We start from the raw sequence: 252,879 nt of genomic DNA, 5'->3' as shown, positions 1-252,879 counted from the left end.
TGATGGCAGTTATAGTATTTGTATTTATTTTCAAGTCTCCTCACCTCCTCCCAGTCAGGATCTAAGCAGAACTGGGGTCAGAGACACCCGGATCGGCCTCAGAGTCCAAAACCAGAGCAGCCCGTTCTCTCTTTGATATGTCTGAAATGAACCATCTCTCTGCTCACCAAGATAATTTCCACAGGCTTGCCCAATAGCAGCTGGACATGCCATAAGGGGTGGTTCTTGTTTCTTCCTTTGGCTGCATTGAAACAATTGGATCCATGCTTATGAATGACGCACTGCAACATAAAGGGCTTTCCATCGCACCTGTATGCATGGTGTTAGCCATCTCAGATGTTATTTAATCTATCAATTCTGCTGTACAAAGAGTTTAAAAATAAAAGTTATTTTATGTGACGTTGTTATAAATGTTTCATTTCCTAGGATGGGGCAAAAACTCTTATACAACCTGGAGCAATTTCCCAGGGATCTTTCCACTCTTACCTAATTTAGCTTGTCTGCCCATTGACAGTATCACAAGACAATAAAAGGCTTTCAGTGTTGGCCTCATTGCTTTGACCTGTTCTTGTATCCCAGCGTGGTCACCTTGTGTTGTATGGGATGTCAACTCAGGCACGGGGACTGGGATGAATCTGAAGCTCTTGGCTCAATACAAAGTAAAATCTTTTTTAAAAACCCTACCAAATTTTGTATGAATTTGGTGATTGAAAAAGACCTGCTCTTTCCCCCACTGAAGGGCATGCGGGCTCTGCCATTGATTTCAGAGGGAGCAGGCCCAAAGACGGAAAAGGACAGCTGTAAAGCCTGGCATATCGTGGGCAGGGGTTATGCTAGTTTCCTCCCAACAGCTACACCTCATCCAGGCATGCAGCACTCTCCTTTCTATTCTAGGCCTGAGCTTGTGCTAAGCTGAGACTTCCTCTTGGGACAAACTGCAAGGTGGTGTTGTGAGAGGAACCAGTATCCACACAGCTCTAAAATGCTAACACAACTATACACAAAATCATCCTCCACCTTCAGCTAGATTTCAGCCCTGATCCAACAGAGTCCAGATTTCCTGAGCTCCAGGGCACATTGCCAGGCCTAGCTGTTTTCCCAGACTGTCCTTGATGACTTAGGTTGTCGAGATATGAGTGGGTGGAAGGAGGGGTCTTTGTGGGAGGTAGGAAGTTCATCCTGGATAGTGGTGCATCTGAATGTTGTGCTTTTCAGAAGGTGCTTAGCTATTTAGACAGGCACTTCCAAAGCATTGGAATAGATAAGTACCTTGGAATTCTGCTCTGTAAGGATGAAGGGATAATGCACCAGTCACTGGCATCACCCAGTCCCTGCGAATCTGGTTATTATACATGTGTGCTAGGCACTCTACAGTCAAAGGAAAAGGCAAGGTCTAGGCAGTTCACCATTTTCCCTCCGGTTTAAAAGTTCTCTCTCCTAGTCATAACAGTATCGTCTAAGAGGTAAAAAGAAAAGGAGGACTTGTGGCACCTTAGAGACTAACCAATTTATTTGAGCATAAGCTTTCGTGAGCTACAGTTCACTTCATCAGATGCATCATTAATGAGCAAGCCCTAAATCTTCTGCAGGGATGTAGCAGCTCATAATGTTGTTCTCTGTTGGTTTTACAAAACATCTTTCACATGTAGCAGGTGCTGAAGAACCAAACTATCAAAGAAGATGACAAGTGCAGGACGTGAGACCAGAATTAACTGGGTGGAAGTGCAGGGTTTTAAGTCTGACCTTTAAAAGGCTAACAGAGTCAGTGGCATGAAGGTCAAATGGGAGCGCATTCTGCCAGCTTCGGGTGAGCGAAGAGAAGCCCAGAGAACTGATGAGCTGAGAAGTTGAGAATAGCACCTCAGGCATGGCACACAAGTTTGTCGCTCCAGTTTTAGGCAGGAGTAGTTCCACTGACATCATTGGCATGGAGCTGGAGTTACGCCATGATGAACCATGAGCTCAGAGGGCAGGGAGAGCAGCATGGATCAAATCACACAGATAAGGCAGAGCCAGAGAGTGGAGAATCTTGAACAAAGTGGAGAAAAGTCTAGAGGTTCTACTCAGGTTAATCAGTAGCCAGTGTGGCTGCTTGGAGAGGGATCCTGCAGTCCAGGGGACATGGATGCCACACCCAGAAACTCTAAACTCAGTAGTACTCACTCAGGCTTTGTTGAAGCCCTTTTAGCACTGCCACTGGGAACGTGTGGAACTCTACAGTGGACAGGACATCAGCAAGTACCACCATGAACCTGTTTGACTGTGCATAATTGCAGGGATTGGGCAATTCCTTCCCACCTCATTGATGCTCTAGTGTCCCTGGGGGGCACTGTGTGTGCACACAGCCTGATGGGGCAATATGGCCTTTGCCTGTCTCAGAGGCACAGAGCGCCCCCTGGAGGCAGGGAAGGAGTAGGATGCACCTGGTGATTCCCAGGCAGGCATATCCTGCCCAGCTGGGGTAAGCCCAAGAACTATAGCTGTGTGCCCCAGTTTCTGTTTTCCGGGAGCGCCCTGTAGCCTGTGTTATTTCACAGGGAGCCTGCATTCTTTATTTTAGAAGCAAGTGTGTGTTACTCATAAAGCTGGGGAAATGGCTGAGATCTTTGACCCCAACCTGGTCAGCTGCTTTATGCGAACAGAAACCAAGGTCTTCACGGAGGGGAGGGAGCAGCTTTCAGGAGTCGGGCTTTTATTTCTACTCGCTCTGTCTCTTTTCCTTGGGAACTCTGCTCCCAGCACAGCTCAGCTCTGGGGACCAAGAAGTGGTTAGCTGGAGGGGACAGTGTTCTTTCAGGCTGTTTTGCTGAGCTTGCCTGTCTTCACTGCGTACAGGTACTCTGCCTTTTTTTCCCTACCAACATTTCACTCATGTTCATTTGCTGAGAGCAGACACTTAAATATTAACTCTAGAGGCGCAGACAGTGACTCTGCAAATGGTTCTGAGGCTAGGGCTGGGGGGAAGATTGCAGAGACAAGCTGTGTCTTCAGACAGCAAACATCCTGAGTGCTTGCTCTACTGAAAATCAGCTCTTGCAAACACCAGAAAGCAAAGCCAATGTATCAGGATTCTGAGTGCTACATACGCAGGTCCACAGGCATTCATGGGACTTTGCAGAGACTGCATTCAATCTAAAGGGTGTTTGATTCAGCATTTTCAAATGCCAGCTCAAGGAAGTGCCGGTGAATTTTTAACGGCAGTGTCACACAGCTTTTCACTGTAATTAGTGCAAACAGCAGGAGAGCCACAGATCTGGATAATTCTGAAGCCTTGCGTATATTATTTGGGAAATTCTTTCTGCCTTTGTAACTCTGGTGACCTCGGGATATCGCCTCCAAATCCCAGACTGTGACTTTGACATGAACAAAGAGGAGACTTGCCCAGGTTTGCCTTCTGGGAATCTGGGCCAGGTTTTACAGTCAGCTCACGCCAGGCTGGGCAGGACTTGGAAACCTTATCTATGCTATACAGGGCTGCTACTCTGAAACCTGTCTATACTATCATTTTTCTTAAACTCAACTCACTGCTGGAGCTGCACCAGTGGGAGGGCTAGCATAGGTGGGCTACCGGGACTTTTACTATGGTGCAGGATAACCTTGAGACATGCCAGTGTACTTATAAAACGGGAGTTCAGTGAGTGTGTATAAAGAGTCACATACTGCATAAACGATCAATATAGTTCATATGGCAATTACATCATCCCCTATTGTGTCTCAATGCCTTGATTTATTTATTTCATGGCTGGCCCCAGATAAAAAGTTATGGGATTATTGGTGGTGTTTTTGTCACTGTGTAATGGAAAGGGCTGGGAGGGTTTACTTTCCCCCATTGTTGTTTTTTTTAACCTTAGAAAAATCAGAAGTGTTGTGTCTACTGCATGTTGGTTTTGCTGGGGGACTAGTTGAGGGCCTCAGAGAAGAGGATTATGACTTGTGTCAGAACTTAATTCAAGTGTCGGACCTTTAACAAAGAGCACTTTTTCCTGACTGTTAATTGAGTGTTTGAGTTAAACAGATATAAACACAAAGAGTTTAGCATTTTGAATTAAATCTATTTCCCCTTTTGATTAAAGAGGTTTTGCTTATATTTTATGGATGCTGGCATACTCTTCCTGGTTCTTCAGTGTTACATAGAGTCTTCCACACTAGACAAGACCTGAATATCTCCTGTAAAATCAATCTGAAAATGAAATGAAAACCTCTCAAATCCCCAAAAGTGCTATTTTCCTTCTGCAGGTTGACTCAGAAGCATTCCCAGTCACTGGAGAAACAAACATTTTGCTTTACTGAGTCAAGTAACTTAAATCTGCTGTTAATCTGTTTTTCTCTAAGCGTAATAGGGAGCCCTGTGCTGTAGGGCAGTGGTTCACAACCTTTTTGAGCTCAGAAGCCATTTGTAAATGGCCTGTCTCTGGTGTGCTAATGCGCCTTTGTCTCTGAGAAAATAGTTAGTGGGTGTTACCAAGAACTACAACATATTTCAGTAACAATCATATAGCGAAATCTCATAATTTTACATGCAGTGAGTTTACACACATTTCAATGGGATGGTAATATTCAGCAGATTATGAGTTTGCAAATGATACCTCAGAAGGCATACTTTGTACAAAATATATCATAACCTTACAAAAGTGGTGAACATGGTGTACAGGGGGTCATATGCGGGACAGGGTATCACCGGGGGTTCCCAGTAGGAAGAGCAGAGTTTCAGTCCACTTGGAAAGGCTGAGGTGGCAGAAGGACAGAAGAAGACTAATAGAGAGTCCAGGCATGGCTGAAGGCAATGAGAGGTGTTACCAGATTTGCCCGTGACTTTAGGGTACACTTATTTATTAGGGTTACTCTTTGGGAGGGGAGGTGCCGTAATTCTATCAATGTACTGCTTGTGTCACTTGTGTGTTCATATAGAGCTCTACTTCTCCCTTCTGCAAGTCCCCTCCCAATGGAGCTATCCTGCAGGACCTAGGTTCCCCAGGGCCGGGTTCCTCCAGCCCCAGAATCAGATGAACACACACACACATGAACAGAGCCCGTCTGAGCAGACTGGGTGAATCAGCACTTCCAAGCTGACCCCTTATATGCCCCTGGACTCAGCAGCCTGGGTCAAGTGGCACTTCCAAGATGCCACCCTCATATGTCCCAGGTTCCGCACGTCCCTATCCCCACTTTCACGTTACAATTGTTCCGGAAGTAACTCACTGGATGAGCAAACCCCACAGGAGTTTTGGGCACTACAGGGATCTTTAGCTTAGGTAAGAGGAGTGTTGCTGCAGAGTAAATGGGGAAGCCAAAAACACAAGAGAGAGAGGGAGAGAGAGAGGGAAAGCAACCAGCTGAACCATAAAAGTTATCTATTGCCAGGTAATAACCATCCAAAGAGAGCCAAACAAACAAAACAGTTACAATATTAAATCCAGCTTAAATTTTATTACAAAAGTCAGGTTTAGAACACTATAACTGATCACACAAGCCTGGGTTAGAAAGCTATACCTAGAGTAGAAAAAAAGCAGAGAGAGAGAGAGTTGGGTTCTCACCACTCCGTGAAGCTTGAACTGGTCGGGGTCCCCAGGTGGTGGTGGTATCTGAGAGTCCAGAGTGCTGGAGACAGGCAGAGCCCCCAGCACAATCAATCAGGAGAAGATGAAGTCCCAACGGAACGGATGCAGAGTTTGGATCTAGGCATCAGAACCCTTACTTGTGTGTGAGTAGGGGTTTTTGTAGGGAAACAATAATGGTTCAAGGGAGAACACTATGTTTGTTTATGGGTAAACTGATGGCTCAAGGGAGTATACCAAAGTTGTTTTGCTCAGGCTAGACCAGTGGTTTTCAAAGTTCGGGCTGCGACCCAGTACTGGGTCATGGAATGCAAGGCACTGGGTCACCTTGCTCTGCACCCAGGGACCCTGGCAGCTGGCCAGTAAAAACCAGTAGTAAAACTAGTAGTCCCTACCCAGAAGCAGCCAGCAGCAGGTCCAGCTCATAGGCAGGGGGACCACGGGGCTCTGTGCACTGCCCCCGCCCAGAGCACCAGCTTCACACTCTTCCTGCACCCCAACCCCCTCATCCCAGGTCCCACCCCAGAGCCCACACCCCCAGCCCAGAGCCCTGACCCCCTCCCACACCCCAGCCCCCTGCTCCAGCCCTGAACCCCCTTCCACACCTAACCCCTCATCCTCAGCTCCGTTGGGTCACAGGCATCAACAATTTTCTTCAACTGGGTCACCAGAAAAAAAGTTTGAAAACCACTGAGCTAGACAATAGGAACTGATCATTCCTGGCTATGGGCGGTGTTCTTTCAAGGGAGCTCACAATGCAATTAGGCAGCTTCAGTATTTTGGACACCAATAAAGGATTTATTACTAGAATGGGTCTGGTAACTACTGAGCTGGGTGTGTGCAGACGTGGGTTCATTAACATCTGGAGCAGAGATCCCCCATCATGCAGTGCTTCCCTGCTTTTCTGGTCCCAGAGGTCCGTGTGGTTCTTGCCTTGGAATCTCTGTTCTCCATTCTGTATGCTAATGGAGATGCCTCCCTGACCCATCTTCAATGCAAATGAGGCTAAGGGAGCTTTCTTCATCCTGTCACCCTTGTCCCAGGGGTTTAGGTGTGTCTCCCACTGCCTTTTCATTGCTTTTTGTAAGTCTTTCTTCTGATCGGTTTCGGTTCAAGCAGAGGCTGGGGGTGGGGGGCGGGTCCTTTGTGAGTCAGACAGGCTGGGTACTGTGCCCTGGTTCCCCAAGAACACAGAGCTGACAGGTAACAGGGGTGGTATGTGGGGCAAGGGAAGAGACGTCTTGAACTTTCATGACTGCTTGCACTGGGTTGAGAAATGGACTATATGGTTTGGATTTGTGTTATGTACTGCATTGCACAAAGCTTTTATAACAAACTAACCCAAAGGAGGGTATTACAATGTCAAGAGAGCCTGAAGTGAAGTTATTGGGTTAGCTGAGAGGGGAAACTGAGGCAGACACAGTTGTAGTGCCACGGCCTGCCTCAGGCACGTGCTCCAGGCAGGATTGCCTCATTACTGTATCATATGTTGATAGGGTAAGTGTCAGCCATCCCATCTGCCCATGTTCCTAGCCCTCACTCACTGGCTGATTCTTCTAGGGACTGACTCTAAGTCCATTGACATCAATGGAAAGTCTCTCATTAATTTCAGTAGGCTTTGGATCGGGCATCACAAGACAGGTGGGTCTTGAGGAAGCATCTGAAGGAGGAGAACATATTTTTCATGTGCCAGACACAGGCCGAAAGAAAACCAACTTTGGCTTCTGCTTCCATTTAATTAGCCCCATGTCCCCAGCCAGCCCAACTAGGAAATGATCTGGTAGCTTGTCCCTGCATCTCACTAAACTTATTTCTACTCCGTTTTAGTCTCTGGTTCCTGGCTCTCAGATGATGTCCTGGCAGGAGAAGCGTGAGGGCCCCTTTCCATGTCTTATCCAGCGACTGGATCATCTGGTGCTGACTGTGAAGAACATTGAGGACACCGTAGGCTTTTATTCCAAAGTCCTGGGTATGGAAGTGGTCACTTTCAAGGTAATCTGAGGAGCAGGACGGAGCTGGGATATGAAAAGTCCTGTGTTCTAGTCCTGCTTCTGCCACTAACTTATTGCGTCACAGTGAGCAAGGCATCTCTATTTTCCCCATCTGTAGAGTGAGGATTGTAGGAACTGTCAGCCCATGGCCCATCTGACTGAGTGTCCTGTCTCTGACATAAGTCAGCAGCAGCTTAGTCAGAGGCAGGTACAGAAGACCCTACAGCAGGAAATAATGGAAGAACCTGCCCCTAGAGCAGAGGTTCCCAAACTTTTCTTATTGCATCTACCAGCTGCCCGCATACCCCTGCCCTTCTGCTCACTGACACTTGAAGTGTTCTTCTTTAACACTACCTGTCTTTAGCCATCTCTCTATATTTCACTGTTACATACAGATATAGTTATAGTGTGATGTACACAGCTGAAAAAAAAAAAAAAAACCCTGACTAACTTCTGAGCTCAGTTAGACCGGACAGTTGCTGGGCAACTGAACCCACGCGGTACGTGATTGGAGGTGAGGGCTCTGTACACCAGTGACGCTGTGTATCTGTTCTCATTGGTACATCTTGAAGTAAATTAACTACCGTATTGTACATAACAAATTCCCACAGAGTTTTAAAACTTTGTCTGAGTAGCCTATTAGGACAATGCAATAAATAAAATAATGAATAAATAAAATCCACCATTACACAATTTCTCCTGTGTATTCCCCCCAGTTCTAGAGCAGCTTGCAGAGCTTTGAAGTTAGACATTTCAGCAAAGTTTCAAATTTGGACCAAAAAACTGAAATCCATTTTTGTTTGTTTGTTTAAATTCACTTTTTTTAAAAACCAGCTTGACCTCACAGAGCCACTGGGAGGGCTGGTTAGTTCCTGGGTGACATTTCCAAAGACATGTGTAGCAGCAGTTAGGCACCAAACTGTCATTTGGGCCTTTGAAAGTCTCCCTCTCCTCCCATGTCTGTAAAGCTATAGCAGTGCTAAGATCTCACTCCTGTGTCCCTTGTTGTGCTATGGAACAGAAGTTCCACTTGCTTTCCACAAGGGGGTGATACTGAGTACAGAAATGGAACACTCCTCCTACCTGTCAAAGGAGACTTTTCCTGTTCTCTCAGAGCAGTATCCCTGGTGGCTCACTCCCCAGCCCAGGGTTTTTCTTGCAATCCTGGCATTCAGAGAGGGAGGTCTCTGTGTGGCAGTACATTAATCCTCTCCTTCCCTTGGTGACAGGGCAACCGGAAAGCACTACGTTTTGGGAACCAAAAGTTTAACCTCCACGAGGCTGGGAAGGAGTTTGAACCCAAGGCTCACAGACCAGTTCCTGGTTCCATAGACGTCTGCCTGATCACAGACGCCTCGCTAGACCAGCTAGTGGGACACCTGAAGGTTGGGCAAACTGTGTTTCACCCAAGTGGCCACATGTCTCATGGGATACTGCCATGGGCCTGATGTGAATGAATAAACCCAGAGGTGTGGTAGGGTAAGGGCTAGCGAACTTCCCTGTCATCTTGGAGACCTGGTGCCCAATTCAGCTTGTGCTTACAGCAGTGTAAATCAGGAGTAATTCCACTCAGATCAAAGGGGTTGTAAGGAAGAGGAGAACCAGACACCTGGAGTTCAGTGTGTGAGCATGAATCTCCTGGCTTTGTACTGCTCTATATCACAAAACCTCAAATTTGCAATCTCTGTATAACATTTGAAACATGTTACATTTGAAAATCTCTGTATAACAGGTTCAGCGCTGGGGTAGCAGGACGTTTGGGGGCAGGGCAGGGTCTATGGGGCAGGATTGAGGGGCATCATCAGAACTGTGCGTGGGAACCCCAGGCCTGGAATAGCAGATGGAGCTGCAGGTCAGCAGCAGAGACGTGCCTGGGGAACCCCGGACTGGAATAGCTGGGGGAGCTGTGAGACAGAATTGAAGGGCATCCGCAGAGCTGTGGTGAAGGGAGACTAAGGGCAGGACTAGAACAGTGGTGCGTATTTCAGGTCAGGGATGAGGTAAGGTGACAGAGCCATAGAGAACCCCCAGGCCTGGGAAAGAAGAACCCAGTACCTGCCAAAATATCACTGGCCAGTGTTGTTTATTGCTTGCCTTCAGAACATCAAACCCATCACCTACTAGTCTATGTAATTGGCCCCTTCTTTCTGTCCATACACCATATGTCCAGCCCCATCCACCCACAATGCTTTGCAGTCCAACCTAGCTCAGTTGTGTGTCTCTTTATCTTCTCTGCTCGACAGCACAAGGAAGTCATAAGGAACAAGGAGTCACATCAGCAGTGCTGTGCTGTATGGATCACTGTCAGGGGCAACTGACGGCCTAGCCGGTTGCGCAGGTCTGCAGAGCATTTGCCACTGAACTCAAGGGGATTCTCTTCATTAGGGGTCCAAAGTCCATGGAAGTCACTCAGAGCAGAGAGCACATGAGCTTAAGCACATGAGTAAGATGAATTTAGATGTTCTCAAGGAAGTCACCATATGGAACTGGAGATTGGGAGATTTCAGATTTTCTTACTATCCAGCATGAGATCTGTCACCCAGCCACCCACCTGGGAAATCCAAGACCCTACTCTAATCCAGTATGGGATCTAATCTAAGCAGTATGGGAGGGGCAGTTATACCTGTGTCTTCTTGAAGGTCTATTTCATTACCTGTGTGGTGACAGGTTTCAGAGTGGTAGCTGTGTTAGTCTGTATCAGCAAAAACAATGAGGAGTGGGTTTTAGCCCACGAAAGTTTATGCCCAAATAAATGTGTTAGTCTCTAAGGTGCCACAAGTCCTCCTCGTTGTTTTTTCATTACCTGTGTGACTCTCTGCTTCCTACACCCACACCCCCTGCCCATGGACAGATAAACCCAGGGACTTGGCAGAATAAGGGGTTAATGCAATAATAGCCTTTAATAGGCAAAGCCTGGCTTAGCTCACCAGTGAACCTGAATCTATGGGTTGTGTCCTGTTCCCCTTTCTAGTGCTGAATGCTGAACAGTTTGTCTGCCAGGAGGTGCAGCCATCAAGTGCCACAGGCTGGGATCACAGGGCTGAAGAGCAGCTAGCGCCCTGCTTGGCAACACCTAGTGCTTTTCTAGGTCCTCTTCACCATCTGCCCCTCTCCTTGGGAAATGCACGGCAGCACTGTTAAATCAGAACAACCATGGCCAGAGAGGTGCTTGGACAATGGCTCCACCATCTGCCTGGGGGCAGGGGTGGGGGGGAAGGAGGGAGGACTGGGAGCAAGCCCCTTAGAAAACCATTGTTAATGCTGAAAACCAAACATACCTTCCCTCTCCTTCCAGGCCTGTGGTGTGACTATTGAAGAAGGCCCAGTGCCCAGAACCGGTGCCATTGGGCCAATCACATCCATCTACTTCCGAGACCCTGATGAAAACCTGATTGAGGTTTCCAACTACCGCACTGACTTGGCTGTCGACAGAGTGAAGCATTAGTCACGCTCCTTTTTCCATCACCCCCCAACCCCCTCAACACTAGAGGCAAGCAGAGGAGGCCATGATTTTGCTTTGTTCATTTGCAATGTATTGTAGGATGGGGTTTGGGGTTTGCAAACTGAGAACACATCAGCTTGTGTCTATGTCCATTCTGCCAGGCTCCTGATATAGTGGGACATACCAGGCTTCATCCTCAAAGGAAACCTGCACAACACATGGGAGCTTAAATTCATAACTCTGCTAGACACTGAAAAATCAGGGACTGAACAGAGACACTGTATTTATGGCTTATTACAACAATCTGCTACCCATTAACCCCCCCCACACACACACACACACTCTTTGTCCTATGACTGCAGAGGTGTTAACGGGCCACTCTATCTTGAAAGGTCCCTTGCAATATGTGCTAACTACTTATGCTAAACAATCTGTTCCACTGTTCATTTTGCTGTGAAGCTGGGAGCACCTTTCTCAGCCCTGAAGAAGAGCTCTGGGTGGCTTGGCAGCCTGTCTCTCCCACCAACAGAAGTTTTCCTAGATGGTAAATTCTCTGGGACAGGGACCATCTTTTTGTTCTGTGTTTGTACAGCACCTAGTGCAGTGGGTCCTGATCCACGAATGGTGCTTTGAGGCACTAATGGAGTGCAACTAATAAAGCAATAATCATTAATAATAAGTAGGGCCCCACCAAATTCACGATCCATTTTGGTCAGTTTCACAGCCATAGGATTTTAAAAATCGCAAATTTCATGATTTCAGCTATTTCAATCTGAAATTTCACGGTGTTGTAATTGTAGGGGTCCTGACCCGAAAAGGAGTTGTGGGCAGGGGGGGTCACAAGGTTATTGTAGGGGGTGTTGCTGTACTTTTACCCTTTCTTCTGCGCTGCTGCTGGCGGCGGTGCTGCCTTGAGAGCTGGGTAGCTGGAGAGCGGCGGCTGCTGGCCGGGAGCCCAGCTCTGAAGGCAGTGTAGAAGTAAGGGTGGCAATACCATGACTCCCCCTCCCCCCCAAAAAATAACCTTGTGACTCCCCTGCAATTCCCTTTTGGGTCAGGACCCCAATCTGAGAAATGCTGGTCTCCCCTGTGAAATCTGTATAGTATAGGGTAAAAGCACAGAAAAGACCAGATTTCACGGTGGGAGATCAGATTTCACGGTCCATGACTTGGTTTTCATGGCCATGAATTTAGTAGGTCCCTAATAATAAGGGCAAGAGTATAGGAAAATCAAGTATGAATCAACCACTAGATGGCAGCATTGCTTAATGTGGACTCTGAAAGTGACAATAGCTGCTGAGCTAGCTGGAGACCAGAATCAGCCCATCAGAGGAAATTATATACGGCCAGATCCTCTGTTGCTGTAATTTGATGTAGCTCCAAAGCAGGATCTGGCCCATTAACTGGTCTGCATGGCTCAGGATACGGGCTGGATGGACCTGAGATATGGAGCTTTTCCTCTTGGTTACTCTTTCAACTCCATCCCATTACTGAATGCTGTTTGGTGTGTATATCAGATGCTTTGGTGGATCTCCGATCTGTTCCCTTCAGATGGGAGAGACTGCACGGAAAGTGTCCCTGAGACAGGAAACTATTGCTTCCTGCTGCTCAAATCCCCACAAGGTAAGAGAATCCCTCCCTGGAGGAGATTTACAGTGGCACATGGCAGTACAGAGATTGCATGCCAGATAGCCCTGGTTGGGAGACCAGGTTTCAAAGGGTAAGTAAGTGGCTGACTTGGTTGATATGTAGAGGCATGAAGGAGAAGGAGATAGGTGAAGCATGGAAAGGAGGGTGTTTGCTTCAAGCAGAGCAGTCTCTATTTAAAATAAAAAGGCCTGGCAGTGGTAGCAGGGAAAGGAAGACCTGAGGATTGGGAAGAGCACAGAGAACGAGAGCGGGTGTTGGGGGAGGAGAACATAAACAAGGCCTCAGGATTGGCTGGGCCTGGACTCTCTTGCTGCCTGGGAGTGAGACACTGATAGAAAGTGCTCAGATCTCCCTGGTAGGACAAGAGCAGGGGCCTCAAACAAGTGTATGCTTAGTGACAGCCACTGCCACATGCAAAATCTGAGCCCCCAAGGCAAGATTTCAGGTTCAGAGGGAATCATCAGCCTTGTCAGGCTGAAAGGAAATTGCTAAAATTCTCATTTTGGCCGACCAAAAACAATTATGCCCAACTTGGCCTGTTCATTAGTCTCTGCTCGCGACAGGCTTGGTGCTGGAATAGCAGCAGGTGCCTGAGGCCAGGACCGAGGTGCATGGCAGCTTTTGGGGGGGCAGCACTTCAATGGTCAGGGTGGAGGTGCACTGGCAGAGCTGTGTGGGTGGAGCCCAGGGCTGGAAGAGCAGAGGGCGCTGCAGAGTACAGCTGTGTGGGAAGCTTGCATGTCCCCTCGCCAACCTCTGCCTGACTCTAGCCAGCACTAAGGGTCCTTTTGTATGAGCATTAGCTTCAGAGATAAGGTGAGCGAAGAAATACCGTTTATTGGACACTACTTCTGTTGGTGAAAGACACAAGCTTTCGAGCTCCACAGTACTCTTCTGCCTGTCTGGGAAAGGTAATCAGAGGGCATGCCTACATTACAAAGTTAAGTCGATGTAAGGCAGCTTACGTCGACCTAACTATGTAAGCAATGTGTACACATTACCATGTTCCTCCTGCCACTGTAACCAGGGGCAGTGAGTTGTATGGGCCCGTGGTGTCCGGGCTCCAACAAATTCAGGGCCCGGGGGGCCTGGCACCACCAATGTTCGGGGCCGGCCTGCCCCTGTGCGCCTCCCCGGAGCGTCCCTGCCTGCCATAGGCCGCGGGCAGCTGCCCCCTTCAGCTCTGCGCTGTGCTCCCTTGCCAGCTGCTGGGGGAGAGGCGCTGGGGGGCAGAGTGAGGCGGCTGCTGCGCCTGCAGAGGGAGGAGGGGAGGAGGTGCGTGGAAGCCACCTCCTCTCCCCCCCGGCAGGGGACTCAGAGGGGTTGAGGCTTATCCTGGCTGGACCTCCTGAGATGCAGCGGGGGGGGGGCCCTTGGGTGAGTGTTGTGCCTGGGGTGGGGGTGGGGAGGGGCCTCCTCCTCCTCCCCCTCCCCCAGAGCTCACTCCTGCCAGTGGGGAGAGGGCTGGGAGGAGTCCTCCTCTCTGGTCCCAGCCCTGGGGCAGCCTGCCTGCTGCACCCCAAACTCCTCATCTCTGGCTCAGATCCATGCCTCGCACCCCCTCCCACCCCCCAACCCTCTGTCTCAGCCCAGAGCCCGCACCCCTCCTGCACCCAAACTCCCTCCCAGAGCCTTAGGTGGGGTGGGGGTGGGGGGATGGGACTTGGACCCGTTCTGGGCACCACCAAAAATTATACAAACCTGCCACCCCTGAGTGTAACTTGCCCGCTACACCGGCCTAGTAAAGCCACCTCAGTGAGAGGCATAAGGCTTAGATGGACTTAGTTCAGGCGATGCAGTGTCTGTAAAGACACTGCGTTCCTTGAATTGCCCGTTGGCTGTCAGGGTGACTGACAGCAGGAGCTGTGAAACTGAGTGAGGGGCGGGCATTCCAGCTGTGAGCCCCAGCAGTGCCGACAGCTGGAACCTCACTGCCTAGCACTGATGACCCAGGCTGTGGGCTTCCCACAGAGCTCCCAGCGGGAGCCCAGCTGCTCAATACACAGAAGTGTCACAGCTAAATACAATGTTAAGCATAAGGAGTTGCAAGAGGCCATTCAAGATGGAGCAAGCAGTTAGCACCTCTGCAGTCATAGGACAAGGAGAGTTAGTGGATCACCAATTGTTGTAATGTGAGATATGTGTCTGTATTGAGTCCCTGCTTTTTGGTGTCCAGCAGAGTTAAGAATTTGACAGGTTTCAGAGTAGCAGCCGTGTTAGTCTGTATTCGCAAAAAGAAGAGGAGTACTTGTGGCATCTTAGAGACTAACCAATTTATTTGAGCATAAGCTTTTGTGAGCTCCAGCCCACTTCATCGGATAGCTTTCGTGAGCTACTGCTCACTTCGTCGGATGCTGTAGCTCACGAAAGCTTATGCTCAAATAAATTGGTTAGTCTCTAAGGTGCCACAAGTCCTCCTTTTCTTTTTAAGAATTTGACGGGTATTATTCCACACTGCAAACATTAACGTCACACATATTCAAGAAATCGATCTAACATTATACACGTGCTGGTGTCGCACTGTAAGCCACTACTCACCTTTCATGTGGGTGGCTAAACGAATGCACGTGGCTGCGTATTCCTTCTAAATCCAGCTTTTTACACAAGCTGGCCACGCCAGGCGTTGATGATGTAGCTTCTTATTTTATGGAGTTTTGCACATGGGAGCAGTTCTTGAGTTTGCCAGAAGAAGGCAATGTTGTCACCCACAAGGGCGCAAGTAAAAGCTACTTGGAGGTTGGAAAGACTTGTGAGATAGATGCAGTTAAAAATCATCTCTACATCCCAAACAAAAAACGTAAAATGCTCAGATTGTTTGGTTTTCTTTCCTGCTGCTATCTGTAAGAAAACCCTGAATGTATGAAGGTTGTGGAGAGACAACGTTTTAGTGAAATCGGAGTTTCAGCTAAACCAATGGCTGCTATTGATACAGATTCATAGATTTTAAGTTCAGAAGGAACCATTATGATAATCTGCTCCAACCTCCTGAATAGCACATGCCATAGAACCTCACCCAGTGATTTCTGCATCCAGCCCATAACTCCAGTTTGAGTTAGAGAAGACGTCCAATCTTGATTTAAAGACAGAAGTGATGGAAAACTCACTATATCTCTAGGTCAGATGGTCCAATAAATCACCAAAAAGAAAAGGAGTACTTGTGGCACCTTAGAGACTAACCAATTTATTTGAGCATGAGCTTTCGCTCACGAAAGCTCATGCTCAAATAAATTGGTTAGTCGCTAAGGTGCCACAAGTACTCCTTTTCTTTTTGCGAATACAGACTAACACGGCTGTTACTCTGAAACCAATAAATTACCCTCACTGTTGAAAATTTGCACCTTTTTTCTAGTCTGAATTTGTCTAGCTTCAGCTTCCAGCCATTGGATATTGTTATGCCTTTGTCTGCGAACTTAAAGAGCCAGCCAACAAATCTCTTCCCTGTGTAGGTATAATTTTATTATACACGCACTTCTCTATCTAACCCAGCACCCATCATTATATGTGAGATTCCTTTGCCGCTAGAGCCCCGGAGGGCAGCTGCCATCTGTGTGCGTAGGATAGACATCAAGATGAAGTTTTATATGTAAAACACTTTGAGATCGACTGATAAAAGCACTCTATAAGAGCTGGTTATTATTATTCCACAGTGCAGATTTGCTGGTGTTTATCAACTTTTGTTCAAGCATCTCACTGGCAGACTGAAACACAGTCTATGGACTGCAAACATTCATGAAAACCAATTCAAGAGCTACGTTGCAAGACAAGGAACTGGGTTTCATTTTCAATCATACTTGTGTATTTCTGGAATTTGCACCATTGATTTTTCTCTTGATTTGCACCAGTGTAACTAAGAGCACAATTTGTCCTAAGGCACCTAGGTTGCACTCACACAGTGATAGGCTACATGCAAAATTGGGGCTTGTGGACAAACATAGCCCTGGTGCATGATGTTCCCATTTTGCACATGTCTAGTGTGTGCTTTGGCAGTGAAGGGTAGGCACTTAGACTGGAATTTTCAGAAGGGCTCAGCCCCCATAATTGGGGCCATATTTTCAGAAGACCTGAGTATCCAACTTGCACCCCTGGACACTTTGGAGACTCTGGGTCTAAGTGTCACAATGGAATCTGAACGTGTCTGAAAATCTGATCCTTAATCAGGTGCCCAAGTGGGAGCCAAGCTGAAAATCTGGCCCCACATTTTGAAAATGTGGTACAAAGGTGCTGGAGTTGGGTGATAGAATGAGGAAATGCCTGGTACAGGCATCTCTACCTTGTAGCTAGACACGTGGATCCCCCCATCTATGTTCTTGTGGCTCATTCTTAGACCTAGCAGGAAATCAGCTCTGAATACCTTCGCAGGTTGCTCTTTATTTACAAGGGCAATGGACTGGTGTTCTGACATCTTGCTTCGTTAGAGAGCTTGTCACTGCCATCAGCTGGTCAATAAATGTTGCTCACCTGTAAAACTTCACAGGGCAACTTAACCTTTCTGTGTATTCTGCACTGGATGGGAGTGACTCACATCAGTGGCAATTTGTTATGACTTCAGGGTATTAGGAAATTGCCTTATTTATTGCTCAGAATCTAAACTCCACATTTCATTGTGGGTCGCATGAACCTTTCACTCAACCCAAACTGAAACTATTTTCAGTTCACTAAAAAAATTATTTTCAGGTTGACGCAAAATGAGGGGTTCCCTTTTTGTCATGGTTTTCAGAACTGCCAGCAAGCCGAAGTGTTCATTATTCGCCCTGCTCCAGTCATGTGCTCTAGGCTCCCAGCTCGACTGAGATCTAACTGTGGAATTGGCGAGTGCCCCACCCCTGGGATCACGTAAAGCTGGTCTGGGTGTATCCTCACAGGGAGCAATCCCGCTCTGCTTCCCATCAGATGGACACAGAGCAACCTAATAGATTTTTCCCCATCTTTAGTTCTAAGAGATTAATATTTTCCTGGTGTGGCCCTGGGGTTTGCTCAGCCAGAAGAATGGGCAGCCCCAGAGCCCTGATTCCAGGTGTGCTGTTAGTCTAGCTGGTACCCGACCTCAGGAAACATGGGTGGCACTTTTCCAAGGAGCTAGGTGCAGTGTATTCACACACCTGATCTGCTCCAGCCCCAAGGTAGACAGTGTCCTCATGGCCTCAGGTCACTCATCCTCATCAAAGATGCCTGCACTTGCAGTCTCGCCTCAGGCATCCTGACTTCAAAGTTAAAACAAACTCCCCATGCCCAAGCCTCTGGAGGACTTGAGTGGAGTCGGATTTCACCCTTTGTCTCCCCTCCCCGTAATAAGTGAGGCCTGCCATTTTGTTGCTCAGCACTCAGGAGGCTTGCTAATTCACAATGTACTCTGGGAAGCTTCTGTTTCCACACAGCTTTTCTCCCAGAAGGATCCCAGCATGCACTGCAAGCTTTTACCAACAACATGGTCTGTAGCAATCACTTTGGCCACCCCTGAAATGCACCCATCTCTGGTATGGGACACAACCACATTTAACAGCCAGCAGCAACAATACAGACCAGGGGGTGAGAGGAAAAGTGGTTTGCATCTGTCATAAATATAAAGGGAAGGGTAAACCCCTTTAAAATCCCTCCTGGCCAGAGGAAAAATCCTCTCACCTGTAAAGGGTTAAGAAGCTAAAGGTAACCTTGCTGGCACCTGACCAAAATGACCAATGAGGAGACAAGATACTTTCAAAAGCTGGGAGGAGGGAGAGAAACAAAGGGTCTGTGTCTCTCTGTATGCTGCTTTTGCTGGGGATAGACCAGGAATGGAGTCTTAGAACTTTAGTAAGTAATCTAGCTAGGTATGTGTTAGATTATGATTTCTTTAAATGGCTGAGAAAAGAACTGTGCTGAATAGAATGACTATTCCTGTCTGTGTGTCCTTTTTGTAACTTAAGGTTTTGCCTAGAGGGATTCTCTATGTTTTGAATCTAATTACCCTGTAAGGTATCTACCATCCTGATTTTACAGAGGTGATTTCTTTACTTCTATTAAAAGTCTTCTTCTAAGAAAACTGAATGCTTTTTCATTGTTCTCAGATCCAAGGGTTTGGGTCTGTGGTCACCTGTGCAAATTGGTAAGGATTTTTACCAAACCTTCCCCAGGAAGTGGGGTGCAAGGGTTGGGAGGATTTTGGAGGGAAAGACGTGTCCAAACTATGTTTCCCAGTAAACCCAGTTAGAGTTTGGTGGTGGCAGTGGAGATCCAGGGACAAAGGATAAAATTAATTTGTACCTTGGGGAAGTTTTAACCTAAGCTGGTGAAAGTAAGTTTAGGAGGTTTTCATGCAGGTCCCCACATCTGTACCCTAGAGTTCAGAGTGGGGGAGGAACCTTGACAGCATCCAATCGAAATCTCCAGAGGGAATGTTTACGGGGCACAGCATAATTACCCACCTGCCTGCAAGCCATTGGGACGAATGCTCCTGTGGCTACCATAGATTCCCCTCTCACTGCCAGAGCAGGGGTCTCCCACCTCTCACGTATGCTCTCTAACCACAGGGCTAAAAGTTATAAAGATGGGCACCTCGCCACCAATTCCTTGCTAAAATGGCATCAGGCACTCACTCTAAAGAGGGTCCCTGACTTCACAGCTAGGTTCCTCCCTGCAGCCTGGCATCAGGTGCCAAGCTCTGAGAGCGGGGTAAGATTTAGCATCTCCCACTGGCTATCTCCACACCTAGTGGGCTGGCTTTTGTGAACTGCACTCTGATGTGCCTGTCTGTCCCCATCCATTGGATAGGAGTTTAGGTGACTAATTCAGGTCTTGAGAATCAGCTCTTTTTCCAGGTGCCTAAAAGTTAGGCATTGTGATCCTGAGTGTCATGACCCCTAACTCCTTCTGAGCGTTCAGCGCTTAATTATTTGCTTTAAAACCAAGCCAACCAGATCAGCTATCACTTTGTCTATTTCCTCCCTGGGGCAATTTTGTTGTGGTTCTGGAATCACTCTCTTTTTTATCAACTCCTTTTCCCGTTTCCGTGAGGTCAGAGAGGCTCAGGATTCTTCACTGCTCCTTCCAGCCTTTTCTCTCCAACTTTCTCTTGATGGAGTCTTTGCAGCATATCCTCAGTCTTCCACATCCTGTCTTGCTGTCCTTTTCCTCCTCTGCTTTCTGGGCTGGTTGTTCTTCTCCCATTCTTCTCACTTGTCCAGCCCACATCAAACATGCGCTTTCCAGCCTATCTAGCACTGAGCACCCCAACTTCATCTTGCCCCTAATTCTTTCCATGCACACTGACTACCCTCCGCTCACCTGCCATTCTCCTCAGTATAATATTTTCTACTACTTGCATCTTCTTTTTGCCATCTCCGCAAGATGCACTCTTTCCAAACCATAGAACAGGCAGGGACAAACACTTAATTGCCAGTCCCACAGTACTCCTGCGGCCTTTGATGTGGTTCTGGAATAATAATAATAATTAGTAATACGATAGCATCTAGGGGCACCAGTCCTGGACTAGGACCCCATTGTACTGGGTGATGTCCAGACCCAGGAAAAGAAAGACAGATTGTAAACTCTTTGGGGTAGGGACTAAGACAGGAGAACAGATAGCTACAGACTGACAGGGGAGTACAAGGGAAGTGTAAGACAACATTGGTCAGCATGATGGGCCCTGGCCTCTGCACACCGATAGTCTAACAGTTGTCACATTTTTTATAGGCATCATGGCAAAGGAGAGCTTGAAGGAGAACAGTGATGAGGTTTTGCAGCTGTTTCCAGGGAGCACCTCCTAAACATGAGGGCAGCATGGGGGAAAGCACAAAAGGCGTTTGTTGGAAATGACACTCTGGCCCAATTTGCCATTGTTCCCTACCCATATTGCAGCCCTGATCTCCAGTGCAGAAAGGGAGTAAAGTGCTGGTATTATCTGAGTCTCTTAATATGCTGAGAATTGAATGGATGTGATTGTCATGATATGTTGACAATCTATTCAGCCACTAGACATCTCTGTGCTCAAAGGGGCCAGTGATTGGTCCACAAGGGTGACAAAGGTGGAAGTCAATTTGCGTAAATGTCTATTTGTAGCAATTTTCTGTAATAAACATCTCCTATTTAAGGACTCTGATTCCATACAGCATGACACAGACAGAACTCCTGCAGCTTTCAAGCTCTTTTCACCTATCCATCTCAATGCACATCTTAGTACAACAGAGAAGAAAATAGCTGGAATTATGCAACATCTCAGTTTTGTCTCAGGCCGTAATTCTTCTGCAATGTGTCATCCTTTCACACTGTGCTCCCCTGGAGGCCGAAGGAGCATTCCAAAAATAGCCAAGAAGAATACACCCCTGGGGCTTTGGAGCCAGAGCCACACACAACAAGCCTCACCTTTGAATGAACCCCACTGTGTTATGGAAGGAAAAGGAAACATTATACAGCAGGCAAAAATCTGCTCCGGAAATTGCTCGGGATTGGTTCTGCTTTGAGCAGGGGGTTGGGGTTGGACTAGATGACCTCCTGAGGTCCCTTCCAGCCCTGATATTCTATGATTCTAAAACTTAACACAAATCCACTGTTGGCACCTAGGGGTGTGTCTACGCTGCAGCATAACACCCGTGGCTGGCTCGTGTCAGCTGACTCAGGCTTACAGGGCTGGTGCTAAGGGGCTGTTTAATTGGTGTGGACACGTTCTGGCTCAGGCTGGAGCCCAGGCTCTGAGCTCCCATGATGGAGGTAGGTTGCTGCACTGCGCCAGGAGGCCTGAGATTCAGAACTCCTTCCCTGTTCACTCTGCAAGGGAAAACATTTACTGCAGCCCTCCACAAGATGCTATTTAACCCACTGTCTGGTGTGCAGGGAAGGATGGAGTCAAGACAGCCCACTCCTGGCTCTGCCAGGAAGGGGTGCGTGGGAAGGGCTTACTCCAGTGGCTAGTCCTACAGATCAAGCCATTGGTGCCTACAGTATATTTTTTACTGCTTTCTATTCCTGTCAGCCCAGCAGAGCCAGTACAGTGGGGGAGCTGGGCTCTGTGCTGTCTTCTGCACCACCCTCTGAACTGTTTGCAGGAGGCAGCAGGTTTGCACAGGTGTCCCTGAGGGGATCATCTGAAGCCAGTGGGTTTGCTCAAACCGGAGTGCCTCATGCTCTCCCATTCTCAGCCATTGCATGGTCAAGAACACCCGATGGAATAGAGCATGAGCAATTCACCACCAGGCCTCAAAGCATAAAACCCCTTCGCATGCAGCTTGCAATGCCACGTTGGGTTCAGCTGCTGGAATATGAACCATTGGATCTCGGTGCAATGGGGCGTCACTCACCTCACTGCCTTCGCTCACTTACACCAGGGAGGGATCAGGCCAGGTGTTCTCTTTTTAATGTTGTGGAAATCATTACCCCCCTCTTGGCTTTACCAAAAGAAGATGAATTCACAGGAAAACTAGGAAGCCATCCCAGAAACGTTCACATCCTGAGGGGGTAATGCTGGATTCCCTTACCTCGTCCCCATGGCCCATGCAAAGACCTAGCCAGAGAAGACGAGTGGTCTTTTGGCTTGTTTTTTCCCCCACTGGTACTAGGCAGTCATCTCTCTCTTAGTAACACAGGTGCAGAGTATGCTATTGGGGATACACTTCTTTGCTCTCCAGTGAAGAGGGGCAGTGAATAAATCCATCCTGGTGTGGCTTTTCTGTACTTTTTACCCATTATAACTAGATACACGTGGGTGGTGGATTCTGCTGTAGCTGTAATCGTGGGACAAAGGGAGTTGGATAGTGGGTCCTCCCTCCCCCAATCCGCCTGTGGAGATGGCAGGAGTGGGGAAGAATTTATTTGTGGAGTCTTCTCTTGGTAGAGTTGGCCTCTCTTTGCACTGCCACCATGAGACACCTACCCAAGCAGGGCCGGCCCACAACATTTTGGCACCTGAGGCGGGGAGCTCAAATGACACCCCCATGGCCCCTCGCTTGGGCCAAAACTTTGAAAGGTCTCAATTCTGCCTTCTTCCTGTTCTACTCCTCTCATGGTACTGCTCTGCTACCTACCCCAATAAAGGAGAACTAACAATTTAAAATGCCTTGATCACTTAACTTTCAAATGCCTGAACAGCAAATGTAACTTTTCTTGTCTGCATTGTAAACACTGGCATTTTTATCAGTTTGAATAATCAAAGCGGTGCTTTCCGTGCCTTCTTGGTTGTAAAGGTTTGAACTGCTTCCTGCTGAAGGTCCACAGTCCGGGCCAGTTCATGCTCTACTGAGATGATTGCAAGGCTGACCTGCCTCTCCTGTGTCATCGTGGAGCGTAGGTGTGTTTTTATTAACTTCAGCTTGGAGAAGCTGCGTTCTCCACTGGCAACTGTTACAGGAAGTGTTATGTATGCGCAGAGCAACAAAAGCATTTGGAAAGAGGGTGGTCATCTTATTTGTGCACATATATTCCAGAACAGCCTTTGGAGTTGATCCTGCTGCAATGTATCTTGAAAGGGCTTTCAGTTTATCACCTAAATCACTCGCATGAATATCACGCATGTCATCATGTGTCAATGCTGTCTGTAGTGCTCTGCATTGCTGGTGTAGATCTTCTTCAGCTACAGTGAGGAGTTTTGGAATATCATACAACTTCCCAAATATACTGCTGTGTTCCTTGAGCTGCATGAAACGTTCTTCAACTGTATTGCACAATCTAGCACCTGGTTAAAGAATTCAACTTTGAATTGTTGTTTGGGGTCTCTTATGGGATTATCCTGTGCCTTGTAATCAAAATGTCTTCTTCTTCAGTGACTCTTGTATTCTTGAATGGGTGGGGAAATAGCTTTAGTGTGAAGTTCCTCTGCCAACTTCTGTGCACTCTTCAGAACGTTTTGAAATCCCTCATCTGACTGGTAAGACTGTAGGTATGACTTTGCTTTGTCCAGTTGTTCCATTGCTCCAGATATATCAAGGTCAATACCTTGGAGTCTCTTGCTTACAACATTTATTTCAAAGGGTATGTCATGCCACCACACTAAGCCACACAGAAATTTGAAGTTATGTATGTTTCTGGTGATTCCATTTCCCTCTGCCACTGTTCTCCCATGAACAGTTCCTGTCATAGCATTATCCTCCATAATGGCAACTATGGCATCATCTATCTTCCCAATTTGGTGTTTGATAGGCTTTATTGCCTCCTCTCGACTTTCCCATCATGTGGCACTCAGTGGTTTCAGTGTCAGAGAGGATGTTCCCAGATGTTGCTTCAAAATTTGCCATCGATGAGCTGATGCAGAATAAAATACACAGATGCTTTGAATTACATTAAAAAATTCAGCAGCCTCACTAGAAGCTGATGCTGCATCACTGACCACCAAGTTCAATAAATGAGAACTGCATGGGAGAAAAAAAGATTGAGGGTTTAACTCTCGGATCTGTGGTCTGCACTCCTCTGTTCTTTCCTCTCATGTTGGCACCAGTATTATAGCCCTGACCTCTCATGTCAGCTATCGCAATTCCCATCTCTTCCAGCTTTTTAAGAAGCATATTTGTCATACCAGCTCCTGTGGTATCATCAATGTCAATAAATTCTAGAAAATGCTCCATGACAGTCACCGTTGCAGGGACATTTTCACTAGGTTCTGCTGTTGTTATAAAACGCACCATTAAACTCATTTGTTCAGTATGGCTGATGTCAGGTATGCAGTCCAGGATAACTGAGTAATATCTTGCTGACTTCAGATCTGCCACAATCTTCTGTTTGACTTTTGTTGCCAGTAACTGTATGATCTCATTTTGAATTGTTTTTCCAAGGTAGTGGTGTGTGTACATTTCTTGGGTGGTGACTCTTCTTTGATGCTCCTGGAGTACAGCATCAAACTCAGCCATCAGTTCCACAATTGTAAGGAAGTTTCCATTGTTTGGCACGTACAGCTGATCTGAAGTGCCATGCAGTGCAAGGTTTTGGGTAGCAAACATTCTCACAGTGTCAATGAGCCTTTTCAGAACATTTTGCCAGTAAAGAGACTCTGATGCAAACTTCTCTTGATACTGATCATCTATGGTGGCCTTTAACCTTAGTCTCATCTCAAGCGCTTTCCACCTATGGAATGCTCTCTGGTGATTTGCTGCCTTCTTATGGCATGCCAGATTTCTAGCCAGATTTTTCCAGTCCTTTGTTCCTGTAGAACCCCATGTGGCTGGAACATTAGACTGGAAGAGTTTGCAACAAAAACAGGATGCAGCACTCTGTTTTTTTGAGTACGTAAGCCATGGGCTCTCCACTTTGTCACCACTGGGGATTTCACGCCAGTAATGTGTTGGATGGAAACTTCTATTTTCATTGTCTTTGGGGAACATGAAGTTTTTCACTTGCTGTGGCCCATGCAGTACAAGGAAGTCCCTCAGGCTACTGCTCAAGTGGGTCCACAGTCCTGGATCCTCTAGACTTAAGAAACTAAACTCAGCAGCAGCTGTTTCTTGTGCCTCCACCACACTCTTCTCTGATCTACACTTTTCTTCAGGAATGTGCATGGTTACATCCATTTGAGATGGAGATATGGATGCTGCAGTAGCTGCCAGGTCACCTGCACTCTGACTAACTGGAAGATCAGGCATCTCCTCACCACTCACATCCTCACTGGGGCCGGAAGGCTCACTGTGAACATTTGTGTCTATGTATCTCAGGAAAGCTCCTTTCTGCTTAGATAGAAAAGCTTCCTTTCTTCTTCTGAATGCTGCCCCAGAGGGGCGTTTTCTGCTTTCACTCATGACTGCTGTTCTGTGCCAGCTATAGTGGCTCTCAACACTCAATTGAAGGGGACAAATAAGCAGGCTGGTAGCAGGGCCTGAGTGAGAGAAGGTATCAGCATCTTAAGGGCCTAACTGGCTCCTACTACTTCAGTTGACTGCCTGTTCTCCTCAAGTGGGTTCAGGAAAGCAGCAGGAAACAGGAAGCTTCCTGAGAAGCTGGTGTTAATCAATCCAGGCTCCTGGGGGTGCTAGAGAGGTACATAAGAGGCTCCTCCTCCTCTCTCTCCCTGCAGCTCCTGCTGCTTTCTATTATTCCCTCTCACCTTTTCTCCTGCCCGCCTGTTATGTCTCTTGTGCCCTCCTTCCTCCAGCACAGCACTCCATCATCTCTGTGCATCTAGAGCAGAGAGAATACATATGCCCCAGCAGCAGACACAATTTTCTACATTCTGGGTCCTAGTGGCACCCCCCACAGTCTGGCACCTGAGGCCTCCACCTCAGTTCACCTCATGGTAAAGCCAGCCCTGTATCCAAGCCCTATCTGGAACCCCTTTGTAAGACGTCCCCTCCATCCCTGGGCTTCTGCCTGAGTGCTGGCTGGGTCAGGAATGGCCTGGGGGCTGGAAGTTCTGGTAGCTCCGTAACTATCCTGATCTCAGTTCATAGTTTTAGGAAACAATGCACCATGGGCATTTGCTTGGCCCAGCACTGTTTCAGATGAGGTGTTCCTGACAGTCTGTTTCCTTAGCCTTGAGGCCTGCTCTGGAATGGCAAATGGGCATCAATGGGGCTATGTATGGGTGAAGTGGTCTGCTTGCACTGCAGTCAACTACTGGATCAGGGCCATGGCTTGAAATCTCTACCCTATTGAAATCCCTAACACACCTGTAGGCTCTTGACATTTCCAGACCAGATATCCAATGCCACTATCCAGCATTTGAAACTCACTCTGCTAAAGCCAGGAGATGTGTTTTATAATGCACATGGTAACTAATAAGGATCTAAGGGGGCTGTGCTCAAGTCTTAACCTGGCTTGGGGTTACTCTAGGGTTTGGATTTGGTACAGGAGCTGTGGGGGTCACAAACAGAGCTGAACAGGAGATCAATCAATGTACCACAACCAGGAAGAAAGAGCAGAACTCAGACCAGAAATATCGGACTGCCTGATCCCCCAGTATTGAACTGTTGGGTGGAACAGCCTTCCATGGATGCCTGGGAGAAGGAGATAGTGGCAGCAGAAGAAATCAGAGCTAAGAAAGGTCATCCAAATATTGAGGTAATACCCTCCCTCCTCCCTTTCCTGGCATGTCCCATTGCCAGACACAATAATCATAATGCATAACGAAAGAGAAAATCCCACATGACATTACCCGTTAGGCATGGAGTTATCAAAAGATGGTTGGGTGTTGAATGGAGGAAGCAGTGATTTCGATACCCTGGCATGACACGGAATTTTTTTTTAAAGGCTGGCTGTTGAAGGAAACTAGTTAGGATTAACCAAGGAGGGTTTACTGGAATCTGTGTTGTACCTCTTTCGGCCTTATGTAGATGTTATTTTATGTTATTTTTACTCCGAAACCTGTTGTTTTATGGCATTACGTGACGAAGCACAGTGTGTTTGAGCAGTGGATGGCTTTTCTCTTTATAGTTTATCAGTAATCAAGTTGCAATAATAGAAACTCAATTTCTTAAAGATCACTTCCTTGTTTGGAAAAGATGCAATCGATTTCTAGACACTTTTAGGATGGGCTGAGGGGAGTGAAACAAGTGCAACCGACAGCCAGCTATTTCAGTCACAGTTTAAAATTGGCCAGGATGTTGGAGAAGGACGCCCTCCCCAGCCTCCTAATACACTTTAATATCAGAGCCGTGTGAGTCTGTCTGTCTGTGATTCTGATACTTTGCTGCGTCACCCCTTGAGGTTTGTTATAAACTTTCCAGCCCAGATCTTGAGAGTTGGCCAAGGAGCTCTCTGCACAACTCAGGACAGGGGAGAGCACAAAACACTTATTTTTACAATTCTCCAATTCTGTGGCCACCCTGACTCTGGCGTGGTCCCATGGCACTATAATGTCAGTTGAGCATCAGCCAGACATCAGGTAGCCCTGGAGTTGCCTCTTTACCCCCCAGCCATGCGCCCTGTGCTAGCCAAAAGGAAGGGATAGTATGGAGGCCACAACAGGTGGTTGGCTGCCTGCTTTAGGGCAGCAGTTTTGAGCCAGTGGAGTAGCACAGGGCTGCCCTAGTGCACCTGGGAATCGGGCCTCATCTTGGCTGTTCAGTCCTGTGGGTATGCAGAGTATATTTGCAGGGAGTTAGGTGTCCAACTGCAGGTAGGAATCCATCTGCATGTCAGCGACAAAATAGATGCCCATAGAAAGTAGGCAGAAACCTTAAGATACTCAAGCAGAGGCCTTAAAGAAGGGCAAAGTATCAGTGCAGTGGACGGCTGGTGGGAGGCATCCCAAGATGTGACCATCTCTATGATGCTGCAACAGTGACTCAAAATGTGGAAGACTCAGGAAGGCGTGGTGCAGGGCATGGGGCCTCAGGGGGAGGGGTGGGACTGGTGGCCTCCCCCACTTCTGCTGCTCCTGCCTCGGGCTGCTGTGTTAAGAACTCTTTATATTCCCATTTTAGGGCATGGTACCTGGAGGCTCACTACTCAGAGGAGAACTGGACATGTCTATTGACAACAGGAATATCCAGACCTGTAATATTAAAGAAGATTTAAAGCCCAAGAACTTGGGAAGAGCTATAAACCTCCTGCTCCAGGGCATAAACCAACCTCCAACCTAAGGGATTAAGGAAGGAACTTTCCCAGGGAGCAGGTTATCCCATAGCTGCCTTCTGCAGGCTTTCGTGCACCTTCCTACGAAGCAGCTCATGCTGGCCACCGTCAGAGCCAGGATCCTGGATTTGATGGAGCCTGGTTCTGATTTGGTCTCACAATCCCTGTGTTACACACTTCCTTCCTTCTCCTGCAACCTTTCCCTGACATTAAAACCATCTTTGGTTAGTTCTTTACAGCCTCCATTCTGCCTATATAAAATTACACATGCACCCATTCCCATACACTGTGCCAGGATGTAATTCCTGCAATGTCCGCTTGCCTGTGCTTCACTCAGGGTGACGTTAACCCCTGTGCAGAGGGATATCGGACTTCAGTGGTGACTGGATCTCATACAGGCTGTCTGCACAGGGTTAAACTTCACCCTAATTGCCTTCATGGCTTTACACAGACAAAAATGGAGGCCCTGTTGAGCCTGTATTGAAAAATCCACCCCTGAAAATTGCTCTGCCTCATTCTAAACATGGGGTTAGTGCCTCAAAATGGTGTGATTTGGTGTATATTTGGCAATTTACACCCGATAAGCATCTGTTTCAGTTGTATCCAGTTTTCTTTCTTAGAGGGGGGGAGAGATAGCTCAGTGGTTTGAGCATTGGCCTGCTAAACCCAGGGTTGTGAGTTCATTCCTTGAGGGGGCCATTTAGGGATCTGGGGCAAAAATTGGGAATTGGTCCTGCTTTGAGCAGGGGATTGGACTAGATGATCTCCTGAGGTCCCTTCCAACCCTGATATTCTATGAAGGAAAGAGCGGCTGTGACCTGTTAGAGATTCCCCGGACACAGTCTACAACAAGAGATTCTGATCTCAGTTTCACCCCCTATACATGACATCAGAATCTCACCCAACATGCTTTCCTGTTTGCACACTGCAAGCAGAAGTGTCCTGGTGAAACTGGATGGGAGTGGAGTTGAAAGTGAAAAGCAGCACAGTCATTCTCACCGTTATGGCGATTCCTTATAGAAACAATGCACCTCTTGAAACCTTCAGAGAGAAGGCTGAAGGGCTGTTTCAGCTCCCTCTGGCTCCAGTTTCCAGATACAGAGAGTGACTGGCAACACCTGAGGTCCCTATAGCAGCTGATCATTAGCTCAATGAAAAGGAACACTTAAGCAAAAGTAATTACAAATTCTCTCCTATTCAGTTCCTTAGGCTGCCCTCAAACTTATAGAAACATTAAGCGTGACTAGCTTTTGTCTTGTATGGTTCTTTCTTTCTCTCCCACAGGGGAGAGCTGCAGGGTAGGGGCTAAATGAAATCTATGACAAGTACGCTGTGCTCTGCATTTTTCTTAGCAAAGGTGAGGTTTCAGAAGTGAGCCTCGAAGGAGAAGCTGGTGAGGTTCATGGTGGTTTTTAGGGCCTGCAGGAGTGTGGGCCACAGTCTCAGACCAGCTCACGAGCAACCTATGTCTGCTGAACAGATGAGAACATAAGCTTTGGCCTTATGGTGAACAGCTCCATTGTACCTGAGGAGGCAAGTTGTCAACCCTGGTTCTCATCAGAGAGCTGCAAATATGCCGGGCCCAGGCCACTGAGCACCTGGGTGATAAGAATCACCACCCAAAACCAACATAGTTCACTACTTCTCATGACACAAGGAGATCTTTGTTTAATTCTCTTTAAGAACATGTCATAATTCTAAATTTTTAAAATATTTCCTATTGCAGGAAGCATATACATGAAAACACTGAATTACTAAGAAGAATCCAATTGCATTAAGGTACACAATGGAAACACTGAATTACTAAGGAGAACAGACTTTTAGACAGTCAGATGAGTAGATTTCTACCTCAGATATAAAGGTCAGGAAAATACTATTGACAGGAAAACGTATGAACAATGGGAACAGCTAGCGAGATTTGCTGGCTTATGACAGCCTATGCACAAGCCTAAATTCAATAGGACCCCTCTATTGAGTATAGTTTTCTCAGCTGAAGGATGCAAGTTCTGGTTGGAAGAATGACCTGGGGGATAAGGCATTGATGTGGGTCTCAGAAGACCTGGGGTAAGGTTCTGTGGAATGTCTCCACGAGGTGCAACACAGCACTCACAACCTGCAGGTAGGGAGGCTAACACAGCTTGAAGCTAACTTTGTACCCTCCCAATCCAGGGCTGTTTTGCAGCCCCAGTGTAATTTAGACAGCCCAGGCTGTCTCTGGGTGCCCAGAATTGCCACTACTCTGCATGATGCAGCCCTGCCCCCGTCATGCCCCATCCCACTTATCCCCAACAGGCCCCCTACACCATGTGTCTTGTGATGTCTTCCTCAGTTTCTGCACAGAAGGGATACCCCTGGCCAGATCTGGAGCTTTTATAGCCCCTTTACATCATCCCAACCCTATGAAGGGGCCACAACTGGGGAGCTCACCCTGGCTTGAAAGCTCAGCCCCAGGGTTTCTGCATGACCTTGGGCAAGTACCGGGATCAAACCTGTGCTTTATCCCCATTTTACAGGAGCTAACACTTCCGGGAGCATTACAAGGATAAAATCCCTTCATGAGTGTAAGGCACACAGATATTGCAGTAACGAGGGCGGTAAGTATCCAGTGGAACCCAAGATCTTCATATATATATTAACTGGAGGAGGGGGGCGAATAAGCAGAGCCAGCAGGCCGATTCCTGTGTGGAGTTATAGAGCTGACCCTTGCATCACTGAGGTCAATGGAAGCTTACTATTGGCTTCAACGGGAGCAGGAGCATAATGCAGGAGGCCATATGCCAAGTGGCGGCACTTAACGCGAGAGACGTGTAATAACAACAGCCCCAGAACACATCCCCTGGAGAGTCTTACAGCAGCTATAAAATGAAATGCAGACATGCAATAAAGGGAACCAGACACTTCTCCATCGCATCAAACAAGCTGCTTGTCTGCACCTCCAAGGCCCTTCGAGGCCTACCGCCATCTTACCTATCATCTCTCATTCACTGATGATAACAAGATGATAACAATGTACTTTTCTGCTGCCTTCCTCATAATTCCTGTCAAGCAAAGGACCCGGCCTCAGGCAGACGTGCCCTCACTGCACTCTTCCAGGATTCTCAAGCCCTTGAGCAGGCTGAGTTTTCATGCTTTGTTTTTAAGTGAGAGAACAAGCAAACAAAGTGTGACGCTTTTATTCCTCTCGGTTTTCTTGGGATCCTTGGCCAGAAACCCTCTCAACCTGAGCCTGTATTTACTACCTTTACTCACAGCATAAACATGCTGTGTGCCCAACATGGAGCCACATTGTAAAAAGCCTTTCATTCACCGCGCTCGGTGCTGTAAACATGTTTGTGAGGAAACATTAGGTGCCAGCTATCCTGGACCAGAGCATCCGAGAGAGGAACAGGGGCCCTGTTCTTGTTCCATGTGTGATGGGCAAATAGGGGACTTTGGTGGCACAGTGTTCATGACTTTATTTTCAGTGCCACGCAGGCCGGCTTGCTAGTTTTCTCTGGGTGTTATTGCTTCTCTTCCACAAGCTTCACTTCACTCGGTAAGAGGTTTTGGTGGGGGCCAGGGCAGTGGCTATGGGTGGTGAAATGTTACACACTCTGAACAGGAAATAACAGCCTGGAGCAGAGCTAAATAGTTGGATGACATCTCAGGGTCCCAAGCTTGAATGGAAACACCAGGAATGAAAGGGAAGCTTATGTCACCTTTCGGCCTTCTCTACGTTAGTGAAAGTCTTACTAACTCCCAGCACTGGTTCAGCAGATAGAAATCCAAATACAGAGGAGGCTCCCACGCTGGACTATGCAGCCCCTCTTCCTGATTAGATTTACTTTGCAGCCTGAAATAGCTCTGCCCAGCTGTTCTATGTCCTTGAGAAGCCCGAGAAACCCCCTGGGTTTTCACGCCTGTGCATGAGGGGCTCCTGCATGGGAGACCAGAGTACCCAGTCAGAGTCTGAGGGGGTCACCATCCTACAATGGTCCAGCCCAGCCTCCTCCTTCATGCCCAAACATGCCGTCTTCTGCAGCTCATCAGTAAAGCAGAGTTCTGAGAGGGTGACAGTGTGGAGGGAAGAAGTGCCTAGCAGCCATCCCATCAATCAACTGTGGATCCACCTATTGCTCCTCCAACCCAGGACAAGAATGGTCCAATGGGGGACAGGGGATGGATCACCTGAGGATCACCTCTTCTGTTCATTCCCTCTGGGGCACCTAGCATTGGCCACTGTCAGAAGACAGGATACTGAGCTAAATGGACCTCTGGTCTGACCCGGTGTGGCCACTCTTATATTAATGGGGAGTGTGGAAACCTTCCCTAATCCTCTGCTGATGCTTATCTGGCCCCCATAGCCTCATAGGTCCCCACCTCTTGGATGGTAATACAAGACGATGATCAAACTCTGGCAAATGTGACATAGCGACCATCCCTAAATCAGGCCTAGTCCAGCACCTATAAGCAGCCTGTGAATGAGCACCAGCATGCATGCTGCCTGTGATAGCCTGAGACAGGTGCATGGAGTCTCTGAGAGCTATAAACTCAGTGTTGCAGGACTGATACACTCCACCATCCTGTGGGAGCCAGGGAGAGGTGCATCACAGCCCCGCAATTGAGTTTGAAGGGGTGCCCCAGGTCTCAGGGCTGTGCAGCACAGGGGCCTCAGCCCTTAATGTGGCCCTTGATAGCAGGGCAGTGCGGCCAAAATCAACACCATGGCCCTTGCTGTCAGGGCAGTGCGTCCCAATGGCCAGAGTCAATACTACAGCTCCTGCTGTCACTCCAGTCTCTCCACTCTCCGCGCTGTCCAAAGCCGATGTGTTGGGGTCCATCTCCGACTGGCTGGCCTCCGTGTCTTGGCGTGCAGGTGGTTCTCCCTCAGGAGCTAGCGATGCATCTCTTTCTCTGCCAGTGGTCAGCCCAGACTGCTCTGCTGGCTTTTATACCCTGCTTCCAGCTGGAGCATGCCCAGCAGAGCTGAGGGGTTGTGGCTTCCTCCACTAAGAGAGAAGGTTAAACCTCTGCTGTACCAATGCGGGGCTGATACACCCTGTCACACCAGACAAATGCGCTATTGGCTGAGTGGGAGTTTACGTCTCGCAGTACTAAAATTCACGGAAGGGGACAGCAGCTCCATGGGGAAGCTGTGGCCATGCTGAGGAACTGAGTATAATATCCTGACCCTAAGGCTCCAGGGATTGCCATATGCTCAAGCGTCTGCTTCCCAGGGAAGGACGTATTCAGTGCAGCGGCGTTTGGACGAAAAAGCCACTGCTGCACAATTCACGCTGTTACCGACACAGAGTGCCCGAGGCAAGCAACAGCTGGGTTCGTTGCCCGGTGTGCGTCGCGCCAATGACCACAACGGGGTGGAGAAGCAGAGAGATTTATTTGGAGCTTCAAACAGGGCGCAGGGAGACTGAGCTGTCTCAAATCCTGCAGCAGTGCAGCAGATTCCAGTATACATTTTATACCTTTTCCTATTTCACTACACAAGCTTATGCAACCAATTACCTGTTGCCCCATACAATACCGTAGCCAATCAGCTAAAGCAGCCAGTTGTGTTTTTCCTCAGTAGCTTTGCCTGAGCCTTGCCTTATTTGGTCCTATTTGTTACTGGTTTTTGCTAAACATTTCTGCCTTATCTATCTGTTTCCCAGGCCGAAGCTGGCCTTGGCTGGCGAGCCGTGTGCAAACCTGTCTGTGCGCTAGCTTCCTCAGTGTTATGCAGGATCACAGACAGTTCAAGGAGCAAAGGGGCCTTGGTTTATCCGGGCCTAGAGCAGGAGGGCTTCCTCAACACTCGTGGTCTTCCACCCTCCCGAGTTACCTAGTGTAGTGCCCAGTGTCCCCAACAACGCTGAGGCTGCTGGAGACACAAGAAACCAGCCAGAAAGACATGTGCCCATTCTGGCCCGTTAGCAGTGCCCTGCCAGATCTGCCATAAACACAAGTTCAGAAGCCTGACCCAGTCACCTTGCATCAAACAGCCTTGGCCCATGGGAATCCATGCTCGCTTTTGCCTGAGGTTGTCAAGCATCTCCCTGGAGCAAGAGGAACCTGGACAAAGTGTCTTCATAATCACCAATGCTTGCCATGGGTATAGCTGGCTGGAGAATGATAATTCTGTTTCATGACAACGTCTGAGGTTTCAACATTTGTTTCCATTCCACACTGCAACAAAACTAGGCCCAGTTGAACATTTGATGGAATTGTGTTGAAATGACCATTTTTGGATTGAAAAGGTAAGGTTTTGGATTCAGGTTTCTGGGTCTCTCTCTCTCTCTGGAAGTGACCGAAATCCACCCTGAACCTCAGAAACCTTCCCATCAAAAACGTCATTAAAAACAGTACAGCTCTACAAAAAGACGCAGCTTTGACAAAGGTAAAATGTTGCAACCAGCACCAGTCACAGGCCTTCTTACAGCCATATCAGCCCAGACTGATCACAATAGGGATCTTAAAGGCACAAGGCAGCACCTAGGGGTGTGTATGTACTATATATACCCACTCCTGATGCCCCTTTAACCACGTGTCTCACTTACACATCTCTCACTACAATGCCTTTTTATTTTCCTCTCTGCTTCATATTCCTCCTGTTCATACATAATTGGAGATACTTTCACTCTCATCCCTTACTTTCTGCTTGCTTGATCCTGTGGAAACCTAGCCACTTGTTTCTGGTAGTGCAAAACAGCCTATCTGAGACACAGTGATATTTTAGTCACCAATGTAGGATCATCAACTCTAATGTGTGGCATTAGTGTTGTGAATGTTCATGGAAGTGGTCACATGGTGAATTGTAAAGTTCTCTATGGGTTCAGGAGTCATCCATCCAGGAGACAGAAACAAGACCATGTGACTTAGTTGACCAGTCACATAGTGTGAATTATTATAGAATTATGAATAGCAAAGACTCAAAGTAACAGTCACAGGGTGAAAATTACCCCTAATGCATATGGCTAGCACAAAGCCTATGGGCTACTTGAGGGGAGGGGGGGAATCAAACATGTTAGCAAATAGAACCAGGTGCTAATTTTCATGAATGCATTGTTCTCTGCATACAGTTCCCCCAGCTAAAAAACTCAGAGGCTCAAAAGGTTGTGTGTTTGTTTTTAAAGGAAGCATTAAAAAAAACAATTAATATTTACGGGAAATCTCTACAGAGCTCCGCAGAATTGGATGGGAGTTGCTGGCTTTCACAATCTTGCCGGGTTCACCCTCTTACATGACACTAAAATTGTAAATATTAACAATTCAGAGCCTTATCTTCAGCCAGTGTGAGCCAGCATCTCTCCTTTGTAGTCAGTGGAGATATGCCAATATACATCACCCTGCACCTGGCCAGAGCTCAATTCTGTGCCTTCCCCAGGTTTTGTTGGCTTCTTGGTAACTACTGAGCAAGAGATTAATTTGTTACCAGCTGTGATCCCCCTAACAAGAGCATGAGGACAGTCTATTGCCATCTTCAGAATAGCTTCAGGGTTTTAAACCACTGTGTGCCCATCAGCAGAAGGAAGCAGAAAATGAATTACAACTTACAGCAAATAAATGTCCAACTTAACTGAGTTTTATTATGGGTGAGGATTGTTATTTTGTTTGGGTTAATGTTTGCTTAGCAGTGGCTTTGAACGTGTAATCAATGTGAATATCTGGGTGATTTTGCTGTAATATCTGAAACTTTTCTGGTAAGCTAAGATAGGCATTTAACCAAATAAATTCCTTCATCTGGCATGGAAGGGCACTAATTTTAAACCAACTGTATTATAGACAAACTCTTGGCAATTTATTGGAGATCATATTTGGCCACTGTCAGATCTCAGTGACTCAGTGACAAGTGTCAGTCTTGTCATCTGGACACTTCAGCCTGTACTTGACAACAGAGATATATAGTTTCTCAACAGATAAACATAGGCCAAATCCTCAGCTGTTTTAAATCAATGTAACATCATTGGGGTAGCTATGCTGAGAGGATCTGGCCCATGAGATTCTAACATATGGACCAATGATTGATCTCAGTGTCAGATTCCTAGCTTGCCCTCTTGCAGAATTATGTGCGTTGTACTGCCCCAGCCGTGGGTGTGGCCAACCATTTATTATAAAAGCCGTTATATGCTTGTATAACTAAGACCCTACTTAACCTGCGAAATTGCAGAAATTGTGGATTCTGCAATATTAGACAGCAGGGGAACCCGCTCTCAGCCCCAGGTGGCCAACCGCGGGAAAATCACTGGAAAGGAATCATGTAAATAAGGTCTATTATTACTTTTCTGCCATTTTCCATGGCTTGTCTGCAACTGAGCTGCAGGGTTTGTGACAAGCACCCCACGATTCAAGCAGGCCATTATTTAGAAGTATTCAGAATAAAGCAAGGGTTCTTTGTGATGAATCCCTTGTAGCAATAAATCTTTCTGCAAATAAGCTTGTACTTCGAGTCTTTATTTTGAATAAACAAAATTGTATAAACAAAATGACATATAACAGTCTAGATTAGCAGCAATGTAGACAGTTGAAAAACAAATTAGTGGCGGTGAAATTCTTTGTTTCCATGAAATCCCCCCCGTGCTGGCAAAAGCACCAGTTTGGAACCAGCCCATGTCCTGAACTACAGCAGAGAATCTAGCTCTGTCAAAATCTTAGGTCTGCTAAACAACATCATCACCAAGTAATAATATGCTGAACAGGTAATTTCATCCAAGTGATATCAAATGTGCCTGCATGAAGAGCATATTGGAAACATGTAACATTAATCAATAATCCCATGTCTGTTCAATAAGCATGTTGTATACATTGTATATTCCTATATCTCCGTATATAAAGAGTGGTGTATGTCTTACCATACAGCATATAACAGTAACCAGAAACAATGCAAGATTGTTCAATCAAAGTTTAAATCATCATACATGACATTGATCGATAGATTTACAGATCATTTGTTGGGTCTAGAATACCTGGCTGTTGACCCTAATGCTGCCATATTTTCTGTTTGATCAGCGGAACTAACTAATAATGATCTAAAAGATGACTGGAAGAGCAGAGGTGAACATTAAGAGAAGTGTAAGAACATAAGAAAGGCCATACTGGGTCAGACCTATGGTCTATCTAGTCCAGTATCCTGTCTTCTGACAGTGGCCAATGCCAGGTGCCCCAGAAGGAATGAACAGAACAGGTAAGTGATCCGTCCCCTGTTGCTCATTCCCAGCTTCTGGCAACAGAGACTAGGGACACCATCCCTGCCCATCCTGGCTAATAGCCATTGATGGACTTATCCTCCATGAACTTATCTAGTTCTTTTTTGAACCCTGTTATAGTCTTGGCCTTCAGAACATCCTGTGGCAGAGTTCCACAGGTTGACTGTGCAGGTGTACATTAAGATAAGCACAAATTTTGGTGTTGAGAATCCTCACTGACTAGGATAGCATTCTGAACTGAAAGAAGTTTTAATTACTCTTTTGGGGGAAAAATACTCTGCCCCTATTGGGAACACTGGTTCACAGATATCCCAGAATGCATCATTCTTGGAGATCAGTGAGACTTCTGGGTATTTGTAATGGAATGTTCTGGGATACCTTCAGCAAATCAAGCAGCACCAAGTATTCATTAAAACTTATTTCTCTTACACACACACACACTCTTTCACAGCCTGGCTAACGGGGTTATTAGGCACTGAAATCTGTGTTTGGACTTCATTTTTGCTCTGCAGTTCACTTTGAATGATAGAAAGATTCTGTCCTTGAAAGAAGGGAATTAGTGTTCCAATGTGATGATGCTTCACTCAAACATCTTGCTCTTACAGGCTGGAGGCCAGCTGGGAGCTGTCTGGCAGGTTCTCCAGGTTGTCCACTGTCGTGATGATGCTGTTCACCTTGTCCTCTGGGAGCACGTGAGACGCATTGGATTGGAATTTCTTCAGGAGCGATTCTCTGCTTAGGGGCTTCCTCCAGTGCCCATAGAAAGTGTCACATCTGCCAGTCAGCACATCTCCATTCTCCAGGACCAGTGCTACCTCCCCATACATCTTGTCGAAGTTGGCTACGTTGTCTTCAGGGTGCTCCACCAGCACCTTGTCCAGCAGCTCTGTCAGCTCCTGCCGATGGAGGCAGCCATCAGTGAAGGAGTTGAGGCCCACCTCGCCATCCAGCAGGGCAGTGCAGGCATTGAACTGGAAGGAGTGTCGAGCCTGGTGCTCAGACTCTGGGAAGGGCCTGTTGATGTACTTGGACACCGGGATCCTCAGAAGAATGGCACGGATCAGAGAGGGAGAGAAGGAGCCGGAATAGTTGATGAGCAAGTTTCTGACTGATGCGGCAGCATCCACAATCCAGTGCATCCCTAGGTGGGCTGGGAAACGTTTGAAAGCAACGTCTTGCTTCTCCAAGAGGAACTCGTGGCTGTTTGCTGGCAGGGGCAGCAGTTTAGGCTGATAGTCACCATAGAACGCACTGAATCCAGAACACCCGGGGATGTCATCCAGGATGAGGGGGCTGGCCTCCATCCCCCGAGCAGCCAGAAGTGCCGCTTCCAACCCCAGGCGGGTGGCATTGCCGATATGCAGGGGCTTGGCTTGGGTGGCTGCATTTGCCATGGGTGCTCCTGCTAGGGAGGCAGCAATTGCTAAGGCATGAGCACACTGGGTCACATTCAGAGAGAGGAGCTTTGCTGTGGCGGCTGCGCTGCCCATGGTGCCCACCACAGAGGGAGGATGGAACCTGAAAGGGAAACCCCAGCAATGATCTGGAAAGCCCTGCCTGCATCTTGCATAGGAAGCCCCCAAGTGCCACTGAAGGGCATGCCCATGGCACCAAGGCCATTGCAAAACAGCGGGCCAGACCCTCCGCTGGTGTAAGCCGTTACTCCACTGACACTGATGCTGATTTACTATGGGAGGGGGAAAACACCAGAGTGAGCCTAGGCATCCCGTTTTTGCTTTGAGTCATAAGAATCTAAATACGTAGGGCCTGATTCCCCGCTGTCTGGCACCGGCTATCATCGCTCACACCAGTGCACAGTGGATGTCAGATGCTTCTGTTCTGATCTGGTGACGTTTCACACCCACGCTGGGCAGGTGCCAATGACGACACATGGGAGGAGACCAAGCCCCTGCTATCTCATGGTGGATGTGAGTGAGTTGGCAGGACAGATCTACTCTGACAGAATCTCTGAAAACATTAAACAACAACAACAAAAACGAGGAGTCCTTGTGGCACCTTAGAGACTTACAAATTTATTTGGGCATAAGCTTTCGTGGGTTAGAACAACGGACAGGCAAACTATAGTGAATGGAGTGTGATTTCACCGTGACCTCGTGTTTGTTCCTCAAAACTAGTTAGCTAGCACTTGCCCCATCACAGAGGACTATAGTGAGGTCATCAGAGGTCATTAAGGTGCAACACTGGATTAATGATGCCTAACCACCAGCAAGTGTGTGGGCCAGACCATGAGTCCTTACTCAGTGTCAGCAGTTTGACTGCACTGGGAGTTGTTATTGATCAAGGATTTGGACCTAAATTTGTAGAATTCTCACTGACTCCTTTTATAAGCCCGCTAGCCCTTGTTCCACACACTGTAGATATTGATTAAAGTAGATCTGGGGTGAAATTTTCACCCCAAACTTCTTTTCAGAAAAAAAAATGCAGATTCAATGACACCAAAACGTTTTGCAAATTTGTGTTTTTTGCCAATTTTTTTTAACAAAATGAACAAAGTCAAAAAATTCAAAATATTTGTATTGTTTGAATTGAAATGACTTTTAGTTTCCTTTAATTTTATTTTTTAAAATATTCAACAAATGTTTAAAAAATGGTCAACACAGAAATGAATCTTTCCAGTTTTGTCAAAGCAAAATGTTTCATTCAACCTAAAACCAAAACACAACTGACTTTTTGATCAGCAGAAAATTTCAAAAATGTTTGGTTTTGGGCTGACCTGAAAAGAATTTTTTCCAATTTTTCAAAATCACCAACTAACTGAAAACTCTGTTAGTCGTGCAGACCTATAGACAAGAGGACTCTTTATCAGACTGTCATTTACTCTGAGAGAGACTGGCTGTTTGGGGCTAGTGTCTCGCTTTAGCAGATTCCTGAAGAGTTTAATAAGGTAGCCCCTAGACTGCAGTGCTAAGTGAATCACACATAGGATGGGTCTGGCTCTACTCCAGAATTTCTGATTTAATTTTCTCTGCCGCATGCTAAGTCTTGCTAAGCTGCACTGCCCTGTGCCCTGTTTACTGAAGCACGATAGATTTACCTCTTAGGAATATTGTGAGCCTCCGTGGAGAAACGCATAAGCCTTCCTTGCACCTCAATGCCCACATTGAACGCTAGCAAGAAGTCCAGGCCATTAGGTTTGGAGCTTGGAGGTAGCATCTGTGAAGCTGCTAGAAGAGCGGGCAGTACAGCCCCTGAGGGGTGAGTGGCAGGGTGCCAGGTGTCATCAAAGTCCATAGAGTGAGCCTGGCACAGGGGAGAGGCAACAGCCAGGTGAAAATCATGTTTGTACAGCACCTAGCATAATGGAGTCCAGGTCTATGACTGGGGCTCCCAGGTGTAACCACAATACACATGCAGCTTCTAATATTAATAATGAATCTCATAACAACATCCCTGGGTTATTGGTGCTCACTGGCACTGTGATAAAAGCGCCACTGACAGGAATGCAGAGCAGAGACACATGAACTTTCACCTCTCCTGGTCCCAGTCACAAAAGGCCCACACCTCAGTCACATGACGGGCCAGTACCAGTGTTTGCTGTTTCAGGTACATCAGGGGGTGTGGCTATCCCAAAGCATTCTGTACCATTAAACAGCCTCTTCTGGAAGAGAAAGCCTTACCGCAACTCCATTAGTGAAGGCAGCCAGGGCAGGGGACAGCTTTAACCCTTTCCTGCCATAGACAGAGCTAACGGCATTTGAAGCATACAGCTGCTGTGGAAGGGAGAGAGTCCAGTAAGAGAGAGCAGGGCACGGTTGCGTTCTGAGAGTAGTAACCTAAAGCAGTTGTGCTGCCTTGGTGCTATTTTCACCCCATGGGATTCCAGGCAACGGGTACCTCTCAGATACACAGAGTGTCATCGTAATACAAACACAATAAAATTTCAGTTAAAGGGCTTAGCTACTTCTCCCTTTACACTAACCTGAACATCTGAAAGTACGTGGCTAGCGAAGGAATTTGCTACCAGTTTATGCAGGGAAGCCTGTAGCCGGGGTGGGACTCACCCCTGCGGCGCCTCCTCCTGGTCGTCCAGGGAAATAGTGTTTCCAGCCTCCGGAGCGCTCTCTGCAGACTGGTGTCCCACTTGCCGCTGGGCTCCGAGTCCCTCCCGGACCCTGGTGCCCCTTTTATGCTGGGGTGCTGCCCCCTGGCAGTACCCCCACAGATCTGGGTCTCCCCATCCCCGGGGAACCCCCACCCTCTATCCCCGCCTCGCCTCAGTCTTTGGCTACTGTCAGTCACCATCTAGCCCCTGCTCCCTGGGGCGGACTGCAGTATAATTGCCACTCATCATCGGCAAGGAGGGTCTGGACAAGCTGCTTCTGCCTACCCTTGGGCTGTCCTCTGCAATCCCAGAACCCTTTTCCGAGGCCTTCATCAAGGCCTGCAGCCTGGGGGTTTCTCAGGCCAGAGCTCCCCAGCTCCTCTGGCCTTGCCCCAGCCCTGCTCCACTTTAGGTACGCTGCTCAGCTCTGAGCAGTCAGGCCCCTCCCTCTCAACATCTAGAGAGAGACTGTGTCCTCCTGGCCCACTAGCCTCTTATAAAGACCAGCTGGGCCCTGACTGGGGCAAGGCCAGTGGTGAGCTGGAGCCAGTTCGCACGAACCGGTTGTTAAATTTTGAAGCCGGTTTAGAACCGGTTGTTAAAAGAGTGGGCAAACTCCAGCCTGCGGGACCGTCCTGTCCGGCCCGCCTGAGGTCTCGGCTGGGGAGCTCCCCTGAGAATCCCTTTTTAAATTTTACTCACCTGGCAGCGCTCCGGGTCTTCGGTGGCACTTTGGCGGCGGGTCCGTCACTCGCTCTGGGTCTTCGGCGGCACTTCAGCGGCGGGTCCTTCAGTGCCGCCGAAGACCCGGAGCGACTGAAGGAACTGGTTCCTCAGCTTTTGGCAGCTCATCACTGGGCGTGGCTGCAGCTGTGGCTATCTCCCCAATCAGCCAAGGCTTGCTGCTTTCCCTAACAGCAGCCCTCTCGCAGCCTCGGGCCTCTGCCAGGGCTGATTTCAAGCCTTTCAGGGCAGGAGCAGGTAACCATCCCGCTACAAAGTCAAAAACAACAATGGCTCTTTCCAGTCACTGATCTCTAGGAATATAATTTCAGCCAGCGCTTCCTGTTTTCTCCCTCCCAGTGTTACTTGGTGCTGTTCTGTACAGAAGAGCTGTGATACATTTGTTGGCAGCAAGAGCTTTGGTGTCAGCTCTCAGCATTTGCCAGGGGAATGCACTCATGATTGTGACTTTGTGCATTGAAAGCAAAATTCACCCTGCTGCAAGGGCTATGCATGATTACATCCTACTTACGCCATAAAATAAGAGACTGAAGCACTGCATTGACTTTGTGCTGGTTCTCTGCCCATGGAGCACAGCAGTACCATATTAATGGCAACAAGGGCATGGTTGGGTATTGCCCCTACCTGACAATACCGCAGGGCAATATTGAACACACGAGTTGTGCTGCCCACGAGGCCAACCCCAATGCTGTCAAGGATCATCCTCTTGCTCCGGTGACGAACAACTTCAGACAGATGCTCTGGCCGGACTCCATGGATGAAGGATGCAAAGCTGCTGGTCACAGTCTCCTCTGCAGCACTACTCTCCAGCACTGTGGGGATAGGTAGAAAGAGGCAAGGATCAGCCAAGTTGCGGGACAGGATCCAAAGGGTTAATACGTAGGGCCCCATTGTGCCACCCCTGCTCCCATGAACTAGTAACCTGCTTGTCAAAGAGTCCTATTGTTTTGAATGGACCTGCTCAGGGAGTGAGTCGCTACTTAATGTGAGCGAATGTGGCTGAACCTACGTAGCCCTTGTTTTGAGAGGAAGGATTGTCTAGTGGTAAGGAGGTAAGCCTAGGAGTTAGGAGACCTAGCTTGTGTTTCTGCCCTGTGTGACCTTCAGCAAGTCACTTAGAAGCTCTGTGCTTCAGTTTCCCGTGTGTAAAATAAGGATAACAGCATTGCCCTCCCTCCCCAGGGTTAGGAGGATAAAAATTTTAGAGATTGAGATTAATACAATATTCAATGTATTATATATGCAAACTTACTATTATATTGAAAGTAATATTTTATTTTAAAATTGTAGGGATTTTATTTTGAAATACTGAAATTTAATATTTTAATATAAGATGAAAGTCAAAATGAAATGGATCTAAACAAGAAAGTCAAAATGAAACATTTCAACATTATTTAAATGAATTGAAAATTTCATCAAGATTGATACGTTCCCATAAAACATTTGGATTTTGACAAAATTGCATTTTTCGACTGAATCCTGTTCTGTCAAAATGTTTTTGAGCAGCTCTAATGAGGAGTAAAGTCACATTTGAAACTTTCACTTTCAAATATCATGGCAACTGACCCACAATTTGTCTAAAAATGTGTATGAGTCTCACTCAGGTCCGGAGGCTCATATTCCACTTGTGAAGACAGCTGTGAGTCTCATCAGTGATTCATACATTTACAGAGATTGTATAAAACATTGCAATATGACCCTACCACATGCAGCAGTTTGCAAACCTCTGCCTTACAAATTTGTATCTCCTCCATATATCTAGAGTACATCCCATGCATGGTACAAATAAAGCATCAGTTCATTAAAGGGCAGGGAAGCAATGATGCACAGCAACGCTGTAGATATAACAGAAAAGGTATGACTGCAGCTGCATTTCAGCAGAAATTTCTGACAGCTTCCTTCACCACAGGGTAATTCAGTGTAAAGTAATATCTATATACCCGCACATCAATATATAAATATTGACAGCAGCTTTCCCCCCCCCCATCTGTGATATGCGCTCTTTAAAAACAAGAGGTTAATAAAAAGGCCTTATAGCTTAGACTTGGCTAGAGTCAATGGTTGTGCATGGATTATTTTTAATTACTGTATTTTTTTATTTAGTCACTTTCTTTGATCAACATTTGTTACATCTAGTGTAAACATGAAAAAGGTAAAATGACCAACTATGAGAATCTCTAGGACTTAAAAAAAATAAAATCTATACAGCAAAATTCTGCTCTCTGACATTAGTGCAGGAACTCTGGATTTATACCACTGTAGCTGGGACTAGAACAACAGCAGCATACAGTGCATAGGCCCACACAGTGAATTATTCTAAACAATTTTAATAACTAGCCCTAGATTAAATATTTAATAAATGACAATGCAGGTGCATAGGAGAGGATAGTTACCATTTAAACATTTAAGTACATGGTTATAGTACAAGTGAAATATTCATAAGCCTTTCTCAGACAAGATTCCCTATGACGTCAGTGCGAGCTCTGCCTAATTAAAAGTTGCATAAAATAGGTAAATGTGTGTTTTGATACAGGGCCAATAATCACCTTTATTTACCTATATGTTACTTTGTTCCTGTTCATTCAGCTTGAAATGTAATAATAATTTACTTAAGCTGGTCTTTAAGTGAAATCATAACAATAATAATCATCATAATAATACATTTTGTCTTCCAAGAATTTAAGAGACTTTCTAAGTTTAACCCAGTTCCTATCAATTATTTTTACATATTGACATATTGGAAGACTTTAAAAAAGAGAGAGAAAGAGAAATGTTTCTTTAACTGAGAGATACAAACCTTGAGCAGAAATTTTGTGTACCTGTCGGGAAGCTGCTAAAACCTTTTGGGATCTCTAGAGACAAGAGAAAGATACTGTTTGTCATATAAAGCAACCAGGCATTTTAAGAACACTTTCATTGCTTGCACTGAAAATCCTTAGTTGTAAAAAACTGACAGTTAAAACAAGAAATAGGTAAACTGAACCCTGTTCCAAAGCTGTTCGCTAACTAGAAACCAATCCGGTAAGGGTGCCAAGAACAATCCAGGGAAAGGAAGCACTCTGTTGGAATTTGCAGGATAAAGTTTTAAGATTCAGAACTGCCAGGCAAGCCCATTACAACTGTGAACAGGACAAATTCTGAATAGATATTAAGAATATGAAGTACAGATCATTCATTAAAACATTATAGCTCTATACAAAAATACATGGAATACATTGAAGAAATAGATAAAACATGGACCATTTTAGTAGGTCAAAAAGGAGTCAATGAAAACCGGCTAATTTTTTAAACATTGGGTCAGATCCCCAGTTAGTGTAAAATTAAATGATCATAGATCCAGTGAAGTCAGTGGAATTATGACAAATTTAAACCAGCTGAGGAGCTCCCCAAAACCTAATTAAAATCAAACAACCTAAACCACTGAATGAGCTAGGGATAGATTTTCAGCATGAAATAGCATTACCTGTAAAGTTGAGTAGACCATTCTGATGGTTCTAAATGTGTCTGTTGATTTCTCTTGAGCACTGGGAAGGTCTCCTCAAGCAATGGTAGAGGTGTCTGTTTGGTGTCAGTGTTTATATACCCTTCCAAAGCCATTTGAATTTTGCTTTGCATTTGTCTACAAATGAATTTCAAGACTGGTGACATCAGCAGCTGGGCTGGTAGGGCACATATGGTGATTTTTTCCAGTTGTGGGGCAGTAGATTGAAGGAAAACCCCTTTCTTTTCAGGAAATACTAAGGAAAAAAAACAAAGGAGTGACCGAAGACAAGGAAAACTCAGCTTCTAAAATACCAAAGGTGCCAATGTGTGAAGTAATCTGTCATGAGCTCCTCCTACTCTCTGATGAGGACTATAAAACTGTTACTTACCAGGAAATGATAGGGAGAAGAAAGTTTGCTGCCACTCAGCTGAAGTATCTTCATTGCAGGTAACTCATGCATGAGAGATATATGTTTCATATGAGCTATTCTTTGCTGCAGGTTCTACTGTATTATTTTCTGTTTTGTTATTTGCCTTCATCGTCTCATAATGCTGTTTCTTTCTATCATAAGCTCTTCCATTTTACCTCTTGATGCTCTGCAGGTTCATCATCAGATTCATCTAGAAGTCAAATCTATTTTATTTTGTACATTACTGTGGATTTTCTGAACACTTTATTCCTATTTAACAAGTAGTCATGTCCGTACTTCAAGTCAATGAAATTTTGTTTCACTGGTCCCAGAGGCAAATAGAACACGGGAAAATTTCATATTAAACAAATTATTATATATACAGTGCTAATTTAACACAATGATTAACTCCACCGTATGACACATAGATAACCTTTAATTCACTACCAAATATCTGCCATTGGCAAGCTCCTCAGCTAGTGACATCAATGTAGCTCAGTTGACCTCATGCTAATTTATACCAGTTGAAGATCTGGGTCATGGTACGTACTTCTTTTTTTAACTGTTATGTAGTGTTGCTGTGCACCATTAAACCCCTGTCATGTAATTACCCAGAAATGGTTTCATTTCCTGTCTTTGCATATAAAGTTTGTGAAACATCTTCGGGATAGCCATTGCTCTATAAAATGTCATTATCTTTATGATGGCATGACATAAAATGGCAGCAAACAGTCACTGGAGGTAAGCATTCCACAATGAAACACGTGGAACAAAATTTCACTGGAATTAAAATGTACCTGATGATATTTTATGCTTTTCTATTCATCTTTGCATAAATGTACAATATTTTGCGAGCATATCATTTTCTTCAGGGCAGTCGAGTAAGGTACCACACACTAGTAACTGTGGCATCCTTCAAGGATGATACTGTTTGCAATGGCTTATCAGCAAGCAACAGGTCTGTGTTATACTTGTGAAATGCCACTGAACGAAATGAGGCTGGCGAGATGTAACAGAGAAGGATGGGGGAAAGGAAGAGGAGATTCTTATCATAAAGATGGCAAGCTAAGGGACAACAGTATGGGCTGTCTAAACAGGGAGGCTGCTGTGCCTCTTAAAAGATACCGCAGTTCAGTTGCGGTGCTGCCCACATAGCATACATTCATACGTCACACTGAATGAGTGCAAAGGAAGAAAGCAAAAGCTGTGGCTGTGTGAAAGCAAAGAAGGACCCAGGAGTTCAGGAGCCATGTAGGCAAACCCCTAAGTAGAGGCCATATGCTGAATTTAAGAGAAATAAGGAAAGGAAATGCAGAAGTATTGGCCAAGTGGTCTAGTCCTATTAGGAGATGTCTCTAGTTCTCTTGTCTCTACTGGCCTTTCTAGGGGGTTATAGTATTTTCTTTATCCAATTTCAAGCAAGTCCATTTATTTGGCAGAGCCATCCTCAGCGTCTGACACATCATAAGGGCTAGGCTGTTTGCTACAAACTCTGTGCATGGTATGGCACATTGAAATACTTTTCCAGGGTCAATCCAGGGATCGAATGGATTCCCACCTTGATCTGGGGTTGGAAGGAGGAGTAGTTTACCACTAGTCTATATCGGCAACAAATTGTGACACCACATCAGCTTAGCTGCGCTGGTTGGAGCATGGGAGGACGGGGGGGGGTGGAGATCTGGGTAGTCCATGCACTGCATAAAGGGGATGCTTACTCTGCCTTATGCTACTATGTGGCCTACAGGCCAAAGATCCCCTCACCATAAAAAAACTAAACAATATCAACCCCATCTGGGTTCAAAGCTGGGGATGTTTGTGGCTGAGGTTTTCACTCACAAAATGCAACTTTCCGACTTCAGCTCAGAGGACAGATGCTCTGGGAACCCCATCCTCACTGTGGTGCACTAGAAAGCAAGCAAAGATATTATCAGCACCATTGACCTGCAGGCAGAGGAACAGGTACTTAGGAAGTTCCAGAGGCAGTGGCTGTCCTAAATGAATGGGATAGCAGTGATTAGTGGCCCTGGGAATTCTTTGAATCAGCAAGTGCCTCTAATGTTTCCATGAAGCCACTTGTTTGACATACCCTAAGACCAGCCCAGGTCTTTCCTTATGCTGTATCCTGGACAGTGTGATCTAATGGAAAGAGTGACGGAAGGTGTCTAGTGCTTTGGGTGAATATCAACATGCCATATGGTATGCGATGCAGAGGTAGGATTAGTCTCTAGATACCTAATGCTGGTCTCTCAGCATGAGATGGATGTAGAAATGGGGAGTCATAGGAACCTGAAAAGGGGCTGAAGAGGATTGTTATACGCACATAAATGGCAGATTCCGTTTCCTGTATTTCCCTGTACTTCCTCCCACTCCCTTTCCATCTCCTCTCCCTTGCATGGGGACCTGAAGTAACACCTTGGGGTACCTCTTCCCACAAGCTGGTAAATTATCCCACTCAGAAGCCGTCTGTGATCCTCTTCTCACCTGTGTTGCAAACTGAGAGGAGAAGAACTTTTTTTTATTTATTTATTTGGATTTAAAAATTATAAAGACAACTTGCCAAGGCTCTAGGCCTCCCCAACATAATTCATTACGCAGTAAATTAACTTTCAGCTGCATGAAAATCAGTTCTACAAGGACGCAGCTGGCCTTTATCATCCAGGAAGTATACCCTCAGCTTTCGCTAGGCACCCTATCAAACAAATGTCTTTTGCAGCATGCCTGGAAAGCCACCTGATTTGACCTATTTCAGACCAAAACATCTAGAGGAGCCTAACTCTGTAGTTCGACTCCAGGTGGGTTTGTACTCAAGTGGCTAGTCCAAGCAACTGCCTGTGATACCTCTGGCTCTGTTGTTATTTTCAGGATGCTATCTCAGGCAGAGCTGGCACACGGCTGTCTACCTGAGCTGGGAAGCACACACCCAGCTGCCGCGTAGATGCACCATTCGATCCCAGTTCAGGACAGCACCTAAGCACCTGCTTAAAGTTAAGCATGTGTGTCAGCACCCTCCCTGAACCAAGATGCTTTCTTGAAATGGGACCTTGAAATGCTCTAAGAGTACACTCAAACAAAGGTCTACACTTTCTTATAATTAAATAATTGCCTGAATGATTACAAGGTCATACATGGGCAAAAAAGGGGGAGAGTGGGGGGAGCTATTTTTAAAATGTTAACCAAGGGTTTGTTTGTGTTTTTCAAACTTCATGAAAGTTTTGGGCACAGATTCAAGTCAGAGGTTTAGGTAAAGGTCTATGCAGTGTTTATTGTATCCAGGCTGGGCCATCTGTACTTAGTTCCCTGATTTTGTGAAAATACAAGCCCTTGTAATGTGTGTGAGAGGGGAGAAAAATGAGGTTTTTGTACAGTGAGCTAAGCCAGGATTCCAATCGTTGCAATAGCACTTAGGCGTCAGTTCAGGAAGTAGAAATACTCAGACTGTTAAAGTTAGGGACATGCTGAAGTACCTTTGCTGAATTGGGGCCAAAGGGGAGTCTAAAGTCATTCCATTTTCCCTGCTTGTTCCTTGCTCTAGAGAAGCATCTGCCATGTGCTATTTTCTTCGTATATCAATAGCAGCTGTGCTTTCTTTCCAAGAGGTATTTTTGGAAGCGGTTGGGAACGGGATACCATCCCCTTCTCCCACTGCCAGCTCCTTAAGGTCACCCCTAGTGCTCTAAAAACAATAATAATTTTTAAAAAGTGGGATTTTATTTTAGGCTTTGTGTCCTGAGGAAACCTCCTCAGAACAAACTCCTGCTCATGAGACAGAGAAGTGCAGGTGAATGGAAATTCTGGGTTTGAAATATAACCATTACTCACCAGGAGCTGAAAGGGGCGGGGGGCACGGGGTAAGGCAGCAAGACTAGCCCTGTACAAGGCAGTGTAAGCTCACAGCTCAGAATGAGAATTTAACTCTCAGCCCCAGCTCACCCATGATGGGTTTATCATGACTATAACAGTCAAGACAAGAGGAAGTGATAATCCGGGGAATGAAGAGGGTCTCTCTGTAGGATTGAGACAGTGTTAGAACCAAGGAGCTCTAAACTTATATTTATATTTATAATTATTTATATTGTGGTAGCAACTAGGAGTTGCAGTCATGTACCAGGACCCCATTATGCTAGGTGCTGTAAAAACACAGAACCCAGATGCTCCTGTTCTCAAAGAGGATTCTGTATTGCTTTGATCTTGCTTCCCAAAAACACTTCCAGGACAGCTTCCTGCTATGTGTAAAACAGGATTGGGTTACATTGTGTCAGACAGATGACACCTACTGATCAAGTTATTTCTGTGGCCTCCATCACTATAATATCTGGAGCCCAGATCCAAAGGTATTTAGGCACTAAACTCTCAGTGAACTTCTTGGGAGTTAGGCACCAAAATATCTTTGAAGATCTGGGCCTGAGCGACTACCAAGCATTAATAGTGTTATCCTCAATGCTCCAGGAGGCAGGGGAGTAAAAACCCCATTTTAAAGGTGAGGGACTGAGATACAGAGAGGTTAAGGCCACAATTTTCAAAAACAGAACTCCAATTTTAGGCTCCTAAAACCTGATTTAAGCTCCTGAATAAATGAGCTAATTTTCCATAGTGCTTTGCTCCACAGTTAAGGCTGAACCAGGATTTTCCCTTTGACCTGACCTCAAAACTTCTCCAGAGCTGAAATAGTGGCTCATTTTGACAATTATATTGTTCTCCTGGAAGTGGTTAATAACTCCCCTCAAGTGGGTCTTTGATCTATACATAACCACAGACCCGGTTAAACCTGATGGGTGTGGTAACCACAGTTCTTTCAGGCTAAATGGAAGGAACAATTAAGCCCATTTATGGAATAAGATAGCTAGAGCCAATAGAAGCTACTGCCCAAAGCAATGGGTGGCATAGCAAAGTGAGAACTAAACTAAGCCGTATGCTCTGAGGGGTTTCCCTGGGACTGGTTACAAATGCAGGGTCTAGGAGATTGCTTGGTATAAAGTGTGTATGAGAGTCATAGATCCAAGAGACAGCCAGCAGACCACGAGAGAAGCAGTGGTGAGCATGGCCCTGAGAGGGAGCAGAGAGACAGAGCTTCTTGGGGCACAGGACTGGCTGGAGCGGCAGACTTGAAAAGGCAGGCTTGAGCAGGGAAACTGCCGTGGCTGTTTGTTTCTACTGTGTTCAGGGAAACAGGACTTTATATACATTCTCTGTGATAACATCACAGAAATACCTGACTTGTATCATCAATTTCTCCTCCAGGAAACAACCTGGTAAGGCCCCAAATATTGGCCAACCACTCAGGCAAAAAGGGCAGCCACATTATACACACACACACCAATTAGTGATGTGACTTGTTAACATTAGCCATTGTTTTGTCTGGAAGGAAGACAGGTCATGGTGAGCACAGAGGGTTTTGCGGCCGTGTTCTACAGCGAGCCATCGGTGCTGGGGCTCCTCTCGAACGTGATCAGCGCTTTCCTCGTGTGCCTGCAGAACTTCTCCTTTGCTCATACCAACGTCAGACCTGAGGGAGTAGAAAACATCCTGGCAGGTGAGTAGGGGATAGGCTCTCTTCCAGAACAATGGATCGCAGTCCAATTGGCCTTAGTCTTGCAAGGAAGGCTATAGGTGAATTCTTTCTGCTGGGGCGATACACAAGAGTTGAGCCCAGACGTATGTAGATGGAAGTACAGAGGTTATGCACATGCTCTAGAACAGTGTCCCCTATCTTCCTGGGCAACTGTGCCCCCCAGGTTAAACCCTTGCTGTACCAGCCAGTGCCTTCCCATCTTCTGCTTAGCTGTGTGCACTAACCCACACTGGAACTTGGGCTGAATGTACTGGAGGGAGGGCAAGAGCACAAGAGCTCAATTTAGAGGCTCATCATTAAGGTAGGGAGAGGGGCTTCAGAAAACCAGTTACCAAAGGCTGCAGGACCAGTAGTAATACATGCATCAGCTCTAGGTAGCTCATGTGTATTTGGCAACAGTATTTCATTGTGCAAATCACCTGTTGATTGTTTATTTGCTAATGACACTTCTGTGTCATTTTGTTTGCCTCTCTTAGGGGTCCACCTCATTCTGATTGGAGGCCTGTCTCAACTCTTGGCTGGGTTCCTCGCTTTCCGGAAGTATGACCACCTGGGTGGCACAGCCTTTCTGGCATTTGCAGCTCTGTGGAGCAGTTATGGGGCCACCCGGGTCATTTCAGGGGCATATCCCCCCTTAAACACAACACTAGCCTCAGAAAATGCCACTTATCTCCTCCCCACTGATGCAGCCCAGCCCTCCGCCAGTGAGAGCGCTGTTGCTGGGTTGGTGGCTTATATTTTCATTTCATTTATCCTCTCCTTCTGCTCAGCCACCGTAAACTACATCATGCCCTTTGTGTTTGGCGCCATCACCCTCACCCTGGTGTTCGAAGCAGTGGGGCTGTTTGGCCAGTGGGCGCTGGTTGTGTCAGGGGTCCTGGAGCTGGTCATTGTTGTCTGTGGGCTGTACGGAGCAGTAGCTCTCCTTTTCAAAGGCATCACCCAAAGGTATGTTCTGCCGGGCTTCGGGAACCCTCTCTTCAACGTCTTGCTGCTGGGCTCAGGTAACAGCGGCTCTTCCAAGACTATTGGGGAGGAGAAGAAAAAGAACACAAAGTATGCTGAGCCAATGGCCCTAAACCACTTATGTGACACCATTTCCCCCTTCATATTTGCCTTCTATGCTTTTGGGTACATGAAGACCTTCTACATAGGAACCATATGGGTTAGCATCATCTCCATCTGCCAGCTCTTCTCCAGCTTCTACGGCTACTTGCGAGACGATGTTTATTACACCACCAAGTTTGGCGTCCACAGTCTGTACTGGCTGGTGATGTCTTGGGAAGAGTTCACACTTACTGTCTTCATCAGCATAGATGATGTACAGCAAAGCAGGATGGGAATGATTGGGGACTGGTTCTTCCTGGCCACCGCTTGCATGCTATTCCTGATGGCCTTCAATAAGGATGTTCTAGAGGTGCTGCAAAATGCCGCTTTCGTTCTTCTCACTATCTCCACCATCCACCAGATTCCAATTAGAGGAGCTTATGTGTTCTTTGGGGTTTCCTGCAGCCTTTACACGGCTATCTCGCTCTACGCCACTTTCGCAAGCCTCATTAACTCAATAGGTGAAAAGGCGCTGATCCCTATTGGTGCCCAAGTTATGTCCAGCTCAGTGCTCGAGAGTGTACTGATGAGTGTCAAAAGCTACCTCATGAGATCTAAGAATATCCCAGGGACCACCATCTGCGAGGTCTCTGATGCCTTGTTCTACATCTGCAATGGCCTGGCTGCACTCTCTGCCATCCAGGGTACTTTAAATGACCCCATCAGACAGTATCTCTCTATTCCCTCCGTGCTAATCCCAGGAGCCATATTTCAGCTGTATGTGTGTAGGATCCAGGTCCAAAGAGGGAGAAGATTTGGGTCTGTTCTTCCATTCTGCTATACTGCTATCTGGGCAACATGGACCTGGCTCCGGTTTGCAGGTAATAAAATTTCTTACTTATCTTTTGCTTATTCAGACCATGCCAATGCTTTTAAGAAGCAACCTGCCAAGTGGAATGTGATTTTCATGTCTTCTTTACACTAGCAACCTTCTTGAACCAGAAGCATTCCTATAACTTGTCCATGCATCCAGGAGATTCATTCCTACCCAAACCATTGCAAAGAGAAGCAAGATAGTGATAACATGAGAAGTGTTCTGATTTGTGTCCACAAAAATTACCACAGCAGCAGTTGGTCCAATTACTTCGTGTTCTGACAACTTCAGAATTCTATGGTGAAATCCTGGTCCCAGTGAACTCAACTGAGTTTTGCCTTTGACTTCAGAGCAGCCAGGATCTCACCCCTAATGATTTTTGAATCAGCAATCTGACTATCCTAAAATAAGAATTTATAAAACTTTTGATTCAGGCACCAGGAAAAGCTCCAAGCTTATGCTTCAAAAGCTTCCAATATTCAATACACTTAGCTACCGTCACCAAAGCAGTTCTAATGATGAGTGACCTTGGGAGTCAAAATTCCATTTTGTCGCTCAAGGTTAGCAGCATGCTCATATAATGTCCACCCCAACTCCCATTAAAGACAACGGCTTATCTGGAGCTGGCTGAGACCCACAGGGAGTATGGGAGAAAGCTGAATTGCTCCAAGAACAAACTACGGACTTTGTATTTCTATCTCCCAACCCCTCTGAGAACAGCAATTCACTAAAGCTTCTCTCTCTCATCAAGAGAAGTTGGTCCAATAAAAGATATTACCTCATGCACCTTGCCTCACTTTTTACAAAGGGCAGGTAAAATGAAGTGACTTTCTTAACCTTCTGGCTCATTGTCACAGAATCACCAGTACTGCCTCTGTGTTAAAGACATTACACCCCAAATACGTTTTCATCCTTTGTGTTTCTTTGAAGAGATCACCATACACAAATTCAGATTACAATTTTCCCCTGTTTTGGTGTTGCACTGTACTTGCTCACAACCAAGTTTGCTGGTGCTATTTCAGGTCACTTACTGAACATTGATGCTGCGAGTGATGGCGCATTCACAGCAGGATCTGTAGCCTTTTTGGTAGTCAATGTCTTTTTAATGGTTATAGGTAAGTCTTACTACACTCATGGATTATTTGTTTTAGGCTAGCACCTACATGCCTCAGTCTCAGCAGGGGCCCCATTGTGCTAAGTGCTATACAAACATACAGACTGACTCAAAGATATTTCATTCTAAATAGACAAGAGACAAAGGGTGGAAGAGGTAACACAGAAGTAAAGCAAATTTGGCCTAGTTCACAACAGCAGCAGAGCCAAGATTAGAACTCACTTCTCTTGACTTCTAGGCAAATATTTTAGCCATTGGGCTCAGTGCCCATGGAGTGGAAGTTTTTGGTTACAAAGGAGTAAGCCTCACTGAAGGTTCCAGAAGGGGGTTTGGAAGGGAAAGTCATGTGAATGAAATATCATTTCAAGAGATAAGGTTCAAATAAGGGTGACATGCTAGACAGAGCCAAATTTCTCTCTGGCGTAACTCCAGTCCAACTTCATGGCCAGCTGCTGTAAATCAGTTTATGGCCATTATACATGTTTCCATGTGAGAAAAATGAGAGATTGTGTGTTTGGTAGCATTGCTTTCAAAACCTGAGGCTTAACTAAACAGGAGCCAGAACTCATCTTCCCCCACCAAAGGAAAGGTTGATAAATGTACTGATGGATCAGTGGCCCTAGGTTAGCTGCCCTCTGTGTGGATTAATCTGAGTTGAGAATTGTGGGTGTTAGTGTAATATCTTTGCAGACCTTTCCATGACATGGACCATGTTTTCTCCTCCCACTCTTTTTGCAGCTTCCTATTCGAACCTGGTGCTCCTTTGCTTGACCTTTGTGATGGAGGTTTTGATCATTTGTTTCCTGCTGTTTACAGTGGAACACCTCCCAGTGCCCCTTGAGAGTAAGTCTGGGTGAGAAGTTGCAGATCATTCCTAACTTCAGGAACACAGCACATTGTGTCTAGGTGGGGAAAGTGTTCTGAGCATGTTCAGAATGAAAAAGAAACAGGAAACTGCTGTGCATTCTTGATGGGAAACAAATGGTTAATGCTGTAAAATAATTCAAATGTGCAAGAATGTGACATGTTTTGATTCCCGCATGTTGCCAATGCAATTTTGCATGGGAGAATAAAAAACAGATTAATTTTCAATTATATGAAGCTGCCACACATGAAACAAGATTCCTCCAAGGAAAAGGTAGAACTTGATCCTTCCCCCATCCTGGCATCTTGGGTCTTCTGTTTTTCTAGTTGTGATGCTGTCCATCTTCGGTGCCATCTGCATCTACGGAGCAACGGCATCGCTAGCAAACTGCATATTTGGCAAAGACCTCATAATGATGGGACCCCCTCTCTTCAGGGTAAGAGTCCAGCTGCATGGTATAGTGAGCTCACTCTCCATTATGGGTATACTACAGGGGTGGGCAAACTTTTTGGCCCGAGGGGCACATTGGGGTTGCAAAACTATATGGAGGGCCAGGTAGGGAAGGCTGTGCCTCCCTAAACAGCCTGGCCCCTCCCCCTATCCGACCCCTCACACTTCCCACCCCCTGACTGCCCCCCTCAGAATCCCCCACCCATCCAACCCCCCTGCTCCTTGTCCTCTGACCGCCCCCTCCCTGGACCTTGCCCCCATCCAAGCCCCCTATCCCCTGACTGCCCTGACCCCTATCCACACCCCCACCCCATTGACAGGCCCCCTGGGACTCCCATGCCTTTCCAAGCCCCCCTGTTCCCCGTCCCCTGACTGCCCCCCCAGAACCTCCACCCCATCCAACCTCCCCCTGATAGGCCGCCCCCCGGGACTCCCACACCTATCCAACCGCCCCCTGCTCCCTGACTGCCCCCCGGGACTCCTGGCCCCCTTACCAGGCCACTCAGAGCAGCATGTCTGGCAGCCGTGCTGACTGGCTGGAGCCAGACATGCTACTGGGCTGTCCTGCAGGAGCAGGGTGGACAGCAGGGGAGGGACTGGGGGCTAGCCTCCCCGGCGGGGAGCTCAAGAGACAGGCAGGATGGGCCCGCAGGCCGTAGTTTGCCCACCTCTGGTATACTAAATAAACAAACAGTTATCCTGAGATCGTCAAAACAGCCTGATGAACTCTAATGGGATTTGGAAACCTAACTCACTGCAGCTGTAGCATTGCCATGTTGTAGTGGGCTATAGACTGAAAATAAGCTTTTGTCCTTCACAAATAAAGAGCCTGGAAACATGGAGAGAGGAGAGGCACATTTACATGTGACTCCCACCCCTCTTGGATTCCAAAGCTAGGACTCCAGGACCTAGTAGAACCAGTGGACTACAATCCAGGAGTTTTCAACAGCTTTAAGGAGTGTAGAATGCCACAAACTTTTGGGGAATGAAAAGCATCTTAAATTGGGATGTTGTCTCTTCCCAGAGTCTTCCATTGTCTCTATTAGCTTTAAATATCCTTTACTTGTAGGCATGACCAAGGCTTTAAATATCCTTTAGTATTGTAGGCATGACCAAGGCTGTCCCATGTAATTAGGGTTGATTGATTGGATGGTTCAGATCCTTCCTTCCTTCCTGGGGAACTGCAATTCAGTCAGACAGGTTGGTTGTGTCTTTATGTTTAGACTAGTAAGAAAGCTCTTGAAATGCAACTCTATAACAAATACCTATGGGAATCATACGGGACTTTCCTTGGCCATTTCTGTAGGACAATTTTGTATAGCAGTCGCATCCTCTGACCACAACATGGGATACTGGATTTAATGTGTTAGCATGTTCAGAGAGTTGTGGATTTGTTGTTTCCCTGACCACTTACAGGTTGAGATGACAAAGGAGGACACTAAAGAGCCTCCACCCTGTTTCTGCCCCAGCTCCCATCGTACCAGCAGCCTGAGGAGCATTGCAAACTTGCTGAATGAAGGTGCAGTGTGTGGAGTGCCTACGGACACAGTCTATGCGTTGGCAGCTTCCTGCAAACAGCCAGAAGCCATTGAGAAAATCTATAGAATCAAGGTGTGAACACAATATCGGCTGCTGTCTTTCTACCTAGAACTTGTGCCTCTATCTGTAAACCAGCCAGACCTGTACATATGTGTAAACAGCATGCCCCTCAGTCTGTCAGTTTGGAGTCATAGAATCATAGAATATCAGGGTTGGAAGGGACCTCAGGAGGTCATCTAGTCCAACCCCCTGCTCAAAGCAGGACCGATCCCCAATTAAATCATCCCAGCCAGGGCTTTGTCAAGCCTGACCTTAAAAACTTCTAAGGAAGGAGATTCCACCACCTCCCTAGGTAACACATTCCAGTGTTTCACCACCCTCCTAGTGAAAAAGTTTTTCCTAATATCCAACCTAAATCTCCCTCACTGCAACTTGAGACCATTACTCCTTGTTCTGTCATCTGCTACCACTGAGAACAGTCTAGAGCCATCCTCTTTGGAACCCCCTTTCAGGTAGTTGAAAGCAGCTATCAAATCCCCCCTCATTCTTCTCTTCCGTAGACTAAACATCCCCAGTTCCCTCAGCTTCTCCTCATAACTCATGTGTTCCAGTCCCCTAATCATTTTTGTTGCCCTCCGCTGGACTCTTTCCAATTTTTCCACATCCTTCTTGTAGTGTGGACTACAAAACTGGACACAGTACTCCAGATGAGGCCTCACCAATGTCGAATAGAGGGGAACGATCACGTCCCTCAATCTGCTGGCAATGCCCCTACTTATACATCCCAAAATGCCATTGGCCTTCTTGGCAACAAGGGCACACTGTTGACTCATATCCAGTTTCTCGTCCACTGTAACCCCTATGTCCTTTTCTGCAGAACTGCTGCCGAGCCATTCGGTCCCTAGTCTGTAGCGGTGCATTGGATTCTTCCGTCCTAAGTGCAGGACTCTGCACTTGTCCTTGTTGAACCTCATCAGATTTCTTTTGGCCCAATCCTCCAATTTGTCTAGGTCCCTCTGTATCCTATCCCTACCCTCCAGCGTATCTACCTCTCCTCCCAGTTTAGTGTCATCTGCAAACTTGCTGAGGGTGCAATCCACACCATCCTCCAGATCATTTATGAAGATATTGAACAAAACCGGCCCCAGGACCGACCCTTCGGGCACTCCATTTGATACCGGCTGCCAACTAGAGTCTGGCTGTACAGTGTATTTTTGCTATGAAGTTTGTAAATAAGCATAGCAGAAATCCATGAGCCATATTCGGCTTTTAGTTACACTGTCAAACAGGATTAACTCATTGACTTCCATGGAGTTACTCTAGACACACAGCTGTGTACTGAGAGCAGAATCTAGTAATCTAAGAGCTGCTTCACTCTAGTTTATCTGGTAAACAGCGATGGGCCCAAAACTAATATCTGAATCCAAATAGCCCTGAAACTTGTGACATCTGGGTCCAAATCTGAATTCATCCTCTTCCTCTATAAAGGGCTGAGCCAGAATCCCAGTTCTGAACATTCCCAAATTTTGGAAAAATTCGATACACTGGATCCAGATCCCAACTTTGAAGCTTAAGCCCATCTCTACTAGGGTTTGCCTCCCCGTCTGTTCTCCATTAGGCACTTTCTTGCTATCCCAGAAAAACAGGAGTTATAGCCTCTCTGATCAGACATCTAGAATAAGCGTCAATAACAGAGGCTCTCTTTATATTTCCTCATTCAGTGCCAAGTCTAAGCTCTTGCAGTCTGTGGGGTAGTATAAATAGAATGTAAATACATTCCTGCTGGGTTAGTCACCTGGCTTCACCAAAAGTGATGTAACTCAAGAACTGAGCGTTCCAAAGTGTGTTGTCTTTCTTTTCTCCACCACTATAGCCTGATCTAGGATATACATCAAGGCAGGTTGTGAAGACTGAGAGATGTAACTAGTACTTGCTAATGCCACAGGTTCTCTCACATGTGTAGGTCAGAGCAGCAGGGAATTGAACAAAACAGGTTTTCAGGTACAGATCAGTTTATGAGAACCAGTGGGACTCAGTGTCATTATAGTTGATTTACACCAGTGTAAGTGAGAAGAAAATCATGGTCCTGGATACAAACTATTAAGAACTTGCTTAATGACTACAGGAAGGTTATTTTATACTATGCTAGTTGGGTCTAGAGCAGGGGGACTTCCCATCTTTATCCAACTCAGGGCTGTGAAGGTAACTCATCAAGCGTCTGAAATCTGCACCTAATAGGACAGGTTACACCTCTCCCTCCTCTTTAATATCCATGTATTAAACCCAGCAATGACACAAGTCCCAGCATGCAATTGTCCCTCATGCTCTGAGTATTAAGATGGTACATTGCATGCTGGAACCCACTGTCCCTGGGAAGTGTGGTGGCTGCAATGCAAGACTCAGCAGGTTGTGTTTGACTGCAGGGGTACCCTTTGCAGAGATTTTCACTCTTTACATTTTTCTTAAAACATCTTCCTCCTCTTGGTTTTCACAGGACAGGCCTCAAGAGAAGCCCATCTGCATCTTCATTTCAAACCTGGACCAGTTGCGAGCTGCTGCTCCCCCCTTCAGCCCTCTGCTTTGGGACTTTATGGAGAATGTTTACCCTGGAGGCATTGGCTGCATCATCAAGAAAGGAGAATGGCTGAAGAAGTTAGGTGAGTAAACTGGGCATCTTCTCTCTTATTGCTTCTTTCCTTTTCCAGGTCTCTGGCTTTGCATCTTCAAAGTTCAAATCTCTCCCTGGGCAATGACTTGAGAGCATTTCATCCAATGCAGCCCCTGGCAAAGTTAAGGCATTTCCAGCGCTGCTCTTATCCCTCTCCCTAAAAAGTTTAGCTGGAGCTTCACCACATGTAGGCAGAGCGGGCTGATGAGGGTCACGACATCAGGAGCCAAACCAGCCTCAGCATTGAGCTTTTTAGTAAGGTTCAGTGTACCTGCAGCTCTCACCCCACTGCTGTTGCTTACAGCTACTGACTGGTGTACTGCTTACAGCTACAAGACAATGGCTCCAATGTGTGGTTTGGAAATATAGAAGGACCAAGTGGACACTTATGGGGCATTTCATACTCCTGTTTTCCAACCCAACTCCTTTAGAGTTCCCAACGAGATGCAACACCGAAGAGATTTTAAATCACATTTCTGTCAGCAGCATGATTCACAGTCTGAACTTGTTTAGAAGTGTTTCAGGGGATTATTTGAAATAAAGAATAACTATTTGGGGCCAGCTCCTCAGCTGCTGGAAGTTAGAACTACTGTGCTCAGTTCAGCTGAGCCACGCTAGCTTACAGCTGCTGAACATCTGGCTTTTTGTCTTATTTTTTATTTCACAAATTCTTTCCTCTTATTTACAAAGTCACCATTGGGCATTTCTTCTCTATGTTGCTACTAATCCTCGGCAATCCACACTTGTTAACTTGAACAAAGATACCTGTAGTACTGGGGACTTGCAAACTTTGAGGAAGTAGATATGATGCATTGCATGATGATGCACAATGTACGGCACGAAACTCTTATTTGCAAACTCGGTCTGTTTCTCGGACAAGGGGTTGGAGCAGGCTATGACCGAGTGGGGACCAAAGACAGCATAATGATCAGAGTGCCTGACCAAACCATCACCGTCCATCTGATAGACATGACGGGCCCCTTGGCCATCACCTCTGCTAATCCCAGTGGAGAGACTGACAGCACCCACCACGACATGGTCATCTCGTGAGTATCCTGTCGATTAATCAAGTGCTACAATAGTAGCTGACATTTCAGGCAGGAAAGATGTAGGAAGTGCTTATAGCCATAGGCCTTAAGTGATGACTAGGCCTTGAGTTGGCCCTGTGCAGAGGGGTGAATCTCACCCTAAGATGGTATGAATTGGTTTGTATTTTCTCTCTTTTCCCACCAGGCGTCTTGGCCACAAGCTAGAGGGGGTTCTCTGTGATGGGGAATCCAACGAGGTGGTGGCATCCACAGTGGTCAACTGCACAAAGATCGATGAAGGTGAGTTTTAGAGCCATCTCTTTTTTAATTCAGCTGCTGCCATTAGCCTCAACCACTCAGAAGAGTGTGCAGAGAGCAATGGCTCTCAAGCTCTGTACTTTCACCAGCCCGTCAAAGAGGGGAATGTCCTCTGGGATCACAGAGCAGGAGATGGAAAGTAGAAGCAATGGGCCACATGAAACTTAAGGCTTATAAAAGGAACAGTGTTTCAAGTATAGAGGTAGTTTTTCTGCGGCCGAGGAACACATCCCTTTCCAGGCCATTGGAGTAATGGTAGAACTTATAAGAGCTTCAGGCCACAAGGACATAGCACTCTGCTAGCTCTTAGAACAGCTGGGCTGTGTCACTGCTAATGAAAAACTGAAGTCTAGATTGAAGGGGTGGTTCAGTGGGAGGTGCTGTGTCCCCTGACTAAAGGTTGACCCAATGTGTTTGTACGGTGTGAGGGGTTGCTGGTTTTCTAGAGGAGCCATCTTGCTCCTGGGTCAGCTTCAGATCCTCATAGGCTTTTCAATTATTTGACCTATTGGGGGGTCTTTGAGAAAACTTGGCCCTAATTGACCCTTGTGGTGCTGTCTCAAGCATGCTTTCCTGCATGGCCCATTTCCTTTCCCTGCTTCTGTGACTCAGGGATCAGCAACAAGCCTAATTTTCTGGTGCTTCCTCCCCAGGTGGCATCACCATCCTGAGAGAAGGCTGCGTGCCAGCAGCCAAGGTGCGGCAGATATTTGAAAGGGTAAAGAATGGAGCAGTATGAAATTGAAAGAAAATCTCACTGAACAAAGGGCAAGATGCACTCTCCTAACTCCAAGGCTAAGGGGGCCAATTCTTGTTTGAAAGATCAGATTCAATTAGCCCACATTTGCTCCTACAATGTACAAGTGCATTGCATTGCTTCCAGATCCCACATTGAATCACTGACGGACCTTGGGAAAGTCACAGCTACTCTAATCATCCATTTACCTACTTGTGAAATAACAAATCTCATCCCCAGCATCTCACACAGATTACATGAGGTCTAATTCAAAAAGTGGTTAAGCAACAAGAACAGCCCAATAGGACTTGCAGAGGTGAACGTACTGAAGCAGAGAGTCTTATCTGAGGAATTCAGGTGCAATTATGGTGCAATAGAGATCTGTTTAATTCACAAACGTAGGAGCCTTCATTGTATCTTTGTTTCTAGAGGTGATTATTTTCTACGGCCGCATGCCTTAGAGCTGGTTGGAAACCAAAGTTTCCATCCCACAGGAAATTCTGATATTTCAACATTTGTTTGATCCCAAAATGGGACAAAGTGTCGAGAATTTCCACAGAATGAAACATTCCAAGAAGAAATTCAGTTTGCAACTGTTGAAACACAAAAATAAAATTGACATTTCCAATAGGAATTATATGTTTCATTTATATATGTTACATAGGGACACTCTGGAAAGTTAATGCAAATTAACTAGAAGTATGAATTTAACATGTATAATTAACTACATTAAACACCTGTGTGGACATTCTTATTGGAATAAAAGTGGCCTTAATTCAGCTGAGCTTAATTCACTGGTTCTCTATTGCCCTGCACCTTGTGAGAGTAGTGACAATGGGGCAGGGATAGCTCAGTGGTTTGAGCATTGGCCTGCTAAACCTAGGGTTATGAGTTTAATCCTTAAAAAGAAAAGGAGTACTTGTGGCACCTTAGAGACTAACCAATTTATTTGAGCATAAGCTTTCGTGAGCTACAGCTCACTTCATCGGATGCATACCGTGGAAAGTGTAGAAGATCTTTTTATATACACACAAAGCATGAAAAAATACCTCCTCCCACCCCACTCTCCTGCTGGTAATAGCTTATCTAAAGTGACCACTCTCCTTACAATGTGTATGATGGAAATGGCCCACCTTGATTATCATACACATTGTAAGGAGAGTGGTCACTTTAGATAAGCTATTACCAGCAGGAGACTGGGTTTGTGTGTGGGGGGGTGGGTGAGAAAACCTGGATTTGTGCTGGAAATGGCCCAACTTGATTATCATACACATTGTAAGGAGAGTGATCACTTTAGATAAGCTATTACCAGCAGGAGAGTGGGGTGGGAGGAGGTATTTTTTCATGCTTTGTGTGTATATAAAAAGATTTTCTACACTTTCCACAGTATGCATCCGATGAAGTGAGCTGTAGCTCACAAAAGCTTATGCTCAAATAAATTGGTTAGTCTCTAAGGTGCCACAAGTACTCCTTTTCTTTTTGCAAATACAGACTAACACGGCTGTTACTCTGAAACCTGAGTTTAATCCTTGAGAGGGCCATTTAGGGCAAAAGTTGCAGATTGGTCCTGCTTTGAGCAGGGGGTTGGACCAGATGACCTTCTCCCTTCCAACCCTGATCTTCTATGAACGCAAAGCAGATATAAAATGCTACCAGATCAGAAAAGTAGTGTTTTGGACCCATTTTGCACTAGTGTAATTGATTGCAAATGTGCAATGGAGAATCAGGTTCTAGGTACAGTCTTTAAATGACAACACCCCCATCTCATAAGTATATTGGGTGCTTAGTTCAGATTTACCTCCCTTGTTTTTAAGCCATCCATAATTTTATTCCAGTTTGTGCCATGGACTCTCTCTGCTCACCAGCTCGTCTTCATAGCGAAGGCTTCCTCTCTGCTCCATCACACAGTTTCCTTGCTGGTGGGATGAGAGCGTCGCCTTCTCTACAACTGTTGCCATCTAGAACAGGTCCCTGTTAGCTCTCTGACCCATCCCCTTTATTATTGCTATGACACTCGCACCTAGAGCCCCATTCAGGATCAGGGCCTCATTGGGGCAGACTCTGTATGAAGAAAGACAGTCACTGCCCAAAGAGCAGGCCATCAAAATTTCCCACCTGCCTTCACATTGATAGTGGGGTACCAGCTAGAGTCTTAAACAGATTAGAGCCCCCCTAATAGGCACTGCATACGTTTATTCTAATCTCACTTGGAAGCTTCTCTGTCTGCTACGCTCCTTAATGTCTCTCTTCCCCTGCTGTTATTTATTATTTTAACCTTTCAGTACCTGAAGGTGATGGGAATTCACATGCAGAGTGCCTGCAGGATCCGGCTCTATAGTTTTATTGTGTGCATTCCCAATACTGCCTGTATTGTGTATACCTTAGACTGAGTATTTAATGTATACTGCTGTACTTGTTTCCATAGCATTTTAAGCCTGTATTAAGACAACCAGATTCTGTTCAATAAAATCTATTGGAAATCTAAATCTAAATACAAATCTAAAGGAAATGTTATTTCAGTTTAATTGATCTTTATGGTGGGTTTTCATCCTTTAAAAGTCATATGATTCCCATGGCTAAAACTGGGAGCCAAGACAAGGAACAAGCAAATACATTCCTTGAAAAGGACTTATAGCAGATGATGTATTTGCACCCTGGGAAATTGAACAATGATTCCAGAAGGAGGTGAATTAATACCCAGAAGTGATCAAAGCCCTTGGCTTCAGGAACCTGATCCAAAGCCCGCTGAAATGAATGGAAAGACATTGCCAAGCAGAGAGAGTATGGGAAGAACAGGTTCCACAGGGCTGCTACTCCTACTCTGTGCAGATTGTTGGGGAGTGGGAAGAGCGGAGTGGGGGACAGGGTCAGCCCCAAACCTCACCCCCAAGCACTGGCCAGCAAAGCTGATGCACCATTGAGCAGGATGTAATCTGTTCCTGGTTTGGGGTGACAGCCAATTAATTTCCACTGGAGCAAATGGCAACCAGGGAAGAGAATGGGACTCAGAGTCAAAAACTGCAGTATTGCCAACCCCCAAGCTTAAAAAAAAAAAAAAAGTCAGGTCTCCCCCAAAATCAAAATATTGGCTTAAAAATCTTTTTTCTATTTCCCTTCTGGCTTCTGAGCCTTCAGGGGGCCTTGTGTTCAAGCATTTTTCTGCATGCACAAAAGCTAGAAATGTACTTGTTAAAAAATAAACGTTGAAATTCTCATCTCGTGACTCCAAGAACTGGGGCTTTTAGAAACCACCAAATATCACAAGACTCACAATAAATTTGCAAAACCTGATAGTGTGATTCCTTCCCTGTGGCTGGTCTTGGGATAATGGAGCTTATGCACTGCCATTAGCCTTCAGTAAAGGACTGCTGGCCAGGACCATTCTTGTACTTCTCTGTACAAACAAACATGAATGCAGAAACAAGCACCATTAAAAAAAAAAGTTTCTTTCCCCTGAAATAAGGCCCTAGATGGGCAATATTCCAACCTGGAGCAAAGCAACAGCTCATAAATCGAGTGCTGGAAATACAGTCTTTCCACAATGCAGGAGTTAGGAATCACACCTTTCTGAAGGGATATGCAGCCCTTGGTTCAGTTCCTGATATATCATTAGATGTTGGAGTACATGGCCCCATTATTACACAGAGGACTAGGGTGGGGCTGGTCACTTCCCCCACCCCAAGGGCTGGGCCCGTCTGCCCCACTTGTTTTCCTCCTCTTGTTCATTGCCACTCCCTTGAACCAGGGAGGGCTTGTCCATCAGGCACAAGAGCTTGTCCACACTACTTTTTCCTCCATGGGGCTCAGGTTCCTCCTTCATCTGCTGGCTTGAAAACCCCCAGGGGCTCCTTCTTCCCAGACCCTGCTCCCTCCCATTCCCCATCTCCCTTGTAGAGCTCCCGCACTGTAAAAGCTCCTGCATTGATGGGTTGATTTGCATCGTGGATTCCAAATGAAGAATTGGTCCCAGGCTTTGGGATACAAGGTGCTATAAAAATGTAAACACTTATTACTCCAGTTCTATTTGGCTCTAATGTTGTTGTCCAGATGAATTTCCTGTCTGCGATATAAGTATCCCAAGACTTGGACCACAATTCTGTTTGCCCTTAAAAGGCACCATAAACAACAACATTCCCTCAGGCTCCAGGGGATGAGCCCTGGTTTTACTCAGGCAGCTACAAGACTGCTAGCTAAGATTAAACCTTGGTTTTGGTTTGCTCCTGGTGTTCCCTGCAGTCTGCAGGGAGCTGCTATCTGCCCCCAGCCAGCCAACAGCTTCCAGCTCGCTTCGTTATTGCCAGCATTCAGAGGTGTTCACTGCTGCCTGGCACCCAAATCAGACATGGCAGGGAACTCCCAGCCACTCTGGGGTTTGCTGGTTCAAGCCAGCTCCAGTGGCTAAAATTAATATTTCCTGTTCATCCTCCCTCACCAGCCACAAGTAGACAAGCCAACCACACCCAAAAGGCCCTTTCCCCTCTCTGTTGCTTGTGTAAACGGGGGAATAGTCCCGCTATTGTGGGGAACTTTCCTGGCTTCTGCACTACCCCGGTGAAGTGGGCTAGCGAAAGGATCTCAGTCCTCGCTCCCACTTCCTTTACCCAGTGGCCTCCCTGCCCTTGAGGGCTCCCCTTCCACTCTCCTGTCTGGCAGAGTCCTCGTAACCCCAATAAGGCTGGGTCTAAGATTCCTGGAGGGGCTCGACCCCCAACCCTGCTGCAGTCACCTAGGACAGGGGCTAGGGTGTCCCCACTCCGGGGTACTCTCTCTGCACTGTGCACTTCTCTGACCCACTGACCATTACATACAAGTTAAAGCAAATGCAAGTTATTTAATCAACAATTAATTTTAAAAAGAATAAGGAAAAATGGGAAAAGTTAAAGGAAACACATCAACCCGCTCTGTGGCAGGGAACATCACAAACAGTATCTCTGCAATGTCAGGGCACTTCACAGTCTGCTCCTTGTAAGCCCCAGGCTGCCTTCTCAGGCCCTGGCTGTGCTGCAGGGATGCTGTGGGTTGGACACTTGCTCTGGTGGTGGCAACACGCTCTCAGGCTCTAAGTGGTAGGACCCTTCTTCCCAGTGTCACCCCGCCCTGTCGGGGTTACGATCCAAGCCTGGCCTGCAGAGCCTCTTGGCTGAGGCGTCTCCCTAGTGCTGAGCCTGCTGCCCAGGGTCCCCCTCGCTCTCCCCAGCTGCTCACCGCATCCAGCTCTGGACTGCTCCAGCCCGGTCTCCCCAGCTGCACCACTCTGTCTCTGCACTGCTGCTGCTCTGCCTACAGCTCCCTGGGCTGCTTCTCTGGCCCATCTGGCTCTGGTTGCTACAGCTCTGCTCCCAGGAAGATGTCTGCTCTCTCTGGGCCATGCCTCTGGCTTTGGGGCTGCAGCTCTGCTCCCAGGACAGGTCTGCTCTCTCTGGGCCGTGCCGGCTTTGAGGCTGCAGCTCTGCTGCCAGGACAGGATCTGCTCTCTCTGGATCTGGCACAGCTCTGCTCCCCAGCTCAGCTTGGGCCCCTGCTTTCTCCTTAGCTCAGCCCCACTCTGTCTGACCCCAAGCAAATCCAGCTCACACGGAGGACGGGACCTCCCTGGCCTCCTGACTCCCTGATTAGCCTGCCCACCCCGTCATTCAGGCTGACCTGGAGCATTGGCCTCTCCCCATTGTTCCTGGGGACTGTCAGTCTCAGGGTCCTGATTCCCCATCCACCCTTCCCCCTTTTCAGTACCGGGAGCTAGCAACTAAAACACCCCCACTGAATGTTAGTAAGGGGGCAATAGTCCCCTTACACTTGGGCTTTCCTTTCCACTCTTCTCTCAGGGCAGTGACCTCCTAGGGGATACGTCGGCCCAGCTTCCCTCCTGCTTCCAGGGGATTGTGAGCTGGTGGCTTATAACACAGCAAGTTATGAGCTCTTCTCCCCCATGCTGGTTTAGCTCTGCTAGCTGGCATGGTGGGACACAGTCAAAGAGCCATTCTTTCCCTGCCCACCTTGGCTGGGAGGGGTTCAAGCAGATGTGCACTGCCCCATAGCCCTGTGCACCTGAACCAGGTAGCCCATACAAAGCAGTAAAGGGGTTCCTTACTCCCCTGATCAGGTGCTTAGTCCATTCTCCATCTGTCCTGCTGGAATCAGACAGAAAGCAGAACTAGATTCTATGGAGTTAGGCAGCATAAAACCAGAGGGAGAGCAAGGAGAATCAGGCCCAATAGCAGCAGCATTGCCTCACCAGTTTCTAATCTGTTACCACAGTTCTCTGCCTTCCACATCTCTTCATCGCTCAGCCTGCTCACTTACAGTCTCACCCCGGCCAGGGTAAACCAAGTCCTACACATCTATAGCCCAGCAACAGACTTACATCATTCCCAGGGCTTCTCCACCACCTTTGTCCATGACCAGTGGGGGAGGGAACCCAGACCCTCCCTCTTCTCTGGCTTTCAGCCTAGCAAGCTTGTAATAAATAGCCAAAGCCTGTCAATCCAGACACACTGCTTCCCACCACAGCCAGCCTCTAGGCCTTTCCGGCAGCCCCTTCCCAGGCTCACTGCTCTACAGAACCCAAAAGGAAAAAGCCCATAGTCCTGGGAACAAAGTACCTGTAAGAGTCCCATGCCAAGCTTGGTGGAATTTTTCACACAAAAAAGGTCCTTTTTCAATGGAAATTTTTGTGCGTTCAATGAAAACCTAAAATTATTTGACAAAATAATTTAGCTGAAACTTTTTCACAGAAAAAAGATCATTTCCTGGCCAGCTGTAACTGTGTTGCATCAGGGCACTGGAGTATCATCTATGGAATGTATCTGTGATGCCCGCCATCTTGGCTGATAGTAGGGCTTGAACTGGAGGCCTACAGAGCTAAAAGCATGAAATGTTACAGCCTGAGCTAAAGAGGTAGGCTCGAAGATAGTGGTTGGAAAAGACTCACATCCACAAGTTGTTCATGCTCAGCATGGACCAAGTAATATACTTACCAGCAGGGTAGGTTATTTATGCAGTAGGTTATATTTGCAGCGTCTACTACAAAAATCATACTGCTTTGCAGGGAATGGTAAAGGAATTATCATTTATCATGTTTACAGTATGCAACAACTGTAATCCAAAATTGCAGCATTTTGCCTTTAACAGATGCGGTCATAAAATTTTTGGTTTAAATGCACAAATAAATTAGATAAATAGATTAGACAGACAAAGAGCCTTAACTATCACTAATAATTAAACAGAGCAGTTTGTCTTTAGTACAGTGAGTTCCTTTCAGAGGACCCAGTTTAGTAAAGCATTTAATCACAGGCTTAAATTCATTACTGTTCAGCAAAGCACTTAAGACCATGCTAAACTTTAAGCACATGCTTAGGTCCCACATGCTTAAACTTAAGCATGGGCTTAAGTACCTTCAAGAATACACCTGGACTGATGAATCAGGGCCGTAATGACTAGCTATTCAAAAATTAACTGGGCCTTTCTAAGCATATTGTAACCATGAATTATTGGAGCAAAAGGAGTAACTGATAACATTTCCCTTCTCTGCTGATCATGTTGGTGGCTGTGTTCCTAACCTGGGGGAATTCCAGTCAGTTACACATCCATTCCCAAAGCCTGTTTGCAATGCTCAGTGTGATATAATACCACATAATACAAGTACTTTGCTTGCTTCAGAACCTGAGGAATTCTACCATGCTTGATATAGCGTGACCTTGTCTCTAATGGGATCGCTGTGCACTGAGTCCAAAGGGGATATAGTAAATATGCAAACCAGCCTTTGGTTTCACACTTTTAATGTATTTATTTAACAAAACTTTTATTATTATTAATTATTGAATCATAGAAGATTAGGTTTGGAAGAGACCTCAGGAGGTCATCTAGTCCAATCCCCTGCTCAAAGCAAGACCAACCTCAACTAAATCATCCCAGCCAGGGCTTTGTCAAGCTTGGCCTTAAAAACCTCTAAGGATGGAGATTTCACCACCTCCCTAGGTAACGCATTCCAGTGCTTCACCACCCTCCTAGTGAAATAGTTTTTCCTAATATCCAACCTAGACCCAGACCTCCCACACTGCACCTTGAGACCATTGCTTCTTGTTCTGTCATCTGCCACCACTGAGAACAGCCTAGCTCATCCTCCTTGGAATCTCCCTTCAGGTAGTTGAAGGATGCTATCAAATCCCCCCCTCACTCTTCTCTTCTGCAAACTAAATAAGCCCAGTTCCCTTAGCCTCTCCTCGTAAGTCATGTGCCCTAGTCCCCTAATCATTTTGGTTGCCCTCCGCTGGACTCTCTCCAATTTTCCACATCCTTTCTGTAGTGGGGGGCCCAAAACTGCATGCAATACTCCAGATGTGGCCTCACGAGTGCCAAACAGAGGGGAATAATCACTTCCCTCAATCTGCTGGCAGTGTTCCTACTAATGCAGCCCAATATGCCATTAGCCTTCTTGGCAACAAGGGCACACTCTTGACTCATATCCAGCTTCTCGTCCACTGTAATCCTCAGGTCCTTTTCTTCAGAACTGCCGCTTAGCCAGTCGGTCCCTAACCTGAAGCAGTGCATAGGATTCTTTCATCCTAAGTGCACGACTCTGCACTTGTCCTTGTTGAACCTCATCAGATTTCCTTTGGCCCAATCCTCCAATTTGTCTAGGTCACTCTGGACCCTATCCCTACCCTCCAGCATATCTACCTCTCCCCACAGCTTAGTGTCATGCGCGAACTTGCTGAGGGTGCAATCCACACCATCCTCCAGATCATTAATGAAGATGTTGAACAAAATCGGCCCCAGGACTGACCCCCTGGGGCACTCCGCTTGATACCAGCTGCCAAGTAGACATCGAGCCATTGATCACTACCCATTGAGCCTATCCAGCTTTCTATCCACCTTATAGTCCATTCATCCAATCCTTTCTTTTTTTAACTTGCTGGCAAGAATATTGTGGGAGACCGTATCAAAAGCTTTGCTAAAGTCAAGATTATATCACGTCCATCGCTTTCACCATAGCCACAGAGCCAGATATCTCATCAAAGAAGGCAATCAGGTTGGTCAGGCATGACTTGCCCTTGGTGAATCCATGCTGACTGTTCCTAATCACCTTCCTCTCCTCCAAGTGCTTCAAAATGGATTCCTTGAGGACCTGCTCCATGATTTTTCCAGAGACTCAGGTGAGGTTGATTGGTCTGTAGTTCCCCAGATACTCCTTCTTCCCTTTTTTAAAGAAGGGCACTATGTTTGCCTTTTTCCAATTGTCTGGGACCTCCCACGATTGCCACGAGTTTTCAAAGATAATGGCCAATGGTTCTGCAATCACATCATCCAACTCCCTCAGCACCCTTGGATGCATTGCATCCAGCCCCATGGACTTGTGCATGTCCAGCTTTTCTAAATAGTCCTTAACCTGTTCTTTCACCACTGAGAGCTGTTCACTTCCTCCCCATATTGTGCTGCCCAGTGCAGCAGTCTGGGAGCTGATCTTCTCTAAGAAGACGGAGGCCAAAGAAGCATTGAGTACTTTAGCTTTTTCCACACCATCTGTCACTAGGTGGCCTACCCCTAGTAAGGGTCCCACACTTTTCCTGACCTTCTTCTTGTTGCTAACGTACCATTAGAAACTATTCTTCTTACCCTTCACATCCCTTGCTAGCTGCAACTCCAGTTGTGCTTTGGCCTTCCTGATTACAGCCCTGCATATTCGAGCAATATTAGTATACTCCTCCCTGGTTATCTATCCAAGTTTCCACTTCTTCTAAGCATCCTTTTTGTGTTTAAGCTCACCAAAGATTTCTCTGTGAAGCCAAGAGCTGGTCGCTTGCCATATTTGCTATTCTTTCTGCACATCAGGATGGTTTGTTCCTGCACCCTCAGTAAGGCTTCTTTAAAATACAGCCAGCTCTCCTGGACTCCTTTCCCCCTCATATTAGCTTCCCAGGAGATCCTGCCCATCAGTTCCCTGAGGGAGTCAAAGTCTGCAATTCTGAAGTCCAGGGTCAGTATTCTGCTGCTCTTGTTTCTTTCTTTTGTCAGGATCCTGAACTCAACCATCTCATGGCCATTGCTGCCCAGATTGCCACTCACTTCTACTTCCCCTACCAATTCTTCCCTGTTAGTGAGCAGCAGGTCACGAGGAGCATGGCCCCTCATTAGTTCCTCCAGCACTTGCATCAGGAAGTTGTCTCCAACACTTCTCCAAAAACTTCCTGGATTAAATGAGGGCAGCAATACTTACCAGCCTCACAGAAGGTTTGTTAATTAGTATTTGTACAGTGCTTTTAAGATGCTCAGATGAAAGGCACTAGAGAAGAACACAGTATGCTCATGAATACTGGGACTGGGGAAGATATGCAAGAGGCCAAAGCAGTAGCTTGGCTATCACTAGGCACGTGAAGGACATGTGGTCTGAGCAGTATACTGGGTGGAAGTTGCAGTTTGAGCTATAGTTACAATTTTAAATGCCATAACTTGCCCTTTTCCCTCTGTGCCCTATCACACTGGTTAAGATCTGCAGGGGCTATCCTGCTGTTAACTCTTGGAATTGAATTGTCCGTGACTCGGGGACAAGGTGTTCTCAGTTGAACCCATTCACCAATGAGACTGTTCCATTTGATAGTCCATCAGGGCTGTGTACAAACATCACCTGTTTGTTCATGCCTTTTATTAAATGAGCCAGCCATCACTAAAACAAGGGAGTTATGTTTAATTTTCCTGACTCATCCATTTGGGTAAGTCACATGTATTTGGTTTATTTTAGTCCTGAATGTGAGGCGTTCAGCTGTCATGTCAATGGGTGCTATACGCAATCAAATACACACAAATACAACTCTACGGAATATCCTCAATTATTCAAGATAAAAACATTTCTGTCCCTTCTATCTATGGTTCTGTGCTTATCATGAATCAAATTCACCCTGTGAGGCCACCCTAGAAGGCCAGGAAGACACCAGGGTATGTCTACATTGCAGTTGGGAGGATGCTTCTGTCACTAGGTTGCCTCCCCCATTCAGTAAGGGTCCCACACTTTCCCTGACCTTTTTCTTGTTGCTAACGTACCTGTAGAAATCCTTCTTGTTATCCTTCACATCCATTGCTAGCTGCAATTCCAGTTGTGTTTTGGCCTTCCTGATTATACCCCTGCATGCTCGAGCAATATTTTTATACTCCTCCCGAGACATCTGACCAAGTTTCTACTTCTTGTAAGCTTCCTTTTTGTGTTTAAGCTCACCAAAGATTTCTCTGTGAAGCCAAGCTGGTCGCCTGCCATATTTGCTATTCTTTCTGCACATCGATCCTTTGAGACCCTCAGCTGGAAAATGCTAGGAGTACAATATATTATAACAGACTCCCTTGATCACCGCTAAAAAGACCTGGCTCTCAGAGTGCAACATTGCACAGCGCGGGCCCGTCAGACTTAAAAGGGTGAGGAGGTGTTTGGTTAATGCACTGGACTGAGTCTTGGGAAATCAGGATTCAATTTGCCTATGGCCAGTTCTCCCAAGGGCTCTGTGCTGCACAGCTTCCATGGAGGCCCTTGAAAAAGCCTTCCACAATGGAGCATTTAAAAAATAAATAAACTCACCCAAACTTCTTTTGCATCAATAAAACCCTTTTGTTCCACCCTCAATGAAACTTTTAGTTTCTGTTTTATTTTAACCTTTAATTTTTTTTTACACGAAATTGAAGTAAAATTCAAAACTAAAAGTTCTGCAAATTGAAAGATTAAAACATTTAGTTTTGATAGTGTAAAAACAAAATGTTTCGGCTTTTTCAGATTTTATTTGCGGGCGGGGGGAAGAGGAGGAGGGAGAGAAACAATTGGACAAATTTGACATGAATTCGCAACACCTTTTGGCAGACATGAATCTGCATTTTTGTTGAAACAAAGTTGCATCTGAAAATTTTTACCCAGTTCTGGAGGCATTCTGGGACAGAGCCTGTCTCTACCTCTTTGTTCGTACAGCACCTGTACAACAGGCCCCAATCTCAGTTGGGGCCTTTAAGTGCCATTGTAAATATCAAAAAACAAGGACAATGGGACACCTACTGCTTTATGCATAGGTGGGGTGGTTGGTGTTGGCATCCACAACCCAGGAGTTTGGAGATCCCTACGTTGCCTCCTTTCCCATCTCACCACACCACACCGGCCTCCAGCTGCTGGCTTTATGCAACAGAGCCATTCATAGAATCATAGAATATCAGGGTTGGAAGGGACCTCAGGAGGTCATCTAGTCCAACCCCCTGCTCAAAGCAGGACCAATCCCCAACTAAATCATCCCAGCCAGGGCTTTGTCAAGCCTGACCTTAAAAACTCTCTACTACCCCTGCATTGAGCGTGAAAGGAAATCAGACCTTGCTTCTCCTAATTTTGCTTTAAGCGGTGCTCAGTCTTTACAAGGGGCCTTCTAGCACCCTGGAAAAGTATTACCACCTTCATTTTACAAATGGGGAAACCGAGGCACGGGGGGGAGTAGCAACTTGCCCAAGGTGACCCAGCAAAACTGTGGCAGAACTGAATCATAATGCACTCCTGCAGCTCAGAAATGTGCTCAACCTGCTTAGACTAATGCTGCCCCAAGTTCAATGCGTAATCTTTTCTAATGATGATCTGGCAAAGTCGGTATGAATGCAAGAGCTTGAACTCCAGCAGACCGTGAATTCCTTACCTGCGTCATCACCACCCAAAAATCCTTTGCTTCCCCTCCCTCCCCATGCCCCCATCCCAGCTTGCTTGGAGGATTCTTGCTTGGGGTGAAGAATTCAAATCAATGAGCTGTCTTGACAAAATGCAAAGAACCATCTGCTATGCAGCACTCCAGCATTGCCTGCCACAAGCTAAACATCAGGGAGATGATACAAAACAGGCCTGGTTCTTGGAAAACTTCAATACTGTAGGAAACTGGGATTGCCCTGGGAGAACTGAACTCCTCTGGCAAAGACCTGTGAGCAGGACAAGACTCAGATTCCAGAGCGATGAGTGCAGTAGAAATATCTCCAGTAAATTACATAAATCAATCTTTTCCTTTTACTCACTTTCTTTTCCCCGGGCAGTAAAGTGCTTTATAATGTTTGCATGGCAACACCTGCAGTAAACAACTTACACTGACACGGAGCCTTTCAGGCTGAAGGGACAAAAAGGACTTTCCAGGATCACTGAACTGCAGCCACCTCTTGTAGCCTCTGAGCACCTGCCAACAGTTCGGGATGGCCCCTGAAGAATGCCTAGTCAGTTGAGACCACTGGATATAGATCAGTAGAATGCAACTGCCCAACTGGACTGTGACAAGGAGCCTAAGTTCCATTTTCACAGTGACATAGGCTCATAGGTTCATTTGGAACCATCAGTGAGTAGCTGAAGTTATTCCCTGCCCTGTGCATCATTCACACTTACCTGCATATTTCACCTGCCCTCATACTGCCCTTTTCCTTAGCTTGGGGAGGTCGTCGAGTTCAAGACCAGAAGGAACAACCAGATCATCCAGGCTGACCTCCCGCATATCCCAGTAGCCTTGAACTGAGCCCAGGAACCCAAGTGAGACTAAAGCATCCAGCCTACAAGAGATTGCTCTGTGCCTCAAGAAGAGAACAGAAGGGGCCCAGGTGCACTGCCTGCACCTCTGAATAAATATAAGCCACATTCTCCTGGCCCTGATCATTAAACGTTCTTTGTCTGCAGCATGCTGCAATTGCTCCGTTGAACAAAATGGCAGCTGCCTGTACGACAGAGAACAAAGTCATCTAGTCCAGTCCCCTGCATTCATGGCAGGATTAAGTATTATCTAGACCATCCCTGGCAGGTGTTTGTCTAACCTGCTCTTAAAAATCCCCAATGATGGAGATTCCACAACCGCCCTAAGCAATTTATTCCAGTGCTTAACCACCCTGACAGTTAGGAAGTTTTTTCTAATGTCCAACCTAAACCACCCTTTCTGCAATAAACCCGTTGCTTCTTGTCCTATCCTCAGAGGTTAAGAAGAACAATTTTTCTCTCTCCTTCTTGTAACAATCTTTAAGGTTGTTGTTGTAAGGAGGTGTGGACCATTCTGTTATATGTTTTATGCATGCTTGTTTTGTACGGAGGAGTTGGCCCACCTATCTAAGATTTCACTTCCTTTTACACTGTTTGAAATAAGTGCGTTTGTGCAAACAAAAAAAACCTCTTTCTCTAAAGTTAAGTTTGACCGATTAACTGTTTTATTAATTTATTTTCTCTAGGAGATTGTGTTTAGAAATGGAGTCAAGGAGCAGCTGTTTTTTCTTGTTTACTCTTCGTATGTTAATCAATCTCCTCCTTCAGCTTGGGATCTCAGCACCCTGGTTTCACTGATATTTTTTTTTTTTGATAGAAGAAAAAATATGGACTAACTCCTTCCCTTTCTTTTGCATTTTCTGATTGCATACTTCCCTGGCTTCAGAACTCTTTCTTATCCTTGTAAACTGTCCCTAGGAGAAGACTGGTTATGGAGGTCTCCTACGAAGGTTGTGGACTTAGAGATAGTTATTTCTACCTCTACTTTTTTCCAAAAAAAATCATATGATCAATATAATTCTTTTTAATTATTTCAGCTTCCAGGAAGTTAATTGTTAAGTTATGATTGACTAAACAAATTGTCTTTGTGAATATTTGGTGATGATGACACATTTGTTCCAGTTAAGGCAGTCCTCTCATATAACAATATTCATGCTGATATTGTATTTACTGAACGCCGTTTGTTGGGTCAGAGAGCAACCAGGAAGATATCACTAAATAACATTTGTAACTGAAAAGGTTAAATTTGTTTAGGGCTACAGGGAAGTATGGCCAGTTTCATGAACTATTTAGAGAACAATACAATTGATCCTAAGTTAAGCAATGACCATTATATGGGCTTTATTCTTACTTGATAAGATAGTCTTTTATTAATCTCAGACTATTTCTAATAAATGTGTGAACTGTGTCTATTTTCAGTCACTTGGCGTGTCTTAGAAATTGGCATGATATTGGCCAATAGATTCTGCTTTGGCCCAGTGACCTTAATGAGGAATGTACACCTTTACATGGACAAATAAAGCAAAAAGGGGAGCTGTTATTTTTTTCTAATCAAATAATCTTATTATTAGACCTCATTTTTAAGAGAATTTCTATTTGGGAGTGGGGATGGGTATCACACTCCAGGAAATCAGTTCTATTTCTCTGCCCAACTCTAACCCCCAACCTCTCTCCTACTCCCCTTCTCCACCACGGCCATCTCCCTTTCTCTGTCTTTGGCATGGCTGGAAAATTAAGTCGAGTGGAATTTAGGAAAAAATCTCCATCTGGGTGAATCTGTTAAATGTTGCAATCCCACTGTATCTATGACAGTGTCCATGTGTTACAGTGACATAAGCTACAGTATTGTGGGATAAGAGCTATCTGGGGGCGTTATAGCTGGGATTAGCTCTGTGATTCCCCTCCCCCGCCCAATTTGATGAGGAAACTTTTGTTAAATAGCTGTGGGGTTAGCAGTCCAAAAATAACAATGGGGGCCTCTTGTCTTTAACGTCCAGTTCTGTGCATAGGTATTGCCAGATGGGTTCAGACCTGAGGTCCATCTATTCCAGTAATCCTGTCCCCAACAGAAGCCAGTCAAAGTGGAAGCCAGTCAAAGTCAGAGGAAGGTGCAAGAAACAGGGCCGTACTTAGGATTTATGGGGCCCTACGCAGTATTATTAAACTCGTGCCCCTATGCCCAACTTGCTCTTAGCAACACAAACATAACCTTACAGTATTGGAAAACTTGCCACATGCACTTTATTAAAAACAGTTTAAGCAAATTAAGCACACTATAATGCTGATGGACTATACTTCCACTAAAGAAGTAGTGTTACAGGAAAAATTCTGACTTATTGACAGAATTATGCAAATAATATAATTTTTTTAATTTGTCAACATTTTATTGGAAATTACTATGAAGAAGTATTGAAACAACACCAACTTTCGTATGCAGCAGACACTGCAGCAGCCTGGGCTCGCAGCCTGTGGGGGGGGACGAGGCAGCAAAGGATACCAAGCAACCCAGCCCGCCTCACGCCTCACGGTGGCAGAGAGTCACAGTTCCCCACAGAGACCCCCGTAACCTTTTCCCTCACACAGAATATGGCCCCTTCCTAAGGAGACTGCAGTGCACGCTCGGTGTGCCGGAGCAGACCCGTTCTTACCTGTTGTCTCGGTAGTGCCCCAATTTTCGGGTGCCCTACACAGCCACGTATGCTGCATATGCCTAAGGACGGCCCTGGCAAGAAACTCTGCAGTAGGCAAATGGGGGATAATCTGCCCACACCCCTTTAAAGTTTAATCCTAATCCCTAATAATTAGAGATGGGCAAAAATCCTGAAGCATGAAATTTTAGAGACTACCAAAATTTGTTAGCATTAACCATTAAAACTCTGGATATTCTTGTTAGCAATATAGATGTCCAATTCCTCACTGAAGCATGCTAAATTCAGGAGCCCGCCATTAAACCAATAGCTAATATTTATCACTCAGTGCTGCATTATGCTCCAGGAAATTCTGTTTATTCACAAAGGTTGAACCCCAGGGTAAACTGGTACAGTCTATGTATGGACGACATGGGTGGCCCTTAGCATGTGACTGAAGTGGAGAAAGCAAGGTGGGACTCGTACCCCATTTGTCCTTTCCTTTCTCCCCTAGGAGCACTTCTCCATGGTCTCTTGATAGCTGCTGCCTTCTCCTCCCTCCTGCGACGTCTCCCTCTATGCTCCCTTCCTCTGTCCTGTTTCAAGTGGCCCTCCCCCTTCTCGGTTTGAAGTAATCTAAATCATTGCAATCCCTGCAAATATTAGCAAAGAGTCCTGTGGCACCTTATAGACTAACAGACATATTGGAGCATGAGCTTTCATGGGTGAATACCCACTTTACGTCTGTTAGTCTATAAGGTGCCACAGGACTCTTTGCCACTTTTACAGATCCAGACTAACACGGCTACCCCTCTGAAGCCTGCAAATATTGTAACTGGGACAGTTGCTCCAGTGGATAGACGAATGTTGATGGAGGAAGCTCACACTTTCCAACAGATACCAGTAACAGTCTCTGACTTCAGAGGCAGCTCTATGTTCCTCGTGGCAGGAGAATGGGGCCTTATGTCAGCCACCCTCTCCATTTTCAGTTATGCAGTCAATGCAATTAGCACCAGGGCTCATTATCACCACCATCCAGCCTGTAGCTTCTTCCTTCCTGCTGCTCTTGGGGCAATGAGCATTTCACCTCACTTGGAGCTACCATCTCCAAGTAGGGTTGCCAGGCATCCAGTTTTTAACTGGAACACCTGGTCGAAAAGGGACCCTGGAGGCTCTGGTCGGCACCGCTGACAGGGCCGTTAAAAGTCCAGTCGGTGGTGCAGCAGGGCTAAGGCAGACTCGCTGCCTGCCCTGGCTCTGCGCAGCTCCCAGAAGCAGCGGCATGTCCTCCCTCAGGCTCCTACATTTAAGGGCAGCCAGGAGGCTCAGCACACTGCCCCTGCCCCAAGCCCTGGCTCTGCAGCTCCAATTGGCCGGGAACCTATGGGAGCTGCGAGGGTGGTGCCCACAGACAGGACAGCATGCTGAGCCGCCTGGCTACGCCTCCGCATAGGAGCAGTAGGGGGGACATGCCACTGCTTCTGGGAGCTGCTTGAGGTAAGCACCGCCCGGAGCCTGCACTCCTGACCTGCAACCCGCCCCCTTCCCTGATCCCCCTCCCGCTCTTTGAACCCCTCAATACCAGCCCAGAGCACCCTCCTGCACAACAAAACCCTCATCCCCAGCCCCACCCCAGAGTCTGCACCCCCAGCCAGAGACCTCACCCCCTCCCACATCCCAACCTACTGTCTCAGCCCGTAGTCCCCTCATGCACCATGAACTCCTCATTTATGGCCCGACCCTGGAGCCTGCACTCCCAGACGGAGCCCTCACCCCCTCCCACAACCCCAACCCCTGAGCCAGCCCGGTGAAAATGAGCGAGTGAGTGAGGGTGGAGAAAGCAAGCGAAAGAGGGAGGGGGGATGGAGTGAGTGGCAGCAGGGCCTCAGAGAAGGGGCAGGGCAGGGACGGGGCCTCGGAGATGGGGCAGGGCAAGGCAAGGGTGTTTGGTTTTGTGCAAGTAGAAAGTTGGCAACCCTATCTCCAAGACTACATGGTATGGCCGTAATCCTGCAAGTGAGCCTATGTGGGTGACCCCAGAACCCTCTCAGAAGCTAGCAGGGCTCCATGTGGGCACAAGGCCTGCATGGAATAACGCGAAGGATGGGGGCCTAAGCCACTCACAGGTGGAACAATAGTCCTTATGTGAGAGGGCTCATGTGCATTTGAACTTGGCCTTCAGAGAGAGGGGAAAAGCACAACACAGAGGGGGAAATTGGAACGAAGGATGGGAAAGGAAAGGAAATTTTAAACAACGGGAAAGCAAGTTCTTATTCTATTAATGGAAAATTACATGCAAAAAGTAGTGATAAAATTGAGTCTCTGTACAAATGCGACCAAGAAAGTAAACCCCAGACCCAGCTGGGTTTTCCCATTTACTAGCAATACAGTTCGGTTGCTGCTTGAGGAATTTGAGGGTCAAGGGCCTGATCCTAAATCAATGGGAGTCTTTCTGCCAGCTCCAGTGGGCATGGGATACAGCTCTTATTTAAAGAACAGTTTTTCTGTTGTTCTTCTCATGCACTTTTTCACTGAGAAAAGGTTAGTAGCAGTGTAATTACAAGGACATCTTACCACTTCTGGGAATATTTAGAGAATGAGGGTGTTCAAACAAACACTTTGGCAGTTTTTAAGAAAAAATCATATCAACAAACATGATCAAAATCCAAAACTTCCTGGTACGTGACTTAACTTGTCTTTTACTACCCTCATACATAAGATATTTCCTTGGCATTGAACTCATCCTTTTACCTCATGACACGATGGGGATTGTGCAACTTACAGGAACCTGGTAGGGTCATATCTGTTTGAATGCACTTCTTATCAGACTGTATGTTTATGAGAATTCCGTGTGGGAAAGGCTTGTCCATAGCCAAAAGTGACATGTCTCTCTCTCTCAACCTACTGAGATTGTCCTCCTCAGTGTAATCTGGGGCGCATCGTAGCTCAGTTAAGCCATCTAACTCTATTTTGGGGAGTTTGTTAGTTGAAAGTGTTGCAAAGTATAAAGATGTTATTTTAGGAGTTAAATGCAGTATGGAGGTAGTCTGAGAATCCCCTTTTCAGTTTGATGTGGGAACTGTCAGTAGTTTTCCTTCCAGAAATACCAAAATCTTTTCCTAGGGAAAATTTTTGTTTTGACAAAACCCCCATTTTCTGACAGTAAAATGTTTTGTTTGAAATTTTTCAACCAGACAATTTATTGCAGCTCAGCCTAAGTCAATTAGGAGCCCATTTAAGATGAATTGAAATAAAGTCCTCTTAACCCGTAATAATCACATGCACAAGGGTTTGCATTTGTTTGACTAAACCAGTGCAACTTTCTTAGGTAGCCATGGCCTAAATCAGTTAGGAAGAGGTTAAGCTAAATCAATATAAGCCAGGATATCACACTGAGAGCTAATGGAATGAATGAATGCTATTTCCATTGGTACAACTAAATTGATTTTTCTTGTGATTTAAGTCAAACCTGTACAATTTGTGTATAACCTGAGATTCCAAAAGACAGGATGGATCAAATAGCCTTCAAGCTGCTTGACATGTCTGTTGGTCTATCCCCAATCCACCCCTTTGAGTCAGGGAGCAGAAGGTTAGTTATACCTTTCCCTTTGATGCAACATTTGCTAGACACCTTCCCAAGACTATGGGTTACAAGATTAGTGCCCTAACAGGGAATGTACATCTTTACTGTGGTGTAGCCAGACAGCACACCCCCCCCTCAGACCAGCATTGCTGGAAACACAGGAGGAAGCAGGAACAGGGCACTTAACATATATTCCAGCACAGCCTTTGAAGCTGTGAAAGCACAGGTGTGCTGCTACAATGTGCCTCTGGGAACAGATACAAGGATTAAGCTCACAGCAGGCAGAGGCCCTGTGACAGACATGGCTCTTAGCCCCAACTAAATAGCGTGATGCACACACACCAACATCCTAGTTGGGAAAATATTTACCCTGATAAAAGAAATGTCCAGTAGTCGACACTTATTGTTTCTCTCCTTTGCAAGTGTAAACTACTCTTGCGAAAGCTGGCGTCACCCCGACAGACCAGCCTCAATTTGGCATAAGAAAGGAGAAAGAGAATAAAGGAGTACAGAGGTATAAGTAGGGGACCTACAGCACCATGATTTTTGAGTGCTTTCACTATCTATCTGCTGGTCAGATAAGTGACAGCCTCCCAAGGCTTCTGCAGCTAAGAGGGTCCCTACGCCTTGTCCCTTATTCGTCTTTCCGCGGAATTGAGTGACCGATCCTGGCTTGGCACCTCTGGAATCGAGAGATGCAAGGAGGGTAAGAAGCACCCACACCTGATCTCCTATCTTTAGTGTACACATATTTTTGAAATAGAGCTCTATACTTTGTTTTCTTTCTTTGGGATTGTGGCTTCAGTTTTGTAACTTGTTTGTGTGTGTAACATCTCTACATTTAAATAAGTAGGCACTAGCAATTTTGTAACCACATGATTAGAATCTAGCTTAATAAATTTTGGTAACCATTTATGCATAAGCCTGACTTGTTTTCTCTGGTTTACTGTAAAGCAGCCAACACAATTAAAGAACCTCAGCCGTTTTGGCTCTAAAGCCTGGCCATTAGGTGAGAGTACTAAGAGCCTAGCGTTGAGTTGTGCCGCCTCCACGGGGCAAACTCTTGGGGCACCTGTCAGTCAATCCTGGCTGCCCGCTGCGAAGGAGCTCTGAGCTCTAGCAGTTAAAGTCACGGGTATGGAGAGGCTCTTAGTGCTGCCATTGGGGCATCCGTCAGCCTAGCCCGGGCTGCCCGCCGCGAAGGGACAGTGCGTCCTAGCGGTTAAAGTCACGGATGGTATAAACGGGCATAGCTGGCACCTCACCAAACATCCTTGGCCGTCGGCTAACAGGTGGAGAGTTAGATAAAACAGGAAGCTGTTAGCCTCATCTCTATTTGGAAAGGTTTGTTATCAATCTGAACTATAGCTTGTCATAAAATGGGTATTTCCTTGCAGAAAATTCTGAGTGTTCATCAAAAAAAAAAATCAAGATCTAGCTGAAAACTGAATTATTGCAGTTCTGAAATGCCACCATTGTGCCTTATAAGAGTTGTAATTTGGGTGTCTCCTACTCCCATTTTGCTCAGCTGAGCTACTTATCCCATAGTGCACCATAGTGTCCCCCTTGGTGAGAGGAAGCAGTGCATTATGGAAGCTGCTGGGTCACAGTGCAGCATGGGAAAAAAGTCCAGCTGGGGAGTCCAGATCCTAGAGGAGAATGGGAACATGAGGCATCCAAACGTCAACTCTCATGAGGCACTGCAGTGGTATTTCAGAATCAAAAATATTTCAGATTTTGGCCAATCATTAAAACTTTTCAGGCATTCTGTTTTTCAGGGAAAATCTAAATTTTCCAGAGAAAGCAGACATGTTTTACAAACGGAAAAAAATTGTTTGGTCAAAAAAATCCAGTTTTCCTTCAAAAGACAGTATAGACAGAAAATATTCGACCAGCCCTAATCTGGACTTTTAAGAGAGTTTGAGTTTGGGAGGTGGATATATATGACTGCAGTTATCAGGACGTGAGTTCTTGGTCTCTCTGTTTTGGCTTGGGAAAAAGCTGAAAGGAATGGAAGTATGTCCTGATTACAATCTGTCAAATATTTTTGTTCAACTCCACTTCTGACTGGGATTCAAAGCATTGCAAAGATATGTAGCAACCCATCACCTGATTTACCAATGCTATTTTTAGAGCTGGTCAAATTATTCATTGAGTAACTGTTATTGTGGACCTAGCCCAGTTCATGCTGAGACTGGTTTTCCGGGATGTCTTCAGCCAACTAAATTCATATGTGACACATAAGGTGGTGTAAGTTACAATGAGCTAATTCCCCCTTATATTTCATTAAACTCCCTTAGGCCTGATTACATCCACTGTTCTGGTGTGCAAGAGAGACTGCATTGGTATAACTTACATACTGAAGAGTTGGTAAAGGTCTGAGTTAAAGTAGCCCCAACTACTTTAATTTAAGTAGTTTGTAAGTTACACCAACATTGACTCCCTTCTGCATGGGCAAGGAGAGTATAAGTAGATCTGGGGGGAAGCAAATGGTACTATATTAGTGCACAGACATCCAACTTACTTCACCTTGTACATTACTTCTGAACTTGGCACATGAGCCCAGATCAATGGGAATTAGGTACCTAAATATCTTTGAGGATCTGGACCATTGCTTCTAACATCTCTCTGGATCATTTTAGTGAACAATTGTCATATTACTCTGTGTTCACAAACAGTTCAGTTGAACAAATAGCAATTTATTCATCATCTATGATTGGTCACCTAAATCACATGATCTCTATTGATCTTATTAAAGCTTTTTGAACAGGAGAATAAGAAAGATCTTTGTTGGTGCAGAAAGCCCCTTGTCTGTATAAAGATACAGATATGTATGAGAACTTTAATTTCCCCAAGTATTTGTGTGAACAGAAACTTATTTTCACTAATATAGGTGGTCAACATTTTTCACACAAAAAGTTCTTCTATGGCTTTTTTCCCATAAACAAAACTTTTTGCAAAAATTGTCTACATCATAGAAGTTTTCTGCTTTTCAGGACATTTTCTGTATCTTTTTACCTGAAATTTTAATTGAAACTGTTAACAAAATCGTTTTTGCAATTGTTCTCAATGTTTTTCATTTTCCAGAAACCTTATTTTTAAAGGCAACTAGGGATTTGTGAAATTAAAAAAGTTACTGTAAGGATTTAAAACAAGTTTGATAAAAAAAATTAAATGTTGAAAATATTGTGAAAAGAAACAGAAAATGGGTCCCTTTCAAATGCTGGGAAGTGGAAGCATCTTTGAAATGTCAACATTTTATATTAAATCATTTCCCTGTTTTTCAGCTCCATTTGCAAATACTGAGTAATAAGGGGACATGAGTGAAGTCAGACTGAACTGAATAGTCATTCAGAATTCCAATGAATATTCACAGCCACCATTTCGCAATATTTGACCTGATTTACACATGACCTTCAGATATATGAATGAGTAAAGGAACGTAGATTCCACAAAAACCCAAGGAGGAAAATGTTCAAAGATTCTGCATAGTTATGCAGCAGGTTATCTCTGAATTATTTACAGAACAAAGGTGACACGTATATGCTTTTCCAGGAACTTCAGGATTAAACTCTAATTAAATAGATTGATATTATGCAAATCACCTGTTTTAACTGGACTTCTATTAAGCCCATAAATAAATTCTTTACAATAAATATTTGCTTTGTTACATTTCAGTTGGCTGACTATACACTATGCAGTAGATAGTTGTACATTATCATCTTTTGTTATAAGTGTACTGGCACGTAATTGCAGTAAGTGATGGCATAGAGGAACCATTGTCTAGTGGTTTGTGCACTAGCTGGGACTCAGGAGACTTTTCAATTATCTGCTCTGCCATGGACTCCCTGAGAGACCTTTGGCAGTTATTTAATCTCTCTGTGCTTCCGTTCCCATCTGTAGCTGGGGATAATCACATCTCCCAACACACAAGGGTATTTTGAGGATAAATACATTAAAGACTGTGAAGTGCTCAGCTACCATGGCAATGGGGGACCGATAAAGTACTTTAGGTAAATACTGCAATGGCATTATCAAGGCCAAAGCCCAAAAATTACCAATAGCTAGATCATACAAATCATAAGGTGCACTAGGCTTGCTTAATTCCTTTGTGAAGCTAGTTTCTGGAGGAATTCTCCTATCCTTTGGTAACTATGTCTTCTAATGGGGTCTGGCCAAGCAGGATGATCTGATTACAGGTGGGGTCATTGCTGACCATGGGTTGACCCTCGAAGCCCTGTTTTCATCTCTTTCCAGGCAGAGAAGGCCCTCACCCCAGTAGTTCACACCTTAGTGACCTCTGGGCTTGAGGACTGTAACATTTGTTATTTGGAGGGCAAGCTGTGAAACCCATCAGACCACAGCTGTCCCAGAATATGGCTGTCTGGCTTGTCAATGTGCCTGTGCTGAAGAATCAGTGACAGCCACATCAAATTTCAGAATTATCTGCAAGCCAGTGTGTAGTGCATGCCAAAGTTTGCTGTAGGAACATAAGCCCACATTAGAGTTGGGTGAATTGTGGTTTTAAGCTGAGCTGGGATAGTAACATCATGAGCAATAGACCCCAGCATGTGACCAAAAGAATGAGATCATGAGAAAGTAGAGTTGTTGTGTTAAACTTGTAGAGGCCCTTCAAATAAGATAATGGTATTTTAAGGTTTGGGCTGAACTAATAGAAATAAAACACGGTTAACTGGGTAGCAGGTGCAGTAAATAATTAGCTACATAAGAACTTGCTTCGTCTGGCTTTAGCTAAGGTCCAATAATTGGCAATGACATCACTTGTTTATTAAATGGTGTAAAAAAGTGAACTCTTGAAGGGTTCACTGCTAATACCTGCCTGACCAATATGGGGCTAAGCACCCTTGGGTTTAGCCCATTGCTAAGTACCTTGATCAAATGCTTATAAATGTTTTGTTACTCTTTGGATTTAGTAAATTGCTTGTTATTTAGGCATGTTTAGAGCATATAATATAAATACCAAATCGCCTTTGAATTTAATAGAAGAATGTATGGTTAAATTATGTCATGGTAATACCTTGCATAAGTCATAATAATGCCAACATTTGCATAGTATAGTATTTAACAGCCCTGAAATAATATGCTGCCAGACTCCCTGAGGCTGTCTTATGTCTTGTTATGGAAAATGAAAGCCTTAGGGCTGAGATTACTGACTGTCCTGAGATAGAACCATGAATGGCTTTTTTTCCCCCACCAAGGGCCCACACTTCTGGAGCTCTCCTTTTGGGTACCTGCCGATGGATGGTCCATCCCAGGTATCCTTCGATAAGAGAATGAAACATTCCCGTTTCCATGTTTATTCTGAGCTGAGTTGAGAATATTGGTATTACCTGATGTTCTGAGAGAGGGACTGGGGTTTCTTCTCCATCCCTGCACCAGCATCCGGCTGTGCTGTCCTGCTTTTTCTTGTTCTGTTTAGTTTATTGTTCCCACATGGTGCTCAGACATCCTCGTATCAGGGTGGTACTGCATCAGCATTAAGGATTTAACCTATTTTGGTGGTGAAAGACACCTGGGAAGTGTGAGCATTGAGCAACTGTCAGTGGGGATGGCACATTGAATTGTAGGGTGATTAGCAGGTACAGATTTCAAATAAGTTGGACAGCTGGCCTGGAAGGACATGGTCCTTAGCAGGGCTGGAGGTGGAAGAGTGCTGAGACCCGGGGTGGGGAATTATGGGAGAATTATGCACCTAGGAGGGGGTCAGTCATTTTTCAGGGCTCTTAGGCATAAGCTGATTGAAAGCAGAAATCCTGCTCTCACTGGAGCCAATCGGAGTCTTGCCCTTCACGGCAAAGAGGACATGACTTGGTGTTGATCAATGAACAGTATTTATGATTCCTTCAGTAATTTAGCAGATGAAATAGCTAGTGTCTGGAATGAACCAGCACTGAGGTGAAGAGGTGGACAGTTACTGCCTTATCTGGTACCAATCATTTGCGTGTGAGAGAAGGAACGTAGGGCTGGCCATTTACTGTAGCTCATGAGAAACCTCTTGTTATGAAAGGCTTGAGTTATTTACTTCAGGGCAGACATTGTGGAGAATAAGGGTTCTGAGCATGAAGGTGCCTGATTTCAGATTTTGCCTCTAAATACAGGATCCAATCCTATAGACTCCATTCACCTGGGGCATGTTAGCCATATCACCTTGAAAGAGCCAGTCCAGGTTATATCTCTGCCCAGTCAGCGATTCCATTCCCACTGATTTCAATTCTCATACCAGATGCAGGACTGTGGGTCATCCTTTGGGGCCTTCTGGGGCTGCTCATGTGGATACGTACCATTTCCAGACCACTGTATCATTCAGCAGAATTCTGAATTCTTCTAAACATACAAGATTTTTAGACAGAATCCACAAAGGGGCCAAGATACATAGACCTTCATTTGTCAAGAACAAATCGTGTCCAACCGACTGAATAGCTTTCTTTGACAGGGTAACAAGCCTTGCAGATGGCGGGGGTGGGGGGAGTAGTAGACGTGGTATATCTTGACTTTAGTCAAGGCTTTTGATACTGTCTTGTATGACCTTCTCATAAACAAACTAGGGAAATACAACCTAGATGGAGCTACTATAGGATGGATGCATAACTGGTTGGAAAAACAATTCCCACAGAGTAGTTATCAGTGGTTCACAGTCAAGCTGGAAGAACATATCAAGTGGGGTCCCACAGAGATCAGTTCTGTTGAATGTCTTCATTGATGATTTAGATAATGGCATGGAGAGAACACTTATAAAGTTTGTGGATGATACCAAGCTGGGAGGGGTTGCAAGTGCTTTGGAGGATAGAATTAAAGTTCAAAATGATCTGGAAAAACTAAAGAAATCATATGAAGTAAATAGGATAGAATTCAATAAGGACAAATGCAAAATACTCCACTTAGGAAGGAACAATCAACTGCACACATACAAAATGGGAAATGAAAGCCTAGGAAGGAGAACTGCGGAAAGGGATCTGGGGGTCACGGTGGACCACAAGCTAAATATGAGTCAACAGTGCAACACTGCTGAAAAAAAAAGCAAACGGCATTCTGGGATGTATTAGCAGGAGTGTTGTAAGAAAGACACAAGAAGTAATTCTTCCGCTCTACTCCATGCTGATTAGGCCTCAGCTGGAGTGTTGCATCCAGTTCTAGGCACCACATTTCAGGAAAGATGTGGATAAATTGGAGAAAGTCCAGAGAAGAGCAACAAAAATGATGAAAGGTCTAGAAAACAGACCTATGAGGGAAGATTGAAAAAACTGGGTTCGTTTAGTCTGGAGAAGAGAAGACTGAGAGAGAACATGGCAACAGTTTTCAAGTACATAAAAGGGTGTTACAAGGCGGAGGGAGTTAAATTGTTCTCCTTAACCTCTGAGGATAAGACAAGAAGCAATGGACTTAAATTGCAGCAAGGAATTTAGGTTGGACATTAGGAAAATCTTCCTAATTGTCAGGGTGGTTAAGCACTAGAATAAATGTGGAATCTCCGTCACTGGAGATTTTTAATAGCAGGTTAGACAAACACCTGTCAGGGATGGTCTAGATCAGGGGTCAGCAACCTATGGAACCCGTGCCAAAGACGGCCCACGGCCCGGCCCGCTCTTCTCTGCCCCCCGTCCACCGCTCTCTCCTTACAGAGCAGACAAGCTTTCCCCTCCCCCCGCCTCTTCCCCCAGCGTGCTGGGTTCCTGCCCCTCCTTCTCTCCCTCCCTGCAGCCAATCAGCTGACAGCCCTTGCTAGAGAGCAGGAGAGGGAAAAGCGGAGCCGCAGTGCACTCTCTACTCCGGGGACCTTGGGGAAGGGGGTGGAATCAGGGCATATCCCCTCCAGCCCCCTGCCATGAGCCGCTCAGGGCAGGGGGCTGGGACCACCCCCACGACCCCAGCCCACATCCCCAGCCCTCTGCCCTGACTCCTGCACTCCCCATACCTCCCAGCCCTCTGCCCTGACCCCTGCATCCCCCCAACACCCCAGCCCTCTGCCCTGACCCCTCCTCACAAACACCCAGTTGTCTGCCCTCACCCCTGCACCCCCCCACACCCCAGCCCCATGCCCCGACCCCTGCACCCCCCCACAACCCCAGCCCTGACTCTGGCACCCCCCACACATACCCAGCCCTCCACATCCCATGCCCTGACTCTTGCAGCCCCCACATCCCCACCCCCACCCTGAGCACCAAACAGGAGCTCCTGCACACACACCCCCACATTCCCACCTGCACCCCTCGCACCAAATGGGAGCTGCCCAGGTAAACACTCCACACACAAACCTCCTGCCCCAACCCTGAGCCCCCTCCCTCATTCTAGCTCCTGGCCAGACCCTGCACCCCAACCCCCAGCCTGCTCCTTCACCCCCAGCCCTGTTCTTAGCACACTCCCATCCTCATCTCAGTGCAGAGAGAGGAAAAGAATGGCTAGAACCAGGGAGAAGGTAGGTACCCACTCTATGTGGACAGACCTAAAAAACATTAAAATGTATTATTGGCACACAAAACCTTAAATTAAAGTGAATATATGAAGACTCGGCACACCACTTCGAAAAGGTTGCCGACCCCTGGTCTAGATAATACTTAGTCCTGCTAGGAGTGCAGGGGACTGGATTAGATGACCTCTCAAGGTCCCTTCCAGTCCTACGGTTCTATGTCATTGCTGATGGCCAGGCTGGGAAACTGCCCAAGAGACTGAATCTATAAACATTTGTTAAGCTAATATTTGATCTAAATTAATTTTGTTCATTAAAAAGTTACTCTAAATGATTTCCTGCTGTTCACAGAGCTTCCGCAGTGAATTATTTCAAGAGGTGCGCTGAATTGGAGCCTGGGAGCACATGGCAAAGGACAATTATGACAGTAAGTTATGGGGTTGCTTTTTGCTTTGCACGAGAAAGATACACGTAGGGCTCTAGTGCTATCCTCACCCAAGCATCTCTGTTCCGTTTTCTTGTGTGGACTGATCTTATCAGTAAACTCAACACCACAACTGGTCAAAAACCTCAGGGACTCTCAAAGTGCATGCAATGCACTCATTGTGTCCACCAACTCATGGCCAGACCTTGGGATGCACTTAACCCACTTGTGCAATTCCCCAAGCAGCTGATTAAATTGCTACAAGACATTTACATTTTGTCCATTTCCAGTAGCTCTGTGTCATTGTGTAGGCAGGCATAATGGAAGGATCCAGTAATGCCTTTCCCCCTGCAGGACAATGCACATCTCTCTAGCAGACAGATTTTGAGAGTTGATAAGATAAGCTTTCCCAGAATGAGGAGTTGGATTACATTTGGCTCCATGTGTTTTACCCAATCCAGGAATTTGTTCCCCCTACCAGCTCCCTGAACTAGTCTTGAATAATTTTTTGATCGGTTGGTTTTAACAAAAATTTTAGATGGGACCAAGGACACAAGTTCCATTAACTGCCCCGCTTTGGGTCACCCATGGTCACAAATTACCCTTTAAATGTTTCCCACACACACACCCTCCCATCCTGGAAAAATGAGGGTTAATTAATCTTCTTTCCTGCACCTTCTAAGCTTTGCCCTGGGTCTGCAGTCCAAGACATGAGAGCACCCAAGTTGCATGTCTTGACAAGATGTATGGACCGTTGGCACAGTTTGACCTTTTGGCTGCCTTCTGTGGGTGTTAATAAAGAACTCCTATTTTAGTCTTCACAGAGCGTGGGTATTCACAGACTTCAAGGATAATCACGTGTAATTATAGAGAGGGTGTTCACAGCAGGACAGAAAGATAAGCCCAGGCTGCTGGTGCTATCTTCCTCCAAACACCTCTGTTCTCTAACTCATGGATCATATTGACATTACATTGTCCCATACAAACAACTCACTGAAATTCACATGTGAGCTGGAGGGGCCAGAGCCCTTTATGCCCTGTGATAAGGGTGCCCAGAACAGACGCAGGATCAGGAGCTACCCATGCAGAAGGCTACTCCAAGAGTAAAGCACTGGTACCAGCCATATTTTAAATTCACACATCTCACAAATGGCTGGTGCCAAGCACCTCAAACTTTGCAAAATGAATGAATGAAAGAGAACAAATCTCCTCTGATAGGAGACAGTGCATGAAGAATTTCATGGAGCAAAGACCTTTTATTGTGGAACTAAGTAGGTGGCTCAAAAATCAGCTGGAAAGATTTTCAGCCTTAACTGTGGCATCAGTACCACAGATTCTCATCTGTGATCAGCCTTGTAGTCCTGGCTTTATTCTTGGAGAACATAGGTTAATCAGGGCCATTTCTACTGTGGCCTCCCATCCAAGGACTATAAGCTACTGCAGGTCAGCCATAGACAAACTGATGGAGCACCCCCTTAACTACAATATTGAGCTGATGTAAACTGGAGTAGCTTCAATGGCGCTCTAAGGACCTTATTTTTCAGTGATGTATGTAACTAGACCACTCTGTCTTTTAGTTATCAGAAGTATCCTAGGCATTCAGGGTTCTCAGAGACTGGAGTACCACAAGGCATGCTGCAATTTGGCTTTTACAGTTATAACTAATGCCCTGCCAAGTTCATGGTTAAAGCCTACGTCCTGGCAAAGGCAAATACCCTGAAGGAATCGAGTAGAACTTTCTTCTTAGCTAGACGAGTAACTTGGGAGCATCTCCAGTGAAGTCAATGGAGTTACAACAGTGTAAAGCAGAGGAGAACCAGGGTCATTAGGCCGGAATCTGTGTTACTTTGCACCTCGTTGAGTCATTTATGCCAGTCCAAAATGAATGCAAAGTAGGTGTGAAACATCGCCAAATCAGACTAGTGATAGCGTACACTCACTTTACACCAATGTAAGTGATGACATGCAGCACAAGGCAACAGGCAGTCTGGCCCATGCCTCTGATCCTGATCCTTGCCCTGAGGGAGCTTACACTGGCAGCATTCCTAACAAGTGACTTTAAGCCACTTTCTAATTGACAAATCTAACCAGCTAGTCTACCTTCACCCCAAAGTGATCCAACCTCATCTCACATTCTCATGCCAGACCCCTATAACTGCCCCCCAAATGACTCAACTCTATCCCAGATGCCAAAGCCACCTGCAGTTCTCCCAAGAAAGTGCCCTGAGCTGAGGTCACCTCCTGGATCCGGATCCTGCTTACGATCACAAGCTTGCCAAGCCACAAAACTACCCACTTCCACTAAAGCATTAAGTAGTGTCACAGCCACATGTCACGCACTGTTTGTTCTCTCCTCCTCCCCCAAGGGAGAGATGTACATGCAATGGAGTGTTTTCTTCTGTTGCTATTTGGGACAGAAGGGACTCACTACAGGCGCCGCCTCGTGGCCGGGCGTGGCGTAGCAGCTCTTCCCTCATCTAGCCCCCACTGCTGACAGCTGCTCTGACTCGTTATGGTGGTCTCTCTTCTCATGATTCAGCCCTCTGGCCAGGTCACTTTAAAGTCTCTCCCCTTCAGGGGTATCAATGTCCCCTGTGACACTAGTCATCAGTCTGAGCTCTTCTGCAGGGCCCCTCTTCTGTCCCACTCCTCCGTCAGACCAGGGGCTCCAGGCTTTAAACCAAACTCAAAAGCAAACCACAAACCACAACAAAAGCAACTTATGCCCCTCCCTCAGGGGCTCCTCCCCAGCTCTCTGTGCTTCTGCAGAATGCTGCCTTTTAGGGGTTACTTCCCTGGAGTCTTGCTCTGCTCCAGTCCACCGTTAAGGCCATCTGTCTCTGGGGTGGCTTCTCTCAGGCCCACGCCAGGAGTCTGCTTCACCCCGCCACTGTCCTCTTCCATCAGGGCCCATCCCAGGGTGTAAACTCCCTCCTGAAGCCTCTCTTCACTGGAACATCTCCATGGGTTTCTTCCCCAGTCCTGCCCTTCTGTCAGGGCTCACCACTGGAGCATGTGACACCTGGGTGGCATCTCTGTATCTCTCCAGGTTCCCTTCCCTGCTAGTTACAGAGAGACTGGAGGCTTCTGCCATCTCACCCTGCACCCCTTTCTACTCTGAGCTTCCTCTTGTTATAGAAACTGTTAGGGGGCTTATTCCTTCACCCACTTACTTCCCTGGTCCTTCTCGCATGAACAGAGAGCAACAATACCCGAAGTCCAAAGGTGCAAACAATTCGATGTTTATTGGGGTGAACTTCCAGCAAGCATGATTCTAGTTTCCTTCCTTAGTGTCCCCCTTCCCAGGTCTGACACTACAGAGCCTTACACCTGTGTCCCTGTTCCCATTCCTGCCCTTAGCCAAACATGATTCCAATTTCCCCACCCCCATTCCCTGTTCCCATTTCCCCCTTTAGCAAAACATGAGTCTAATTTCCCTACCCCCATTCCCTGTTCCTATTCCCCCCACACACACACACCCACTTCCTGATTGACTCCAGATTATATAGTAAAACTTGAGTTCTGCTTAGCCATACCTTAACCAATCGTTTTCCTGAAATTTAACTAACCAATCCTAACATATTGTAACATGATTATGTAACCAATTATATCCCACCACCTTAATTAGTTTACACCCAGCAAAATTAATTATACAGCAGACTGGAACAATCACAGAACCAGTCGGAGATTATACAGATAAACAATGGCAAAGTGGGAACTATAATGACAAAACAATACAGAAGTGAGGATTTCACATCCCAGCTATTGATAAGTGAGTTCTTGCCAGACAGGATGCTATCAAACTAAGTTTCCTTTTACATCTTCTAGGCACTTACCTTTCTCTGGAGGTGATAGGCATTATCAGGACAGGATTGTATTCCTAACAGCCCAATAGCACCTTATTTCAATGTGACTAGTTTGGAATGTGAGGATGTGACCATTCGCTTCCCAGCTTATGGCTGCCTCTGCTGCCTTGCCAAAGATCTTAGCCTAAGAACAGGGCCTCAGACTGTCGCAGTAAGAGAAGGACCTTACACTGGCAGACAGTGATTTTGATTCTTTCTTTTATACCTCTAATTAGCCAAGTGATAAGAATACACCTATATTCTTAGCGTATAGGCCTTTACCGACAGGCCTGAATATCTATATCCTAACAGAAACCAGCCAGCTGCTTCCCCAGCTGGGCTTCATCTTTAATGAGGCCTGGCTCACCCTCCAGATGCAGCCAGGTAGCATAACTGGCTTCTCTAGCTCCTGTTGACCCTTTTAGTGCCAGTATGAGGTACACACCCCATCTTCACACTACGTATTTATATTAGAGAAGGCCAGTCAGAGCCAAGCACCTTGCATTTGGAGCGGAAGGTTTTGAACTCTGTGATGGCCTTTAGTTCCTGGGGCAGTTCATTCCACAGCCTAGGGCCAGCCCCTGAGAAAGCTCTGTCTCTCACACAGATGAGCTTTACACTTACTGTAGAGAGCTCCAAGGTGCCAGAGGAGCTAAATTTTCACCCATGCTCTTCATCTCAGAGCTTTACAGGGTCTTTGAGATATCCTGGGCCCATGTCACAAAGCCCTTTGAAGATGGTGTGTGACAGGGCAGTGTTCTACACCCCCATCTCTTCCACCCACACAGATGACTCTGAGGCCTTGTTTGTGAACACCCCATGTAGGTTATTTAGTGTTTAATCCCTTCATCAGCACATATCAATGTCTCCATACCTTTACACTGTATCTCAGCTTTCTAACACCTTCCCCAAACGAGGGGGGAGGTAAGGTGTCTCTCTGCAGAGGACCCCTTTGTCAGGCCCTCCTAGCCTTCTGTCTCCCTGTTTCTCTCCTTCTCTTCCCTGCTCAGCACTCCTTCTGTACAGCTTCTTTGATAATGAACTAATTGGCTCATTGATTCACTAGCCCACTAATCAAATACATCTCTGTCCTTCTCCAGGAAAACCTAAATAGTATTAATAGTGACCAGAGTGCTGGCTAACATGGTAGCTCTCTCCCTGTCGCATGAGGACTGAGACCTAGAACTAAGGGAAACCTTCCAACAAATAATAGAGAGCCCTTTCAAAGCTGGTGTGCTCTGAACTGCACTTCATCTGGGGTGGGTTCACTGGGACACAGAACTGTTCTCTGCTACTAGCCTCTAGCTGTTTGGTTTTTTCCAGGGAGATGAATTTGGGGTGTCTCCTCCGTTGGCTTGATCATTCCCTGAGCTGGAAAAGTCAAAGGCTACTTGCTGCCCTCTACAAGGATTGACAGTATTTGTATTTTGTCAGTGTGACTAGAGGCCTTTGGGCTCAGGGATGATTTGATCAAATATGGTTTTGGTATGCAGGACTTCAACTCACCCTGTTCCCTTGCCCCTGTGTCCCTCCCCTCCTAGGACTGGTTCCCTGAAGAGGTGGATCTCATATCATGCTTTCCAGCTGAACTAGTCCATCTGGTACAGTGCTAGACTCAGTTGCAATGTCAACAGGCCCATTTTAAGATCTCATTGCTGTCGCCGGCACAGAGTGCTGAGGCAAGCAACAGCAGGGTTCGTTGCCCGGTATGCGTCGCCCAATAATCACAACGGGGTGGAGAAGTGGAAAAGTTTATTTGAAGCGTCAAGTGGTACAGGGAGACATTAATCTCAAATCCTGCACACAGAGTAGGAAGTTACACAGACTTTTATACATTTTTTTTAGCATATTTATTTAATAGCAAGCTGCCCTAAGTATCCATATAGCCAGCCAATCCGGTATACCAGCTAGTGCCCTTTTTCTTTGTACCATCTGTTAAACTATATATGGAGTTGTTTTGTTCAGCATTGTTTTGCCATATCTGCCCTGTCTGGCCTTGTTCAGTTTCAGACAGTCTGCGCTTGCAACATATTGTTGCAAAATGCTCAGCATGACTGCTGCGAGTGCCTCCAGGCAGGGGGGCCAAGGTCACTTGGGCCTAGTGCAAGGGGGCTTCATCGACCCTCATGGTCTTCCATCCCCTCGAGTTACCTAGTGGCCATGCCCAGTGCCCCCAACAACTCCCTTCTCTGAGAACACTCAACAGTGTTAGCTCTGAGTTTTTTCACTTGGGCTACTTATTTTTTTATAATAGGACTTTGCATAAGCACTTTGTGATAGTCCTGAAGAGAATGACTTATTAACTTTTGCAAAAGGGTCTTGACACATGATACTGCACAGCTTAATACCATTAATACAAGCGATACAGGAAAGAGATGTTTCAATAACAGGCTAAATAAACCACCAAGCCAAGACGACAAACCCCAGCCTGAAAACAAGATTTGCAACCAATCGCTCTCGGGGGCAGTATAGGCAACCTGTGCTCCAGCTCGGGCATGGGCCTTAGCCTGTACCACCTTGTCATAGATTTTATAACTGCTATTATTTATATATACACAACATAGGGGCCCGACGAGGGCACAAACCCCTCCTTGGGATGCCAAGAGATAGTCCTAAGCCAGCCTGTTTTGGAGGGAAAATATCCTGAGCTGCTGTACCTTTTTATTTAATGTTTTTACTGCTGACCTTAAATTTCTAATTGAGTCCTTTAACTTTAAGCCAACTTTTTAAAGTACCATTTGCAGCCTTACAGTATAGCGGCCTATGCATGCCATGGCTGGTCCTGTAAACAGTGGCGCTATTCCCAGTATAGAACACCCTACAAGCTTTTCGGTTGTGAAGGGATTTTTTATATTGCCCTTCAGTGCTGCAGTTAATCGCCGCAGAGTCTCTTCTTATGACTCAACAGAGGTATCTTGGGCATTTCTAATTTTTTTTTTGGGCAGTGTGGTATTTACTGACAGATGAGGAACTCCATGAGCTATATAACAGCTACCTGTCCAGTTGGCTGGCAGCACCTTGTAAGCCTTTCGGCCACATACGAAATAGTGACCCTGTAGGGCCCAGTAAGGACTGTTTCTTAAGGGGATTCCTGGGATATTTAAGGCTGCTTTTCCAAACAGTTTATATGCCCCTAAGCGGGCTTTTTATTCTTAGATTGGGTACAAGTGGGGGTGTTTCTAGTTGTGCCGTTTACATTACACTTGCCATAGGGACCACTGCAAACCCACCATTGGCCTGCTACATTGGAGATATTAACTGAACGGCAAGTTATATTTCCAAACCCTTCTTTTGTCGTACAATTATTCGTAAGAGTTTTCCCAAAAGGGGAGGAACCATTACACCCACACTGCTGACCTCCCCTCTTGGTCTTTGTCCAATACCCATCAGCCCACTGTGTAATAACACAGGAGCTCTTTCCCACAGGACGCCCATAGTGATCAGATTGGTTTCGGGTGAAACAAAATACTCCCTCAGTGAGTACTGCAATTGAATACTCCTGGTAGGTGGCTTGCTGTAAAGAGGTCTTGTTCCAGAACGGTGAGTTCGTTTTTTCCTGCTTTTTAGTGGCGGCTAATTCTGCTAGGTTTAAAGGCAGCATGTCAAGGGGCATTCCCGTTTTGGGGGTGTCAAGGTTCCTCCCCCACTCTGAACTCTAGGGTACAGATGTGGGGACCTGCATGAAAAACCTCCTAAGCTTATCTTTACCAGCTTAGGTCAAAACTTCCCCAAGGTACAAAATATTCCACCCGTTGTCCTTGGACTGGCCGCTACCACCACCAAACTAATACTGGTTACTGGGGAAGAGCTGTTTGGACGCGTCCTTCCCCCCAAAATACTTCCCAAAACCTTGCACCCCACTTCCTGGACAAGGTTTGGTAAAAAGCCTCACCAATTTGCCTAGGTGACTACAGACCCAGACCCTTGGATCTTAAGAACAATGAACAATCCTCCCAACACTTGCACCCCCCCTTTTCCTGGGAAATGTTGGATAAAAAGCCTCACCAATTTGCACAGGTGACCACAGACCCAAACCCTTGGATCTGAGAACAATGAAAAAGCATTCAGTTTTTTTACAAGAAGACTTTTAATAAAAAATAGAAGTAAATAGAAATAAAGAAATCCCCCCTGTAAAATCAGGATGGTAGATATCTTACAGGGTAATTAGATTCAAAAACATAGAGAACCCCTCTAGGCAAAACCTTAAGTTACAAAAAAGATACACAGACAGAAATAGTTATTCTATTCAGCACAATTCTTTTCTCAGCCATTTAAAGAAATCATAATCTAACACATACCTAGCTAGATTACTTACTAAAAGTTCTAAAAAGAAAAGGAGGACTTGTGGCACCTTAGAGACTAACCAATTTATTAGAGCATAAGCTTTCGTGAGCTACAGCTCACTTCCTCAGATGCATATCGTGGAAACTGCAGCAGGCTTTATATATACACAGAGAATATGAAACAATACCTATTCCCACCCCACTGTCCTGCTGGTAATAGCTTATCTAAAGTGATTTCCAGCACAAATCCAGGTTTTCTCACCCTCCACCCCCCCACACAAATTCACTCTCCTGCTGGTGATAGCCCATCCAAAGTGACAACTCTTTACACAATGTGCATGACAATCAAGCTGGGCTATTTCCTGCATAAATCCAGGTTCTCACATCCCCCCACCCCCATACACACAGAAACTCACTCTCCTGCTGGTAATAGCTCATCCAAACTGACCACTCTTCAAGTTAAAATCCAAGTTAAACCAGAACATCTGGGGGGGGGGGGGTAGGAAAAAACAAGAGGAAACAGGCTACCTTGCATAATGACTTAGCCACTCCAAGTCTCTATTTAAGCCTAAATTAATAGTATCCAATTTGCAAATGAATTCCAATTCAGCAGTTTCTCGCTGGAGTCTGGATTTGAAGTTTTTTTGTTTTAAGATAGCGACCTTCATGTCTGTGATCGCGTGACCAGAGAGATTGAAGTGTTCTCCGACTGGTTTATGAATGTTACAATTCTTGACATCTGATTTGTGTCCATTTATTCTTTTACGTAGAGACTGTCCAGTTTGACCAATGTACATGGCAGAGGGGCATTGCTGGCACATGATGGCATATATCACATTGGTGGATGTGCAGGTGAACGAGCCTCTGATAGTGTGGCTGATGTTATTAGGCCCTGTGATGGTGCATATAGACAGACACACAGACCCTTTGTTTCTCTCCCTCCTCCCAGCTTTTGAAAGTATCTTGTCTCCTCATTGGTCATTTTGGTCAGGTGCCAGCGAGGTTACCTTTAGCTTCTTAACCCTTTACAGGTGAGAGGAGCTTTCCCCTGGCCAGGAGGGATTTCAAAGGGGTTTACCCTTCCCTTTATATTTATGACAGGGGGACAGTGGAGTTGGAGCACATACCCAGCAATCAGTCTGGTTTGTAAGTAGCAACATGGTGCGCAAGTAAAACAAAGGAGTTATGCTCCCGATATGCACAGTTTGGAAATACCAATACAGAAAATAACAATATTACCCAATTAATTATTACCAGAGTTTTTTAGCCCAGGGTCTCCAGTACCTGGGTGGGCCCATTTTGGCATTAAGGTGCTCGCTATTTGTGTCTTTTAAACAGTAGCTTTAGCCCGAGATCGTCACTAGATGAGGAGTCAGCAGGTTGGACGGTCCACTGTTCTGCTGACGGGGGGGCGGGTACTGCCTTCAGACTACAGTGATGGATCCAGTTTTTGTGTCCCTCGACCTTTGCCGCCTTATGGAAGATCAGCAGGACGGTATAGGGTCCTTTTTCTTTTCCTGGAGAGGCTCGTCTTTCCAGGTACGAACAAGCACGGAGTCGCTGGGCTGTAAGGAGTGGACGGGAGAGTCCAAGGGGAGAGGCTGGGAATCCTTAGTATACCTGTGAAGAGACAAGAGAACAGCAGACAGGGAACACATATACTGAGACAAAAAAACATTACCCAACTCCCATTCCCCTGACAGAACCGGGGTGCCATTCATAGGCCATGCCCTTTCAAACAAAATTTCAAAGGGACTAAGCCCGAATTTACCCTTCGGGAGAGCGCGGACACGGAGCGGGGCAAAGCACGAGGGGCAAAGCATCAGGCCACCGCAAGGAGGCCTCTTGGCACACTTTTGAGAGATGTCGTTGAAAGGTCTGATTGGTACGCTCCACTACCCCACTGGCTTGCAGTCTCCAGGGCGTATGGAGTTTCCAGGGGATCTGTAAGGCATTTGAGATGCTTTGGATGATTTTTGACGTGAAGTGTGTCCCACTGTCAGATTCCATTCACTGGAGGAGTTCAAAGCGAGGAGTGATCTCCTTAACAAACTTGAGGGCCACTGTTCTGGCAGTGCAATTACGGCATGGGAAGACTTCTGGCCATCCGCTGAACCGATCCACTAAGACAAGGAGATATTTGAACCCTTGGGTTCGGGGGAACTCATTAAAATCTATTTGCCACACCCGTTCGGGGCCCACAGTGGGTTCTAGGGCAGCTGGTGGCACAGGATGTCCCGATCGGGGGTTATTCTTTTGGCAGACTAAGCAGTCCACTTGTACCTGGGCAGCCAGGGGTCGGAGTCCGGATGTGATAAAGTATTTTCCCATTAGTTGGATAAGTGCTTCCCTGCCAGCACGAGTGGTTTGGTGCAGTTTCTGCAATACTGGCCGGATCACGCCCTTTGGTAGGAGGACCTTCCCTTCCGGGGAATGGAGCCATCCCTCCTTTTCCCAGAAACCGAGTTTGTCGGTTAGCTGTCTTTTCTCCCCAGAGTACTGAGGGGTTGGAAGCTCCCCTACTGATGGGATAAGGGCATGCATATGGGCGTTCTCAGTGTGAGGGGATGGCAGGGTGGCAGCATGCTTAGCCTCTCTATCTGCCCGGGCATTACCTCTGGCCACATCTTGATTTTCTCTTTGATGGGCTTTACAGTGTACCACCACCACTTTCGAGGGGAGTTGTATAGCTTCTAGGAGCCGGAGGATTTGGTGCCCGTACTTGACTGGGGAGCCTGGGGCTGTCAGCATTCCCCTTTGCTTCCATAGGCCAGCGTGACCATGTAGCACACCAAAAGCATACTTTGAATCGGTAAAAATGTTGACCCGCTTTCCTTTTGACAGTTCGAGTGCACGGGTCAGGGCTACTAGTTCGGCCAGCTGGGCAGAGGTCCCTGCGGGCAAACCTTCGGCTTCCACAGTGTCATGAAGGGGCACAAAAGCATAACCTGCCCTCCTTTGCCCATCTATTACAGTACTGCTACCATCAGTGTACCACTCATAATCTGCGTTTGGGAGGGGTACATCCTTTAAATCCGGACGGCTGGAGTATTGGGCATCTATGATATCTAAACAGTCGTGTTCCTGTTCCTCTGTTTCTGGCAAGAGGGTTAAGGGAGGGGCAAGGCTGACTTCAGGGTTCTCTAACAGCTTAGCCTGATACCGTGCAATCCAAGCCTGGGTGAGCCAGAGCCCACCCTTTGTGTCTAGCAGGGCTCGGACCATATGGGGAGTATAGATTTGCATAACCCCTTCCAATGTTAGCTTCTCGGCTTCCTCAAGCACTAGGGCAGTAGCTGCGACTGCCCGTAAACATGCCGGCCAACCCTTTGCAACCTGATCCAGTTGCTTAGAAGAATAAGCCACAGGGCGTTTCCAGGTCCCCAACAACTGGGTTAGCACTCCCAGGGCCACCCCTTTTTGTTCGTGTATATACAATTGAAATAGCTTAGAGAGATCCGGCAGGCCCAGGGCTGGAGCTTTTATCAGCTTTCTTTTTAAGATTTTAAATGCCCTGTCGGCCTCTGGGGTCCAATAGAAGGGGTCATGATCTGCTCCTTTTACACAGTCGTACAGGGGTTTAGCCCATAGTCCAAAATCTGGGATCCATATCCTGCAAAAGTCTGCCATACCCAGAAAAGCTCTGAGCCGTTTACGAGTGCTTGGGGTAGGGACTTAACAGATAGCTTCCTTTCTTTCACTTGAAAGGTGACGCTCCCCTTGCCTTAGCTGTAACCTGATTTCGCTCTACCTCAGACAACAGGGTTCTCAGGAGGAGATTACAGTCGTCCCAATCTGGCTTGTGACTACTGAGGCACTCCTCAAAGACTGAAATAAACCAGCTTGGGTTCGTGGAGAATTCCCCAGCCTGTGTTGTAAAAGCTGCTAAGTCTAGTGGATTGAATGGCACATGGGTGTAAACTTGCATGGTGGTAGCCTGATGTCCGTCTGCCCCTGGGCAAGCCACAACAGTCTCGGTAATCAAAGGATAGAGTCCCACCAAGGGGGCAATCTCTGTAACCCGAGGCATCCTACCCTTATAAGGTGGGGGTGTGGGGGCCAAAGGGGACACTAGATCTGCCATTAGAGTGGGGGTGGGGGTCTGGGGACTAACAGTAGCTGCTACCAAACCAGTCGGAGTCAAATTACATTGCTGTAAAATACCTGTTCAAGTACATAAAGCCAGAAACAAATGCGCATACATACGTTCATTCCATTTTTTTGTTTGCTGACAGAACAGGAGTAACTGGAGGATCGTGTTGTAATTAATTGACCCTCCCTGTGGCCACCTCTCCTGGTCCTCTAGTTGATATTGAGGCCAGTCAACCATACAGAATTGTTTTAATTGACTCTTAGTCATTGGATCCGAACCAAATACCTTCCAGTTTGCTAGGATACACTCTAAGGGCGTACACTGTGCCCTACCTCGCGAGCTCTGTCCCTGTCTCATACCTACAGGGTAACTCTGGGCGTCCCCAGGTTCCAACAGAGCATACAATCCAGATTTCAAGAGGTTCCTACCTTATCCAAGAGACCGGTTCCCCACTGTCACCCGCAGCTGCTTCTCCACTATATGAGTGCGTTGCACCGTTGTGCCCTCCGGGGTCCATCAAATCGCATCTCCTCCAAGGTCCCCGATGAACTCACCGGTGTGCACTTGGCGTCGGTTGTTGCCGTAATCCTCGACCGCCGGGAGGGGTCCGGCCAAGGCTAAATAGCAGCCTCGTCGCCCACCCAGGGACGCCAAAAGCTGTTGCCGGCACAGAGTGCCCGAGGCAAGCAACAGCAGGGTTCGTTGCCCAGTGTGAGTCGCCCAATAATCACAACGGGGTAGAGAAGCGGAAAAGTTTATTTGAAGCTTCAAGTGGTACAGGGAGACATTAATCTCAAATCCTGCACCCAGAGCAGGAAGTTACACAGGCTTTTATACATCCTTTTTTTTTAGCATACTTATTTAATAACAAGCTGCCCTAAGTATCCATATAGCCAGCCAATCCGATATACCAGCTAGTGCCCTTTTTCTTTGTACCATCTGTTAAACTATATATGGAGTTGTTTTGTTCAGCATTGTTTTGCCATATCTGCCCTGTCTGGCCTTGTTCAGTTTCAGACAGTCTGCGCTTGCAACATATTGTTGCAGAATGCTCAGCATGACTGCTGCGAGTGCCTCCAGGCGGGGGGGCCGAGGTCACTTGGGCCTAGTGCGAGGGGGCTTCATCGACACTCGTGGTCTTCCATCCCCTCGACTTACCTAGTGGCCATGCCCAGTGCCCCCAACATTGCCAACAGATCAGATACGAGGGAGCAGATGGTGAAGCTGATCTTTCCTGAGAATGACAAATACTTGTTTGTGTTGGGGTTTTTTTTCATTGTCATGGCTGCCTCTGCACTCCTGGGACTGCAAAAGTCAAAGTGCTGCTGGAAAGGCCCTTCTGGAACCCTAGCCAGGAAGAGGAAGTGTTGGAAATCTCATATGTGATTTCCAGCCAAAGTTTTCAGGCCCAAGATATTCAGAGATGGAACCAAAATGAACCTATGGACCTTCTAAACCTATGGACTTATGTGCTCATCACTGATGATGTCATGGTATACTTGAATCACCTCCCTCTGATGGAGTTCTGAGCTCCCTAACCATCCCCTTCATCCCCTAACTGGCCTGTGGCCCTGTGGTACACCGAACACCCTTCCCACTGAGCAGGGCTGGAAGGGAAGCCCTCTGGAGCTCATTAACACTCTTCTCTACAGAGCCAGAAGAGGACACTGTTGAGCAACATGAGGCAATTGTGAGTCTTTCCAGTTGAACTTAAGGGTTTAAAGGAGGCCAAGGACATAAATTTAACATCATGGGGGTTGGCCACTTGGCCAATGGGAGCTGTCCTGAAGAGGAGGAAAGGATCCAGACTGCGTTTTTTGAGAGGGGCCAGTTTTCAACCCACTTTGAACTCACTGGTATAAATGACTATTCAAGGTGCATAACAACCATGAATCCAGAACCTCTCCATTGGGACTCCCTATTAGATGTCCTTGGGGAAGAGGTCTGTGATACTTAGGTACCTTTCTGGGTTAACCATCTTCAGAAACGCCTCACCTTGGACTTTATCTTCTTCAGAGATGCCTGCTTGTTATGTAACCTGGTGAAGGAATGGGGCCCACTTCATCCCAGGGGCATTATTATTAGCATACTATTAGCATATTATTAGCACCTAGTAGCCCTAGTCCTGGACCTGGACCCCATTGTGGTAGGTGCTGTACAAACACAGAACAAAAGGCCCCAAAGAGTTTACATTCATAGTGCAATCCTATTGAAACCGTCCCACAGATGAATTTTGATGTTATCTATGACCTCTCTCCTATTTGAGACATGGGCAGCTCTTGTGGAAGGTATGAACAATTCCCTACATTCTTGAGGGGTATCTGGATAACAGATTAGGGCACTGTTGTGGAGGAAAAATTCAGTGGACCCAAGTAGTCCTAAACTTCCCAAGTAGGCCTAAAACTTTGGTCAAGCTAACTGTGTATATGAAGCATAAGAAAAAAGTGTGGAAAATTCCATTGTAAGGCAATTGCAGCAGCACAGCTTAAGAAATGTTAACCGCAAAAGAACACCTGTCAATAACAGGAAAAGCTTGTTTTCCTATATTCCAAATAAGGTAATTAAGTCGAAAGTCTGTGTAATTTGTCTGTGGTTTTAAGCTTTAAAAAGCTGTGTGTGCTTTGCATCGGGGGGGGGGGGAGCTACTTAGAGCTGTTACCCCTCTGCGCTTGTAATCAATAATGGAGCCTCAGGCATGGTTCTGAGCCAAACACAACACGTGGTTAATTTTTCCACCACACTTTGAAGTGTTTAAATTCATTTCAGAGCCATGGCTCCTGGTTTGCAGATGGTCTGATATCACCATGCATTGTAATGCTGTTCAGTGTTACAAGCTGTATATTTTATTAGAAATGTTTTATTGGTTTTTTGAAAAATCAGTAAAAAAAACCAGTTACAGTGAGAAACTCTGCAAAATAAATTAACTAAGTCAATGATACAACATTCTGTCTTTGCCTCTCCTCAACAAGTCAAGAAGGCCTAATTGTGCTCTCAGTAGTGTAACAAAGTGGGAACTGTTGTAATATTTTTTATGAATCCTATGTGTGTCTCAGTTTCCCCATATGCCACATTGTTATCCAGTCGCAGGGAAGGGATTAAATTTGCTCTCAGGGCAGACTAAGCTACATAGGTGAAAAGAAAAGGAGGACTTGTGGCACCTTAGAGACTAACCAATTTATTAGAGCATAAGCTTTCGTGAGCTACAGCTCACTTCCTCAGATGCATATCGTGGAAACTGCAGCAGGCTTTATATATACACAGAGAATATGAAACAATACCTACTCCCACCCCACTGTCCTGCCGGTAATAGCTTATCTAAAGTGATCATCAGGTGGGCCATTTCCAGCACAAATCCAGGTTTTCTCACCCTCCACCCCCCCACACAAATTCACTCTCCTGCTGGTGATAGCCCATCCAAAGTGACAACTCTTTACACAATGTGCATGACAATCAAGTTGGGCTATTTCCTGCACAAATCTGAGGAAGTGAGCTGTAGCTCACGAAAGCTTATGCTCTAATAAATTGGTTAGTCTCTAAGGTGCCACAAGTCCTCCTTTTCTTTTTGCGAATACAGACTAACACGGCTGTTACTCTGAAACCTACATAGGTGAGTGTCAACTCCCTGCCGGGAGGGATGGAGAGTTGGAACTGGTTGAACCTGACCCAAATCAACAAGGGGGCCAGAGAGACAATGCAAGCTCCAATGATTCATGGATTTCCCTGTCTCTCAGCAGGGAAGCTGAGCAAAGCCCCCAGGTTAAGAACAAAAGCCTGAGAGGTGTGAGGTGGGGGATATGCGAAAATGGAGCCTCACTACAGCTTGGTTGGGCTCTGGGCTAACCAGAATGGACTCTGTTTTAACCTTTATTTCTCTGTGCTAACCTAAGGACTTCTTATGGTGTGTTCTAGTTTACTGATAAACTCGACTGTTTTGACACTGCCTGACTGTCACTGTAAACACTGGGTGAGGTGCACTAATCCCTGAGGCGTGTACAACTCTCTACCAGGAGTCTATTTCAGCAGTTGCACTTGCTGGACGGAGCTCAGGATGTGAAGCAGGAGTGCTGGAGCCCCAGAGACTCAGTCTAAGGAGGCGGTGAAGCCACCTGGCCTACCACGATGGAAGAGTGAGACCCCTTGGGGGTCTGGCACATCAGATGTGTTCCTCCAAGAGACTTTTCCAAAGCTGCGGGTGTAGCACCGATCCTCTGGATTTGTGAAATGTATACTACTATAATTCCACAGACCTCACTGAATTTAACACCCAGTTCAAAGACCAATCAAACTCCCACTGAAGTCAGCAAGGTCCTTTCCATTGACATTAGCTGGAGTTTGATCAAGTCTTCACACCGATCAAAGTGAGATCAGAATCAGGCTCAAGAGTTGTTTGGCTGGAAAGAGGAAGGGCAGGTGAAGGCAACAATAACGGCTGAATTTCCATATCCAGCTAGGGTTCATCCTGTGAACAATTTCTCATGTGAGTTTGAATCTCCTGTTCTCCTCCCCTAGCTCAGCATCCACTACTCCATATAGAACCTGCACCAGAGACATGAAACTTGCTGTACAAATGTGCATCATTACAGTATACAATGAAAGCCACAGATTTGGCTCAACAGAAACGTTTCGTGAATTCATGTTGAAAAAAACGGAAATGCTTGATTCTGACATTTTCAAAGTGAAACGTTTTGATTCTTCAGTTCGAAACAACTTTGCATTTCTAAATTTATCTCAGTTTTATTTTTAAAAGTTGAAACAAAACATTTCATTCTAAAAATTAAAATGTCCGTTTTGACCTGAAACATTTGTTTGGTTCGGCCAGCAAACTGAAAAATCAATACAAGGGTCTGGCTCTGCATTCTCAGGTTTAAGTGCATTTGATCCTTCAAAAATGTGCCTGCAGTGTAGACACTGTCAGCTCCCAGGGCGATATCATTCCCTCAGAAAGGAGAGTCTTTCCTGAAACTCCACTACTTCTGCAATCTTCATTTTGAGCCAAGTAGCTAAACTTTAGGTACCTGTCTTTCTTGGAAGAAGGTGCCAACATCCAGGGACATCTCCTATCAACCTTGATATTTACACTACACTCATGACCCCTGGATTCAAGCCTCTGAAAAGATCTATTTTGGGGAGGGGGGCAGGGTTCACCACTTGTTTCATGTAGGGTTCCCTCCTAAACAAATCAATATAAGTAACGTAAACAGAAAGACTTTCCCAAATCAGAGGCCATATGACCAGTCTTCAAATTGGGGTGAAGAATAAACCCTTGAAGAGGGACCTGGGGCCAGTAAATCACTCCAGTAAGACTGTTTGATCATAGATCGTATTTGGTGAAATCTGGTGGACTCCAAAGATGAAAACTAACAGTGTACGTTCCTGGGTTATAAATCACCCCCAGGCAGGGACAGTTTAGCAATATCCGTAGAAGGGTGGATTCACTGCACCTAAGACCGGGATCTCTCTTCCATCCTCTATTTTTATCTGCATGTCACTTACTGGAAAGCCCTTCCCTGGTGAATGTGTAACTGGGTTGCTCAGAGCTTTGCTCCCTCTTCATCAGCGCTGAACACACTGTTAGTGAATGATGTCAATGTGCTCTCTTCTGGGCTGGCAGCATGTATCCCATTGGAGATGGCATGGGAGAGGTGCTGCTGCTTCTTCTGGCCCGCCATTGCAATGCTGCCATTGGTATGGCCCTGCATGTGTTTCCTCTGCACTTGCTCCAGTATCTGTAGTACCTAGAGTTGACAAACAGGATTGGGACTTGGATATTGAGTGGCAACAGCACTAACTTCTTTTGCCATCACAAGATACCATAGTGTTTTTAAAGCCACACTGGCTGGCCCCTCTCTCTTGCGAGTTGCACCCAGCCTTCACTTCAGCTCAAAGACTCTTGGATTGGCAGAAATGAAGAACATACACTTCAAAGTCCCAGCTGCTGACTGGCAATGGATTCCCCTCCATCTTTTAATATAATGGAATAAGGAAAACCCTTTGCACTAACGTATGAGGCACCGTTCAACCTTGGATCTCAAAGCACTTTACATAAACGTGCAAGTATCATAACCCCATGCCACAGATGGAGACGCTCTTGCACAGAGAGGGAAAGTGACTTGTCCAGGGTCACATCAGACTCAGGAACAGGACACGGGCATCCTAACTCTCAGTCCCTGGCTCTCCAGCACTAGAGTGTTGGAGAGGTCTTTGCCTCCTTGTGGATCTGGGTGCCTCCCTGTCCTTCCAGTACCCACTCAGTGGAGAAGGGAAAGAGAGAGAGAAGGGGAAGAGAAATACAGAAAAGAGATGGTTTACCTGGGATTTCGGAACAATGCCGACCCTGAAGAACCCTATGTTTCCACTCTCAATCTTGGTGCAGTCCACAACAGTGGAGGCAATGTTCTCTGGAGAAGGCCCATCGCATAGAACTGCATCCACCTTGATAGTAAGCAACACTCATATTACGGGACCCTTCTCAGGCAGTTGGTTAAAGGGGGGAGAGTTCCCCTTTCTCAATGGATTTAGCATTACCTACAGCCATGCTACAGATTCCCATCCCCTCCCTCTCCTTTTTCCACCTTGCATTGGCCAAAGTCACCAGAAATCCCTGGTGATTTCCAGAAGTCACCCAGTGATCTTGGGTGACTTTGACCAATGCAAAGTGGAATTAGTTCACTAAGTAAAACTCAAGGGCCAGATCCTCAGCTGGTGTAGATCGGCACCATTCCATTTACCTTAACAGAGCTATGCTGGTTTACATCCGCTGAGCATCTCTAAGGTTGCCTTTGTATGCGTAGGATGTCAGAATGGTCAGATGTGAGAATGGTGAAAGAACAGTGGTCCCCCTTACTCTGAGCCTAAGTCATCCTCACATGAACTTGCCATTAACTTGTTGTCTCAAGTTCTGTATTTTCAGTGGGAAATATCCAGTGCATTCATGGGATTACTTAAGGCATTAACTCTGCTTTCAGAGTTTAAAAACTGGAAAATACAAGGATCTGGTAATTTAATTGGCAGTGCTCATGGAAGAGGAGAGTCCCTTAAGATTCAGAACGTTTTATAACTCCCAATGGTTCTAGTCTCTACAGCATTGGTCATAGACTTAGAACTTTAGTTCTGAAAACTAAAACAAAAGACAACAAGGGTTCTAGAATCTTTGACATCCCCAAGGGTTCTGGAACATTAGAATGTCAGGGGCTTTAACACTTCTAGGTCCAGAAATTTCCTGGTGCAATTTCCTGGTGCAAGTGCTGGAGGAGCCAACTAGGAGGAGAGCTTTTCTTGACCTGCTGCTCACAAACCGGGAAGAATTAGTAGGGGAAGCAAAAGTGGATGGGAATCTGGGAGGTAGTGACCATGAGTTGGTCAAGTTCAGCAGAATACGGACCCTGGACTTCAGGAAAGCAGACTTTGACTCCCTCAGGGAACTGATGGGTAGGATCCCCTGGGGGAATAACATGAGGGGGAAAGGAGTCCAGGAGAGCTGGCTGTATTTCAAAGAATCCCTATTGAGGTTATAGGGACAAACCATCCCAATGTGTCGAAAGAATAGTAAATATGGCAGGCGATCAGCTTGGCTTAACAGTGAAATCCTTGCAGATCTTAAACATAAAAAAGAAGCTTACAAGATGTGGAAGATTGGACAAATGACCAGGGAAGAGTATAAAAATGTTGCTCAGGCATGTAGGAATGAAATCAGGAGGGCCAAATCACACCTGGAGCTGCAGCTAGCAAGAGATGTTAAGAGTAACAAGAAGGGTTTCTTCAGGTATGTTGGCAACAAGAAGAAAGCCAAGGAAAGTGTGGGCCCCTTACTGAATGAGGGAGGCAACCTAGTGACGGAGGATGTGGAAAAAGCTAATGTACTCAATGCTTTTTTTGCCTCTGTCTTCACAAACAAGGTTAGCTCCCAGACTGCTACACTGGGCAACACAGCATGGGGAGTAGGTTGCCAGCCCTCTGTGGAGAAAGAAGTGGTTAGGGACTATTTAGAAAAGCTGGACGTGCATAAGTCCATGGGGCCGGATGCGTTGCATCCGAGAGTGCTAAAGGAGTTGGCGGCTGTGATTGCAGAGCCATTGGCCATTATCTTTGAAAACTCATGGCGATAGGGGGAAGTCCCAGAAGATTGGAAAAAGGCTAATGTAGCGCCCATCTTTAAAAAACGGAAGAAGGATGACCCTGGGAACTACAGGCTGGTCAGCCTCACCTCAGTCCCCGGAAAAATCATGGAGCAGGTCCTCAAGGAATCAATTCTGAAGCACTTAGACGAGAGGAAAGTGATCAGGAACAGTCAGCATGGATTCACCAATGGAAAGTCATGCCTGACTAATCTAATTGCCTTCTATGATGAGATAACTGGTTCTGTGGATGAAGGGAAAGCAGTGGACTTGTTATTCCTCGACTTTAGCAAAGCTTTTGACACGGTCTCCCACAGTATTCTTGTCAGCAAGTTAAAGAAGTATGGGCTGGATGAATGCACTATAAGGTGGGTAGAAAGTTGGCTAGATTGTCAGGCTCAACGGGTAGTGATCAATAGCTCCATGTCTAGATGGCAGCCGGTATCAAGTGGAGTGCCCCAAGGGTCAGTCCTGGAGCCGGTTTTGTTCAATATCTTCATAAATGATCTGGAGGATGGTGTGGATTGCACTCTCAGCAAATTTGCGGATGATACTAAACTAGGAGGAGTGGTAGATACGGTGGCAGGTAGGGATAGGATACAGGGGGACCTAGACAAATTGGAGGATTGGGCCAAAAGAAATCTGATGAGGTTCAACAAGGATAAGTGCAGGATTCTGCACTTAGGACGGAAGAATCCAATGCACCGCTACAGATTAGGGACCAAATGGCTAGGCAGCAGTTCTGCGGAAAAGGACCTAAGGGTGACAGCGAACGAGAAGCTGGATATGAGTCAACAGTGTGCCCTGGTTGCCAAGAAGGCCAATGGCATTTTGGGATGTATAAGTAGGGGCATAGCCAGCAGATCGAGGGACGTGATCGTTCCACTCTATTCGACATTGGTGAGGCCTCATCTGGAGTACTGTGTCCAGTTTTGGGTCCCACACTACAAGAAGGATGTGGAAAAATTGGAGAGAGTCCAGTGAAGGGCAACAAAAATGATTAGGGGTCTGGAACACATGATTTATGAGGCGAGGCTGAGGGAACTGGGATTGTTTAGTCTGCAGAAGAGAAGAATGAGGGGGGATTTCATAGCTGCTTTCAACTACCTGAGAGGTGGTTCCAAAGAGGATGGTTCAAGACTATTCTCAGTGGTAGAAGATGACAGGACAAGGAGAAATGGTCTCAAGTTGCAGTGTGGGAGGTTTAGGTTGGATATTAGGAAAAACTTTTTCACTAGAAGGGTGGTGAAACACTGGAATGCGTTACCTAGGGAGGTGGTAGAATCTCCTTCCTTAGAAGTTTTTAAGGTCAGGCTTGACAAAGCCCTGGCTGGGATGATTTAATTGGGGATTGGTCCTGCTTTGAGCAGGGGGTTGGACTAGATGACCTCCTGAGGTCCCTTCCAACCCTGATATTCTATGATTCTATGAAATGCTCTATGGCATTCACATCCTTATGGATCTGAAGAGAAACCAACTACAGTGGCGGGTCACAGACTGTGTCATGAAAAATAAAAATGTTTGTGTTTATTTTGATTCCTTATTTTTCCAGCCTTCTTTCTCTCCCTCCCTGGCCTTTCTGGGATAAGCCTCAATAAGCTTCTAATTTACAATCTATCCCTGGATTTTAGTTTTAACCACTGACTTGCCCGCTGGGAGCAAATCGATATCAACTTGCAATCACATCTCCCTCAGCTCCCATGATGAATGTGAAGAAGCACATGGTGATTACCTTGTCTCCCAGTTTGGCGTACACCTGGTTGTGGTGAGTAGTGTCTGCTTCTCCAGTTGGATTGGCTGATGTGACTGCAATGGGGCCAACCTGGTAATTGAGAGCAAAATGAGAAAGTGGGTTTTGAACAGAGCTTCCAGCACAGAAACAATAATGCTCAGGGATTCATTTCACTTTATACTTTGTTTGTTGAAACCCATTTTAACTGAAGGAGGGTGCCAGAGTGTGAGTGTGAGGACAACAGTACAGTGAGGAAGATATGAAAAATTAGGCTGAATTGAGGAGGTCTTATCGAAACCTCCTTCCTTAGAGGTTTTTAAGGTCAGGCTTGACAAAGCCCTGGCTGGGATGATTTAACTGGGAATTGGTCCTGCTTTGAGTAGGGGGTTGGACTAGATGACCTTCTGGGGTCCCTTCCAACCCTGATATTCTATGATTCTAAGGCCAGAAGGGACCCTTGTAATCAACTAGTCTGACCTCTTGGATTACTCAGGCCAGAGAACTGCCCCAAAATAATTCCTGGAGCACACTTCCTCAGGAAGGAATGAAACATTTTAATTTCCTGGGACAGTAAATTACACTGGAACCCCAATGTAAATATGGGCAGCAAGCAAATTATCAAAGGAGCAGGCAGGGTGTCATGGTTTCTTCAGCAAAGGCCCACAGACACAGCAGTGGGGAAGGGGTCTGATTTGTGGAAGGTCAGGATCAGGTTCCAAATAAATTGCCTTAGTACAGGAACACCAGCCATCACACTGTTCTGGGCGATCAATGTGGCCCCACTTGGAGCTGTATCAATGGGGCATAGGTGCAAAGGTCAGCATTGCTGTAGGAAGTTTCCCATGTGCAGCGCTCTGTACACTGGGCCTGGCCACTAGGTAACTCGAGGGGATGGAAGACCACGAGTGTCGATGAAGCCCCCTCACACTAGGCCCAAGTGTCCTTGGCCCACCCCCCCGCCTGGAGGCACTCATAGCAGTTATGCTGAGGATCTGCAACAATATGTTGCAAAGTCAGACTGCCTGAAACTAAACAAGGCCAAACAGGGCAGATATGGAAGAACAATGCTGAATAAAGCAGCTTTATGTATGGTTTAACAGCTGGTACAGAGAACAAGGGAACTAGCTGGTAACTGGATTGGCTGGCTATATGGATACTTAGGGCAGCTTGCTATTGGATAAGTATGCTGAAAAAAGGATGTATAAAAGCCTGTGTAACTTCCTGCTCTGGGTGCAGGATTTGAGATTCTATTCTCCCTGTACCTTGTTTGCAGCTGCAAATAAACTTTTCTGCTTCTCCACCCCGTTGTGATTATTGGGTGACGCACACCGGGCAATGAACCTTGCCGTTGTTTGCCTCTGGCACTGGGTGCCAGCAACAGCTTTTCGTGTCCCTGGGTGGGCGACGAGGCCTCTATTTAGCCTTGCCCGGACCCCTCCTGGAGGTCGAGGATTGCGGCGAGAACCGACGCCCAGTGCGCACCGGTGAGTTCATCGGGGGCCTCGGAGGAGACACGATTTGATCGCCCCCGGAGGGCACAACAGTGCAACGCACTCATATAGTGGAGAAGCAGCTGTGGGTGACGGTGGGGAACCGGTCCCTTGGACATAGGGGAGGAGCAGCTGCGGGCAATGGTGAGGAACCGGTCCCTTGGATAAGGTAGGAACCTTTTGAAATCCAGATTGTATGCTCTATTGGAACCTGGGGACGCCAAGAGTTACCCTGTAAGTATGGGACAGGGACAGAGCTCGGGGGTTAGGGCACAGTGTACGCCCCTAGAATGCATTCTAGCAAACTGGAAAGTGTTTGTATCAGATCAAATGACAAAAAGCCAATTGAAAAGGTTTTGTACAGTAGACTCGCCTCAATATCGGCTAGAGGACCAGGAATGGTGGCCACCGGGAGGGTCAATTAATTATAATATGATCCTCCAATTAGTTTTGTTTTGTCAGTGACTGGGTAAATGGAATGAACATCTGTATGCATAAGCGTTTATGGCTTTAAGAGATAGAACAGAGCTGTAATTCTGCAGAGCTGTAATTTGACTCCGACTGGTTCGGTAGCAGCTAATGTTAGTCCCCAGACCTCCACCCCCACTGTAATGGCAGATCCGGAGTCCCCTTTGGCCCCCACGACCCCACCTTATAAGAGTAGGATGCCTTGGGTTACAGAGATTGGTCCGAGCCCTGCTAGACACAAAGGGTGGGCTCTGGCTCACCCAGGCTCAGATTGCTCGGTACCAGGCTAAGCTGTTAGAGAGCTCTGAAGTCACCTTACAGCCTTGCCCCTCCCTTAACCCAGCCATCCTCTTGCCAGAAACAGAGGAACAGGAACATGACTGTTTAGAGATCATAGATGCCCAGTACTCCAGCCTCTGGATTTAAAGGATGTACCCCTCCCAAATGCAGATTATGAGTGGTACACTGATGGTAGCAGTACTGTAATAGATGGGCAAAGGAGGGCAGGTTATGCTTTTGTGCCCCTTCATGACACTGTGGAAGCCGAAGGTTTGCCCGCAGGGACCTCTGCCCAGCTGGCCGAACTAGTAGCCCTGACCCATGCACTTGAACTGTCAAAAGGAAAGCGGGTCAACATTTTTACCGATTCAAAGTATGCTTTTGGAGTGCTGCATGCTCATGCTGGCCTATGGAAGCAAAGGGGAATGCTGACAGCCCAAGGCTCCCCAGTCAAGTACGGGCACCAAATCCTCCGGCTCCTAGAAGCTGTACAACTTCCCTCGGAAGAGGCGGTGGTACACTGTAAAGCCCATCAAAGAGAAAATCAAGATGTGGCCAGCGGTAATGCTAGGGCAGATAGAGAGGCTAAGCATGCTACCACCCTGCCATCCCCTCAGACTGAGAACGCCCATATGCATGCCCTTATCCCATCAGTAGGGGAGCTTCCAACCCCTCAGTACTCTGGGGAGGAGAGACAGCTAACTGACAAACTTGGTCTCCAGGAAAAGGAGGGATGGCTCCATTCCCCGAAAGGGAAGGTCCTCCTACCAAAGGGCGTGATCCGGCCAGTATTGCAGAAACTGCACCAAACCACTCGTGCTGGCAGGGAAGCACTTATCCAACTAATGGGAAAATATTTGATCACATCCAGACTCCGACCCCTGGCTGCCCAGGTACAAGCGGGCTGCTTAGTCTGCCAAAAGAATAACCCCCGACCAGGACATCCTATGCCACCAGCTGCCCTAGAACCCACTCCGGGCCCCGGATGGGTGTGGCAAATAGATTTTACTGAGTTTCCCCAGACCCAAGTGTTCAAATATCTCCTTGTCTTAGTGGATCGGTTCAACGGATGGCCAGAAGCCTTCCCATGCCGTAATTGCACTGCCAGAACAGTGGCCCTCAAGTTTGTTAAGGAGATCATTCCTCGCTTTGGACTCCCCCAGTGAATGGAATCTGACAACGGGACACACTTCACGTCAAAAATCATCCAAAGCATCTCAAATGCCTTACAGATCCCCTGGAAACGCTATACACCCTGGAGACCGCAAGCCAGTGGGGTAGTGGAGAGTAACAATCAGACCCTTAAATGACATCTCTCAAAAGTGTGCCAAGAAGCCTCACTGCAATGGCCTGATGCTTTGCCCCTCGTCCTACTCCGTTCTCCCAAAGGGTAGATTAGGGCTTAGTCCCTTTGAAATTATGTTTGGAAGGGCATGGCCTATGAATGGCACCCCGGTTCTGTCAGGGGAATGGGAGTTGGGTAATGGTTTTTTGTCACAGTATATGTGTTCCCTATCTGCTGTTCTCTTGTCTCTTCACAGGTATACCAAGGATTCCCAGCCTCTCCCCTTGGACTCTCCTGTCCACTCCTTACAGCCCTGTGACTCCGTGCTTGTTCGCACCTGGAAAGACGAGCCTCTCCAGGAAAAGTGGAAAGGACCCTATACCGTCCTGCTGATCTCCCATACAACGGCAAAGATCGAGGGACCCAAGAACTGGATCCATCACTGTAGTCTGAAGGCAGTACCCGCCCCCTCGTCAGCAGAACAGTGGACCGTCCAACCTGCTGACTCCTCATCTAGTGACGATCTCGGGCTAAAGCTACTGTTTAAGAGACAAAAATAGCGTGCACCTTAACGCCAAAATGGGCCCACCCAGGTACTGGAGACCCTGGGTTGGGAAGACTCTGGTGATAATTAATTGGGTAACATTGTTATTCTCCGTATTGGTATTTCCAAACTGCATATCGGGAGCATAACTCCTTTGTTTCACTTGCGCACCATGTTGCTACTTTAACAAACCAGACTGATTGCTGGGTATGGGCTCCAACTCCACTGTCCCCCAAAACGGGAATGCCCCTTGACATGCTGCCCCTGACCCTAGCAGAATTAGCCACCACCAAAGAGCAGGAAAGAATGGACTTGCCGTTCTGGAACAAGACCTCTTTACAGCAGGCCACCTATCAGGACCAGGAGTATTCAGTTGCAGTACTCACTGAGGGAGTGTTATGTTTTACCCGAAACCAATCTGATCATTATGGGCGTCCTGTGGGAAAGAGCTCCTGTGTTGTTACACAGTGGGCTGATGGGTATTGGATAAAGACCAAAAGGGGAGGCCATCAGTGTGGACGTAATTTTACGAATAATTTTACTACAAAAGAAGGGTTTGGAAATATAACTAGCCGTCCAGTTAATATCTCCAATGTAGCAAGCCAATGGTGGGTTTGTAGTGGTCCCTATGGCGAGTGTAACTTGAACAGCACAATTAGAAACACTCCCACTTGTACCCAATCAGGAGGATGGGATGCCCCCTTAGGGGCATATGAACTGTTTGGAAAAGCAGCCAAAGCAGCCTTAAATATCCCAGGAATCCCCTTAAGAAACAGTCCTTACTGGGCCCTACAGGGTCACTATTTTGTATGTGGCCGAAAGGCTTACAAGGTGCTGCCAGCCAACTGGACGGGTAGCTGTTATATAGCTCATGGAGTTCCTCATCTGTCAATAACTGCCACACTGCCCAGAAAAAAAGATTAAAAATGCCCGAAATACCTCTGTTAAGTCCCGAGAAAAGACTCTGCGGGGACTGACTACGGCATTGGAAGGCAATATAAAGAGTCCCCTCACACAACCGAGAAGTTTGTAGGGTGCTCTGTACTGGGAATAGCGCCACTGTTTACCGGGCCATCCATGGCATGCATAGGCCGCTATACTGTAAGGCTGCAAATGGTACTTGAGAAAGTGGCCTTAGAGTTAGAGGACTCGGTTAGTGATTTAGGGTCAGCAGTAAAAACATTAAATAAAGAGGTACAGCAGCTCAGGACGTTTTCCCTCCAAAACAGGCTGGCTTTGGACTATCTCTTGGCATCCCAAGGAGGGGCTTGTGCCCTCGTCGGGCCCCGATGTTGTGTATATGTAAATGATAGCAGTTATGAGATCTATGAAAAGGTGGTACAGGCTGAGGCCCATGCCCGAGCTGGAGCACAGGTTGCCCATTCTGCCCCCGAGAGCGATTGGTTGCAAACCTTGTTTTCAGGCTGGGGTTTGTTGTTTTGGCTTGGTGGTTTATTTAGCCTGTTATTGAAACTTCTCTTTCCTGTATTGCTTGTATTAATGGTATTATGCTGTGCAGTATCATGTGTCAGGACCCTTTTGCAAAAATTAATAAGTCATTCTCTTCAAGGCTATCACAAAGTGCTTATGCAAAGTCCTATTGTAAAGAAATAAGTAGCCCAAGTGAGAAAACTCAGAGCCAAGGCTGTTGAGTGTTCTCAAAGGAGGGAGTTGTTGGGGACACTGGACATGGCCACTAGGTAACTCGAGGGGATGGAAGACCACAAGTGTCGATGAAGCCTGCTCGCACTAGGCCCAAGTGTTCTTGCTTCCCCCCCCCAGCCTGGAGGCACTCACAGCAGTTATGCTGAGGATCTGCAACAATATGTTGCAAAGTCAGACTGCCTGAAACTAAACAAGGCCAAACAGGGCAGATATGGAAGAACAATGCTGAATAAAGCAGCTTTATGTATGATTTAACAGCTGGTACAGAGAACAAGGGAACTAGCTGGTAACTGGATTGGCTGGCTATATGGATACTTAGGGCAGCTTGCTATTGGATAAGTATGCTGAAGAAAGGATGTATAAAAGCCTGTGTAACTTCCTGCTCTGGGTGCAGGATTTGAGATTCTATTCTCCCTGTACCTTGTTTGCAGCTGCAAATAAACTTTTCTGCTTCTCCACCCCATTGTGATTATTGGGTGATGCACACCAGGCAACGAACCTTGCTGTTGTTCGCCTCTGGCACTGGATGCTGGCAACACCACTGAATTACACCCAACCACACCTTCATTTGCTGCTGCCACCAAGAGTTCATACAGAAGACAGCAGGAGAAGTGCTCAGCACCAAGCAAGAAAGGGCAAAAGCTTTTCTACCCAGCAAAGGCCAGAGTAAATGGCCTTAAGGATGTATCAAATGGGAAAACAAAGATGTGGCATGTGACATTAGAGAGAGGAGTTGCCTTGAGATGGAAGCTATGTGGATCACATCCTTGGACTGAGCTGTTTCTGTGACTTGGTACGGTAAATACAGCTGTCCACCTCTGCATTACACTAACACAGGCACATTTGGGCAGCGATGTTGTCACCCCACGTACCGCTGCTGGGGGTAATTTATGGAGCAATGGCATTGGTTCCATAATTTAGGTTGAATAAGCATCATTTGTTCCACGGTCCAAAAAAGGATCATATTGCATTCAAAATATGAGGTTAGATGTAAGATGGCGGTAGAACTTTTCTAGTAAATATACAGTGAATCGGACAAGAGGGGTGAGAATTATGCATTTTCTAGGTTTCTAACATTTGGATTGTTGGGTTTTTTGAAACATTCTTGTAAGCAACTGTGCAACCAAACAACTGCTATGTGTGCCTGCAACCGTAACCTTAATGAAGTTTTTTGTGCCAGTAATAATAATACTCATCACTTTTCTTCCCCAGAACTTTACAAAAGTGAGTATCACCTCGAGCTGGGCTGGAAAGGATTGTACAATCCCGTGAAAAATGTTGAGATTTTGACCATTGTCCCCCAATCCTGAATTGGAATGAAATGTCAAAATCTCCAAAACTTTCAGGAACCAAAAATCCAAAAAAACTGTTGGTTTGGGTCAAAACATTTTGTTTCAATTTTGACCTTTTACGATTATTTACTCAGCTTCAATCTCAAAACAAAAAGTCATTCAGAACAGGAAAACTGGCATTTCTTGTTTTGAAAATATCGAAACAGGAGCTTTTGACACTTCCAAAACTTTTTTTTCCAGATCTTTTCCACTGAATGTTTTGGTTTTGACAAATCGGCAATTTCCTATCAACAAATTCCTGACTGGCTTTAGTATCGTCTCATTTTACATCAGGAGTAACAGCGAGGTGAAGTGACTTGCCCAAGATTAGACAGTGACAAAGCTGGGAGAAGTACCTAGGTCTCCTGACACCCGCTCCTAGACATTGCACCATGTGCTGACTGCTAGTTGTTGACACCAAACCTGTCCACTGTGGTCCACGTGATCATTAGACCTGTCACTTTTCTTGCTGCTTGACCTTAGCAAGCCGAGAGAGATGTGCGTTGGTCACTCACCAGATCAATGAGATGTGTGGTGACGGAGCAGTCGGGGATACGGATGGCGATGCTCTGAGAGGTACCGACATATTTAGCAGAGTCTTTCATCCCCAGGAAGTCCACCCATTTCCCTGTAAGGGGAAGAGCCACACAATACTTGCTGATGTGGGTTGAGTCTACAAACAGTGGTGGTACCATGCACCTAAGCAAGGAACGGCCCAGCATTGGTGCACAACGTTGCTGTGTTTTGGCTCAGCACTACTCTCCACCTTGGGGAAAGCTTGACAGCAACAATATTCTCTCACCTCTGGGAACCACCAGACTAATGGGAGATGGCCAGGCAGCCACCATGAATTCCCACAGCATGGGGTTGAACAAATGCTTCGTAGGTTCCAGCTGCTTCAGACTAGAAATCCAAAGTGACATGGGGCGATCCTGAGCCTGGCGCTTAGTCCTGTAAAGAAGACAAAAGAAAGGAATGCTCTTTAGCCACCATGTTTTGTTCTTTGTACAATCTTGTGATGTCCCAGCCAATTGGTTCCATCAGCTGGCAGGAGCCAGGAATGTTCCAGAGACAATTACCCCGCTAGTTGTTCCCTCTTCTAACCCTGATCTTCACCCGCAGGCTTACTGCTCTTATGAGGGCTGAATCATGGCCCTTGCACCTTCAGACCTGTTGCAGCAGACACTGCCCAACAGCAGCTATCAGTTGCCACTTACAGCCTGTGACTAGAGTCTCCACTAGACTATTAGAAGAAGACCTGGCCTGGGCCTGTAGTAAAAACACTTACTTGTAAGCTTTCTCTACGGCATCAGGTCGATTGCAGGCTGCCACCAGAACATACACTGTGTCGGTGGGGATGCCACAAGCTCCTCCATTCTTCATGATCTCTAAGAACAGGAAACAACCCAGATAACTGCTGAGTCATAAACTCACAGAAGAGATATAGATGGACAAGACAAACTACGGGCCCTTGGCTTCATCCCCTGGCTGCTAAAGGGTTGCCCACTACAGTATATTTTCCAGTGTTCATTAAAGGAGAGTTATAGGTTATATCCAGGCAGGCAAGTAGGCATCCCACTATCCAGAGAGTAACCCTCCCCCTCTATCCCCTGAAATATCCCAGCAAGGATTCCCAGAAGCTGTGTCATGTTGCAGTGCCAGCCTGTGGGATTTGTATGAAGTAGATGGGATGGCCAGCCAGGGACAGAAACCAGGAGATATTGAACCACATAAGTGGGTGCAACGCCATTGACTTCAATGGAATTTCTCCCACTTACACCAGGAGAGCATTTGACCCCTACTTCCCACTCTCCTGCTCTAACCATTTGACCATACTGCTTTGGTCAAAATGCCATAGTATAATCAAAGTTTGTAGATTCAGATGGGGAAAAAAATGTAGCTCTTCTTCTATCATGACTTCTCTTCAAAATGAAACCCCTCAGTTAACCCCTACCCCTGTTCTCTCCACTATACATTTTCCTTACCTGCAATTTGCTTGACTGAGGAAGCTTTCCTGGCAGGCAAGTGAAGGCATTTGGTGTTTCCTCCCCCAGTACCACTGAGTTTCATAATAGGCCTACCCACAGGGAAGTGGGAACCTTCAAAGGTACTGTTGAAAAGAGCAGACAGGAAGCAGTAGAAGCTGGCCAGCCCAAAGATGATGGTGACAGCAATATCATAGCCAGCTGGGATGGCGTTGACTGCATCCAGCAAGAAGCTGATGAGTATGAGTAAGAAGGTGAGGGAGTAAATGAACCAGGAAATGCTTAGGAAGAGAGTGCAGAAGACAATGAAGCAATTGACAAGCATGAGGGCAATGATGCCTACAGCTACTTGGAAGCCCCTGCTAGTGCCATAGAGACCACCATATCTGGCTAAGCCCCAGATGATCCACATGACCCCGTAGAGAATGAAGGCACTGCTCTCCAAGGTCTTACCGCGGGCAAAGGCCACTGAACCACATAAAAGCTTAAGGATCCCTCCGGCTACCACCACCCAGGGTATGACAGTGGTAGCAAGTGGTGCCCTTGGGTCCACTGTTATCGTGATAGCAAAGGAAGCAAGGACGCTGCATGCAAAGCCAAGCACCTCGGCATCGGCATACTTGGAATAGCCAAGGTAGGGAGCATGAAGGTCTTTCCCTTCACGAAGTTTGAGATGACTGCTGCGGGACAGCAAGGCCTGGACCGTTCCCTCCCCTGTAGGGATTTTGGCACTTGCCTTCATGTTGTACTGGTAAATGAGAGCCATAAGGGCCGAGGCCACAAAGATGGCCACATCCACACCTTGGGGACCACCTTCAAAAAAACCATGAGGGCGACAGGCTAGGGCGATGCAGTAGGCCACATAAAACAGCAAATACAGGCCATCCACCAGGCTTTTAATGGTGATGAAAAGACCCAAGACAGCAAAGAGGATAGCAAAAACCACCAAGAAAGGGACGGGGAAAACCGGCTCATCCTGCTGCCAGATCCGGTACAGGAGAGAATAGCCTCCAGCAAATTTCAACACCGAGGTGAAACCAAAGAATGTGGCAGCCAATGTATCCAAGGCCCGGTAAGAGAAAATGCAGACCCCAATCTGGTAAATCCCAGCTGCCCAAAGCCAAGGTACTTGGCCCACAAATAGATTGCTGGTCACTCCCAGGAGCCTGCAGCCAAAGACGCTGGCAGACAGCATGTTCAAGATCAGACCAATGACTGCCAAGTCATTTGTGTTGGCACCATTGGCCTGGACCTGCTCATTGGTCTTGCTCTTGGCCAGATCTGTGCCAGGAAGGGTGATTTTCTCCTTGCTGAGGAAATAAAGACCCCTCCCCACAGCAAAATAGCCCACAATGAAGCAGACAATCATATAATTGCAAGCCACTGCCGAGGAACCAAAAGCTGTGTTATAAAGCATGGCAATTTCATGGGCACAGGCAAGCGAAATGCAAGAAGCAACCATGGCAAGGATGAGCTCTCTTTGAAGGATGCCCACCACCCCAATGATGAGGAGTCCCAAAGTAAATGTTGCCAGGCCAGGCACAACGGCATTGCGGAAATCATCAATGCCATTCAGGACCCCTTGCCCTGCCAGGATGTGGATGACTCCATAGCTGCACCACAGCACTGAGATGGTCAGACACAGCGACTTGAACAAGGGGGCACTTCTCAGGCTCTTCTGAACTCCTATGAGGGAAATAAACAAAGGAAGCAGGGATGCCACCAGCTTGTAGAGACACCACCGGGACAACAGGCTGTGTTTGTCAGTGTGCCAGAGTGACACGTCCCAGCGCCACATTTTGACGTAAATTGTATCACTTCTTAATGATAATGAACTTACACGTGTTCCCACAACAAACTCTCTGCCATTTTCCACACCTCCAACCCTTGTTCATGGACCATCCTTCCCAGTCTGTGTCCATTATCGTTTCTTCATCAAATTCCATTATGTCCATACGAAGAAAGTCAATAATAATTGTCATAATAGACTAGTACAATTAAAGTGCTGGTGATCCCTCCTCTGGGTTTCCCGGTGCATCCTGTCCGCTCCATTTCTGTCTAGTTTAGATTGTCAGCCCTTTGGGGCAGAGCCTGTGTGTATTACATGTCATGTACAGCACAGAGCAACGTGTTGGCACTTAATACATAACCAGTCATTCATAAAGAAGCATAGGAACTGCCAGACCTGATCAGACCCAAGATCAATCTAGTACAGTGCCCTGTCTCTGAAAGTGGACAGAGAACTTGATTATAGAGACTTAAAGTTAAATGTGAGTTTGAATGGAATTCCGCTATCACCCCAAAAACAGTATTACAACTTTACAAACATGCTACATGCCCTCTTCGCTTCCTATATTAGACCACCACCTTCCATGGTGCCTCAGGATTTCCACGATCACATTACTAACCCCTAGTGTTGTGAAGTTTATCCCTAGGCTGGGAGATGCTCATTCTGGGCTGGAACTTAGCACCCAAGAATTTCCCCATTTCCATTCCGTTCCGTTATGGCCTTGTGAACCGGCTCCATGTTGGGAGTGGGGGCTAGAGCAAGGCATTGTGGCATTGTGCCTTTAGTGCTCCCGTGTAGCTAGCCACCCATTCATGGCTGCTGCTGCACAAGTGTGTTGGGGGTAAGAAGCGCTCCACACTTATATCAGTGCAGGGTGGCCATAATTTAACCCTTTGCGTTTATGCCCCCAAACTACTGGGCTAAGTAATAATTAGGCAATTCACCTCTAAGGGTACAAGAGCTCTCAAGCCTTCATGTGCAGGTATTCTAGGGTTACCAACTTTCTAATTGCACAAAACCAAACACCCTTGCTCTGCCCTGCCCCTGCCCTGCCCCTTCCCTGAGGCCCCTCCCTTGTCCCTCCCCTTCTTTGAGGCTCCACCCCTACTCATTCCAGCCACGCTCCCGCCGTCGCTCACTCTCCCCCACCCTCACTCACTTTCACTGGGCTGGGGCAGAGAGTTGGGGTGTGGGAGGGGGTGAGGGCTCCACCTGGGGGTGTGGGCTCTGGAGTGGGACCAGAAAGTAGACGTTCAGGGTCTGGGAGGGGGCGCTAGGCTTGGGCAGGGTTGGGGTGTGGGAGAGGGTGAGGGCTGGGGTGAAGGCTCTGGGGTGGGGCTGGGGATGAGGAGTTTGAGGTGCAGGAGGGGGCTTCAGCTGAGCCCAAGGGGTTTGGAGCGCGGGAGCAGGCTCAAGGCTGGGGAAGGGGGTTGAGGTGTGGGAGGGAGTGAGGGTGAGGGCTGGGGGTGCAGGCTCTGGGGAGGGGCTGGGGGTGAGGAGTTTGGAGTGCAGAAGGGAGCTCCGGCTGGGGCAGGGAGTTGGAGTGGTGGAGAGTGGTGGGCTCCAGCAGGGGGCTCAGGGCTGGGGTAAGGGGTTGAGGTGCAGGAGGGGGTGCAAGGTGTGGGCTCCGGGAGGGGGCTCAGGGCTGGGTTAGAGGGTTGGGATGTGGGAGTGGGGGCGGGCTTTGGGAGGGAGTTTGGGTGTGGGAGGGGGTTCCAACTTGGGGTAGGGGGTTTGGGGTGTGGGCTCTGGCCAGGCAGCACTTACCTCAGGTGGCTCCCGGGCAGTGGCACAGCGGGGCTAAGGCAGGATCCTGCCTGCCCTGGCTCCATGCTGCTTCCAGGAGCGGCCAGCATGTCCAACCCCTAGGCAGAGGCATGGTTAGGCAGCTCTGCGCGGTGTGTGCCGCCTGTGCCCGCAGGAGCCACCCCCGCAGCTCCCATTGGCCATGGTTCCGAACCAATGGGAGCTGCAGAGCTGGCACTGGGGGCGGAGGCAGCACACGGAGTTTCCCTTATTGCCCCTGCACCTAGTTGCCGGACATGCCAGCCACTTCCGGGAGCTGTGCAGAGCTAGGGCAGGCAGGGAGCCTGCTTTAGCCCCACTGCACCGCCGACTGGAATTTTAACAGCCCGATCAGCGGTTTTGACCGGAGCCACCAGGGTCCCTTTTCAGCCGGACATTCTGGTCGAAAACTGGGTGCCTGGCAACCCTAGGATGTTCACTGGCCTCTGTCATGATTGACCACGGCCTGACGTGAAGACAGCACCTGCCCACTGAACCAAGGCTACCAACCCATTTCACGAGGGCCTTCAAAAAGCTGCTCCATGCTAAGGGCCTGATCCCAAACCAGTGAGGCCCGTTGATAGATTCCCATTGACTTCAGTGGACTCTAGATCAGGCTTTAGGGCAGCTTTGTGCCAGCACTGGCTGAGAGTAGATCTGAACCCAGTACTTAGAGGTTAAAAGCTTTGTTACCCATGACCACTCTCCTCTGGTTAGCATTTTGTTTAATATCTAGCAAAATGCCAGGACCAACACAAGGCAATTCCATTAATGCCTCCCTTAAAATAAATGTACTGAAACCTAAGCATCAGTCTCTTCATTCCCCCTGGTGGGGAGACATGAGTAATTCTCCAGTCAGTCAAAATAGTTTGAAACTTTTTATAACCTGGGATTTCCCCCTAAAATGATTATGACCTTGGCAACTACTTACTAACACACAGTTTAATTCACTGCCTTCCCTTAAACTACCACTCTTACAGAGCTTCGAAATTGTTTTTATAATGAGCAAACTTCCAGTGCAGTGAGCCTAACTCAGTAAATGATTCATTTAGAACTGATGTTTCTTTCTCAAGTCCCTCTGCACATTGACAAAACTGGTGCCCTGGCATATCATTTCAGGTGAGAGAATCAGTGATCTGGCAAGGTTATCGGCTGGCAAAATAGAGGTCAGTACAAAAATATGTATATAAGCTGCAGAAAGGGCTGTTAGCTGCCAGTGCTCCTGGTCTTACCTGCATATGCCAAGAGAGCTGATATAACAAACAAAAGGACGCCCAGAGTCGTGCTGGGGATCAGAGGGGCTGGGCTGGTGAAGCTGTAGGAGTACACAGCTAGCAAGAGGGATCCTGCATGGAACACAAAGGGAAAGAAACGTCTTAAAAGCTTTCCAGGAAAAAGGGAGACAGAGGGAGATGAAGGAACAGAGAAATGCAAAGAAAGAAGGAATCAAGAAAGAGGAATGGAAATAGAGAGCAATCAGGGAAAAGAGGAATCCAGGGAAGAGAGACAGAAGGAGAAAAGAAAGAGGAAAGTGAATCTCAGTAAAGAATTATGTTAGAAACTACACTGTATTGGAAAGTTTAGGTTTGACTCCCAACCAGAACCGGCCAAATGGAAAAGTTCAGCTCAGTGTTTGAAAGGCAAGACAAACATGTTATTGACTGCTTTATGCAGATTGGTTTATAGATCTAAGGGTTTTATCCAAGCCAGGAAGATTCAGAGAACCCATTGCTGGGAAGAACTCTTTCTTTCGTAACAGAATCTAGTTAGTCCCCATTTAAAATGTGTAACCTCATTGGACAAGAACGTCAATTCCACCACCAGCCTCCCTTGCCAGGTAAACTTGGTTCCTACCTGAAGCAATGCCCAGGAGCCCTATGGAGTAATGAAGTGACTGGACCTGTCCTTCTGCCATGGCCAAGTTTGCTGAAGACTCAAAGGCAGGCTGAAATGCTGTCTCTCTCCCTTTTCCTACCTCTTTATAGTCAAACCTACTCCACTGGCTGCTGTTCCTCCCAGCACTCCACCCCTTTCCCTAACAGCCACAGCTTCAGTTATATTTCCCTTGTGAGTAGCAGAGAAGGAAATGCAAGTGGGCTGTTAACCGTAATAAACTTCAGTCTGTGACTCAGCCTGTGCTTCTCCAAGCTTTCCCTGAAGGCCTGTTAATTTTACTCTTGATTAATTCTTGCTAAAAGGACACCTTATAAATGATTGGCAGAGGTTATTTTCACGCTCCCCTGTTGCCAATGGGACAGTTTGGGTACTGAGGAAAATAGTTCTAAAAAAATCCATCTGCTGGTGCTAACAAGCACACCCTCACTCTCTGAGCAGCCCTGGGTTCCGTCATGTCTCCTGATTCCTCTTAATTCCTAACACATTTAGAAATGCCAACACTGGCTGGTGTGTGCACTGCTGTAGTTAGCTGGATGGAATCAGGCCTGCTCAAGGGTATGCGATTATGCCGCCCCCTGCAGGCTGCCCTCCAAAGAGGACACAATTCCATCCAGCCTGGATGTCCTATGTCTTTTTCTCCCACAATAAGAATGTCTTCATTGCCCCACTGCCTTTACCACTGAAACAGCAGGTACTGGAGCCCTGGCCTATGATGGGGTTTAACCCTTGTAACTCTGAGCCCTGTCAAGCGAACTCCAGTCTTACCTGCACTCCTGTGTTGACATGGGGTTAGCGGAAAACTAAATCTTAGCCAACATGAAGCCAGTCCAAAAGGGAACCTGGCAGAGAACTGGAGAAGATGGTTGTTACCCTTCCAAATGTTCCTCAAAGCACGTGGCACTGCATAAAAATGGGAGAGGGTGAAGTCCTGTATACGGATACTCATGGGATGGCCAGATGTGTGGGACAGCTATCCTAAATTCCAGTGGGAGTATGAAGGGGGCTATGAACTGCTCGGCAAAGGCATTTTAAATGCCAAGAATAGCTGCGATCTGCATTAGAACGTCACATTTTCTTTACAAGAAAGTAGCTGCCAGGTCAGACCATTGTCCATTATGTGACGGTCTGTCTTATAAAAGCAATGTCATGTTAGTCTGAGGAGTTAACAGATAGGATAGTCTCAGAGACACATTTACTGAGGAGTCACTTGATGAATACAGCCTGCAAGAGAAGCGAGGGGGCCATGGCAGAACAAGTAACAGCCACAAAAGGCAAAGACGCTCAGACAGACCAGAACCAAACAGCAATTCAGGTGCTCACAGTGTATCATGTGTCTATTGGATCAAATCCAGATATGGCCTTAAGTGGTGATGTTAGTTACACATCAAGTGGAAGTTGGTCAGAAAACAGTGATAAGCAGGGGCCTTAATAGAGCTTTGTGGGAAAATTTCTACTGCATTGGCCAGCAGTTAAACACTCCCTCCCACCGATTTGCATCTACATAATTACTAACATAGGGCCCAATCCTGTGAGGAACTGAGCTCCTGCTGAATCTTCATTGACTTTAGTTAGATTGGGGGCACTCAGCACTTCTTAGGATTGAGGTCATGATAACAGCTGAGTATGACCAAATGTTAGTGTTTTTAAAGGCTCCGAGTTCTGTGCTGTGCTTCATCCCAGAATCTCCCCTCTAGAGCAGTTTAATTCCCCATTACTGCTCCCAAATTGGTTTTCATTAAACGCCTGAGGCAATGATTACATTTAATTATACTCACCCCTCTTTGACAGCATAATGCCCTTTCGAGTCAGTGGGATACCTTTGGACTTGTTTACACTTGAAAGTTAATTCAGATTAACGAAGAGTGTGAATTTAAAGTGCCATAGCTATTCCTGATAACTCCATGTGTAGACACTCTTACCCAAAGTGGATTAAAATAATCTTGAGTAAGGCACTCTTAACCAAGAGTAGTTATTCTGGAATACATGAATAGCTATTCTGGAGTCACTCCATCTGTAGACAAGCCCATTCTTAATTGACTTTAACAGGGTTTGGCTCAGGCCCTAATATACGATAAACAGGTATGCAGTGGCATCAGCACCATTTAGCATGGGGAGGTATTGTAAAATGGGAGACAGCTCGGCCAGTTTGTAACATACGCAAATGGATTATGTTTGCAGTGTGCACTAGATTTGTTTGGATCTGCCACCGTTCCCATGCTATATCTACTCAGTAATATGACTCCATCTAACTGTCTGAAGGAAGAAGAACTAATTATTTTTTCAACTACAGCATGACTTGGCAGTTTTGTATCTAAACCAGGAAGGAGTGCATTTGCACACTATTTGCATCCATAGATACCAGCTGGGTTTTTCCACACCCATCATGCAGGTTGCCTGCATTGGGTTTAGTAAAAGCAGCGTAGGGACCAAATGTGCATTGGGATTAAATGGACCTTAATTGGACTTTTCTCCGTCTCTAATGTTTACGCTGCTTATTCTGGTTTATAAATGGAATAGCCATGAACACATAGTGCCTGGTGTCATTGTTTTTTAAAGTATGCCAGTAATAACTGCAGGCACAGATGCTGTGGTGATGGGCACCCTGTACATACTTGTAGTAGATAATTAGCACCCCAAACTGTATTTTTGTTAAGGAAAGGCTATATCACAATAGAGACCCAAACAAGAGGTATTTCATAAATAATCTCAGGAGACTATCTAACAAGTACTCCTTTTCTTTTTGCGAATACAGACTAACATGGCTGCTACTCTGAAACCTATCTAACATTATTTAGGGATGCTGCACGAGACTTACCTGCCTTTAAGGAATGGAAATGTAGGCATCTCCTCATGCTGAGAGCATCCCTATAAAGTGAAAGAATGGTGGGTGTATCATAATGATGATTGCTCAGGTTGATGGATTTTTCCTGGCCCTTGCCTCTATAACACCACTTTTACTGCAGTCAGAGGAGTTACATTAGCGTAAAGCTAGTGTGAAGGTTCAGAGAACCGAGCCCCTTGTGTCTAAATTCATGGCCCAAAGGCCAGAGAATTAACGTGTCGGTCTGTAGAAAGCCTGCTGTGTGGAGACTGAGCTTAGAGACAGAGGACATTTAACAATGGAAAGGGAACACTGCCTGTGCGGCAAAAAAAATTAAAAAGTACATCCCTGGTGTCCCTGCACTGACTGGAGTGGATTTAAACGACGGGTGCACTTGGCCGAGTGCATGGCTCTGTTACATGCCATTATACGTATAAAAGTCTCTGTGCATTAGTCTGCAACACAATTGATAATCGATTGAGAAAGGAAAGATGAGCACGGGTAACCAACAAACAGCTCCGGCTAGCTGGGAATTGCCCCTGTGCCAATGCACAAGGACAGCTAACAAGGAGCTGCTGATTGCACAACATTTATGTACACATCAAAGCCTGCTTTGGAGAAATAGAAAACTTCCTACCAGTAAAGGGCTCTGTCCAGCCCATACGGCCCCACCTTGTCCTGGGGCGGGATCTCCTGCTATAAAAGGCTCAGGGCAGTGAACAGAGAGACACAGCAACTCCAGCCTCCTAGAGAATCCACCTACTCTGAGTCTGAACATGTGCAAGAAGGTAGCCATTGTTCTGTCCGGCTGCGGGGTGTATGACGGCAGTGAAATCCATGAGTCTTCTGCCGTGCTGGTGCATCTCAGCAGAGAGGGGGCACAGGTAAGAAGCACTCTGGCTCTGGGGCCCAGGTCTATCTTGGCTATATATCCTTTTGCCCTGGGCTGCTCTTTACCATCTCCTCCACTGCAGAAATTATTTTTGGAATCATTGGAGCAGTAAGTCATAGTTTCCTTAGGTGTTATTTCCAGCTGCTGCTGAGATAATCAAATTGCCCTAGTGATCAGGTGGTGGGTGCAGTACAAAAATCTAGATAAGAGACTGTCTATCTATCAAGATTTGTGTACTTGTACCCAGATTTGTGTACTTGTACTTGTATTCGTGTACCCAGAAACTTGATCACTACGGGAATGTGATTAGAAAACCTCTAGGTAGTCTCTTATTTCTATACCTTTCTTCTTCTATCCAGAGCTCACCACTTTAGCACCCAGAACTCTTGCAGTAGAATTTGGACTGACTGGACTCGATTGTACACAAATCTCTTTGTATACAAATTGTATACAAAATCTAAATCTCTTTAAGCAATTTCCCTAATATGTCCTCCTCTGCTATGCTGCAGTTCTAGTGCTCTTTTCAGCCTAGACATTTGCTCACTTCTGCAGTTCTCTCTCTGTTTCTTTTAAGTGGCCAGCTGCCACACCTGCTTTTTAAATTCCTTTTTGAAGCAGAAAATAAAAACAGAAGCCACTGAAAGGGCTCTTGCCAGTTAGTCTGAAACAGAAAATCATAGCAGGCAGCAAGAAGCTGGTAATACAGAATTAGTAACTGTAGCCAAATTGTCTGAGTGCAAGAACACTGCCTGAGATCACCCTTTGCTCCCAGCAGGGGACAAATCTGGGCCCAATCCTCAGCTTCTATAAGTGATTGTTGCTCCATTAAAGTCAATGGAACAATGCTCTTTTACATCAGCTAAGGATCTAACAAAGATTTCAAGGTTCACGTTCTCAATTCCTGTTTACAAAAAAAGGTGTCTGTCTCTCTCTTTCTTCAACTGTATTTTCTCCTCTTGTTTTTTTCCTCCTGTATTTTTCACTTTCCCTCTTACACAAAACTGAAAGACTATTCAGAGTGCTGCCGGTCCCTTCTTCATCCCTTAACCTAAGGAGCCCTCTGATGGAGGAAACTGGTATAACTTTTCCTTCATAAAGGTTAGGACTATTTTTCCCCTTACTGGTAGGGAGCTAGTGTACTGTAATGAACTTTTACCCAGGGTGATACAGGGGAACTGAAGCTCCAGCTCTCTTTTGACCCTCCTTTAGAAAGAAGAAAACCTTTCTAACTGAAAGAAAATCCAGCATCTAACAAATTGTAACAATCTTGCTGGAAGAGGATTCCAGCCTTTGTTGTTCTTGGTTTTTGGGGAGAAGGGCATTGCTGCTCAGTCTTTTTCCCTCCCAGCCTAAGCAGTGTGGCCACATTCTGCTCTGTTACCCTAGTGAAAATCTGGAGTAACCCCTTTAAGTTGTGTGAAACTATTCCAGATGTGTAGAGGTATAGCTCCACTGAAGTCAATGGGTCTGATTTTTCCACGGTATTACATCAGTTTTGGACTAGGGTAATTTCAGCAGTTATACTGGATTTGCATTGGTGTAACTGAGAGCAGAATTTGGTCACTATTTTAGTTGTGTCGTATGGGAGCTTTTATGGGAGTAGTGAAACAATGAGCCCATTTAGCATTGGCCATTTCCAGACTCCAGTCTTACCTAGGACAGCCTCAGGTGATACTTGTTTGCAGTGTTGTTGTAACTTGTAGCCATGTGTGTCCCAGGCTAGTAGAGGGACCAACTTCTGAAGAAGAGCTCTGTGTAAGTGTGTCTCTTTCACCAGCAGAGTTGGTCCAATGAAAGAGATTACCTCATCCACCTGGTCTCTTGGGTGATGCTTATTTCAAAGGAATGAACAGGCTGGGGGCAGTCCTATCTCTTTGTCTGACACTAGCTCAGATTAGCGCTGAGAGAATAACAGGTTTTTTGGTTCACTGGCAATTTCAAAAAGCCCCCCAAAAAATATTATTTTGGGTAAGAACAAGAAATATTTTTTTAGGGCTGTCAAGTGATTAAAAAATTAATCACAACTAATTGTGTGATTTAAAAAATTAATCATGCTGTTAAACAATAATAGAATACCATTTATTTAAATATTTTTTTATTTTTTTACATTTTCAAATATATTGATTTCAATTACAACACAGAATACAAAGTGTACAGTGCTCACTTTATATTTATTTTTATTACAAATATTTGCACTGTAAAAAACAAAAGCAATAGTATTTTTCAATTCACCTAATACAAGTTTTCTAGTGCAATCTCTTTAACATCATGAAAGTTGAACTTACAAATGTAGAATTATGTACAAAAAATAACTGTATTCAAAAATAAAACAATGTAAAACTTTACAGCCTACAAGTCCACTCAGTCCTACTTCAGCTAATCGCTCAGACAAACAAGTTTGTTTACATTTGCAGGAGGTAATGCTGCCGGCTTCTTGTTCACAATATCACCTGAAAGTGAGAACAGGTGTTCTCATGGCACTGTTGTTGCCGGCATCACAAGATATTTACGTGCCAGATGCACTAAAGATTCATATGTCCCTTCATGCTTCAACCACCATTCTAGAGAACATGCGTCCATGTTGATGACGGGTTCTGCTCAATAACGATCCAAAGCAGAGTCAGATGCCACAAGCAGAAGGCTGATTTTTTTTGGTGGTTCAGGTTCTGTAGTTTCCGCATCTGAGTGTTGTTTTTTAAGACTTCTGAAAGCATGCTCCACACATTGTCCCTCTCAGAATTTGGACAGCACTTCAGATTCTTAAACCTTGGGTCGAGTGCTGTAGTTATTTTTAGAAATCTCACATTGGTACCTTCTTTGTGTACTTCTGCTGTGAAAGTGTTCTTAAAACGAACATGTGCTGAGTCATCATCCGAGGCCACTGTAACATGGCAGAATGCGGGTAAAACAGAGCAGGAGACATACAATTCTCCCTCAAGGAGCTCAGTCACAAATTTAATTAATGAGTGTTTTTTTAAATGAGCATCATCAGCATGGAAGCATGTCCTCTGGCATGGTGGCCGAAGCATGAAGGGGCATACGAATGTTTAGCATGTCTGGCACGTAAATACCTTGCAACACTAGCTACAAAAGTGCCATGTGAACGCCTGTTCTCAGTTTCAGGTGACATTGTAAATAAGAAGCAGGCAGCAGTATCTCCCGTAAATATAAACAAACTTGTTTGTCTTAGCAATTGGCTGAACAAGAAGTAGGACTGAGTGGACTTGTAGGCGCTAAAGTTTTACATTGTTTTGTTTTTGAGTGCAGTTATGTAACAAAACAAATCTACATTTGTAAGTTACACTTTCACGATAGATTGCACTACAATACCTGTATGAGATTAATTGAAAAATACTATTTCTTTTGTTTATCATTTTTACAGGGCAAATATTTGTAATCAAAATTAATAATATAAAGTGAGCACTATACACTTTGTATTCTGTGCTGTAATAGAAATCAATATATTTGAAAATGTAGAAAAACATCCAAAAATATTTAATAAATTTCTATTGGTATTCTACTGTTTAAAAGTGCGATTGATCGTGATTAACTTTTTTGAGTTAATTGCGTGAGTTAACTGCGATTAATCGACAGCCCTAATTTTTTTTTAATTGTTGGCAAATCAAAAAGTTGAAATTTTCATTTCAGGTCAAACAAGATGATGTTTTTTGACAAAACTGATATGTTTTGTTTCAGCTTCAAATATTTTAACGCATTTTTAAATTATTTAAAAAATAAAATCAAAGGAAATTTTGAAATTAAAAGTCATTTCAAACCAGAAACTTGAAATGTTATATTTTGAAAACACTGAAACAATTTGACAGTCAACATGAATTCACACAATGTTTCAAGGTCACCAAATCTGCATTTTCACTGAAAAAAAAGTCCACCCAATGCCCAAGAAGTTAAAAAAAAAATCTTATTGTGATAATCATATCAATCATCTTATCAAAAAATCTTATTGTGACTATCATATCAATAGCCTGGTCACTGGTCGGCATTTGAGCTCAGAGGGTTGCTCAGCTCTACTGGCATATTGCTGTTGTTGTCAAATTCCCTCTAACTCAGCAACCAAACCACCCTCATTCACTACACAAAGTCTGATACTGCTTTTAGGAACCATACCCAGCTGTTAGTCTTAAGATAACAGACCTTTCCATCTCATCTGTCCCAGGGGGAGTTCTTTGCTCCAGATGTAGAGCAGATGCATGTGGTGGACCACGTGAAAGGGCAGCCAACTCAAGAGAAACGCAATGTGCTGGTCGAGAGTGCCAGAATCGCCAGAGGCAACATCAAGGACCTAGCCACGCTGAACGTCAAGGAACTGGATGCCCTGATCATACCAGGTAGGGCTGATTGCGGACTCCCAGCATGGGTAAGCAGACAAGCACTAGCTCTCCTCATCCTAGTGGATTAAAAATAGCAGTGTGGCCAGGGCAGCACAGGCTAGTTGCATGGGTCTGTACCCAGAGTGTTGGGCAGGATTGTACTCGAGTGGCTAGCATGAACCGCCAAGACCACACGCTATTTTTTGCATACTAGCTCAAGCAGAGCTAGAGTGCGTCTGTCTACCTATGCTGAGAAACACCCTCTCAGCTGATGCGTAGACATCTCCTTAAAGATCCCATGGAAGGGAGCAGCTCTCCATTGGCATAACCTGGAGAGGCCCCACCATGAGTCACCAGGAAGAGGAGTTTTTTTGTTGGTGGTGGTTTTTGGAGGGTGGGAGAAAAAGGATTTGTTGCCCTAAAAAAAAGCAGCAGCACACTAGGAGAGCTGCACTAATAGACTGCTTGGCATAGAAGTGATTTGATGTGACTTCTGTTTTAACTGGATGTAGAAGTGAAGGTACTTATTAGGGAGAAGAGGAGGAAATAATTATACCCAGTTCTCATCTAGAGTTTTTCACTGGTAGATCTCAAGTGCTTTACAGAGAGCATCAGTATCATTATCCCCATTTTACAGATGGGGAAACTGAGGCACAGAGAGGTGAAGGGACTCACTCTAAGTCACCCAACAGACCAATGGCAGAGCCAGAACTACAGCCCAGACCTCCTAAGTTTCACTTCATAAGAACATAACATAAGAATGGCCATACTGGGTCAGACCAAATGTCCATCCAGCCCAGTATCCTGTCTACCAACAGTGGCCAATGCCAGGTGCACCAGAGGGAGTGAACCTAACATGTAATGATCAAGTGATCTCTCTCCTGCCATCCTTCTCCACCCTCTGACAAACAGAGGCTAGGGACACCGTTCCTTACCCATCCTGGCTAATAGCCATTCATGGACTTAACCTCCATGAATTTATCCAGTTCTCTTTTAAACCCTGTTATAGTCCTAGCCTTCACAACCTCCTCAGGCAAGGAGTTCCACAGGTTGACTGTGCAATGAGTGGAGAAGAACTTCCTTTTATTTGTTTTAAACCTGCTGCCCATTCATTTCATTTGGTGGCCCCTAGTTCTTATATTATGGGAACAAGTAAATAACTTTTCCTTATTCACTTTCTCCACACCACTCATCATTTTAGATACCTCTATCATATCCCCCCCTAGTCTCCTCTTTTCCAAGCTGAAAAGTCCTAGCCTCTTTAATCTCTCCTCATATGGGACCAGTTCCAAACCCGTAATCATTTTAGTTGCTCTTTTCTGAACCTTTTCTAATGCCAGGATATCTTTTTTGAGATGAAGGGACCACATCTGTACACAGTATTCAAGATGTGGGCGTACCATGGATTTATATAAGGGCAATGAGATATTCTCCGTCTTATTCTCTATCCCTTTTTTAATGATTCCTAACATCCCGTTTGCTTTTTTGACTGTCTGCCACTGCACACTGCGTGGACGTCTTCAGAGAATCCACGATGACTCCAAGATCTTTCTCCTGATTAGTTGTAGCTAAATTAGCCCCCATCATATTGTATGTATAGTTGGGGTTATTTTTTCCAATGTGGATTACTTTACATTTATCCACATTAAATTTCATTTGCCATTTTGTTGCTCAGTCACTTAGTTTTGTGAGATCTTTTTGAAGTTCTTCACAGTCTGCTTTGGTCTTGACTATCTTGAGCAGTTTAGTATCTTCTGCAAACTTTGTCACCTCACTGTTTACCCCTTTCTCAAGATCATTTATGAATAGGATTGCTCCTAGGACTGGCTCTTGGGGTACACCACTAGTTACCCCTCTCCATTCTGAAAATTTACCATTTATTCCTACCCTTTGTTCCCTGTCTTTTAACCAGTTCTCCATCCATGAAAGGATCATCCCTCTTGTCCCCTGACAACTTAATTTATGTAAGAGTCTTTGGTGAGGGACCTTGTCAAAGGCTTTCTGGAAATCTAAGTACACTATTTCCAATGGATCCCCCTTGTCCACATGTTTGCTGACCCCCTCAGTGCTCTAGTCTGTGGGCCACACTACTTCTGGTCCACCACAGTACCTGCCATGCTTCTCTTTCCTTGACTTTCGTAGACAATATCATCAAGATGTACCTGGTACAGCCATTAGCACAGACAGGAGAATCACAGAGGGGTAATGGAAGAGCAAATGACGAAAAGCTCAATCACTCCTGAACCTGTTGTAACTAATGGAAGTGTGGCTGTTGACTTCAGTGAGCACAGGATCAGACCTTAGATGAGGATTTAATTAGGAGAACTATTTTGGCAACATGTTGCACCATAACTTTAGAAAAATAAGAGAATGGGTTGGTGAAGAAAGCACTAATACATCTCCAGATGAACTCTGTTTAGAGACCACGAGGATTCTTTGCAGTTTCTATTGGCCGGTAATTGGCAGGTAAGGCTTACAGCCTTGTTTGTACTAGTTTGCCAGTATAACTACACCAGTCGAGCTATATCAGCAAACCCATGTAGCAGTGATGCAGTTTATACTGGCAAAAGAGTTCTGGTGCCAGGACAGCTTATACCAGTTGCCTGAATTAAATAAGCGATACTGAATAAGGTACTCGTCAACTGGTGGAACTGTCTCTGCTTTTCTTTTCTTTTTTTTGCCGGCATTGTTATATCTGTCAGGAGTGTGATTTTTTTTTTCCAATACTCCTAACTGACTTAGCTATGCCAGGCCTAAGAGGGAGCTGCAGGTATTCAGAGGATGTGGTGGCTTGCTGAGGTTTTACTGAAATATGTTTGGACCATGGATAAATGCCACACTGCACTAAGTCCACTTAAGCATTTTAGTGAAATAGCTGAGTTGGCAAAAAAAAATCCTATATTCAAACAATCACCTATTTTTAACCTGTTTCCCTATTCTGAGGTGGTTTTGGAGTGGCTAAGAACCTCAGTACTTGGGCAACACAGGGGAAGAACTGCACGGTCTCTAAAGTTGTGGAGGACACTTTGAAGGCATTCCATGCTGCCAAGAAACCCATTGGCATGTGCTGCATCTCCCCAGTCCTGGCAGCCAAAATCTTCCCAGGATGCGAGCTGACAGTTGGACAGGACAAAGAATGTGAGAAGTAAGTGTCGCAGAGCCCTAGTGCAAAATCTGATCCTGAAGGATCAACGCAGCACACTAGTCCACCTCTCTCACAACCCAAGGGTAGGAAAGACACCAGGCTATTGATTCACAATGCTCATTGTGTCATTTATGGTACATACTGCCACAACACCTCTTCTCCTCTGCTAATCAGGCTGAGAACATCGCAGTAAAGGGCCTCAAAGCTGGGGCTGAATTATCCCAGTGGCAGGAAATCTATTGTGCTATCTGCTGTTTGAGGGAGAGTTAACTTGTTTGAGAAGAGTTGGTCAATAACCCAGTACAGGTACATGGCGGGAGGGGGGCTTCCTGTAGCTTTACCATGGGACGCTAAAGTCTTAATGTTTAAATTTACTGAGACTTTTTGATTACTTTAGTGAGGAAGAGGGAGCATATAAAGTTTGCATAATTCCTTGACTTCTGAGGAATTTCTCTGCCACAGTACACACTGTCTTTCACACAGTAGTCTCTTACCTGAGGGGTATTTATTTAGCAATGGCAGACGCCTAGCTACTGCTGTGGGGCACCTAATGAGAAAGGATCCTTTCCATCTAAGGCCTTGGCAGCATCTCTCTGTGTCAGGATCACCTACATGCACCTGGTTTTTTCTCACTTCTTCCTTTAGGTGGCCCTATGCAAAGACTGCAGAGGCCATGAAGGAACTTGGCTGCAAACACGTGAACAAACACGTAGGTGAGATTCATGTGGATGTGAACAACAAGCTGGTGACAACCAGTGCCTTCATGTGCAACGCCCCAGTCCATGAGGTCTATGATGGTATTGGAAAGATGATCAAAGAAGTGCTGAAACTTGCCTGAACGCCTGAATACAGAACATGTTGGAAAATTGTGGGAATCCAAGTCTTCTGAAATAAACTTCAGACATATATCGATGGAGAGCAGCCACTGAGAGTGGGCCACTGCTCTCCTTCTCCCTACACCCTTGAGCCGCAAAGCTTATTTCTAATATCACTAGGCCCTTTCCCATTGGACCGCTGCTAGCTACCAAGGAGGGAGAAATCTAGACCAGGGGTTCTCACAACAAAAATTTTGGTGGCCTCAGAGTGCGGCCACCAACTCTCACTGGTGGCTGCGCGGACACTTTTTTCATAAAATACTTAATTAACTTTAGGAAAAACAATTAAATATGCACAGATCCACATCCAAATCATTATAATGTGTATTTGTAGGGTTTTTTGGCAGACTCAATAACAAAAATAATGCTATCTCCCCCTTTAACCCCTCCCCCCCACCCTCCATCCACAGCTTAGTGGGTCCTGGGGCTTGCTGTGAAAAGTGATATTCGTATATTTGTTAATATCACAGCATACTTAGTAGCTACCTGGGAGGCTATGAAAAGTGATAAGTGATATTAACAAACATGGAAGTATCACTTTTCACAGATAGCTAGTAAGTCTGCTGGCAGAAGTGATACTTCCATGTTCGTTAATATCACTTTTCTCAGAAAGCCCCAGGACCCATTAAGCCCTAGTTGGGGAGGCGATGGTGGGATGGATGCGGGGCCAGGGGAGGCAGCAGGGGCCTGGGGCGATGGGGGTGGGTGATGAGCCCCACTGTTGCATGGCCAGAGCCAGGGCCTGGTGTCTGCTGCCGTGCAGCCAGGGCTGGGGCTCAGTGCCCGTGGCCAGAACCTAGAGCTTTGGACAGGAACTGCATGGCTGGAACCAGGGATCGGAGCCCGCTGCCATACAGTCAGAACTGTCATTCAGCGCCCATGGCTAGTGCCTGCCGCTGCACAGCGAGAGACCAGAGTTGGATGCTGGAGCCCAGAAATGCATGGCTGGAGCCAGGAATCAGTGCCCACCCTGCATGGCTGAAGCCAGCGCTCACTGCTGCACAGCCAGGGCCAGGGGTTAGCACCTGGGGCCAGCTGCTGCCACCATGTGGCCGGAGCCCTGGAACAGAGCTGTGGGTCAGTGCCTGCTACTGTGCAGCTGGGGCAGGGGATCAGTGCCAGGGGCTAAGGCCACATGGCTGGAGCCCGGGGCCAGCACCTGCCACCGCACAGCAGGAAATAGGGGCCAGAGGGCAACTGAAGCTCCATGGCCAGAGCTGGGGGTCAGCACCTGCTGCCCTGTGGCCAGAGCCAGGGGTTGGCACCCAAAGCCCCATGGTTGGAACCCACTGCTGTGCAGCTGGGGCTGGGGATCGGTGCCTGTGGCCAGTGCTGTGCAGCTGGGGCTGGGGATCGGTGCCTGTGGCCAGCGCCTGCCATGGCACGGCTGGAACCCGGGACTGGAGCTGGGGGCCAGCACCTGCTGCTTCTAGTGGCCTGACACGTAGCAATTGTCATTAGGTGGCTATATGGCAAAGGAGTTTTCTGGGTTGTTCCAGACTCCGAGGGATTGACCTGAAATTTCCATCAGTTTATCTAAAGTCCTAGAATTTTGATACTAATGGGCTTTTTTCCCTTCTGAGATATGATACATCTTTGCCAACATATAAAGGGGTGTCACACACAAACATAATGCTTCAGTCCCTCGGAAACGGCATGGAATGTAAGCTTTGAAAGTTTCTTAGACATGCGGACATAGACAGTAAAACCTCTAAGGAGGGAGCTATTTCCTATCAAAACTTCATTTTTGACTTTTTCTGTGGAACTTGGAAGCCAACCCAAGAAAATGTGTGCACAAACCTCCATCCTCAGAGTCCATCATTCTCCTCCTCATCCAGGCAAAGTTAGACTTCCCTAGTCTAAATCCCTTTCTGTCATCTATGGTTGGGAAAGAGTATTTAATTTTTAGATGACTTAGATTCCCTCGAAAGACACTGCGGGGCTTGTATTCCCAAGAGACCCTAACAACACTGATAACTAGAGATGAGCTGGTATTCATTATTCATTATTCAAAAACGTGTCATTTCTACTGAATAAAATTACAAACATCTTATATATGCTGGCCTCTGTTTGATTGAACACCAGAATTTATTTTTGTATTTCACATTATATTAATGAATACTGTGCATTACATTGCTTTGCCTTTGCTCCAGCAGAATGGGGATGGAGGGAACTACCAGTTACATGCCCTGTGAAAACAATCAAGGCAAGAAGCTTAACCGGTGACCTGATTACAGTCTATAGCAATGGGCCTGCACCATTGTTAGAATTTCTTTTGTGCTACAGGAGACAAACCTAGTATAGACACACACACGATTCATAGAAACAAATTCAAATAATACAACCACAAACTGGCTTCCCAGAATGTGGTCAAACATACACCCCCACTTAGCTAGAACTTCTAGGGGTATCTTAATTTCTTTAGCCAACTGGTGAATGGACAGCCACAGTTAGAGAGGTCCTGACTTAGCAGATCCAAAATGATCCCCCATAAATCTGGTCTTGAGAAGTGCTGCACATGATATAAAACTGTAGATAAGCTTCTGGAATTTTGGTTGCTTTCTGCTAACTAAATATTTTCCACTTATATAGCAATCTGCATTCCAAAGGATCCTGGAGTGCTTTGCAAACTAGATACATTTGGCACCCTCTGAAATGCAACCATCTCTGGGGAAGAGGATGACCCAACCTGCAAACAAGACACAGCACCACAGTGGAGATGAAGGGAGATTTTGGCCAAAGATCACAGGGCCAAACCTCTGCTCTCATTTAAACTGCCTTTAATATCCATGCAGACCAGACAGGACCTCAATGTCATAACGTGGTGCAGCCCTCCTCCCTGGACAGACACTAGTCTGTTGTGACTGGACCCAACCTCTGATTCCTACGTGCTCTTAAGCTAAATGGGTCTGATCTGACCTTGGTCACTGTTCCTAGCTCTGAGTCTTTAAGGCACATTCCCAGGCACAGGCCTCATGTCTGAATCCCTTCCTTGGGATGTGGGACTCTGCAGCCCGACACTTTATCCCTGAAACCAGTGTCTCGGCCCTCCTGAGCCCACAGTTGTTTATACACATTAGATATGAGTTCCACCATTCTGAGCCTGATTAACCCTTTCAGGGGCTAGATGGCAGGCAAGCAAGGAGCACAGGCTTAGCAAATGAATTTCTTATCTACAGATGCTTTTAACCTTGAAAGCACTAGAGAATTACAGATTTTTGGGAAAAAAGAAATGAGTCCTAAATGCAAACCCTGAGTCTGATCTCACCCTTCCTGCGAGTCCTAGGTTTGGCCAGAATCCATAGGCTAGACAGTCCTTCCTGCCTTTCCTCTCCTTAGCCTGGTCATCTGGCATGTGGTAGTGGTCTGGCCCCTGGCTCGAAAGCACCCATCTTTGCCCCCTTTTTGCCCATGTGTTTCATCTAGAGGAATTCCAGGCTCCAGCTCCACAAGAGGCTTCTGGGTAGACAGTCATTCAAAGTCAATGGCGCTACTGATAGAAAACCCATTGTTCCACTAGGAAGTAAAGAGTCATTCAACTTTGATGGCCCTTAATGGCTCTCTCATTGTTAGCCCTCCTTGAAGTGTCCTACAGCCCAGCATGAACAGGACAGCGTCTAGAACAGATAGTCTTGTCAGGGCCAGGTTGGGTTTCAGCACAAAGTGGGTGCCTTAATCCAATATGGAGGTTACAAGTAAAGGGAAGCCCACAATGAAGGTTACAATCAGAAATGGTGTTCCCAAAACAAAAGGGAGTTCACAGTTTGACACAGACGTATGCCCAATATGTCACACTCCACGTTTAAGGCCTCATGCAAAAACCCTAGTATTAAATACCATGACGCTATGCATGGATCTCAAGGGAACTGCTAGTGGCCAGAGTGAGCTGTATGGAGACCCTGTGCCTCTACAGTCTTTGCTCTCCAAGTTACTCTCTAGCATACAGAAAGCAGGAGTCCTCTCCCACTAGCCCCGGAATCGCTCTCTGTGGGGTGCAGGAGATCCACAATGCAGTAGGCTTGGGTACCAAAGTTCATCCATGAAATTATAAAAGGGAAACATTTATGTGGAATATCATGCTATGGATGAAAAGTCCAAAGCAGTGAAAAGAACTAATCCATGAAGAGAAAAAGTTATAAACAAGTTTTATTGGGATACAGAAAATAATTAGCGCCAATGGATATAACAAATGAACACAGTATTTCCCAAAACAGAGTGCAAAATCAGGCCAGAGGATAAAATACTGATAACAAATCAGTGTGTACTTCAGGAAGGGTGATGACAGAGTTCACCATCTGCAATGCATCTTCTATACCAATTCACTGCACTGGGACTCTCCCATTGCTAAAGTGAAACACCTCAAATTCCCACACTGGGCTAAATCAAAATTAACTTAAAAAGTCTCAAATACATGCATCTCACTTTCTAGGTGTATGCTACAGACAAATAAGAACCCATTCTGCAATTGGCTCTGAATGGATGGACCCTGCATGAAGCCCCTTTGAAGTCAATGGGTCTCTGCATGGGCACAGGGTCCACCAGCATGGATCTGATTGCAGGATCAGGGCCTAAGTATGTGCCAGGAACAGATTTGGATCTGGGTTTCTGGGATCAGTCTCTGGGATTGGCTCCTTCTTAAAAAGTACATTTTAAAAAATATTTCCTGTTATTCATGAAAGTCTATTCCCCTGCCTTTTTGGAAGCAATTAAAAGGGGAATGAAGTTATCACATTGGAACATGAAAACAATCAACAAACAAGTCAATATTTACCCTACACCCAGAATGCTACCTGAGATCATTTAAAAATTCTGCAATGGAATCAAACATTAGGATATAGACAGCTAAAAATCAGTCATTCAGTCCCACTGCAACCATGATTCTGAAAAATTCTGATGGTGATCCCCCATTTTTCACCCCAGGAGAATGAAGAGGGGCTGGAGAAAAAACAGGTGTACCTACCAACTGTATTTAAAAATTTGAGAAAAAAGAAAAGAAAAACTTCTAGCTACATGCTGTTCATCCTTATAATCCGCAGGAACTCCTGTTCATTCACTTCCCCATCTCCATCCACATCTGCTTCATCAATCATTTCCTGCAGAACAGTAAGGATTCAGAGACCAGATTAGGTGGGCTCAGAGAAGAAGGAATTCATCCCTTCTCAGAGTTTCAGCACAAGGTCTATGCAACACACACTCAAAATAGGGCTTATATGGGACCTAAGCAGTGCATAGCTCTTGTGCTGGATCTCTACAAAGGGGCAAACTGCACCCAGAAGTACATTAAAGCAGATTAGGGGAGAGGAATGGAAAGCAAACAGGATTTTATTCAAGCAGCTTTCACATTCGAAGTATTCAAAGCACTTACCCTATTTCAAGCTATGCATTGGGTAATATAGTGCTGGGGAAGAAGTTCCTGCTGTATTGCAACAGTGAAAATCCAGAGCACTGCAACTCCACTAAGCCACTGGTGAGGACACAGTGAAGAGTCGGAGTTTAAAAGCTGTAAGAAGTGGCTGCAATAGTGTATGGGCTACTGTGCTCACCCAGAAAAGGGATGTAAATGTCAGACTAAGAAGGAAAAAAAAGATTGCCAGTGGGATTTTCCTTATCCATTTTGTTATTAAGCACAGATTTCTTTTAATCGTTTTATCAACAAGACCCTCTATGGTCAGAAAATATGTTACTGGTTCTGCTACTGTCCAGGCATGTTGCTCTGAATTCCTGGAGTTTGATCAATTGTAAAATTCCAACTGCTCTGTCTTTACAATGCATTACTGACCTGTGATGATTTTTATATAAATATATACAGTTGAGAAGCACTATGTCAATCTAAGTGGTGCAAAAAAGGAGAATTGCAAAGCCAAATGAGAGTAGCCACATATCACAAATGAAACAATGCTCTCATCAGATGAGATGTAACCATGACTGGCCATGATAAATCATACATCACTTTGCATTGCCCATTCATTGCATAGGAACTAAAAAAAGCAAATGACCCTTTTAGGTATATGGAAATGGGAGAGTTCCAGGAAAGACTCCTAAAGCAAAGAGAAAGGTAAGAAAGGAATGTTCCAGTCTTGTTATCTATTAAGGGAATGATTATTGCTTATCTGCACTAAGTAACAAATAATTTGTCACAGCAGATCCTCTGTGTCAAATCCAATATCCTCCCTCCCTCTCTGGCTAATATTTGATGTTTCAGATGAAGGCAGAAATCCCCTCTCATAATCCCCTCTCCCCACCTATAACCCACACACCTCCCAGGTGTGGTGAATCATAGAATCATAGAATATCAGGGTTGGAAGGGACCTCAGGAGGTCATCTAGTCCAACCCCCTGCTCAAAGCAGGACGAATCCCCAGTTTTTGTCCCCAATCCCTAAATGGCCCCCTCAAGGATTGAACTCACAATCCTGGGTTTAGCAGGCCAATGCTCAAACCACTGAGCTATCCCTCCCCCGTAATGGTGTTCTGTCCCATTCTAGTAGCACTGAGACCACTTAGGCCTTGTCTACCCTAACAGCTTTTAGCAACATGGCTGTGTCGCCACAGCCGTCCCGCTAAAATGCGTGCCGTTTAGCCGCTGTTTGTCAGCTCTCCTGCCAACAAAAACCTTGCACCCAGAACGAGCAGTGTTTGCGTGGTCAGCAGGAGAGCGCTCCTGAAGACAATGCACTGCTCACGCTGGCACTTGTCGGGACAAAATTGTTTCGTTCAATTGCCAGTGTAGACGTAGCCCAAGAGAGAGAGAGAGAGATTAATGCAGGGGTGGGCAAACTTTTTGGTCCGAGGGCCACATCTGGGTATAGAAATTGTATGGCGGGCCATGAATGCTCACGAAATTGGGGTTGGGGAGCGGGAGGGGGTGAAGGCTCTGGCTGGGGGTGCGGGCTGCAGGGTGGGGCCAAAAATGAAGAGTTCAGGGTACAGGAAGGGGCTCTGGGCTGGGGTGGAGAGAAGGTACCAGGGGGTGAGGTCTCCGGCTGTGGGTGCGGGGTTTGGGGTGCAGGAAGTTGCACCGGGCTGGGATCCAAGTGTTTGGAGGGCAAGAGGGGCTCAGGGCTGGGGCAGGGAGTTGGGACATGAGAGAGTGGCTCAGGGGTGCAGGCTCGGGGCAGCGCTTACCTCAAGCAGCTCCCTAAAGCAGCAGCATGACGCCACTCCGGCTCCTACGCGGAAGCACAGCCAGGCGGTTCTGCTGCGCACTGCCCTGTCTGCAGGTGCTGCCCCTTCAGCTCCCATTGGCCACGGTTCCCAGTCAATGGGATCTATGGGAGCGGCACTTGGGGCAGGGGACAGCATGCGGAGCCCCCTGGTTGCCGCTAGGAGCCGGAGAGGACACATGCAGCAGCTTTTGGGAGCCGCACGGAGCGGCCCCCAACCCTGCTCCCCAGCTGGAGCGCTGGAGTGGGGCAAACCCCAGACCTCGCTCCCCAGCGGAAGCTTGAGGGCTGGATTAAAATGGCTGGTGGGCTGGATGCGAACCACGGGCCATAGTTTGCCCACCCCTGGACTAATGAGTCTGCTCTAAATCCTTAGCTAATAGCCATATGGCTTTTAGCTCATGTGGTAGAGGCTCATCCAGTAAGCTCCAGAAGCTCCAGGTTCGATCCCGCCCACCGACGACGGGGGTCTATCAGTGTTACAAGGGGGAGCTCGTCCGGGATTTGAACTGGGAAGTCTCTGAAGCTCGGGACACATTTCCTCAACTAGGGGAAGTATGTAACCCACACACCTCCTGGGTACGGTGTTCTGTCCCATCTAGTGGCACTGAGACCACTTAGAGCAGTGGTCACCAACCTGTCGATCCTAGGGAGTCTCCCAGTTGATCGCGATCTCTGGCGGTGTAGCAAGGCTGCCACTAAGGCAGGCTCCCTGCCTGCCGTGACCCCATGCCACTCCCAGAAGGGGCCAGCATGCCCCCACAGCCCCAGGGAAGGGAGGGGTGACAGGGGTCTCTGTGCGCTGCTGTTCCTGCCTGTAAGCACCACCCCCACAGCTTCCATTGGCCAGGAATGGGGAACAGTGGCCAGTGGGAGCTTTGGGGGCGGTGCCTGTAGAGAGGCAGTGTGCAGAGCCACGTGCCCCCACTTCCCCTCCCAGGGGCCGCAGAGGCATGTTGGCCCCTTCCCGGAGCGGTGTGGGGCCGGGGCAGGCAGGAAGCCTGCCTTAGCCTCGCTGCGCCGCCGACAGGGAGCCGCCTGCGGTAAGTGCCACCCGGCGGGAGGCCGCACCCCAACCCCCAGCCCTGAGCCCCCTCCCAGAGCCAGCACCCCAAACCCCCTGCCCCAGCCCTGAACCTCCTCCCAGAGCCAGCACCCTGAACCCCCTCCCTAACCTCAACCCTCTGCCCCAGCCCGGTGAAAGTGAGTGAGGGTGGGGGACAGCAAGCGATGGAGAGAGGTGGGGATGGAGTGAGCAGGGCAGGGCTTTGGGGAAGGGGCGGGGCCTCGGGGAAGGGGCGGGATAGATCCTGGGTTGCCCTTAAATTCAAAAAGTGATCTTGGGCATAAAAAGGTTGGAGACCACTGACAGAGAGAGAGATTGATTAATGAGTCTGCTCTACAGCCTTAGCTAATAGCCATATAGCTTTTAGCTCATTCGGTAGAGGCTCATGCACTAAGCTCCAGAGGCCCCAGGTTTGATCCTGCCCGCCAGTGACCGGGGTCTGTCGGTGTTACACACTCACAAACTAGAGTAGCAACGAGAAGATGCCACTAGGAAGGTAAGACGGATTCAGAACATTGCACAGTTTCCCTAATAGCTAAATTAATCTTCCATGAAACAAAGACTCATGTCAACATTGTGCGAAGGCAAAGAGATGTACATTACAAACCTGCAGCTCCTCATCTGTGAGGTTTTCCCCAATCTCACCAGCCACACGTTTGAGATTTTGGAAAGAGATTTTGCCAGTTCCATTGTCATCAAAGAGCTTGAAGGCTTTCAGAATGTCCTCTCTGGATTCTGGCTCAGACTTAACAAAGAAGCGCAGAACAATGATACGCAAATGTGAAGGGGAACCACCAGCATTCTAATATCCCTTCTCATGCATATTACTAAGAATCTAAGCTAAGAGGATATCTTGGATGGCACCTGGCCACTGCAGAGTTCATTTGTTGCCACTATTTAACATTTGCCATTCTCTTTTATTACTTAAGGAAAAGCCATGAACAAAGTTGCAAGAAGAGTATGAGGGACCAGGACTGGAATATCCTAGTAGTGGGCCAATTTAGGACTGAGGTGGATTAGATCTACTGAGGGAAAGGGCAGATGTCAGAGATGGCACGACAGGTAGGACTGAAGTGTTTCAGTGGGTCTTGCATAAGGATTTCTCTATGGATGCTAAATTGTTCTTGTTTGTTTGATTTATCGCTTGTTTGTTCATGATTGTCTTTAGCAGCCAACCTGGCTTCTCCCCCCGCCCCCTCTTTCTAATATTATTGAATTCTGGTTAGTATTGAATGGGAAATGCTGGACTCTCTTGGGTCTTAAGTTTTCTAAATTCCCATCAAAGCCCTTCATGTTAAGGATGCCCAGGACCTTTGTGGCTAACCCGATTTACATACCATTTTCTGAGTCATCGCACACAAAAAGGAATCAAAGTTGATCTTCCCTGACCCTTCCTTATCAACTTCTGATATAATTTTCTTCAACTCTTCTTTCTTGGGTTCATACCCAAGGGCCCTTATGGACACCTGCAAACATGGAAAATAGGCTGGCAATGCAAACAGAAGCGAAGAGGGGGAGACAATTGAAACCACATCACACACTATGAAAAAAAATGGGGATGGAACCACAAGGTGCTACAGCAAGTCAAATAATAAATGCTAGCAAGGCAACGGACATGACAAAGAGCAGGTGTCGCAGATGGCCTGCACTGCATGTGAAGCAGTTATTCTGGACAAGACCCTGATGTCTTTGACCTTATAAATTTGCTTTTTGGCATTCAGAATTAAAGCATCCAGTTCACAGCACCAATGAATGATACTATACTACACCAAGACCTGAGTCTCTCTACCAATTTTTGAAGTTTCACAATACTCCCCCCTCCCCCTCCACACACACACACACACACACAGTTTAAAATGCTTTTCTCTCCTTTGCTTCTGTGTGACAGTCCCAAATACACACAGGGGAAACTGATTTACCAGAAAGAGGAAACAGTGAAACTGACTCTTCCCAAATTGTTGTCAGAAGTGCTGTGTAAACAAATAGAGGGGGGCAGGAATAGAAGAAAATGTTTTTCCTTCTCTAATCTGTTCAATTAGGTCAGACAGAAATGTGACTTTTAAGTGGATAGTGTCCTTTAAATAGTGTATGAGACAGAATTTAGTGTTGGTTAAACATGCCAGATCAACAGCCCTGAAGGCTGAATCTGTTTATCTGGAACATAGAAACAGATACAGAATGGACTGCAGCAGTGCAGACTTCTGTCAACCTGCCTTTCCAATGTGCCTCAAACTTTCCCTGGAGGGACTACCACTAAGAGGTCTGAGCATGTTCAGTCTGAAAGGTAGATTCAAACTGGCACCTCTGCTGAGATGCCAACAAGATCAATGAATGCCACTTATGGTGTGGTTTTCTACTGTGATTGGGATACCAGGACTGAGACTCTACAAAATTTATTACACTCTACAAAATGTATGCCATCAAATGGCAATGCCTTTCAGTCACTATTGCCTTGGGTTGGATTTGACCCAGCAATCCGGAAGCGAAACGCACTACATCCCATTCCCAAGCCTTTGAAGCATCTAATCTCCTCAAACACCTACCAATTATAGATGATTTGGGAAATATTTATTGCACCAGTACGGGTTACATACATAGACGGAGATAAAGAATGTGTGTTTCATTTTTACTGCAGTATTATCCCTTAGTTGTAATGAATCACACAAAGTGTATTATGCAGTAGTACCTGGTTTCTGGAAACCTCAGAATAAAGTTCCTACTATATAGACTATGTTATCTTAGTGTAGCAAATGTGAATGCAACAGAAAATATCTTTACTTTGGATACGAAATAAAGTGGTTTGCATGACAGTGGAAGATTTCTTAGACTCTTACCCACAACCACAAAACTGAGTCTCTGGATCCATGTCCCTGATTTGTCTGGTCAGCTATACCCCAAAGACTGATGTTGGAGAAGAAGGGGGCAGCTGGCAGGGGACCCAGCAGTCAGGTGAGAAGTATGGAGCTGGAGGAAACCTCCTCTTACCAAAACCCCTGAGTTTTCTTGAAATCACAAATTTTAGCATTGAAAGCTACAGCACTAGACCTGTTTTACTGTCTGCTGCTCTAGGCCTTTTTGCAACAAGCACACAGTGTATTTGTGATTTCTTGCTTGCCTTCAAGTCCTTTACGTCGACTGTACCGGTGCCGTCGGTGTCAAGCAAATCAAAGGCCTCTCGCAACTGCTGTTTCTGTTCTTCAGTGAGTACCAGCTTGGGTGCCACCTTCTTCTTCTGGGTCGCTGCCCCTTCCATCACTTTCTTCGAGCTAGAAGCCTTGGAAACATTTGTACAACAAGTTTCAGAGTAGCAGCCGTGTTAGTCTGTATCCGCAAAAAGAAAAGGAGTACTTGTGGCACCTTAGAGGCTAACCAATTTATTTGAGCATAAGCTTTTGTGAGCTACAGCTCACTTCATCCGATGAAGTGAGCTGTAGCTCACGAAAGCTTATGCTCAAATAAATTGGTTAGTCTCTAAGGTGCCACTAGTACTCCTTTTCTATTTGTACAACAAGAGACCAGGTGGATGACTAGCATTAGGGACCCAGACTGCCTGCCCCATCCCATCTCACAAAGGGCACCTCCCAGGGTATGTCTACACTGCATTATAAAACCTGGGTCTGTGGGACCCAAGCCTGTGGACTCAGTGTTTCCAAGTCTACACTTGAGCGTCCACACTGAACTGTAAACTGGGCTTAGAATTGCTGGACCCTGGTCTCACAGCCATGCTAATGCATCCATACTGCACTACACAGACCATCCGACTCGGATCTGTCTCTTGAGTTGCATCCACACTGTGAAATGGCAGGGCTTGGACCCAAGTCTCAGGGAGACTTTGGCCGTGACCCACCCCCACTAGCAGGGCCTAGGACCCAGGTCTAGAGTGCGCTCTTCTTCTTAGCATATGTGCAACATACCTCAGGCATGTGGCCAGGATTCATCACCGAATTTGGTCCACTGGTTGGATCATTAGCTTCCCCCCAGCTTGGGCTGGGTACTGATGGGGAGCACGAAGTGAACGCTGATCCGTGCCCCCCAGAGCACTCACTAACGACAGTGACCGTACGTCCTGTTTTGGCTGGGACTGTCCCCTTTTTAAGCCCTGTCCCGGACATCCTAATTTTTTTGGCAAAACTGGGCATTTGTCCCACTTGCTCTTGCCAAGTGATGATCAGTTGGAAAGGGCAAGCGGGACAAATGACTATTTTTGCCAAAAACATGAGGAATGCCCCCATAATAAGGTGTGGAAGAATGTTCGGGGGGAAGCGAGCGGCAACGCCAGCCCTACACGGTGGGGCTTGGGTGAGCAGTGATGCCAGGCATCTTGGGCCAGCCCCACACGGGGCCATGGGGACCGCCTAAGGCCAACCCCACGCATGGGAGGGAAACCCCCTAGACACCGCGTGGTGTCCTGATTTCTCTTTGGGAAATATGGTCACCCTCCTCCTATCACTGACCTGAGTCACAACAATGTGTGTGTGGAGGGCTGGGGCTCCAACCCAAGAGGCAGGCTCAGTGACAGATTACCACATGGGCCATGGGGCCCCCTTGCCAATTTGGCACACCCAGAAAAATCTCCTTCCAGTAGGGTTGCGAACTTTCCAATGGCACAAAACCGAACACTGCTGCCCCACTCCCAGCCCTGCCTCTGCTCCGCCCCTTCCCCAAGACTCCGCTCCTGCTCGCTCCATCCCCCTCCTTCCGTCGCTCACTCTGCCCCACCCTCATTCAATTTCACCAGGCTGGGGCAGGAGGTTGCGGTGCAGAAGGTATGGTCTCTGGGTTGGGGGTGTGGGCTCCAGGTGGGGCCAGAAATTAGGGGTTCAGGGTGCAGGAGAGGGCTCCAGGCTGGGGCAGGGGGTTGGGGTGCAGGAGGAGGTGAGGGCTCTGGCTGGGGATGTGGACTCTAGGCTGGGGCTGGGGAGGAGGAGTTTGGGGGGCAGGAGGGGGCTCTGGGCTGGGGCAGGGGGTTGGAGTATGGAAGGGAGTGCAAGCTCCGGCTGGGGTCTATGAGCTGGGGTCTATGAGCTGGGACCGAGGATGAGGGGTTTGGGATGCAGGAGGGGACTCAGGGCAGGGGCAGGGGATTGAGGTGTTGAGTGGGTGCAAGGTGCAGACTCCGAGAGGCAGTTTGGATGCGGGAGGGGACTCTGGGCGGGGTAGGGGGTTGGGGTGCAGGGTGGGGGGGGGTGAGGGCTCTGTCTGGGTGTAGGGCCAGGATGAGGAGTTTGGGGTGCAGGAGCGGGCTCCGGGCTGGGCCAGGGGGTTGGGGTGCAGGGTCCTGGTGGCACTTACCACAGCTCCCAGGAAAAGGGCACGAGGTCCTTGCAGCCCCTAGGCACATGGGTGGCCAGGAAGGCTCTGCGTACTGCCCTTGCGCTTGCAGGCGCCATCCCCCCAGCTCCCATTGGTCATGGCTCCTAGCCAATGGGAGCTGTGGAGCCAGCACTAAGGATGGGAGCAGCACATGGAGCCTTCCTCGCCACACGTATGTCTAGGGGCTGCACGGACCTGGCAGCTGCTTCTGGGAGTCGCACGGAGCTAAAGCAGGCTCCCTGCCTGCCCTTGTGCCGGGCTCCCATTGTGCCACCGACTGGACTTTTAACGGCCGGAGCTGCCAGGGTCCCTTTTCAACCAGGTGTTCCAGTCAAAAACTGAATGCCTGGCAACCCTACCTTCCGCTGTGGCCCCGGGCTGGAGGAGCTCTCGCTCTCCACCATGGCCCAGGGGCTGCGGCGGGGGTACAGAGCTTCTCGGGGCCACGGGCGGGTCGGTGGAAAGGAGCAAGTGGGGATGAGGCCACGGGGAAGGGGTAGAATGGGGCGGGGCCGTGGGGGAAGGGGCGGGGCTATGGGTGGAATGGGGCGGGGCTGTGGGGGAAGGGGTAGAATGGGGCGGGGCCGTGGGGGAAGGGGCGGGGCTATGGGTGGAATGGGGCGGGGCCGTGGGGAATGGGGCGGGGCGGGGCCCTGGCCGAGGCAGCTGGTCTAAGCGGCGGCAGGGGAGCGCGGGCCCAGGGTTCGCTTGCGGCGGCCCCCACTAGCTCCGGCCCAGGGCCTCAGGCGACCTCTCTCCGCCTCTGGGCAGGCTCACCGAGCAGTGTGGACGCGCCCCAGGGACCCGCGGCAGGGTCCCGTATCTCCCCATCCCTACTCACCATCCCGCCCGCTCCCGGCAGGGGCAACAGGCCGACAACAATCCCACCCCACCCCATTGGCTAATCCCGTCCCTGCCGGTACTATGGCAACGAAAGGCGGAGACCACTCTGCATGGCGATTGGCCGAGGTACGGAGTGGGCGGGGCGCCAGGAGCGGCGCTGACTGGCTGAAGCGGCGGTGACGCACGTTAGGGAAGCCCCAGGAGCTCGCGGCAGAGTCCAGCGGTCCGGGAGCTAGTGGTGGCGGGGCTGCGAGCCCCGGGAAGCGCCGATCGGCCTGGGCCGGGGTGTCCCCTGTGCCTGCGCAGCTCGCTCGGGGAACAGCATCGCCGTGCTCTGGGGCCGTCTCCTTCCCCGCCCCCCATCCCGGGGGGCCGCGAGCGGGGCGCTCCGCGGGCCGCCCAGCCCGGGTCTCTCCGTGGGTTTCGCTGTTTCAGGGCTGCTTCCGTCAGGGCATGGAGAGAAACTCCGGTACAAGAAGGTGAATGAAATAAACGGAAGGCTGCTTCATTGCCGCAGAAATCCTGTTGCTGCATTCTGTGGGCAGGGCATGCAGGCGGAAGGACAGCCACCCAGCGAAGCTGCGCTCTCTCCCCTTCCCTGCCGTGCGAGCAGCGTCTTTCCTGCCTGTGCCCCCTGCCACCACCCTTTTAACAGACGGATCGCCAGAGCGGCCAGGGGGACTCCTTCCAGAGAGGCGAGTACCCAGAGCAGTGTCCGGTAGTGACCCTGCCTCTAGTAATTCCACAGAAGACAAGCTGAGGACTAATTAGAAGGATAAACCGTGCCTTTGTGATGGGCCTGCTCACAGCTTTGTGTGAGCGCTGGTTTCCCCTGCACTTCTCACCCAATAAGAGGGAAATTTGATGGAAGTAAACTCTAACAAGTGAGGTTTACTGGAGGACTACAGCAAAATATACAGGAAAGCTCTCTGGGAAGTAGAGGCCGCTCTTTGGTTACCTGACAGGAATGTGAGCTTTGTACCCGAAGTTCTGTATTCTTTTTTCTTTAAAGAGGCAGGGCTGGAGCTGCTATGTTTAAACTTGAATTTAAACCAGCTGTGTTTTGGTTGTTAGGATGTGCATGCATCTTGTGCTGTGTCAACACTATTGGTGTGAATAGGCAGCATAGCAAGATGTACTGGAATCATGCCATCTGTAAGCTTCAGAGATTGTGGTACTTTTCTAACTGCAAAAACAATGAAGAGTCCTTGTGGCACCTTACCAAGTGGAGGGTCAGTGCTACCCCTCTTGGTAAGGCAACTCCCATCTTTTCATGTGCTGTATATTTATTCCTACCTACTGTTTTTTTTCACTCCATGCATTTGATGAAGTGTGTTGTAGCCCACAAAAGCTTATGCCCAAATAAATTTGTTAGTCTCTAAGGTGCCACAAGGACCCCTCATTGTTTTTGCTGATACAGACTAACACAGCTACCCGCCTGAAACCTTTTCTAACAGTGCAAGATGTTGGAGAGAGTACAAGATGAACTTTTAGAAACTCAGCATGCTGCATTACTTGTATTGCAGAGGAGATGGAATTTCATAAGTGTTGCAGCCTTGTATAGGGGAATGTGAATAGAGGTTACAGGATAGAGGATGTATGGGGCAAATTCCGCACTGACTTACACCCTCTGCAGGAGTGGGCCTGGATGAAGTACACGCCTGGCCGCTGGTACCTGCTTCCTCTCGAGATCCATCTGTATGATCGTGCCATTTAATAATGGGATGAGGGCTTAAAAACTGAAGTCCTGCCTTTGCTGCATAGACATTTGAAATCCCATGGCACTTTCTGTAAGAGTAGATGCATTTCTGAATAAGAACAGGTTTCAGAGTAGCAGCCGTGTTAGTCTGTATCCGCAAAAAGAAAAGGAAGACTTGTGGCACCTTAGAGACTAACCAATTTATTTGAGCATAAACTTTTGTGAGCTACAGCTCACTTCATCGGATGCATGATGAAGTGAGCTATAGCTCATGAAAGTTTATGCTCAAATAAATTGGTTAGTCTCTAAGGTGCCACAAGTCCTCCTTTTCTGAATAAGAGCGAGGGAAGGCTGAGGGAGAGGTCAGCAGTACAGATGGTGCATGCAGAAGCATTAAATACTAGGTGATCAAATCTTTTTCATGTGTAACTTATTTACGTGAGTCTCCTTATGTATTTATAAGTGCTTCTCACATGTAACTGAAAATGGGTTTACTTTTTAAGCACTCATGTAATTAGGCTCTTTTGCCACTTGAGAGCACCAGAATACGTTATTATGTTTCTCCTAATTCTGGCAACACACACACACTGCTCCAGTCTCATACAGGCAGACAGGAAGACTTCTTTAAGGTTTTTAAATCAAATTAAACTTGAAAATGAACACAAATCATTTCAGTATGCCTTGTATGATTCATTTTTATATTAACTTTATTTCCACACTGTCAACTTTTGGCAGGATGGAAGTTAACAGTTTAGCAGCTGCATAGGGAAAAGTTGATTATACACTACTGATTCCTGGGGAAGGTGTGGGGATAGGGTAGGTTTTGGGCAGTGAAGAAGCAGTTCAAGCTTTTGGCAGGATGGGAATGAATCTCCCCCTTGTAGATGTGGTGGAGGCAACTTTATTTGGGGAGGAAGGGAGACTTGGGTTCCCATGCTAAGGCTAGGCCTGAGGCCCATTGGGTGGTAGAGTTGGTGTTGGCAGGCAGCTCCTGAGGTTGCTGGTGCAGTGGGACAACGTTACGGGGTTGGCAGGCTGCAGCTAATGTGACTTGCCCTAGGGGCCTCGGGCCACTAGGGATTCCTTGCCTAAAATTGGGGTTCTAAGGATAGGGATCCCCAGTCTAGAATTGCACCTGTGGCAGCAGAGATCCTCAAGATAGGGTCAGGGTTACTAATGGTAGTCCTCTGTAGGCCAAGGTCATACCTGGCAACAATACAGCTGCCAGAGCTAGGGTTAGGGCTCCCTTGGCTCGGGTTAGGGTTACCAAGGATAGGGGTCCCTAGGCTGTGGCCAGTAGGGTTTGTGGTGCTATGGTTAGGTTTACTAAGGATAGGACACCCTGGACTAGGGTTAGAGTTACTTATCATAGGTCCCTGGGAGCTAGATTTAGGCCTCAAGCCAGTAGGAATTCCCCGATTAGTATTACAGTTATTAAGGCTAGGGATCACCAGGCTAAGAGTAGGACTGTAGCCGGTAGTGACACTCAAGCTAGGGTTAGGCTTACTAATGGTAGGCCTCTCTAGAGTAGGGTTACACCTGGGGTCTGTATAACTCTCCAGGCTAGAGTTAGTCTTACCAAGGGTAATGGTCCCCTTCTTAGGGTTACGAAGGGTAGGGGTCCCTGGCCTATGGTTAGGTCTGGGCCCAGTAGGGCTTCTGGCACTAGAGTTAGGGTTACTAAGTGTAGGACCCCACCGGCCAGGATAAGGCCTGTGGCCAAGAGGGATCCTTAGGCTAAGGTTAGTGTTACTAAAGGCAGGCCTCTGTGGGTTAGGGCTATGCCTGAGGTCACTAAGCCTCCCCGGGCTAGGGTTAGCATCACCAAGGGTAAAGGTTCCCATCTTATGTTTAGGCCTTGAGCTTGAAGGGATCCCTGGACTAGAGTTAGGGTGACTAAGGGCAGGGTTCCCTGGGCCAAGGTTAGGGTGATAAAGGGTATGGGTCTCTGGGCTAGGATTAGGCCTCAAGTCAGTAGGGCTTCCCACCCTAGGGTTTGGGTAACTATGAGTAGGATTCTCCAGGCTAGGATTGGGTTTATTATGGATAGGGGTCCTTGTGCTAGAGTTAGGCCTGGAGCCAGCTGGGCTCCCCAGGTTAGGATTACAATTACTTAGGGTAGAGGCCCTATGGTAGGGCTCCCTGGGCTAGGATTATGGTTACTAAGAATAGGCATTGGGTCAGTAGGGATTCCCAACCCAGGGTTAGGCTTACTAAAGATTGGGTTCTGCAGGCTGGGTTTAGATCTGGGGTCAGTAGGACTTCCCAGGCTAGGGTTAGAGACCCAAGGGTAGGGATTCTTAGGCTGGGATTAGGCCTGTGGCCAGTAGAGTTTCCCAGGCTAGAATTAAGCTTGGGGCCAGTAGGGCTCTCAATATAGAGTGAGGGTTACTAGGAATAGGTGTCTCTGGGCTAGGGCTATGCTTGGGGTCACTAGACCTTGCCAGGCTAGGGTTAGGATGACTAAAGATAGAGATCCCTGGCCTAGGATGAGGCTTGTGGCCAGTATGGATCCTCAAGATAGGGATAGGGTTACTAATGGTAGGCCTCTCTAAGATAGGGTTACACCTGGAGTCAGTAGGGCTCCCCAACCTAGAGTTAGGGTTACTAAGGGTAGGCTTCCGTGGGCTAGGTTTAGGCCTGGGACTATAACAGCTTCCTGGGCTAGGTTTAAGAGTCCTAATTGTAGCAATTCCCTAACAAAATGACAGATTTTATGTGAGCTTGTGCAGGAGAGGGTGCGGGTAGAACAAGATGCACATTTTGGGGAAAAGTCTGGGACAGGGCATGTGCAGGGGTCACCCTGTAGAATAATTCATGCAGATAAAAACTTGAGTGTGACCGGCAGGTCGCAAGTGCAAAAACAGACATAACTGGGAGTGCTAGGTACTGGAGGCTGCTTGTGAGCCATCCAGACTGGAGGCTACAGCAACAAAGCAATATAAAGGGCACCCCAGGTAAGAGGACTGGGGTGACGCAGCTATTCACCAGTCTAGATTGCTGCCCCCAGGGACCCCTTGTAACATACTCGGGGTACAGAGGGTGCAGGATGGGGTGGCTATACTGTATTATGGACGGTATGAGGTGGCAGAAGATAAGGGATTGGGGACTGGGATGGGTGGGTTTTTTATTTGTTTTTTAAATATGGAGGAGGGATAGCTCAGTGGTTTGAGCATTGGCCTGCTAAACCCTGGGTTGTGAGTTCAGTCCTTGAGGGGGCCATTTAGGGATCAGGGCAAAAATTGGGGATTGGTCCTACTTTGAGCAGGGGGTTGAACTAGATGACCTCCTGACATTCCTTCCAACCCTGATATTCTATGCCCATACTATATAAGGGATGTTAGGAGCAGGAGACTGTTAGGATATGTATGAGTTAAGTAGAGACCTGGGAAACTGCTAATGTGCTGACATGGCCTTAGGGGACAAAGGCATAAGAAGGCTGTAGTTCTTTGTTTAATAAATAAGTTGCCATATTTTGCCCTTCCCTGTTGCTTATAAGAATTGATAAGTGTTGCAGCTGCATAAGGAATGTGAGGATCTAAAGGATACCTTTTGGATAAAGCAGTGTTATCTCCTCCTCCCTTCCTTTCCCAGCTACATAAACAAGCCCTGGCTCATGGCCTCTTCCTCCCTCCCCTGAGAATTGCTGACCAGGGAGATTTGTGGCTACCAATTTTTACAAAGAAATATATTTTCAAGGTAAAATGCCTGTGTAATATGTAGGGTGGGTTTACTACCAAAATGGGTGTTTTTATTACTTAATAAGGGTTTTTGGGGTGTTAGTATGTACGTGCCTACATCCATTACAACAAACAAAAAGAATCTGTTGTAATCAATTCAGTGCTTATTGGACAATTGGGTCCAGGGGAACAAGTATAACAATAAAGAAGCCCGTACTCATATCCGTCTCTGGGTCAACCTGCTCTTTCTTCCAACAGAGATGACAAGGGATGATGACCAGGCTGACTATATTGCATAATAGATGTTATGGGGCAGAGGAGGAGGAAGAAGACATGGACAAGGTGGCTATTCTGTATAATAGATGAGACAGCTATACTGTATAATGAGTCCTAGGGGGTGGTAGAGGGCAGGGGTTGCTATACTGTATAATGGACACTTGTGTGCTGCAGAGTGTGAGGGATGGCACAATTATACTGCACAGTGGACAGTAGGGGGCAGCAGAGGACAAGGGGCAGGGTAGCTATACTGTATAATGTGTGCTAGGGGGCAGCCAAGGGTGAAGGACAGATGCTGGGGCAGCTAAACTGTACGAGCACTAGAGGGCAGCAGAGGGCAAGGGACCAGAGGATGGAGCAGCTATGGGTGCTAGAGGATGAGTGACAAGGATGGCTATCCTGCACAGTGGGTGATGGGGAGCACCAGAGGGTGAGTGTAAAGGGGTTTACTCATCACAGGGGATGTCTCCTTGTGACTGGGTCTAAGAATCTAATGCCCCTTCCATCACTCGCTTCCCCCGCTTGCTCTCCAGTATTCAACTTGCTGTCTCTTTGTGACAAATCGCCTATAACCCATCTCAGGGAGTCTTCAGAGCAACTTCCACATCTATACCACTTTCCCAGTGGTCAGTATGGGGACCTAGGCCTTCCCCCTACTCCAGGTTCCGGCTGAGGGACACTATGCAACTGTAGTCTGCTCAAGCTCTGACCCTGTTGCTGTTTCCCTCGGCTCTTTCATACCTCTCTTCTCCGTAGTCTCAGAGTAGCTATGAGCCTCCATACTGCAGCCTCTTCTACTCACATTTCCTGCTTTGATACAAGCCCCTGCTTACTCCTGCCCAGATGGGCTCCATCTTCAATTAGTCCTTGTCAGTTAAGCCTAAATCTTCCTCCAGGTGTAGCCTACCAGGTTAATTAGTCCCTGCTGAGCCACGTTAACCCCTTCAGGGCTGATGTGTGGTGAACATTCCATCATTTGCTTTCCCCTCAAGACTGTAGCCCTCAGGAGCACGGATGCCTCCTACCCTGCATTTGCCAGAGCTGGGCCTGCAGGTCATCTCACTCCTGCTCTAGTTCCCTCATCAAGAGCAATGCTTCTCTTCCATGGTGTTCCAGTACTTCTCCCAGCATGGTTGTGAGGCCTGGGTTCCCACTGCAGTGTGGATGCTCAAGCTTGGGCTTGGAACTATGAGTCCATTAGCTTGAGCCCCTCAGATCTGGGCTTAGTGTCCAGTATAGACATACCCATAGAGGGCAACCCTGGTAACCCCCCCCCCCCCCGGCACATTCCAGCTCCATACACAACAACAGCTGCTCCACATAACCTGTGGTTCTGGTCCCATTGCCAACAAAAGAGCCAAGAGGCAAGGTCCTCTTGACTAGTGGCAGCCTGACTTTCATGACAAGCAGAGCTCTTAAGTGTACCACATTTCAGCTGAAGCGGGCTCCCATTTAGAGGACAAGGAGACACCCTCGTGGAAATGTCCTTTCTCTCAGGGGAAGGTTCACTGGGTCCACAGTCACAGCTCAACCACTCCACGTCCCAGGGCTTGTTACTCAGCAAAAACATCATACATCTCCCTTAGGTGGCAATCAAGTATTAGCCACCTCATTTTACAAATAAGATAACTGAGAAATTGAACAAGTTCATTTCTAGCAGAGCTAAGAATAAAGCCGAGCCAGTTTGCGTCCATCCTGCCCCTTACACAGAATCTGAATATGCTGCCTGTAACTGTTGCTCTTACTACTACATCCCACTCCTCTCCCTTCCAGAGCTGGGAATACAGGCCAGAATGTCTGACTCCTATTCCTGCTTGAACCACAAGACCACAGCCCTCTCAGACAGCTGAGAATTAAACAGAGTCCTTAGTTCAAGGAGTCTACAGAGGTGTGTGTGTGTGTGAGACTTCCCCGTCCAGTGGCGTGCGTGTGTGTGAGAGAGAGAGAGGGAGTGGTCGCGGAGAGTGTGTGTGTCTCTCTCTCTTTCTCCTCTAGTAGCTGCTCAAAGAAGGTTACTGTAGCTCAAGTAGTAACACTCTTGCTGAGACTATAGAAGTGCAGTGTTCAAATGGTGCTGAGGAGCTGGGGTGGTGCCTGGTGGTGACACATGGTAAAACTCCTGTTTTAAAAAGGAGTTTGTATGAATTAAACAGCGAGAATGTCCCTAAACATTTTACAGTATCAAACCATCATAATCTGCAAATTATGGCACAGTGAACAAACACAAGTGTTCCCAATTTCAGATATTTCATATATTCTGTCACACGTTGGCAAGTCTGAAGATTGAGAAGTATGATAGCAAAGTCTTTAATAAAATGATGGCCACTTTTCTTGAGCACAGTTCCAGTCAGCTTCAGTTCCATTGTTAAAAATGGGAAATGGTGACCATCTTTACTAGGGGCACTGTCCTTCTGTCTCACCTAACCCCCCCCCCCCCGCCCCTTGAAGTAGTAAGCACCCTTACTGAGGGCATGTGCAATTTTAATGCTTCAGTCCCACGGTAAGTTATGGAAAATGGCACCTAGTCTGAGTAAAGGAAAATGTGACTATAAGGAAAATAGAACAAAAATGTTACCTTTTATTCCAGCCTAATTACTGTAAATATACATTTGAGGATAACTGGTAATGAGTTTTAATTAGATGGAAATTGTGAATGACCCAAACCAGCCATTTGTTAGCAAAAGGGTTATGAAAAAAGAGCAGAGTCTGAAAAACATCTCAAAGTTTCAATTTTAATTATTATTAATTCATAATGAACGCATAAACAGATATAGTTGAAAATGTTCAGAAAATTCAGTCTTTCCCACAATTCATGAGGTGTAAATTGGGGGGAGATACATTGCATTCTCCATACAAAACAAAGAAGTTGAAATCTTGCTTCAAATGAAAAACTGGATCTAATCTTAACACAGAGGTGCTATTATGCCTTTATAAAATGTTAAAGTTACTCTTTTTGGTTTGCATATATACTTATTTATTTTGACTTAAAAGAAAATCCAGCCCAAAGAGCTCCCATCCAAAGCTCTGGAGATACTTACCACACATTTACAAACACAATAACCTGGGAGTTACAAAGCACCATCCAGAGCAGCACCACTTCTCCTTCCTGATCTTGTCTAAGCCCCCCATATCGTGTGACCTGTCTAGCTGAAAATCCCAGTGCACTTTCCTCCTAGACAAACCTGGCTTTAGCTGCCTCTACTTACCCCTGTGCCCATCCCATCCGATGAGCTTTGCAACATGCCTTGAAAGGTCAACAGGTTGGGACTACTGGGGACCTTGTCAGCGAGTGATTTGAAGGAAAGGGGCCCTAGCAGAGAGTGCTCTCCTTTTATAAGGGTCCAGCTCAAGGGCCTCTGCTAGTGGCAACACAGCATGGGCAGAGAGGCCTTTCAGGTAGGCAGCTCCAAGCAGGTCAGGGCTTTGTAGGCCAAAACCAACACCTTAAGGTCCACCCAGAACCCAACAGGCAGATCCCGGAGTGCAAGAAACATGAGCTGCCACTAGATGCACCGCTTACGTTAGCAAGCAGGCGCCATATTCTGGCGCCATATTCAACTTAGGTTTCTCGATAGATGAAAATGTAGCCCCAGGGCTTTTTAGACTTGATACCAGCAACAGGCACACACTGCCATCATGCCTCACAGACACACAAACTGTGCTTTCCCTGCCATTGCATGCACTCTGCCTCCTGAACGCACATGCACACAGAACTTTGTGATATGCTAACTCTCCAGCAGACTTTGACAAACAAGAATTTTACAGACGACCCTTTAAATAACTCTACATGTTCTGTACGTTCTTGCTAATCACTGGCAAGGCCAGGCAGGAATTCAGCGGAATGTATCCTCAGGCCTTGTCTACATTGGCAGAAATCAGAATGTAATTCCCTGGGGCAGCAATAGTGAGAGTACTTATGTAGACAGGGCTCCTACATGTTTAGCACTATCTGGTCTAGCTCTGCTATATGGCAGTGAAACATCTGGGCAGTTTATACTAGTGCCTCCCACCTGGGGAGCTGCACTGATATGAATTAGAAGGCTGATAACTTTGAATGGAGAAGTCCCCTCAGAGATTTATGTTTCCCAAGATGTCCCCACTCTTTCCTGGGTGACCAAGTCTCTCTTTTTGTGGTGGACAAGATGCCCAGTTTGGTATGTATTAAAAGTGAGGGTGGAGCTTCGGCTGCCCTGGGTCTGCTTATTCTCAATATGCAGATTTAGGAATGAGACGTGGCTGTACAGATGCGAGGAAACCTGATCACTTGCCAGCATGCAGGTTTGGCTGGCCAGTAGGGAGCGAGGATGTTTCTCTGTAGATGTATCACTGTCTGTGCTTCTAGGAGAAAAGAGAAACTGCTGGTGACCTTTCAAACCACTCTGACCTTCAGAGCAAGTTTCTGAGAGGCTGTCAGGAGTGGCTCCAAGCAGTGGGCTGTCTCCTTCCACTGGGCAGGCCCAATCAGATGGCACAGCTCGTATGGGGCACTGGCAAAGCTTGCTGCTACCCCTTACTGGCTAGCCTGCTTGACTGCTTTGATCTTTGCTGTTGTGGTGCTAGTCAGCACCTTTTGGAGCACTGAACTTTCCCACTCCATCACGGTCCAGGGGTCGGGTTCACCCACCAAGCACCTCCCCCCTTTAACCAGCAGGGTGGCAGCGATGACTTCAGACAAATGCACCTAAAGACATATGCACACACAAACACGGAGCCCGATGTGCGCATGCAGCACTGACATGTGTGTGCACACACACTGAGAGGCAGACACAGGCCCAGGCAAACACACAGGCCCCGTTGCATGCGCACTGCAAGGAGAATAGCTTGTATAGGCGCACAGACTTTATATAAAATACAAACATATTTAAAATGGATTTCATCTTGATGAGCTATACTTCTTTCTGTCAATATATAGATTTCAGATGACAAGCTGTTTGACCTAGAGACCAGTTCCAAAATAGACCCTTTCCTGTTTGCAAGAGGAATCAGAGCATTTGTCTGTTTTTTAGAAGAACAGAGAAGAAACTGTAGATGACTAAATTTATCTTAAATATGAATGTATTTTCATTTTGCTGATGAATTAATTTATTGTTCAGCGACTGGTTCTGTTGCTAGGGTTTTTCCTGTTAGCTATTTTTATAAATGTTTGTATATTGAACTTTCACTCGATAAAACCAAAAGTTGTCTCACCTGTCTGAATTTTCAGTATTTCGGGAGGGTCAGAGACCAACAGTCTCTGTGATAAGCAACCACCGGATATTTTTTAGATAGCCGGCTAAGTTGGAGTTTCCCAATTGATGCTCGCTAATGCTGTCCTAATTCAAACCTGACTAGACCAGCTCACATGGTGTCAAAGTGGGCCTTGCTTCCGGTTTGTCTGAAGACCAGAATGGGAGGTGCAGCAAGTGGAATTCAAACACCAGAAGAACCAAGGGAAGTCCAAGAAGCATTGCCTTTCCAGTCAACAAGCTCCCTGAAGGCAGGCTAACCATGATTGGCCTCCTTGGGGAGAGAAAATTATGGCATCAACAGCCAGGCCACTCCAGCCTTGGACTAGCCTCCCTACCCTGAAGAAGGCCTACCAGCCAGGAGCACTCAGTCAGGAGATCATCACTCTCTGGCTCCTTGACTGCAGCTTCAGCTCCTACTCTATGAGATTCCAGAAGACAGTGAGAACTGGAGGGTTTGGAACCCCAGTGATCATAAGTATCTTATTTTTCCTTTTTTTAAAAAAACAAAAAAAAACCCAGAATCTTTTTATTATTATTAACTGGGAGACGTCCCAACAGTTTAATTTTCTTTATTTTTAGGGTGTGAAGGTGGACATGTGACTGTATGCCTGTGTTTAATCATCCATAAAGCCCACACAGGGAAGACCCCAGAAAGAAAAGGTCCAGCTTTCAACAGCCCTAAATATTGTCTCATAAACATACTCATGAAAGTGTGTTCTGTGTCGAAAAGTCCTGAGAAATTTGAGGTGGTCATCTGTAATTTCTGGTAAATAATCATCAAACTTCTGCTTTTCACAAGTATGCTGCTAAAGTCTGTATTATAACATCTTGGGAGGAAAGGGGGACCATGGGCGGGGGAGAACTTAAGTCTAAAAACGAATCCTTATAATTGGCTCTGAAGTTGTGGTTTCGACATTAGATAATTTGGTTTCAGTATTAAGAGGTTGAAACAGCTTTAAGTTATAGATTTGATTGACACTGATGAAATTCTTTAGTTGGAATTTATAACCGAGTGGACAGCCACCTCTCAGATTCTTTTGTTGAATTTATAAGGATTGATTGTTTTTGTTATTAGTGTGATGATTTAACTAATTTGATGCTTGCACACCAATCCAATATAGAGACTAACTTGTTTGGGTTGTTGATTTGATCATGATTTGATAGCTGCTTTATTTTTAAGTTAATTTAATATTTATTAATAATAGTTTAGGTTTGGTGATACATTTTCTTGGTCTGATTTTAGTTTAAGCATTTTAATAAAGTGTATAAAATTGATACTGTCACATTTCTTTCAGTAAGCCACATGGGTTGAGAATCTTTGAGACCCCGGGTGGATAGCAGCCCAGCAACCTAAAAATACCTGAGCTAAATGGCCTATGAGTCTTACAACGCATAGACACAAGCAAACACAGGCACTGGTACATGGGTAAATGGGAAGAGCTGGGTAATTATAGGCCTGTCAGCCTGATAGCGATCCCAAGCAAGATAACGGAGCGGCTGATGTGGGACTTGATTAATAAAGAATTCAAGGAGGGTAATATAATTAATGCCAATCAACATGGATTTATGGAAAATAGATCCTGTCAAACTAACCTGATATCTTTTTTTGATCAAAATTACAAATGTGGTTGGTAAAGGTAATAGTTAATATACTTAGACTTCTGTAAGGGATTTGATTTGGTACCACATGACATTTTGATTAAAAAACTAAAACAATATCAAATTAACTCGACACAAATTAAATGGATAAAACTTAGCTAACTGATAGGTCTCATACTGTAATTGTAAACCAGGAATCGTCATCGAGCGGGTGTGTTACAGGTAGGGTCCTGCCGAGATCAGTTCCTGGCCCTATGCTATTTAACATTGTTATTAATGCTCTGGAAGATAACATAAAATCATCCCTGATCAAATGTCCAGATGGCACAAAGATTGGGGTGGGTGATAAATAACGAAGAGGACAGGTCGCTGACACAGAGTGATCTGGATCACTTAGTAAGATGGGCAGAAGCAAACAATGTGTGTTCTAATACAGCTAAATGTAAGTTTATCTATCTAGGAACAAAGATTGTAGGTCATCTCTACGTGATGGGGGATTCTAGCCTGGGAAGCAGTGACTCTGAAAAAGATTTTGGGGGGTTGTGATGCATAATCAGCTGAACATGAGCTCCTACTGCTATGCTATGGCCAAAAGAGCAAATTCGATCCTGGGATGCATAAACAGGGGAATCCCGAGTAGGAGTGGAGAGGTTATTTTACCTCCTATTTGACAATGGTGCGACCGCTGCTGGAACCCTGTGTCCAGTTCTGGTATTGACAATTCAGATGGATATTGATAAATTGGACAGGGGTCAGAGAAAGGCCACAAGAATGATTAAGCAAATGTACCTTATGGTAATCGTCTCAAGGAGTTCAATCTATTTAGTTTAACAAAGAGAAGGTTAAAGAGTGACTTGATCACAGTCTATAAGTATTTACACAGGGAACAAATATTTAATAATGAGCTGTCCAATCTAGTGCAGAGCGGTACAACACAATCCAATGCCTGGAAGTTGAAGTTAGACAAAGTCAGACTGGAAATAAAGCATACATTTTGAATGGCAAGAGAAATTAAGCATTGAAACAATTTAACAATGGCCATGGTTGATTCTCTATGACTGGCAATTTTTAAATCAAGTTTGGATGCTTTTCTAGGAATGATTTGGGAGAAGTTCTTTGGTCTGTGTTATACAGGAGGTCAGACTAGATGAACACAATGGTCCCTTCTGGCCTTGGGATCTAGAAACCTATGAATGTCTACACAGAGGCACAGGTGCCCGCACATACACAAATACAGGCACAGGTGCAAACACACAAACACAGTCTATGTACGATACACAGCCAAACTCACAGCACAGGCATGCTTCACGCAGGTGCACACAGACACTGTCAGGTGCACACGTACGTAGGCATAGGCAGACAGTTACAGGTGCATGCGTGGAGGCACAGGCAACATCCAGGAAGGTAGTTTGGAATGGGTTTGTGAAAGGAGTAGGAGAGGGAGAGGGTACCTGAGCCCGGGCTCCAGCCCAAGCTCAGACATCTATACTGCAATTTTATAGGACCGCAGCCCAAGCTCCACAAGCCTGAGTCAGGTATTTTAGTGCAGTGTAGACGTACCCGGAGAGGTTGAGAGGAATGAAGTCAGGAGGGCACTGTAGTGCATGCCTCAGAGAGACGACGGGAGCAGAGGGATATTGGTGAGGGAGAGGAAACAGAAGACGGGAGGAATTTTTGTGAGGGGATGAAGAGGGCAGCTTTTAGGGCAGGAAGGAGGGAATAGAGGGGGAATGTGCTGTTTGAGGGAGACAGGAAGCAGTGGGGGTAGGGAATGTTTTGGAGAGAAGGAGGGACCTGGGGGACAAAAGACTGGGAATTCAGAGGGAGGAGACAGAAGGGGCTGTTGGGGAGGAGGGAGAGAGTGAGGGAGGCAGGAAAGAACAGAAGGCATAATTCGCAAAATTGTTGCTGACATTGTGCATTTGCTGCCATTTTGCAAAAAGCTCAGTTTCTGCAAAGCTAATGGCCCAGGCACCCCGGCACCACCACTTCGAATTCTTTCTTGACAAGGACTTACAGAGTGGTGTTGACCTTCCTGCGTAAGAGATAGTCAATGACATCAGGCTCTCTCTGAAACAGCCTCCTTAGGATGTCATGCTGCACCTCTGGAGACACCTGCAAGAGTCACAGAGACCGGTAAATATGGCACCTGCTCCTCTCAGAGGAAAAACAAGCAGAAACAACTAAGCCAAACACACCAGGGTTTGATGCAAGGCCTAAAGACTTGTGCTGTTTACCCACAAACACAATGCACTGACTTTAAATGGATATATTACTTCACACTTTTCCTAGCGAGTCTGAGCAGAGTTGGGCACAAGGCTGCATTGTCAGACTGGGAGATTACTCTGCAGGGATTCCTAGACAATGGGTAAAGTGTCCGGTAAAGAATTGATCACTGAACTAGTAGGACTGACCAGTGTGGTCCCGGAGCACCATGCGTCCAAACTAATTCTACTGTTGTGGTTGCACTTTCCAGCACATTTTCCTGAAGCCATGACTTCTGGGAGATTTCAAAAGGCCTTCTTGTTGCCCGTTTGGAATTGTGGGAGAAGATGTCAAACTCCCATAAGTCCATAGGATACTCCCATAAGGCCCTAACAACAGGTATAATTTCCCAGTCTTTGTCTCAAAATAAAGATGGCTCAACTTGCATGCCTTGTCACCCAGAGAGATTTCTGCTGGGGCTTTGAAAGTCATCGCCAGGTATATGTGGTTCTGCAGCATGGTGGCGGAGGAGGTTGCTGCAGGACTTGTGGAGAGCCAGAGCATGAGACCAGCAGTGAAGGGAGTTATTGTTGCAACACCATCCCCACGCCTCCCCATGGAGCAGTTTATTTTGTACGGCACTCCAGGATGGTAGTCACTGAGTGGAGCTCTGCTTAGGGATCTGCCCCTTGACCACAACTGGAGGGACTGAGCTGTGGAAGCTACCTTCCCCAGACAGGTCCTCCTGGGTGCTACTGTCATGGAAATTTGCATTTAGAGTTGGATGGAGGCTAGTAAATTCAGATCGAATTCAGCAAATAGTTTTGGGCAGTAAAACAATGGAAAACATTTTTTAAAAAGTCAAACATTTCAGTTCAGCCATTTTGAAATGAAACGTTTGGACTTACAATGTCAAAATGACATTTTGTTTAGAAATTTAACTAATTTATTTTGTAAAAACAAAAACCTGAAGAAAAAATTGTTAGCGGTCAAACAAAATAGTTTTGTTTAAACTGAAATGATTTTTTTCCCCAGTTTTCTCATTTCAGTGAGAGAAACCAAAAATAAATGCAGGTTTTGTTTGAACCAAACTGAAATATTTTCAGGATTGTTTGGTTTGGCCTCCTAAGCCAAAAAAAATATCAATTTGCTCAGCTCTAGTTGCATGGCACTACATAGAAGTAGCACAAAATCATGACATCAAGGGAGGCCAATAAAAATCTTGGAGGGGTTTAAATAACTGGGCTTCCCAATCTGTATTGCACTAGAGACTGAATTCATGTGCCCTTTCTGTGCCTGCAAAGAGACAAGCCCAGGAGTACATGATGAAGATGGGTACTATGTAGTGACACAGGCCTCAATGAATCATCACAGCAGGTTCCTGAACGTCTACATAGAGTACGAAACAAAGTGCATGAGACTAGAATTATTAAAAATGGGCTGAGACTGGAACTGTTTTCCCACAGCACAACATTAATGGGTTCTTCATCGCTGCTTCTGCCATGGCCCATGAAGCCATCCCCAGATTACGTACCTTGTGGCGCTGCAGATTCACTTATATGCACAGCTGGTGTGGGATGCTCAGTCAAGTGGAGACGGCTGAGCTGTAACAGTTCAGGGACTCATGTGGTGATTGATGCATCTTCCTATTGCATCATATGTGTTAAAACAAAGGTGAGTTGGAGTCAGGAGCCAATCACACTTGATGCAGTTGATGTGCAGCAAAAAGACAAGCCATGTCCCCTAAGACTTATTTCTAACTGGCAGAGCCTGCATTTGGCATGCAGCCCAATTAGAAACACTGTGTGCACTCGGGAACTGGGAATGGAGCATACTGATCACTGAGGTACAGGCACAAGTTACCTCCAGTTGCTATTACAGCTCATTGCTTGTTCTGTTGTTGCTGGGTTTTTTCTTATGTATTAGATGCAACCTTTTTTACATTTCCCCCTTGATTTGATGTTAAGGGGAGGAAACAGATGGGTTGGCTCATACTTTTACTATGTAGATACCTTTCCCCTGCCCAGCCTGGGCATGTTCCTGCATACCATGTTTCATCGTCTAGTCAGTGGCCGGCCTTTAGGTTGAACTGACCTTGGTTGTGCTTGGATTATTTTCTTTGGCATCCTTTCATTTGTTTGTCTTCTGCAATGTCCTCACCCTCATAATCTTGTCAATTGTAGCCAGTCCCATACCTTGATTTCACTTCCTACTCTCCTTCTAACTTCTTCATTTGTCTTAAAATTGTTCCACTTTACACCTGCCATCTTTCAGAGAACTCATCTCGACTGCCTCCAGCTTTCTGAGGTCTGTTTTATTTAATGAAGCTGCTTTCAGACCAGTGAGTAACCCTGTTAGCACACTAGGTTGATACATTTTTACTTTGGCACTCAACAGAATGTTTTCATCAATCCATAAATTTCATCAATTCAGCACATGTAGCTAAGGCACATTGCCTTTTAACTTCATTCTTGATGGAACCCTCGGCGCAGTGACCAAGCTTCCTCAATACACATAACATTCTGCTGGTTCTGTGACATCACCACTGCTGCCTTTCAACACTTTATCTATTATCCCTTTTCCCAGATACAACCACTTCACCTTCTTGGCATTTATTGTACGTCCACAAGGACTACAACAATTTTCCAAGGGAGCAAAGAGTATTATCATGAATTCAAATGTGTCTGCCAGTTGTACAATGTCATCTGGATAAGCCAAGGAGCTTAATTCTAGATCAGTGGTTCTCAAGTTTTTGTACTGGTGACCCCTTTCACATAGCAAGCCACTGAGTGCGACCCCCACATCTAAATTAAAAACACTTTTTTATATATTTAACACTATTATAAATGCTGGAGGTGAAGCAAGGTTTGGGTGGAGGCTGACGGCTCCCCACCCCCCATGTAATAACCTCACAACCCCCTCAGGGGTCCCGACCCCCAGTTTGAGAACCCCTGTCCAAAATCCTCCAGTGTCACACCCTCCAACTCATCTAACATTCTTACTGTGCAGTTAAAGAACACGATGAAAAGCAGTGGTGAATCCTTGCCCCCTTGTTTTACACCAAACTTTGACTTGAACCAGCTTCTTAATTCTTACAGCACTACAGGACTCTTTATACTTAACGTTTATAATTGTGTTGCCGGCACCCAGTGCCGAGAGGCTGAACAACAGCTGGAGTGGTTTGTTACCCGGTGTGCTACACCCAATAATTACAACGGGGTGGAGAAGCAGAAAAGTTTATTTGCAGCTGCAAAAAGGTATAGGGAGAATAAAATTTTAAATTTTGCATAACAGAGCAGGAAGTTACATAGGCTTTTATATATATATATTTTTAGCATATTTACCCAGGGACGCCAAAAGCTGTTGCCGGCACCCAGTGCCGAGAGGCTGAACAACAGCTGGAGTGGTTTGTTACCTGGTGTGCTACACCCAATAATTACAACGGGGTGGAGAAGCAGAAAAGTTTATTTGCAGCTGCAAAAAGGTACAGGGAGAATAAAATTTTAAATTCTGCATAACAGAGCAGGAAGTTACATAGGCTTTTATACATTTTTTTTTGCATACTTATTTAATAGCAAGCTGCTTTAAGTATTTATATAGCCAGCCAATTTAGTTTTTAGCTAGTTTTTTGATTTTTTGTATTATTTGTTAAATTATATATAAAGCTGCTTTATTTAGCATTGTTTTTTTATATTTTTTTTGTTTGGCCTTGCTTAGTTTCAGGCAGTTTGACTCTGCAACATACTGTTGCAAATTCTTAGCATAACTGCTGTGTGTGCCTCCAGGCGGGGGGGCCAAGGACACTTGGGCCTAGCACACAAAGCTGCTGCGAGTGCCTCCAGGCAGGGGGGGGGGGGGGGGCAAGGACACCGGGGCCTAGTGCAAGGGGGCTTTATTAACACTTGTGGTCTTCCATCCCCTCAAGTTACCTAGTGGCCATGCCCCAGTGTTCCCAACAATTGCAATTATCTTATCTGGAACCCCATATGAATTTGCTACTTTCCATAATGCTTCCCTCCAAACCAAGTCAAATGCCTTCGTATGATTGCTGTCCTCTTCACACAGAGAGATATGTTCTGAATAGACTTTATTATACAAACCCAAACACATAGGGCTGCATGTCTTGGAGATGCCAGTTGTTTTCCCTGTCCATGTGCAGAAGTGGAATGCCTTTGGAATAGGTGTGAGTAAGCTAGAGAGCAGGCAACAGTTCTGCATGTATTATTGACCTGCATCACTGGGCGGGTGATACAAGCACATGTGCAGAAGCTAGTTGCTACAAGAGTTGTGTTGTCGTCTCCTTTTGAGCCTTTAGGTAGTTTCCGCTGACCCTGTCTGTCCTCATGGATCAGCTCTTTCTTGTTCCTGAAATAGTCCATCGTAAGTTCTTTCTTTGTGCCTGAACCTGTCCCGTCTTTCAAAAGCAGTCCTGGTTTTCTCACTGCAGAGCCTGGAAATTATCTTCACCGATTTTCGTAGTTTTCGAAGAATTTAAGTCCAGAAAGGACCATTGGATCATCTAGTCTGCCTTCCTGTATATCACAGGCCATCAAATTTCACCCAAATGTGAGAGATGCCCAGGTGATCCCAGTAGGCGATTCGCACCCCATATTGCAAAGGAAAGTGGGAAAAAAAATAAGGTCCCTGTCTCTTTGACCTGGGGGGAAATTTCTTCCCAAATAGAAACCTGGCCATCAGTTTGACACTGCGCATGCGAGCAAGGCACACCAGCCAAACACTTAGAAAGAGAATTCTCTGTACCACCCTGTCTGGTGTTCCATCTGCAGCTGTGGAGAATGTTTGATGCTTTAGAGGAAGGTAAAAAAACCCAAATCCCAGAACAGATCTGGCCAATTGTGCAGGAGGGAGGGGTGTATGGAGAGAAATTCTGGGATGATTCTCTGGCCTGTGCCTGTAGGAGCTCAGACTAATGACCATAAGGGTCCCTTCTGGCCTATCTGTGAATGAGGATAGTGCAGGTCCCTCTCCCAGGGAGCTGGCACTGCTTGGCAGGGCAGTGCAATGGGGCTGAACCCTTGGCTCTGCCACTCCTCTCCCCCATCCAGGTGACTTGCTCTCAAAAAGCTGGCAAGAGGCGAGCAGTTCCTGGTCACAGGGCCTGCTCTGTGATTGGCCTTTGCATGGGCTGCAGAAGCTGAGAGGGGAGGGGAAAGAAGGAGAGGGTTCCTTGCACGACCTTCTGCCCTGCATTCCCCTGCCAGAGCCAATCACGATGTGACCCAGAATGAATCTCTACCGCACAACTCATATCAACACAAGGAACAAATCAGGTCTCTGCAGGCCAGTTACAAAGCTCCCTACTAAGAAGGCAGGCTGTGGCTGCTGCCCCACTCCACTGCCATGACAGGAGACTGCAAAGAGGAGGGGAAGATTTGGAAATGTGTTCACTGTAAATGCCTCCTTCCCTACCATGAACAAGGCTTCATAGTTCTCAATTAAACTCTGGAGCACAAGGATGATAGAAGCGCTGTTTTCCATTTCCATGGCCTGGGCACTGGGGTCTCTCTCCAGAAGCTTCTCTCTTTGCAGGAGGTTGGGGCCAAAAATTGTAGCCAAATTTGAGGCTGTCATTTTATTTCCAGGAATCTAACAACCAAACACAGAAATTAGTGTCAGATACCAACCCAGTAACACAACTCGCTCCAGGTGCTATCCCTTGCCCCATGGCTGAGGCGAAAGGAAAACTGCTGAGTACCACTTCCCAGGAGAAGAACCGGGCTGCTTCATGGCGCAGTGAGACTCTCCTTCTCCACCCTAGTCTCCACTACCCTGTGAGCAAAGACTCTATCTGCCATTGTGCTTCCACTAGATCAGCAAGCAGGCCCAGGAGAATTTTTTGAGCTGGCTTGCAGTGTCTGAAAGCTCCTTCCCTCCCACCTTATATAAGCATCAGTCCAACCTTTGTACCTGTCCCCCATGATGGGCTCAGTTGCACAGCTCAAATAATAAAGTAACAAATAACATTTCCATAGCCCATTCCATCCCACGACACTCTACAGACTATATACAAGAACAACTTCACCTGCCATTTCTGAGGTGGAACATGACAGTTGTTAAACAATACACAAGAACAGTATAGAACAGTTCAGGGCAGGGACGTAGACAATGTCATATAACATGCATTATGCTCAGTTGTAGCTGCACAAACAATTTAAGGATGCTGCAAGTAATTCATCTTGCCTACAGCCTCTAAATGGAAAATTACCTAGGATACCAGGGATACTTTCCCAGTTCTTGCATGGGATCTTTAAATGATCACAAATGGTCAGGACTTCAGTTGTGTATCTCATCTGGCACAAAGCACTTCCTGCAGCTACCTCAATGCTGTGCTGACAAGTGGCTCTGTGCTGACGCAGCAGGAAGGGTGCTCCTGCCTAGTCAACAACACCAAATGCTACTTTGGGTAGGTTTTTCTGGGAATTCTTAACCCAACCTCATTTAGCTTTCTAGATCTGCCAGGCTCATAGCACAAGGTGGTATGGCTGGAGGTACACTGAGGAGCTGGGATGGCTCAGGTTGTTTTCAGTATGAGGGAGTCCAGATTTCCATGTTTAGCTTAGAACTATCCCTGAAACTGGCTGTTTTCAAACCTCCTAGTCCTTCAGCAATGTGAACAGGACTCATGCAGAAGGACTGCAGAGTTCTGGGTGCAGAATAATTAACGAGAGTATATTATATATTACATAACAGAGTATATTGACATATATTGCCACCCAGTATATAGTGCAGGAAACCAGAGGCATCGTAGTACAAGAGTAATGCCTTTTGAGGTCATGGCATAATGTGCTAAGGATGCAGCTTACATGGGATCCAATCACAACACAAAGCCACTACTCAGAAAACATGGGAAATCCTTTTAGAACACTGTACTCTGATGCTGCAAAAACTGGAAAAGTAAGGAGGCACAGATCACTTGCAAGCAACTGCCATTGTCCTTCCTATGTCACCACCCCTACAGAAGATACATATCAGTGCAAAGCCTTATGGGTGCATGAGCATCTGAAGCCAGTACCTCTGGTCTCTCTGGACCTGTGGAATCCTGGGCATGCTGTGCCACCTTGTTCAGGAACTGCAATAGCTGGTACAGGGTGTCACTGTTACAGGGAGGCAGGAGGTACACCAGCAGCTGCAGCACGGAGAGCTGGGCCATGCGTTCCATGACTATTCAGAGAAAAATGAGCAATTCAAGTTAGACCAGCAACTGACAAGACAGCCTGAATGTTCCAGACATTTCACTCTCACGTCAGATTTCCTAAACAAGCAGCATATCCGTTGTTTACCAGTTTGGTAACAGGAACCCAGGCTTTCCCATAGACAGGTGATCCCATAACTGCCCCCTACAGGTTTTCTTGCAGCTTCCTGTTAGGGACAGGAGACTGGGCTGGATCCAGTCTGTCAATTTCTCTCTTCTTCTCTGCCTAAGAAAGCAGTCTGGGGGTGAGATCCTGAAGTTCTGAGGACCCTGTTCTCATCAGGACGATTCCTACAACACTGATTGTTAAAACTCACAGGAAGGGACAGCCGTAAGATAACTGAAAACTCATACTGACAGTGTAGTCCCTTATTGCCTCCACTAAGATTAATATGAACTGTACCATATTGTGAGCTCCCCTTTCCCCTCCACACAGCTTCAGTATCTGTGCCAGTAACAAGCATTTTTAACACCAGAAATAACCTGTCTCTCCAACTTCCCACCCATCCCTTCTATACGCCCACTTCAGCTGTGCTCCAGCCACCTCATGGCCAAGCAGCCATAGCTCCTAACATTCTGATTGATCAAGTGGGCTCATTTAAACAATCTGCATTTTAATACAGTCAAATTTCAGGCCATACAGCTAGGCACAATGTAGGTCACATGTACAGGAGGAGGGACTGTGTCCTGGAAAGTGGCGACTCTGAAAATGACTTGGGGATCATGGTGGAGAACCAACTCACCATGAGCTCCAGTGCAATGCATTGGCTAAGAGGGCTAGTGTGAATCTTAGCTTTATAAACATTGGTATGTCAAACAGGAGTAGCTCTATATGCAGCACTGGTGAGACCAATTCTGCATACTGGGTCCAGTTCTGGTATCCACCCTTCAGAGAGGATGTTGAAAAATTGGAAAGGGTTCAGAAAAGGACCACAAAAAAGATTTGAGATCTGGACAAGCCTCACAGCAAGAGACTAAAGAACCTCAATCTGTTTGGCTTATCATAGCAAAAAGTCCAGAGGCAACTTGATCATTGTCTGTAAGTAGTTACCATGGGAGAAGATTTCTAACAGAAGAGAGCTCTTCAAGCTAGCAGACAAAGGCAGAAGAAGATCCAACAGCTGGAAGCTGAAACTAGATAAATTCAGGCGAGATAAATTATTTTAACAGTTATGGCAATTAACCACTGGAACAACTTCCCTAGGGATGTGGTGTATTCTCCATCCCTTGGAGTCTTTAAATAAAGATTCATTGTCTCCTTCTAAAAAATATACTCTAGCTCAACTACCAGATATGGGCTTGATGTAGGAATCACTGGATGAATTGATTTGGCCTATGTTATGCAGGAAGTCAGACTAGATGATTGCGATGGTCCCTTTGGGCCTTAAAATGTATGCATTGATGATGTCAGTGACGTTACTTACATGCTTAAAGTTATGCATATGGTTAAAATTGTTCCTTTCTTTTTTGTTCTCTCAGCGACGCATTGTTTTGCCTTTTGCAGCTTTTTTGGTCAATAATTTTTTTCTTTTTCAACCTTTCATCCATGCCTGCGATGGTGTCTGCCTGCTCATTCCAGCCAGCTGCTGGCCTGGTGACTCAGTCTGCTTATTCTTCTACAACACTTCAAAGATTTTTAATGATGGCTTGAATTTCACCTTTTATAGACCTTAGCTCCAATAAGTGTCTTTTGCATCTTCTTTGATTTACAGGCTGTTTACTCAGGGCTAAACTCAATACTGGAGAAGACAGATACATCTTCTTGCTGCTTATTTTATCTGACATTTAAGAAGAACCTGTTGCCTTCTTTTGCCTTTTTTTCCCCTCCTCTTTTTTAAGAGGAAACATTATGCCTTATGCTGTTCTGTTGCACTTCTGATCTGGAGATCAATACTCCTCTGTTCCATTTATTCTTGAATGTAACATCTTTGTAAATAACATAGCAAGCCGGGAGAAACTGCTCTCTGTCTCTTTACAGGGCTGCCCAGTGTCACAGGATACTCATGTCTCTCCAGATCTGTCATTTACCACAGAAAATGCCATGTTTTTTTGAGCGACAGTCATCTTTTCTTCCTCCTGCTCCTTCCCAGGAGCTCTGGGGAAGGTGTACTGAGCTGCAAACCCAAAGACTATGAGTTTTAGTCTCTGCTGTGCCACTGATTGTTAGGATTTCTGTGCATTTCACAATCCTCATTAATCAAGGCTTCATGCCCCTACCTTCATTGTACAGTTATGCATTTTACATTTATTCAATAATCTGATCTTACTGAAAATCGTCTAAACCAAAAAGATTAAAAAGCTAACAAGATATTAAGATGCAGAAGGGATGAGACAGTGAGTAATAAGCAGAATATTAGAATGCCTCTATATAGGGTGGCCTCATCTGGATATTGCATGCACTATCGGGTCAGCCTATGTCCAAAAGAAGCTTGCAGAATTAAGATCAAGTGTCTTCAAAAATTCTCAGTTGAAGAGAGGCTGAAAAGATTTGGATTATTACCTTGGAAAGGAAACAAATCAAAGGGTGCATGAGAAAAGTATATAAAATAGTGACTGGTCTAGATACAGCAGGTTAGGAAATTTGCCTGTGTCACAAAACCAGACAAAGAGGACACTAATGAAAATGAAGGATGGAAAATTAAAAACCACTAAAAGGACAGACTTTTTCACACGTGATTAAGCTGCAGAACTTGCTACCACCGGAAGTCACTGAAGCCAAAATTTAACATGATTTAAAAAGGATTGAATATTTATATGGACAACAAGAATATCAAGAGTTGGCATAATTAATGTCAACGAGTTTTGGAATGAAAATTAAACCTCATGCTTCAGAGTTTACACCAATCTCTTACTATTAGGGATCAAAATGAGAGTTCAATGGGGCAGATTATCTCATATCTGCCTACTCTAGGGTCCTTACACCTTCCTCTGTAGCAGCAGGTGGTTGGCCTCTGTCAGAGACAGGATACTGGACAAGATGGATCCTAGGTCTGATCCAGTCAGGCAGTACCTATGTTGCTAAAGTAGGTAAGTTTCTAGCCTTTGTGGCTGCAACGAAAACCTGGAAAATGTGACCTGAATGTAGCCAAAAGGCTCAGAGACCAGAAGGAAAAGAAAAACCAATAGTCAGTAATGTTGAGAAATCTCCTGATTTTTAAGCCAATCTCGTGATTTTTGAGTGCTTGGGGTTGGTGATTCAGTGGAGCTGCAGGTGTCAGAGTCTGTCCAAATGGGCCCAGTATAGTCAGAGGGCCTTTGTCGCCCCAATAGCTAGGGCCCTATCTAATTCATGGTCCATTTTGGTCAATTTCACAGCCACAGGATTTTAAAAATCATAAATTTCATGATTTCAGCTATTTCAATCTGAAATTTCACTGTGTTGTAACTGTAGGGGTCCTGACCCATAGAGGAGTTGTGGGGGGCTGCAAGGTTATTGTAGGTGGGGGGTTGCGGTACTGCCACCCTTACTTCTGCGCTTCTGCTGGCGGTGACGCTGCCTTCAGAGCTGGACAGCTGGAGAGCGGCAGCTGCTGATCGGGAGCCCAGCTCTGAAGGCAGAGCCGTCGCCAGCAGAAGCGCAGAAGTAAGGGTGGCCTGGTGTGGTATTGCCGCCCGTACTTCTGCATGGCTGCCTGCAGAGCTGGGCCCTCAGTCAGCAGCCGCCGCTCTCCAGCCCCCCAGCTCTGAAGGCAGCAGCGCAGGAGTCTAGTATTGCCCCCCTTACCTCTGCGCTGCTGCTGGCTGCGCTGCCTTCAGAGCTGAGCGCCCGGCCAACAGCCACCACTCTCCGGCCACCCAGATGTAAGGGTGACAATACTGCGACCCCCCTAAAATAATCTTCTGACCTCCCCCTGCAACTCCTTTTTGGGTCAGGACCCCCAATCTGAGAAATGCTGGTCTCTGAAATCTATATAGTATAGGGTAAAAGCACACAAAAGACCAGATTTCAGGGGGGGAGACCAGATTTCACAATCCGTGACGTGTTTTTCATGGCTGTGAATTTGGTAGGGCCCTCCCAATAGCCCAAATCACATAGCTAAAGAAGGAGTCATTGCTCCACACGCTGATAACTGCAACAAAGGTTGTCTGTGGCAGGGCGGTATGGAGAAGGGACAGGATCATCCATGCTCCTGCTAAGGGTATGTCTACCTTTGCACTGGGCGGTGTGACTCCCAGCTTGCATAGACGTACCCCCGCTACTTCTGCTCAAGGTAGCAACTAAAAATAGTGTATCCACGGCGGCATGGGCAGTCGCTAGGGCTAGCCACCCTGCGTACAATCACACCTGACCACCTGGGTATGTACTTGGGCAGCTAGCCCAAGTTGTTGCCCGTCCCACCCATATCCCATATCCAAGCTCCATGTATATGTACCCTGAGTCTTCAGCTTCTATCTGCAGGGGAGTTAGCAATGATTTCCCCCCTTTTTGCTTCCTCAGTTGGAGCATATCCTCATACCGGGGCTAGTTTTACTGGCCAAGAACTTAACAAGCTTAACTAGATTATATCCCAAATATAGGGGAAAGAGGCACTTCTTTTACCACTGTAGGGAACCCCACTAAGCAGGGTCATAAGGTCATGGTGTCACCAGATACCCCCTTATATGATTGTTGTGCTAATGTGCTGCCATTATAGACCCTGGTTGAATTTGCACCAAAGAAACACCTGAGCAGCCAAATGGGTGTTAGGGGTAGGGGGGAAGTACTGAAACCAACAATCCCACCCACCCTCCCACACTTTGGAAACCATACAGGAGTCCTGGAGCTGGAAGCATCGCTGCAGCTGTTTGAGCCAGGCCCCACACCATCATAGAAGCAGGCCCCCGGGGTACAGGCTCCTGACATCTGTTACCACCCCCTCTAGACACATGTAGAGGGTCCCTCTCCCATGTGGAAGCCCCTGTGTACTTCCAGAAGGTCATGGCAGCCTTATTAGTGAGGCAGCCTGGAGAATCCCATCCCATGGAGCAAGGAATCTAGAAGCCCCAGCTGAAGTTCCCAGGGGCTTTTAGTGCTTCTAGGTTCTCCACTCCATGGCAGGGAGCCTGGAAGTGCTGGGGGCCCGAGTACAAGATAGGGAGTCCTTCAGCCAGATGCCTGGAAGCCTTGGCAACCCTGGGAGCTCAAGCTGGGACTCTCAGGACTTCTAGGTTCCCTGCTCCATGGCAGGGGACTCTTCAGGCTGCCCCCCACTCCAAGGGGTCTTAGGTGGTCCGCAACTCCCTAGGGGCAGACCAGGGCATCTCCCAGAGTTGGGGCAACCAGATGCTGAATTTTGTTTGGAATCATTTAAATGAAACATTTTGGGTTTTTCAGAACATATCTTCCAGGAATTTCTGTTCCCCAGGAAACGTAGAAATTTCTAGTTTTTGTTCTAATTTGGAACAAAAGCCGTTTTGAAATGTAGAATTTCCCACGGAATGGAAATTCTGACTTCTACCAGCTCCAATCAACATTCCCTTTACCTCAGCTCTCTCTGGGGCACACATTGCAGACAACCTGCCCCCTATAACAGGGAACCATGATCCCTAATTTCCCTATTTCCCTACAAACGCACACCCCAGTTCTGGGCACCTGCCCTATTGCTCCTCTCCCATTGCTCTGCATGGGACTGAAGCATCCGGCTGGCAGGGCGCAGCAACTGGGCATCTGGGGGTAGAAGTACTCGCACACTGATTCTCAGCTCATACTGTCACCCCGCCCTGCAGGTGAAGGATGCTGTGCACTGATCAGAACCTTTCCTCACCTTTAGTGCTGCACACAGCCTACTGCTGCGGCTACCGCAGCAAAATGGTTTTGCTTACTGCTCTGGTGACATTTCGCTCCAAGTTCAGTCATTCTGTCTTCCCTGGAAGGTTATAACCTGGCTGCAGTTATTGTCAGTCGCGTGTCTCTGGTTGCTGGGGCATTCCTCCAGCTCTGCTGCTGCACACCTACCTTCACTTCAAGCCCGTCCACATGGGGGCATGACTCTTGCGCCTCCTAAAGCCTCGCCATTCAATTTTGGCAGTGCAAGACATTGCCTTCTTCACACTGAGGATGCTCCCCAAGCCCTTCTCCCAGCCCCCAGCACAGGATGGGGACTAGGCCAATGTCAGGGTGTGACCACAGTGCTCTTGTCCTACTAGTACTCTCTGCTTCCCAGAGCCCGCAAGCAGGCCACAGGAAGCAAAGTGGTAACTACAGCAGACCTGAGGCTCCTCTAAATTACACTGGGAGTCAGGCAGGGGCTGCGGAATATGGTGTCTAAAAGTCTCCCCGTGACTGTAAGAACCTCCCTCTGCCAGAAGGCAAGGGACTCCCTGCAGCTGGCCTGACCTGCTCAGTGTACCCCAACTCACTACTGCTATAACCTGTTTCTAAAATACCATCTACATCATGCCAACAAGTCTCTAAAAGGTGTCATGTAACATGACATTGGAAAACTAATCACTTCCAGATCATTAATGTTCTTGTGGGATGTATGTATGGTCAACCCACAACAGATTACACAGCTGTGCTGCAATTAATGACTCAAATGTGTTTAAAGCAGGCAGGTCACCTCTTGATAAACAGGTTCTTTCCAGACCAAGGAATGGGGGTCCTGCTTGTATGTTTCAGAGTAGCAGCCGTGTTAGTCTGAATCCGCAAAAAGAAAAGGAGGACTTGTGGCACCTTAGAGACTAACAAATATATTTGAGCATAAGCTTTCGTGAGCTACAGCTCACTTCATCGGATGCATGCAGTGGAAAATACAGTGGGGAGATTTATATACAGAGAGAACATGAAACAATGGGTGTTACCATACACACTGTAACAAGAGTGATCAGGTAAGGTGAGCTAGCTATTATGCTTGTATGTGTCTCCCATGGAAATTGAGCAAGGTGGGACAAAAGACAAAGGAAAGCACATGTTCATTTCAGGCAAACAAAGCCAACAGGAGAGCAAGTGAAAGAAAGGCATCACTTAAGGAACTCAGGGGGGGATTGGGACTGCACCCCCAAGAAGCCTGCCTGCCTCTGGAAGCAGGGTCAATGAACTTGGAGAAAGAGACTTCTCAAAGGTTTATTGGGCTCTACCGAGAGAGGCAGAGAACGCCTATGTTATCCTCCACCCGAGGAAACAAGGAAAACCAGCACTCTGGGCAGCCTAAGAACCACTCAGCCATGGCTGGAAAGGGAAGACTGGTGAGGAAACCACTTGGAACAAAGACTGTAGCTTGCTATGCTGGGGCTGAGCAATTAGAAAGCGTATTTTTACTTCTGTTTGTTTGTAAGTCTTTTGATCTTTATCCCCCATACTTGATCTCACTTAAATCCACTCTCTTTTTAATTGAATAAATGTTTGACTTCTTACAAAGACAAGCCAGTGCTTTGATTGAACTGAAGTGACAGTCATGATAACAAGCTCCTGTTTCTGTCTCATCAAAGGAGCAGCAAACCTAATTACTTCCAGGAGAGGCCTGGACACTGCAGGGAGACTCTCTGGGGGAAATCTGAGAGTGGGGGATGTTGGAGTCACTCTGCAAACAGGAAGTGGGCAGAGGCAGTGTGACCTGTATGCATGTACACTAGCTGTTGGTATCCAAGCTGTGAGCCACTGCAGCATAGCGTTTAAAGCAGCCAGAGTTGTAGGACAGGGTGACAAAGTCATTGCTCTGGGTTGGACCCCAAAACATCACACCCCCTTTCTATTCACATGCTCCCTGCCTCAAGTGCAGGGACAAATTGAGAATCAAGCCCTGTGTCCTCTTAAATGCTTCTCTATTTGTACCTGTGTTTCTGCACTCCTGAATTCACCCATGCACTGCTTTCTCAGGCAACTCATCTCAGATCACATTATCCTGGTCTAGAGCCAGCTCCCCAGTTCCTGCACAGCCCCACAGTGCTGGAGTAAAGTTCACAAAGGTTTTTCCAGATAATCGTTATCTGCTGCTGAAACGGGATGTGCTTTGGGGGTGTAATGAAATGTCCTGGAAGCATCATTACTGTTTCCTTGACACAACTGAACGAGAGGTCTGAAAGCTTTTCTCCAGGCTTCCTGCACTTTCTGCAATGCAGCAGTTGTCAGATATAGCTCACAGGCTATCAGCCAATGGGAAGAGGTTTTTGGTAACTCGTTTTCCTGGCAACATTGCTACAGTAGGACATGGAGGAAGGGGATTGGAAAACCCCCACCTCCCCACATTCATCACTTTCATCAATATCATGCAGGCAACATCCGTACTGTATGTTTACTGCACAAAAATGCTTGGTTCCTTCAGCCATCAAAAGAGTCATGCTCATTTACCTTGCAGCCAGCACGTTACAGTTGAGATTTCCAAAGTCAGAGAGGGAAGGTGGCTGCCAAAGCCCCATTACTTCTAATGGGAAGTGGTCACCCAAATACCGTAGGTAGCTGCTGACATCTCTTTAGCTTATTGTACAGGACACCAGCAGATGTCAAGAAGCCACTGTAAGATTGCAGATCTGGTTGTGTACAAGCTGTATAGAGAGGGACTCTCACCTCCCTGCTTATAGAATCATAGAATATCAGAGTTGGAAGGGACCTCTGGAGGTCATCTAGTCCAACCCCCTGCCCAGAGCAGGACCAATCCCCAACTAAATCATCCCAGCCAGGGCTTTGTCAAGCCTGACCTTAAAAACTTCTAAGGAAGGGGATTCCACCACCTCTCTAGATAACGCATTCCAGTGTTTCACCACCCTCCTAGTGAAAAAGTTTTTCCTAATATCCAACCTAAATCTCCCCCACTGCAACTTGAGACCATCACTCCTTGTCCTAGCATCTGCTATCACTGAGATTAGTCTAGATCCATCCTCTTTGGATCCACCTTTCAGGTAGTTAAAAGCAGCTATCAAATCCCCCCCTCATTCTTCTCTTCCCTAGACTAAACAATCCCAGTTCCCTCAGCCTTTCCTCATAAGTCATGTGTTCCAGACCCCTAATCATTTTTGTTGCCCTTTGCTGGACTCTCTCCAATTTCTCCACATCCTTCTTGTAGTGTGGGGCCCAAAACTGGACACAGTACTCCAGATGAGGCCTCACCAATGTCGAATAGAGGGGAACGATCACATCCCTCAATCTGCTGGCAATGCCCCTACTTATACACCCCAAAATGCCATTGGCCTTCTTGGCTTCTCGAGGAGGTGTCTCTGCTTGGGTGCCCCCAAATTAAAATGATCTTTAGAAATGTCATACCACACTGCAAAACCATGTCTAATTTCCCACGCCTTGGTCGCATACAGCACCAGTGAATAACAGGGGGTGCTGCTAGTCAGCATTGAGGTGCATTGGCAAAGCCATATGGGAGTGGGAGGGCTGGAATGGCAGGATTGGGAAGGGCATGGGGGTTCCAGGACTAAAATAACATGATCTGGGGAGAGCTGTGGCTGTGGACTGAGGTGCCAGTGACAGAGCTGTGTGCGGGAATTTGCACAAGTGCTGTCTGAATTACAGGTGCACATGACATTATTTGTCAAGTTATGGAGTTTAAAGCCAGAAGGGACCATGAGATTGTCTAACCCAGTAGTTCTCAAGCTATTTACCATTGTGGGCCGCATATGCAGCTCTCTGTGTTATGTGGGCCACATTCACACAATATATACGCTACCTGAGTATGGCCCTGAGGCTGTCACATGGGCTGCTGCTGTGTGCTGATTGGGCCGCAAGTGGCCCATGGGCGATGGGTTGAGAACCACTGATCTAGTCTGACCTGCTCCAGCTACTCCTGTTTTGAGCCCAGGAACTAGCCTATCACTTTAATAAGCACTACATTGCTTTACAGATTTGTTCTTTACAAAAGAAAAATTCAAGTGCAGCCCTTTGTCCCCAGGCGAGTGAAGTGGGTCCTGGGGTGCTGGGATTCTGGCTACTTACAGGCTGTACTGACAAAGGCTGAGTAGAGTTCCCTGGGAATCAGGGAATCAGGCATGTCCCGGAAAAACTCTTTGAGCAGAGCTGCCACATCGTGGACGCAATGACTATCATCCAAGAAAACATCAAATCCCTGGTCGAATTCTTCCCGCAGCTTAAATAATGTGAAAAAGAAGAAAAAGGCAAGCAGCAATGAGTCACTCCTCCATCTAGCAGTCTGGGGCCCATCCCCTTGAAGGCTGGGGCATGCTTTTCCCACTGAAGTAAAGGGGATTGGAGTGTGTTCAGCTCACAGAACGATTAATAGATTTTAAGGTAAGAAGGGACCTTTATGATCATCTAGTTTGACTTCCTGCATAATTCAGGCCACAGCTGCTAGTTGGACTAGAGAATACTTTTTGGAAAGACACCCATTGTGATTTGAAGATGACAAGTGATGGAGAATCAACCACATCTCTACGGAAATTGCTCCAGTGGTTAATTACCCCATTTAAAAATGGGCACTTTTTTCTAGTCTGAATCTAATTGGCTCAATTGAATCTTGATCTGCTTTTGTCTGCTATTATTAAAGAGCCCTTTGCTGTTAGAATCTTCTCCCCATGCAGATACTTCTACACTAAGATCAAGTCAGCTTTTAACCTTCTCTTTGATACACTAAATAGATTGATCATTTTAAGTCGCTTGCTCTAAGGCAGGTTGTCCAGCCAGCAAATTATTTCTGGCTCTTTTCAGAACCCTTTCCAATTTTTTCAATGTCTTTTTTTTAAACTGTGGATACAAGAACCAGGCGGTATGTCAGTGATGATCTTACAGATGCCACATACAGAGGTAAAATCACCTCCCTGCTTCTAGTTGACATTGACTTGCTTATATATCCAAGGATCATGTTCAGCCTCTTAAGCACAAAATTGCACTGGGAAATCATGTTCAGCTGATTATCCACCAAGACCACCAAGTCCTTTCTGAGACATTGCTTTCCAGAATGTAAGCCCCCATTCTGTAAGTATGATGCACGTTCTTTGGCACTAAATGTATGACCTTGCATTTGGCTGTATTAAAACACATATTGTTCAAATGAGCCCAGTTTACCAAGCCATCCAGATCAGTCTGTACAACTGCCCTGTACCCATTTTTACCACTCCACCAATTTCTGTGTCACCTGCTAAATTTATCAGCAACAATTTTGTTTTCTTCCAGATCACTGATAAAGATATTAAATAGTATCAGGCAGAGAACAGATCCTTGCAGGACCCCACTAGTAACAGTAACTTCAAGCCACAAGTAGTAACACCCCCACTGAATGCTGATTCCCATTTACAATTACTTTCAGAGATCAGTTAACCAGTTTTTAACCTACTTAACATGGGCTGCAATGATTTTGTAGGGTACTGGGGTTTTTTTAAAACATAATTTGTGGGGCACTAAGTTAAATGCCTTACTGAAGTCTAAGTATATTGTGTGAACGCAGTTTCCCTTATCAACCAAATTTGCCATCTCATCAAAGCACAATGTTAAGTTCACTTGACAAGATCTATTTTCACAGAATCATGTTGATTGCTAAAATAACAATGCTACCATTCTTTAATTCTTTACTGGTGGCATCCTGTCTCAGCCATTCCACTGGGTTGCCCAGGCTAACCAGCTGATAGTTGTACTGGGGTCCCCAATATTCCAAGATTTGTTAATTATCAACATTATGGCTCAAACAACTCCCCAGCCAATTATTTTAAAACTCTTAGGTAAGATATCTGATTCTGCAGATTTAAAAATGTTTATGTTCAGTAGTAGCTGTTTAACCTCCTGTTTAGTTAATGTTGGAATAGAAAATATTTGTATGTATCTGACTATAAATACAGAACAGAAATATCTATTGAATACTTCCTTTTCTGCATCATTATTGACAATCTTACCTTCCCTATGTATAACATTACTAGGATTTCTTTTTTTCCCCGGAAGTATTTAAAGAATTCCTTTTTAATTGTCATTTATTCTACTGGCCAGACATTTTTCACTTGTGATAGTCGGGTGGGGGGTCTATGTAGCAAAGGCAGAACAAATTCCAATGGCTTGAAGTTGAAGCTAGACAAATTCACAGTAAGGAACATACTTTTAATAATGAAGATAATTAACCTCTGAAACATCTTACGCAGGGATCTGGTGGCTGCGCTATCACTTGAAATCTGTAAGGGTTGGATGTCTTTCTAAAAGATAGGCTCTACCTCAACTAACGGCTATAGGCTTGATGCAGGAATCACTGGGTAAAATTCTCTGGGCTGTGTTATACAGAAAGTCAGGCTACATGATCAGAGTGGTCCCTTCTAGCCTTAATATCTAGGAATCAGTTCCAATACAATAAAGCGAGAGGTGGGCAAACATAGTAGGGGTGATGTCTTTGGCCCCAATACATCACCTTTGGGCCACATATCGGAAGAAAGACTAGCTGGGGTTCACCTGGCATAAGGGAATTGCCAGCTGGCATGGAGCCAGCTATACCAACCCTTCACAGTCCCACCCAGAGTGGAGGCATGGCCACAGCACATTGCAATCCAGTTGTGACCAGCCAAAGTAAGTTAGAATAGCTCCAAGGCAGTTCTAAGTTATGGCAAGAGCCAAATCAGCCTCCAGTTGCCTCCAGGATAGTTCAGCTGGACCCAAGGATCTAGGCCTGTATTTCCTTATGAGTCCTTGTCACTGGTTTCCTAGGTCCAGCCTCTGCACTGTGTTTTCTGCTCCTGCAGGACTATGTCAATGTAATTTTAGACTCAGGTATACCAAGCCCTACTTTATTTATTCTCTACCCCTCACATATACTCTGGCTTCCTTCTCCTCAGCTTTCCGATCTTCTCAAGTGTCTAAACTTTAGTCTCGTCTCCTCCCTTCATTGTCTTGTACTCATCCCTCCTTCGCTGGGCCATACACCCCTTTCTTCCTCTCTCCTTCCCAAGCTCTCGTCCTTACCCCATTCTCTCTCCCCCCACTCCTCAGCTCCATTCTCTCTTCCTTCTCAACATAGTTCTCCTGGGCACAGGGCACAGAGACTGCAGGGGCAGCTGCCCTGCACACACAGGAGACAGACTCACTTCAGTCTCTTGCTCTGTTTCCTATATTGTGTTTTCTTTTCTCTCCTTGCCTGCCTCTTCCCAACTGCCTCCCAGCAATGCTCTCTGTACAGCACCATCCATACTGATTTTTAACTTGACTGTGTGACATAGAAGAGATACAATACAACCGGCTCAGAGGAACATGTTCTAGCACTGGCAGATCCTTCAGGGGGATTCCTGATCCTGCCACACTGGGAGATCATTTTTTTGCTGTGCACACAAGCCAGAATAAATTGTGTTACAGAACATGGGGCTCACAGCCCTGGATGCAGCCACATTTCAATCTGGTTCTTATTGTAGAGTAGGCAAATCTGTGTTCCCATCTCCCATTCTCCTTCTATGTCCCTGCGTGGCACCTGTCACCTATACAGATGGTTTGGTGAGTTGGGCACTCTACCTGCTGAACTCTTTTCTTAGAGCTTCCGACGCGGAAAATGCCCACGGTCTGGAGTCCTGAAAGAAAAATAGGTTTGTAAACAGCTCTGTATTCAAATGAATTTCTTTACTTGTTCACAGCCCTGACTGCTCTGTGCCACGTGGAACACTGGGCTCTTTACCTTTAGCTACAAGGGAAGACATTGCTTCACTCTGTTAACTCACAAAGACTCAATAAATGAAAGGCTTCTCCCTGTGCTGTCCTACAATCTGCCACCTCCATGCAACCCCATCCTTCATCCCCAGGGTATCATTTGCAATTAATTAACCACCCCCTGAATCTCCCGCATCCCTGGCCTCCAGCCTGTGCTACTTCCTCTATTATCTGAGTGCCAGGAGGGCACTGCCCAGACTCAAATTGAGTTTGGGGACAAAGGTTGGTTTTGAAAGTAGCTCTAGAGTTGTCTTCGGCTGGTGGAACTGAAGCTATGTCTACATTACAGGCGTTAAAGCTGCAGAGATACAGCGCTGCAGCTGTGCTACTGTAGCACAATAGTGTAGATGCTTCCTAAGGTGACAGAAGAGGGTTTTCCATCAGTATAAGTAATCCATCTCTCTGAGCAGCAGTAGCCAGATTGACCTGGCCGCAACTACACCAGAGGCTAGGTTGGCTTAACTACAGAGCTCAGGGGTGTGACATTTTCACACCCCTGAGCAGATCTAACTAGGTTGATGTAATTTTTAACACCTGAGCTGTGTTGCAAAGGTGACTTGACAGAGCTTTGAAAATTGGGGGTTAGTGACTCAGTTTCTCTTGGCTATGCAAGTGAGAGACCAAATGTACCCCTGTATTCACACCTACACACTACTGTAATAATGTTTGTATAAGGTATGCCTTGTATGGTATCATTTGAGAACCCATAATTTGCTGGTCTGTATTTTTCTGCTAAAGTATATGTGGCAAAATTGTATGTAAAGTTAAACAATTCCCCTGTATGGTGATATTGACACAAGTTCCAAACCCCACAGCCCTGCCTAAACAGAAGTTGGCAAACAGGTCTGTCCTAAACAAAGGTATGTGTGCTCTGCTTAAGTTGCATTTAAGCCATAAACAGAACCATCAAGCAGCAAGGAAAGACAAAGGAAGTTCAAACAGGTGAAAAAAGCAGCAGGGAACATCCTTCCACATCAACTCTTTGACTCCTGGTTTTCAGCTGGGAAATGTTTGTCAAGAGAGGAACTGAAACTATAAATGGTAGAGACAAACACCACAAGACATCCCCTCCCTGCACTGAAGCAACAAAGGAAGCAGCTGTTGGACTCTGAGGGAGGGGTCCTGACCTAGAGAGTTTGGTCAGTAAGACTGCTGAAAGCATGTGGTGAGAAAACTTTGCTTTGATTCTAAAGTAGTTAAGTTAGGTATTAATAAATGTCTTATCTTTATTTTTCTTGTAGCCATTTCTGACTTTTATGCCTCATTATCTGTACTCGCTTAAAATCTCTCTCTTTGAGTTAATAAACTTGTTTTATTGTTTTATCTAATCCACTGTCTTTAAACTTAAGTGTCTGGGCATCTCCACTTGCGGTGACAAGTTGTGTGTTTATTATTCTTTTAAAAGAATAACGGATTTAATATAACTTGTCATGTCCAAGAGAGGGTTGGGCAGTACAGGACATACATTTCCGTGGGGAAAAAATCTAAGACTGGGGGTGTGTTGGGGTCACCCTGCAATGTAACCAAGGCTGGTGAGAGCCAGAGTGTAACCCAAGTGTGGCTGGCAGGCTGCCGTTACCCACAGATACTCAGGTGGGGCTTGCATGCTGGAGGCTGTATGTGAGCGACCCAGATGGGAGCTACTTCAGCAAGACATTGTAAGGCACCCATGGTTGCAGGGCAGGTGCTCATAGTCTGGATTGTACCTTGGAATGTCACAAAGTGTTCCTTGTTGATCAATGAATTCAGAAACCTTGGGGGCTGGAGAAACCTCCAACAGCATCAGAGACTCGGGAAAGGTCTTGGTTTGGATCCAACAAAGGGGTGAAGATTTGTTGGATCCAACAAAGGGGAGCCAGTTTGTCCATCCCTAAGAGAGGTTTTTATGGGCCTTGGAGTTGGAGAGGCTCTGTCTCCTCCCCACTTCTAGCAGGGGAATGGAGAGAGGGATTTAAATGGGAGGAAAGTGAGATTTTTAAGAATAAAAAGGTGGAATTCTCACCAAACCTTGTCTAGGATTCTCTGCAGGCCTGAGCTGCATCCACCTCGAGAGGCCAAGAGGAAGGCTAGCCCACAGGATAGAGCTTCTTGGCTATAAGCAAGCGAACCAAAGCTCAGAAGGTAAGGACCGGGCCTGTTCCCCGAGCTCACTGGGGGTTTGTCACTGATTTCAGGGGGCCTGACGTGACACCATTTCATTATTTTCGAGGAATGCCTTTGGTTAGAAGGAAAAAGCTTCTTTACCGTATGCCTCAATGTGCTGGCAACATCTGTCCACAACACGCGGGACCTGCCTGTAGATGGGATTGAGGCTCAATGTCTTGTTCCTCTCCAAGGTTCTCCTGAGATCCAGCTCATTGGGATGTGACAGCTGCAGAGCTTCCAGCAGCCTGGAGGTGTTGTCACCCAAATCAGCGATGGAGTCCACAGACACTCCCCCCTGAAATCAGACACAGAGGTGACTTGGGAGAGCAAGGTGCCCAGAGCCCTCAGTTCATAAGCCCCCGGTGCCCCCACAAATCCCAGAACCTCAGCACTAAAATGAACCCCACAAGACTCCATATCCTGGCCAACAAAATACAGAGGCCTGGTATGGGCCACCACCCCAGGGCGAGCGAGGGAAGTGAGACGCTAGAGTGAGCTCTCTCATCCCAGGCACTCTGAGTACAGCCCCGGGGTACACACTTGGGTGGCTAGCTGGTGCTGCTGCAGCCACACTGCTATTTTCAGTATGCTAGCTTGAACACAGCTAGCATGTGTCCATCTATCCACACTGGGAAGCACGCTGCCAGTGGCTGTGTAGACAAACCCTTGTTTATACACACTGCCACTACTGGAAATCTCCCTTCTATACACACCCCTACTGCTGCCAGAGCTGCTAGTGCCTTGGTCTAAATTCCAAGCAAACTCCAGCAAAACTCTTGTTCAGAGTGAAATTTCCCATGGAACCAAGAGTCACTTCCCTGTTACCCTACCCCTGCTCTGTCTTTCCCGCTTGGCTGGAGTGTCTTCTGGAGAGGCTCAGTGGCCTGGAGTTATAGAATCATAGAATCATAGAATATCAGGGTTGGAAGGGACCTCAGGAGGTCATCTAGTCCAACCCCCTGCTCAAAGCAGGACCAATCCCCAATTAAATCATCCCAGCCAGGGCTTTGTCAAGCCTGACCTTAAAAACTTCTAAGGAAGGAGATTCTACCACCTCCCTAGGTAATGCATTCCAGTGTTTCACCACCCTCCTAGTGAAAAAGTTTTTCCTAATATCCAACCTAAATCTCCCCCACTGCAACTTGAGACCATTACTCCTTGTCCTGTCCTCTTCTACCACTGAGAATAGTCTAGAACCATCCTCTCTGGAACCACCTCTCAGGTAGTTGAAAGCAGCTATCAAATCCCCCCTCATTCTTCTCTTCTGCAGACTAAACAATCCCAGTTCCCTCAGCCTCTCCTCATAAGTCATGTGTTCCAGACCCCTAATCATTTTTGTTGCCCTTCGCTGGACTCTCTCCAATTTATCCACATCCTTCTTGTAGTGTGGGGCCCAAAACTGGACACAGTACTCCAGATGAGGCCTCACCAATGTCCAATAGAGGGGGACGATCATGTCCCTCGATCTCCTTGCTATGCCCCTACTTATACATCCCAAAATGCCATTGGCCTTCTTGGCAACAAGAACACACTGCTGACTCATATCCAGCTTCTCGTCCACTGTCACCCCTAGGTCCTTTTCCGCAGAACTGCTGCCTAGCCATTCGGTCCCTAGTCTGTAGCCGTGCATTGGGTTCTTCCGTCCTAAGTGCAGGACCCTGCACTTATCCTTATTGAACCTCCATCAGATTTCTTTTGGCCCAATCCTCCAATTTGTCTAGGTCCCTCTGTATCCTATCCCTGCCCTCCAGCGTATCTACCACTCCTCCCAGTTTAGTATCATCCGCAAATTTGCTGAGAGTGCAATCCACACCATCCTCCAGATCATTTATGAAGATATTGAACAAAACCGGCCCCAGAACCGACCCCTGGGGCACTCCACTTGACACCGGCTGCCAACTAGACATGGAGCCATTGATCACTACCCGTTGAGCCCGACCATCTAGCCACCTTCTACCCACCTTATAGTGCATTCATCCTTCTGGGGCTGCTGGATGATGCTGGTTCCCATATCCCCCCATTTTAATTTTCCAGGGTGCCAACAAGGTAATAGTTGCTCCCTCTGCCCCAGACCCACAGAAGCCCTGACAGGACAGTGGACTGTCTGCCTGCCCTTGCCCACCCACGCAGCAGCAGCAGGATCAGAAAATACCCTTGTAGGCTGGGTGGTGCCCGCGGAGGCCCATCTCCATCGTCTTGGGCTTGAGGCACCAGCCAACGCGGTGACACACACTTCATCGGGAGCGGGGACAGCAGGAAAGTGGCTAGTTACCAGATTCGTCCGATATGGTGGTACAATGTGCTGGATTTAGTTATTCACATTACAGTAGTGCCTAGAGAGCCTGACCAGGATCAGGCCAGGGTCCAGGATCTGCAGCTCTGGAGCAGGCAAACATACGAATGGTCCCGGGGCTCCATTTACTTTTGCAGAGAATTTCAAAATATTTGGTTTTGGCTCCCAGTCAGAACAAAACCGAAGACATCAGCATCCTGCATGGAACAGAATACGCTTCCCCTGCACTGCTGTACTCCCCTGTCTCAGCCCAGCAGAGGGGGCAGAAAAGCTTGCACCTCCACAACAGGCAGAGTGAATCCTCGTCCTTCTCAGCCTGATGATCACCACTGACCAGGCTCTTCTGATTGAAATCTCATCTTCCCTTGGCTTGCAGGGCTCTGTGCTCTCATGTGGCCCCTCCAGACTCTCCAATCACTTCTCACCATGTTGCTCAGGGGATGCTCATCACAGCCCTCAGAGCTTGGGTCCCCTGCTCTTCTCCTTCTACATTTTATCTCTGGGTAATCTCATCAGCAAACACTAATTCAGCTACCATCTCTGTACTGATGGTGCACAGATCTGCCTCTGTACTCCAGACCTGTCTGTATCTGTCCAAACTGCAATCTCAGCCTGTTTCTCTGACACCTCCTCATAAACATCCAGCCATCAGTACAAGCTCAGCTGATCAGAACAGATCTCATAATCTTGCCCTCTGAGTCCTTCCCTGTTGCTCCTCTCCCAACACCACCATCCTTTTTGTCACTCAGGCCCATACCCTGTATGTCATTTTTGACTTGGCCCCCTCTCAAGATCCTCGCATCCAAGCTATAGCTAAAACTTTCCAGTTCTTTCTGCAATTCTCAGAACCGCCTTTCCTCTCCATCCACAGCTAAAACCCCTGTCCAGACCTTCATCATCTTGTGTCTCAACCATTGAAACATCCTCTTCTCTGGCTTCCGTAAATCCTATCTTGCCCTCCTCGTGTCCATTCAGAATGCTACTGCAAAGACCTGGCTCGTCACTTTACCATGTCACCCCTCTCTTTGCATGGCCTACACTCACCCGCCTGTCTTCGCTCAGATCTGACCAAGAGATTGACTCCCCCCTATCACTGGCCCATGATGCCAGATTCTATCGCCCTCATGTTACATTTTCAAAGAAGCACCTTCATGTATTCTCCCTTGCTGAACAGGTTTGTGCCAGTTTCCTTCTCCTCCCTCATCTGTCCAGTGTTGTCTCTTGTCTTATTCTTACTGCGCAAGCTGCTTAGAGCAGGGACTGCTTTATATTCTGCGCAGTAGCCCACAGGACTTGATGCTGCTGGAAGCCCCTCAGTTTCCCCAACAGATGCCAGCACAACCCAAGGCTGAAAGCAGCCAGAGGGCCAAACTAGCACAGCTTGACCTTGTAACTAGGGCCCCTGGGAAACAGCCTCAGTAGTTGGGGTGCCATGGCCCCCCTCCTGCCCAGCTTGATGGCAGCTTGCTTCCAGCATACAGTTTAGAATATCAGGGTTGGAAGGGACCTCAGGAGATCATCTAGTCCAACCAAATCCCCAATTTTCAACCCAGATCTCTAAATGGCCCCCTCAGGGATTGAACTCACAACCCTGGGTTTAGCAGGCCAATGCTCAAACCACTGAGCTATGTCTGTCTGCCCCCGCCCCCGCCCCAGCCCCAGCCCCACTCAACCTGTTTTGCAGCCATACCCTTCGGTGGCTCCGGGACACATTGTCCAGGAAAGTAGGAGAGAGTGGCTCATCTGCAAACTCTCCGCCGGGCCCCAGCACGCAGCCTCTGCCGAAAGGGGATTTCTTCTGAATCTGAGCTCGAAATTTAGTCACAGTCGCTTCCACCTCCAGGCAGTCTCTGCGGCTGCCTTTCACTGCTTCCTGCATTTGCTTGTGTGTCCAGTCATTGGCAATGACCTGGGAGAGCGGGATCCCAAAGACCTGGGGACAACAGTCTGTAAAAACTTGAGACAGTTAGGGACTGTGACCTGTAGTCAGGCAGAAACAAGACAGAGACGTAGCAGCAATCCCTCCCTCCAGCCAGGAACCTGCGCACTCTGCCACACAGCAGAGCTACACGCTGCAACAACAAAAGCAGAGTCAGGCAATCTGGGGCCTTTGGCAACCCCCCATCTGGGATTCCCATTGCCCCACCCCCATTCAAGGGGCAGTGGCAAGAACCAGACACAAAAGAGCCATCAGCTGAGCTGCGGGCTGCTCACCACCGCTCCTCTTCAGACACCCAGGGGTCTCCCCCAGCTCCAGGCCACAGCTCCCTGCCTGCAGGTGAGTCAGGCTCTTTTCTGAAGGAACAAGGGTTCAGCTCCTACCCACAAAGCAGAGGGCTGTGGGGAGGGAATCCTACCAACACAGAAGAGCCACAATAGGGTGAGCCCACCTACCGTGCCCTCTACTGGGACAGTGGTGATGGGAGCATCCTCCAGTCAGATGGGCTCAGAGTTAACACCCATGGGAATGCAATGGGGCAACTCCCCACTCAGAGCAACTGATTCAGGCAGGCGTTGCTACATCAGTAACACCGTGGCCATGTGTTCAAGATTTTTCTTGTCCTCATGAGGCCCAGAAACATTTTCTTTAGATAAACTTTGAGAGTCTAGTACCATGATAGGCCAGATTTCCAAGAGAGGTCAGTGCATCAGTTGCACACTGTGTACTGGGCACATCGTAAAATCTGACTTCAGTTCTGGGTACCGAGCACCTGACCTCTTGACATCTTCAAATCCAGACTGGATGCGTTTCTGGGACACAGTGCAACACAAATTACTTGGGCTCAGTACAGGGTTAACTGGATAAAATGTAAAGGCTTCTGCTATACAGGAGGTCAGACTAGACCATCTAATGGCCCCTTTTGGCCTTAACGCAACATTAAGGTTGATGACTCATGCTCTTCTGAATGTCGAGTTCAGCAAAACTGAGTTAAGGTGAATGCCCATAGAGGCTTAACTCTTCCCCTCCCCCCCCCCCCCCCCCGAGCTGGCAATAGCCACTGGGAAGTATCTAAATCCACTGCAGCTGTATTCAGTGTGCTGGGTGTTGTGGTACTGAATGATGGAGGAATAAACTGGAGCAGCTTAGGAGAGCTGTGACTGTGACATGAGGAGATCAGGGTCTGAGACCGCCCCATGTGTGTGATCAAAGGAAGGAGCTGCACATAGACCTTGAGGTTCCAGTCTGCACCATTTCAATTGAGGTTGTGTCCGGAGCAGGGCACTGGGGTGGTCTTGCCCTTGGAAATGTCAGTCGTGAGGTGGGATATGAGAGCAGGCTGGGTTTAATGATGGGTATGGGACAGTACAGGTTTAGGAGCTATCCTGTGTGAAGGGGCTGTTAAATTGTACAAGTGTGGTATTGTGTCAGGGAACAGACTCAGTGTTTGAGTGCAGAGCAAGTGTAGGTAGCGTCTGTCCATTACAGTGACAAGGCAGAGCGAAAGTGTGTGTTATGGGCATACTAGGGCATCATACAAAGAGGCAGAGTTATGGTTGTGTGGGCGTTTCCCTTAACTCTGCATTTCCTGGGTGTTAGAAGTTAGAGTTTTGCTGAGCTCAATGTTCTGGAAGGGCGTGAGGTATCACTGGATAACCTTCACTCTGGGTTAACAAAGTTTTTTGCCATTTACTTGCCCAGTTTTTTAAACAGAGACAGAAAGGTTTTTTCAGTAGGAGTTAGTGATTATTTAGACCATTCTCATTCTCTCCTAGGTTTCCAGTTGACATGCTACTGTAGCTAAGTAATAATCCAAAGACACCATTTCATATAGTGCTTTTCACCAGTAGGTCTCAAAGAACTTTTACATAATGATCCCCATTTTACAGATGGGAAACAGACACAGAGAGGTTGAGTGACTTGCCCAAGGTCACCCGCTAAACCCCCAACTTCCTCCGCTACCCCTCACAGTCTCCAAGCCCCTCTGTCTTCTCCCTCTCCCCCAACCCCTCCCGTCTCCCTTACCTGTGCCACAAACTCTTTGCCCTCCACAGCTATCCGTTCCAATTATACATCAATCACTAAGCAGACCCAAGCTCCCTTCCCACCTACTTTTGCACCTCTAATTGCCCTCCCCTCCCAGTGACCATTCACATGTGTCATTTTCTTTTCCAAAACAGTTCCAGCACTTTCTGAGTAGGCTGCTGTACTCAGATTACATTTCTTTAAAAAAAAAAAAAAAAAACTTGATGGAGCATTTTCCCCCCCAAACATTCACAGTTCATTCTCCGATTTCTTCCCCGGGTGGGTTTCAAACTAACTTGCTAGAATCTGTGAATTTAATGAAATGCTGGTGTTTTTATATTTGTTTGGGTTTTGTGTGATTTTGTTTTTTTCTGAGGGCTGTATCTCAGGAACTCCCTATTCAAATGACCCCACATCTGGATCACTAACCCTGCCCTACACTCCCATCAGGCATAGCAAATTTCAAGACAATCATTTTAAGTATGCAGATTTCAGAGCACTTGAAAGAGCTTTCTTTTAAACAGGAATCTGGTCTAACCCTTTAAAAAAGCTCCAACAGATGAGGAAAAAGCAGCAGGGGACAGCCTTCCCTACAGACTCTCTGTCTCCTGAATCTCAGCTGGAAATGTTTTCCAAGAGGGGGACTGGCACTCTAACAAGGCCAGCTACCAGGCTGTGTGTGGAGACAGATGGGCAGGCTGCTCAAAACCAGAAGGGAGCTCTGTTGTAGAGTTTGCCAGGGTCTGGCTGCCCTATGGCACAGCAGCTGTTGCTGAGGGTGTGAGGTGAGATGTTGGGGTCAGAGCCATTGGAGCTGGGGCCATGGGGTGACTCAGCAGTGTGTGCAGGGAGGGGCTGGTTGTCAGGGAGGGTGGGGTTTCCGCACATTGGGAGCAAGAACCAAGAAAATTTGGGGAAGGGGCTCTGCAAATCCCCATCCCCTGTTCTTGGGAAAAAGGAGAGTTCAGAAGCCATTCCCCCCATGCTGAGCCCAATGTGCAGTAGGAACCTTGGGGCTTCCCCGTCATCCCAGTGCTGCTTCCAGCTGAACACCTCACAACCAGTCAATTGTCCCCTCCAACTCATTGAGGGCCTGGAGGGACCGGGCACGGCTTGTACCTGAGGAACACTCAGGAAGCCCCCTCCCCAAACACCTCTCAGTCATGCCATCCTTACTACGGCACTTTCTCAGAATCCAAGGGAAATTTCATGTGCAAAACCCACAGGTAAGCTGGCATGCAGATTTCAGGTGATTCACTTTATCCTGCTCCCTGAGCCCTTTCAGAATGGGAGTGTTGAATTCCCAAACACAAATGCTGCAAAGCCAGGACATACGCAATTAAGAACACATTTCCCACCCGCACAACCATGCAACTTTAATTCTGTCCCTGTGGTCCCTGTCTTAAGGAGCTCCTCAGGGAAAGATCATAGTTCCTTCACCTCCCTGAGCCTTTTTGTTCAGTGTGCTCTCTGCCCCCAGCCTGGATCCATGGTGCTACCTGGAACACAGAGGGGATCTGTTGGCACATACAAGTAGCAGTCCTGATCTGAAGTTATGCTGGGCACAGAGAAAAATGGCATGTTTGGTCGGGGAGCGCTAAGGTAACTGTATTCCTAGTTCCTCGTGCCATCCCCACAAGGGAAAAATTAAGGTCTTGTGCATATGTTGTGTAGGAAGAGCCTCCTTATCTCTGTTCCTAGTTTTCCAATATCTATGATTTGTTTAGTCTTGATAATCTTGAAGGGGATTCCACATTTCCTGGCTTTTGCAACATTTGAGTGTTGGCAATGAACTCTTGCCTTGTGGCAGGGCAAGAAGAGCACAGGGCAGTGCTGAGAATACAAAGCTCTTTGTATGTCAGTAGGGAACCTGGAAATACTGTATTTATGACCCTGCCCATGGAGGATACCCATTTATTGACACCTTCCAGAAAACAGTTTGGGGCAGGAGGAATCTTTGATTTCCAGGTGATTCCTATAAGAATTCCTGTAAGAATGGTCTGTCTTTTTATTCACACACAAAAATAAAATAAACAAACATCCCTCAAAGGCAAAACCCATAAAAAGACAAACACAAACCAAAGACCAAAACCCCGTCCCAAGCAGAGCCGCTCCACCAACCCTGAAAAAGGAGATGTGCCAGAAACTCTATGGAGTCCCCTGGGCCCTGCGCCACTGCTGTTGATTTTCCAAGGGAAGCGCTCATATACTAGAGTGATGGGTGTACACGTCAGTGAGCATGCAGTGGTAAGCAAGCTTGGGTGGAGGCAGGATAAGGAGCCAGTGCCTGAAGTGAAAGAAGGAATGTTTAGGTGATAGTTCTTAACAGCTGGAGCACCTGAATTGTAGAACAGTCTCCTCAAGGGGAATCCATTGCAGGAGAGACTCAAGAACAGGCTCCCTGGGAAGTAACACGTTCACATACCAACACTGCCCCATACCCACACATATGCACCTATGACCGTATACTTATACATGCACATGCATACACTGGGGGAGAGGCGGGAATAACATGCCACAAAGGAGAAATTCACAATGGAATCCAGGTAGATAGGATGCCTTGGCTTAGCTTATTTTTAAAGACCATGATGGCTTTGAGGAGCACAATGCCAGACTGAAATGTGGAATTCACTCACCTTTCTTCTCCTTGGAGGAGTTCTCCAGTTTCCTTCGGATGAATTTGTTGCGTTTGGATCCAGCTGGTGGGGGGAAGAGGTGAGAAAAGACTGCATGTCATTAGGTCATCTTCAATACACGGCCTATCCAAACCTATCCACAACCCTTCTACCCCCATGCTATCCACTCTCGCAGCATCAAGCCATCGCACTCGGCAAAAGGGTGCTACAGGTTTCTTTTCAAGTGTCCAAATATAAGAGGAGGAGGGGTTGCATTTCACCAGGACCTACCAGAATATCCTCTGTAATAATACCCATCCCACCCTTCCCTGCAGCCTGTGGCCACTCTTCATTATTGTCTCTTTTTGTTATAAACACAAGTGTCTTAACTATAAGCCCTGTGATAGAGAGCTCCCTGCCACATCTGATGGTGAACAGGAGAAAGAGCAGCTGCAGAGAGAGGCCAGTTCCATAAGCTTTCTACCTACACTTCCTCCAAATGATACGTTGAGGATTTACGAGAACTGAACACTAACTCTGAGCTGAGTGGTGTGACAAGGTGGGAATTTTTATAATATTCTTATGAATCCTCTGTGTACCTCCGTTTCCCTCTGTACTTTGCATTGCTATCCAGTGCGGGGGAAAGGTTAAATCTGCTTTTGGGGCAACACAGGAGACGTGTGTGGTGACTTGCTCTTTAAGGGTGCAACAAATGAGTTGTTAAGGAACTGGCTGGAACCTGTTGAAAACAACCTGTATCAATGCTGAATCCAAAAGAGACAATGGGAGGACCCAGTGACCAGATCATTTACACCTAGGAATCAGTGACCAAGAGGAAAGATTTCCCCCTTCGCTTCCCAGCAGGGCAGCTGAGCAAAGACCAGCTTGAGAACAAAGGGCTAAGAGTTGACAGCAGGGGATAAGAATGAGCTTCCAGAAGAAGCTCTCAGCAGGGACTGATGAAGGGTCGGAGCAGTGGTTCCCTACCTGCGGCCCATGGGCAGCTTGTAGGTCAATCAGCACACAGCTGTGACCCATGTGACATCCTCAGGGCCATACAGGTAGAATTGGATGTGGTCCACAATGGTAAATAGGTTGAGAACCACTGGGTCAGAGAGAGACAGAGCTTGAAATTGAATCCATTACCTCTTGGCTGGTGGATTTCTCTGGCCTGGTCAGATGGCCTGGCTTAACCTTAATTTCTCTGTGGTAGCCTAAGGATTTCCGAGGCTCTGTTCCAGATCACTAATACACCTACTGGTCTGAAAAGGCTGCCTGGTGTCACTGCAAATACGTGCAGAAGTGCATTAGTCCCTGAAGAGCGTACACGGCTCTGACCAGGAGTCTATCTCAGCTGGACTCACTGAGCCGAGCTCCTGGGGTGAAGCAGGAGGACTGAAGCCCAGAGGCTCAGTCGTGGAGGTGGTGAGGCTGTGAGGCCTACCCTGAAGGAAGAGCAAGACCCCTTGTGGGGTCTGCATTACTGAAGGGTTTTCCCAAAAGGCTGTGTAAAAGCCAGCACATAGCTCCGATCCTGCAGATCCGTGCCCGGGGGACAGTGGGACTGAAATCAGAGAGTGAACGAAGGAAAAGAAAGAAGTGCAGCAGCAGCTGAGCAGAAAGACCTCCAGTGGGGGACCCCCTGCTCAGCACCACTAAACCTGAAATCGCTCTAGTTGGGTTCAGGGATGGAGTGGCTGCAGAAAGACACTGCTGCACTGTGAACACACTACCACTGCCATTCCCACCAGGGGTGGGGAGCTGAGTGGCAGGACAATGGCCAAGGTGACATGTGAGTGTTTTACATATACAGATCTATTTTTGCTGTTTCCCGGGTTGACGTTGTGTCTCTTTGTCCCCTAATAAAGCCTGTCCTTGATTTGCACCAGACTCCACGCTTGCACGTGAAGAGGTGCTGCCTGTTCAGAGTCCTCTAAAGTGGGGGGGGTAATTGAGTTTTTCCCAGATTTCTCTGGGGGTGCTTGAGTCTGTGATGTGTGTTAGATTTTAAGAGGAACTCCTAGACATTTGAACCCAGCTCAAAGCGGGAGGTAGAATGCTATTCATACTCCATTCACCACATCCCCTCCAACCCAACCTGCTCTAGGGTGACCAGACAGCAAATGTGAAAAATCGGGACAAGGGGTGGGGGTAATAGAAGCCTATATAAGAAAAAGACCCAAAAATCGGGACTGTCCCTATAAAATCAGGACATCTGGTCACCCTAACCTGCTCCTCCTTCTGGGGCCAGCCTCCTGGTTCTCCAAACTTCTCTGGCTTCCCTCTATCCTGCACCTCCTTGTGTCAATAAAGGGGGAGTGACTGGGGCTCAGTTAGAGAAAAAAACCCTGGTTTATTGTTACAACATGAACAGCCAGGTTTGGAGCTCTGCATCCAGTTATTGCTGGTGTGTCCCACTGTTAATCTTTTATTATGCACACAGCCAAAGGAGTGTCTGCAACTTCCCAAGTCAAGGCTCCAAGTGTAACACTTCCCCTTATTTTCTTCCTTTAGCAGTACAGAGTTGTTTAGATGGGAAGTTTCTTGTTTTACTCTTCTGTAGATGATATGACAGATCAGGGCCAGATTTAGGGGCAGGCTACCCAGGCAACCGCCTGGGGTGCCAGGATTGGGGGGCACCAGGCTCGGGATGCTGTTTTTGTTGTTAGCGACAAAAGGGAAAATAGAATATTTGAAGTAAAATCTTCCAGGTATTCTGTATGTAGATTCATTTTTCATTAACCTCATAGAATGTTCTGGACCGCGGCACTGCTATGGGTACCCGCATGGCCCCACAGTATGCCAACATTTTTATGGCTGATTTAGAACAACGCTTCCTCAGCTCTCGTCCCCTAAAGCCCCTACTCTACTTGCGCTATATTGATGACATCTTCATCATCTGGACCCATGGAAAAGAAGCCCTTGAGGAATTCCACCATGATTTCAACAATTTCCATCCCACCACCAACCTCAGCCTGGTCCAGTCCACACAAGAGATCCACTTCCTGGACACTACAGTGCTAATAAACAATGGCCACATAAACACCACCCTATACCGTAAACCTACTGACCGCTATTCCTACCTGCATGCCTCCAGCTTTCACCCTGACCACACCACACGATCCATCGTCTACAGCCAAGCTCTGCGATACAACCGCATTTGCTCCAACCCCTCAGACAGAGACAAACACCTACAAGATCTCTGTCAAGCTTTCTTACAACTACAATACCCACCTGCAGAAGTAAAGAAACAGATTGATAGAGCCAGAAGAGTTCCCAGAAGTTACCTACTACAGGACAGGCCTAACAAAGAAAATAACAGAACGCCACTAGCCGTCACCTTCAGCCCCCAACTAAAACCCCTCCAACGCATTATTAAGGATCTACAACCTATCCTAAAGGATGACCCAACACTCTCACAAGTCTTGGGAGACAGGCCAGTCCTTGCCTACAGACAGCCCCGCAACCTGAAGCAAATACTCACCAACAACCACATACCACACAACAGAACCACTAACCCAGGAACTTATCCTTGCAACAAAGCCCGTTGCCAATTGTGCCCACATATCTATTCAGGGGACACCATCACAGGGCCTAATAACATCAGCCACACTATCAGAGGCTCGTTCACCTGCACATCCACCAATGTGATCTATGCCATCATGTGCCAGCAATGCCCCTCTGCCATGTACATTGGTCAAACTGGACAGTCTCTACGTAAAAGAATAAATGGACACAAATCAGATGTCAAGAATTATAACATTCATAAACCAGTCGGAGAACACTTCAATCTCTCTGGTCACGCAATCACAGACATGAAGGTCGCTATCTTAAAACAAAAAAACTTCAAATCCAGACTCCAGCGAGAAACTGCTGAATTGGAATTCATTTGCAAATTGGATACTATTAATTTAGGCTTAAATAGAGACTGGGAGTGGCTAAGTCATTATGCAAGGTAGCCTGTTTCCTCTTGTTTTTTCCTACCCCCCCCCCCCCAGATGTTCTGGTTTAACTTGGATTTAAACCTGGAGAATGGTCAGTTTAGATGAGCTATTACCAGCAGGAGAGTGAGTTTGTGTGTGTATGGGGGTGGGGGGGATGTGAGAAAACCTTGATCTATGCAGGAAATAGCCCGACTTGATTATGTAAAGAGTTGTCACTTTGGATGGGCTAGCACCAGCAGGAGAGTGAATTTGTGTGGGGGGGTGGAGGGTGAGAAAACCTGGATTTGTGCTGGAAATGGCCCACCTGTTGATCACTTTAGATAAGCTATTACCAGCAGGACAGTGGGGTGGGAGGAGGTATTGTTTCATGATTTCTGTGTGTATATAAAGTCTGCTGCAGTTTCCACGGTAAACATCTGATGAAGTGAGCTGTAGCTCACGAAAGCTCATGCTCAAATAAATTGGTTAGTCTCTAAGGTGCCACAAGTCCTCCTTTTCTTTTCACAGGTGAGTGCATCAGCCACTTTGTTAGAAGCTCCTGAGATGTGTTGGATGTCGAAATCAAAATCTTGGAGCGCTAAACTCCACTGAATACGTTTTTTTTGTATTTCCCGTGGCGGTATGAAGCCACTGTCGTGCAGCATGGTCGGTTTGCAGGTGGAAACGCTGTCCCCAAACATATGGGCATAGCTTTTCCGAGCGTAGACAATGGCGTAACATTCTTTTTCACTGACTGACCAGTTGCTTTCCCTCTCAGACAGCTTCTTGCTGAGAAACACTACAGGGTGAAATTCTTGATCCGGTCCTTCCTGCATTAAAACTGTTCCCATACCACGCTCGGATGCAGCTGTGGTTACTAGGAACGGTTTGTCAAAGTCTGGGGCCCTTAGCACAGGGTCAGACATGAGTGTCGCTTTAAGCTGGTTAAAGGCCTTCTGACACTCTTCGGTCCACTGAATGGCATTTGGCTGTTTCTTTTTGGTTAGGTCTGTCAGTGGGGTGGTGATTTGGCTGTATTGTGGGTACAAATCGCCTGTAATATCCGGCCAAGCCTAAGAAGGATTGGACCTGTTTCTTTGACTTTGGGACCGGCCACTTTTGGATAGCATCCACTTTGGCCTGTAGGGGGTTGATAGTTCCTTGACCCACCTGGTGTCCCAGGTAAGTCACTCTGTTTAGGCCTATTTGACACTTCTTAGCCTTAACAGTTAGTCCTGCCTCCCTTATGCACTCGAAGACTTTTTGTAGATGTTCCAGGTGTTCTGCCCAAGAATCCGAAAATATGGCCATATTGTCAAGGTAGGCGAAGGCATATTCTCCTAATACTGCTAGGAGACCATCTACAAGTCTTTGGAAGGTGGCGGGTGCATTCTGCAGCCCGAAAGGGAGTACATTAAATTCATACAGCCCGAGATGTGTGGTGAAGGCTGACTTGTCCTTGATGGATTCATCTAGTGGTACCTGCCAGTACCCCTGCCGTCCAAGCACTCTGGAGGCTTTCATCTGCTTCCTGTTCGGTCTGGAACTGTTCCCTTGATGCTGGAGACATCAGTTCCTCATTGGATTAAGGACCTAGGCTTGGTCCCCCTGGAAGCGATGTGGGGGATGGGGCTGTTTCCATTGACTGTGAACCGCTCTCCACTGGTGCACTATGTTGGGGTTCAGGCTCCGGCTAAGCCTCTGGTGTAGGATTATTGGCTGCTGCCGGTTCAGGTTTGGTGGGGCCCTCTGGTGTTGGGGTTGCAAGTACTGGATTCAGTGCTGGCAATGGGTCTGGTGCTGGTTGTTCTGCCAGTTCCAGTTCTAGGACTGGCTCTGTCTGGGTCTCTGGGACTGGATCCACTACTGCTGTTGCAGACATTGGCCTGGGGTCTGGGTCCATCACCTCTGACCAGGTCCTGGTAGAAGTTTCAGGAACAGAGTTATGCATGACGGCTTGTTTAGCCTGGCTGCGGGTGACCATTCCCACCCTCTTGGCTCACTTCACATGATTGGCCAAGTCTTCCCCCAACAGCATGGGGATGGGATAATCATCATAGACTGCAAAAGTCCACGTTCCTGACCAGCCCTTGAACTGGACAGGCAACTTGGCTGTAGGCAAATTGAAAGAGTTGGACTTGAAGGGTTGAATTGTCACTTGGATCTTTGGGTCGATTAAATTTGGGTCCACTAAGGAAGCATGGATAGCTGACACTTGTGCTCCGGTGTCCCTCCGCGCTGTGACCTTCTTCCCGCCCACACTCACAGTTTCCCTCCGCTCCAAGGGTATCTGGGAGGTATCGGGGCCTGAGGATCTCTAGTGTGATTCCAGTGCAATGAACTGTAATCTGTTGGGGTTCTTGGGGCAGTTGGCCTTCACATGCCCCAGCTCGTTACATTTAAAACATCGTCCAGCTGACGGATCACTGGGGCGAGGTGGGTTGCTGGAGAATGGTATGGCAGGACGATAAGGTGTCTGGAGGGTTCCTTTCAGGGTAGTCGGGGCCTTGAGCTTTTTCCTTTCCCTCCATTTCTTTTTCCTTTGCCTCCATAGCTCTCCTGCGGGCAGCCTCTTTGGCTCTATCATGTTTGCCTCTCTGTTTTTAACTAACTTTACACCCGAGAGTTAGAAATAAAAAAACAAAAAACTTGGCTTGTAAAATTTTGCTGTGCTGGAATCGGATATTTATGTTCTCTGGTAGTGATTGTCAGCCTACAGAAAAATCCTTTAAAAAATAACAAAAAAAACCCTAACACCTTTGTCTCCAGGCAAATAGACAGAAAACCCCTCTAGTTGCTCTTAGGTTAAAAAAAAAAAAACTTCTTCAGGTCTGTGAAGACTTGTGAATTTCCCTGCAGGAAGTTAACTACCCTGCCTTTAGGCAGAGAAAACTCCAGCTCACAAAAGACAATTCCCTTTTGTCTCTGCTCTGGCCCCCAAGCAGAGACAAAAAAAAAAACCCTCTAACTGCTTTCAGCTGAAAACCTGCTTTCCAGCAGCCCAAAGGAAAAAAAAATTCCCCTTTTAAAATCTGTGCTTCTTGTTCAAAAAAATCTCAAATTGATCTCAAAATGATTTCAAGTTAATCCCACCTTTGCCACCATGTCAAGGTTCCTTCCCCACTCTGAACTCTAGGGTACTGATGTGGGGACCTGCATGAAAACCCCCCTAAGCTTATTTTTACCAGCTTAGGTTAAAACTTCCCCAAGGTACAAACTATTTAGCCTTTTGCCCTTGGACTTTATTGCTGCCACCATCAAGCGTCTAACAAATATATAACAGGAAAAGAGCCTGCTTGGAAACATCTTTTCCCCCAAAATCCTCCCCAAACCCTACACCCCCTTTCCTGGGGAAGGCTTGATAAAAATCCTCACCAATTTGCATAAGTGAACACAGACCCAAACCCTTGGATCTTAAGAACAATGAAAAAGCAATCAGGTTCTTAAAAGAAGAATTTTAATTGAAGAAAAGGTAAAAGAATCACCTCTGTAAAATCAGGATGGTAAATACCTTACAGGGTAATCAGATTCAAAACATAGAGAATCCCTCTAGGCAAAACCTCAAGTTACAAAAAGACACAAAAATAGGAATATACATTCCATTCAGCACAGCTTATTTTATCAGCCATTTAAAGAAAACAGAATCTAACGCATATCTAGCTAGATTACTTACTAAGTTGTAAGACTCCATTCCTGTTCTGTTCCCGGCAAAAGCCTCACACAGACACAGACAGAGAGAGAACCTTTGTTTCTCCCCCACTCCAGCTTTGAAAGTATCTTGTCTCCTCATTGGTCATTTTGGTCAGGTGTCAGAGAGGTTATCCTAGCTTCTTAACCCTTTACTGGTGAAAGGGTTTTTCCACTGGCCAGGAGGGATTTTAAAGGTGTTTACGCTTTCCTTTATATTTATGACAGCTCCATTCCCCATTGATACCCATCGAGCAATGTCCAGAAGGGGGCAGTAATCTTGCCCCATTAACAGTGACCAATCACAACACGTTTAGGTGATTTTAGCTCTAAACATAGGTCAGACTAGACAGTCACAATGGTCCACTTTGGCCTTGGAATCTATGAATCTAAAAATCTATGAGTCTGTTTCCTATGACATAGAAAAATCTATGTTTCAAGTATGTTATTTAGTTGCAAAGTCAAACACTCAATAATTAGAAATGCAAACAGGTTGCCCATGCAGCCTTAATTCTCTCCCCCCACCCCTGTGCATATGCATAATAATGATGTCTTTAATTACATGATCATATAGTATTTTTCCCATGGGACTCTGCCTTATTCAGTGTCCAGGAGGGACAGTGCTCAGGGAATTCAATATTTCTTTTGTTCCTCATTGTTCAGCCTGTGGCCCCTGCCTTATTTACTGCCACCATCTAAACCCTTGGCTGAATACAGAATTACTACTTTTCGAACTGAGCATTTCCAGGGTGATCTCTTTGCAGCATCACAATGCTTCAGCCACATTAATGTTTATCTTCCCAATGTCTCTGAGAGATGACCGAGTATTGTCTCGTTTCACAGAAATGGGGCATGGAGGCTGAAAATTAAATTTATAATTTGCAAAAACCTCCATTAATTTTGGGTGCCCAATTTGAGAAGTGTTGGGCCTGTTTTTTTGGAGTACTTGGCATTATATAGAACTTTGCCTGTTTGAAGCCCTGTATGTACATTAACTGATTAGCCCTTACACCCCCCAAGTGAGGTAGGTGGTTGTGTTAGGGTTGCTACCTTTCTAATTGCTGGTCACCAGACCCCCAAGGCCCTGCCCCTTGCTCTGCCTCTTCCCCAAGGCCCCATCTCTGCTCCATCTCTTTCCCCCAGAGCCTTAGCCCTGCCCAGCCTCTTCCCCCAGGCCCTACCCCTCCTCCACCTCTATCCTCAAGGTCTTGCCCCCTTCTCTGGCTCTTCCCTATGTAAGGATAAGGCCTTTGTTTGCAGCCATATTGTAAGGCCTAAAGCCAGATTAAAAGAGCAGCCAAGCAGCAGCCATTAGCTGAGAAGCAGGACGTCACATCCTCACATTCCATCTAAATTACATTAAAACAATGTAATATCAGGCTGTTAAGAAGGAGACCCGTCCTAATGGCATCCACTATCACCAGATAAACAAAACAGATTTTAAGATGGTTAAAGAAAACCTAGTTTGATAGCATTCTGTCTGTCAAGAAATTATTTATTAATAGTTGTGGTTGTGAAATTTTTATTTTTTTATTGTTTTGTTATTATGGTTTTTACTTTCCTGTTGTTTACCTGTATGGTTTTTGTTTGGTTTTTTAATTGTTTTTGTTTGCTGTATAATTAGGGTAGTGGGATATGATTGGTTAGAGAATTATGTTATAATATGTTAGGATTGGTTAGATAGATTTTAGTAAAATGATTGGTTAAGGTACAGCTAAAAAAGACTTAATTTTTATTACATATACTAGGGTTCAAAAGGAAGTTCTTTGGGAACCAACTTCAGGACACAGCCCCAAAGATCAGAGCTGCCAGTCTTTAACACGCTGCCAATGACACCGTGCAGAAACTGGAGTCCCCCAGATGGACCTGGTCCTGACTGGCCATCAAGAAAAGGTCAGCTGTCTTATTGGGAGTGGTGAGCACTCTATGTGTAGCGTGTGCAGTCTGGTTTTGGTGATTGTTAATAAATAGAGGGTATGTAGTATATTACTGTGTAAGGCTCTTTCACTGGCAAAAGGTCCTGCAAAGCTGCAGAAGTAGTATACACCCAGAGCCCTGTGTACTGGGAAAGGATGTGGGTACTTGAATTGACCAGGTTAGTTACACCCTGAGCCCTACTAATTGGGTACGGGTGGCCCTGAGCCGTACAGATTGTGTAAGGGTAGGTGCTTTTCACCTGGAGCCCTACGAATTGGGAAAAGGTGGGGGTGCCCTAATGTGTGCAGGTAACAATTTTGCTGGAAAGAATGCAGGCAGCCTACAGTCTTTTGGACTGAACTGATAGAGTCTAACACAGTAAATAATAGCAGAGTACCTGGGACTTCTGTCAGAAAGGGTCGCTACCTATCTGGCAGAATGACCACCCCAGAACAACAAGAGAAAAAGGAAATGAAGAAAAGGAGGGGGAGGCTAGTTGAGAAGCCCACCCTCCTTACTAAATGGGTAGTGGGACAAAGCCTGTACCCATGGAAAAGGACTGTTCAGCGAGGAAAGCAGGATCGGGCCCAGACAAGGAGGCAGGCAACTGATAAAGAGATTGGAAAACAGGTTCGGAGCCCTGGGGGCGTAGTGGCAGGAGTAAAGAAAGGAGTAGGTACAGGCATGGGGATTTCAGATGCCTGGGACAATACCTGAAATGGTGAAATCTGAACTAATGAAGGTGTCATTTTGGGAGATAAGCAAGTGATTTAAGGAAAGAGAGTGAGAAGTTAACTCTGCAGAGGCTGGAGGGAATTAAGCAGTTGAACGTTGTGAAAATGTTAATAAGGAAAAGTGCTATAGGAAAAGAATTCTTGGTTTCTTTGCAGCAGTTCTGAAGGAAAAATGAGCCCTTTTCCAAAGAAATGTCTGTAAATAAGCCAGGCAAAGAGACAATCTGATTTAAATCATTTGACTATAAACAATTTAGTCAAATTCACTAAAAGAACATAAGGGGTTTCTGTTGGAACTTAACTGCCCCCAAATGTATACAAATGTAATCTATGTACAGCTGTATGAAAATTAAAGCAGTGTAAGGGATGTTAAGCAAAAGAGTATGTATGTATCTCTGTGTGTGTATATACATATATTGTGTAAATATGTGAGGTTTTAAGGACCTAAATGAATACTCCTGGTTTGTAGATTTAAGATGTATTGATTTTGTTTTGTTTTTAAATAATACCACTAAAATCCATTTGAATCTTTCATTCAAAGTTGCAAAACTGACAGACACTTTTTTTTCCAGACATAGGTAACTAGTGTTGTTTGGCTTTGGTATTTAGCATTTAACCTTTATGGTACCTCAATGCTTTATAAAGTTCAATATCTTTTTAAAGACCAAAGTTGTGGCTGCAGCAGGGCAGTCAAACCCAGGAGAATGGGAAGAGATTCTGGATTTGTAACAAAATAGCAGATAAGAGCTGTAGTTTAAAAAAAAAAAAAAAGAAAGAAATTAAAAAAAAGACAATGTCCCTCTGGAGCAACAGTAGGGGAGAGATGCGCACAAAAAAAGCAACATTAGGAACACTGAGCCTTAAGGTGGCTTTGAGTAATTAGACTGTCACTTTGATAAGGGTACATGAAAACTCTGTGAGCGCAAAAGAAACAGTTACACTGTATGTAAAAACTGATGTGGCTAATGTTATAAAAGTTAAACTAAGGAAGGAATGTGCATTTTTCCCAGGACATGGGCAATGTATATTGTAGAAGGAGTAAAAGAAATGCAAACAAAACATTCTGCTTAATTAAAATCCCATTAGGGCTCCAAAGGGATCCACAATAGGTTGTGTTTTCTTTTTCAGATCGTGTGTTTTGAAAGCAGGAGTTGATGTAGAAAGAAACCAAAACTCTTGTGGAAGTTGATTGTGTCCCTTTTAAGACAGAGTCTCTGAGCTCTGCTGATGGCTTTGGATCCAAAAGCAAGCCAGAAAGCATTTGTGTTGATGCAAATTACCTAACTGATAGAGGACGGAGAGAACTGCCCATAAATGGCAGCACCAAAGGAGCTGCAGATAAAGGATATACCTGGTCACAAACAAACTACCTGAAACCAAAAGGCTCAAATTATGACCCCCCAGAGAAAGGTGAAAAAAGAAGTCAACCTAAGAATAAGAGGGACAGGCTAACCCTAAGTAGAAAAAAAAATACTTTTTTGTGTGTATGCACAGTGCTGAAATCTGAAGACAGGTACAAAAGGGGTCTGCTTATATGCATGACACCCCTACCTTTTAATTCACCAAAATCCCAAGAATATAATTAAATTAAAAAGCCTATACAAAAATTTCAAAAAAACATTGAACACACTGGCCTCACAAACAAATTGTCTAAATAAAAAGGCATGGTATAACAAGATACGTTTAATAGATTTAATGCTAATGTTATTGTTAATATTAAACATTGGGATAAATTTAAGGTTAATAAGTACCCCTGTAACAATGTATAGTGTGTATGATTTTTGGAAAAAACCTTTAAGGTCGTAGGGTAATGCTTCTCAGCTATTAGCTATAAATGAACTTAAAGCTTAGCATAGCAGAAAAAACATTACAAACCTGGTCTGCTGTATGAAAAGGGAAACTGGGGTACACCACCTCATGAAATGAATAACTGAACAGTGGGTTAATTCACCCTTAAAGGGTAAAAGCCATTAAACCTGGACTGCCTATAGAACAAAAACACAAGAAAGCATGGGGGTAATTCCTCTGTTTTGCCTGCAATCAACAAGTGTATTTGTAAAAGAAAGGAATATTTTAAGCAATAATCTGCCATCCCAAAAGGGGTAGAAACATGTTCTTTTTGTCTTTCAAAAAATCAGGAGAAGCTGGTACCAGCTAAAGAGCAACCCAAAATACCACGAATCTACTGTTGCGACGAAAATTGTATTTTGTGCTTTATGTTTGTTTTGTGGTGTTTGTCTTGTTGCTTGCATTGTTGTGTATTGTGTTACAAAAAGAGAGGATACTGCATTAGGTAAAAAAGGATTAATAAGCATTTTAAGTGTATTTACAAAAACCAATGTTGCAGAAGGCCAGAGGTCAAGGAACGCCAGTCTGTTAACAGGGAAACATCCTTAAGTGGTAAAAGCATATTTAAAGGCAAAATATGCGTGAAACACAAGGTTTATCTGTTGGCGGGAATAAAAGGATGGACATAAAAAATTTTGAAGCACAAAGTGAAATTACCAAGGGAAAAAAAGAGTATTAAAAACACTGGTTGCTTGGGAAAAAAAATCAGTAATAATTGGCAAGTCTTAATCAACTTCCAGCACACAAGCCCAGCTGAATGCACCTGGGTGTTGTATAAAATTGAATGTAAGGAGAGGAAGGCCATTGGAACACCTTCCCTGATTACTATAAGGGGCAGTACATAAAGGCCCAGTGAAGGTCTAGCTGCCCTAATACTATCTCAATGTAAACTACTAAAGGTTATTGGATTTGGCTGGCAACCAAGAGGGATGGGTAGCCTAAAAAAAGACCCCCAAGAAGTGAATGAAACTGCTTTGGGTGAAACTGGATTAGGAGTTGAAGTACTGGATGCTACTAACATAGAGGTAATGGCAAACAAACGAAGTTATGTTACAGCTAAAATACAAGAATTGGAAAAGCCCATCAGTGTATCCTTGTCAAAATTAGAAATGGGACAACAATTATTTTCTAAAATACTGCCAGTATGGCAACAGCAAGGGAAAAAGAATCTGTTATTTTTAGCAGGGACTATGGATACAGTACAAGAAAATGTGTGCTTAGCATTAGCCTGTACACAGGCCCAGAAAGTAAGTCAGCAGTTAGTTATTCAAATAATTTGGGAAGGCATGCAAGGAAATTTACCTTTGGAAATAAAAAAGTTGTTGTGGGAAAATGTTACAGAAGGGGAGAAGCAATTAATGATGTGGTAAAAAATTGGTAAATTTTACCCTAAATAAAGTTCAAAGGGTTCTACAAGCATATGTAGTAACCGTACACCCCAGTCTAACTATTAATATATATCCAGTGGTACCTGTAAAAATCCAATCAACAAAAAATGTGGGTATGTATTCCACTGATCATCATTTCTGGGCATATTTAAAAAAAACCCCAACAATGGAAAACCATTAACATGTTTCAGTGTGTAGCCAATAAAAATTTGGGATGTGTGTGTAAAAATCAAAATTTATAAGAAAAAGATAAATGTTTCTATGTTAAAGACAAAAACCCTAACATTGTGTGTTTAATATATTCACTACACAAAAGTCAGCTGTTGTATATGCAGGAAGGGGATGGGTTTGTGTTAAAAGTCATTGTCCAATGGTAGTAGCAAATGATAAGGAATTGTATTTTATAACTTATTTAGTTAATAGATGTTTCTGCAACGTTACAAAGATTAAAAGTTGTGATTTTGAATACTGTGTACCTGTATGAATTGTAAACTAGTTAAAGTTTAAACCACAGTTGTATCACAATGTAATGCCTATAACCTTAGGCACGAATAGGACCATGATAAAAATATTGTTAATCCATCCTATGTTACATTCGCATTTACAAAATATTGCGAAGACGGGAGAACAAATACATATTAAAGTACAACATAATAATACAGAAATCACTCATGTACTAAAAACTATTGCAAATGCAGGACATCACTCGTGGTGGAAAACACTATTAGGGTGCTCACCTTCTGCAAGGGGTATGCTAAATATCATGGTTCACCCCATTGTGGTGATCACTGGAATCCAATTGGCTTTATTAGTAAGCATAGTCGCTTTGGCTTGCTGGATGAAGAGAACTGTTCGAAAACTACAGAAAGCTAGCATGCAAAATCAAATAGGGTCCTGGTTAATTGTACCCAGGAGGCAAGCCCAAGCTCAGCAGGTCTGAGTATTGGACTTCTGAAATAGTAATGACAGCTTTGGTAAAAGTGTCATTAAGTAGTGGACTGTAAGGATAAGGCCTTTGTCTGCAGCCATATAGTAAGGCCTAAAGCCTAAGGCCTTCATCTGCAGCCTGATTAAAAGAAGGGCCAAGCAGCAGCCATTAGCTGAGAAGCAGGACGTCACATCCTCACATTCCATCTAAATTTCATTAAAACAATGTAATATCAGGCTGTTAAGAAGGAGACCCCGTCCTAATGGCACCCACTATCACCAGATAAAGAAACAGATCTTAAGATGGCTAAAGAAAACTTAGTTTGATAGCATCCTGTCTGTCAAGAAATCACTTATCAATAGTAGTGGTTGTGAAATCCTCATTTCTTTATTGTTTTGTCATTATGGTCCCCGCTTCCCTATTGTTTACCTGTATGATCTCTGTCTAGTTCTTTAATTGTTTCTGTCTGCTATATAATTAATTTTGCTAGGTGTAAATTAATTAGGGTAGTGGGATATAATTGGTTAAAGAATTATGTTACAATCTGTTAGGATTGGTTAGATAGATTTCAGTAAAATGATTAGTTAAGGTACAGCTAAAAAGGACTCCAATTTCACTATATAAACTGGGGTCCTAAAGGAAGTTCTTTGGGAATTAACTCCAGGACACAGCCCCAAAGATCAGAGCTGCCAGACCTCAACACGCTGCCAATGACACATGCAGAAACTGGAGTCCCCCAGATGGACCTGATTCTGACTGGCCATCAAGAAAAGGTCAGCTGTCTTATTGGGAGTGGTGAGCACTCTATGTGTAACATGTGCAGTCTGTTTTTGGTGATTGTTAATAAATAGAGGGTATGTAGTATATTACTGTGTAAGGCTCTTTCACTGGCAAAAGGTCCTGCAAAGCTGCAGAAGTAGTATACACCCGGAGCCCTATGTATTAGGAAAGAGTGTGGGTACTTAAAGTCATAGAATAGTCATAGAATCCTAGAATATCAGGGTTGGAAGGGACCTCAGGAGGTCATCTAGTCCAACCCCCTGCTCAAAGCAGAACCAATCCCCAATTTTTGCCCCAGATCCCTAAATGGTCCCCTCAAGGATTGAACTCACAACCCAGGGTTTAGCAGGCCAATGCTCAAACCACTGAACCCCCAGATTAGTTACACCCTGAGCCCTATGAATTGGGTACGGGTGGCCCTGAGCCCTATAAATTGGGTAAGGGTAGGTGCTTTTCGCCTGGAGCCCTATAAATTGGGAAAAGGTGGGGGTGCCTAAATTAACCGGGTTACTCCTAGAGCCCTACAGACTGGGAAAAGGTGAGGTGCCCTAGTGTGTGCAGGTAACACATAGGCCTCACCCCTGCTCTGCCTCTTCCCACAAGGCCCCGGGTCCCCTTTTCAACCAGACTGTCCAGTCAAAAACTGGCAACCCATTATGGCACCCAGACACTGAAGGCAAAAGCCAGACTGTCCGGGTAAAAGCCGGACAGGTGGCAAACCTAGAGTGTGTGTAATTATCATCCTCATTCTATAGATGGGTAAAAAAAGTGATGCAGTGAGTCAGTAAACATGAGCATTAGACCTGGGGGTCAGGCAGTGTGCCTTGTATCACATAAACAGAGATAGAATCCAATTCTTCGAGGCAGCATTCAACTCTCTTACCATGAGATCGTCCTTTCTCTTCCTACTCTCCTGCCATAAGAACGAGGGGATGCCATGAATGAAAGGCAGCAGATTCCAAACTGATACAAAGAAATATTTTTTCACACAATACAAAAATAGCATATGGGACTCAGTGCCACAAGATACCACTGAGGCCAGGATCTTAGTAGGGTTCTGACCATGACTGGATATTTAATGGCTAAGAACAGCAAGGTTTGTAATAGAAAGGATGAAATAAATAACCAAATGCTTTGGAAGGGCTTTAAGCCCTCCTGCTTCAGCGCATAGACCAAACTCTAATAACTGATGAGGTGAAGAAGAAACTTTCCCAGCGACCAGGCTATTCCACAGCTGCCACCATAGAGTTTGTTGAACCTTGCTCTGCAGCAGCTTTCACTGGCCACTGTCAGAGGCAGGATACTTGAGTAGGTGGAGCCTTGGTCTGGTCTCATTTAGTCTGACAGCTCCTGTTTATGCCAAGATGCAGAGAAACTGTCTCTGTGGATCTGCTATATTTATCTGTCAATTTATATTAGTGACATTTCCTAGTTGTGTATTTTAATAAGTTTAACTAAGCACCAGTCTCCTGGAACCAAGACTCTGTTGAACTCCAGGATTCTCCAAAGCAGAGCAGAGAGAATCCGTCCCATCCAACATGATTAATTTGTTCCCATTTGAAGAATCTGCCAGAAGTTTTTACATCTCCGTGAGATTAAAGGGATCATATCATAGGCAGTGAACAGGCAAGGTCATGTTCCCATGCTCCAAAGGAAGGGAAAGTCCCATTAGCAGGGCTGATGCCGTGAGGATGACTCTGACCCAAAGCAGTAACAATTTGGTTCAAAACCAAGAAACAATTGTGCAGAGATGTCCAAAATGTCAGCCAATATATTATCATTATTATTAAAAACAGCAGCAGTAATAGATAATGACAATGACGGGAGTTATGTAGTCCAGGGGTTTCTCAATCTTTTCCTTTCTGAGGCCCCACCAACATGCTGTAAAAACGCCATGGCCCAGCTGTGCCACAACACCAGGTTTTCTACATGTAAAAGCCAGGGCCGGCGTTAGAGGGTAGCAAGTAGGACAATTGCCCAGGGCCCCATGCCACAGGGGGACTCACAAAGCTACATTGCTCAGGCTTCAGCTTCAGCCCTGGATGGCAGGGCTCCGGGGTTCAACCCCATGCGGTGGGGCTTCGGCTTTCGGCCCTGGGCCCCAGTAAGTCTAATGCCAGCCCTGCTTGGTGGACCCCATGCAAGCGGCTCCTGCCCCCCCACCCTGGGCCCCAGAGCCCTGGCTGAGAACCACTGATGTAGTCCACTGTCCTTAGATAAGGCATGTCTCCTCTCCTTACCTTTAGAAAGGCTGATACCACTGATCATGTTCCTTTTTTGCAGCTGGTAAAAGGCGATTTCTTGCAGACAGGCTCTCTCCAGCTCTGAGAGACTATGCAGGGGCGCAGGCTGCATTCTGACTCTCTGTCCCAACATAGAAGCTTTGGTAAAATTCCCCTGAAATATAAATGAGAAAACATGGAAGGTGGAAAATCGAAACTGTTTTGCTTGGGAGAGGAGTGGTAAAAATCTGACAACTGTATAAAAACTTTCAATCCCAACTACCCCCACTTACACCAGAAAATACATCAATGATCTTCAGATTGCAAAGAGAAGCACTCAGAAGTGTGGAAGGCCAGCTGAGGTTCTGCAGCCAGCCTTAACTCTGGCCTCTGGGGCACATGTATCACTACAGTACAAGCCAAGATCTCTGGGTCCAGCCAAGCTGTGCATTCCTGATTCTGAGTGCAGAGGAGGGCCAATTCAGTTCTCTTCTATATACGTTTTTATACCCCAGATTGAGCATCTTCCAGCAGTGCATAAGCCATGTGACTATTCATCTCTCACATGTTGGTTGTTCTCTCATCCTCTCCCTCAAAGGAAGAAGCATATGCAGTGGATTGTCTTCTTTTTGGCAGTGTGCCATTGTATTATTAATTGCCATTATTATTTTTTATTATAGCAAAGAAACAGGTCTGCTGTAGTTAAGGTCAAAACCAGCTTTCTGTTCTAAATGTTCTAAAATCTGTACAGTTATCAAATTGTCTTGAAATTTGGGATGCCTCACAGAGGGGCAAGGTAAGAGCAGTGACTCAAATTTGGGGGCATTTAACCAAGGGGTTCCCAAAATACAGCACCAAGGAAAAAACTTTTTTTAATAAACGTTGACAGATTCTGGTAACCTTTTTTGCTCACAGATAGTGATCAAACCAGGGTTCAGATCTTCACACCAGGGTCTCCATTGCTCAAGGATTACCCCACCAGAGTGCCTGGCAACCACCAGCCCTTTTGAGGAAATCAGATTAAAAGAGTTTGCTTCTCCACTTAGATACTGGGGGAAGGCTCATTTGCCTATTCGCATGCCTAACAGATTATGCTGAGCATGTGCAGAGAGAGTGTCTAACCATCTGGAAAACTACTACTACGTAACAGGAGCTATATTCGGCTCATTGACTCTGAGCACTGGCACTGTAAGTTCAAATTCAGTTTGGGCAGAATTCTGAAGTAAAAGAGTAAGCATATTGCTCCAATCTGCCTCCACCAAAGTTTTTTTTAATTATTATTTTGGGGAAGTGTAATCTGAATACAGCAGAATATTCAGAAAATGTTAAAACTGTTTTGAAAACAAACTACATAAGCAAATGCTCCCTGGATGGGGAAGGTGATCCGGGATGCGAGAATAGGTGGGAATAGGGGAAAAATGGTTTGGGTCTGTCTCTCATTCAGGGGTGCAATCCAGACTAATGAGGGATTGTGTCACTGCCTGCCCTGAAACCTGGGGTGCCTCACAGTGCTTTGTTGCTGTAGCTCCCAACCTGGGCCACTCACAAACAGCCTGACAACATGCAGGTCACATCCTGAGTGTCTGTGAATAGCCACAGCCCTGGTCCAGCAACTCGGACCCCAGCAGCCTGTCAGCAATACACCAGTCACACTCTGGCTTCCACCAGCCTGGATTACAACTTGCAGGGTGACCCCAATGCACTCCCAGTCCTGAATTCCCCACCCCCCCAAACAGGTGTCCAGCATTGTCCAGCCCTCTCCTGGAGAGTTTAGACATTTTAGGTCCAGTGCCCCTGTAAGGGACAAATATACAGCAGTCTGCTACTTTAAATGGAGTTACCCAAACAATTCACAATGCTGGGTTAGTTTTGATCAAGGAATAAAACAAGGTTATTGAACAACAAAAACACAGATTTTAAGTGAGTACAAATGTAGGGCATTAAAGTCAGAAACAGTTACAAAAGAAATAAAGATAAATGCTTTCTAGTAACTAAATTTAACAAACTAGACTTGGTTCAAAGTAAAATTCTTACCACATGTTCCCAGCAACATAGCTGACCAAATTCTTAAATCAGGATCTGCCCCCAAAGGGCTGTTTCCTTTGTCTTCTCAGGTGAAAGAGTGAGCAAGAGAGAGAGAGAAAATACCAAGGGTGTTTTGCCCCTCACTTTTATAGTTCAGTCCCCCTTTGAAATGCATTTTCCTGAGGTTTAACCTACATAAAGTTCCTTCCTATGGCATCTCCTGGTTAAAGAGGTTCCATGCTGCTGTTTGCTAAAATACACCTCAATATTTTCCTGCCCCATTCCTTGCCAAAGAATGGCCACTGGATGGGTAATTGCCAATGAACATTGCTGACACTTGGCTAGAGATTATTACAATGATATGTAGGGTGTGAATACATGGGTGCATTCGATCACAGTCTGCAGTGAGGGAGTGGGTATTATGAGGAGGTGGATAATGGGAATGTGTGGTAAGGGTGGGAAGAGGGGTTGTGGACTCAGGGAGGGTAAGGGGAGAAGATGGGAGGGGTTGGTGAATTTGAGGTAGCAAAGGAAGTTAGGGGTATAGGAGTTGGGGCCCGATACGCCCTGAATTCGCCCCTTACATGTGCATGCTGGGCTCAGGGGGAGTCCTATCCTTCTGCAGGCGTCTGAGCCATCCTCCACCCATTGTGTGCTCTGGGATCTGGGGGACCCTGCTTCTCTTGTCTCAGCCCCTCTCCCTGCCCCTCCATATGAGCTGGGATCTGGGGTGCAGGGAATGAAGTTAACAAATGTAAACACCTGAAATCCAGAAAATGAATAGTTAAGATACACATCCCCCTGTGTGGGGTGGGGGAGGGCAGGTCGGGGGCAGAGGCTAGGGGTATGGCTGGGGAAGTGTGGCAGAAGCAGAGGCAGGAGTGCCAGCTGGAGATGGGTAATGGGACTGAGGGGCCCAGCACGCAGCTCCGCTACATACCCACAGTAGGGTGCAGGCCTCCAGTGAGCTGCTGCCTGCGATACTGTACACAGCAGCACACGGCAGGAGACAGCACGGAGCAACTTCTTACCTGGTAATGGGTTCTGCAGGGCCAGCCAATGGCTTAGGCCTGGTCTACACTACGAGTTTAGGTCGAATTTAGTAGCGTTATCTCGATTTAACCTTGCACCAGTCCACACTACGAAGCCCTTTTTTTCGACTTAAAGGGCTTAAAATCGATTTCTTTACTCCACCCCCGATGGGGGGATTAGCGCTGAAATTGGCTTTGCCGGGTCAAATTTGGGGTACTGTGGACGCAATTCAACGGTATTGACCTCCGGGAGCTATCCCAGAGTGCTCAGTTGTGACCACTCTGGACAGCGCTCTCAACTCAGATCCACTGGCCAGGTATACAGGAAAAGACCCGCGAACTTTTGAATCTCATTTCCTGTTTGGCCAGCAAGGCGAGCTCACCTGCACAGGTCACCATGCAGAGCTCATCATCACAGGAGACCATGCAGTCCCAGAATCGCTGAAGAGCTCCAGCATGGACCAAATGGGAGGTACAGGATCTGATCGCTGTATGGCGAGACGAATCTGTGCTGGCAGAACTCCATTTGAAAAGACAAAATGCCAAAATATTTGAAAAAATCTCCAATGGCATGAAGGACAGAGGCTATAACAGGGACCTGCAGCAGTGCCGCGTGAAAATTAAGGTGCTCAGGCAAGCCTACCAAAAAACCAGGGAGGCAAACAGCCACTCGGCTCAGAGCCCCAGAAATGCCACTTCTATGATGAGCTGCATGCCATTCTAGGGGGTGCAGCCACCACTACCCCAACCCTGTGCTTTGACTCCGTCCAAGGAGTGGGAGGCAACACGGAAGCAGGTTTTGGGGGCGAGGAAAATGAAGACAATGAGGAGGTTGTAGATAGTTCACAGCAAGGAAGCGGAGAAACCGGTTTCCCCAACAGCCAGGATCTGTTTATCGCCCTGGATCTGGACCCAGTACCCCGCAAATCCACCCAAGGCAGGCTCCCGGACCCTGAAGGCGGAGAAGGGACCTCTGATGAGTGTACCTTTGTAAGTATTATACATGGTTTAAAAGCAAGCGTGTTTAATGGCATTCCCGGCCAGTACAGCTACTGGAAAAGTCTGTTAATGTGTCTGGGGATGGAGCGGAAATCCTCCAGGCACATCTCCATAAAGCTCTCCTGGATGTACTCCCAAAGCCTTTGCAAAAGGTTTCTGGGGAGGGCAGCCTTATTCCGTCCTCCATGGTAGGACACTTTACCACGCCAGGCCAGCAGCACATAGTCAGGAATCATTGCAGAACAAAGCACTGCAGCGTATGGTCCTGGTGTTTGCTGGCATTCAAACAACATCAGTTCTTTATCTCTCTGTGTTACCCTCAGGAGAGTGATATCATACATGGTCACCTGGTTGAAATAGGGTGGTTTTAGTAAGCGGACATTCAGAGGTGGCTGTTCCTGCTGGGCTGTTTGCCTGTGGCTGAACAGAAATCTTCCCCGCTGTTAGCCACGTGGTGGGGCGAGGGGTGAAGCCATCATCCCAGAGAATTGGGTGTGTGTCAGGGGGAGAGTTAGTTGGGTTTCTGCTGCACGTGAACCCAAAAACCACAGCCCCTCCTTTTAAATGGCCAACCCATTTTAAAGGGCCAACCCAATGGCTACTTCGTTTGGAAAATGAGGGCACTGCTGTTTGAAGCCATTCCCACATGTTATGAAGTTTAAAGAAGCCAAAAGACTGTGGCTTACCATGGCTGCCTGCAAGCTGAAGTCTGCTGCCCGGCCCTGCATGAGTGATCTCTCACACCAAACCGGCATACCCTCAATAAGAGGCAAAATGCAACCTTGTAATGAAAGCACATGTGCTATGTAATGTTAACAGCAAGGTTTACCCTGAAAAAGCATACCTATTGTTCTATAAAATGTGTCTTTTCAACTACCACTCTCCCTTTTTTTCCCCTCCACCAGCTGCATATGTTTCTCCTTCCCAGAGGCTAGTGAAGATTAGAAGACGAAAAAAACACACTCGCGTTGAAATGTTCTCTGACCTCATGCTGTCCTCCCACACTGACAGAGCACAGCAAAATAACTGGAGGCTGACAATCTCTGAGTGCAGGAAAACACAATATGACCGCGAGGAGAGGTGGCGGGCTGAAGATGGTAGGTGGCGTCAGCTTGCTGAAAGTAGGCAGGAGTCAATGCTCAGGCTGCTGGAGGATCAAACTCATATGCTCCAGAGTATGGCTGAGCTGCAGGAAAGGCAACAGGAGCACAGACCGTCGCTACAGTCCCTGTGTAACCAACTGCCCTACTCCCCAAGTTCCATAGCCTCCACTCCCAGACGGCCAACAACGTGGTGGGGAGGCCTCCAGCCACGCAGCCACTCGACCCCAGAGGATTGCCCTAGCAACTGAAGGCTGGCATTCAATAAGTTTTAAAGTGCTATGTGGCTTTGTCCTTCCCTCCTTCACCACCCCACCCAGTGCTTCCCTCCTCCACCACCCCTCCCAGGCTACCTTGGCAGTTATCCCCCTATTTGTGTGATAAATAAATAAAGAATGCATGAATGTGAAGCAACAATGACTTTATTGCCTCTGCAAGCAGAGATCAAAGAGGTGAGGGGAGGGTGCTTAGCTTACAGGAAAGTAGATTTCAGAGTAACAGCTGTGTTAGTCTGTATTCGCCAAAAGAAAAGGAGTACTTGTGGCATCTTAGAGACTAACCAATTTATTTGAGCATAAGCTTTCGTGAGCTACAGCTCACTTCAGCAGGAGAGTGGGGTAGGGGAAGAGAAAACCTTTTGCAGTGGTAAACACCCATTTTTTCATGCTTTGTGTGTATAAAAAGATCTTCTATACTTTCCACAGTATGCATCCGATGAAGTGAGCTGTAGCTCACGAAAGCTTATGCTCAAATAAATTGGCTAGTCTCTAAGGTGCCACAAGTCCTCCTTTTCTTTTTAGGAAAGTAGAGTGAAACCGGGGCCGGGGGGGCTTTCCATCAAGGAGAAACAAACAGAACTTTCACACCATAGCCTGCTCAGCCATGAAACTGGTTTTTAAAGCTTCTCTGATGCGCACTGCACCACACTGTACTCTTCTAACTGCCCTGGTGTCTGGCTGTGGATAATCAGCAGCCAGGCGATTTGCCTCAACCTCCCACCCCACCATAAACGTCTCCCCCTTACTCTCACAGATATTGTGGAGCGCACAGCAAGCAGTAATAACAATGGGAATATTGGTTTCTCTGAGGTCTAACCGAGTCAGTAAACTGCGCCAGCGTGCTTTTAAATGCCCAAATGCACATTCTACCATCATTCTGCACTTGTTCAGCCTGTAGTTGAACAGCTCCTGACTACTGTCCAGGCTGCCTGTGTATGGCTTCATGAGCCATGCTGTTAAGGGGTAGGCTGGGTCCCCAAGGATAACTATAGGCGTTTCAACATCCCCAACGGTTATTTTCTGGTCTGGAAAGTAAGTCCCTTACTGCAGCTGTTGAAACAGACCAGAGTTCCTGAAGATGCGAGCGTCATGTACCTTTCCCAGCCATCCCATGTTGATGTTGGTGAAACGTCCCTTGTGATCCACCAGTGCTTGCAGCACCATTGAAAAGTACCCCTTGCGGTTTATGTACTCGCTGCCTTGGTGCTCTGGAGCCAAGACGGGGATATGGATTCCGTCTATCACCCCACCACAGTTAGGGAATCCCATTGCAGCAAAGCCATCCACTATGACCTGCACATTTCCCAGAGTCACTACCCTTGATAGCAACAGGTCAGTGATAGCGTTGGCTACTTGGATCACAGCAGCCTCCACAGTAGCTTTGCCCACTCCAAATTGATTCCCAACTGACCGGTAGCTGTCTGGCATTGCAAGCTTCCACAGGGCTATCGCCACTCACTTGTGAACTCTGAGGGCTGCTCTCATCTTGGTATTCTTGCACTTCAGGGCAGGGGAAAGCAAGTCACAAAGTTCCATGAAAGTACCCTTACGCATGCGAAAGTTTCGCAGCCACTGGGAATCGTCCCAGACCTGCAACACTATGCAGTCCCACCAGTCTGTGCTTATTTCCCGGGCCCAGAATCGTTCCACGCCATGAACCTGCCCAATTGACACCATGATGGCCAAATTGCCGGGGATCGTGCTTTGTGAGAAGTCTGTGTCCATGTCCTCATCACTCTCGTCACTGCACTGCCATCACCTCCTTGCCTGGTTTCACTTTTCTTGCAGGTTATGGTTCTGCATATCCTGCTGGATAACACGTGTGGTGTTTTTAGTGCTCATAATTGCCACGGTGATCTGAGCGGGCTCCATGTTCCCAGTGCTAGGGCAACTGCACTGCAAAAAGGCTCAAAAAGATTGTCTGCCGTTGCTCTGATGGAGGGAGGGGCAACTGACAACATGGCTTACAGGGTTGGCTTACAGGGAATTAAAATCAACAAAGGGGGTGGCTCTGCATCAAGGAGAAACAGAATGGCCGAAACAGAATGGCCCCCTCAAGGATAGAACTCAAAACCCTGAGTTTAGCAGGCCATTGATTTCACGGTGGGAGGGAGGAAGGGAGGGGGAAATGAATACAAAACAAATCTGGTCTATTTCTTGTTTTGATCCACTTCATCTATCTTTATACATCTTGCTGGCAGCAGACGGTGCAGTACGACTGCTGGCCATCGTCATCTCCTGGGTGTTCATTAGAAGATGGTGAAGTAGGACTGCCGGCAGGACTGAATCACCATGAGATGAAACTTAAAAGGGAAATGACCTGGCTGAGTCACTCCCACGTTTGCCCAGGCGCCCCTGACCAACCTCACCGAGGTCGACTAAAAGAGCACCCTGGAGTACGGCGACGATGGCTACCAGTCATACTGCACTGTCTGCTGCCAAAAGGCAATGAGCTGCTGCTGTGTAGCAATGCAGTACCGTGTCTGCCAGCACCCAGGAGACATACGGTGACGGTGACCTGAGCGGGCTCCATACTTGCCGTGGTATGGTGTCTGCACGGGTAACCCAGGAAAAAAGGCACAAAGCGATTGTCTGCCGTTGCTTTCACAGAGGGAGGGAGGGAAGGGGGCGCCTGACGATATGTACCCAGAACCACCCGCAACAATGTTTTTGCCCCATCAGGCACTGGGATTTCTACCCAGAATTCAAATGGGTGGCGGAGACTGCAGGAACTGTGGAATAGCTACCTACAGTGCAACACTCTGGAAGTTGCCTCGGTACTGTGGACGCACTCCGCCAACTAAATGCACTTAGAGCAATTGTGTGGGGACACACACAATCGACTGTATAAAAACGCTTTCTACAAAACCGACTTCTATAAATTCGACCTAATTTCGTAGTGTAGACATAGCCTAGGGACAGCAATGGGAGGAGGTGGCAGAAGTATTGGAGGTGAATAGTGGGCAGAGGGTGGAGAAGGAGACACACCAGCCTGCTCTCACCTGCTGATGGAAGGCCAATGGCATTTTGGGCTGTATAAGTAGGGGCATTGCCAGCAGATCGAGGAACGTTCCCCTCTATTGGGCATTGGTGAGGCCTCATCTGGAGTACTGTGTCCAGTTTTGGACCCCACACTACAAGAAGGATGTGAAAAAATCGGAAAGCATCCAGTGGAGGGCAACAAAAATGATTAGGGAACACATGACTTATGAGGAGAGGCTGAAGGAACTGGGATTGTTTAGTCTGAGAAAGAGAAGAATGAGGGGGTATTTGATAGCTGCTTTCAGCTACCTGAAAGGGGGTTCAAAAGAGAATGGATCTAGACTGTTCTCAGTGGTACCAGATGAAAGAACAAGGAGTAATGGTTTCAAGTTGCAGTGGGGGAAGTTTAGGTTGGATATTAGTAAAAACTTTTTCACTAGGAGGGTGGTGAAGCACTGGAATGCGTTACCTAAGGGGGTGGTGGAATCTCCTTCCTTAGAGGTTTTTAAGGTCAGGCTTGACAAAGCCCTGGCTGGGATGATTTAGTTGGGGATTGGTCCTGCTTTGAACAGGGGGTTGGACTAAATGACCTCCTGAAGTCCCTTCCAACCCTGATATTCTATGATTCTATGCTATTCTAGGGGGCATTGGAGCGCGTGGGAGCCGGAGCGGGGCCATGCCATGGCTTCCAGGAGCCATGTGGTGCTGCTTCAAGGAGCCACATAGAATCATAGAATATCAGGGTTGGAAGGGACCTCAGGAGATCATCTAGTCCAACCCCCTGCTCAAAGCAGGACCAATCCCCAATTTTTGCCCTGGATCCCTAAATGGCCCCCTCAAGGATTGAACTCACAACCCTGGGTTTAGCAGGCCAATGCTCTGAGCTATCCCTCCCCCACCAGGTGTGGCCCCTGACCCAGTGCCCCGGCCAGAGTGGGGCTGAGCTGTTGGTACAGCCCCGACCCAGTGCCCCAACCGGAGCGGGGCTGAGCCACGTGGTGCGGCTCTTGGATCATCTTAAAATGGCTTGTAGGCCGGATCTGGCCCGCAGGCTGTAGTTTGCCCACCCCTGCACTATACACTGAAATGTAAGTACATTATTTATATTCCTATTGATTTATAGGGTAAAAATGATATGGTAAAAATGAGAAAGTGAGCAGTTTTTCAGTAACAGTGTGCTGTAACACTTTTGTAGTTTTATGTCTGGTTTTGTAAGCAAGTGGTTTTTAAGTGAGGTAAAACTTGGGGCACACAAGACAAATCAGACTCCTGAAAGGGGTACAGTAGTCTGGAAAAGTTGAGAACCACTCTTCTAACTTAAGACAGCTTGCAATAGCCTCCTATAGGCTGGGAAACAGCTTGCATCTGCCTGAGTGACTTGCACTCCAGTCATTCCCCTTCCTTCCTCCCTCCCTCAACATGCCTCCTACATAGTGGGGTAGAGAAGGAAATGGCTCATCCTAGAGATGTGCAATCTTAATACTTTCCCATCAGGGTGCATCCAAATCCTGGTTTTGCTTTTAAATTTAAAATAATAAATTTTATTAAATCAAGATTTTTCTTCATTTAAATAGATATTATTTAAATACATGGATTATTTAAGTTATTCCTTTGCTTTCTTCCCTTTTTATAGTCTTAAATCACTTTAATTTGTTTCTTAATTGTTAGTAGAATTTTCTATTTTACACAGAGGTTTCCTCTACTAAGCAATTTCACACTTAAAGCTTATCTGGGCCAAAAAAGACAAGTCCAGGATGTAGGCCTTGCTGGAGCCCTAGACATAACTAACAGAGTGAACCAAAGGCTGCAAACCAAAGGAGGCCTGGCCTTGGCAGAATAGTAACACACCAAGTATTGGCTAACCAAGTACGTACATTCCTGACCAGAAAGGATGGTACAAAGACACACGGATCTCTCAAGTAATTACATAAACAAATTCCCAGGAAATTGTACAGGAACACACCGATCCCTCATAAGAGAGGGATAGAATGACAGGATAAGGGATGAGGATGTTTTGTTTGAACTAGTGCAGTGGTTCTCAACCAGGGATCCGGGGCCCCTGGGCAGGCCGCCAAGCAGGCCAGCATTAAACTCGTGGGGGCTCAGTGTAGAAAGCCAAAGCCGCACTGCATGTGGCTGAAATTCAGGGCCCTGAGCCCGGCTCCCGGGGCTGAAGCCAAACCCTGAGCAATGTAGCTTCATGGGGGCCCAGGAAATTGCCCTGCTTGCCTACCCCATAATGCCGGCTCTGGTTTTTATATGCAGAAAACCAGTTATTATGGTACAGGTGGACCATGGAATTTTTATAGCATGTTGGGGGGGTGGGCCTCAGAAAGAAATAGGTTGAAAACTCCTGAACTAGTGGGTACAAGGAGAGGGGTGGTAACTACCACCATCAGGGGCACAACACGTAACCTGCTTGTATCAACGTACAAAAGGGGAAGTCCTAGGAGGGATATCTTTGGATTCGCTGAGGGGATAGCAACCTGTTATGTTGATGGAGCCTTTACCTTGTCATGGGCATACATGTGTTCGTGTCCCTGTGACCTATTGGACAGGGCGCTAGTAACATGCTTTGCTGACAATAAACCTGGCTGAGCACCTTCGCCACCAAACCAAGCCTGTGGTCTTTCTTTATGCATCACATGGAGGTCTGCTGAATCAGCACGCTGCACGTCTGCTCCTGCAGCTACCGCTGGAGCTAACTCCAAGAACAGCAGCGCTAGCAGTATTAATGACTCTGCAGCACTAATCCCGCCGGCATCATTAACAGCCTTACTGTGACGGATTCAAAACCGACGTAGATAAGCAAATAGCTCGTGCTGTGTTTGCAGCCAGCATGTCTTCCAAACCACTGAACTTCCATATGTCAAGAAAGCTGAACTGTTCCATCCTGAGTCAGGGTTGCAATGGCTGAAGTGATCCCAGAGAATGTATTCAGATGCTGTCTGCTGAGTGTGTGGGTCTGAGTACTGAGGGGTGGAGTCATGTTCACAGCCAGCCGACTGAGCGTGCAGAAATAACTACTGAGGGAGGAGCTATTTACAGGTGTGAAACCGATCATCCCCATTCACTGGAATATTTGGTATAGTCTAAAGACACGAGAAAGAGCATAAGTGCCATGTGACTAAGATGAGGCTTTTTCAAGACAAATATTCATGTAGTAACATCGGGCCATTCTCGGCTGACTCTAAAATTGCACGCAAAAGACTTGGATGGAAAGAATATGAAAGATGATACTAGATGTGGTCCTAATCCAGCAGTGGGTTGTGCATGGCCAGACTCTGGTGCCTCTGTAGAGCCCGATTTTCTAAGGGTATGTCTACACTAACCGCTGGATCGGTGGGCAGAGATCAATCTAGTGGGGGTTGAGTTATCACGTCTAGTCTAGACACGATAAATCAACCCCCGAGCGCTCTCCTGTCGACTCCTGTACTCCGGTACCGCGAGAGGCGCAGGCGGAGTCGACGGGGGAGCGGCAGCAGTCGACTCACCGCAGTGAAGACGCCAAGGTAAGTCAATCTAAATACGTCAACTTCAGCTACATGAATAATTATAATAATATAATTATAATAAAAAGTTGCGTAACTTAGACTGACCAACCCACCCACCCCCCCGCCCTGCAGTGTAGACCAGGGCACAGAGTCATGGATTTTAAGGCCACGGGGGACATTATAATCAGCTAGTCTGACCTCCTGCACAGCACATGCCAGAGTCCTGTGGTTAAGTTAGAGCAGTGTTTCTCAACCTTTCCAGGTTGGCAACCCCTTACTGGAAGTCAAAAATGTTTGCAATCCCCATTCCCCTGCTTATATTTATTATAAAAGTCAGAGTAAAAATGTATCAACGAGAACAATTCTAGCCTGGGTATGTTGAGAGCTTGACAGAGAATATTTGGTCTTGAAGGGCCTTATTTGCAGATAGTGGGGGGAGTGAGATAGGTTTTTAATGTTTAGGCTGCTCCAAAGTTATTCTGGAAACTTTATTTTCTTTGCTTTATAATTATAATAATTTTCTGCACCACACAACCCGCCTGATTGCCTTTCCTGGTCACCTGTGGGTCGTGCCTTGTTAACCCTTTTTCCCTAACAGCCTCAGCCGCTGAGGAACACTGAGTTCGAGCATATCTTTTAGAAAGCTACAACCAATCTTGATTGAAAGATTCCACGTGACAGCAAAACTTCAATTTTTTAAAAACTGAAAGTTGAGATTCCCATGTAATCACATGGCTCCAGGAGCTGTGGCTTTAAGAAAAACACCAAATATCTCACAACTCAGATAAAATTGCAAGAGTTGGTTACACTGAACAATTTATCAAGACTTGCGGCAGATTTTCCATCCCTGGCGATTTTAAATTAAGATTAGATGCTTTTCTGCAAAATATGCTCTAGGAATCTTTTCGGGGAAGTTCTGCAGCCTGCGTTAGACAGGTCAGACTAGATGATCACAATGGTCCCTACTGGCCTTGGAATCTATGAATTGGTTGGTTGCCAGAAGGTAGCAAATATTGAGCTGGGGAATTAGTGGGGAATTGAAGGTTTACTGGCGAATTACTCCAAACATTTAAGTCAGTAGCAGTGCCCCTTGTTTCTGTGCAGAGGAATTCACTTCAATTCCTGAAGCTGCTGAAGTGCACAAGAAGGTTGAAAAAATGTTTTCTGAACCACAATTAGATTATGGCAAAATGTTCGGAGAGCATTATGATCAAGCTTTTCATGTTAATTAAAAAAAGCTATATCCTAAGGCAAACTCACAAGGAGGCAGGATTAAGATTTCACAGGCAATTGTAACTCTGTCATTTCCTGACTTTTCCGGCCTTACTTTGCATTCCTTTTAACATAGCTACTTTGTAAGGCATTTTCTACATTTTAAAAAAAGGAAATGGAAGCAACAAAGACATTTCACTGTGTTCAACTTTTTGTTCCCCTCACTTTGCCCCCAAATCTGTCTCCTTCTCCCGTTTCTTAGTCTTTATTTTCTCTCTTAGCCTGTTCCAGATGCATGATAGTACTTTGCCTCTCTCCTCAAGACTGCTCCATCTCCTTGGTCTCTTGTGACGCACTTTGTCAGGGGTTTTTTGAAAGCCCAAATAAATAAGGTCACCCAGTTCTCCTTGATCTACTATTTTATGTCCAGGTTCGAAGACGTCGGACGGACTGATGAGGTGCTATTTCCCTGTGCAGAAACCGCACTGTGTCAAAGCACCTCAGCCTGTTTCCCTGGCACTGGGATGAGGCTGAAGCATGGAATACTCCTTTCTGAAGAGCCCCCTTACAACATGCCACTGTGTGAAAAGGGGAATTGTGGGAAACGGCAGCCATCAGCAGCATCCAGCCCTGTATAGGCAGCCACGTGGATGTCCTCTGGCCTCAGGAACACTTCTAACCCCACATATCTCCTAAACCCCCAGATTCTCCCCCATTGCCTCAGCTCAGCACACCTGCAGAGCTCTGGCTCTAAAGCCTTGTCTTGGCCAGGCCAGTTCTCCTGTTTCCATGGCTCACCACCCTCTTCCCTGAGTCATCTAGCCCCTGCCGAAAGCTCTCCCAGTTCCATACACGTATGCCTATTCTCCGTCCCAGATATCAGGGAGCAGGAGCTGCTGTGGTCCTGTGTAGTGTCAACATTGGGCTTATGGGCAGGCCTACTAAAGTCTGCAGCAGGTCCTGTGGACTTCAGGAAGTTCACAGGGATGCAGTGCTATGGGGGGAAGCAGGAGTCAAGGTGTGGGATGTTGGAGCCTGGGGAGTAGTGGGAAAATGATTCAGAAGCTGACTCAGGACAGCTCCTAACTCTCCCTGGCTCCTCTTGGATCCCTGTGCTCTGTAGAGCCTCCTCGCTCCCCTGGTTCCATTGCTGTATGGAAGTCAGTGGCTCCATAGGGTAGGGTGCCTCAGTTCCTCCCTACCTTGATCCCAAGGCATGTCACTAACCCAGAAGGAAATCCCCACCCCAAAAACTTGATGCAGATGGAGTTAAAATTGAGAACACGTACACAGAATGGAAGCAGTGTCATCATCAGCCATACAGAAAAACATCCCTTACCAGCATGGAGGTCACAGGCTATAATAATGCTTCCCAAAAAGGGGTTAAAATATTCAGTTAAAAGAAAAAGAAATCAAAACAGCTTGAGTTAAAAACTGTGATGGAGAAAAATACTGTGAAATAGGTCATTAAAAATAAATTGCTGAAAAGGTATAGCCTCAAAGAGTCTGTTCTATACAGATTCAACACTACCCTCATCATCACAGTGTCTGAGGGCTAAGCCCACAACAATAAACCTCTAGCCACCATGCTAAGTGAAATCCTCACTCACCTGGGACATGGGAGACCTGGTTTCACGTCCCTGCTTTGCAGGTGGGACTTAAATGCAGGTTCTTCCCCTCCCGGGGGAGTGCCCTGACCACCAGGCTACAGAGTACACCATGGAACGTCTCTCTCAATCTCTACGGCTGGAGCAATTCCACTTTGCTCCAACAAATGTTTAATTATTTTTACAGGGTCTTGAACTTCCATCTCCCACAGCCTAGTAAGTGGCCTAACCTCTAAGTTTGGGCACACACCTCACCTGCTCTGCCCCGGCTGTCTTTTATGACAGGTATCAGTCTTAGGCATGCTTTGATTATGCCTGCAGGATTGGGCCCTGCTGGCAAGATAGGCAGGGGAAAAGCTTCATTTGAGAATCCTGCCGGGGCCTAGGTCTAAGATAGGACTCCAACCAGCTTGTTAGGGCTGGGACAGCACCAATGCTTAGGTGGCTTAGTGCATGCCTGCCAGTGAAACCTTGGGCACCTAGCTGAGCAGTGCTCTTGAGAATGTCCGTAGTGCCTCGCTGGTGGACTTAGAAGCAGTTTGTGATCTAGCCCAGAGCACCTTCCAATCATTCATTGAGCAAAATGATTAGCAGCTTTCATGCATGGTTCATTCTTTTTCTCATGTGCTTCCTCAGAGGGGAATGGGGGGTGTGGTATAGTGTGTGGCCAAGGCTATCACAGGGTTCAAAAAAATAACTAGATAAGTTCCTGGATGACAGGCCCATCAATGGCTATTAGCCAGGATGGGCAGAGATGGTGTCCCTAGCCTCTGTTTGTCAGAAGCAGGGAATGGGCAACGGGATGGATCACTTGTTCATTCCCTCTGGGGCGCCTGGCATTGGCCACTGTCGGAAGACAGGATACTGGGCTAGATGGACCTTTGGTCTGACCGACTATGGCTGTTCTTACATTTTGGTTTGATAGAGGTTTTTAATTAGTTAGTTAGTTAAAGAGACTTAGTAAAATTATATAAATTGGGAAAAGACTATTATGAGAACCTTGGCAGGGACAAGCTAAAGGGACTTGATGTCCTGAGAAAGCCTCTTGACTCCCCAGTCTTTCAAAAGACACAATATAGTTATATGATCCAACAGCAAAGATATTTCGAGCACATCAGCAAATCGCGGCATTTGCTAGCTAATCTTACGAAAATAAAGCAAGTCAGCAACTGCATATTCTATCTTTAAACGGAATCAAGGGAATTCATAACTAAAACTAAAGGCATTCTTCAAATAGTTCAAGTTTATTACAAAAGCTACTCTCCTCCTCTGAGTGAATAAAGACATAAAAAGGGTAATTGGAAACTTTGGATCAGATTTTCAAAGGTATGGAGGCACCTAAAGATGCTGATGGTTCCTAGTGAGATTTGAAAAAGCACATGGTCAGGTTAGGCTGCTGACTACCATGGGAATCAAGGAGAGTTAGGCACCTGGCCTGCTTAAACACTGTTACAAGCCCCACTAGGCACCATCTATATTTTAGGTGCCCTACATACCTTTGAAAACCTGGCCCTTTGCTACTTAACCCCTAACACACAAATAAAATTATTCTATGAGCAAATCACACAGGAGGCTCTTAGAAATGCCATTAAAATTCTGACTAGAGGTAAATCGCCAAGATCAGATAGATTCAGCAGTGACTAATACAAAAAGGTTGAATATATCCAGTAAAAGCCATGCTGAATATGTTTATAAAATAGCTTTGGGAATAACAACCTACTTACTAGCTTCCCAGGGGGAAGCACATACAATGTTAATGCCAAAGCCACGCAAAGGCTCTATGCGATGCATGTCCGCCAAAGTCATTATCAAATAGGGATGCAGAGATCTCCTGGGACAGCTTTTACCTTTGCTGGGGCAGGATTTGTCACAAAGAAAAGCAGCCAGTGATCTGAGTAAGCTACTTAACAGAACTCCCCACTCAAAACATTACAACAACCCATCAACAGTGATAACATGCATACTACAAAGGCCTTTAAATTTGATGTAATTGCCTTTTATGATAATCACACTGCAAAAAACTGGATGTAGGAGGCTAATCTATGAAACAGAACAACACAATTCCCCGCAAGCCTCTAGTCCTTAGTGGAATACATCACGTCTTTTTCAGCTAGAACCAGCTACAAGTCAGGGCTGCCCACAACCGCTCCTCATATTCAACTGAAGAGGAGTATTAGCACAGCCAGAAGATTCTCTGAATACGTTAGAGGTAGCGAAACAGCTAGGGAGGCACACAAAGTGGCATTGCATGGGAATGAGATGCTTGTTTCCATAACACAACCAGAGTCATCAGTTCCACGGCTAATGGCAATCACAAAGAATCATACTCAGAGTATACCCACAGTATTCTTGTCAGCAAGTTAAGGAAATATGGGCTGGATGAATGCACTATAAGGTGGGTAGAAAGCTGGCTAGATTGTCGGGCTCAACGGGTAGTGATCAATGGCTCCATGTCTAGTTGGCAGCCGGTATCAAGTGGAGTGCCCCAAGGGTCGGTCCTGGGGCCGGTTTTGTTCAATATCTTCATAAATGATCTGGAGGATGGTGTGGATTGCACTCTCAGCAAATTTGCGGATGATACTAAACTGGGAGGAGTGGTAGATACTCTGGAGGGGAGGGATAGGATACAGAAGGACCTAGACAAATTGGAGGATTGGGCCAAAAGAAATCTGATGAGGTTCAATAAGGATAAGTGCAGAGTCCTGCACTTAGGACGGAAGAACCCAATGCACAGCTACAGACTAGGGACCGAATGGCTAGGCAGCAGTTCTGCGGAAAAGGACCTAGGGGTGACAGTGGACGAGAAGCTGGATATGAGTCAGCAGTGTGCCCTTGTTGCCAAGAAGGCCAATGGCATTTTGGGATGTATAAGTAGGGGCATAGCCAGCAGATCGAGGGACGTGATCGTTCCCCTCTATTCGACATTGGTGAGGCCTCATCTGGAGTACTGTGTCCAGTTTTGGGCCCCACACTACAAGAAGGATGTGGATAAATTGGAGAGAGTCCACCGAAGGGCAACAAAAATGATTAGGGGTCTGGAACACATGACTTATGAGGAGAGGCTGAGGGAGCTGGGATTGTTTAGCCTGCAGAAGAGAAGAATGAGGGGGGATTTGATAGCTGCTTTCAACTACCTAAAAGGGGGTTCCAAAGAGGATGGCTCTAGACTGTTCTCAATGGTAGCAGATGACAGAACGAGGAGTAATGGTCTCAAGTTGCAGTGGGAGATGTTTAGATTGGATATTAGGAAAAGCTTTTTCACTAAGAGGGTGGTGAAACACTGGAATGCATTACCTAGGGAGGTGGTAGAATCTCCTTCCTTAGAGGTTTTTAAGGTCAGGCTTGATAAAGCCCTGGCTGGGATGATTTAACTGGGAATTGGTCCTGCTTCGAGCAGGGGGTTGGACTAGATGACCTTCTGGGGTCCCTTCCAACCCTGATATTCTATGATTCTATGATTCTATAAAATAAACTACTACAAATCTGAATAGCCAGACTACCTTCCTAGAAATTTCCCTCCCAAAAAGCAAAGGAGAAAATTCTATACTTCAGAATTAAGGGATATGTATAAAGATAACTTGGCAACTAACTGTAAATGTTAGGGAAGATGTTAGTAGACGGGAGATCCTCCCTCAGTCACTACTGGACAGAGCAGTGTAATAAATGTGGTTATCCTGCCAAGCTGCATCCCTTTCTTTAAATACTCGCATTTGTCTTAGCCTAATCAGAATTGTCATTTCTCTTTTATGGTGGAGAAAGAATCATAGAAGTAAAGGACTGGAAGGGACCTCGAGAGGTCATCTAGTCCAGTTCCCTGCCCTCAAGGCAGGACTACGTAATAACTAGACTCTGACTGGTGTTTCTCTAAACTGCTCTTAAAAGCCTCCAATGACTGATTCCATAACCTCCCTAGGCAATTTATTCCAGTGCATAACTACCCTAACAGTTAGGAAGTTTTTCCTAATGTTCAACCTAAACCCTCCCTTGCTGCAATTTAAGCCCATTGCTTTTTGTTCTATCCTCAGAAATTAAGGAGAACAATTTTCACCCCCCTCCTTGTAACAACCTTTTATGTACTTGAAAACTGTTATCATATCCCCCCCTCAGTCTTCTCTTCTCCAGACTAAACAAACCCAATTTTTTCAATCTTTCCCCATAGGTCATGTTTTCTAGACCTTTAATCATTTTTGTTGTTCTTCCCTGGACTTTCTCCAATTTGTCCACATCTTTCCTGAAATGTGGCACCTGGAACTGGACACAATTCTCCAGCTGAGGCCTTAGCAACACAGAGTAGAGTGAAAGAATTACTTCACGTGTCTTGCTTACAATAGTCCTGCTAATACATCCCAGAATGATGTTCACTTTTTTTTCCCCAACAGTGTGACACTCTTACTCATATTTAGCTTGTGATCCACTATAACCCCCAGATCTCTTTCCTCAGTACTGCTTCCTAGGCAGTCATTTCCCATTTTGTATGTGTGCAGCTTCATTCCTTCCTAAAGTGGAGTACTTTGCATTTGTCCTTATTGAATTTCATCCAATTGACTTCAGACCATTTCTCCAATTTGTCCAGATCATTTTGAATTTTAATCCTATCCACCAAAGCACTTTCAACCACTCCCAGCTTAGTATTGTCCACAAACTTTATAAGTGTACTCTCTATGCCATTATCTAAATCACTGATGAAGATATTGAACAGATCGGACCCAGAACTGATTCCTGAGGGACTCCATTCGATATGCCCTTCCAGCTTGACTCTGAACCACAGATAACTACTCTGTGGGATTGCACCCATCTTATAGTAGCTCCATCTAGGTCAATAGTTCTCAACCTATTTACCATTGTGGGCCACATACAATACTACCTGTATGGCCCTGAGGATGTCACATGGGCCACAGCTGTGTGCTGATTGGGCCGCAAGCATCCCACAGGCCGCAGGGTGAGAACCACTGATCTTGGTTGTATTTCCCTAGTTTGTTTTTGAGACGGTCATGCGAGACAGTATCAAAAGCCTTACTAAAGTCAAGATATACCATGTCTACCGCTTCCCCCCATCCACAAGGCTTGTTACCCTGTCAAAGAAAACTTTTAGCTTGGTTTGACATCATTTGTTTTTGACAAATCCAGGCTGACTATTACTTATCACCTTATTATCTTCTAGGTGTTTGCAAATTGAATGCCTGATTATTTGCTCCATTATCTTTCCGGGTACCGAAGGTAAGTTGACTGGTCTGTAACTTCCCGGGTTGTCCTTATTCCCCTTTTTATAGATTGGCACTATATTTGCCCTTTTCCAGTCCTCTAAAATCTCTCCCGTCTTCCATGAGTTTTCAAAGATAATGGCTAATGGCTCAGATATCTCCTTAGTTAGCTCCTTGAGAAATCGCACATTACTTTAGAGGAACTTGGTTGCCCAAAACAGAAGGAAGATATTGGGCTACTCTGCGCGGATACATTGTGCAGTGGGCCCAGAAACCAGTGGAGACCACGCTGGGCTGGGAAGGGCATTTTGGCCTCAGTGGAGTGCACCAGGCTAGGGAGTTTTTCACCTGTTCTAGCAATGGTGGTTGCACTGGTGTAGACCAGCCATTCACCCTAAAGAGGATCGATGACACAGTGGTACACTACTATCACATCCACCGCTGCTGACTATCTCTCCATTGAGCCACTACTCAGATCTGGCCAGTCAATGTCCATCCCGATACCCTCTTGACTCCATCATGCTGCCCCAGATGTACTTCCCAGTGAAGATTCCTCTACTTATAACCTTTAAAGCCACCAGAGAGATACTTCTACCCTGTGGAAGCCACCTTCATTCTTCCCAAGACCCCCAAGGGCCACTGCAAGGGTAAAGCTCACCTGTGCATGAGACAGAGCTTTCTTTGGGGATGATCTGAGACTGGGGAAATGAACTCCTTCAGGAGCTAAGGATCATCACTAACCTCCCCAGTGCAAGACACACTGCTCCAACCTGCCTTTGCTAATGGAAATACAGAGCAGTGTGTGCATATAAGAATAATAAAAGCACCCTCCCAAACTAAAACACTCCACTGCACCCACACTTCTCCCCTGGGAAGAGGCTGAGAGACAGAATGAACCACATGTGACAGATGTTAGTCATACACTCAATGCATAACTGGAGGGTGGGAAAAGAACTAGGATAGATTTGGGGTCAGCTGCAGCAGACTCTGTATATAGTCCCAATCATCTGCATGTGAAAATAGGGGGTTATAATGGAAACTCTTGAGCAATCTGAACTAGACAGAACACGGTCAGGCACTCATTGTAACAAGAAATGCAACACTGGAGCTGAAAAACAGCTTTCCTGCCAGGGCCTGCCCCATTTGCTGTTAACCCTGTAACAGACTGCACTATGGTACCTGCCTCCATGAACCCAGCAGCTCTGTAAGGGCTAGTGCATAGGTTCTGCGCACCTAAATTCTTGTTAACCCCGGTAAGGATGCACCTGTGACCTAACCCACCTGACCTCCATTAATCTGTATCCTGGAGCACAAACTTCAGTCCTGTTATAGCTTGACAACAGTGTATGCCCCTTTACCCACACGAGAGGCTGCACATTGAGCATACCCATTTCATCCAAGCTATTTTTCTGCAGACAAGGACCTAGGGGTTACAATGGACGAGAAGCTGGATATAAGTCAGCAGTGTGCCCTTGTTGCCAAGAGGGCTAACAGCATTTTGGGCTGTATAAGTAGGAGCATTGCCAGCAGATCAAGGGATGTAATCATTCCCCTCTATTCGACATTGGTGAGGCCTCATCTGGAGTACTGTGTCCAGTTTTGGGCCCCACACTACAAGAAGGATGTGGAAAAATTGGAAAGAGTCCAGCGGAGGACAACAAAAATGATTAGGGGGCTGGAACACATGACTTATGAGGAGAGGCTGAGGGAACTGGGATTATTTAGTCTGCAGAAGAGAAGAATGAGGGGAGATTTGATAGCTGCTTTCAACTACCTGAAGGGGGGTTCCAAAGAGGATGTAGCTAGGCTGTTCTCAGTGGTGGCGGATGACAGAACAAGGAGTAATGGTCTCAAGTTGCAGTGGGGGAGGTTTAGGTGGGATGTTAGGAAAAACTGTTTCACTAGGAGGGTGGTGAAGCACTGGAATGGGTTACCTAGGGAGGTGGTGGAAACTCCTTCCTTAGAGATTTTTAAGGTCAGACTTGACAAAGCCCTGGCTGGGATGATTTAGTTGAGGATTGCTCCTGCTTTGAGCTGGGAGTTGAACTAGATGACCTCCTGAGGTCCCTTCCAACCCTGATATTCTATGATTCTATTGGGATCGATTCAGGAATCACTGGGTGAGGTTCTGTCGCATGTGATATACAAAAGATACAGACCAGATGATCTAAGAGTACCTTGTTGCCTTAATATCTACCAGTTCATCCCACAATAGTCTGCACTGCTCTCCAGCCCCCATTAGCCCTGCAGCATAGAAAGAGACATCAAAAGAAATTCGCATTTGCCTTCACATGTTCACTGAGATCTGTGAGGCTCATTTTTGTCTAGCAGACATAAAATTGGGTGAGAATAAATTCCAAGCAGCTAACTGTCAGCACAGCTCTCACATCCAGCCCAGTACAGTGCCTCGCTGTCTGAAAAACTCTCCTCGCCCGTCCCCCTGAACTCCAAAGCACACTGGGCAAGAAGTATTAAGGCTTTAATTAGTATGTAACTGAATGGCTGAATAGCCTCTGGAAGCTTTAAAAGCAGAAGTGCTAAGTATCCACTGCAAAGGTCGGTTTGATGAATGTGAGCAAATCTTTCCCTCCAAGAGAAATTTACAACCACTTTCCTCTTTACAATGAAATCCTCTCCACCTGTTTTTAGGGCTGGATCTTTGTGAGATTAATTAAATCAAACAGCAAACTCTTAAGATGCATCAGTTCCTCTGTTTCCAAAGCTGTTTGTAAACCCAGTGTACCCAGAGTTGCGTTTGCCACTGCCCTTCAGCAGATAAATATCCCCCATAGAAACAGGAACAAAGGAGTTTTGTTTACCTTACAGCTTCATTTTCGGCTCACAACTTACATCTAGGCTTCTTTCTCAAGGTGAAGTTCTGGAGATTGTTAAGATGCTTGCTTTAAACCGTTGTCTTCACCCCGTCTCCCCAGACACCGTGCAGTGTGCGTTAGATGATCTTACCCCAACTTTAGCAGGATGAGAAGTGAGGCAGAGAAGAACAGCTTCTGGCAACAGAGAAAGGAGGGGGTGGGAAAGGGAAGAGATGAATCTCCTGCCAAGACAAATGAAAGCCAGAAACATCGTGTGTAGAAGAGAGGAGGATTAGCTTAAAAGAGAAATACAGCTCCCAGGGCTGCTGGTGTTTATTCCTTAGGCAAAGAGATCATTATTCATTTCTGGTCTCAGTCTTAACTGCTCCCATTCTTTTCTTACCATTAGCCAAAAAATTAAGGGAATGGGCAGAGATCCTATTAATGCATGGGCACAAAGAAACCCAAGAACTTTCAAGATCCTTCTGAAATGGCCAGTAGTCTTCATAATAGGCTGATTTCCAGCAGTCGCTGTTGATTGCAGAGCGCTCAGCAGCAAAGGAAATGCAAGCAGCACTCCTCAGGCCATGTCTACATTAGAAAGTTTTGCCAGAAGGACTTTTGCTGCCATACATCTGCTGACGTTGCTACATCGACAGAGTATATGCACGTGGCTGCTTTTGCTGACGCAGCACATCCTCACCGCACAAGGCTGTGTCATCAAAAGACGCAGCGCACCATGGCTAGGCATCCCATTGTTCCCTGTGCCATCGACCGGCATGCTGCCATGTGGAACACCATGGCGGTGTATTGTGGGATACCAGCACTACACTCAGGGAATTATGAGAGCTTGGAACGATTTCCCAAAATTCCCTTTCTTCCATCTTATAATGTTTCTTCCGTCCCATACTTTTCTCACTGCTTTTCAGTTCATAACAACCTATTTGTTGGAATTGAACCAGTGTACTTCACAGGCAAAGCCTTGACAGGCAAAGCCTTGTAATTGATTGTCCCAACAGATCATACCATCTGACCGACCTGCTGATCGTTTATCTGCTGGCAGATTCCTCCTCCTCAGCATCCATAAGCTGACAGGTAAGGCTGTGCGTGACATGGTGAGTTGGATGAAACTGAGGGACATTCTGCATGTCAATATGGATTGGGAAGGTCAGCAAAAGGCTCAGAGTGACATTACTCACAGCGATTCAGGTGGCTTCTGATTGTCGGTCTTTTACAGAGATGAGCATGTGGGTGGCTGTGTCTGGATGCACCCTCAACTGTCACTAAGGCCAAGATATGCCAAACTGCTGAGCTGGTGCAGGGGGCTGGTTGTGCACTCGCAGTGCTGCCTGGAGCTTTTGGCCTCTCAGCATTTCCAGCACAGGTTGGGCAGGCGTACTTGACCTCGTAAGTGCAGCAGAGAGGAAGCGAGGCAGGGTGTGTAAGCTGGCCACAGCCATGGGCTAGTGGGCTGAAACGGGTGACACGCTCAAACACTTGCTGCTGGTTTGTCGTACCTGAGGGTACCTCACTCAGCAGGCACAGGCAGAGCAGTGACTCACCAGCAGAGCCTTGGCCAAGGCTAATCACATATCTTCCAAGGTCACTGTTGAAACTGAATGTGATCCCCCACAAGGTGGCCCTGGGTAAGACAGAGACAGATGCACTAGTGATTGGTGCTACAGTACAGACTGCCTGTAGCTAAACACCAAGCCATGTGCACTGAGGAACAAGGCAGGGACTGGGGTTGGGGGGTCCAGGCCCAGCCAGAGCTGCTCAGCCACTTTGAGAAACAAGCCACTCCATGTGGAGAAGGGAGGTTCCAACTCCCTGTGACACCAGTGTGAGAGGAGACACACCCAAGCCTGCAGGCATTGTCCAGCCCCATTGCCCACTAAACCACAAGCTACTCTCAATGGATTGTTTCAGAGGAACAGCCGTGTTAGTCTGTATTCGCAAAAAGAAAAGGAGTACTTGTGGCACCTTAGAGACTAACCAATTTATTTGAGCATGAGCTTGAAGTGAGCTGTAGCTCACGAAAGCTCATGCTCAAATAAATTGGTTAGTCTCTAAGGTGCCACAAGTACTCCTTTTCTCAATGGATTGTGTTACCCCAATTGTCCTTGGGGAACAAACAGCCATACAGACATCAAAATGGCTCCTAGACCACACAACACAATTTCATGATCCAGAAAGCAGAAACACCCATAGGAAAAGTCAGTGTGGCTCTGCCCCACTGGCTTTTCATTGCACTGGGCTCCTACCAGTCACCCATGTACAGTGCTCCCCCATGCACCAGGTGGCTGCAGTTGCCGGTTGATGTCACCCTGCCTTTCACAGAAGGACCCTTGTTTATGAAAGGGCCAGTGCTGTACTCTTCAGTCCCAGCTTGCCCTCATTCAATCTCTTTCACACCCACAGTTTTTCTTGGCTCCAGCACAAAACACAACTCAATGTATTAAGGTCCATTCGCCTTGAGGAAATGGATGGTAAATATTGAATGCAGTGGCCTTGTTTAAAAAACGAGAGGGAGCTAGTTGGTATGTGGGGAATGCTTCAGAGCCACTGGGTCCAGCTCACAGGCTGGCCAGATGTTTGAGAACGCTGATGGAATTTGCTTGCTTGGATTTTTTCTTGCAAAAATGAACAAAAAAATTACAAACAGGGGGAGCCTTTTACTGGGAAGAGTTTGCAGGCTCCTCTATCTCCCTCTCCTCCCCAGAGCACTGGCTGTAGTTTAGCGTTCAGACACTGCACATGTACAATAACTATCTAAGGTACTTACCTGGCCCCCCATCAACATAGCATCCGTGGTCCACAAGACCATGAACACACCTGCCTTCACACACCTGTGAGGCAGGGCATGGCTGTTGTCTCCATTGTACACATGAGGAACTAAGGCACAGAGACTCTGTTTACACTGATAAAAAAATCTGGAGTACCGAGTCTCAGAGCCCGGGTCAGCTGACACAGGCTTAAAGGGCTATAAAGTTGGAGTGTAGATGCTCAGGCTGGGGCTGGAGCTTGGGCTCTGAGACCGTCCCCCCTCGTGGGGGGGTCTCAGAGCTTGGGCTCCAGCCTGAGCCCAAACTTCTACCCACAATTTTATAGCCCCACAGCCCAAGTCAGCTGACCCGGACCAGCCGTGGATCTTTTATTGCAGTGTAGACACACTCAGAGAAGCTAAGGGACTAGCCTGAGGTCACACAGGGAGCCTGTGACAGAACAAGGAGCTGAATCTAGGTCTCCAAGCCTTAAACAAGTGCCCTGTCCACTGACCCATCCCTCCTCTCCACCTGGGCTAGAATGTGAAACATCACCTGAGGCTACACATCCTAACCAAGGTTCAGCTGGGTAGCCTCAGAGGTTTCACATTCTTGCCCACTGAGGTGAGCTTTAAGAACAGAGAGCTACTTAGAGAAATAATGTTAACGTAGCACCCTAGGAGATAACTGTGTAGCGCTGCTGCAAGGCAGGGACCTGTGCTGCCTTGAGCTTTGCTAGGTCCGCTGGGCAATAGGGCAGTGCTGGGAAGGTGTCAGGGCCACAGCACCTGCAGAGACCCCAGCAAGAACCATATAGTCATGGCTAGCTCCTAACAGCGTGCTTGGTCCAGACTGGATGAAACTGATTTGTAAAGACATTTTATTTATTTTTCATTTTTCCCTCATGTCCTCACTGCAGGGTGTGGCCTCAACTCTGCTCCTGCTCTGCCAAGGGCACCTGTTTGTTAAGTTGTCCAACAAATCCCTTTGCACCTTCTTCCACACTGCCCTGTATGCCTCAAAGGAGGCTCTCTTGTAGCATTTGCAAAGCCACTGCACCATTGCCCTTCACATTCCTCCTGAAAACTTACCTCTCTAAGAAGTCTACAAAAATCTCAACAATTAGGGAGCTGGTGCAGTGTGGCCTCTGCTTGTCCTACTGAGCAGCACGGTCACATGGGACCTTGTGCTCCCCCATCCCTTTGTCGTATCCACCAGTTTTCTCATCTTCTATTTAGACTGAAAACTCCGAGAGGTAAGGACCATAGGTGAAATTTTCAAAAGCTCCTAAGTGACTTAGGAGCCTGTCATGTTCTGGGGTGAAAATCCAAACCAGTGAGGAGTTGCAGCACCACCTGCCCTGCAATCCTGGGTGCCTCACAATGCTTTGCTGTTGTAGCTCCCAACCTGGGCCACCTACAACCAGCCTACCAGCATGCAGGTCACACCCTGAGTGTGTATGCGCTAAACAGCCCTGGTTCAGCAGCTCTGACCTCAGCAGCCTGTCTACAGCCCCACTCTGGCTTCCACCAGCCTTGGTTACTACTCACATGGTGACCCAAACACACTCAAAGTTTGGAATTTTCCCAAAAACATATGTTCTGCAGTGTCCAGCCCCCTCCTGGATAGTTGAAGTAAATAATACGGTTCAGTTTTATGTCTTTAAAAGTAAAAACACATCACAGCCTACTAACTTAACTGGGGGCAAATACACCTTTCCCTTTACACACAGCACTGAGTTGGACTGTGGTAAAAATGAAATAAGCTTATTAACAAAATATACATAGGATTGAGTGAGTTCAATTATAAGGAATGAAGACAGAGAGAGTTACAAGTCAAACAAAACAAAATATGCTTCTAAAGTACTAAAACTTAATCTAGCAAGGTCCAGGCTTTGTTCAAGATGGTTTCTCTCACCATTCTTCTTCCGATCCATGGCTGACTTTCCCTCCATCAGGACCATCCACAAAAGTACAAGGTGCTGGTTTCCCCTTGTCTGTCTTCTAAGGTGAAAGATCTTTGCTAAGTAGGTTTCTCACCTACATTCAGTTCCAGAGACTTCAACCCACCTTGGTAGAAGGACTCATCTTTCTCAGTTTGCAAGGGCTTGGTTCCCTTACATCTCTCTAGTGATGGATATCAAAGATGGCTTCTATCCTTACTTATGTCTCCCAAAAGGCAGGATGACTTCACGCTTTTCTTTCCCTTCTGTGGGCTTCCCATCCCCCTGTATGGTTATTGTGTAAATTGGGGCTTCCATTGTTTGATTCCACCATGCTTAATCAGGGCCATCCATAGGATTTATGGGGCCCTATGCAGTATTACTAAACTGGTGCCCCTACGCCCTATGCTGGGGGGAGGAGGGGAGGAGGGATGAGGCAGCAAATGATACCGAGACGCCAGACCCGCCTCACAGCAGCACAGAGTCACAGTTCCCCGGAGAGACCCCTGTACCCTCTCCCTCACGCAGAATGCATGGCACCAGTGCATTCGGCTCTGTGAATATGGCCCTTGCCTAAAGACACTGTAGTGTGCGCTGGGTGTGCGGGAGCCAACCCGCTCTTACCTGCTGTCATGGGCAGTGGGTGAAGCTTCCGCTTGGGGAGGCTAGCTCCCCAGCCCACCTCTTCTGCCTGTGGCCCCACCCGTACTTCACTCCTGCTCCGCCCCAGGCCCCGCCCCACTCCACCCAGGCCCCACCCTCACCCCACTGTCTCCCTCCTCTCTCCTCCACCCTGCTCACCCCCTTCCAGCCAAATCCATGAACCCAAATGAAGCAAATGACATCTGAAAAAAACACTCTTCTGCAATTTCTTTCTAAAGAAAGTGGAGCATGTTTTCCACAGCATGCCAGACGGTGAAGACTGGACACGCAGAAGGTACTTAATTAAAAGCACTAAACTTGGGAATAAAAATGTCAGTCACAGGTTTTTTGATATGCCTTGAAGTTTGTTAGAGATTTAATGAAGGGAGAAAGCGATGGACAGAAAGGACAGGAAGACTTTGGAAGCAAGTTTTTTTTACTATAGTAATTAGAATTAAAATGTGTATTTTTGATAAGGGTTGTCTTCTGAAGGATTTATTTAAAAAACTATATGTCTGAAGATTCAAGCATTTAAGGCTAAAGATGATTGTGCATCTAAAAATCTATGCGAGGATTTTTTAGTGATGTGATTTTATAATCTTCACCAACTCACTAATGAAATATTTTTAAGCAAATTTTAAACTAAGGTCCTGTAGACTAACATGTTCTAAGTAAACATTACAGTAATGCACAACTGTTTTTGTCAGTAAATTCAGAAACTGACAGTATATACCTGAGGGCTGGTAAATGCCTGTTAAATGGCTTCATTACCACTTGAATGGCTCTTTAACAGTCTCAATGTTGTGCTAATAGGTCTGGCAGGCTGGAAGGGCTTTTTCACTTTTAAGTTATTAGATCCCCTCCAGAGTAAGAGTCACCAGGCTGCAGAAGCTAGCTGTGGGAGCCTGCAGGAAGGGTCAAGACTGGAGGGTGGACATTAAGACCCGGAGTCCCCCAAATTTTCAGGTGCCCTGTATGCCTAAGAACAGCCCTGTGCTTAATTTGTATGGGAGATGCGTTCCTTCCTGTCTGGGCAGACTGTACAGCCTAATATCAATGAGTATCCATAATTCCTTACATAGTATTAATGCATACATTTCACAATATTAATCACCAATGTGTCATTGGCTTTCAGGAAAGACCTCACTCTATACAATCAGTTGATTCAGTTGCTTTTCACGAGGTTCACACCCTGTCTTTACAGGGTAATAAACCTTTGGAACAGATTGATAGGATGATAGGATGGATTGCATCCTCAGCAAGTTAATGGATAACACTAAACTGGGGGGAGAGGTAGATACGCTGGAGGGTAGGGATAAGGTCCAGAGTGACCTAGACAAATTGGAGGATTGAGCCAAAAGAAATCTGATGAGATTCAACAAGGACAAGTGCAGAGTCCTGCACTTAGGAAGGAAGAATCCCACGCACTACTACGGGCTGGGGACCGACTGGCTAAGATGTCTGGGTTGGATATTAGGAAAAACTATTTCACTAAAAAGGTGGTGAAGCACTGGAATGGGTTACCTAGGGAGGTGGTGGAATCTCCATCCTTGGAGATTTTTAAGGCCCAGCTTGACAAAGCCCTAGCTGGGATGATTTAGTTGGTTCTGCTTTGAGCAGGGGGTTGGACTAGATGACCTCCTGAGGTCTCTTCCAACCCTAATCTTCTATGATTCTTCTGAAAAGTAAAAGCCAGACCAACTTCTGACATAAGAACAGCCATATTGGGTCAGACCAATGGTCCATCTAGCCCAGTATCCTGTCTTCCGACAGTGGCCAATGCCAGGTGCCCCAGAGGGAATGAATAGAACAGGCAATCATCAATTGATCCACCCCCGATTGTCCAGTCCCAGCTTCTGGATTGTCCAGTCCCAGCTTCAGATCTTAGGGACACCCAAAGCATGGTGTTGCATCCCTGATCATCTTAGCTAATAACAACTGATTAACCTATCCTCCATGAATGTATCCAATTCACTTTGAACACAGTTAGACTTTTACAATCTCCCCTGGTCACCAGTTCCACAGGTTGCATTATGTTCTTTATGTTTGTTTTAAATCTGCTGCCCATTAATTTCATTGGGTGACCCCTGGTTCCTGTGTTATGTGAAGGGGTAAATAACACTTCCTTATTCATTTTCTCCACACCATTCATGATTTTATAGACCTCTATCATATCCCCCACTAGTCCTCTCTTTTCCAAGCTGAAAAGTCCCAGTCTTTTAATCTCACCTCATATGGAAGCTGCTCCAAATCCCTAATCCTTTTTTTTTTTTTGCCCTTCTCTGAACCTTTTCTAATTTCAGTATATATATATATATATATATATATATATATATATATATATATATATATATATATATATATATATATATATATATATATAGGCATGAACTCCATGCAGTATTCAAGGGGTGGGCATACCAAGGATTCATATAGTGGTATTATGATATTTTCTGTCTTACTTATCCCTTTCATAAATTCATAGATTCATAGATATTTAGGTCAGAAGGGACCATTATGATCATCTAGTCTGACCTCCTGCACAATGCAGGCCACAGAATTTCACCCACCACTCCTAAAAAAGACCTCACACCTATATCTGTGCTATTGAAGCCCTCAAATTGTAGTTTGAAGACCTCAAGGAGCAGAGAATCCTCCAGCAAGTGACCCGTGCCCCATGCTACAGAGGAAGGCGAAAAACCTCCAGGGCCTTCCAATCTGCCCTGGAGGAAAATTCCTTCCCGACCCCAAATATGGCGATCAGCTAAACCCTGAGCATATGGGCAAGATTCATCAGCCAGATACTACAGAAAATTCTTTCCCGGGTAACTTGGATCTTACCCCATCTAAAAACCCATCACAGGCCATTGGGCCTATTTACCATGAATATTTAATTACCAAAACCATGTTATCCCATCATACCATCTCCTCCATAAACTTATCGAGTTTAATCTTAAAGCAAGATAGATCTTTTGCCCCCACTACTTCCCTCGGAAGGCTATTCCAAAACTTCACTCCTCTGATGGTTAGAAACCTTCGTCTAATTTCTAATCTAAATTTCCTAGTGGCCAGTTTATATCCATTTGTTCTTGTGTCCACATTGGTACTGAGTTTAAATAATTCCTCTCCCTCTCTGGTATTTATCCCTCTGATATATTTATAGAGAGCAATCATATCTCCCCCTCAACCTTCTTTTAGTTAGGCTAAACAAGCCAAGCTCCCTGAGTCTCCTTTCATAAGACAAGTTTTCCATTCCTCGGATCATCCTAGTAGCCCTTCTCTGTACCTGTTCCAGTTTGAATTCATCCTTCTTAAACATGGGAGACCAGAACTGCACACAGTATTCCAGGTGAGGTCTCACCAGTGCCTTATATAACGGTACTAAAACCTCCTTATCCCTACTGGAAATACCTCTCCTGATGCATCCCAAGACGACATTAGCTTTTTTCACAGCCATATCACATTGGCAGCTCATAGTCATCCTATGATCAACCAATACTCCAAGGTCCTTTTCCTCCTCCGTTACTTCTAGTTGATGCGTCCCTAGCTTATAACTAAAATTCTTGTTATTAATCCCTAAATGCATGACCTTACACTTCTCACTATTAAATTTCATCCTATTCCTATTACTCCAGTTTACAAGGTCATCCAGATCCTCCTGTAGGGTATCCCTGTCCTTCTCTAAATTAGCAATACCTCCCAGCTTTGTATCATCTGCAAACTTTATTAGCACACTCCCACTTTTTGTGCCCAGGTCAGTAATAAAAAGATTAAATAAGATTGGTCCCAAAACTGATTCTTGAGGAACTCCACTGGTAACCTCCCTCCAACTTGACAGTTCACCTTTCAGTAGGACCCGTTGTAGTCTCCCCTTTAACCAATTCCCTATCCACCTTTCAATTTTCCTATTGATGCCCATCTTATCCAATTTAACTAATAATTCCCCATGTGGCACAGTATCAAACGCCTTACTAAAATCTAAGTAAATTAGATCCACTGCGTTTCCTTTATCTAAAAAATCTGTTACTCTCTCAAAGAAGGAGATCAGGTTGGTTTGGCACGATCTACCTTTTGTAAAACCATGTTGTATTTTGTCCCATTTACCATTGACTTCAATGTCCTTAACTACCTTCTCCTTCAAAATTTTTTCCAAGACCTTGCATACTACAGATGTCAAACTAACAGGCCTATAATTACTTGGATCACTTTTTTTCCCTTTCTTAAAAATAGGAACTATGTTAGCAATTCTCCAATCATACGGTACAACCCCTGAGTTTACAGATTCATTAAAAATTCTTGCTAATGGGCTTGCAATTTCTTGTGCCAATTCTTTTAATATTCTTGGATGAAGATTATCTGGGCCCCCCGATTTAGTCCCATTAAGCTGTTTGAGTTTCGCTTCTACCTCAGATATGGTGATGTCTACCTCCATATCCTCATTCCCATTTATCATGCTACCATTATCCCTAAGATCCTCTTTAGTCTTATTAAAGACTGAGGCAAAGTATTTGTTTAGATATTGGGCCATGCCTAGATTATCCTTGACCTCCACTCCATCCTCAGTTTTTAGCGGTCCCACTTCTTCTTTCTTTGTTTTCTTCCTATTTATATGACTATAGAACCTTTTACTATTGGTTTTAATTCCCTTTGCAAGGTCCAACTCTACTTGACTTTTAGCCTGTCTCACTTTATCCCTACATATTCTGACCTCAATAAGGTAGCTTTCCTTACTGATCCCTCCCTTCTTCCACTCCCTATATGCTTTCTGCTTTTTCTTAATTACCTCTCTAAGATGCTTGCTCATCCAGCTTGGTCTACAACTCCTGCCTATGAATTTTTTCCCCTTTCTTGGGATGCAGGCTTCCGATAGCTTCTGCAGCTTTAATTTAAAATAATCCCAGGCCTCCTCTACCTTTAAACCCATAAATTCTTCAGTCCAATCCACTTCCCTAACTAATTTCCTTAATTTTTGAAAGTCAGCCCTTTTGAAATCAAAAACCCTAGTTGCAGATTTATTTTTGTTAATCCTTCGTTCAGTTTGAACTGAATTAGCTCATGATCACTTGAGCCAAGATTATCCCCTACAACCATTTCCTCTATGAGATCCTCATTACTCACCAAGACCAAAACTAAAATGGCATCCCCTCTAGTCGGTTCAGCAACTACTTGTTGAAGGAATCCATCAGCTATCGCATCTAGGAAAATCTGAGCCCTATTATTATTACTAGCACTCGTCCTCCAGTCTATATCTGGGAAGTTAAAGTCTCCCATGATCACACAGTTTCCATTAGTATTTACTTTATTAAAAACATTAAAAAGGGCTCTATCCATATCCAAATTAGATCCCGGCGGTCTATAGCACACCCCAAGCACTATCCCAGGGGAGGCTCTAATAGTTTTCTTCCCCAATTTAATTATTGCCCAGACAGACTCAGTCATATCCATTTCATCGCTTCTTATTTCTTTCCTATTTGTTCCTAACATTCTGTTCGCTTTTTTGACTGCTGCTGCACATCGAGCAGATGTTTTCAGATAATTATTCATGATGACTCCAAGATCTCCTGTTTGAATGGTAACAGCTAATTTAGAACCCCTCATTTTGTATGTATAGTTGGGATTGTGTTTTCCAATGTGCATTACTTTGCATTTGTCAGCATTGAATTTAATCTGCCATTTTCTTGCCTAGTCATCCAATTTGTAAGAATCCTTGGTAAACGATCGCAGTCTGCTGTGGCCTTAACAATCTTGAGTAATTTTGTACCATCTGCAAACTTTGCCACCTCACTGTTTACCATTGTTTCCAGATCATTTAAGAATATGTTGAACAGCACAGGTTCTAGTACAGATACTTGGGAGGCCCCACTATTTACCTTTCTCTATTGTGAAAACTGGCCACTTATCCCTACCCTTTATTTCCTATCTTTTAGCCACTTACTGATCCCTCTTATCCCATCACTCTTTATTTTGCTTCAGAGACTTTGGTGGGGGACAGTGTCAAAGGCTTTCTGAAAGCCTAAGTACACTATATCTGCTGGATCAGTCTTGTCCACATGTTTGTTGACCCCCTCAAGGAATTCTAATAGATTGGCTAAGCATGATTTCCCTTTACAAAAGCGGTGTTGACTCTTTCCTCAAGATATTGTGTTCATCTATGTGTCTGATAATTCTGTTCTTTACTATAGTTTCAACCAATTTGTCTGGTACTGAATTTAGGCTTATCGACCTCTAATTTCCAGGATCACCTTTGGAGCCTTTTTTTAAAAATTGGCATCACATTAGCTATTCTCCAGTCATCTGGTACAGAAGCTGATTTAAGGGACAGGTTACACACTACGGTCAGTAATTGTGCAATTTCATATCTGAGTTCCTTCCGAACTCTTGGGTGAATACCATCTGGTCCTGGTGACTTATTACTGTTTTTCAATTTGTTCCAAAACCTCCTGTAATGACACCTCAATCTGGGATAGTTCCTCGGATTTTTCACCTAAAAGAACATGTGGGAATCTCCCTCACATCCTCCGCAGTGAAGACTTATGCAAAGAATTCAGTTAGCTTCTCCACAATGGCTTTGTCTTCTTTGAGTCCTCCTTTAGTACCTCAATCGTCCAGTGGCCCCACTGATTGTTTGGCAGACTTCCTGCTTCTGATGCACTTAAGTTTTTTGCTGTTGGAATTTAAAGGGCAATTAGCAAAAGACTGGCCTGCCTCATTATACTTTTAAACTTGACTTTCCAGAGTTTATGCTCCTTTCTATTTTCCTCAGTAGGATTTGACTTCTAGTTTTAACTGATGCCTTTTTGCCTCTAACTGCCTCTTTTACTCTGAGGTTAGCCATGCTGGCATATTTTTTTGGTCTTCTTACTATTTGGGGTGGGGGGGGGGTAAACATTTAATTTGAGCCTCTATTATGGTGTTTTTTAAAAGTTTCCATGCAGTTTGCAGGCATTTCACTCTTGTGACTGTTCCTTTTAATTTCCTCTTAACTAGGTTCCTAATTTTTGTGCAGTTCCCCTTTCTGAACCTAAATGCTACAAGTTTTTCACTCCTGCTGGGTGTAGACACCATGCTGTCTTCTTTCCCACTTGTTAGTGTGAGGTTCGTTTCCACCCCTCGCTAGCTTGAT

General features: G+C 46.2%; 7 protein-coding genes and 2 long non-coding RNA genes across 19 annotated transcripts; 5 read left to right on the top strand and 4 right to left on the bottom strand.

Annotated features, from left to right (window-relative positions):
• Nucleotides 1-2,400: 2,400 nt before the first annotated feature.
• Nucleotides 2,401-15,011, top strand: GLOD5 (glyoxalase domain containing 5). Of its 3 annotated transcripts, none has more exons than XM_073360682.2 (4): nucleotides 2,401-2,461; nucleotides 7,383-7,547; nucleotides 8,776-8,931; nucleotides 10,842-15,011. In XM_073360682.2, exons 2-4 carry the CDS (start codon nucleotides 7,404-7,406, stop codon nucleotides 10,989-10,991), a joined length of 450 nt encoding a protein of 149 aa, XP_073216783.1. In that variant the 5' UTR covers nucleotides 2,401-2,461; nucleotides 7,383-7,403; the 3' UTR covers nucleotides 10,992-15,011. The 3 variants fall into 3 exon arrangements, with proteins under 3 accessions (XP_073216783.1, XP_073216781.1, XP_073216782.1); XM_073360680.2 differs by lacking the exon at nucleotides 2,401-2,461 and adding an exon at nucleotides 2,655-2,835; XM_073360681.2 differs by lacking the exon at nucleotides 2,401-2,461 and adding an exon at nucleotides 5,617-5,701.
• A 22,221-nt stretch (nucleotides 15,012-37,232) lies between these two features.
• LOC140916816 (cis-aconitate decarboxylase) lies at nucleotides 37,233-42,977 on the bottom strand. Its single transcript, XM_073358703.2, has 4 exons — nucleotides 42,711-42,977; nucleotides 40,918-41,010; nucleotides 40,335-40,540; nucleotides 37,233-38,797 (listed from the first exon to the last, which is right to left on the bottom strand). The coding sequence occupies exons 1-4, from the start codon at nucleotides 42,975-42,977 to the stop codon at nucleotides 37,879-37,881; spliced, it is 1,485 nt and encodes a 494-aa protein (XP_073214804.2). The 3' UTR covers nucleotides 37,233-37,878.
• A 12,825-nt stretch (nucleotides 42,978-55,802) lies between these two features.
• LOC140916935 (threonylcarbamoyl-AMP synthase-like) lies at nucleotides 55,803-63,084 on the top strand. Its single transcript, XM_073358832.1, has 6 exons — nucleotides 55,803-55,884; nucleotides 57,315-57,509; nucleotides 59,932-60,094; nucleotides 60,986-61,151; nucleotides 61,339-61,433; nucleotides 62,105-63,084. Exons 1-6 carry the CDS (start codon nucleotides 55,861-55,863, stop codon nucleotides 62,188-62,190), a joined length of 729 nt encoding a protein of 242 aa, XP_073214933.1. The 5' UTR covers nucleotides 55,803-55,860; the 3' UTR covers nucleotides 62,191-63,084.
• A 26,571-nt stretch (nucleotides 63,085-89,655) lies between these two features.
• Nucleotides 89,656-124,838, top strand: LOC140917566 (uncharacterized). 4 transcript variants are annotated; one of them, XR_012160898.2, is made up of 4 exons: nucleotides 89,656-90,338; nucleotides 90,681-90,756; nucleotides 114,094-114,304; nucleotides 116,599-120,054. It is a non-coding gene; the product is annotated as an uncharacterized LOC140917566 (long non-coding RNA). The 4 variants fall into 4 exon arrangements; XR_012160901.2 differs by lacking the exons at nucleotides 114,094-114,304; nucleotides 116,599-120,054 and adding an exon at nucleotides 120,084-124,838; XR_012160899.2 differs by lacking the exon at nucleotides 114,094-114,304.
• Nucleotides 103,713-127,456, bottom strand: LOC140917564 (uncharacterized). Its single transcript, XM_073360679.2, has 9 exons — nucleotides 127,296-127,456; nucleotides 126,674-126,787; nucleotides 121,868-123,553; nucleotides 121,171-121,270; nucleotides 120,685-120,833; nucleotides 120,398-120,510; nucleotides 112,821-112,910; nucleotides 109,284-109,406; nucleotides 103,713-108,709 (listed from the first exon to the last, which is right to left on the bottom strand). The coding sequence occupies exons 1-9, from the start codon at nucleotides 127,354-127,356 to the stop codon at nucleotides 108,506-108,508; spliced, it is 2,640 nt and encodes an 879-aa protein (XP_073216780.2). The 5' UTR covers nucleotides 127,357-127,456; the 3' UTR covers nucleotides 103,713-108,505.
• Nucleotides 127,457-130,878: 3,422 nt separating this feature from the next.
• On the top strand, nucleotides 130,879-141,453 carry LOC140917563 (glutamine amidotransferase-like class 1 domain-containing protein 3, mitochondrial). Its single transcript, XM_073360678.1, has 4 exons — nucleotides 130,879-131,042; nucleotides 135,225-135,396; nucleotides 138,322-138,523; nucleotides 139,169-141,453. The coding sequence occupies exons 1-4, from the start codon at nucleotides 130,935-130,937 to the stop codon at nucleotides 139,359-139,361; spliced, it is 675 nt and encodes a 224-aa protein (XP_073216779.1). The 5' UTR covers nucleotides 130,879-130,934; the 3' UTR covers nucleotides 139,362-141,453.
• Nucleotides 141,454-143,528: 2,075 nt separating this feature from the next.
• Nucleotides 143,529-154,403, bottom strand: LOC140917561 (centrin-2). Of its 4 annotated transcripts, none has more exons than XM_073360675.1 (5): nucleotides 153,780-154,403; nucleotides 150,741-150,899; nucleotides 148,963-149,091; nucleotides 148,233-148,370; nucleotides 143,529-144,491 (listed from the first exon to the last, which is right to left on the bottom strand). In XM_073360675.1, the coding sequence occupies exons 1-5, from the start codon at nucleotides 153,834-153,836 to the stop codon at nucleotides 144,405-144,407; spliced, it is 570 nt and encodes a 189-aa protein (XP_073216776.1). In that variant the 5' UTR covers nucleotides 153,837-154,403; the 3' UTR covers nucleotides 143,529-144,404. The 4 variants fall into 4 exon arrangements, with proteins under 4 accessions (XP_073216776.1, XP_073216778.1, XP_073216777.1 ...); XM_073360677.1 differs by lacking the exon at nucleotides 153,780-154,403 and adding an exon at nucleotides 153,716-153,753; XM_073360676.2 differs by lacking the exon at nucleotides 153,780-154,403 and adding an exon at nucleotides 152,918-152,962.
• LOC140917562 (uncharacterized) lies at nucleotides 153,863-165,826 on the top strand. Its single transcript, XR_012160897.2, has 3 exons — nucleotides 153,863-154,260; nucleotides 159,419-159,502; nucleotides 164,349-165,826. It is a non-coding gene; the product is annotated as an uncharacterized LOC140917562 (long non-coding RNA).
• On the bottom strand, nucleotides 162,165-240,565 carry ARHGAP36 (Rho GTPase activating protein 36). 3 transcript variants are annotated; one of them, XM_073360668.2, is made up of 11 exons: nucleotides 240,414-240,565; nucleotides 217,684-217,840; nucleotides 200,260-200,322; nucleotides 195,350-195,606; nucleotides 191,466-191,661; nucleotides 189,030-189,085; nucleotides 185,535-185,685; nucleotides 175,502-175,650; nucleotides 173,899-174,075; nucleotides 168,281-168,378; nucleotides 162,165-163,774 (listed from the first exon to the last, which is right to left on the bottom strand). In XM_073360668.2, exons 2-11 carry the CDS (start codon nucleotides 217,817-217,819, stop codon nucleotides 163,513-163,515), a joined length of 1,545 nt encoding a protein of 514 aa, XP_073216769.1. In that variant the 5' UTR covers nucleotides 217,820-217,840; nucleotides 240,414-240,565; the 3' UTR covers nucleotides 162,165-163,512. The 3 variants fall into 3 exon arrangements, with proteins under 3 accessions (XP_073216769.1, XP_073216771.1, XP_073216770.1); XM_073360670.2 differs by having other exon boundaries at nucleotides 162,165-163,771; XM_073360669.2 differs by having other exon boundaries at nucleotides 240,445-240,565.
• Nucleotides 240,566-252,879: the final 12,314 nt, after the last annotated feature.

The sequence above is a fragment of the Lepidochelys kempii genome, chromosome 9 (assembly GCF_965140285.1).
Source record: "Lepidochelys kempii isolate rLepKem1 chromosome 9, rLepKem1.hap1, whole genome shotgun sequence".
Lineage (NCBI taxonomy): Eukaryota > Metazoa > Chordata > Testudines > Cheloniidae > Lepidochelys > Lepidochelys kempii.
This window is presented reverse-complemented; position numbering and strand designations above follow the sequence as displayed.

Excerpts from the sequence above, each read along its gene's own strand:
- GLOD5 (XM_073360682.2), top strand. The coding sequence starts at position 7,404 with ATGATGTCCTGGCAGGAGAAGCGTGAGGGCCCCTTTCCATGTCTTATC. Across the intron at positions 7,548-8,775 it reads TGGAAGTGGTCACTTTCAAG|GGCAACCGGAAAGCACTACG; the intron begins GTAATCTGAGGA and ends CCTTGGTGACAG. Across the intron at positions 8,932-10,841 it reads AGCTAGTGGGACACCTGAAG|GCCTGTGGTGTGACTATTGA; the intron begins GTTGGGCAAACT and ends CTCTCCTTCCAG.
- LOC140916816 (XM_073358703.2), bottom strand. The coding sequence starts at position 42,977 with ATGGGGCCCTACGTATTAACCCTTTGGATCCTGTCCCGCAACTTGGCT. Across the intron at positions 41,011-42,710 it reads TTGCCCTGCGGTATTGTCAG|CAGCTGTATGCTTCAAATGC; the intron begins GTAGGGGCAATA and ends TCCCTTCCACAG. Across the intron at positions 40,541-40,917 it reads CCTTCACTAATGGAGTTGCG|GCTCACTCTATGGACTTTGA; the intron begins GTAAGGCTTTCT and ends CCCCTGTGCCAG.
- LOC140916935 (XM_073358832.1), top strand. The coding sequence starts at position 55,861 with ATGATGGGACCCCCTCTCTTCAGG. Across the intron at positions 60,095-60,985 it reads AGAATGGCTGAAGAAGTTAG|GGGTTGGAGCAGGCTATGAC; the intron begins GTGAGTAAACTG and ends TTCTCGGACAAG. Across the intron at positions 61,434-62,104 it reads CTGCACAAAGATCGATGAAG|GTGGCATCACCATCCTGAGA; the intron begins GTGAGTTTTAGA and ends CTTCCTCCCCAG.
- LOC140917564 (XM_073360679.2), bottom strand. The coding sequence starts at position 127,356 with ATGGCAGAAGGACAGGTCCAGTCACTTCATTACTCCATAGGGCTCCTG. Across the intron at positions 123,554-126,673 it reads AGCTCTCTTGGCATATGCAG|GAGTTCAGAAGAGCCTGAGA; the intron begins GTAAGACCAGGA and ends TTTCCCTCATAG. Across the intron at positions 112,911-120,397 it reads CCACACATCTCATTGATCTG|GTTGGCCCCATTGCAGTCAC; the intron begins GTGAGTGACCAA and ends CTCAATTACCAG.
- LOC140917563 (XM_073360678.1), top strand. The coding sequence starts at position 130,935 with ATGTGCAAGAAGGTAGCCATTGTTCTGTCCGGCTGCGGGGTGTATGAC. Across the intron at positions 135,397-138,321 it reads GGATGCCCTGATCATACCAG|GTGGTTTTGGAGTGGCTAAG; the intron begins GTAGGGCTGATT and ends CCCTATTCTGAG. Across the intron at positions 138,524-139,168 it reads CAGGACAAAGAATGTGAGAA|GTGGCCCTATGCAAAGACTG; the intron begins GTAAGTGTCGCA and ends TTCTTCCTTTAG.
- LOC140917561 (XM_073360674.1), bottom strand. The coding sequence starts at position 151,971 with ATGGCCCCGTGTGGGGCTGGCCCAAGATGCCTGGCATCACTGCTCACC. Across the intron at positions 149,092-150,740 it reads TCGACGTAAAGGACTTGAAG|GTGTCCATAAGGGCCCTTGG; the intron begins GCAAGCAAGAAA and ends CCATGTTTGCAG. Across the intron at positions 148,371-148,962 it reads GTGCGATGACTCAGAAAATG|TCTGAGCCAGAATCCAGAGA; the intron begins GTATGTAAATCG and ends TTCTTTGTTAAG.
- ARHGAP36 (XM_073360668.2), bottom strand. The coding sequence starts at position 217,819 with ATGTTGGGACAGAGAGTCAGAATGCAGCCTGCGCCCCTGCATAGTCTC. Across the intron at positions 174,076-175,501 it reads CAGGTCCAGAGAGACCAGAG|ATTCCTGGAAATAAAATGAC; the intron begins GTACTGGCTTCA and ends TTTGGTTGTTAG. Across the intron at positions 163,775-168,280 it reads AGGAAGGTCAACACCACTCT|AAGCACAGACAGTGATACAT; the intron begins GTAAGTCCTTGT and ends CTTTTCTCCTAG.